Below are 288,358 nucleotides of genomic sequence, written 5' to 3'. Positions count from 1 at the left end.
GTGTCCTGAGGAGCCAGGTGTCTGGAGGAGCCAGGTGTCCGGAGAAGCCAGGTGTCCGGAGGAGCCAGGTGTCCTGAGGAGCCAGGTGTCCGGAGGAGCCAGGTGACCGGAGGAGTCAGGTGTCCGGAGGAGTCAGGTGTCCGGAGGAGCCAGGTGTCTGGAGGAGTCAGGTGTCCAGAGGAGCCAGGTGACCGGAGGAGTCAGGTGTCTGGAGGAGCCAGGTGATCCGAGGAGCCAGGTGACCAGAGGAGCCAGGTGACCCGAGGAGTCAGCTGGTGGCCCTCCGTCAAGGAGGAGGACCTTGACCGAGGGCAGCTGGTGGCCGGTGACCCTTTCTGCAGGCCACACAATGCTTTGTTGTTTTCCTCCAAAGCGGCCAGCAACAGACCCAAACCAGATGGGGATGGAGGAGGTGAGGATGGACTTAACCATTTTCTCTTCCTCAACTAGTTTATGTGCTTTATGTGCCTTGTTGGTGACCGCTGTAATGTTGCCCTCCCATAACAGAGTGTGGACGATTATGGACCCTTTGAACTTAATTTAGCCAAACTACCTGCTGCGTCCTCAAAGTGCGGGGGGGGCAACCCCGTCTAGACTGAAGTCAACCACCCCCTCCATGGTTATGTCTGTGTTAAGTTACAGGTTGTTTTGTAACTTAACACAGCCCAAGCCACCAGCAATTTGACATCTGTGTTATACTCATTATCGTCACTGATGAGACTGAACAGAGTGGCGTCATCTACACACTTGAGTAGGTTGATACAGTTGGAAGAACTGTTGTTGTTGCAGTGGAACTAGTGGTGACAGCACACACCATAGCAGTTCTCCATTGCTGAGGGGTTAAGCACCAGAAACCTGTGTACCTATGCAGTAATATCTCTCCCTGCTTGACCTTTCTCTATATACAAACCATGGCCAGGGGCAAGGTTAGAGGTCAGGACTCGGGGTAGGGTTCAGGGAGTGTTCTGAACCATGCCTCCTGGCACCAGAGCCCCGAGCAGCCTCCTGGGAGAGCTGAGATAAACCTAGTGAATGACACCACCAGCACCACCCAGCCCTGCCAGGCACTGTGTCTGTCACTGATGCAGCCCAGCAGGTTGGGAAGAAACCGGGCCAAGAATAACTCCCCGCTCCTGAATCCATGCCATGGAAAACAATAGCTGAGACCGCTGCCTTCTCAAATCCCAACAGGGTTATCGAATCTACCGTGTGCTACCACAGGGCGAAGGCTTTGCTTTTACAGGAGAGACACATCTGGCATCTTGGTTCACCCCTGGGTTGCTCCCTGCTTTTAACTGAACAACCAACCTCACATGCAAACAAACAGCCCAAACAAGGCCACACACCCAGGGTTGGAACCGGTTAAGGGAACAAAACGGAAGGCTGATAAAGAACGTTTTAACTTTTTAAACGAACAGCAACAGATATGGGAATGAGTAATCAAAACGTTCCAAGACAAAACGGTAATTTTAACGTCTTCAACTGATTAATACACTGTTAAAACAATGTGCTTTGAAGAACCAAAACCAGTTCCAACTTCCACCAAGAGATGAAACCGTAACTTTTCTGGAGTAGTCAAAGAAAACATCCTGATGTTTTGAAACATTCCATGGAATGTTGTAACACTTAATGAGGAAAAGGAAGCACCACCTGAACACGTTTAAACCCTGTGAGTGAATGACTGAATGACTTGTTAAATAGCGTAGTGCTTAGAGACGTGGACCTGCAACCAATAGGTCCTGCGTTCTGATCTTTTCACAGTCAAAGCAAATTAAGCATTAGGATTTGTTGTGACTAAAACTTTATTAGGATTTGAAAGACAAAAACTTTGATGGCTACAACCTTCAGTAGCTGCGTTATAGTAAGCCTAAAATAAAACTGTTCACACTCATCTTGTGACAATTACGTATCCATAAGTACACAAACGTGCATGCTTTTTGAGGTAATATAGGCTAGATCAAAACCCATTGGGCAGTAAAAGAGTAGGGGTTTCCATGATTCTCTCATCTTTTCACTTGACATAAAAGTCAGTTATCATCACCTATATTGATAGTTATTATACCAATGTCATCCACGAATGAAAGAAAAATGAACATTCTTGTGCCATGAAATGAAATAGCTTTGGCAGTGTAAAGTTCATATTCAGCCTCGCTAGAAATTGCTCAATTCTTATGGCTATTCCAAGTAGTTGATACTAGTAGGCCTATTACAGGCTAATAAGCTGTTAAAACGGCCAGTGGCAAAAACCATACATGTCATAGATGCTATTTGTGGTGGACGTAAACTTAATAAGAAACATTAGTCAGTTTAACACAATGCTTGATGTTGTCTAGCGAAATATTCAAACGTGGCGTGATGTTAATGCATGATGAAATGATCTGTCAAGATGGAATACAGACACAGGGCAAAGTATAGTGCTGTGGTGTAGTGGTTAAGGACACAGCAACTCATGTGGGAAACCTGGGTTTAAATCCAGTGAGGGCAACAACATTAATCACTTCTAATTCTGGGCCGGCTGAACTAGGCTTTTCTTGTTAATCCGATGACATGAATATGTTTTTCAGCCCACGTTCAGGTATGATTCCAAGCAATGGATTTTTATTTAAATGTTATCTCTCACCATTATGATTATTAACTCAAATTCTTAACCTCATCGGACATAAATGGCAGCCAAACAGATTTTCACCGTAAATATGAATTAATTGGATATTTTGTCAAATAAAGAAATAAATTGCTTTGGCCAGAAACGTTTCCAGGAAAATGTACGTGTTGCCCCGGTAGAAAGCAGAATTTCCAGTCTAAGATGAAGTTACGTGGAAAGTGGTATCATTGTGAGGCCAGGGTTTTAATCCACCATGCAGATTAGCACAGGGCTACCACGGTGGGCAGTGCAAGTGGCCTACACTGTCCGGGTTGAGGGTTAGTAGTTGAATATGTTGGACTCCAGATAATCCTTGTGGAGGATGTTAGAAGGCTGGTTGGTGCGTTCCTTCAGGCGCGTAAAGGTTTCATTGTAAAACTTGTGATAAGTACCTGAACGGCATTAGATGTGCTTCAGAAGAGATCTCAACATCAACTCCACTTGGCCACTGCTGGCAACAAGTACAGTACAACGAAATGCAGTTTGCATCTAACCAGAAGTGCACAGAAAATGTACACATGTTATGCATAGTGAGATAAATAGTTGGGGACAATTCTTAGTGGCATTCTGAATTTGCAATTGAGGCAAATTGAAGGAGTAAGGTACCATGTGCAACTGAAATGCAGGGACAGCAGCAATGAGGTTCCTGAGGTAGACGTGTATGTAACAATTGCAAGTACAGAGGCAGATTTTAATGTGCAATGTGCAGTGAGGGCAGGATTAAGTAGCACGTTTTAAATTACAAGTCGGCATGTGAAAATGAATTACAGGAATAGCAGCAATGACACATGAACTGAAAAATCTTATCAGACTTGTAAGGTAGTGACAGAGTCCAGTGGTACAAAGGGTGGGTACAGTTAGTGATGGGAAGTTACATAGTTCAGCAGGGTTACAGTAGATGGGAATAAACTGTTTCTGAGCCTGCTGGTGCAAGAATGGAGAGACCTGTACCACCTGCCTGATGGGAGGAGGGCAAGCAGTTCATGGCATTGGTGTGAATTGTCCCCGGTGATCCCGCGCGCCCTGCCAAAATCTGCAATTATATTGAATATCCATCCCCCTACCATCATGTGGCTCAAATACCCCAACAAAGACTGGATGAATAAGCTGTTATTTAACATTTTCATGAACATGAATGTTTTTTATGATTCCATTTGGCCAAGATGTTTAGCCAGAGTTCTAGAATAAATAGAGCTATGGATGTAGTCAAAGATTCTCCTTTCTGTGATTTATCATTTGCACAACAGACATATTCCATAACGTAAAAACTAGAAGACAGGAAGTAAGGCTCCAAAGCCCTGTGTTCCAGCACAAAAACTATTCAAATGATTCCAGCTGAAAGTGACAGATCTGCTTTGTAACACAAATGCATGTCCCTGTTCATCCTACATCTGCCAAGGCATCTGTTTCATAATTCTGTTTTTGTGAAGCAGTTTCCCCTCTCATATTTGTTTACCTTGTTTGGACTGTAATTTCCACTGTACTGGTTTAATGATTCTCCAGTCCACAAAGTGCGTGGTCAAGGTACAGAACTCGTGCATTTGGGGAAGCATGAAACCTAGAACAGACATGCCAAGTTAAAATTCAAACAGAACATTTTGAAGTGGCCATCCATGTCAAACTGACTGAGTTTTGTTAACTTGAACAGATGTTTTCATGTTGTACTAAACGTGAATGTCTGCATGTCTGCCATGTATCACAGAAAGCTATAAATGGATCTGTCAATGTCAGGTACAAGTGCATAGAGGAATTACTGCTGTTAACAGTCAGCGTCACTTTAAGCCTTTGTCCCAAATCTTGGTTTCCTGGTCGGGTTCTGCCAAGTTCAGTGGCCCAGAGGCCAGAGAGAAGTGACAGGTGAAGAGGTTAACAAGCAAAACCATCAAGGGTATCATGAATAGCATTGCTATGTGTATGGGTAGGCCTCTCTGATTATAATGGCCAGGCAGGTCACGAACCAGGCATATGGATGGGATATCCAACAATATGGGCTCTAATGACCACCCATGTCATTGTCGTACAAGTTCAAAAAGGTTACATGGCCTTCCAGCTAATGACCACTGTCATTAACCATAAAGATTTGAGTGGAGAGTTGACAAGGAGGATTTCGGTCATTGCCCCACAAGATTTAGTCAAAATGTTTTCAAACATTAATGAAAGCCATTTTCACATATTTTTCTGTCATACCTTCCTTTTCCACAGTAATAGTTTTTTTTTGCATCAAACCTCAACTTTTATTGACATAAGCAGCTAAAGACTAGAAGCAGAAAGCAGCTGTTTCTGACCATTATCAAAGAGAAAAAGGATATTCTCAGGCATTCTGGTTGTCCTCCTCAGGCCTTTTTACCTCTAAACATGGTGGGGATTGGAGTAATGGACCCATTGAAGTCCACAGGGTGCCTGCCAGGTTTGTGGAATAAGGAGTAGAACTCACCACATCCCATTTCACACACAGTGCACTGGGAGCAGCAGGAGAACATTAAAGGATATGTGTGTGTATATATATATATATATATATATATATATATATATATATATATATTTATATTATATACTGTATATATATTATTCTTCACAGTAGGAGGTGGCAGTTCCTAGTTCCAACCATGAAATTATGTCTATTCACTGGGTGCTCATCTTTAACGGCGGTAAAGTAATGTATTATCAGCTACCAGAAACCAACACAAAACCAGAGTATTAAAATATGAGCGGAAATGTTTGACCTTATTTTTCTAGATAAACCTGGATATAAATAGATATCCAACCATCTTTCCCTTTAAGGCAACTTTACATTAGAACAGGCAAGACAGGGCAACACTCTCTTTAATTTGGAATCATTTATTTTCTGGATGCTCTTTGCTTGATAATAGTTATTAATCCTCCTGCTGACCATTCATTCCTTTGTGTTCAGGAATCATCCATTCCCTTCACATTCCTCATTAATATGTGAGGTCCCACGGACCCATCAGGTTGTGGAGCCTTTTCAGTGACCTTCAGGGTGAGGCCCATGCTCTAGCCCTGGGTTCAGATGGGGTCGCAGACACTCATTCATTTGATTGGGGGATAGATGGGAGGGAAAGGGTTACAGCAGAGGCCTGTCCTGAATAAGGGATGGGGGATAATGACATCCTTTTAAAGCAGAGTAGAGTCAGACCTGCTATGGTGCTGACAGGAGTGACAGAGGCTCTGTCATCTAACAGCTCGATTATCACATTCTGTCTGACAATGTTCTGAAACGACTGGACAATCTGATGATGGCTCTTCAGTGTTTAAGACTGAATCCACCCAAAGGTTCCATTCATTTTCCCAGGAAGAAATGTAATTCCACATAAAGCCTCCCAGAAACACCAGTGAAAGGCATACAATTCACATGTAATTACACCTGTATACCTGGATAATAGGGGAGAAAAAAACCCTGCCTGAATGGAACATACTAGATGGCCCATTTACCGCTACCCTGACCACTGGTCTCGTCAGACTTCCAGCACCTCTCCTCTTGTCATCTTTTCAGACTGGCCTAGCTGACTCTCGGCTGAAACCCCTTAACGTGCATTCAAACGACTTGACTGCTACTTGGAGTGTGCATAATGACCTAAATTGTACCCAGTCTATCATCGCTCTGTAAAAATGCTTCCCATTAAAATCAGAGGGATTGCATGTCCATGTGTGAGTTCATTCTCTGTGTCAAACGGGGGGCAACGTTTTTGCAGAATGCAACAGAATACCTGATTAGATCTGAAAGGGGCCATGGCACCTATGGACCTGAAGTCAAACAACGTGAGCGGTCTTTAATGCTCACGCAGATGTTCCCATCCAGCTCTGCTCTGGGCTGCAATGTGAGTCGGCATTAAACAGCACTGGGGTGGTTTACCCCAGTCAGCCCAGTCAGTCCACGAGGAGAGGTCACTTCCAAACACAAAGCTGTAAACCCCATTTTATGGTGAATTTCACGAGGCCCTCGCTACTTGGCGTCACTCTATTTACTTCACGGCTTACAATCCGTGTTCCCTGAGACCCCTCTGATCCGGCGGTCGTGCATGTTCACACCCCGAATAGGAAAATATATGTCTCCACTCTGAACACTAAGGAAAGCTATAAACACTCCTGGTATTAGAGCGTCCCTATGAAAGCATTGCCTTTGAAATGTGGTGAGAGACCACATTTTCCTTTTAGTTAATCAGGCCTAAAATGGCCCTTTTGCTCAAGAAGATAAATGTTGCCATTTTATGTGGGCTTGTAATTCAGTCTCTTCACGGGGCCTGTAACTATTGTATCCTGTAATCTAAATGGTGATATTATGCTTAATAAGAAGTGAAAGCTGACAGTTAAGAGGGATTTACTTTAAGACTGAGAGAACAGGGTGGATGAGAGATTCAGTTGTTGTATGGAGTTTCCGATATACAGCCCATTGAAGAAGACAGTGTGATGATTAAAACAGCAGGAAAAGGCTTGGACATACTCTGGATAAACCTGAAACGACTCTCCACTCATTTATCCGGCACCTTGAATACTGCAGCCTGACACAGTTTGTCAGTTTGTTGGTGCCGTGGTCACTGAGGGTTCCGTACAGGTGCCCTATCTGAACATCCCAAGGGGCTCATTTCCTGAGAATGTCTTTTAAGAACTTAGGAAAGAGTGGAGAGAGGCAGAAACACAGTGGTGTAACACTCAATATCATTGGTACGCTGGCAGCCTCAGGTCAAGAAGTGATCTTTCCTTAAAGATGGGTACAATTCTATGATAAAAGTAAGCCATTCAGTTATAGTAGAGCAGTTTCTGTCTGCTTATTCTGAAAGGTAAATACAATTTTAAAGCCAATCTTGTGTTAAAGTAAGAAATAAATATTAGAACCAAATGTCTATTCCAGCTCTGTCTATGATAGATGATTCATAGAACAAGACAATTTTGTTCACTTTATAATTTGTATTTACCACAAGTTGTAATGGTTAGGCATCTGCTAAGGAAATCAGAAACACTTAAGGGGATGGTTCATCCAAATAACAAAATGGCACATCAGTATCCACACTCTATAAGAAGTCTATGGAATATGTGACAGACATTCATGCTATGGTTTAGTTTACTGGCAATATTTCCAAATACTAGCCTTTGATGCATTTGTGGCGCAACTCTAAGGCCAAAGACCAATATTAGCATTTATTTTCACATCATATCCAAATTGTACCAAAGCATCTGAAATTAATTATGAGGCTCAAAGACACAAATAGATTATCTGAACATGATGCATATTAAATTCCTTTTACTGGTACAATTACTTGAATGGAATTTGTTTTACAAATTGTTATACTGATATTGGAATTGTATGCATAGCATTAAAAATATCTCTAAGAGCCTTTATTGAGCATCATCCCTTTCAAATACATTTGGATGGTTTGGATCTGATGTGTGAAAAATGCTAACATGGGTATCTGGACTAATGGGATTATGCCAGAAATGCAAAAAGGCTAACATTAAAAAGCAATGCCAGGGAAAGTAAACCAAAGCATTTATTCCAGACATACCTTGTCCAAACACTGCTTACAGGATAAGAACCCCAATGTACCATTGGGTGATTTGGGTGAACTATCCGTTTAAATAAAGAGCTGTCAGTAAGAGTGAGGTTCTTGGGGAAAGAATATATGTCTGCTTTCAGAACAGCTAGCGCTTTCAGTAAATAGGCTGGCTAAATGGTGAGGGTTATAGTGTGCCCATGTCAAAATGACAGAATCATTATTGAGAAGAGTGGCTGTGCCATAGTATTATAGGAGATGAAAGGAGGCCAGAGAGCACACTAAACAATGATGTAACATGATGTGCATTTCATACCTCCATCTCAGAACAATAATGTGTATAACTGCTTTTATGAACATAAAAAAATAAACAACGTTTTATTCATTGCACTTTTTCACCGTCTTTCTTTTCTTCCCTAGCAGTTCCGTAAGGCTGAGTGATGCACTCTGATCCCCAGTCAGGGGTTGTGACTGGGCCATATGACCTCAGACTCCGCCTTTTCCAAAACAATGATGCTGGGTCACCTCTTCAATCCTCTGGCCAGATGGCTAGTATTCGCTGGGGTCCCCCTCATGGCCAAGGTCACCCCCGTTGTAATCCCCTCTCTCTCCTTTGTCACCCCTGCCCTCACAGTATGTGCCATCCCAGTGATGGGCCATGACACTGACCCTGTTTAACCCTCCCCCAAGCCCAGAAGGGCCCTCGGCTCAAATGGACGAGCAAAGAAAAATGAACCAGTATGATAGTGAATAAAAGAGCTTGATTCCACTAATGTACTAGACTGATGCTCTCATCTCTACTCTTGATATATATCCATCTCTCACTGCTATAAGAACAATGGGCCAACCATAGAGTAAATCACAGGGAAAGCCATAGCAGTCCAAATGTTTTGATAGATCACAAATGTTTTGCTTGCCCTACATTATCCTTAATCAATTGGCCCCTGTCACCCTAAGCAGAGCGCACCATTGAGGGGGTGGGGGTGTTGTATTGACTGAAGGCTATGATCCATGAGAGTGGGTACCTGTCAGAGAAAAAGGGATCCATCCGTTTCCCCGTCAATAGCGCGACCCATCAGATCAATGTCCAGGAGAAGAATCTTACCCCTGCAAATTATCTTTTATACAGTTTCTGAGATTTGTTTATGTATGCTGCAATTAGTGATTTAGTCAATACGAGTAGGAGGTTCAACTGACAGAGGCAAAACAGGAAGAGATCTGTGGTGGGTATGTGTCAACGTTGCCAGTGCACAGTCAATGATGGAACCCAGGGGGGAGCGAGGGACTTTAATGAGAAGAAACGTACCAGACGATTATTACAAATACAGGATTCAGGACCAAGTGATGTGTCTTACAGTTTCCCAGGTCAGTGTGCATGAAGTGCCAGTACCCTTCTCAGCCATCAAATCCCCAGGAGTGTGGTGGTGTTAGGCTGCTTTATATCAGCACTCCAGCACACACATAAAGTTGTTGTGAATATTTATGATGGGTTTAAAGACAGCCCTCCTCTGTGCCTCAGGTGTCGCAAAGCAGCCGTAATCAGAATTCAGAGAGGCCTCTCTGCTTCTTGTCAACATTCTTCCATTCTACTATGAGCTGTAAAGTCAGATGCTCTGTTTAAAGTATCTCTATGACTAGTAAACAGTGGTATTTGTAGGGCATCTGCATTGTGGGTTGCCAATGTTCATAAAAATATATAAAGAATATATTGTTTAATTTGAATGGGGAGAAAGTAAGAATACGGATTATTGTGTGGGACAATATACATTTTGTTTAAGGAAGGGCATAAAATACTTATAATATTATACTGTATCTAATCCATTGAAAATATCTGGGACATAAGGACAGATAATTCCATCAAATAAGATAAATTGGCAGGCTAGTAGATTCCAGTAGCATGGGATTATCCAGAATATACAGTTGTGCACAAAAGTTTGCATACCCTTGGAGAATTGGTAATACATGTACCATTTGTAAAGAAAACTTGAGTAAGCAGGCAAAACCCATGTCTTTTATTTCTTATGGGATTCACATTCAACTGTAGGCATAATCATAAAACAAAACATGAAAAACGTTTTTTTACTGACCCCTGTTCAGAAGTCTGCATACCCTTAGTTCTGAATACTGTGTATTTCCCCCTATAGCATCAATGATAGCCTGCAGTCTTTTGCAATAGTTTTCAATGAGGCCCCAAATTCTTGCAGGTGGTATAGCTGCCAATTTGTCTTGGCAAAATGCCTCCAGGTTAATGTAGTCGTCTCGCATGAACCGCATGTTTGAGATCTCACCAGAGTGGCTTGATGATATTAAGGTCAGGAGACTGATGGCTACTCCAGAACCTTCACCTTTTTCTGCTGTAACCACTGGAGGGTCAACTTGGCCTTGTGCTTAGGGTCATTGACGTGCTGGAAAGTCCAAGAGCGTCCCATGCTCAGCTTTCATGCAGAAGAATGCAAATTGTCTTCCAGTATTTTCTGATAAAATGCTGTATTCATCTTGCCATAAATTTTCACAATATTCCCTGTGCCTTTAGAGCTCACACACCCCCAAAACATCAGTAAGCCACCACCATGCTTCACAGCGTGAAGTATTCTGTTCACTACAGTTCCTGTTGACCCCTCTCCAAACATAGCGCTTATGGTTGTGACCATAAAGCTCTATTTTGGTCTTGTCACTCCAAATTACAGTGTGCCAGAATCTGTGAGGCGTGTCAAGGCGTTGTTGGCCGTATTGTAACCAGGCTTTTTTGTGGCATCGGTGCAGTAAAGGCTTTTTTCTGGCAACTCGACCATGCAGCAAATTTTTGTTCAAGTATCATTGTGCTCCTTGAAACAACCACACCATCTTTTCCCAGAGCAGCCTGTATTTCTCCTGAGGTTACCTCTGGGGTTCTTTTTGTATCCCGAAAAATTCTTCAGGCAGTTTTGGTTGAAATATTTATTGGTCTACAGTGGGGAGAACAAGTATTTAATACACTGCCGATTTTGCAGGTTTTCCCACTTACAAAGCATGTAGAAGTCTGTAATTTTTATCATAGGTACTCTTCAACTGTAACTGACGGAATCTAAAACAAAAATCCAGAAAATCACATTGTATGGTTTTTAAGTAATACATTTGCATTTTATTGCATGACATAATTATTTGATACATCAGAAAAGCAGAACTTAATATTTGGTATAGAAACCTTTGTTTGCAATTACAGAGATCATACGTTTTATACGTACATGGCCCCATCCATCCTCCCCTCAATAAGGTGCAGTTGTCCTGTCCCCTTTGCTGAAAAGCATCCCCAAAGAATGATGTTTCCACCTCCATGCTTCACGGTTGGGATGGTGTTCTTGGGGTTGTACTCATCCTTCTTTAACCTCCAAACACGGCGAGTGGAGTTTAGACCAAAAAGCTCTATTTTTGGCTCATCAGACCACATGACCATCTCCCATTCCTCTTCTGGATCATCCAGATGGTCATTGGCAAACTTCAGACGGGCCTGGACATGCGCTGGCTTGAGCAGGGGGACCTTGCGTGCGCTGCAGGATTTTAATACATGACGGCGTAGTGTGTTACAAATGGTTTTCTTTGAGACTGTGAACTTCTTCCATTTTCTAATAATTGCACCAACAGTTGTTGCCTTCTCACCAAGCTGCTTGTCCATTGTCCTGTAGCCCATCCAAGCCTTGTGCAGGTCTACAATTTTATCCCTGATGTCCTTACACAGCTCTCTGATCTTGGCCATTGTGGAGAGGTTGGAGTCTGTTTGATTGAGTGTGTGGACAGGTGTCTTTTATACAGGTAATGAGTTCAAACAGGTGCAGTTAATACAGGTAATGAGTGGAGAACAGGAGGGCTTCTTAAAGAAAAACTAACAGGTCTGTGAGAGCTGGAATTCTTACTGGTTGGTAGGTGATCAAATATGTATGTCATGCAATATCTTTCTGGATATCTTTGTATGTCCTTTTCCATCTTTATAAAGTTCCATCACCTTCTTACGCAGGTTTTTTGACAGTTATTTTCTATTTTCTCAGAATATAGCCTGCTCAGTGCTGAATCTAGATATGAAAAAAAAGTAGGCTACACAATTTTTGACACAATTGTGAGTAAAGGAAAAAATATGAATGGGGAGGCTCATCATCAGATAGGTAAGAATGAAAATTAAGGGAGGGGGAACCCACAGGAAGAAATGTAATAAAGACCATATAGAGAATAAACACACTCTCCAAACATACTATAACACAGAACTGCACAGAAGGTTCTGGATCTTTACCAAAAATATGGAGAAAACACAGATCAACAGCAATTGCATTAACTAATTTCAAAAGAGAAATACATTTTACTTAACAGTGTTGATCTGGAGAGCTTGAACATAATTTCTAACAATAATTATACAAATACAGTATCATACAAGCCAGTGTCTGGGTATCATTAGATGACAAATGACACCATCATTAAATCACTAAATCATATTCCAGTTCCAACCCTCTAGTGTAGGAAAGGTGGGAATTGCTTGTTAGAAATCCCAAATAAGGTGTAAATGGGGCCGGGGTGGCATTGTAGTTCTTGTAGGAGGGGGTGGATGGAAGGGAATTGCCGGGAGGAGGGAAAGAGGAATGTTGGTGGTTGTGGGTGTGTCCAGCGGCCTGGGTGGGAGTGGTCTAGCTCTATGACTTTTCTGCTTTATTCTTTCTCTCTGTGTTCACTGCTTCTTTGTAAATTCCTTATGATTTAATAGATTTTATTTCTGTGCCTCACAACAATCTGTGTACAGCCAGACATCTATGAAAAAAGGTGGAAAAAAACATGTTGTTTACAATAATGAGTACATACATTTAACAACAAAATGCATTAATTTGCTATGACAACAAAGTGCAGTTTGTTACCTTTTCATACTGCACAAACAGGAAAAAACTTTTCCTCAGGCTTTGAAAATCAATTGTGATAATATGTCGTCTCCTCTCCCAGCCAGTGGCGGTTCTAGCTTGTATGGCTCCCTGGGCAAAACCCTGTTCAGTGCCCCCCCATATAAGCATAAAAATATACACAACCCTTAAAAAGTTGGGACGCTGCGTTAAAGGGAAATTTTACAAACAGAATGCCAAGATGTGCATATCATTTAAACCCTATATTCATTAGAAAATAGAACAAACACAACATATCACATTTTTTACGTGAAAATATGTTGTCTTTGTACCATTTTCGATTAAATATAGGGATTACATTATATGCACATCATTGCATTCTGTTTTAATTAGCATTTTACGCAGAGTCACAACTTTTTTGGAAATGGGATTGTACAAAAATAAGACTCATACATATCAAAAAGAAGTAACAAAGACAAACGGGAAAAAAAATACGATATAATTTCAAATAAATAATACAATTTAACTATTACACTATTTGCGCTATTACCCTATTGCTAAAAATACACAAATAAATCTAAATTGCACAAAGCCTAGATGGCTCCTCATCCTGGCCAGTGTCAGAGGGTGTCAGAGGGTGCTCCAAAATCTTTCAGAAGTGCCCCTTGAATTTGCATTGAAATACAGAATATGTATATAAAAAAATATATATTTGGCACACTTAAATATACATGTCATTATGCACATTTCATCAATCTTCCAGAATAGGAACCAAATGAACCATACAACCTTCTTGGCTAATTCTAGGCATAAGGCTAATTCTAGGCAGTAAATCACAAAAGATACAAAATATCAGCATAATAAAGACGTATTTGAAGTTAGCCTACAGCATTGGAAATTCCCCTTACTGAGCACAGGACCTAGTCAATACAATCACAGAAAATCTTTATGATGTCACCTCAGTGAAAGTTAACCAAGTCAATAATGTGCTAGTTAGGTTCTAATTGTTTTGCTGCAGGCTACACACATAATCATGATGAAACAGTATGAAATTACATGCAATGTTATGTAAGCCAGTCGTACAGAAAACTGAATATTGTCGCCCTATGTGTAATAGCGTAGCAAGCAACAAAGGCTAACAAACAAAGGTGTTGTACTAGCCTAGTTCATTACATGCATAATATTACATTCATAAAAAGAAGACATAGCCTCATACCTTTATCTTTTGCGCATTTCTCCTCTTGCCTATTTGCCGGACTGCATAAGCAGTGCCGGCCTTGAAGAGCGAATGTCTCTTACTGAGTGATTTAGTGAGTGAGTGAATGAGCGAGTGACCATCCTTTGTTAAATAGCGTAGTGGTTAGAGACGCAGACTAAAGAAAAACCGGTCCCGTGTTCGACACCTATCACAGTTAAAACACATTATGTCTTAGGACTTGTTCAGGACAAACAAAAGGTTTGCTAGCTACAAACTTCAGTAATTATGTAAAAGGAAGCCTAAAGTAAAACTGTTCTGGTGGATATTAGGATGTGTTAAGGATAGACAAACACTTCACTTGATGAAAAAGTCTGTTATCGTCACCTATACTGATAGATACTGTATCAGTGTCATTCACAAAGGGCTAATTAGCTGTTAAAATGGCCAGTGGCAAAAGAGGATTTTGCCACTTTGGCAAAAACTTAGCTGGCTACAACCCAATAGCTATGTTACATGAAGCCTAAAATGAAGAAATGTTACTCAGTGTGTAAAGAAATATTCAAACTTGGCGTGTTGTTAATGTGACAAATTTATATAATGTCAAGAGGCTATACTGACACCTGGCAAAAGTATAGCTCTGTGGTGTAGTGGGCAACCCGGGGTTGATTCTTGGGAGGGCAATAACAATAAACACTGTTTATTGTGATCCAGCTGAACTAGGCTTGCCTGGTTTCTTGTTTTCATAAACTTGGGCACCTGATGGCTTAGACCTTTTCTTATCCATTTGTGTTGATTTGGCACACATGAGCATCAATACATTACCCATTCCCCAGCACTGTCAACCAAGAGACAAGACTATACAAATTCACCTTGATGGTGTGCAGACTAGTTTTATATTATTGTTAACGATTTCACACAAACCAGAGAAAAATGCAACAATATGTCTGTGAAACTATATATTCACAGTATTATGAGTGATTTGTGGTTAATTTGCTAGCATTTCGTAGCACGACTGATTTTGCTAATTGCATTAGTACTGTACAACGAAAGAGGTGCCCTATTTGGTAGATTTCCCAACTCCCCCTACCTCATTCTTCCCATCTCATACGTCTGAGTGGGAGACCTTCCCAGACAGCAATCTGCCTAGCTCACAAACAATAGAAAAACACAATCATGCAAACTTCACCATTCAGATATTTTCTGTGCGGGCGCCTCATGCTGCCCCCAGCAAGATGCTGCCCTGGACTGCTGCCATTGTCGTCCATACCTAAATCCGCTGCTACTCCCAACCATCAGGAAGAGACAGGTAGGTAAGGGTTATTGAATGGGAAATGGTTTCTTGCTCAATGAATATTTCTCTTAAATCTGAAATCTTACATTTCACTGCAAGAACACTTGTGGAAATTTAATAAAAACTATCTCCACAAAAAAGGTTACATCTACAAGAGAACAAAAAGTGGTTTTGTACTCCATTCTCTCTGAGACAGTCAGTCACAGTCTCAGCGTCACCATAAGTGTCCTCTCACAACGTGAGTGGTTAGCACAGGGGTAGGCACAGGGAACCAAAACATTGATTTAGATTTTACCCTACCTTCTATTTTCCACAGGGAGGTAATGATAGTTTGTGTTCGTAGCGTGTCTCAGGCCCACCATCTGTCAGGGGAACTATTCTGGGGCAGTCTAGGATGGTCCAGGTGGTAGCAGTACTGTGGGGAGGGAGAATTTCAGTGGATTAAGATGTCACATACTTTTAATAGCATGCCACACATCACGCACAGTCCTACATGTCTGAAGGATGCCCTTTTAGTTAGATCTTTTCTGGTTCATCGTTATTTGACATCTTATTGGCTCTTGATCTCTTCATTATTAGTCTTTCTATTCCTTCCAGCACCCACTTTGCTGATAGTTACTTGATTGTATAAGGTGTTGTGTGGTTATCTTAACTAACAACCTTAAGATGAATGAACTAATTGTAAGTTGGATAAAAGTGTCAGTTAAATGACTAAAATGTCAATTGTAAAGCTGGTTCTATGTTGGCTCCCAATATATTGTAGGTAGCCTTGTTAACGCTGAACAGGTCAACACTTCATCTTCCTCCAAGTGTCCACACATGGTCCTTAAGCTTGGAAAACCTTGAGAACTCCAGTTAGTAATGCTCCATAGTGCTGATTCTTATCTTTAATTAAAACCCCAATTCTCCTGTGTAGATAGCGGATTACTTCCTGGTCTAATTACTGGTGTCATTTAACTTGTGCAACAGAGTGTCGCTAGCTGCCTGGCGGATGATTCATCCTGAGAGCAGTGATCCCTGACTGGCCAAGCTCTGTACATTAATTAAGACGCTGTACATCAGAAGGCCTAAAAAGAGCAGCTTGGTACACCGCCTCAACATCTACTCCAATGATACATCTCGTCCTTTAAGTTTAATGGCAGTAAGTAAAGAAATATTTTTCCTGGTTTACCAGGCTGATAGCAACCCATTATAGAAATACTTTAAATTAATTTAAGTTCTCAATTCTAGATAGGACCCAGCAGAGTCAAGTTATTCGGTCTGCATTCACTTTATTCTACCAGTGAGGGTAAAGGACAAGATGGCTGACTGAGTAAACAGGTATGCACACCATTTACACAGTCCTCTGAGTTTGGTATAGTTCCGTCTGGGCAGTCCTACTAGTGGAGACCACCAATCAGAGGGAGCACTAGATAACTCCCAAGTGGGACTAACGGCGTTCTGGACAAACTGAAATAAAGCAGCGAAAATGGAAGAAGAAAAAAAAGTGTCCTCATGCTCGTCTTCACGTTCTCCCTCAGTCAGTCTCTCTCTGTGGCTGGGTACTCCTCTGTGGGTCTTATCTCCAGACAGCAGCCCAGGCAGAGTGAAGGGGACCCGGGCTGCCAGACACACTACACAGGATCCTGCCTCAATGTCCCAGACTCTACCTTAGATGGGAGGCTTATCACAACTCAAAGAATGGGACAGCTCGAAATGAGATAGATTTGGTAGTTATTTCTAAATGTGTATACAGTAAATCTACACAGTGAGCAGGTTGGCTCGATACTGTTCTTCTGTCACACCATATTCTCACTCTTTATCTATTTGCTTTTTCCCTTCAAAAGAAAATAGACTTTCAGATTCCATTTAAGAGATCTGTCTTGTTTTTCAAATTATAGCTCCCAAAAAGCAAATCATAATTTATTTACATTGACAATTGTTCTGGCAGTGTAACAAAGGATTTCTCAACTCAACAGTTTCCTGCCACCCCCAGTGGAACTAAGGAAAGAGTAACCCTCTCTTATCCCAGCGGAAGGCTCTCTTTGTTCTGAACACAATGGTGAACATCTTTGACAACATCAAAGAGTTTCAGTGTGTTTCTCAAACCATCTCACTAATGAGAGACGACCGTCCTGCACAAGTGTGATTACGGCAGGTTCATTAAAGGCCCAACTTATACAGGATAATAAAGTCTGCTCCGGAGATTCTGATGCCTCCACCCACTCCCTTTCTACCCACAACACCCGGCTTGAGATGAGTGACAGGAGAATAACGTACTGTTCAGGCGTTACACCTTTCATACTGAATCATTAGTCGTTTTCAAAACATAACACGCGTGGAAGGTCTAATTGGAAACCAAATTGGATCCAAACCCTCACTGACCTTCTCTTCCTCTTTATCTTTAGAAACAGCTCAGAGAGGAAGATTCACAAAGACAGAGGCTACACTTATCAGAACAGTTTCTGTTAATCATGGATGAGAACGATCCAAATCCCACCTATGGGATAACACAGCCAAAATAACTAACATGGTGAAACAACTTGAACTTACTGTACAAATTATGACACAAGCATTACATAGCATTAGAAACATGAGGCAGCTGTGCAGACGTAGACAACAGATCATAAGAACAACTTGACCCTGGATTTAATTTAGTCTGCAAGGGACAGCACACTATACGTTTATTTCCACCATTGACTTCAGCAGCCGTGAATTAGTCACAGCATCTAGCCTCTATTTACAGCCTGCTCGCCCCACACTGATATACTTATGGATTATTCTGTAAAATTTGGCTTTGTAATTTATCGTGGTTTATAGCTGAATTAATTGCTTGACCTTTTTGGCCGTGTGTGTGTGTGCGTGTGTGTGAATAGATGTGTCCACATGTGAATGTGTGTGTGTCAATATCATCTGAGAGGAGAAACACCAATCTTATGATGATATCCACCAATCTTATGACTAACCCATAAGACAGACTAAACAATCTACCCACTGAGCAAATAGGATGCCATGAAGGTTAACATAGTCATACAGGGGCACCAACAGTTACCCAATATTTCCAGTAATCATGCATCACCTGGCTTACCAGACCATGTGGCCAAAACAGAGAGGATTACTCAACAGCCATTTTCTAAACAAAATACTTCGAGATTAATAAGTGCACCCAGTAACGATCTAGCCAGGCTCAACCACCTTAAATGGGATATTAATTAGTGATCCTCCAGTGTATGTTTGCCTGGATTGGCCTGAATCCTTCCTTTCCACCTTTTATATGTAAACCCTTCTACTACTCCTCCTACTGGTTTATTTGAGGTGCATTAGGCCCTCAATTAAAATGAGCAGTGTTTTATTATAATCACTTTTGAGTAAGCCTGTTGATAATTATCTTGAATATTCAGGATCTATTATTTAGGAAGTGTGGAGCAGAACTGAGCCTCCCCTCCGCTTGGGGCCATTCTTCCTCACAAGTGGAAATAATTGTAATGTGGCAGATGTTTAATTATTGTTATTTTAAACAACAGTTCATAATGAACTGTGTATTGTCTTCACATTTCCCGCTATAATATTCATATCCTGCTTCAAGCCCCCTGTAAAGACTTCTGAGTCACTGTTTTCTACAGGCAAAAGAAATCTGAGTGAGAGAAAATGGTGGAACTGGCTTCTAACTCAGCTAGAGGGAAGCATGAAATATTCCAAAGAACAGATCACAAAGAAACTTTATTTTGGACTGACACAGATTTATCTCAAAATATAAAGTATAACATTAAATTGGACTAGCAATAAACATTATCAGAAATCTCCACTGCATCATATGACATTGCGCAACACCAAGCTGTGATCACTGCCCTCTTTTGAAAATACCTTCTAGAACCACAGCAGAGGAAGTGTGCATGTGCCAGATATGATCGGGAATTCTCTAAATAACAAGGGTAGGTTAGGCACAAGGGCACGGGTCTCAAAGGAACTCATCAATTATTCATCTAAAGAGGACATTAATTAGAAATGAGATAATCTAACCATATATGTTTTATATCAGAAACATGAAAAACAGTGTTATCGCTAATATCCCTTTTCCCGCTGTTGTATTTTAAATGCAATTAAAATTCAGAGAGATGCAATAGTTCTGATAAATGTACAACATGAATATAAGATTAGAATTTAGAGAATTATGGGCAGAAAGACAGGAGTTCAAAATATCTACATTATGATCTATCTACGTTTGATGCTTATAATTCCATGTCCGATTGTATAATGGTCTCAAGTCCAAGGTTGAAGGGAAAAAGCACTTTTGCCAAGGAGAATAAATGACATCTGGATGATTTTTTTGGACCTCAAATTCTGCTATTCTCACTAGCTTCCTTTTATTAAAATGTTTCACAGTTATTTTACCAGATATGTTGATGGAGAATACATTCTAATTTAGAACAGAGTCCACTGACTTGTGCAGGAAGAAAACGACAGATGTTTTCATCTTGTTGGCTCTGATCCAATCTAGCTCCTGTTACCTGTTAGCACAATACCAACCATCCTCACCATCAACATATTTGGACTGTCTCAAAACAGCAGCCAGTTTAATGCAATGGAATTCATTCCCACTGAGTGCTGGAAATTACATAAAATACACTGAGATTTAGATAGGATGGTATTTTTATTGCCCTCATGCTGTGGATCCTCTATCTGTACTCCCTGACCAACCATACAGCCCTAGTTGTTTTCTGATCTCTGTACTGTATGGGCTCCTTGTGAGGCCAATAATTACATCACATTGCAGAGGTCTTCCAAATTTTAGGCAAGACATTTAATACTGTTGTCCATTTCAATGTATGTAAAAATATGATCTATGACAAATAAAAAATCTTTAAAGAAATGAATTATTTACTTTGAACAGCATCTAAATTCAATTCTCAAACATGCTGACTCTTGGTTGGTGATGAATGAGACAACCCAGGAAGATAGCGTTAATGCCTCATTATTTCATATGACAGCATTTCAACGATTTTTAGATTAAGTAATAAAAAATTACGAGTGTGTGCATACAAGAGCACAACAGTTGTCTTGTTTCTCCAACATCATGCTGCAAAGTTAATACATTATTAATCACAGAACACTAGTTAATATAATCCCCTTTCATCTTCCTCTTAATTAGCAGTGAAGGACCTCACGTTGGTGTTCATCTGTCTCCCTGCTCCTGAGGGCAGATGTCCCTCACCCTACGCCCTAACACTGTCTTACTGGGGTTCCCTCCTCTGACGCAGGGCCACTTTTAATTAAAAAATGTGTCTAACCCTGAGCAGGACATGTTACAGACTGTAGGGGTCCGGCATCCTGTGAGGAACCAAGCCTCTCCCAGACCCCCCATGGTGGATATCCCAGACCTGCTGGGGCAGAGATGTGATGGGACCAGACACCTCACAACTGTTTCCTAGTAGGGTGGAAGTAAGACTGGCCTGTTGCACCTGCCCGTCTCTCACTAGCCAAGTGGCCAGCAAACCTCTCTATGACAACACAAGAGCAGGGAGTAATTCAAGAGGCTTAAACCAAATCAGTAAGTGTCACAGATGCCAACTTTGCTTGTGCAGCTATGGTAAAGAAGCTCTCTGAGATAAATCTAAATGCTCCCAAGTCAATAGATCTAATTCCGTTTGCCAGACCATTGAGTAGTTATACTGACGCAACTAGGTCCACTTGATTATATAGGCCTGTTAAAAGTTATTTAACACATAGAGGGGAGCAGCTATACGTCACTTTCCTCTCATCCGAACGACCACGAGCCCTTTTGGGGGACAGCCAGCGCTGTAAAAGTGTAGAAGGCCAACGGCGCAATATTGGAAATATTACTGGTACCATGCCTAAAAGCTGCTGCGTTATATTTTGCGCGTCAAATAAGAGAAAAACGCTTTTCTTTACTTCCCAAAAAAGCGAAGGAAAGCAAAAAAAGAGATCTGTGGCTTCAGGCCATCCACAGAGAGGGTGACAATGGTATAGGACCCGTCCAGTTTGTGTCTGTGGTAAACACAGGTTGTTAATGATGTCAACGGTTATGTTTAAAGTCAAAGAAGTGTATGTTGATTCTGCATTGAAAAGGCAGAACGTGTAATATTCTGAAAATTCACTTCCCTGAATTGATTTTATGTCATGATTATCGTCATAATAACCCCAAATCAAAGTGTGTCTAAATTTGGTGCACTGGGCTCACAAGAATTATAGTGCGATCCATCGATAATCAGTACATTCGTGCATGTGTATGTGAACTATGTGACGGGTGAGGATGGAATTATTATTGTCTACTGCGTTATAGCCTACCTTGCAGGGTGTTTGCTACCTTGCTAAACATGTTAGCGATTTAATTCGTTTACAGTCACGTTGGACAGACTACCAAAACAGCCAAATAAAGTAACATATATCATAAATACATTACCTGGAGATTCAATAAGGTAGTTCTATATTAGGATATGACACCTCCGGCCACTGGGTTGGGTCGTTCGTCCACTTTGATGGAGGCAGACTGAATGGACATTCAACCCCTATTTCTTGAGTTTTCTCTATATAACGATCAATGATCGGCAACGACATAAAATAATTATTTGCCTGACTGGCCATAGTATTTGTGCTCCTAATAGCTAAAGCAATACGGCTTTCTTTTTTTGTATGAATGAATTGGCAAAGACGTCGGATTTTGGATTCACCGCCAGTCAAATTAAATGGGCTGCTTACCCAATTAAAGGAGCATAACGCGAAGGCAAAGTATCCTGATGGGATGCTCTCATCTTTTTATTTCATATTAATATTTTATTTGTCATTCTCGAAACATATCCGTGAGGATGAATGATTTAGAACACAGTAGATGTACGCTGCTATAGTAACCTTAATAAAGTTATATTTTTCAAACTCAACATCACGTAAACAAGAAAGCGAAAATGTGTACAAATCTGGGGTCAATGGTCTCGCTCAAATCCGCGCCAGCATCTTCCCCTCCAGGTCCACGCTAGCAGCGTCAGAAATGTGTTGACATGTGTTCATGAATTGACGCTTAGGTAGTATGCATTTGGGTGCATATTGGACGCAGATCTTAAGAGATTGCGTAGGATGAATCAGATATGATAGATGACCAAATCCCTTCCAGCGAAAACAATAGCTATGAAGAGCACGTTCCATTTACATGAAGGTGTAATCCATTCCCATACAGAGCTACCAGTATCCACCAGTATCTTCAGGGGGTTAACCTGTGAGTCATCCTACAAGGCATGATGTGCAAATCATTTAAACCCTATATTCAATAAAAAATAGTACCAAGACTACATATCAACTGTTGAAACAGAAAATGTTTATTGCTTCTTGGAAAATACAGATACGTGCTCCCCTATTAATTTAACAAAAGCAACATGTTTCAAAAATGCTGGGACAGGGCAACAAAAGACTGGAAACATTGTACAATGCTAAAAACTAAACCGGGTGCAATATCACAGAACTAATTAGGTCAATTGATTAGGTCATTTGGGTTCACCACTTTGTGAGAGACTGCATGGGCAAATAGTTCCACAATTCAAGAATAACATATCACAAAGTAAAAATGCTAAGAGTTTGGGGATCTCATCATCTAGAGTACATAATATCATATAAAGATTCAGAGAATCTGGAGTAATCTCTGTAGGCAAGGGACAATGGCGAAAACCAATGTTGGATGACTGTGATTTTCGGGCCCTCAGGTGGCACTGCATTAAAATCAGACACGATTCTGTAGTGGACATCACTGTATGGGCTCAGGAACACTTCCGAAAACCATTGTCTGTGAACACAGTACATCGCTGAATCCACAAATGCAAGTTCAAACTCTACCATGCAAGGACCAAACCATACATAAACAACATCCAGAAATGCCAGCGCTTTTATAGTGCTTTGATATGTTGTTTTTGTACAATTTTCAATTAAATATAGGGACAAATAATTTGCATATAATTGCATTCTTTTTTATTTGCATTTTACGCAGTGTCCCAACTTTTTTGGAAACAGCACATTGTGCCTGATATCAGGAAAGGTTGCATTAATATCGAAAGACTTGCATATAATTAGCTGTATAGCCAACATTTAAGCATTTTTCTTAATATGATTAATCTTGCTGTGTTCATTGGCTGAATGACTGAGTTCGGGGTAAACCCCTGTGTTGTCTATATTTCCACGAACAGCCTAGACATTGCCATAAACAATGTCTGATGAATATTCAAACATCCCCTGCACTGCCAGGTAGGGGATTTCTACCAGCCATTTTAAAATTGTGCTGCAGTTAATTATATCATCCCTAAAATGGAGATCTGACACCTAGTGCTGTCTGATGCCCTCCAGCTTTTAATTAACTAAATTACAGCACACTTCTCCCCCATTGATTACTACCAGGGGATTGATTGTGATTTCACACAGCCATAAAAGTGCTCCAGGTGTGAAAACGGGTGCTAATGAGGGGAAGCTGTGTAAACTGCAGAAAAACAAAACATCTCCTAACAAAGACTTTGTTTTGACAATATTAGGACAGAATGTGGATTCTTAAAAAAAATACAATTACAATCACTTGTAAGTCAACATGAAAAACCAGAAACCAAAATACATTTAAATACAAACACTAGGTTTTGTCCAAAATAATATCTTCAAACGCAGAGGACATTTGTAGAGGACACAGTGCTGGTGGCCAATTATTGCCTTGGCTGTCAGAGGGGGAGCCATGTCAGTGACCAGCGTCATCTTCCCAGGAGCCCCAGAGCCCAGTGGGCTACATGGCCAACACACTGCTATACTTACTGCATGATTGGAACCAGTGGGGAGAAAACCCCAATTTTTGCCCACCTAAACAGCACAAATACAGCTATTTCACACAGAAGATCTTGTTCTGTTCCATCTGCAGCCTTTTACCAAGACAGACACTTTGGACAGAGTGAAATTGCTTGGTAAAAAGGTGGGGTAGAAATGGCAGTGTTTCCCCTCTGCAGGCATAGAGAGCATCGTGCTAATGCCTGATGTGATCGTCAAGTACTTCCTCTGTTTCTGAAGATTACTCGTCCTCTATCTCACCTTCAGGCTCCTTCAGAATGGAGCCAAACATTCCCGTCTTTTCACAATTAATAACCTGAATATCTTGTCAAGGCTATTTGACAAGAAACCATGATTACATCCAAACCACCCACACAGTCAATCTATTAAGGCTCATCAGCAAAGAATAAAGAGAAAGGGCATTGGTTTGGTATGAACAATGCTTTTGAGGCACGTAGCTAATTCCCTAGTTTTGCACACCTCCAATCTCGTCTGGCCTCCTAGCAGCAATCTAGGCCTAGTTTAAGAGGCTACTAGTTCCCTAAAACAAATTTTCAAGCTCACATCAGCTTACTAACTAGCTACAATGTTGTCTAAGTTCCCTAGCAAGTATCCATCCATTTTAAATGGTGAGCCAACATTTTCAGCACTTTTTCCCATGAATAATCAAAATGTAACCCTCCGCAGCAGACATGGAGAGCCGTGTGTTTGAAACATTAAATCATAATAAAATATCAATAAGAGCTTTCTCTATCAATTTGTCTCCTCTTCGGAGATGGGAAGCACAGAGCTGACAGCTAACATTGTCTTGTGACCTTGTCTTGTGTTCCTCCACCTCCTCTTTCCTTAACCAGCACTTCATTTTCCTGATGCTGTTTAGATAACAATGTATATGACTGCTAGTTTGTATTTGTAAATCATTTCTACATTTTCTATTCTGTCCATTTTGTAAATGTCTTCATGTTAATCCTTTTTTTTCAACCATTTTGCTGTCACCTACATCACATTGAAGTAAGCAATTCGATAAGACTAAGCGCTAATGTTAGCTAGTTGGTGTGACAATATTATTATCAAAGAATTCTGTCTCCAAGCAAGGAAGTGAGGGTTGGCAGCTAATGTAATTGACAATGGGTCACTAATGTTGGCAAAACTATTCATTCTGAACAATACTATCCAGAGATGTAATATCATTACTTAATGTAAAAGTAGATTTTTAATTCAATGCTACCGAAAATCTAGTTTATCGTGATCTCATCCAAAACACATAACTTTCCGGCTATGGACAGTATTGCCAGATTTCAATAACAGTATACAGCCCAATCACCCACGGACTCCAGAGAAAAAAATGCCCAAACAATTTGTTTTCTATACAACCCAATCAGTAAATCGACCCGACCAAGCCCATTTTTGCCCAAACACTGTCATTATAAACAGCCCAATTTGGCGGGACACCTACCCATCTGGCATCACCGTCTATGGACCACCTCTATTACTCAAACACAACTGGCAGCAGCTTGGTACACATTGAGATCAGAACGCTCCTGCATATCCAATAAGGAGGAGCAATGGGGATCTTGGGAGAATGTTCATCCCAGAGAAAAGTCCAGATGAAAAAGTATTTACATTAATTAATTATTACTTCAACAAATAGAGACCTGATCAAGATCAAAGCAAATTGAAAATAAAATTTGGTACACATATTCGGAAACAATAATGGAACTTCTTAATCTTCTATAATGCTACAATCAATCAATCAAATTTATTTATAAAGCCCTTTTTACAACAGCAGTTGTCACAAAGTGCTTTTACAGAAACACCCGGCCTTGAACCCCAAGGCCTGTGTCACCATTCTAATGTAGTACTATTTCTAACTCTAATAATTCAACAGTAGTGTTGAATTTCAGTAGCTGAGGTATATAGATGAGGAAGATTGATTGAGTGTAGTATTGTGTTTGATGATATTATGTACAGTCACCGGTCACTTTATTTGGTACACCTATATAGTTTTGGATAGGACCACAATTTGCCTCTATCCACTTCATGGTTCAACTCATTGTGCATCCACAGATGCCCTTCTGTACACATCTGTTGTAAAGAGTGGTTATTTGGCCTTTCTTGTTAGCTTAACAAAGTCAGTCATTCTCCTGTGACCTCTCAGTGTGTCAGAGAAGTATGTGTCCGGTTAGTGTTTACTCTATGACAGAAAAAAAATATTCTCAACCTGTTTTCTCTAGGTAATTAATGTTAGGTAGTGCATAACTGGTATACAGTGGGGAGAACAAGTATTTGATACACTGCTGATTTTGCATGTTTTCCTACTTACAAAGCATGTAGAGGTACACTTCAACTGGGAGAGACGGAATCTAAAACAAAAATCCAGAAAATCACATTGTCCATCCATCCATCCATCGTCTTCCGCTTATCCGGGGCCGGGTCGCGGGGGCAGCAGTCTAAGCAGGGATGCCCAGACTTCCCTCTCCCCAGACACTTCCTCTAGCTCTTCCGGGGGGACACCGAGGCGTTCCCAGGCCAGCCGGGAGACATAGTCCCTCCAGCGTGTCCTAGGTCTTCCCCGGGGTCTCCTCCCGGTGGGACGGGACCGGAACACCTTCCCAGGAAGGCGTTCCGGAGGCATCCGAAAAAGATGCCCAAGCCACCTCAGCTGACCCCTCTCGATGTGGAGGAGCAGTGGCTCTACTCTGAGCTCCACCCGGGTGACCGAGCTTCTCACCCTATCTCTAAGGGATCGCCCAGCCACCCTGCGGAGAAAACTCATTTCGGCCGCCTGTATCCGGGATCTTGTCCTTTCGGTCATGACCCAAAGCTCATGACCATAGGTGAGAGTAGGAACGTAGATTGACTGGTAAATCGAGAGCTTCGCCTTGCGGCTCAGCTCTTTCTTCACCACGACAGACCGATACATCGACTGCATTACTGCAGAAGCTGCACCGATCCGTCTGTCAATCTCCCGTTCCATCCTTCCCTCACTCGTGAACAAGACCCCTAGATACTTAAACTCCTCCACTTGAGGCAGGCATTCTCCACCAACCTGAAGTGGGCAAGCCACCCTTTTCCGACTGAGGACCATGGCCTCGGATTTGGAGGTACTGATTTTCATCCCCACCGCTTCACACTCGGCTGCAAACCGTCCCAGTGCATGCTGAAGGTCCTGGTTAGAAGGGGCCAACACGACAACATCATCTGCAAAGAGCAGAGACGAAATCGTGTGGTCCCCAAACCTGACACCCTCCGGCCCCTGGCTGCGCCTAGAAATTCTGTCCATAAAAATTACAAACAGAACCGGTGACAAAGGGCAGCCCTGCCGGAGTCCAACATGCACTGGGAACAAGTCTGACTTACTGCCGGCAATGCGGACCAAGCTCCTGCTTCGGTTGTATAGGGACCTGACAGCCCTTAGCAAAGGACCCAGGACCCCATATTCCCCAAGCACCCTCCACAAGATGCCGCGAGGGACACAGTCGAATGCCTTCTCCAAATCCACAAAACACATGTGGATTGGTTGGGCAAACTCCCATGAACCCTCCAACACCCCGTAGAGGGTATAGAGCTGGTCCAGTGTTCCACGGCCCGGACGAAAACCACACTTTTCCTCCTGAATCCGAGGTTCTACTATCGGCCGTATTCTCCTCTCCAGAACCCTGGCATAGACTTTCCCGGGCAGGCTGAGAAGTGTGATCCCCCTGTAGTTGGAACACACCCTCCGGTCCCCCTTCTTAAAAAGAGGGACCACCACCCCGGTCTGCCATCCCAGAGGCACTGTCCCCGACCGCCACGCGATGTTGCACAGGCGTGTCAACCAAGACAGCCCCACAACATCCAGAGACTTGAGGTACTCAGGGCGGATCTCATCCACCCCCGGTGCCTTGCCACCGAGGAGTTTCTTGACCACCTCTGTGACTTCAGCCCGGGTGATGGACGAGTTCACCTCTGAGCCCTCATCCTCTGCTTCCTCAATGGAAGACATGTCAGCGGGATTGAGGAGATCCTCGAAGTACTCCTTCCACCGCCCGACGACATCCTCAGTTGAGGTCAACAGCTGCCCACCTCTACTGTAAACAGCGTTGGTAGGGCACTGTTTCCCTCTCCTGAGGCGCCGGATGGTTTGCCAGAATCTCTTCGAGGCCAGCCGAAAGTCCTTCTCCATGGCCTCACCGAACTCCTCCCAGGCCCGAGTTTTTGCCTCCACAACCACCCGGGCTGCAGCCCGCTTGGCCTGTCGGTACCCGTCAGCTGCCTCAGGAGTCCCACAAGCCAACCAGGCCTGATAGGACTCCTTCTTCAGCTTGACGGCATCCCTTACTTCCGGTGTCCACCACCGGGTTCGGGGATTGCCGCCTCGACAGGCACCGGAGACCTTACGGCCACAGCTCCGAGCGGCCGCTTCGACAATGGCGGTGGAGAACATGGTCCACTCGGACTCAATATCTCCAACCTCCCTCGGGATCCAGTCGAAGCTCTGCCGGAGGTGGGAGTTAAAGATCTCTCTGACAGGAGACTCGGCCAGACGTTCCCAGCAGACCCTTACAGTACGCTTGGGCCTGCCGAGTCTGTCCAGCTTCCTCCCCCGCCATCGGATCCAACTCACCACCAGGTGGTGATCAGTTGACAGCTCCGCCCCTCTCTTCACCCGAGTGTCCAAGACATACGACCGCAGGTCAGATGAGACGACAACGAAGTCGATCATCGACCTGCGGCCTAGGGTGTCCTGGTGCCACGTGCACTGATGGACACCCTTATGTTTGAACATGGTGTTCGTTATGGACAAACTGTGACTAGCACAGAAGTCCAATAACTGAACACCACTCGGGTTCAGATCAGGGGGGCCGTTCCTCCCAATCACGCCCCTCCAGGTGTCACTGTCGTTGCCCACGTGGGCGTTGAAGTCCCCCAGTAGAACAATAGAGTCCCCAGTCGGAGCACTTTCCAGCACCCCTCCCAGAGACTCCAAGAAGGTCGGGTACTCTGCACTGCCGTTCGGCCCGTAGGCACAAACAACAGTGAGAGACCTATCCCCGACCCGTAGGCGCAGGGAAACGACCCTCTCGTTCACCGGGGTAAACTCCAACACATGGCGGCAGAGCTGGGGAGCTATGAGCAAACCCACACCAGCCCGCCGCCTCTCACCATGGGCAACTCCAGAGTGGTGAAGAGTCCATCCTCTCTCAAGGAGTGTGGTTCCAGAGCCCAAGCCGTGCGTAGAGGTGATCCCGACTACCTCTAATCGGAACCTCTCAACCTCACGCACTAACTCAGGCTCCTTCCCCGCCAGCGAGGTGACATTCCACGTCCCTAGAGCCAGTTTCCGTGTCCAGAGATCGGGTTGTCTAGGCCCCTGCCTTCGACTGCCACCCGATCCTCTTTGCACCGGCCCCTTATGGTCCCTCCTGTGGGTGGTGAGCCCACGGGAGGGCGGCCCCACGTCACCCGTTCGGGCTGAGCCCGGCCGGGCCCCATGGGGGAAGGCCCGGCCACCAGGCGCTCGCATTCGAGCCCCAACCCCGGGCCTGGCTCCGGGGTGGGGCCCCGGCTGCGCCATACCGGGCGACGTCACGGTACTCAAAATTGAATTCTTCATTAAGGGGTTTTGAACCGCTCTTAGTCTGACCCGTCGCCTAAGACCTGTTTGCCTTGGGAGACCCTACCAGGGGCATATAGCCCCAGACAACATAGCTCCTAGGGTCACTCGGGTACTCAAACCCCTCCACCACGTTAAGGTGGCAGTTCTTGGAGGTTCACATTGTATGATTTTTAAATAATTAATTGGCATTTTATTGCATGACATAAGTATTTGATCACCTACCAACCAGTAAGAATTCCATCTCTCGCAGGCCTGTTAGTTTTTCTTTAAGAAGCCCTCCTGTTCTCCACTCATTACCTGTATTAACTGCACCTGTTTGAACTTGTTACCTGTATAAAAGACACCTGTCCACACACTCAATCAAACAGATTCCAACCTCTCCACAATGGCCAAGACAAGAGAGCTGTGTAAGGACATCAGGGATAAAATTGTAGAACTGCACAAGGCTGGGATGGGCTACAGGACAGTAGGCAAGCAGATTAGTGAGAAGGCAACAACTATTGGCGCAATTATTAGAAAATGGAAGAAGTTCAAGATGACGGTCAATCTCCCTCGGTCTGGGGCTCCATGCAAGATCTCACCTCATGGGGCATCAATGATCATGAGGAAGGTGAGGGATCAGACCAGAACTACACGGCAGGACCTGGTCAATGACCTGAAGAGAGCTGGGACCACAGTCTCAAAGAAAACCATTAGTAACACACTATGCCGTCATGGAGCGTGCAGCGCTCCCCCTGCTCAAGCCAGTGTATGTCCAGGCCCGTCTGAAGTTTGCCAATGACCATCTGGATGATCCAGAGGAGGAATGGGAGAAGGTCATGTGGTCTGATGAGACAAAAATAGAGCTTTTTGGTCTAAACTCCACTCGCCGTGTTTGGAGGAAGAAGAAGCATGAGTACAACCCCAAGAACACCATCCCAACCGTGAAGCATGGAGGTGGAAACATCATTCTTTGGGGATGCTTTTCTGCAAAGGGGGACAAGACGACTGCACCGTATTGAGGGGAGGATGGATGTGGCCATGTATCGCGAGATCTTGGCCAACAACCTCATTCCCTCAGTAAGAGCATTGAAGATGGGTCATGGCTGGGTCTTCCAGCATAACAACGACCCGAAACACACATCCAGGGCAACTAAGGAGTGGCTCCGTAAGAAGCATCTCAAGGTCCTGGAGTGGCCTAGCCAGTCTCTAGACCTGAACAAAATAGAAAATCTTTGGAGGGAACTGAAAGTCCGTATTGCCCAGCGACAGCCCCGAAACCTGAAGGATCTGGAGAAGGTCTGTATGGAGGAGTGGGCCAAAATCCCTGCTGCAGTGTGTGCAAACCTAGTCAAGAACTACAGGAAACGTATGATCTCTGTAATTGCAAACAAAGGTTTCTATACCAAATATTAAGTTGAAGAGTACCTATGATAAAAATTATAGACTTCTACATGCTTTGTAAGTGGGAAAACCTGCAAAACATGTACCCATCCACTTTAAATGGTGAGCAAATATTTTCAGCACTTTTCCCCATTAATAATCAAAACTTGACCCTATGCAGCAGACATGGAAAGCCGTGTGTTTGAAACACTAAATCATAATAAAACATCAATAAGAGCTTTCTCTATCTATTTGTCTCCTCTTCTGAGATGGGAAGCACAGAGCTGACAGGCAAAGGTAATCATTGTCATGCCATATGAATGCTGTGGCAGTCTCTTTCCCCTCTCAAGCCCAAGGGCACAGTCTGCAACACATGATCTTGTGAGTTAGACTGTGAGCTCTCACACCAGCCAGCGCTGACATATTACAGGGCTTGTTTCAACAGATGGGCTTTTTACTGGTACCGTTTGGGGTAAAGGACCTCACTCAAGGCTACAGCAGCAGTCCCACCACAAATTGGATAGAGCCCCTACCACCATCCCCTTTGCCCATCTTCTCCCCAGTACAGAGGAGATGATCTCTGTGAATCAGGAACTTGTTTTTCTTGTCATACTATACAGTATAATTAGTCCCGGGCACATAGAATTCCAAAACATAACCCACTCAGCTGGCACAGTTTAGATGTCCTGATTGATACACTGATAAAGCTAGACGCTACATCTCCGTAGCCTCCCCCAACCACCAAATATCAATATGTAGTGCATCAACAGACACAAATCAAATCCACACAGCTTTTTCCTTCAGCTTGGCTCTGGTCCAGGGATGAAACTGTAAAATCTCATTTCCGTGGCAACTTGAGCCGCACGGACCACTCCGAGGTTCCATCGCTCACTCCGGGCCTCCATAACCTTGGACTCATATTTCTCTGACGCTGATTTAATGCCTTACAAAATTCTGTTGCGGTAGAGGGTATGTGGATGTTGATGTCTCCACTACTTTACTGTCCTGTGTCCTGTGAGTCGCTCTCCGTTATTTATCTGCCCTACTGCGATCCACGCTATGACACATGAGCACTGCCCAATCGGCCATTCATCTCCCTGTTAAATGTGTGCCAGAGATCCAGTCGGGATCAGAGGGCCGAGGTGAAGTATTCCATATGATGAAAACTCTGTCGGCTGACTTACGAGCAGCCAGAGAGTTCACGTGGAGTTCTGCTACAGAGCACACTCCTTCTCTGCATATCGAGCACTCAACCCGCACACTGAACCTATCAACAATAGCCAAAACAGAGACAAAGATCTCAAAGACTTCCACAGACATACTGAGGAAAGAGGACACCCATGATGCCACACTTGAAGAGCGGGTTAAGACTGTAAGGGAAAGGTGATCACCCTTTCCCTTCAGCAATGCCTGAAAGTCAAGGTCCTTTTCAAAAAGGAAAAATACTATTATCACAGGCATCTAAAAGAGGCAATTAAACAAGCTGGGTCCTAGAGCCTTCGTGGTGTGACTATTAAACATCTGTCTTTTGAGGGCCCCGACATGCATTACTCATCTGTATTTTCTTTTAAGATTTTGAGAAGGCAATGCAGGAATCACCCTGTCTGTGTGCACTTGTTTGTTAAGCTCTTTATGAGGCGATTATTTACAGTTTTTTGGGGGGATCACTTGAGTACTTTTGTCCAAACACAATTTACACTTTCAAAACAGTTAACATGCAGGCCAAAACTGAGACACTGTTTGCCATATTGATACATTTTACTTGCAAAATGCACAAAGACTCTCAAAACGTTAATTCCACAATTCAAAATGTATATCTCAGGAAGTTATTATAACTTATTTCAGTCAATCCGTACATAATGACCATCAATCAATATACACTTACATGCTTTACACACTTACATGCTTTACCCATTTTATATGTGTGCATTTGTTGTTACTATAATTATAATAATAATGTATCATACAAGCAAACATTATTACAGCATGAGCTATTTTCTTTTTCCCTAAAACAACTACCAAAGATGACTAATGCAGAAAGAATGTCACTAAAGCATTCATATCCAGCTTTCATTTGACCATTTTCCAAATTCAATTATGCTGTATAGATAGGGAATAAAAGTAAATTAGACCAATATAACAATACCATGCAAACAAACAAAAATATTTTTTTTTTATATTTCTGTGTACAATACAGTAGTATTGAAATAAAATGTAATATGGAATTGTAACTTATTTATTGTCCTACTTGAATATTCTTACTGCTGATGCCACAGCTGATCTACTGACACTGGGCAGGACCCACGGCACAGTCTCACTCGTGGAAATGCTATGATTGTAAACCAGTCCTTTACCCCAAATGGTAAATAATTGTGGCATGAATTTGATCCAAAACCAAAGTTCTTTGTATTCCCATCACCAGCTACTCAACCAGCATGCATCAGAACCCTCTTCTTATCCTCTTCCCATCCTCTTCATGCATACAACTTAAGGTTGTATGCATGAAAAAGGACTGATTGCTAATTAAACAATACTGCAACGAAATGTGGTATTTGTGCAGAAGAGGTTCACATTCAAGACAGTAATTCAGTGTCAGCTGGGACCAAATGTTTTAATTTAGTTGGACATGATATACTCAATTGATTTATGTCTCTTTTGGAGAGGGTTGTGTTGACTGTTAGCAATTTTTAACATTTGCGTTATAATAGGACTTGTTGACATTACGCTGCACTTTCCAAGACATATCAAAAAAGACTTGAGACGCTAGATTGTTTTGTTGTGTAAACGTGCAGATATCAACATTTCGAGACGCTCACAATCTGGCGTGGTACGTCTCCAACATGCCCGTTTATTATTTTCTCCCTCATAATGTAAACAAGCCCTTAGGCTGACCAAAACAACAGTTTTAAGAGATAAACTAATAACAGTCCAACAGATCTGCAACACTCACCAGTAGGTAGACAAAGATGTGTGAAGGACCTCCATACTCAGAGTTGCAAACTACAAGTTGCAAACTACTAGTAAGTCTCAAGGACAGACAACAGTAATCTTTTGTCATCCACTGTAATGGTCTTCCTTCGTCCACCAGGTCATTTGCCAGTGCCAAGCTTACCAGTTCTTTCTTTAATCTTCTTAACATATCAGTTGATTTAGGTGCAGCTAATATTTTGTGTATGTATCATGTTCAGGTTGATCTAAGTGGTTCTACTGATATATGAACATGCCCTCAAAATACAGTTTGCACTTAAATCAAATTTTTATAGTATTATTACATTTTCAAAGTACTAGAATACAGAGCCATAAAGCATGTCACTGTAGAAATACTTTAGTACCAGAAGATATTTGATATAATCAGTGGCTTTAATTTAAAATCATACTCAATAAGTCGGAAACACAATTGAATAGGGATCATTTAAATAACTGCTGCAGATATTAAATATACAGTATACAATTTTTGTAATGAACAACTTTCAGTAAACAACTACGGTATTCAGACCACCCATTGTTTACAAAGTGGGATAGAAATAGATTTAATTTAACCCTTTTTGATTCATCTATTCATCTATACAAAACAGTGCATAATGTCAAAGGAAATGGAAAATTTTAAAGATTTTATAACAATAATGTAGTTAGGGAAGCCTAAATTATTATGTTTGCCTTAACAAATGTACAGAACAGGATGGAAACTGCTCGGGAATGTGACCATGAGGTCATTGGTGACTTTAAACAGTACAGTTAAACAGATTTTTTACTTCATGTCCTCGTATTATCGCAACAACTCCCAGTGGTCTCAGGAAAGATGAAGATTGCGCAATGCTTTCTTTGAGAAATATCTCTCCAAATCCCGTCTGCCTTCTTATTTAGAAACATAGTGGTGGCTGCATTATCGTATTGTTATGCTCAAAATTGGCAAAGTCTAGGGAGATTTTCAAGACAAAATGAAACAGGATGGAGCTAATCACAGGCAAATCCCAGAGAAAATGCTGTATCAGTCTGCCTTACACCAGACACTGGGAGGGGAATTTAGCTTTCAGCAGGAGAATAATCAACAACACAAGATCAAAACTAAACTGGAGTTGCTTACCAAGAATAATATTAATGTTCCTGAGTTGCCAAGTTACAATTCTGACTTAAATATTGGACTCAAAACCTGGACTGAGCATAAAGAATATTAAAAAGAATAATGGGCAAATATTGCACTATTCAGGTGTGCAGAGCTTTTAGAGACTTAACTAATAAGAGTGACATATGTTATCTAAAATCTTTCTAAAATGGACTAGGTGATGACTTGAGCCAACAAGGAAATCTAATAGTATGATGACATAAAAGTTACTAAGCTATGATCTGAATATAAGTTGAGAAATTTATTAGAGTCTAAAGACATTACAGTTCAATATACATCACTTACCTGCAAGACATTTAAATTTTCTGAGTAACACTGAGGTATTACATTTGCCCTGACTCAGCCCACCACAGCATATTAGCGTAGCCAGTTCAGCCAGGAAACTCAAGTGGTAATTGTTCTGCAATGAATCAGCTGATGCTGGATCACTCCTATCACATGTCAGATTGCAACCTGTCTATATAACCATCAGGTTACTCACTGAGTCGGTTGTTAAGTTTGTACTAGCATGCAGGTGCACACTCACCCACCACCATTCACCTGTTTGATTCTGTGTTCCTTGTGGGGGGGGGGCAGTCCTGTGGGCGAAAATGCCTTGTTGATGCTAGAGGTCAGAGGAGAATGGGCCGACTGATTCAAGCTGATAGAAGAGCAACTTTGACTGAAATAACCACTCGTTACAACCGAGGTATGCAGCAAAGCATTTGTGAAGCCACAACACGCACAACCTTGAGGCGGATGGGCTACAACAGCAAAAGACCCCACCGGGTACCACTCATCTCCACTACAAATAGGAAAAAGAGGCTACAATTTGGACGAGCTCACCCAACTTGGACAGTTGAAGACTGGAAGAATGTTGCCTGGTCTGATGAGTCTCGATTTCTGTTGAGACATTCAGATGGTAGAGTCAGAATTTGGCGTAAACAGAATGAGAACATGGATCCATCATGCCTTGTTACCACTGTGCAGGCTGGTGGTGGTGGTGTAATGGTGTGGGGTTTGTTTTCTTGGCACACTTTAGGCCCCTTAGTGCCAATTGGGCATCGTTTAAATGCCACGGCCTACCTGAGCATTGTTTCTGATCATGTCCATCCCTTTATGACCACCATGTACCCATCCTCTGATGGCTACTTCCAGAAGGATAATGCACCCTGTCACAAAGCTCGAATCATTTCAAATTGGTTTCTTGAACATGACAACGTGTTCACTGTACTGAAATGGCCCCCACAGTCACCAGATCTCAACCCAATAGAGCATCTTTGGGATGTGGTGGAACGGGAGCTTCGTGCCCCTGGATGTGCATCCCACAAATCTCCATCAACTGCAAGATGCTATCCTATCAATATAGGCCAACATTTCTAAACAATGCTTTCAGCACCTTGTTGAATCAATGCCACGTAGAATTAAGGCAGTTCTGAAGGCGAAAGGGGGTCAAACACAGTATTAGTATGGTGTTCCTAATAATCCTTTAGGTGAGTGTGTAAGTCCAAGCCTGTCACTTGACAATATACCCAATATAACCAATGTATGTTTAAGACCTGTCAGCCGTTCAGATAGCATTTCTTTCCAGTTAATATCCCAAAAGACTATTTATTAATTTACTTGCACTAATCATAATTTACTACACGTCAGATCTCTCTGGTCCATAGAGGATGTTGGTCCACAACATTGCAAATACATATACACAAAAACATGCTACATAAATATGGATGTAATCATAAACATTCTATGCAACATAGAATTTGTGTGTCCTTGATTAGTGAGTCTCTGGACATGTTAGCCTTGCTACAGTAGCTGTCTACAAGTAAGAACAGAATACATTATAGCAGAAATTACTGCTTGTTATTAGCCAGATATCATTATTACCATCATGATGCCCATCCACCATAGTATTTAATCACAGCATTCAAAATGTCAGCCCAGTTGGTAATTACACTGTTCCAGTTTCTAGAACTACCCAATATCCTGGCATTACAAAGGCCAGAGATACAACTCTCTCTCTTTGTCCAATAGACAGTCAAAACCAGTTGTCAAGCTTTTGTCAAAGATTTAACTATGTATGTGCACAATGTAGAGATGATGGGTTCTAGTAAATCCATCACACTGAAATAAAGATAAAAATCGATTTCTTTGCAAAGAGGAAATGACTGAACGTAATTGTAGAGTTTCACATGAAATGTTGCTGAGCTATGTCCCTACGAAAATCATGTCAGTTAAATTCAATTTCTCAGTTGAGACGAAAATGACCACTGACAAGACTGAACAAAAGAAGACAATGTTTTAAATGGAGGGCGAGAATAGAAAGACGTTATGTGACATTAGTAGATTACTAATACATCGTGTTCCAACAGGAGAAAAACTCCTGGCATATCAACAAGACATTTTCCTATTAAATTCACCCTCTCAGATGTTATCAAGGACAAGACAAAAGTTTCTACCAGAACAAAATCATAGCACTGGTACAAGAGTGAAACAATTACAGCAGATAAATATCAAGTAATTCAATCTAGTGGGCAGGACATGTCATGTCAGGGGAGTGTATTGACTCTGACGGTCCATACCACGCTCCTATTGACTCAGGGCACACAATGTGCTGATGCATCAAACTCTATCTAAATTAGACACGACAGTCTAATTCCCAGCTATAGGCTGAGAAATGTGGGGTATACAAGACCTGGGTTACATTCAACATCAATTCTTTTGTAAGACCTACAGCAAGTCATTTCGACCATTTGTGTGGAATAGAAAATTACTTGTCTATACCCAATTTATACAACCGCACATTTTATTGTAAGCTGTTTGGATGGTGTTTCAGCTATGGAGGATGAAGAAAGTACAGGAGTCCACATGATAGCTCACTATCTATGTTCAGGGAACCCAGACGCCAACTATTAAAATAATTAACATCAGGCTGAGATTAACTTTGATTTCATTGATCTGGTCAAGCCTGATGAAGGAGTATTGATGGGCCCGGAATGTTAAAGCTCACCATCCAAACTGCGATAGTCTGAGTGGGTGGAGGATTTATTTAACACATTACAGCAGCAGAGAGCAAAAACATGTCTATCAGCAGCATGACTAATATCGTTAAGGAACAAAAACGATTGTGTTGGCGTAATTTGTGTACGGTCATGGATGTTTACAGTCACAACTAATGCCACCAATCAGACAAAAATGTACAAACCATTCAAGCAATTAAACACGCAATTATCACAGCTACAGTATGTTGATTCTTACTAATGACCGCTGGTAATGACACCATGTTCAGACTCTATATTTACTGTTTTCTCAGAAGCAGAACCAAACGAAGCAGTTCCGTAATGGATTGCCGTGCTCAATTCATCAGTGGGGAACTCAAAATCCTAGACCCTCCCCACTGCCTAAGGCCTTACAGGGAGAAGATTGACAGTATAAACAACTAGTTGGAGTAGAGTTGGGTGGATCCTCCCATCGACAGGCTGTTTTATCATCCATGAAAAGATGGTGATGTTACCTGGAAGGCTGTGTCTCTACTATGACTGGCCATCTTGACTTAGGCAGGTGCTACCAGCCCTGGGGGTTTGGGATGAACCTTGCCCTATTGTTCTCAACAGGACACCCCCTAACACAGGCCTACAGAATAGAGAAGGGCTGTGTGGGTGGAATCACCGGAATGGGGAGTGGGAAAGCATTGCACCATGCAATCAGGAAGCTGCTCCTTTTTCTGACAAAAACCTGGGCTTAGTGATGTTGGCTGCCCCCTCTGATGAACTCTACAGGGTTAAGGAAGAAAGGGAGGGGAGAGGAGAAAAGGAGAGGGCGGGGGTGTGGAGTGGTTGGGAGGCTGGGGCGAGTGCCATGATGACATCATTAAAGAGACATTCTCTTTACTTTTTTCCTCTTCATCCATGTTCTGCCTCTTCCTGTGGAGGGTGAACTCTTCATCGTCACAAGCTCTCCGGGGATGCAAATAGGGAAAGGAAGGAAAGTTAAGATGACCAGAAGACTGGAGGCTCAACCCACCAAAATATAGGCCAAAACACAGTAGGGCTACAGTGTGTTAGTGTTGGGCTATAAGGTGTCAATAGGGCTACAGTGTGTTAGTGTGGGGCTACAAGGTGTCAGTAGGGCTACAGTGTGTTAGTGTGGGGCTACAAGGTGTCAGTAGGGCTACAGTGTGTTAGTGTGGGAAATACAGGTTGTCAGTAGGGCTACAGTGTGTTAGTGTGGGGAATACAGGTTGTCAGTAGGGCTACAGTGTGTTAGTGTGGGGAATACAGGTTGTCAGTAGGGCTACAGTGTGTTAGTGTGGGGAATACAGGTTGTCAGTAGGGCTACAGTGTGTTAGTGTGGGGAATACAGGTTGTCAGTAGGACTTCAGTGTGTTAGTGTGGGAAATACAGGGTGTCAGTGGGGCTGTAGTGTGTTACAGTAGGGCTACAGTGTGGGGGTTGTGCTAACACTTTAGACATCCTAAGCACTCTCAATAACCTGGAGCGTGTAGGTCAGTCATAGTGAGAATAGCAATGAGCCATATGCACAGAGCTCCAGTCAGTCTATTATAATTCCCATCATGTCGGGTCTCTGGCTCCCAAAGCACTGGGCCTGCAATCCCATAATCTCCAGTGGCTGGCCTGAGGGCATGAGGCTGACCTTCAACCCTGGAACACACAACCGCACACTCCTCCATTGTGGTGCTGTCAGAAATCCTCTGCCCTCTTGTGTCCTCTGAGTGGGAGTAATTTCATTAGGTACTCAGACTCCGGCCTGCCTGGTTCTGGGCCTGGTCTCAATACGGCTGCACATCTTAACATGAGCTTCTCCATAATCCTGACCTTGAGCACTATTAATGACCTGGATATGTCGTCTGAGAGGCCACTCCTCTCCATCGCCTGGGTCCTTGTTAAATAATAAACGAGCTTTCAACTCCCAACTGAATGCAGCATCAACCCTCTAGTCACATGGGCTACTCTTACCTAGCGTATGTGTGGGAACAATAGCTCTTGGCAACTTTTAGAGACATTTTATTGGATAATCTATTTGGAATAATTAATTTGTCCTGACTCTCATTTCGCTCAGTTTCTAGTCTCCTCCCACTCCCACCCATTCCTTTGTCCTTTCTCAATGTACTACTAATTAATATTTTGTATCATTATTTTGACATACAGTCTAGTCTACATTGACATTTCAACATGCATTGTGTACAATAAAGCCAGCTTTATCATTTGTTGTTTATTGTATATAGTGTATAGTGTATAAGATCATTAACAAAGACTTCTCCAGCTCCTTTCTATTTGTTAGGCAAGTCATCAATCAAAGCAGGTCATTTAGAGATGACACGGACGTGGTGAGAGCGACTGGAAGAAACAGACACCCGTCCCTCTGTTTTTTAAAGATGACTGAAGGCAAAGAGAGGCGCAGCCATGTCGCTTTTTGACAAATTAGGCCAAATTCAATCCAGGAAGGGTGAAGGTCGCTATTCTAATCTGGTTAGAGAATATTCCCTCGCCTTGATAATTGCTTTAGCACTCAACCTGTAGTTGTAATTACATCACTAGGTTAATATCAGCATTGGGCTCCTGTTAATCTAATTCTGGGAAGAGTGGGAGAGCATAGCTGTTAAGTCCTGTTGATTGTGTTAGAGACTATCGTTTTCAGCTATTCGGCTACATTTCAGAGCCACTAAATGGGTGATTTAGTAGCTCACACTATCCCCAAGGAAATCAATCCCCCAGCAGACACGAAGCACAAGTGACAGACGAATTACTGATTCAAAATAAGACATTAATCATCACACTTTTACAGCCCTTGTACACAACGTAAATATGCACTCACCGGCAACCCACACACCAACTGCAGCTACTTAAAATACACAGTCTCCTACTGACTCATACATGGCCATTATCCCACCCTGGTGGCCTTGGCATCTGCCAGATTGCACGCACACATTATTTTTCTGCATTTAATTCACAACATCCCGGGAGCATCAGTTTGGACGGAGTGTTGAGGAGTCAGTTACTGTATACGGCACACTGGGACAACCTATCCTAAAGCTAACACTCAGAACCGGGCCCGCATTCCATTACTGCAGACGAACTATTCATCTGAACTGTTCCTGTCCATACATAATTGTGTACGCGCATACACAATTTGAAAATGCTGCCATCGTGAGCACATTTGAAGGTTTGTGGTTTTAAGAATTCAGTTGTTTGAGCATGTTAAGCGTCTTTCCACACCATCACGAATGATCAGCCATGAGCTCATATACACAAGAACCTATTTCCATTGAACTATTCTGAATGATGAATACACACTCGTGAAAAATACCTTAATCTCCACGTTGTCTCTTTATTTGCACACATATTCAACAGTATTGAATCATGCTCAATGAAGACTAGATTGATTAGGAGAGAGAAATCCATAGGCTGTTAGTAGGTCATCTTTCAAAGTAGAGAAATCATTACAAATGAAATCCTCTGTAAGCAAGGGGGAGACAGTGTGGAGTCCCAGCATCAGGCCAAGACAAAGAGGATGGAAGACTGCTGTGATCCTCAAAACTGCACCCTCCCTTGGTGTTTACTCCATGCCACTCCCTTTGTAGGGTGTACACGTTATGAATTTTACATGCCCTCTCTCCATACTTTGAACGACAACAACAGCCCTTTCTGGAGTGCTGGCATTGTGGCGCCTTGCAGACCTAGATCAGACCCCCTATGAGGCAGCTTGTCTGAACCGACTCAAGAGGAGAGACATACAGAGACACCATTCTGAAGCTGAACTGGGCCCTGCTCCTCCATATTCATAGGGAGCCTTTTGGCAAATCAAAATCCCTTTTATAAAACCTCTCTTATCTTGGATGTGTGTGAGGGTGTTTATTCTAATGTCAGGGCATCTGAATGCAACAAAAGCATCCTTGGCTTGGCTATCTTCCATCTGTGTGATGAAAGTCAGTGAGATTCCTGTACACTGTGACGATAGCAAGCACAGGGTCATGTTACAGTACGTGATAGATGCTTGGCGCTTCCTTTGTGTCAAGAGGAAACTGTCATCTTGTATTGTATTCAGTACAAAGAAAGACAGATGGGGTAAGAATACGTGTGTTTAAGAAGTAAACAAATTGTTGTAGCCAGTCTTCTACATACAGAAATTGTATCCATGCAGAATTTACAAGCTGATGGTACTATTTGTCTGCTCTCAACCCACTGACATCCCATTCACGGACAGAGAGTGTGACAAGGAGAAAGAGTAAGATAGAGGGAAGGATGGAGAGAGAGTTGCTTTGGAAATGTAAACAAATGTCTCCTGTGCCAATATAGCCCTTTAAATTGAGAAATGAATTGAGAGGCCGCGAGGGCGTGAGAGAAAGCTAGAGGGAGACGGCTTTGTAAGACAGCCTTTTCGTTTGAATAAGAGATTGTTATAAAGCCAAATTGGTTGGAAGAACAGTAACATATGCATGGTGAAGACAATTCTTTCACGCAATAGTTACAAGGCTAAGGTAGGTATAAAGTGGGGAATGGAGGAAAGAGCGAGTGCTGTTCAGTACTTGAACTAATTTCCCTTCTATCTGACAACATATCAGTGTCCCTTTACCACATGCAGAGAAGGGAGAACATCCTGAGGACTCAAGACACTCACAGTGTGTGTGCACTAGTTCAAGGAACACATCACACCCATAAGGGCGTGTGTTTGTGTGAGTCTGAGGGTCTGTGTCTTTGCCTCATGAGATTTGCTTTGTTTGTGATAAACCATAGCCTTGCTGCGGTAACAATATCTGTAAAAGTCCCTACTGTCTAGTCAATAATCGTCAGTGTGTGCGTCTGCTCAAGACTGTTTATGTCCTAGAGCTCCCTGGGTTGTTATCATGTAACCTTATTTATCAAAGCATTTGGAAGTTTTATGGTGATGTGATTTATATGGACGTGTGGCACGTTAATGACGCCAGCAAGCCTTGCCTTGCCTGCCATCCATATTCATGAACAACTGTGTTAGGGGAGCAGGAGGAGGGGGAGGAGAACCACTAGGCATACCAACGCCAAAACTCTCCCAGGCACAACGTCTGGAGAGCAGAGCTGCCAAAGGCAAGAGTTCACCTTCCTGTAGGCCAGGGCCCACCTGTGCTGTATGGTAGGACCATGTACACTTCCAGACAGGAGATTAATTGATGAATGGGAACAAAGGAAATACATGCTGACTTTTGATATCAGATACATTTTGAATCACATTTCTGATTCTAGCCTGGGCATTACAATTGCATGCAAATTCCAAACTCTGGTGTGTCAGTGGATGAACAAAATATGAATAGAACTTTGGATGTTTGTGTCTACTGTAACCAATCGGTGGAGGTGTGCTCAAACAAGTATTGGCAAGTTGTGCAAAAGGGATGAGGTATTGGAATGTTGGGTAAATGGGTGAAGTATTGGCAGGTTGGGTAAATGGGTGAAGTATTGCAATGTTGGGCAAATGCTTTCTCTGTTTTATTAGACTAGAAGTACTTGTCACTATAATTTTCTCTCTTGAAACAAAAGAAACAATTTGATGTTGTACTTTTTAGCAGAGAATATTTATCTGATGGATGATCATGTGATTTAAGTGAACCTTTAAACTAAATGGATTTTCACTCAAAGCGCTATGTGTGTCTCGAACCAAACACTACCCATGCTTCAAGACAGCCCATCCTTACAATGAAATAGAGTGACGCCTCTCATCAGCAGCGACTAGGCATTTCTTTCTTCAAGGAAAAATGGATGGACCATTGGCCCAGTCCAAGTCTTGATCTCACTCCCATTTTGGAAGTACTGATACAGTTAGGTCCAGAAATAATTGGACACTGACACAAGTTTTGTTATTTTGTCTGTTCACCAAAATATATTAAAATTTCCGTCAAATCTCAGGTTTAATTTGAGTGCATTCAAATCCAAATTAGAAGAAGGGTTTAGGAATTACAGCTCTTCAATACGTAGCCCCCTCTTTTCATGGGACCAAAAGTAATTGGACAGTTAATTCAAGCTGTTTCATGGAGAGGTGTGGACTATTCCTTCGTTGCTTCTTCATCAGTTAAGCAGGTAAAAGGTCTGGAGTTGATACCAGGTGTGGCATTCGCATTTGAAAGCTGTTGCTGTGAACCCACAACATGCAGTCAAAGAAGCTCTCAATGCAAGTGAAACAAACCATCTGTGGGATGCAAAAATCTAAAGAGAATCCATCAGAGAGATAGCAGGAACATTAGAAGTGGCCAAATCAACTGTTCGGTACATTCGGAGAACAAGAAACCAGGCAAGCTTAGTTCAGCCGGCCCACAATAAAGAATGTTACCCTCTCGAGATTCAAATACAGGTCACCCACATTAAAGGCTGTGTCATTTACCACCACACCACGGAGCTACATATTTGCTAGGTGTCAGTATAGCCTCTTGTCTCTATCCTGAACAAATCCTATTTTGCCACTGGTCATTTTAACAGTTATATGGCCATTCGTGAATGACTTTGATATAGTTAAACTGACTAACGTTTCTTACTAAGTTTACCTGCATCACAAATGTATGCTGATTGCCACTGGCCGTACTAACAGCATATTAACCAGTAATAAGCTTTACCAGTATCTACTAACTTACTGGAATAGTCATAAGAATTGAGCAATTGCTAGCGAGTCTGCCAAAGCTATTTCATTTCATGGCATAAGAATGTATTTTTATCTTTCATGGCGAAACAACATACTTTTGTCTTTCATTCGTGAATGATATTGATACAATAACTATCAATAAAGGTGACAATAACTAACTTTTTCTACCAGAATCTACCAGAAATAATTACTAACTGTCGTTGCTCTCAATAGATTCGAACTCAAGACTAACACATGTGAGGCACTGTCTTTAACCACTACACCACGACATTACACACTTTGGCAGTCACTAGACACCTTTGAGGATTGTGTTAAACTGACTAATGTTTCTTATTAAGTTTACCTCCACCATAGCGTCTATGAACTTTATTGCTTTTGCCACTGGCCGTCTTAACAGCTTATTAGCCAGTAATAGGCTTACTTCCTAGGAATAATCATAAGAAGATTAACTTTTCCATGCCCGAAACAGTCGCAATATAACCGTATACAGTTTTAGTTAAGGCTCACTGAAGCGTAACTACTGTAGCCTATGTTGTAGCAAGCAAATGTGTTTCTATCATGACCCAAAACACATGTACAGATGCGTACTTCGAAAATCCACCAGAAACAATCGCAATATTACCGTAATTATTTTTATTTCAGGCTTACAATAATGTAGTTACTGGAGGATTTAGCCTGCAAAGTTTTCGTCTATTCAGAATAATTCATAATGCAAACTTAGCTTCCCCTTTGAAGAGATACGAACTCGGGACCTTTAGACCTATAGGTTGCAGGTCCGCTTCTTTAACCACTACGCTATTTAACAAGGTATACTCAGTCTGTCAGTCAGAATGCACTGGTGAGCTCTGCAACTCAAAAAGGCCTGGACATCCACAGAAGACAACAGTGGTGGATGATCACAGATCAACAAAAAAAAATCTTCACAACATCCAGCCAAGTGAAGAACACTCTCCAGGTGGCAGGCATATCATTATCCAAGTCTACCATAAAGAGAAGACTTCACAAGATCAAATACAGAGGGTTCACCAGAAGGTGTAAACCATTCATAAGCCTCAAGAATAGGAAGGCCAGATTAGACTTTGCCAAAAACAATCTAAACGCCAGCCCAGTTCTGGAACAGCATTCCTTGGACAGATGAAACTAAGATCAATCTGTACCAGAATGATGGGAAGAAAAAAAGTAGGGAGAAGGCTTGGAACGGCTCATGATCCAAAGCATACCACATTATCTGTAAAACATGGTGGAGGCAGTGTGATGGCATGGACATGCATGACTTCCAATGGCACTGGGTCACTAGTGTTTACTGATGATGTGACAGAAGACAGAAGCAGCCGGATGAATTCTGAAGTGTATAGGGATATAATGTCTGCTAAGATTCAGCCAAATTCAACAAAGTTGATTCGATGGCATGTCACTTTAGAGCATGGACAATGACCCAAAACATGCAAAAGCAACCCTGGAGTTTTTTAAAGCTAAGAAGTGGAATATTTTGCAATAGCCCGAGTCAATCACCTGATCTCAACCCAATCGTGCATGCATTTCACTTGCTGATGACGAAACATAAGGCAGAAAGACCCACAAACAAACAACGATTGAAGACAGCTTCAGTAAAGGCCTGGCAAAGCATCACAAAGGAGGAAACTCAGCATTTGGTGATGTCCATGCTTTCCAGACTTCAAGCAGTCATTGCCTGCAAAGGATTCTCGAGTATTAAAAATGAAAATTTTATTTATGATTGTGTTAATTAGTCCAATTTACATTTGAGCCCCTGAAATAAGAGGACTGTGTATGAAAATGGTTCCAATTCCTAAAGGTTTGATTTTATATTTTTGTTCAACCTCTTGAATTAAAGCTGAAATTCTGCACTTCAATTGCATATCGGTTGTTTCATTTCAAATCCATTGTGGTGGCGTACAGAGACAAAATTATGAAAATGTGACATTTGTAATTCTGTAATAAGACAGCCTTTGTTTAGCGCCTGACTACTTTTGCAAAGTACTGTTAATTTCACATGGACTGCAGCAGCATGGGATAGAAACTGTCCAACTGCTATTTCCTCAAAAACTCTCTCCTCTTTATTTTTCCACTCTATCTATCCAATAGCAAAAAAGCCTAAAAATTAAATACATAAAAAATTAGGGATTTAAAAATAATGCATCCCAGATTGAACACACAAATTGTGGTGAATGCACAAGCTTCAATCTCAAGTTTTATCCATCACATCCGCTGTCCTGGAGTCAAAAGAAGTGCCTGCTCCTGTCATAAGGTACTGCTGCACACGTTTACTAAATATACGATATGAAACATTATCATCTTGCATTAGCAGCAGCCATTTATTTTAGTTAAGTTACTTACAGTTCTGGAAAAAATTAAGAGACCACTGCACCTTTTTCTTTCCTTTCCAAAAAAGTCGAAAAGGAAGGTTTTGAGTGAGGAACAGAAGGGTTAAAATTAAGACCGCAAATTGAATGCTTCATTTTTTCGGCGGCTGTATATAATAGGCTACTTAGGGAACCCCCAACACTCACAAAGATTTTGCACACTCGAAAGATTCGTACCAAACTTGGAACACATAAACACCAAAAAGGTGTTGAAAACGTATGATATTTATAAGCAAGATGTTACACCGTCCATTTTCAGTGGCTGTATTTGTATAATGTGGACCTTACCAACAATAGAATTATATGCCACCCTTGAATTTCAACTTGTCACCCTCCTGCCACCCCATATAAAATGTTCTAAAACGATCACATCTGCAGTCATCATGGGTGTTAAAGAACACTCCAAAAAAGGATGCTGACAATGACAGTAAAAAAAAACGATGATAGATCATGTGGAACCTTGATGAGAATTGGCTGAAGAGAGTATCATGATGATCCCATGTAAGGTCCATGTATGGATGTTGGTTTGCCTGGCAGGGAATATCAGTTACATATCGTCACCTTACTAAAATAATAGCCCAAGTAATTTTTTCAGTTTTTTCAGAAAACACAAAAAACAGAACCAAATTCTGACATACTCTTGACATAGGCCATTATACTAAAGGTGTAGAATCACATGACCTGTTCAACTGAGGATGTAGGCAATTTTACCAGAGGTTGCCAGCACCATGAGCAAGAAAATCATTTTTGTCAAAAAATGACTTAGGCCATTATTTTAGGAAGGTGACGATATAGCACTATTTAGCTGCAGCAGCACCACAGTTCCAGTATTTTCCCATCATACCGTTTTTTTTTTAATTAGCAGTGAATTTGTTTTCAGCCCTAAAGTTCCAGAACAGATGAAAACTAATATTCACATGGCTCTCTGTTTTCCCTCCACTGCCGATACATACACGTTGAGCACTATGTTTGGGGCTTCAAATCCCAATAAAATCCCACCATCATAATGATTTTAGAATTGCAAAACATCTTATCAGCATATAAGTACTGTGATAATACCGAGAGAAGTGAGAACGATATTGTCATATTATATTTTGGCCATATTCAGCTCCTAATTCACCTCAGTGGCCAATCTACCATATTGAAAAGTGATACTGGGTGGATATAGCAGTGAAGCTTGCCGTTAACTGAATGTAAGTAAATAAATGATGGCAACAATCCCAAAAGCTTTATGTTAGCAGATTGTAGGATGTCCCCCAACTGTGTTATTTGGCAACAAGAATTCAAAATAAGGGGATTACAATGTCCCACTTATAATCAGCATGGCAGAACAGCAGATCCTTAAAACAAAATCCTTACGACCAAAAGGTCACCCGTTAAATCCAAGGATGTTATCCGGCATACATTTACTTAAACCAGAGGGATACATTTAATAATCAGTGTATTAAAAAGAGAAGTGCTGATAGAATTTGCATTGTGCCAATTAACTGTACCATTACCGTGGCTATGTGAGCAACAGGGGGCACAGTGAAAGCACCAATCCACTTAAAGATGTGATGTTCATTTTAACCCTTCACTCTATATACCTATTTCAGTAAAGGAGCAGCAAGGTTTCACATCCTATTAGCTATTATAGCCCAATCAATGAGCTGTAGACTCAAAACAGCTGACTGCTAATTACTAGTGCAGGTCTCTGTCTGTATGGCCAGTCAGGTAAACATCTGTAATTAAAAGCAACAATAAATATCTGTAAAAGGTCCCTGCTTGTGGGTGGCGGCAGGCAGAACTACACGAATTGTACTGAGATTCCCAGGTGAGGCCCTATTTGCAGCTGAACCAATCAATAACACCATTTTGTCTGCGTTGTTAGTGAACAGCATGTATTAAATCACAATATCTATTTGGGAAGACAGGAAGTAGGAGGACTGTGGCACTGTTGTTTTTTTTGATAACGATGTTTTGCTCATTTTCTACTTTGTTTTCGAAGATGTGTAAAATAAGCCTCACATGGAGTCGTCAAGGAGATCTCTTTTGTCCTATTCCTCAGAGGAATGTCTCGGAGCCCTAACATCTGTTCATTCATTATCACAGTCACACAATGGGCTGTGGACAGTCGATTCGTACTCTACACTGAACATACATTCCTTTAATGCAATCCAGTGCAGAGAAAAGGTAGGTATTGATCAGTAGGGATGGGGGAATACCTCTTGTACACAATATTGTGATATTATTTTTCGCAGACGTATCATCATTTTGATAATATGACAATATTATTTCTAGATCAATACTCCTGTATTGTTTATTTGTTGCTTATGTTTCATGTTGTTTGTTTTCATGTTGTTGTTTTCATGACGTGGAACATCAAATCGCAATGAAATACAGAAACATGAAAAGGACCTTAGCTCAACTAGCATGTCTACTCAGAACCCAAACGGTACACTTGTTTTACTCCAATGTAAAACATACATTTTTATATCATACATTGCCCCTAATAACTATGTAAATGCATTTAAGAGTGGTTAAATTTCTTCACCCACATCCTTTGGAGTTTTTCTAATATATGTATCGTAGAGGCTTCACATTTTACCAAAACAGGGGAACATTGTTATAGCTTAAAGTGATGATTGCCCCTTTTATGCTTCTGGAATGTTTCTATATAAAACCTCCACAGCATGGGACATCAGTCAATGAAAATAATTAGCACATTGCCATTTTCAAAGCCATTAGTGTCTTTGTATATCCAAAAGTCTTTGTAGAACACACAGGTACTGAGTACATCTGAGTACCCCGAGAGGTCAGATGTAGGACTTCCCATGGGAAAATAGCTATCCAGGTCTGGGCAAACATTATTACAGCACACAGATCTGAGTTGGCTAGTGCTAGACTCTCTGAATGCCATTGGACCAGAGAGGCAAAATCATACTACAGTAGTAATATTACATGTCCATTATAAAAATAACTAATGACTTTCATTACAGGAAAATACCGTTCACAAGATTTTCCCACCCTCTTTACCGCTGTCATCCTACCCCTGCACTATTTCTCAGGTTTCCTCTCATTACCAGTGGGCTGGGAGGCCCCACAGACACCCTGAGTGTGAAAGGAGTGGATGTGTGTGTCTTAGGTCAGAAAGGCCAGCCTCTAATGAGAGCCGTGGCTGGATGAAAGAATTATACTGGGCTGGGACTGACTGGAGAGTGATGAGGCTGCTGACACCAGGCCAGGGGGCCAGAGGGCCAGGGGGCCAGAGGGCCAGGGGGTCAAGGGGAGTGCAGCACAGTTTAAGCTGCGGACAAGGAACATGGTGTTTAAGTGTCAGTACATGAGAGGGCATGTCTCTATATGGTCCAGAACTACTTCAAAGTGCTTCACAGACATTAGAATAGGTTCCTGTTGTGTAACGTCTGTTAGCACTTTGCACCATTACCTCTCCTTCTCACGGTTTGCAACTGTAAAAAGGCTGCCTGATTTCTATTAGCAGGTAATCACACTGTCAGACATTTAAAGGGAGGCTATGAATCAGTTGGAAAATGAATGTGAAGCATGTCCTTTCCAGCACAAAGCTGATGTGTGGGGTTTGATTCTTCTTCCTACTGCAAATCACTCTCCAGTAAGAGCATTATAGAAAAGCATTATCCTTTTGAGGTCATTATTGAACATATAAAACATATAAAAGTTTGAATATGTAAAAAGAATTTGATCACATGTTTAATCAAGGTAACTCTGGGTTTTTAATTGTGTGTGGCACCTCTACTAACTGTAGCACTCATAAAAAAAAATATTTTCTAACTGTAAATTCTTGGATATATCTAAAAGACATCTTACTAAGTTGTCTAACATAAAACAAAATCTATATAAAAAAAAGACAGAAATTAAATCTGCATGTTTGAATATACACACAAGACACATTATTCTAGACCAGACAAAATCTGTACTAATCATAGACCTCTGTCAATCATAGTTTTTTTTCCTAACGTGTAACACTCAAGATCACCAAATCAGCAAGTAGATAGTACAGCCATACTCGTCTAGAACACATCCACCTGTCTCTATTGTTAAGTTCACGTTTCCAAAAAAGTTCCCAGTGAAACATCAGTCTAATTTCCCTTATTCATCCAACCACAATGATACAAGGCAGCTGTCTACTCCCTTCCCACATCTCCTTGGCATTGTCATAGCAACCCATTTTACATTTCTGATAGAATAGCAATCTTAAACATGGTCCATTTTCAACTGCTAAATCGATAGTGGAGTTTCTTTACTCTATAACTACTTCACATGCTTTATAGGTACCTAGTCACTGTGGTAAACATTTACCTATCCAGCCAGTCTATAGAAAAAAAAAATATTTCTGGTAGCTGACTCAAGTTTCAAAATATATTTTCCCAACATATTTCACATGTTGCTGGCTGACAACATAATGTATATCTGTTGTCACATATTTGCATTATCTGACAATGTATGTCATAGGAATGTGTGGTTAGGTGTGGATTCACCTTTTCAGACTTAATTGTCCCAAAGAAAAGTGTACAATTTTTACAGTGGAAGTGTGACTTTGCATGAGCCAGCAGCTTCTGAAGCCAGCAACGTCAAGTGAAGCCCTTTACAGTAAACTACTTAGGAGCAGGTCAGGGCAGTACCTTGTGGTCCCACAAACCTGCCTTGTGAAGTACAAGTCACGAGGTAGACTGATCCAACTCATCACAGCATGAAAGGACGCATTGATTCTCCACCTTCTTTGGCTGTGGATGAATAGCGATGAGAAGGAGAGAGGATGGTACCGGTCTGCCAGCCAATTCGAATAGACAAACAGCAGGACGCAACGCTTCCTGCCAGACAGGCCACCATCACACAACTGTTGCCATGGTTCGGAGCTGCCAGCCTTGGTTGGATCAGAGCGGAGGCTTGGATGCTATGATGGTGGAATGAGAAGAGGGAGGGACGGACTGAGGGGAGCTTAAATGTTGCGTAATTAACCTCTTCACTTTGTCGCATTCCACTTTGGAATTCAAAATGAGTGACAGCTTCCTGTCAGCAACCTGCACCAATCAGCCCCTGATCTCCCCGACAGAGAGAGAGAACACAGAGGCAGTGCTGCGGCTGTCACCTTTGTGGGTGGGACTGACGGTCGGAGGTGACACACTGTTGGCGTATCAACGTTGCCGTTTTCAAAAGTGATTATCCTCAGTGAGCATCGTCTTCACTTTAAAAGAGACAAAAAGTAGGAGCAGCCAGTCAAAACAGTGAAAGAGATGATGGTTATAATCTAATGATTCGTTCTTTGCCAGACTGATTCAGGCAATTAATGTACTATGCACATTTATACTGCCCGTTTCCTCAGAGCTACACAGACCTGGAGGCAAGTTAATGAATCATCTCTCCTCTCCCATTCCTTCTGTGGGCTTGTCAGCAGAAATTACATTTTAATAGATGTGGGGCCAGATTGGCTTGCCTCTTTCCTTTTCTGACAAATATTCTTCCACTAGGCTCATCAAACACTTGCAAATATGAATATTATATAATCTAGATGCCAACTCTCCTCAAAGTGGGTATCTATATTCAGGGTTTTGTGAAAATGGATTATAATGCATCGACTGACAGTAATCAAAATATAATTACTGTTATAGCACTCCCACCGTTAAGGTAGAGAGGAGACCACAGAGCACAAACATTCAACGTTTTTAAAGGAGCTGAGTGAAAAACCTGTGAGTTTGACTTGTAAAGCTTATATTCGGACAAAACAGACCGTTCATCCTGGAGACAGACACACAGACGGACAACAGTGTGACCTGCCTGCATGCTGTACAAGGGCTACTGAGAAAGCAATCAAAGCCCTGTGAAATCCGACGTGTCCCTCCGGCAGAGTGCAACAATAAGTTCGTCCTGGTGAAAAGACAGAGCGTGGCCAAACACCACATTCTGCTCTGCGATGAGCAAAAACAGGAAATCCAATTCATCTTATCTGCTTCTATAATGGAGCCCTGCAAATGCATCACCCTCTGCTCTCGCTGAATTACAGCTAAAACCCAACAGTGAAGAAACGGTTTATATGGAAGCTGCAGATCTCCTTGACAATACAAAGGCACACAACACAGACGTTAGAAAGCTGTGAATTCAGTCAAATCGTTTTTTGTTATATTGTTTCTGTATTTTCAGGTTGTCAAAACATTTTTTAGAATGTGTGCCTGATTAATCATCAGCAACAAAAAAGCAGGCATATGCTTCGATTGTAAGGTACAGAAACACACTATCATTTGCATCACAAGGTTTTTCAGTTGAATTTCACTGTAAACAGTACAACAGGTTACATAGGCTCTTACTTGCATACAGCACACACACACACACACACACATCCTTGTGGGGACATATCCCCCTATTCCAAAACCTGACCCTTCAACGTTAATTTAATCATACCCTAATCGCAATTTGAACCTGAATAACCTCATCTTCACGCCTTAAAATCGCCCTAAACCAAATCCTAAACCAGAAATAGCCTTTTTCCTAGTGTGGAACCAGTCGTTGGGGCAAATTTGTCAGGTTGTACTACCTTTGTGGGGACCTGTTGTCCTCGTGTATTGTTAGATCTTAATCACACACACAGAGGCACTGTTAAAGCATCAGGCATTCTAACAGAAGTGCTCCCCCAACTTCTAATTGGAGGGTTGAATATTGTATACAATGAACAGTGAGCCTTTAAAACCTCTCCAACAATGCTGTGAAAACCCACTGTAACCATCATCTGTCCTCTTCAGATGCTACACGGATAGACCACCTACACACTTTCCTTTCTCCCACACTCTCTGTGCTTATTCTCTCACCTACACACCCTACTCTCGCATACCCAACCTTTTGAACATTATTTCGAGTAGCATTGCCTATCCCTTTCAGTTTTACTTGTCTTGTGCTATCCAAATGTGTACATAGCTTAGAGTAAGGGGTAATGTTAAGTAACTAGCTTTTTGACTTTCGTCAAAAATCATTTGTCAAAGATTGAGACTAAGGTTTTCAGTGACATGAAGATGACTAAATGTTGTTGAGTGTTAAGCTTGAAAAGGTCTTTCTGGGAATCACATGAAAAAGTATTTTTTAAGATTTTGTTTTGGTAGCAAAACATATACTGGATAGAATCATGATCAACTGTAAAGGCTGGTCATGGCCTGTGCTGTGCCGTTCCTTGCAGGTCTAAGTTTGGTGTGTTTTAGTTCTGGTTTCTTTGTTCAGTTTAGTCTTGTCAGTATAATCGCTTTCACCTGAGTCTCGTTTGACCCTTGTTATGTCCATATTTAAGTTCCTCCTGCGCTAGTGTTTCTTGTCTGTCCTTGTTTTCTGACAACCGCTGTGTTCCGTGTGACGGTGCCACTTTGAGCCTTTTGTTTTGCCAAGTCTGTTAATTAAAATACCATTTGTTCAAGCAACCTCTGCACCTGTGTCCTGCAACCTCCTCCACTCGTGACATCAACAGTGATACGCAGAGCATCATGGGCAATCATTATACATATAGAATCCAAAAACCAATAGTATCAGCACCTAAGCAAGATTATATCTTATATATTTTTATATTATAAGTGAAATCCCCTTCAATTTCCAACTCCACCTAAAAGTAACAGTCTGAGTGATTTGCTGATCAGTTCATTCCATTGCACTGCATTAGTTATATACTTTCTTCACAGATGTGTATCAGGCTTACCGGGCGCCATCCTCGTGTTTTTCTGTAGATCAGATCTGATAAGCAGTGTGGGTAATACACTGTGTATTAGTTCTATAAGATTTAACTTTCTTTCACAGCCATGCCTCCTGGCTGTTTTGGGAAAAAGTAACCCGGTTCCACAGTTGCATTCTGTTATTATTGATATAATGATATCGAGTCATTTTAACAATGAAATCATTTAGAGAAAAATGAAGGACATTACTTCCCATTTGGCTATAATCGGTTCTTTTTGTTGACCTTTGCTTTACACTCATAATCTGATGTCACTCAGAAGGTTTACATCCCCACGATGATCCCAAGCCGATTCTTTGGCCTTTTAACAACAGAGTCCCCAATAGGGAACAACAAAACAGGCACCCCTTTGAGCCAGTCACTCACTTGTGTCCTTGGGCCCCTTTCCGACTCACTGGAGTGGGAAGAACAAGGGAGCCACCCTGTAGCCCTGTTTCTGCTGTCCACCAGATGGTGGCTGCTGGGAGCCAGCAGAGGGCCAGCCTGGTGGTGGTCAATGAAACTTTATTGGGGATGGGGCTGTCTGATATAAATAAATGTCTTCAGACACACTAATTAAAAGGGTCTCTTTTCATTATTGCAGCCCATCTGTCAAGACCTGATCTGGTTACTTACCGACCAGTCAGGTCCCCAGCAAAAGGACTAATTACATTTCTTTATGGCCACTAGGTCTTCGGAGGGTCATCTAAAGATCTTTAATAGGGATGGCACAATTTACACACCAAAGCCCTGGTGGAAGGAAACAGACATTACACTCACACACACTCAGTTAGGTTTTCATTAGACTATCACATTAATAAATAGAAACACTTTATTAAGTTACACTCTGTAAAACAAATTGTGAATAACACTGGCTTTTAATCAACATTTAAATCAGCATGTCACACATTACACTTTAAACAAAAGTATCAGTATCTTGATCTCTAGATTAATCAATCTGTACCCGGGAATACAGAGACCTCTAAACAAACTGGCCACTGCAGTAGGGATAATAGTTTGCTGTAATCATCAACATTTTCATAAGGTCAAGCTTTCTTTGGTGGTCTGGTCGATATCTGACCATATACCTCCCTCCTGTAGTACAATCTCCACAAGGTCTAGTACAGGTCACTGGAAATCCATTGAACAATGATTCTGCAGCCTACTAATAGTGCCACACTCATTTCCCTTTCATATTATTTGGCAGAGGTTGTTTAACAAAAGTTACATGCGAGATTAATGAAATGCTCTTGGACTGCTTTACCGAGTGTGAACCAGCAGAAGGCCAGTCAGGGAGACAGTGCGCTGTGAACAGGAGGACCAGGCCCTGTGTTCTGCTGACTGCCAGGTCCCTGACATGTCTCATCAGGCCTGGGCTGTGTTTGTATCTCCATTACCTCAACTGTGGGCTTCTTATGGTGGACAGAAATGCCAGCTTGCCAACGCTCGCGGGTCACACCAGACTAGGCCAACTCATCCAATGACCCACATCCAGACCACCTCCCCTGCCCCATCCTTGGTCAAACACCAGCAGGTGGAAGAGGTTATTTTCATTAGGTGACAGGATGTTTCACTTTGTGGCTGGTGCCAAGATGACAACCTATCATGGCAGTCGTTTCTATATTTTTTCCCCCGCCATTTGACAGGGTCCCGGCAAGTGCCTTTACTCTCATCTTACCATGCTCTGCTTAGCAGGATTCAATAAGGTTAAGTCGTAAGTAAGTAATAAGTCCCAAGTGATAGATAGCTCCGGCTATCTCTAAAAAAGAAATTAATTCCCTTTCACATAATAAATTGGTCTGTCTTTGATTTGGTGCCCGGAGTGCGATCTGAACCCACTGCCAGACTGTTAGATGTGTATGTCTATACACCCAGAACTTAGAGCTCTTGGATGGTAAATCATATGACCGTGAGATCTTAGAGCCCTATTTAGGAGTGGAGGTGGACGCATTAATGTCCCGTTTTGGGGGGAATTCGACAATAATTACGAGCCCACTGAAGCAGGGGACAGGCAGGCATGTAAGGCTCGCGTCCCCCAAAGCCTCTGATAATCTCAACACTTCTCCCCACACCAGCTTGCCTTAATTACCGGGAATAAATGGCAGCATTTGGCTCGGTTTAACATTCTTGTCAAGGGAGCAGACCTGCGTTTAGACGGTGCAGTCTGTGAGATGGCAGTCGCAGCTGTAAATCCAGACCTGAGTTGTCACCTACAACGGCGATGCCAGGGGCAGCTCCAGCCTCCAGGTGCAACCAGCTCTGCTCAGGGACTCCTGCACTCTGAGGATTTCCATCCACAAGGACAACGGATAGGGTGAACAGGCGTCAGTGTTGGATGCTGCATCAGACTGAGCGACGGAGTTAGTCGGTGATCACACATTTGGGTATTCCCGTTCCATTTACAAAATATTTTACATTCAGTCACTCCTGGGAATGCAGGCTTTTGGCTGGGAAGGGTTCTTCTAACTAGGAAACACAGACATCACATCAGTCTGAAGCGTGATTGGTTTTGTCTGTAGCGTCAAACAGTAGCAAGATGTCCACTGAAATACAATGTGCATTCTGTACAGCATGAGAGGGAGGAGAGATTCATGTGTTACAGGCCTAAATGAAAATGATGTGAGGCCCTATTAGAATGCAACTTCGGATGACAGCATGAGATTAATTTAAACAGGTCATTGTTAGGGAAAAAGGATTCCATTTATTTTCAGATGATTGCACTTGCTAACACAGAAAAGGGAAGATCAAAACTATTACTGAACTTTTTTTTGAGGCAAGGGTTGACAGAGGAGGGGTTTTTGATGAACTAATTTTTATTTTCATAATATGTGACAATCTGCTCCAATGAGGAGATCCCTGAGGCAAACAGAGCAGAGGAAGACTGGGTCTCACATGCCAGGAGCCCATGGACTCAGCAGCCGCCAGTACTCTGCAGCAGACCTGACCAACTGTCTGCATGTGAGCAGTGGGAAACCGTCTCAACTGTCAAGGGAATGAATGACTTGTCAGAACACACTCACGGTCCGCCAATATTAGATTTGGGGGAAGAGGAAACAAATACACAGTTTTCTCCCAAAGTTTAAAAAAAAAGTGTGCTACTTAATATCCATAAAACTGTTTTAAAAAATTATAATTTAGAAGGATTCAATGCTGTATGGTTTTCATCACCAGGAATCAAACACAAGCTAATGGATCTCGATTCTACACAGCTGAGAGCCCAGAGTTGGTCCATTCATTTAGTGTCAAACAGCATCCAGAGCCAGCACAGCCAAAGGCTAAATTCACCCAGGTAATTCTCATTAACCCCTTTTAAACATGTAGAGCTAGTTTAGAACACAGATTAAGCATAGTCTTGGACAAAAAAAAACAATGTTTGTCCGCAAAACTGGCCCCTAAAAATACCTGTAGCAAAGTTATATTTTAAAGAAATGTAAAATGTTGGCAGAATCTTTTACATATTCACCCCAAATTCTCAATAACTGAAATTCATTCATTCATTCATTCATTCATCTTCTTCCGCTTCATCCGGAATAACTGAAATGTTTCTGGAATAAATTCTCAGATTACTATATACAAATGTACTTAAATGTAATAAAATAATTACATCTAAATATGTCTTGTGTAAACTTTTGGATTACAGTAAATCAATCAATGCATCCTTAATGGTATTATTATTTTATAAAGTATAGACACACACATTACACCATATATGGATTTCTACAGATCCTAGTCTTAGTGGTCCAAGATGAAATGTAATGGAAAATTACACTTGAGAATGTTTTGGGGAAATGGCAGTTTCTTGAGAATGTCAGTTTCTTGAGGATTTTATTAGGAACATGGCAGCTACTCCTGCCAGGCCCCCAAATCCACCTCATATGCTTTTAATCAAATTAAATGAACAGGGAGAAGGCAAAATGTTATCCCTCAACATGGTGGAAGCTCTACACATCCCCACTCATCTATATTACACACAGGAGACCTAGCATCAAACAGAGTAGAGAATCATAGTTGAAAGCAGCTCCATTCATCTTGCTGCAGCTTTAAAATACTGTATGAGGGTTAACATGTGTGTATCATGTAACATGACATATACTACAGAACAGTACATCTACTTTGATTGGTCAGATGTCTTGACTGTGTGCCAATGTCCGCGTCCTTCTATTCTCTCACTGTATGCATTCCATTGAACTCTTCACTGCATTTATTTGGGCCAATACTTATAATCTCAGGTGTTTGTTATGAAAGTTACCATTTCAACTAAAAACAACAGGTTATCTTACACTAATCTCCTGAGTCCTGGAACATGAGTATATCATTGCAAAATGGAAGAAAAAATGTGATTGACATACCTCTACATACCATACCATCCCATTTTCCGAAGGCACACTCACGCGCAGCATTGTGTTGTGTCCCAATCTGCATTAATATCGGTTGGGAATCATGCGTTTCCTCTAAGCCATCCTAGAGGTCCCTCTGAATCCAGACCCCTGGTTGGTGGTATTGGTCGTCTCAGTGGCTCAAGGTAGACATATGATCAGATGCAGTTCATACATTTTGTGTAAACATGCACAAGGACAACTCCTCTATTTTGGGTACCGATTCTGTATTTTTCATCTAAATGCCACGATAAAGACGTCCGAAGACTTTTATGCTGAAGAATCATTTTTGGCTAACATACCTCGTCTTTCTGAGCATTGTTGTGAAGATATCAGTGCATACGAAAAACACGAAAAAGGCTTCAACAACACCCATATACGCTACAAGCTCTCGGTATCATGATGCAAGTGTGTAGTGCATGTTGGAGTAGTGTTTCGTTGCTCAAAACTTTAATGGTGCCGGTATGCTTCATTTTGTTTACATGGTGAAATGTTTTTTAATACGTATTTACAATACAGAACCGGCACCCAAAATAGTTGTCATTTAACTCCCGGCTGAAATACCATGATTCAGATCGCAGGCGATCAACTAACGAATTGCCAGGAAGTGAGAAAACAAAGCAGTTAGGCCGATGTCCAACATCGACCCGTTTTAGCGTTTCTTTAACTTTCGATGAATTATTTTGTTGATTTTTCACTTTTATCTTTATACAATGGCTTGCAAAAGTATTCCAATTGGCACACATTTTTAAAAACGTGTTTTCGCTTTGTCGTTATGGTTTTTGTGTGTAGATTAATGGCAGTAACAATAAATTGAATCATCTTTACAAACACAACAGTGTAGAATGTGAAAGGGTCAAAGAAAAAGGAGGTAGCATGTTGCTTAAATAAGTATTCTACCCCTGTGCTATGTATCCATTGGCTCTATTGAACAAGGAAACTATATCTACCTGTCATTAGCGTGATCGAACAAGGCCCAAACATTTGCTACAAAACATGACTCTGTTGAACTTTCCTTGCGTGAAGTTTCAAAAATACTGCAGTGGAGCAAAGGTCTGAAATCCAATCACTAATTATTGTGTAAGGATACTGACACCAAAATAAATTACAAATGTTTTAAATATGCAAGCCTTATTTGATCTGACAAAAGTGTCAGGCTGCTTAGGATATTCCAAGTTTACTGGTGTATGTGATGCATGTGACATTGGTAAAATAATATATTGAAAAAAGACACACTTAACATTGGAGTTGTCCCTGTCGAAATCTGATGAGGTGTCAATGCATATTCAAAAGGCTAGTATAGCTTCTCACACGACATTTTGAATACAGGCGGTTGAAATTGACAGTCAGAAATAAGAAGAAACATTTTATTCACAGATAAAACTCAACACAAGCTGCCATATCATACATTTATACACAGGGTCAGAAAATCCTATACAAAACCAAGGACATTAGAAAATATGGGTTTGATATGAAATATGACGTTTCTTGAAAAAAAAATTGTTTGGTAATTTATATTTATTAAACTACCCCCTCCAAAGCAGAGCTGAGGATATTATTATAAAAATCAAAATGGTAAAAATGGAATAAACATTATTCTTAAAAATAATTAAAATCTCATGCAGCATCTTCAGAAAGGGCCTGAGAGTACAAGAAGAAAGAAAACAAATGAATATTTTAATTATATAAATCAAACACATCAAAACATAAGCCAGTTGTCTCTTACTACAGATAACCAAAACCAGTTACCGTAATTATCTGTCCTCACCATTGTCAGAATGATTCAAACACAAACTGTTTGGCAGCTACATACAGTTGATTGATTTTATTTGCCAAACAACATCAAAATCTGAAGGCTGCAATTGTTCCACGGCATGTATCCAGAGGAAACTGTGTTTCTCAAGGCCTTTAGTTATGACACCGCCCTTTTAGAACCTATTCTATTCTTTGATTGAGATATCGGTTTAGTAAAGTGAAAGGTTAGGGAGAGATTTTGTATATAGTATGTGTATCATGGTAGCAGAACTCTCACACTGTCTGTGCTGTTGATCTTAGTGCTTTATTGAGGTTCATCTTGTAGTGGGAGTGAGAATGCTGGAATGCATAGAACCAAAGCATAGCACCACTTAAAAGAGTACATTAAAAAGAGCTATAGAATTACCCTTGCATCTCGCATCTCATTTATGCCCTTTTGTTTGTCAGTAGAACCCAGTCAAGGCCCATCTAGGGATGAAATGGCCACTCTCAGTATTCACGCTCATAGGGGCACAGAGGGTGAGGTAGGTCTGTCAGGGTGACTCTGGAAACCCCTAGAACAAAACACAGAGGAGGGCTAACTATCACAGCCATGAATCATGGTGTACACAGACTGTTGGGGGCAGGCCCTGTACTGTGGCCCCTCTGACTGATGTGTTCTGCCGTAAACACAGCTTGGCCCCAGATACCACATACCTCCCTCTCCCTGCACACCTCCAACCATCGATGTAGCCCTACTAGAGCCCCTTGTGATCAAGGCAACTGTAAGGAAAAAAAACATTTACTGAACCCTGCTGGCTTTCACAGACCACTGTCAGTGGCTGATTGATAACATCAGCAACCAACCGAGTGCTTGACAAGCTAACACAGACCTGTTTTAAAAGGTAGAAAAAGTATGGAACTAAAAATATAAGGCGCAAGAGGCTGGATGAAGATGGGAAAATGCTGAGGTTGGTTTGAATCATGAGAAAAGGCAAAGTTTGGAAACGCAATAACATTAGCTTATTGCTCTTTTTGAATTTTTTTATACCTACAAATGATAATTTCACACACAGCATAATCATATAAATACACTATACAATGCAATATAAAATAATTATTTATTAAAAGGAATATGTTCAGGGCTGCTCATGTATGCTGGATATGATACTAGCACCATACAAAAAAATTATGACTCAAAATTAGTCAGGTGGAAAAGGCACTTCTGGGTGTCGTTTGAATGACTCTTGGGTAAATCATGGCTGCTCTCTCATCATGCTGGAACTCAAAAAACACATAAGTTCTTCTCCCAGAATGACGAGGCACTGCAGATAAGTTTGTTCAGATCTCCTATGTCTCCATGCAAAGACCCCAGTCTTGTTAGTTTCATCTTTTGTCTTTTAAGATTTTCTTGTCACTTCATTCCAGCAATAACTGCAAACTGGTTCCAACATTACATCATCCTTCCTTTCGCCCTTCCTGCATCCTCCTTCTCAGACTTCCACTTCTCGCAGTCCCTCTTGAGGGTCATGTGGTGACGTCACACTGATGTCAAAACAGGTCACCATCATGACACGTAACTTGCATAGGTTGACACAGAACTCCAGCTCCTCTGTAACCCGACTCAGGGCCTGCAGGTACTCCTGGGACTCCTTGTCCAAATCCTGGTCCACCTCAACTAAAGGAAAAGAGACAGTAAAGCAGAGGATTTAAGTTGATGTCCCCCAAAATCAATCAAAACCTGTAAGACTATTCACAAAATCAGGTACATTTTTAATAGAAAGTTTAGAAACAGTACATTTTTCCTAGAGAATATGAAGAATGCAAAGTAGTGAATCTTATATGGTTCTATACAGCAAGAATAATGTAGTAGACACCCACACTCTCCTATCCACTTGCAAGGATCCATCATCAGCCGGGTCTTGGTGTCCTCCAGCTCCTCCTTCAGCGCCTCATGTTTGTCCTTCAACTCTCTGATCTGCTGCTGCCTCCGCTCCAGAACCTTAAGCTTACTGTTGAAGTATAGCAGGCCCTGAAAAGTCGAGAGGTGTGGGGTGGTTTAGCTTTTTTCATGGCTGTCAAGGACTAGCATTTTGTTGTTGACAAAGTAATGTGTGATATACAGATACAGTCATGAATATTAACATCTCTGGCCATTTTCCAGGTATTGTAATAAAATAATACTTGTTTCCTGTCACAATGGGGAGAACCCTGACTTTAGATAATGTTCATGCAACTAGAACAATGCAATTGATTCCTGTTTTAAGCCTCTCTTCCCTCACTCTAAACTATTCCCCAACTCCCATTGCAGCATAATTAAGCCTCAGTGATCCAGCAAAATCAACATACCTTCTCAACATCCTGGAATGGCTGCTAGAGAATAGAAAATGGAAAAACAGAAAATACATCAAGTAAAAAAACACGATCTTACCGTAGGTAAGGATGTGACAGTAACTCAAACAGACATAAGAATACAAGTACTGAACCCTGCATATTGTTATAGTTTACATTACTAGAGAGAGAGAAAAACGCTAGATAGACTTGTCTTAGTTTGCATAATCATTTCCATAGCGTTTGAATTCACCGGCACGTTCGAGACATACCACGCAGGACTGAGGGCGTCAATTGCAGGAAAATTCAGCAATATGCGTGTGCACTGCACAGAAACCTGACACAGTTCCGACGCAATTGTCTTCACACCTGAAAAACTCTGGGGGTTTGTTCGAAAATGTGGGGCACAGTAGCTCGGAAGGTGGCTTCTCAAGTTATCCGTATCTGTATGTTTGCACAGCAAAATAATCTAACGTCTTGAGTCTTGGATACCTCTTGGAAAGTGTAGTGTAATGTAAACAAGCCCAAATATTCACAAAAAAGCCATGAACACACACAACAAATAACGTGTGAATATGGAAACATGAAAACAAGCCTTCATTTGCCCATTACATTGTATTCCAAAACAAGTGGGGGACGTGTAAAACAAAGCACTTCATTACTAGCTGTTCACCCAGTGGTGGCTGGAAAAGACAAACTGAGCATCATCTTTTCCTAATTGAAACTAAATCAAACCACCATCCAGTTGATTTAATATCTTCTGTTAACAAATCCGTGTCTGGCTGTCTCTAACTTGTGGGAGTAGTTAATGACCCATGGCAAGTGCAGCCAGCCCATAAAGAACCATCAGGCAGCAAGGGATGGGCTATGGAGTGTGGGACAGACACACACAGACACACACACACAGACACACACACACACACACACATTCCTGGACTGTTCTTCCTACCACCATCGTCCATTCCCCCTTTGTCAACTGGCACCAGCACGGAGACCCAGTGATCAGTCATATCTAAACCAATTAACCCCAGACAGTAATTGCCTCCTGATCTCTTTAAGATCCTGCACAAGCCCGGCACACAGACACTTACAGATGCCGAGATTTGCTATTGGGCAGACTGAAGGTCAAACGTCTCAGACAGACATTTTCATCTTGTTCTTAAATAAGAAACTGTGAAGGGGTGAGCTAAGACCTTCCCACGATGTCAAGTCTGGCTTCAGTGTGACACATTCCGACTGTTGCAGAGATCAGAGTGGTACTTGCAGACTATTACTAAGCCTGACGTTGCTAACCGGCTTGTATGTAGTGATGGACATGAACCTAATGTCCATCTACAATGTAGGGAGTTTGTGTAACAGAAGGTGCCTGGTTGCTCACCTCGGCTGAGTCCTCCTGTCGGCGCCTCTGGAGCCGTTCCACATCGTCGATCTCGTACACCTTGATCTCAAAGGGTTCCTTCAGGGGTCCTGACATGGGAGGCAGGTCCACCCACTGGCCAGCTGTGCCAGCTTTCTTCCCCAGGGACGAGGTGTCGGGCAGGGGGGCCGGTATGAGCCGGCGCCGCTGGAGCCCTGACAAGACACAGACAGACAGGCACCACAATTACCGTTAGAAATATACAACGGTAATATCAGCCAGGGCCGGGCTGTACAGCTCTACCGTATCTGTCGGTAAATATGTATGAGGCTGAGACAGAGATGTAAAGTGATAGCAGGCTTTACATAGACCTCCTGAGTGTGCGGTTGATTGCATATGTATTAAGATTTCACCACTGTCTATATCATTTCAGAAAAGGACAAAACCAATAAATGATCAGAATCTGATTTTAAAAAGTTAGAGCCTCCATCTGTACAATGTGGCCTGGGGGAGTTTGAAAAACCGACAGGTTGTCCTTGATCTTGTTCAGTGATCCTGCACTATAATTCTCTGGTATGCTGCTTCAGTCTGGAGATCGGGAGAACTGTGGTACTCCTTTCAGACAGGAACACCACTTAGTCTGCTGCATTTTCAGCATGACACATCTAGTTAAAGTCAACAGCAGTAAACCTTCACCCATAACAAACCATAACAAGGGACTTTTTTAATGCTTCCTTGTGCAGGCAAACTACTTTTACAGAGCAATTAATGGGTATTTATAGATATGCTGTGTGACTTTTAGACAAGAGACTAATTTAGGGGAGTAGAGACAGGTCTTATAGTCCCCATTAATGACCTTCTCTATTATTTAACATGTGACATCACACAGTGGCTTGTAAAAAAAAAAAAAAGACTGGACCTAAACAACAAAGCTTATAAAAGGATCCCATTTTTGAATGCCTCTATTGACTCTCTGGCAAAACCTACAGTAGGCTGTGGTTCAAGATATTATCAGAAAGACAGTGCGTAACGCCACACACAGACAGAATGGTCTTACCATTGCGTTTCTTGGGGGATTTGGAGGTCCTTGGGCGCCCTGAGGACGACATCCCGCTCTCGCTCATGGAGTCGTGGGCAGAGGAGGCGCTGCCTGTGGCCTCGCTGTCCCGGATCATGCTCTCGTAGCCACTGCTGCCCCCGCTGTGGTAGAACAGGGCTGTGCGGCCCATGGCTGGGGGAAGCTCTCCGCTCAGCACACTGCTGTTGTCGCTGCCGTGTCCACTGCTGTAGCGCTGCGGCCTCCTGGGCGCTGTGATCTTACTGTAGGGGGAGGGCAGCATGGCAACCGATGACTTGTCGTCGCTCAAGTTCACCCCGCTGTCGTTACCACTGTCAGAGTCCCCCGAGCCTCTCGGGTGCTTGCTTGCTGTGCTGCCTGACGCCAGCTCACTGACCCGGCTATTGGCTGCCCGCATGGCCTGCTTGGTCCCCATGATGGTGCCCCGGCCGGGCTTGCTATTGGTGGTTGCCGCGACCCGCGTTGTGGAGGCCTTGCCAGTTGGGGGGAGATTGGCGTTGGGGTTCCTGGTGGCTGGAGCCGCGAGGGACTTTGTGGAGGAGCTCAGGCCCTTAGAGTTACTGGCTGACAATGAACGAGCCTTACTACCATTGACCGTTCCTACCGCTCTTGAGTTGACGCTACCTTTGACCTGCCCAGGTTTACCTAGATTCCCTAGGGCACCACAGGCAGTGGGTGGAGAGGTAGCAATGGGGGAGCTTGTTGAGTTTGGTAGCCCGAATCTGGGAATGGACCTGCTAGACTTGCTGCTGCCAAGGCTGGCTCCACTGTTCTCTCGACTCAGAGTGGGCTTGGAGCCAACCATGGACATGCTGTCACACTTTTCTAGAGACATCTGGCTGCTATAATGTTGCTGTCCGGTATCCCCTCTGGCTCTGGTCTTCAAACTGGACGTGGCTTTGGCCGAGATGTAGTCACCCCTGAGGCTGGATATTTTGAGGCTGTTGGAGTCTCCTCTACAGCGGACCTCTAACTCATCCTCTGACACAGCACCCCTGGTGAGTAAAGGCCTCCCTGCATCCCCATACTTTAAGGCACTTTGGGGCAGCTGGATCTTGTTCTTCTGATCCAGACTGGACTTGCGCACTGGAGGGGGAGGAGGAGAGGTACCACCGGGTTTGGGGAGCATACTGGCTTTCTGCCCGTTGGCTTTGCCATTCTTCCCCAGAGAGGAGAACTTGAGACTACTGGGTGTGGCGGTAATGTCCTGGGTTGTGACCTTGGCCTCCGGAAATCCGTGGATGACAGGCACCGTGCCCAAGGTGGTGGCCCCTCGTCTAAGCTGAGGCATCTTGCTCAGGGGCTCCGCTTTCTTACTGGTGGCCTTCTCACAGCCATCCACCACCCTCTGGGCTGAGGTAGAGCCCTGCACGTTGGGTGTGCGAGGTACACTGTTGCTGTTCACAACACCAGCTTTGCGGCAGGGAATGCCACTCACTGGGGTTCTGGGAAACTTACTGACTGAGCCGGGGTCTGGGAGTTGAGGTTCAGAGTTGTTGTTTATACGCTGCCAGGGGTCCTCCTGCTCGACTTCGTGTCTGGGTGATTCACGACTGCCGCTGCTACTGTAGGCCATGGATGAGGTAGGTTTCATTTTTCTGGGAAGACTGGAGTGAACTAAGTTAGGGCCCTGTGAGAGATGGGATGACGAGCTGACTGAGTTCACTTTAGCTGTTTTGGATTGGAATCTGAGGGGTCCTTTGGTCGACTCGGGAGATGGAGGGCACTTTGTCAGGGACAGTTTGCTAGACGCTGCGCTATCACTGTCCATTTCAGAGAAGCTAAATCCACTGTCATTGAGAGAGTTCTTGGCATCCCTTGGGGATGATTCACAGTGGAACATACCAAAAGAATCATGGTAAAATGTACCTTCTGGGCCGATGTGCTTAGTCTGTGGGAGGAATACATCTGCAGAGTGTGCCCCTTCACTCTCCAGAGTACAGACGCTGACCTCACTGAGCCAGGAACTGATAGACGAGCCCCTGCTGCCCACACAGACAAACGTGTCGTCCTGTAAGGGGGAAACCACGTCGGTGTTGACCTCTGCACCCCCTACCGTAGATGTGTAGGCGTCAAACTCATCATTGATGCTGCTGATGATGCTGACTGGTCGAGAGCCGGAGGCCAGGGCCTGGAGGGAGCAGTCGCTGTTGAAGCTGATGATGCTGGAGGGCCGGCCATTGTCCATGATATTGCCAATGGACAGCTCCTCCACCATGGTGAACACCAGCTCATCCTCTCCATTCAGCTCCACGGGCTGCTGCAGGGTCACCGTGGCACGCAGGATGTCCCTGTCCAGGCACCTCTCCCTTAGCGTGGAGCGCAGCTGGCACACCTCCACCAGTCCCCTGGTCTGGGGCCTACCAAGGACCGGGGAGCCCCCAGCCTCCCCCTGTTTCCCAGCTTGATGGCTCATTCCGACGGGGGGCATTCTGGTGTTTGACCTCTCCTCAGAGTCTCCGTTGCCCCTGCGTGAGTCTCTATGCTGCGGAGGAGGGGGAGCAGGCTTGGGTAAAAGCATCTTGTTAAAGTAGACCTTCTCCCGTACTACAGGCTCAGATGATGCTGGCACTGTGACCCCAGCCTGTTTGACTGGGCTAGCTCTGTTCTCTGACATTAACACCTTTTCACCATCAGCGCTAGTTCTACACACCCCTCTGGAATGTTCCAGGTTAGCCTTAGAGGGGCTGACATGTGGGCTGCAGGATGGTGGATTGGCTAAAGGTTTAGGAACTTGTTTGGGCGAGGTACTCCCATGAGAAGAGGAGGCTTTAAGGACAGTCTTTGGGGAAACAGACCCAGGGCCTTCTTTTGCTGTGCTGTCCATCTTGGCGCTAGCTTGACTTCCCCTGGTTTCTCCAACAAATGCCGTAGGCTCCTCACTGCCGTCAATGCACTCAAGGCGCTCCTGCAGCTCAGCAAACGTGTTGCACTTGAAGAAGTGGTCTCGGTCTAGGGGGCCCTCTTTCCCGGTCCGCTTCCTGTTCAGAGAGGGGATTATGGGAACGAAGGCCGGGGGGCCCTCGTTGTCGCTCAGCTCCCTGTCAGAGATGGCGGCACCCCCCGGCCCCACGTAGATGACGGTGTCGCAGGACTGCTCACTGCTGGAGGAGTAATCTGTGTCACTGAGCAGGCAGGGCAGGTCGGGGTCCAAGGCCACCGTCCGGGGGTGGAAGGGTCTCAAATGGGGTGGCCGGCGGATCCTCCCTTCCTCACAGGAGCTCTCCCCTCCAGAGGAACTGGATGCATACTGTAACCCAGAGACATACAGAGACTTACAAAACAGTGGACAGTATGTAGGAAATGTGCTTGGCACAAGAATGAGTCACAGAATAACTGCATTATTTATGTTCAAGATTAATGTTCAAGAGTCTAGTTATACTACTAGTTTTTACGCTTCTTGAAAATGTATTTATATGATGGTATCAACTATTTGCAGCTGTAGGTTTACAGTTCTTGAAATTGCATAATAAATTCATAGTGGAATCAATCATTAGGCAAATATAAATTGCCAGTCAATACATTCAAAGGTTAAAAGTGCACACCAACAGACCCACTGAAATTAATGTCAATAATATAAATCGTTATGCCTGAAATTAATTCAAATTATACCCAAGACCTATGCTAAATAAATACATGCCGTCATTCCACCTAATTATCTGGAGCATACTGTATTTCCCTAATCTGAGTGCATGAATTACACACATGCTTAGGCAGCCATATTGATTACATGCTGATGTTTTGAGCAGCGAATAAAAACTAGCTCTGAATTATTGCACTAATAACCGAACATTAACAGAAGCCCAATTCACGACATAGCACGGCCTCTAACCTAATCAAGATCCCGCTTACTAAAAGGCTACTATGCTTAATGTTGAACAGTAACACTTCTGCTAATAAAGGCCCTTTAATAAATCCTTGAGCTCATTAAATACATATTATAACTGTGAGAATCTACGGCTTTCCCTCATCAAAACAGTTATGCTTTGTTCCTTGATGTATGGTGCTGTCTGAGTAGAGAACACCCATGCGGCTCCGCCAGTGTCTATTGTATCATAGCGAAAACTCTTCAAGTCCAGACACAGACCTTGGATTTCTTCTTCCTCATGCGGTGGATGCGTGAGGCCAGCTGGATGGTGCTGAGGGAGTCGGCGTAGTTGGCAGGGGAGTCGGAGATGTGGGCAATCATGGTGGTTCTGCAGTTAATGTTCCCAAGCGATTCTCTCAGCAGCATTGTCAGTTTGCTGTCCCTGGAAATGATTTTTTTACACACACCATCCTTATAATTACTGATCGGGAAAATGCAGGATGTTTCAGAGCCCCATATCCCTGGCTTTGCCAATGAGTAGCAAACAATCATTACAGTGTTGGTTCTCATTCAACGACGGTTATTCACAACTTACACTGGCCTGAGCTGCAAGACACTTCTGAACACTCTTACAATATATATATACTTTCCAGCCGATTGGATGGCTGAGAGTGAGCCAGACATATCTACAAGTCATTAGCAGCATCGATAGTCAAGTTATTTGTACACATGTAGACTTGTCGACTTCCCTGCATTACATACTGTACAGATAGGCATAGACACATTCCCTACCTGTACGGCACGTGCTTGGCTCCGTTGGCTAAAGCCATGATGACGTTGCCCAGCGCCGTAAGGGACAGACACAGGCCGCCGCCCACGTCCCGACTCTTACTGAGGACCTTCTCACAGCTCCCCAGGTCTATGAGGTGCAGCCTGCTCCGTCCGCCTGACACTGTAGTGACACGGGGGGAAAGTCAGGTGAGGTCGTCTCTCAGCACAGACACATTAAGACACTCCCTCTGGAGGAGGACAGGGATCCCAGGGGCTGCGCCACACAAGCAGGAGTGGCACCGAACAGACCAGACACGGCGGCCTGATTTATTCATGAGGAAGCGTTTTAGGCTGAAGTGATTCAGATCTAGGCTTCTATTTATTTAACCAGCAGGTAATGACATTCCAGACACATAAAAGTATCTTATTGTCAGATCCCACTTTTACATAACACACACAGAACTAAGGAAACCGTAACTGAATTTGATGAGGTAACGGGACATGATGACCATAGGGACTGTATTCTGAATGGAAAGATTACAGGGAGCTGAATTCCCCTGTATCTTATTTAGCAGCGGGAAACACATTGGTAGGTAGGCCACTGATATGTTATTTCACATGATTGTGGAAGAAAATTACAGTTCTAGGGGAGGCAGAAGCATCAAACTGTTAAACACGTCAGCAAGATTTGGAAATTGAGTTTTTCAAATCCATGATTTCTTTCTGCTAACACATGAATGCAAATGTAAAAAGTTTCTTTTTACAAAGGGTAGTGTGAAACCATCCATAAACATTCCAAATGAGAGCTGGAGGCTTTTTATCTATTCAGATTTATTCTGGTTTTATCCACCATGTAACCCAAAGTGGTACAGTCTCCTATGCTGAGGTGGTCACCGCTGACAGCACAGATACTTGTAAAAATGACTATAATCGGCACCAGAACTAACTGCATATGCTAAGTAACACAACCATTATGGCATTATAAAGTAATTGTCATTAAACTACTGTAGGTAATTTATTTTACTCGATTAAGTATGTAATCAGCCAGTTAATAATGCAGAAATTTGATTCAGTGCATTCAACTCGTAACAGCAGAATGACAGACTCTTGTCTTAGTAATAGTAGTAATAGTGGTAGTGTAGAAGTAGTATTAGAAGTCATAGTAGTAGTGGTAGTAGTAGCAGTAGTAGTTGTAGTGGTTATACTAATAGTAGTTGTAGTTGTAGTAGTGGTAGTAGTAGTGGTAGTAGTAGCAGTAGTATTTGTCATAGTAGTAGTGGTTGTAAAAGCAGTAGTCATAGTAGTAGTGGTAGTAGTATTCATAGTAGTAGTAGTGGTGGTAATGGTAATAGTAGTAGTAGTGGTTATAGTAATAGTAGTAGTTGTTGTAGTAGTGGTAGTAGTAATAGTAGCAGTAGCCATAGTTGTAGTGGTAGTAGTACTAGTAATAGTAGTCATAGTAGTAGTGGTAGTAGTAGTAGTAAAAGTACTCACTTCCTCCCTTGCCTGTCTTCTCCATACGGTACTGGTAGATGTGCAGTGTGAACAGCATGTGAGAGTTGCGTCTCTCTTCCTCATCTGCATCGGGCCTGCTGGTGCTCCGTGCTGCGATGGCCGCATCCAAGAAGAAGGCTGCCTTCTGGGCCGTAGGGGCGCGCAGCTCACTCTGGTTCTGGAGCTGAAAGAAGAGCGGGAGAGAGAAGGGTTACAGAAAAGGGCAGAACATAGGGTTAGCGATAGGAAGAGGAAGGAGAGAGAAAAGGAGAGAGGGGAGACAGTTAATTGGACCCAGGCACACATTTCTTCCCCATTAGATTGGGTCTCAGGGGCAATTAGAGAACTAGATATGCACACAGAGGGAGGGGGATTAGGGGAGGTAATGGAGGGGGCTCTTCCCTCCACACGGATGTGGTGGGGGGGTATGGAAAAAGGGGAGAAAGGGGGGGCATCTAGTAGTGGGCCCACACCACATGGTTGCGAAAAACAGGAGGAGTTGTGAGGAGCTTCACAGGACTCCAGGCAGCCTTTGAAGTCACGGTCCACACATAACCCAAAAAAAACAACATCTGACGGCAACACCTGTCAGTCCTTTTAAACCCCATCCCCCAACTTGCCCATTGTGCTGCAGAGGGCCAGAGCTAATGCGGGGTAATAGATGCTGATCGATGCCGACGGGGGAGTCAATAAAAACGTATGGAGAAAGACGTCGATATTGTGGACGGATGAAAACAGAGAGCAGGGCTTATTGAAATAGGTAACGCGGCAATACGGGCTCAGAGGACACAGAAAAAACCTGGCAGATGAAAGAAAAGACGATACAAAGGCACAACAAATGTTTGGAGTAGACGGAGGTAGATCGTAGTACGAAAAAGATCAATATTAATAACAAAAAAATACCAGACAGAGGGAGAGAAATAGGGAGAGAGAGAAATAGCGGGAGAACAATGAATGAGAGGAAAAGCGACACCCATCTGGCTGCTTTCTTTTCTGACCTGCGTGCCACAAATGGGGTCCTCTCGCAGGTAGACTCCAGGGGACTGTCCGTCCTGCAGGCTTCCAGTGGACACCTCAGACAGGAGGTCCTTCAGCGCCTCGTCCTTTCCACAGATCTCCACAGCAGACACACGGACTGAGAAGCGCGTGCCCGTCTTCTCCTTGCGTTCGTTGATGAGCTTGAAGAGCCAGGAGATGGCGCAGGGCACAATGCCCAGGTTCTGGGTGGAGCCGTCTTTGCCAATCATGGTGAAGGTCTTGCCTGGGGGACGGGGTGAAAATGGTGAAGAATGGGGGATGGAGACATTAATATGTGCATTGCTTTTGGCAACAGAACGCTGCTCGTTTCTCCACTGAAACTAGTAATACGCTGTTCTGGATGGGGTAGAGTCGAGGTCAAAATGCTTTACAACTGTTGATTAGGGAGGCACTGTTATCTCTAGGAACTTATGGAAGGGATAACTCAGGGAGCATTCGCTGGAGGATGAGCACAGTGGAGCAGACAGGGTGAAAGATGGCCTGTTTTGAGACATGAAAGCCCTCCAGACTAGATAAAAAGTGTGGGCCATTTACAGTGGTTTTAACAGTTGTCTCTATACAGAATCCCCCCCCCCAACCCGCTCCAACCCAACATCTTCTCTCTCTAGACCCTGCTCCTCCCCACTGTCTTCTCTTTACTTCAGCTCACACAGTGGACCACTAATCCATTTGTGAATGTGGACATCAAACCGGGCTGATAAAGGGAGAGTTTTCTTTGTCTAACAAAGGCGTTTGCCAGATATCGGGGGAGAAGAGGGGCTTACTTACCCAGCTTGACATGGCCGAAGCAGAAGATGCAGCCATCCGCACCATTCACCACGGACTGGATGACCTCAGCAACTGTCCCTGAGCAAACCTCTGCCTGGAAAGGAGACAGAGACCAAGAGAAAGAGGGAAGAAGGGAAGCATGTTTAGAGAGCTTACTCTTCTTTTCAAACAGAACCGGAACATTAACAATGGGTTGCCAACAATGCGTATTCATACAACAACTCTACTGTCGAAACTCCAATGACTTCAAATACCTGTATATTATTGGATTATTGGATCAAAAATGGGCAGAACGCCATTAAGACCTGATCACATATTGAGAAGGCACCGTCAGTGGGTTCATGGCTCATCTTTACAATCGGCTTCACCACAGCGGCTCCACCGGGGAAAGGCTTCTGCTGCAGACAGATATCTCCTCCCATATATCACACAGCAAACAGGCCTCTTACTGTGGAACAGCTTGCTGTTACTGTTAGCCACAAACAGTGCAGTCCCAGCGGCACAATCTAGCAAGCCTCACTTAAGCTTTGCCTTCGCCGGCTCTACTGGAACAGGAGCAACGGCCGTTGGTCCGCAAGTAGCTTGGTCCGCTTTCCCTTTTTTGTAGGCACTTAACAGCTTGGTGCTGTCAGACCCCTTCATCTGATCTTTAATCATCTCAGATTGTAACGAACAATCAATTGCCTTTTAATGGTTTTGGTGAGAGATTTTTCTAAACAGACCTCTATGAAACATTGTTGTCTGGCTGTTAGCTAATCACAGTCGGGTAAACACGTCCTCAGTCCTTTTCCTTTCATCTTAACTTGGGCATGGCTTAACTAGACTGTTAGGTCTGGACCGGGAGACGAGAGGTTAGATATAACTGGACTTAGAGGTTAGACACAAGAGAACTGAATTCAATTCATTCCTCAGACTTAAAAGGGCCAGCTGTTGAGGCCCATACTGGGAAGAATGTCCCCGACCCAAGACAGGCATTTTTGCTACTAAGCCCCTGGACAGCACCAAGCCAGCATAAAGAGGTCCTAGTGCCCTTGAAAGAGTCTCCCCCACCCACAGACACGCACACACAGCTCATAGACATTTAACGTTTGGTCCTTACTTGAGAGGCATCCTGGGTAAACACTGCGTCGAAGGCAAAGATCTTTGGGACGGCCACGGTGGCTCTTCTGTGCCCTGAGTTGGCGCGTTCATTGACTGAGGGGTCGTATAGGGTCAGCTGCTTCTTCCTGGGGTCTACCTTCAGGAAGGACATGGACTCTGACGAATCAGGAGCCTCCAAGGAAGGGCATATACGCATCATCACTTTCACCTACAAAACAGGGAAAGAAAATAAAAGAACATGCATGTAAGATAACATAGACATTGCTACTGGGGGCATAGGAGGACAGTGCAATGTAAAAAAAAACAGACATATTGAAATCACACTGCAAGGCTGTACCTGGTTAAATAGAATGTCCAACAATTTAACAAAGGTAGCCATTAGAGTGTCAGTTACCATGGAGATATGGGTTACACCTGACAAATGAGACACCATTGCATGCAAAGACATCCCTCATGGGTCAACACGAAGCTTTATGGCATCAGTGTGTGGCTGATATTCTAAATCATACATGGAATGTAATGAGCCGCCCACTACGCTGAGAGATTATCTAACCAGCAGGCTACTCTCTGGACCAAAAGCAACTCGGCCACTCAGCAGAATGGGAACATATGGACCCTCTCTTGGTCCACCTCCTTGCTCTCTCTCTTTCTTTCCCTCGCCTTAGTCATGCTCGCTCTCTCCCTCATCCGGACAGAATCAGTGTGATTTGTATTAAGTCTTAACATAAGCGTTTTCCTACACTATTGACAGGCACAGTAATGTACAAGCCTGATGTGTTTTGATGCTATGCATCTTACTGTTGTACATTTCATCTGTCTCTGGTGACTGTGAATGGCCAAAAGCATGTGGAACCGCCTTCAAATGAACGGTTTTGGCTACTTGGCTATTTGAGCCAAACCCATTCCTGATAGTTGAATAAAATCGAGCACACAGCCATGCAACCACCATAGTTAAAAATTGGCAATAGAATGAGCGGTACTGAACAGCTCAGTGACTGTCAACCGTCATAGAACGCCACCATTCCAACAAGTCAGCTTGTTGAATTTCTGCCCGGCTAGAGCTGCCTGTCAACTGGAAGTGCTGTTATTGTGAGGAGGAAATGTCTAGGAGCTACAACAGCTCAGTCTCGAAGTGATGGCCACACAAGGCCACACCATCTCACAGAACGGGCCTGCAAACTGCTGAACTGCGTAAAACCCGCCTGTCCTCAGTTGCAACACTCCCTGTTGAGTTAACTTCCTCTAGAACCAACATCCGCACAAGAACTGTAAGTTGGGATGGATTTCCAGGGCTGGGCAGCCATACACAAGCCTTACATCACCATTCATAATACCAACCACTGGCTGAGCCCCATTGTACACTGGAATAGTGCAAACACATTCTCTGTAATGATGAATCACACTTCACCATCTGGCAGTCTAATGGACAAATCTGGATTTGGTGGATGCCAGGAATATGCTACCTGCCTGAATGTTGAGTGTCAACTGTAAAGATTAGTGGAGGAGGAATAATGGTCACGAGCTGGTATTCATGGCTCAGGCTAGGGCCTTTAGTTCCATTGAAGGGAAATATATATAAATAATTCCTCAGAGAATTACTATTTAAATGGCCCTTTTGCTATCAATATTCAGATGAATTCATTGATAAAAATGTGTCTGCATGCAGTTTTTAAGTATGTAGCAACCACATATGCAACCACTTCTGAGAGAAATCCTGGGGTAAACACAGTATGGTATTAACCTCACAATACATGACTGGAAATAGCATGTTAGTGCACTCTGAATGTACTCTGAATATATTTCAAATATGTAATTATAGTATTCCTATTACTATTTAAATAGTACATATATACAACTTTAATCCTCTTTAGTATATTTAAGTACAGCAAACGTGGTTCCAAAATAATACACTTTTGGTGTACTTTTTTTGCTTGTGTATGTTTGTTGTCAGTAAGAGGAACAGTCTGAGAAATGCTTGACAGCTCAGTGTGTTGAGAGTTTAGCCTAGTGCTAGTCAATCCACTGAACCAGAGCATCAGCATGCTTGGCCTGCTGGTTCCAAACAGCTTGAGTTTTAACAACAACCCTTTGACATCTAATTTACTCTGGAACAATACAAATCATAAAAAAAAAGACCATGTTGCTTTTTAGAACCTGTGTAGTAAGGAACAACTGCTCCTTTACATCCTGTTTTTGCAAAGGGAGCTGAACTGAAACAGTGCTGTTCTATTCATGCTCAGTATGTGTGTCGTGTACCCATCACACCCACTCTAAAAGCCCATTCTTATTCTGGCTTGTTTATGAATATTACCACAGATTAAGGCTCCAGTAATAAGGAACAATGCGTGAAGGTGATCCCATTCCACCACAGAGGGAATCCCTCTTTGGCATTTCAGGAGCCGAGCGCAAACTGTCTTTGTGCTCCATGGGGGGCTGTTATTTTGACTGACATGTACACATGTTGAGCACATTATATTTGCTATGACATTTAAACTGGGCTTCCATATAAGACTGCTTAGGCTGGCTGGCCAGCAAACCCGGGTCGAGGGAGTAATAACTAATGTCTCAAGCTGCTATATTTACATTGGCAGAGATGTGATACCAGGGGCCAGTTAGGATCGTCTGGAGCCTCTGCTGCATTTTAACACCTCGGGCCTCTCGGCTAATGGCCCTGCTCTCCTATCTCTTGATCCTAGCAAGAAATCCATTAGCTGGGATGTTCCCCAGCAAAACCTCCACACGACGAATCACATGGCAGATGTCTGGTTTAGCACTCACATCAACTATACATGGATGGAAATGTGTGTCTAGAACATATCCAAACATCACAACACCCATAGCACTCAGTGTTAAATATACGTCTCTTCTTGACCACAGCAGACTATTGAAATAGGGGAGAAAAAAGCATGGACCGATTGTCTACTGTGGACAAAAGAATGTTGGCAACTGAAATCATGTTGGCTGCAGTTTCTCAAACATGCATTGTTTCGCAGAAGTGAACTCTTGGTTGTCTGAACGAAACTGCAGCACTGTCTGAAGCACAATGCGAGAGGTTCAGTTTCCCATAACAGTGTGCTAATGAAAGGGAAACCTGGGGTTACAGACTCAGAATTAAGAAGTAAACAAGTTGATTTAACTTCTAAACCACCCTGTCTTGATTTCACTTCTAAACCACACCTGAGTAAGTTAGACACAGATGTCTAACTTACTCAGGTGTAAGGAGAGGAAGCTTGTTAATAATGTTGCTGTTTTATGAAGTGAGATTCCCAAGATGGGACAAAATCTCAATGGAAATTTGGCAGAGTAACCAACAACGTCCCAACCAGGTGCAATCTAATCTTGTTTGGGAAGTTCTTCTGCTCTATAAATACAGGATCTCAGGCCTGCAAACAATACCCAATAAACCCTAGAGGAAGGGTGTGTTTACACGGCGCTAATGCTAATGACAGACCACCAACCATCACCATCCTGCTCCATTTCATCATCAGCTTTATTAGAATGCAGCTAGCAGAAATCCGTTGCAGTAGTGTTTGCATTACTTTTCACCTTAAAAGTGAACTGGATTGCAGGTTTGTGTTTTCTTTCCCTTACAAACTGCAGTCCATTCAGAGGCAGGAATGCAGCCATTACAAACTGAGTGAATTCATGACATTCCAGCAGGCTTATCTGCCTTCATCTGTACTGGACCAGACCACTGGTTTTACATGGTTAGTACCCTTCCTGAAGCATTTCCCACAAGTAGGATTGGCTTGATGGGCACCTCTTACGTACCAATAGGGTTGAGATCTGGTGACTGTGCTGGCCACTCCATTATAGACAGAATACCAGCTGACTGATCCTTCCCTAAATAGTTATTGTATAGTTTGAGTTATTGTCCTGTTGTTGTATGAAATACGCTCCAATCAGGCGTCATCCACAGGGTATGACATGGTGGTGCAAAATGGAATGATAGCCTTCCTTCTTCAAGATCCCTTTTACCATGTAAAAATCTCCCACTTTACCACTGCCAAAGCACCCCCAGACCATCACATTGCCTCCACCACGCTTGACGGATGGCGTCAAGCACTCCTCCAGCATCTTGTCATTTGGACTGTGTCTCACAAATTTTCTTTGTGATTCGAACACCTAAAACTAAGATTCATCTGTCCGTAACACTTGCCCATCATTTGCCCATCTTAATCTTTTCTTTTTATTGGTCAGTCTGAGAAATTGCTTTTTCTTAGCAACTCTGCCTAGAAAGTCAACATTCCGGAGTTGACTCTTCATGTTCACGTTGAGACTGTTCATGTTGAGACTGATGTTTTGCGGGTACTATTTAATGAAGCTGCCAGTTGAGGGCCTGTGAGGAGTCTGTTTCTCAAACTAGACATTCTGAAGTATTTGTCTTCTTGCTCAGTTGTGCACCTGGGCCTCCCATTCCTCTTTTGATTCCTTTAGAGACAGTTTGCACTGCTCAGTGAAGGTAGTAGTACAAAGGGTTGTACGAGATCTTCAGTTTCTCTGCAATTTCTCGCATGGAATGGCCTTAATTTCTCAGAACAATAATAAACTGACAAGTTTCAGAGGAAAGTTCTTTGTTTCTGGCCATTTTGAGCCTGTAATCGAACCCGCAATTGTGGATGCTCTAGATACTCAACTGGTCTAAAGTTTTATTTCTTCTTTAATCAGCACAACAGTTTTAATTTGTGCTAACATAATTGCAAAACGGTTTTCTGATGGTTTTCTGATCCTTTTGACTTTTAGCAAACACAACATGCCATGAACACAGGACTGATATTTGCTGATAATGGGCCTCTGTGTGCCATTAAAAATCAGCTTTTTCCAACTACCATAGTCATTTACAGCAATTACAATGTCTACACTGTATTTCTGATTAATCTGATGTTATTTTAATGAAGAAAAAAATGCTTTTCTTTCAAAAAAAGGGACATTTCTAAGTGACTCCAAACTTTTGAACAGTAGTGTATGTATGCGTGTGTGTGTCTGTGTGTGTGTGTGTGTGTGTGTGCACATACTGTATGCCTGTTTGCATACATAAATAATTCCTGTCTTACCTTTCCCATCCCTGGGTTCTCCTTGACCTTTGACACGGCACGGAGAAGGCATGGTGGGGCGGGGGGTGGCAAGAGCTGCAGGATGCCGCTGAAGTTGGTGGGGTAGATGGAGGTCTCTGGGGCTCCAGGGTGAAGCAGGGAGGGGGGCTGGTGTTTCTTCCGCTTGGAAGACAGGTTCAGTTTCTGCGCAGCCCTGGGAGAAGACACAAGAAGTCTAACTTCAATAATAAACCATTTACCCAGCGATCTGTACCCAGGGGGGAAAAAAAGAGAAAACTGGAGTGCAATGACAGCCACCAGGTGTTACTTTCTTTCATAGTGAGGTATCCAACAGAGAGAGCTGCATAGTCCTTCAGTTGATTGATTTACCGGTTGGGGTTGACATTTGTGAAGGTGTGCAGAGCCTTTAGAAGCCACACTCTGAAACTAGAACGAAAAGGTCAACAAGCTCCTTTTCTCTCTTTGCCAAAGTAAACAAAGTCGACAGGAGAAGGGCGCTGTGCCACTCCCGACCCTCCGCCTTCACACCCTTTCAAATCCCCACTCCCTGCCTTTGGCCCAGGCTTGGTAAAGTGCTTCAGTTGATCCACTTCAAAACAGTACCACCATAGAATTCCCAAACACATTCATTTCAGCACTCCAATTGCTCACGCAGGTAGACAAAATAAAGCCCAATCTTGAAGCAGGCCCTTAGAGGTGTCTGCATTAGACAAGCTGCCATGACACCTGTGTTGTCGTTGAGCCAGATGGTGGTTGTCATGGTGCTAATGTACACTAAATAGATCCATTTATTGTTGTCAAACACAACACACCTGTCAGAACATTAGATGTAAGGATGGCTTGTACTTTGGGAAAGGATTGTAGTCATCATAAATTTTTTGTGATTTGGACCAGAAATGTTCTGCAGCTTTGTACAATACTCAGGTATATAGGTGACACTTGTTAGAGGTCCTGATCATATCCCATGAAAGCAATGACTAATCCTTGTGTCTCATTTACTGAGTCCCATGACATACAGACATGGTGAGGATAGTAAGTAAGAGTTCAGATGGGCAGAAAGACATACAGACTGGGTAGATAGATCTCTCCTGGCATTGTTGGCTAGTTAAACCGTGTCTCATTAAGTTTATAAAAGCAGTTCTGCTATACCGGAATTCGTGGCTCTGTGAGCCTGCATTCTCTTTCTCTACCTCGAATCACAGTTAGCGCTGGATAGGCAAAAATGAGTCACAGGTCAGACTAAGCAAGACCCATGCATTCCTTTTAGTCTAACTCCTGTCTCAAGACTGCCCTCTGAGTCTGGCTGCAGCTCTACCGGCTTTACTGTAGTCTGAAGCAGTCAGCAACACTTAGAACAGACAGCAATATGGCACCACTATGGCTCATTGACCACCACACTTCAACTCAAGTCAAGGTCAAAGTAAAGAAATACCCACAGGAAATTAAAACGCCATGAACGCTATTCAGCTAGAATTCGAAAGACAAAAACACTGGTTGTCATTAGGAGGGAGAAATAAATTATATCATGAGAGTTACAAAGAGGAGAAATGTGGAGAGCTACAGCAAGAGAAAGATATGCAGAGAAAGAAAGATTAAGAGAGGAGGTGTGTGACAAAGAAGAGAGGACTGAAAGGGAAGAGGAGAGAGTGAGAGAGACAGCGTGTTTGTCCATGTGTGTTTGTCTCAGTGAGAAGCAGTTTCCTTCGAGCCCAGCAGCCTGAGCTCATTAGTCCTGTTCTGGGCTCCTCCGGACAGAGTGGGCGGCTGCCAAAATACACCCCCCCTTTACTGTTCCTTTACCCCCCTGGAGTGACAGCCGCAAACCGCCCCACCCCACCCCCTTCCCTCCCCAGTACAGCACATCACGCCCCCTGCAGCGACAGCCCAAGAGCACAATCAGGTAACACAACGCTGGCTGATGGAATAATTATTGCATCCAAGAGGGCTACGAGAGGAGGCTCTCCCCCTGGGACCAGCCTGTGTGTGATACCATGTGAGAGGGCAGGAGCGTGAGGCAGTAAACGAGATGGAATAGATGAATTCAAGATGGAGAAAAAGAAAGAGAAACTCAGCAATGCTCTCTGTGTGTTTGTGTGTGTGTGTATGCATGTCTGTACGTTTCAGTCAGCACATGTATGGGAGTCTGCATTACACATTCATGGATCAAGACAAAGGCTCTCTCTCTGTCTCTCTGATTCGTCACATTCAGACAGGCTACTGTAGAGTGCAAGGAATCTGCCAGTCTGGCAAATATACACCAACAAACAGTGAACTACAATGAACATTTGGATAGCATTCACATATTTCATTCCTGCTTTCTCCCGTGTCCCTCTGGGAGCCCTCACAGCAGTGCAGGGTATGGTGTGCCTGTAACCTTGAGGGTTTAAGCCAGTCACACAATGAGAAGAAAATTATTGACAGGAGGAAGAGAGAAATGAGAGAGGGAGTCAGGGTTGTGCGTAATGCTGTCATTCCGTCAGCCACTTGATGTGCGGAGAGCAATAACAGCAAGCGCTCCCTGAAACAGCACACACACACACACACACACACACACACACACACACACACACACACACACACACCCTAATGGAAAAATTAATTGCCCCATGGCTTTCTGCTTCTTCGTGTCTTACTATGAGGTTGTGATCAAGCAATGGAAAACGTGAAGGGAGGAGAGGCTCAGATTCCCTCAGCCACTACAGATTGCCCACCTGTTCAACACACATCTCTCTGCTAATGAACCAATTTCAGTACACACACCTAGGGTCTGAATGCATGCTTAAATACACTCAACAAATGTGCCACACTGAGGCAGAATTCAACAGTGAGTTTAGCTAATTATTAGGTAATACAGCACTGCAGGTCACCAGTAAACAACCCTATGAAATATTTTCTACAACATAAACAGCTAATGATGACAGGGGTCACAATAAATTGCCCAATAGTGCCTAAATACAATCTAATAAAATATCAGGCCAATGAAAGAGACAAAATGAAAGAGAGTACTTACAGCTCTTTCCAATCCATTATCTAGTCAGTGGTCATAGTCAAAAAGCTCAACTTTAGAGTCCATTTCTCTGTTTCCCAGGGTCTCCATTACTTTAGCTTTAGAGACGCAGGCGGAGGTAGAGAGAAGGAGGAGGCAGGCCGATCACGGCCGGGGGCAAGGGGGGTCGTTTTCACTCCGATCACAATCATCAAGGGTTCCACTTGATTTCACAGCGGTTTGTAAGAAGCAAGCGGGACAGAGGGAGGGGGCATAGACGTCATCCTCGCTGACTGGGCCAAATCCAAGAAGGGTTGACAGGAGGGGGTGGCTAGCAAAGAGATCCCAGAGAGTAGGTCCAAAGGATCCAGCCAGGTTGCCCAGGATGGAAGTAGAGGAGAAACAATAAAAGAGGAGGTCAAAGTTGAGAAAAGCACCTCCCTCCTCTGCACATATTCCGTTTGTTCTGTTCTGTGTTCTGTCCACACCTGTCAACAAACAAAAGTTCAGCCTCAGTTCAGAGATATACACCTCCAAAAGAAACCATCTCTCTCCAATCTGGCAAGACTGCTACACATATCTCTTTTCCTCTCCTTCTGTCCTTTTCTCTTTCAATCTCTCCTTTTCTTTCACTCTCTTCATCCAGTCTGCATTGGTTTGTGCTTTTTCCTCCTAATTAATACATCTCTTCCGTTTGACTGAAGCAGGGATTCCTGATAACTGTGCAGCAGGCAGCGGTCAGAGGCAGTCAGGAGCGAGAGAGAGACCCAGTGCGGAGTCTGGGCTGCGGGGCTTCAGCAGAATTGGGTACGGGGAGAATTCCTGCTCCCGTTCCGGCTCTCAATCGTGCTTCTGCTGCCGGAGAAATGCTGGCAGCTGTCCTGCCGTGTCTTTCCCTTTTTGCTCTCTCTTTCTCTCTCCTGCTCCCTCTCTCTCTGTCTTTTCAGCCCAGCCCCCTTTCCCTCCGACAGCTAGACGGGGTGTTAGCGCTCTACTGCTGGCTGCTCTCAGCGTGATCGCCAGTTGCTCTCACTCTCTCTCTGTCTCCACACACAGACACACACACACATGCATCCTGCCACACGTCGCATGAATACTTCATGCATAAGGAACCCTCTCTTCTTTTTGCCTGTATCAGACTTCAAACAGATTTGTTTAGTATGCCTACAGCACGTGTGTGTTTGTGTATGTGTGTGTGCACATTTTTCTTTCTTTGTCTTTAGCTAAGGATGTAATTAGTTAAAGGAATAAGATAATATAATTCATTAAGGAGTGACACATACTAGCTAAGCAGCCAGATACCTCAATGTATGAAGATAGATAGACCAGTGAATCACTTGCAGGTTGAACAATGCTTTGACTCCATGAAATGAGGAGGACAGACAATGACCAGACGAAAGGCAGAGGCAGTTTGATGCAGGCCAGATAGATAAGAGTACGGTCAAGGTGAGAAAGAGTATGTCTGTATTGGTGAGAGGGAGAACCCTATAGCCTGTATTCCCACAACTACCAATTTAGCAGCAAGTGTTTTAGCTCCTCTCCAGCCCTGTTTAAAAACCAGTCTGTTTCTACTCCATTAGGGTGAGCAGAGTGGCTCTGCAATCCGGACAATGCAATCACAGCAGAGCTTTTCCTTTGACAAATCTTTCCCTAGCAGACACACATCTGGGTCTGATAGATGCACCAACAACTATATTACATTCATGCATAGATCTAAACCGACATAACATCCATTCAAAGATCTACCCCAATATCACATCCATTCACAGATCTACCCCCATATTACATCCATTAACAGAGCTACCATCCTATCACATCCATACATACAGTAGAGCTACCACCATATCACACCCGTATGTACATACAGAAGAGCTATCACCATATCACATACATACAGTGGATATAAAAAGTCTACACACCCCTTAGTTGAAGCTCCTTTTGATTTTATTACAGCACTCAGTCTTTTTGGGTAGGAGTCTATTAGCATGGCACATCTTGACGTGGCAATATTTGCCCACTCTTCTTTGCAAAAGCACTCCAAATCTATCAGATTGTGAGGACATCTCCTGTGCACAGCCCTCTTCAGATCACCCCACAGATTGGATTCAGGTCTGTGCTCTGGCTGGGCCATTCCAAAATGTTAATCTTCTTCTGGTGAAGCCATGCTTTTGTGGATTTGGATGTGTGCTTTGGGTCGTTGCTGTGCTGAAAGGTGAACTTCCTCTTCATCTTCAGCTTTCTAACGGACGCCTGAAGGTTCTGTGCCAAAATTGCCTGGTATTTGGAACTGTTCATAATTCCCTCCATCCTGACTAAGGCCCCGATTCCAGCTGAAGAAAAACAGCCCCAAAGCATGATACTGACACCACCATGCTTCACTGTGGGTATGGTGTTCTTTGGGTAATGTGCAGTGTTGTTTTTGCGCCAAACATACCTTTTGGAAGTATGGCCAAAAAGTTCAACCTTGGTTTCATCAAGTCATAACACATTTTCCCACAAAGTTTTTGCAAACTTCAGCCGGGCTTGGATGTTTTTCTTTGTAAGAAAAGGCTTCCGTCTTGCCACCCTACCCCATAGCCCATTCATATGAAGAATACAGGAGATTGTTGTCACATGTAGCACACAGCCAGTACTTCCTGCATTTCCTTTAATGTTGCTGTTGGCCTCTTGGAAGCCTCCCTGACCAGTTTTCTTCTCATCTTTTCATCAATTTTGGAGGGATGTCCAGTTCTTGGTAATGTCTCTGTTGTGCCATATTTTCTCCACTTGATGATAACTTTCTTCACTGTGTTACATGACATATCTAATGCTTTGGAAATTACTTTGTACCCTTCTCCTGACTGATACCTTTCAACAATGAGATGTACATACGCATATATATAGTAGAGCTACTACCATATCGCATACATACATGCATATAGTAGAGCTACCACCATATCACATACATACATATATACATACATACATATACATATATATATATATATATATATATATATATATGTATATGTATGTATGTATATATGTATGTATGTGATATGGTGGTAGCTCTGCTGTATATATATATATATATATATATATATATATATATATATATATATATATATATATATATATATATATATATATATATATATATATATACATACATATACATATACATATACACACATACATATATATATATATACATACATATATATATATATATACAGCAGAGCTACTACCATATCACAAGCATACATACACAGATCTACCTGCTGACATATAAAACCTTTATGCATTTGTACTGTGCTTGTAATTGTTCAGTGACAAATTTAAATCTAATCATATGTGAAGGACAGTGGTAGGGCCAACCCCACACACCTTTGACCACCAGCGTCTTACAAATGAACAAGCTAATGTCTGCACTGATCACCATGACAGTGTTTCAACAATCATTGTAGATTCAAGACCACATCAAAATGGGTTAAGAACAAGGTTGGGGAAACTATTGGGCAAACTGTCCATACAACCTCTGAACTCTATCATGTCTCCCTCTGTACAGAGCCTAAGGACAGACAATGATTGTGTTTTTCATAAATGTGCCAAGGTACGATTAATGCAAAAGCAGCATTGGCAGCAGAAATAAAGGCATTTGTTAATGACAGAGGGGAAATCTACATTTGAGTCTGGCCGGAGAGTTGGGGGGGAGTGCCTATCTCCTGCTTTTAAAGATTCACAGTTTGGCCTGTTGTCAATAGTACGTTCAGCCCCCTTTTCAGGCTTTGTCAAATTAGCAAGAGGAATTCCTCTGGCCTGCAGAGTCATTAGCCGGCGCACCCATTACTGTGTTTGTGCAAATTTGTCTCTGTTCCTTAGCCGGGTTCCTCAGCTCTTTAGGTAGCAGGACCTTTTCCAGCCTAATTACCATGTTGGCCCCATTTACCATCCTTGACATATTCTTTCTCTGGTTCCCCCTCTTTCTCCCCAGACAAGATAACGATGCTCTGGCAATTCATGCAGGGATCAGATCACTGGGTCTGATATCAGTCCCCCTGAGCGTGGGTCTGCCTTCTTCTCTGGTGATTAGCAGTAGCCAAGCTCCTGTCTGTGTGAATAGAGATGGGAGCTCTGGGCTTTAGCCAGACAGTATATGTACAAAACACTGATAACAAGCAAATCACAATGAACCCAGCTCTGTTAAAGCGCTAGACCTGCTGGAGTCACTGTCTGATTATCTCAACAGGTGAGCCTGGAGCTGTGTGACTACATGTACATAATGTATTAAAGGAATGGCTACAAACACGGGCTTAAGGGGAACAGAGAAGTGCCGCGTGAGCATGTGTTCAAGATATGAATTTGTCAATCAGGAAAGGTGTGTTTCTGATTAAAGAAACAATCAATAGGACGTGGAGTTGTGTACATCGATGGGCTGATCTCAAAATGTTCATCCCCCTGGGCACCATCAGTTTCAGAGATACTTTGCATGCTGTCTTATACACTGCTGAGCCGGTGGCTCTTCTGAGCTGTAGCAACCCTCTCCAAAACCAGGCGCTGACAACGGCGATGACAACAACGCCTTGCCAGTTATTCAGCTGTACACAAACTCAACATCTCAGTGGTGACCTGGATGACCACGGACACAGCCCGAGTCAAGACTGACGACAACGGAGCGGGCCAGGGGGGACTGGACACTGAGATGATGTCATGGTGTGTCCCGGGCCTTGCAGCAGACAGGCCACATCACTATGCCATGATGCCATTTATTATCAGGGTTACGGGGGTTGATCATTAACACTGACATACATTAAAAAGCGCTTCACCAAAGGGAGTAAAGACAGTGAGTTCTCTTTGAGGACCGGCGGTCCCGTCTCATTTAACATGAATCTTTGGTCCCACTGAGTAACAGTTTCTCTCTATTTATGTTGGGTGATTTATAAATATACACTGACTACATGTGATGTATCGATGGCAGGGGTAAAGCCGTGTGGGGTGGACACGGCTGCTGGCAGCCTCCATGGAGTTGGGGGTGGGGGGGTGGTGGTGGGGGGCTGGAGGCTCTCCGTATCCACTTCTAACACCGGAGATGGGGAGAGACGAGGCTGACGTAACATCATCAGTGTGTCTCTATGGTTTAGTCTGGCCAGAGCTCTGTCTTCTGTTTGGCTGGGGTGTGAAGCTCAGCAAAATCACAGCACCACGAGGAATAAACATTCCTCTGGTGTCTCAACTGGTCTTCTATCTACTTGATTCATTCAAATCTTGCCTAAAACAGCAACTCGTCACAGAAAAGTAATAGCATTTGTTCAAAGTTATTTGAGGTCGCAAAATAAATGTGCATTTGAAGGTACTGGCACGTTTTTAGAAATGACAATTACGTGCATTGATGGATCTAAAGATAATTACTATTGTGGCATAAACATGGTCAAATTGCACTGACATTAACATTTATTCTTTCATATCTCTGTTGCACATTTTAAACAACAACAATGCATTATCATTAGCTGTTCCTGCCATGTATCCAAATGCAGGTTCCCTTCAACAAACTAAGTCAAAGCAAAGGCACAACTCTTGTTAATTATGTTCTTGGGCATTAGAAAACACTGTGTCTCTATAGTCATAATTTTGCATTAACATGGACCAGAGAACTAACAGGCTTAACTCGCTGTCTATCAAATTTTATCAGTCCTGAGCTTTGACTAACTGGCTTCTGTCCTTGTTAATGGTGGTCCTAAAGGATGAGCATTCTCTCCTAGGCTGTGCTCTATATAACATCCAGAAGGAAGTGGATAAATACCTCCGGGCTAGGGTTTATTGAGTTACTACAAAGCCTAACCAGAAACAGATAGATGAATCACAGACAGGCCAACCAGACAGTTAAGAATGTGATGTCCTGTTACCTGACCAAAAACCTGCTTACCTCGTCACAAAGGCACTGGAGCAAATCCTTGGATAAAAGCCCTTTGTTCCAACAGGGTGTCTCTGTGTCAAGACGTTGGCTGGCCTTGGACACAATACCAAATTGGGCATAATTTGTGTGCTGACTGACCAAAGCTGAATATATCTATTCTGCCCTGATCCCTGGCCAATTAACTGAAGTAGAACATGCACATACAAAGATGTATAGTGCATATTGTGCATGGTATATTATAGACAATATATACTGTCTATTCACATTTTATTTCTTGGGCATTCTCTGAACAAGCAAAATGCAAAGCATGGAAAATGTAAAAATTGTACACTATTGATCCATATGACTATAATATATATCATATTTTTGCTCTTCTCTTTGGGTTGAGATTAGCACAGATTGTATCCACAGACTGCACCATTCCATGTTAAACCACACAATTTGTAGTGATTTCTTGGTTGATGACAAAATTGCATTATATGGTGTGAGGTTGGTGAGGAGAAATGAATATGGCAACCTTGAAAAGGAGAGAAAGTGAAAGACAGAGAGAGGAGAGAAAATGAGATAAAGAGGGAGTGAGGGAAAGAGAAAGAGTCTGAGAGAAAGCGAGAGAGATAGCGAGAGAGAGAAAAGAGGCCTGGCATATGGAGAATGAGCACAGAAAACAAGCAGAAAGTAATGTTCTGAATGTAAATATGTGAAGCAGAGGAAAGTAAATGGAGAGACATGGAATTGGTGTGAATGATATAGAGTAGAAAACAGACAGGGACCTTCAAGGATAGAATGATATAGAACATAGAAAACAGACAGGGCCACTAGGGAGAGAATGATATAGAATGTAGAAAACAGACAGGCACCACAGGAGAGATAGAGCATGAATGAAAGAAAGAGGGAGAGAGACAAGTAAGCATCTCGAAGAAAGGGAAGGAGTGTGAGTGCGTGTGTGTGTGTGTGTGTGTGTGTGTGTCGGTCTGTACAGCCTGGTCCTCTCCTGGATCACTGAGTTGGCCCAGTGCCAGTAAGGAGCTGTTTGAGAGGAGGTAAATCATTTTCTGCCTGAGAAAGAAACACAGAAAAATGATAACCGGGACTCCGCCACAGTCAGATTGGAATTGCTTTATTCCCAAAGTGCACCATAAAAGGAATCCCCTGTTGACCTAAAACAAATGTGACAGTTGGAGTCTAAATGGAAAACATTCTAATTAAAATAGCAAAACGTCTGGTTCTGTATTGTTGTGGTTGGAGGTTGACAGTTGGACCCACTTGGCGGAATTTGGTTCATTTTCAATTGTTTGAATTTATTATACATTAGAAGCTACATTATTTAAAATGGTTCAACAAAGTCCTGTTGTCTAGCTCAGTAGCTCTCCAGTGCTCCAGTACCCCAAAAAGTACAGATGTGTATTATAACCTAATCACACCAGTTTAAATTCAATGAAACATCAAGCCATATGTGAGGTTAAAGAGGGCTGTTTGTCTGGCTCTGTATAGTAGGGACACTCAAGAACAGGAGTCGCAAATGGAACGATGACAATGGAGTCAATCCCAATGAATGCGGCATGAAACAGACTCTACAATGCCAGGTTGTGAAGGGAGGGAGGGTCATTGGGGCGGTAGCCAGAATCCCAAACTTTTCCAGTTACTGTACCAACGGCTGAACTTTGCTCTGCGTGGAAAACCCCTACAGTTCCTCATGAGCATTTTGCCAGTAAGTCTATAGTCGTGCGGGTCCTCTCAAGTACCACCTGTGGGTAGACCAAGTACCTCTAACAGTCCTGTTACCCCTGGTTGGGAAGCACAGATCTTTGGGAAGTGTCAGCTGAAACTCCTCCCTGCTACAGCTTCCTGTTCCTTTGTGTTTCCTCCAGAAGTCAAACCCAGGCTCTTATTCCAGCTTCCCTCCCACTCAACCCCCATTCAACTGAGAGGCTAAGAACCCCTCCAAACAAGTCATGGGCTTAAGGAGGGCTTAGGGGCACCCACAGGAGGGACTGGAGAGGGGTAAAAGTTATAGGCAACAATTCCCTTGCAGTTAATTTTATTGTTTCCTAAATTGCCCACTGAATGGCCTCCACAAACACGTTGTGCTAATGTGGACAATGAGCATCTGCTAAAGCCCTGGTGAGTCAGTCCAAGCAGAGGGCTTTAGCTCGGCACGCTTAATTTGTCATTCAGTGATATAGTAACTAGATTAGGACCCCTGGAAGGACAGAGCTGCATCTTTACAATGAAGTAAAATTGTCTTCCTATAGTAGAAAAATCTCTCCTATACAGATTGACAACAACTTTTCCTTTTCAAACAATAATTTACTAAATTTATAACAGAAGAGTATAGAAGTGTTGGAGGACGTGAGAATGAGACAGTCCCCAAGCAGATGTGGTTGAGGCTGCTGAACTATTTGGAGGAGATGCTATTTTTCCAACGATTTGACGGAGTATGTGTAGGACATGAAGGTGTTTTCTTCTCTGTAGGCTGTAGCTTCCAAACCCCCGGTACTGCTGACATAGATTAAAAGCTACTTTCACCCCCCGCTGAATATTTTTCCATTACACCACCAACACTGGTCGGCGGTAACACAATGATGCGTTGAGTTCATAGGTCGCAAAGCAGTGGAATAAAATCACACTCCTATCACGTGATGAGCTGAAACTCATTCACCCAACTCCTCAAGGGCACCTTTCTGCTCAGAGGAACACCTCTACAGTAAAGCAGAACTGTCTGTATTCACTACTCACATACTAGATAATGTGGAGCAATTATTCAATATAAACAAGACCGAAACGTCAAACCATCACTGGCTGATTGACATTTCACTATCCCTCCAATAATCAATTTATTTGACCAGTGGACATGGAATTTCTGATGAGGTCATGAGAATGCACATCACGAGAGGGCAGAACGGGTCATCCAACATTGAAGCCAATTAAAGACACTTGTTCCTTTACTTGTTAATCAACGTATCAGACAGAGAAAGCATTCTCCGGCGTCCCTCCTCTCCATCATTAATGGCTGGGTAAGACATTATGTATTTGCTCTCCTCCACACCAAGGGTAGCACAACAACCTGGCCGAGCCCCGGGGCTGCTGGGAACATTTGGGATTGATTAATCAGCCAATGGAGGAGGGTGAGGGGATTCAAACATGCGTGTACCTTAATCCATCATCCACACCATATGCCAGTCAATATGTAACCCAGGGAGATCATGGCAGTCACATCCGGTGGAATGTGCGTGAGGAGTAAGGAGCGTATCAGCAGTGTTAGGGAATCCAAAAAGAGGGTGGGATTTTGAGGTCCGGAACTAAGACTGGGGTAGCGTACCTATAGAGTGGTACCACAACAACATTGACCAGAGAGATTAAGATATCCTGACGCAAGACTGTGAATAGCAAATAAAGCATTTAGAAACAAAGCCAGGGATCAGCGACCAACTATTATTCAGGTTAATAACAGGCTTACATTATCACCCAGACACACTGTAGGTTGTACTATCCTGTGGGGATTCCCCCCAAAAAAATCCTATTCACAATCCTATTTTCCCATGAACTCATTTACCCTCAATGTAACCCAGCAAACTGTGGAAAAGAAGGTGGAATTGCCTTAATGTTTTTTTGTATTGTATTGTAAAACTTGGACACACCTTATTCCTCTCACAGTGTCACCTGCCTACACACACATTGCTACATCCACACATAACACCCGCTGGAGTTACATCGTTCAGCCGGGGATAACATGATTTTTAGCACTCTGTGGCGGGCTCTCATATGCAGGGTCATGAACTGATTACCAGCTTTAATCCACTCTACACCAGACAGTCCCCACAGAGACAGTGACAGCAGCCTGCAGACACTACAGAAAGCCTTTTCGCACACGAGTGTGTCCATTGTCACGCTGCCTGCTAGCCGAGAATAAGAGTTAGTGTCCCATTTGAATCGAAACTAACCACGCGACGGTCAATGTAACTCAGGCCGATGGGGGATCTGGACGATATTTGGGCGTTTCCACGGGCGGAGTAGACCACCAACTCAGTCCACCTTGGGTTTGTACATTTCCCGCTCTGCAGAGACCCAAGCCAGGCCAGAGGAGCGGCGTGACAGGACCGGGGTGTTGGAAGGGGAGAGACTCACTATGTTAGTGATGATGAGGTGAATGCTTTACTGCCCAGCAGGACAATGGCCCTTTATCCTCTGTGGTAATGTGAGTCCATCTGTAAAACCAGGATCATCCGTACTGACAAACAGAGGGCGGAGCATGCATTCATCAGCAACACAGACCCAGGGAGTCCAGGGGCTCCGTGGTCTCATATATTGTTATCTAGGGGACTACCGGTTGGGAAATCAACTGAAAATGAAAAGGCCTAAGCAGCTATTACTTATTCATATGTCGTGTGTGTCCAGGGCCTAAGAGCAGAAGAGCTGGAGGACACAGAAACACAGGGGCCCAGCGTGAACCAATGGGTTTCTGTAGCTCCAGGAAATGAAGCCAGGGTGAGCTCATGGGAGCAGAGACCACAGGCTCTGTTGTGGTTCAGGGAGACAATAGGTCAGAACATTCCTCAATGCATATTCCACGCAAGCAGTGAGTGGGCAATTAACTTGTGTTCTTATTCCAGTCTCTCTCCAGCACAATGCGGAGGCCTTTAGTTGATAATGGACCCCATTTGCATGACACCTCTCACAGGGAGACTCTATAGAGATTTACAACGTGGCTTGGGGTAGGGGGTAGCTGGCCTCCGCCCCCACTACTGTACTAGATGGGAACTAGCTGGGCGGGAGGATATCAGCTCCTATCTCTGGACACTTGCACCCCGGTCGCTGCAGCCTCGCAGCGTTCTCATAGCCCTTCGTTAGGCGGCTCGTCATCTGGGTGGATGAATAGGAGGTCCTAGCTGACCGTGGGCAGAGGAAAAGCCTTCCAGGCCTGGTTACACACAGCCTAAATGAGACCACGGGCTCCTGCCCACACGTCACAAACAACCAGGCCTTTTTTCTCAGCACACAAAGAGACAAAGGCACTCTTATGTCAAGTGACAGGCCCACGGGACGTGCCGAGGAGTGGGTCTCCCCCTGACGTCCCCTCATTTCCCCCTGTGTGAAAGGGACCTGTCACAGCATGTCCGCTGCTTCCCCTGTCCTACAGGGCGGACTCCGTGGACGGTTTTAGACTTGAGTCAGCGTATTCGCCCTTTGTGTGCCTACGTGAGTGGGTCGGCCAGCCAGACTCCTGACTCAGGGGTTTAGAGGGAATGGACACGGCCTCTCCTAAGGGGGTCTCTCTCCCTTCAAACAGTCACAGCTCACCAAGAGCACAACTAGGGGCTACTGGCAGGGGGCTGAGGGTGGAAGGTGTGATTCTGGGGAGAAGGGATGTGGGGGTGATTCATCTCGGCGACACTAGGCCGGGGTGGTGTTGGCAGTAGGCATCCACGGAGAGGAAGGTGCCTGGCTGGCGGCCTGAGGTGGTCTCAGTTGGTTCTCCATCAACACCTCTCCACTGATGAGGCGAGACATGTCCCCTTCTCAAACCTGGCCTTATCAGCAGTCCACTGCCAGACATCAGCCCCAGCAGGCGGATTTTGACAGGAAAATACCAGCTGTTGTTTTATCCCACACTAAACAAACAGGCCAGTACTGTTGCACAGCCTAAGCACCACCCACACACCAGCACTTCTGTTGGGCCATTCCACCCTAAAGGCATGTGTTCCACAGCTCAACAAATCCATTTTTTTTCCAAAACAACCATATCCACTACAGTTACGGATGAATATATTCCCGCCAGTCAAGTTGGACACACAAGTTACTATTGCCTACGCCGAGCCACGAAGCTGAGGCTTAACTTCGATTTCAACTGCATTTCACGGACACGTCTATACATTCTGTACACGTCTATACATTCTGGACACGTCTATACATTCTGTGCACGTCTATACATTCTGGACACGTCTATACATTCTATACCTGTCTATACATTCTGTGCACGTCTATACATTCTGGACACGTCTATACATTCTGGACACGTCTATACATTCTGTACACGTCTATACATTCTGTACACGTCTATACATTCTGTACACGTCTATACATTCTGGACACGTCTATACATTCTGGACACGTCAACAGAACCGACCACCTTTGTGAAGCTCAACAACAAAACCATTATCCGTTACCTTCCAGGGGTCACATTGACCTGACCGCAGCACAAACACCCTCCAGACACTGCAGCTGGGTGGTTCATCTAAACCATTGCGTCCCCTCCAGCCCCAGGCTTTGTGGAACTTACATCAGTCCCATGGCGTTCCCCTCCACGAGTCCGGATCTCCTCCTCTTGAAGCTGGCGGTCTGGCGAATCACCCCAAGCATGTTGGCTGTGCGTGTTTGCGTGCGCGAGGCTATCAGCAGCGCTCCGCTCCCCCGGCCAGGGTCCACAGTGTGGTCATCCTCTGGCCAGCAGGCCCAGCCCAGAGTAGAGCCGCTCTCCCTCCGCTCAGCATTAATCTGTGTGCCAGCTCATCCCTGACACCACGTAGCGTTTCCTTCTCGGTATCTCCCTCTCTACGCAGTCGTCTGTGTGGTCTACTGGAGTGTGTGAGTGAGGCCCACGGTACATTTCACCTCCACATCCCTGCCCCCAACACTTACTCCCACCCCCAACCCTAGAGCCACCCCACCCCCGTCCAACAATCTCACACAGGAAGAACACAAGGCAATTAGTGCTTGGAGCACAAACATACACACACACACACACACACACACAGACACCCACAGTCACACACAAACACAGAGTCTGCCACCACTGAGAGAAGCGCAGAGCATAAGAACAGAAGGGTTGCCCTGCTGTTTACAACTTAAAAACATCTCTGCAGCTAAAATCAAGTGACGACAATTGTGGCCACTCATTACAGCCAACTTTAATTAAGATACTGTATGGAGATCTGCTATATTCAGGATTATAGCCTACATTAACCTTTGGAAAGTCAACCAAGGTATATGCCTTTAGCAGTGATTACAGCAATCATGTGTTTGGAGTTCAGTTTTCCTGTAGTCATGAAAAGTTGTTTCTATGGTTACAGTCTAAGTGACAAAGCAGCACGCTATTAGTCTAGCTAGCACCAGTCTGGAGGGCTTCCTGAAAGGCTGTGATGTAGGCACAAAGTGTCCACAATGAAGAGGGCAGTGTTTTTACCTCAGATTGGTTCTTCTCTGTCTTACACAACCACCCACGAGGACAATAACTGACAACAACCCTGATCCAATGCAGTGGGATTCAACCCCAAAGAGGAAATTAAAAATTTTACATTTTAGAGCACCAATCAAAGGTCAGCCAATTTCTGAAAGTAATGCATTCACATCAGACTCGATGGTGATGGAGCAACCAGAGTGGCAACAGCCAAGGCAAGCACTTTATATTCCTGACGGAGACCAGGCAGGAGAGACTGGATTGTTCTACTGCAATTACAGGAGAAGGCTTTCTCAACCCACAACCACAATGATTACTGCAGTACACACACACATTCTCTCTCTCTCTCACACACACACACACACACACACACACACACACACACACACACACACACACACACACTTACCTGGGCAGCAGCAGCTGCAGAGCAATACAGGGCAGTAAAGACACTGTGTTGACACTCCTCAAGGGCCACATTCCCACAAACAGCTGTTATTCCTGACACTACCTCTGGCCTCCCCATACCATGCCTCTACCTCTGGCCTCCCCACACCCTGCCTCTACCTCTGGCCTCCCCACACCCTGACTCTACCTCTGGCCTTCCCATACCCTAACTCTACCTCTGGCCTCCCCATACCCTGCCTCTACCTCTGGCCCCCCCACACCCTGCCTCCACTTCTGGCCTCCTCCCACCTTGCCTCTACCTCTGGCCTCCCCACCCCCTGCCTCTACCACAGGCCTCCCCACACCCTACCTCAACACACCCTGCCTCTACCCCTGACCTCCCCAATACTCTGCCTCTGCACTTAAGACTTTCTCCTTTCGGTAACTCAACAACAGATGTCAGACATTGTGCAGTGTTTAGTTTCCAGCACCTGCCCCGTCCCTCTGCCTGTCCCCCATAAGTCCTGAGGAGAGACACACCTGGTTCCCAATCAGCAGGTGTTAATGGAGGAGGTAGGACTGGAGCGGACAGTGTGGTGGCAGTGAAGACACGTCATCTAGCCATGCAGCCAGGGCCCCTGCTGTGAGTGCTGCCTGCTCTCATTACTGAACGCCGTGTCAACACACTAATCATATGCTCCGTCACAAAGCAATCAGTGTTCAGCACGCCGCTGAGCTGAATGAGCACTCCCAGCCCCCTTCTACCCCCCCACCCCCCCCCCTCCATCCATCCATCTTCTCTCTATATACTGACACACACACACACAGGAACGTTAGCACACATGCATACATGCGGGAGCTTACACACGCACATACACACACATACACACACATACACACACACATTGTCTGTCTGCTAGGGCAAACCCTGACCTTTAACCCTTCCTGTCTGCAGGCTATTTTATGGTCCATCTAATAGCCAATTGCTCATTATTGACCTGGAGCAATCTTTGTTTCAGCCCAATCTGGTTGATAGGGTAAGAAGAAGAGGTGACAGCAGGAGTTGTACGAGGGTTGGTAAAATGTCAATACTAAACTATGTGATATTTGTTTTGACAAAGTGTTTCATTTAAATTGACATAAACTCTATGGTGTTCTGGAAAAAAAACATATTTATTGATGCTGTAAGACCCAAACCTAATGTACTGCATCTGTAACATTTGAAAAGTGATTGTATTTATTAATGAAAAAAGTGATGCAAAATTGCATCCATAGGAAGAGGATTGAAGAGTAATCAGAAAACAACCATTACAGTGACGTAAAACTATAGTAATAGACCTACTTCCTGTCTATATAAGAAATTCATAACACCCACTTCCTGTGTACATAATGAATTCATACCAAGGGCTACTTGCTGTCTACATAATAAATTCATACTGAGGCCCACTTCCAGGCAACATAAATTATTAGTTAGGTTCACCAGATACAATATACTTTGAACATCATTCAACTGACACCTTATGGAAGTTCCTGGACTGATCTCACAGGCATCCAAGCCACCACAAGGAGTCAATAGAGCACAACAAGACCACGCAACTAAATTAAAAAACTAAGCCCCCAAATCCTGACTATGCTGGCCAATTGCACCACCCTGGTTTCGCAATGATGTAGCAAAATGCAGGGGATATGCCATTCAGTGACCCCAACTCAATGAGATTTCCATTTTTAATTGCTTGGTTAAGCATAGCAGTACCATCTTCACTTGTCATCCATGAGAATCTGAAATTCTAATTTGCAAAAGGGGGAAAAAAAGGGTGCCTCATAAAGGATTTTTAGGGATACCTGTTAGCAAGTGAAGTTCACTTCTTGTGTTCATCTTGAATTTATTTCAATTCTGTCTGTGTAATGAATTCATGCTGATGTCTACTTCCTGTTTCCATAAATCGCAGTCATGAAGTGAGGACCAACCTAAAGCATTTTGTGTGGGTGGGAAGTAGGTTTTATGAAAACATTGTCTTATGAAATAATGTTCAGATTAACAGTCTGTGAGAGGATTCTCACAGCAGTAGAAAACACTGATAGTAATAGTATTTGGAGTTTCTGGGTTCAAATTAACATTTCTAATCACCTTTTAAATGAAACAGACAAATTATTTTTTTAAATGTGGGTGTTATTCTTTCCCTTTTTTACATGCACCAGAGGCAATCACTGAAAGGAACTATATTTTCCCTTTCTTTTCTTCACACTCGTTCTACCCTTTCCCCTCAGCAACTGCCTAATTGCATTCTAATACAGCATTAATTGTGAGTAGAACAGATTTCCTGAATGTCAGACAAGTGTCTGCGGAGCACGCATAACTCCACAGGGGAGCAGCCACTGTTTGGTTATTCTGCTAAAATATCCCAAGCTCTTTCACACAAATTCCACTAATTGTATCTTTAGAGGATGAAAAGGAATATTCATGACAAATGAGTTTTCAATCAGCCCCAAAACGAAAAGGGCTAATTAGATCTACAGATTTTACATAGTTAATTCAAATGTCAGTGGCAGAGAGTGAGAAGAAGGATCTTTGGTAATCACAGTTGGCGTGCTGTGAGAAATAAAAAAGTTACTGCAATCAGCTGTGCCAGAACGAGACACTTGCCTGCACTCTGACCCTGGTGCTAGTGTAAAGACGACAAAGACAATGAATGATAATGCTGATTACATTCCCGTGATTGAAGCGGTAGAGGTGCTTGTGGAGGCAACAGCTGCATTAGCTGAGGAAGTGGGTGTACTTCCAGTCTGGCCCAGTGCATGTCCTCTGTCCACCGCCCTCCTTGTCCTCTATCTGGATCTGTGGAATGTGATGCTGTTTAAATCTGTCCAGGCCCCGTCAACACCATACTTCCCCTGGCCAAGCCAAACAACACACATTCCTGGCAGGAAAGTATCTCTGGGATGAAATAAAAGGTGGAACACTTCACCGCTTCCACCACCTTCCCTCCTGTCCCGACTCGGACACAAATTAGGGAGAAAACAACTCTATTTCTCCCTCGCAGAGAAACACGCACAGCATGGCCATTTTTTGAGCCCTTGTCCAAAGAAAACAGTAGAAATAATAAATCAGCCATTGAAATTAACCCTGTCCATGTCTAGGTCACAGCTTGCCGTTGTTTATGCTCGAACCAGCCCGGCCACCTCTCTCAGAGGAAGTGACATGTGCAGGAAGTGACACGTTTAGAAGAGCGCTTGGAATGTCCTCTTGCCAAGTAAGAGGCCCAATGGTCCCCACTGCTCTGCTCTGACCTGCTACAGTTGGCATCGGAAGATCATTTAGAGTGTTTGAAGAAGGCTGAGCTCCTTTCCTGTCCCCTCTGGACCTTCCTGTCACACTTCACAACATCCCCCTGGCTGTCTCCTCTGCCTCCCAGGGTGAGATGCTCTAACAGCCCTATGCATCATCCTCACCCAGATCCCCTCAGGCTAACATTCATTATGGCACACAGATCCTGGGAGACTAGAAGCTGTACAGGGACAGGTAATATACACAATGACCAACCTGGTTGGCAATCTATCAATGACATCCTACCAGGGATGTTACAAAATGAAATATTTATTTTATGGTTAAGCACTATTCTTTTTTTTGTGGTTTTCCAGTCAAAGCGATATGAAACAAAATCTTAAAAATCATAAAACTGTGAACTGGCATTGGGTGACAACATCAAACTGGCACTGGATTCATGCTAGGGCCTCAGTCTGGCAGGTTATAAGGAGATACCTGGCTAAAAAAAACTAAAACTAGAAGTGAAAATGAGAAGGACACATCACAGAGCCAAACAGAGTACCGAACAATCTTGCTATTTACTTAACAGCTTGAAAGGAGTTGGAAACATAGAAAAGCACAATTAGAGTTTCAATTTTCAATAAACGTAGCTAGTTAGCTAGCTTAATTACTTTATCTTGGTTTGATGAAGTCAAGACAGCTACTACGTAATCAGAAGAGAGTATAAATAACAAGCAATAATTTAATTTACCAGGAAAGCTTGAGTGGACTTGATTGCTATCTCTCTCCTGTTTACCTCAGATACCATCAAATACCCCCCTTCTTCTTGGCTTGCTGCTGCTATGCTTCCACACTGCAGCTCCAACAGATAAAGTACTTTTTCTCTTGCTAACGTAAGAGCACTGCTGTAGGTATTCCTTTTTTTATGATGTTCGGGTCCTTTTTGTGAATCTTTTCCAATAACTGTTTTTACAGTATTAGTTTTGTGATTTTTTTTTTGTTGTTGTTTAGAGATTTTTCTTAAAAATCTCACTGTCTTTTAAATGTATAAGTAATTTCCAAGGAACAGCATTCTATACTCATTTTAGAATACACACAAATTCTCCAGAGTATTAGTGTTCCCATGGAGTCACTACAGTGGCAAATCTGATTAGCATTCCTGATATATTTTTAGGGCTAAATTCAATTTCATCTATAAGACATTTTGCTAATTTTCAGCAGTCAAATCAGCGATTTCAATATTGGATTCATATAATATTCAATAATTATGGTACCCGATGTAGAGTTTTGACCTTCATTTGTTTTAATGAGGAATCTAAATAAATGAAAAGGTACCAATGGACTACAATGCTTTTAAAAAAAATACCTGCAACATGTAAGTATGGGCTGATTAATAAGGAGACAGGGCATTATTGTGATATCGTTCTGTCATTCTTGAGAAATCAAACAAGCTTCAATATATTCTCAACAATTGAGACTAGTGGCTAATATAATTTGTGTTGCAGTGAAATCAGTTATATAGAAGATACACAGAAGAAAGAAAATGAAAAATCAGAAAAATCAGACAATCAACACATTTTGTGAGAGTACATTACATGGGTTGAATAAACTATTCTCCAAGCAGTGGGTTGCTTTTTGTTGTATTTTATTAGATTCCTACTGTCTTAGCTAATGGTAGAATCTTTGGTCACAAAACAATATTTTGGTCACACCGGATGTTTGGTGCTATATCAATTTAATATTATATGAATGAGACAGATTACAATAGCCAATATGGGTGTAACCAATTCGTTTAATTTTATCTAATATCAAAAATAATTATTAAAAAAATATATTATTTCTGTTTCAAAGAGAACAATCAGAGACGATAGGGTTCATGGCTTGTTGAAATGAAATGGAATGACCCCAAAGCCAAATGGAGCACTGAGTGTCTGCTGAGAAAGACCGCATACAGAGAGCTGAAGATTACTACTTGGGAATATAGACAATAACTAGATTGAATACCCACTAAAATAATGTATTACTAAGAAACTGTACTAGAGGCAAAAGTGACTGACTGACTTATAATTTCCCAAGATAAAAAGAAAGACAGTGGTAAAATGTGCAAGAACCTAAGCCCATTCGTAACAGACCCTTCACATTATGTAAGACCATTATTACTCATTCATGGGAACTGGTGCCTAACTTTAGGTGAGATATCTTCCTTTTCTCAAAACAGTGTTCCGGCACAGCCTAATACATGCCATAATTCATCCACGACAAGGACAATATCATCCAGGAAGAGGTTCACGTCACGCAACACTCATGTACGCCAACATTACTTCATTGTCTGAAGGCAGGCCTCTACACAGATCCCACAGCAACATGCCATGCAGAGGCAGCCAACCACATACAGCGCACACTAAGCCTAGCATCAAACAGCAGAGAAAGCCCTAATCATCGCCAGCCAGGCCTTAGACTCTCTCTTCAGGTGGGATCTGACTAAAGGGTGGGTATATGTGTACTGTGGTGTTCTTACCGGATGAAGAATGAGGCAGCGGCTGAGGCGCTCTGTGTGGATGTGGAGGTGGGGCCCGGGGCTGGGGGGGTGATGGTACACTGTCCCAGCGGGACAGGGATCCTCTGGCGTTTTGGTGTCAGTGTGCAGCCGGAGCTCGGGACATGAGCCTCCGTAGTAGGGTCAGGGACCTCCTTCTCTGCCTCCCCCACGGGACCCTGTACCTGAAGAGACAAAGACCGATAAAGACAGACAGACAGACAGACAGAAAGAGACAGAGAGAGACAGAGAGAGGAGGAAACAGAAACACAGAGCATTAGCAATGAGTGGGCCTCAAGAGTTAATGACCATGTTGTGAACCTCACACCTCTTCCAGTCCATTAACTTCTAGTCTCCTTTCCTCTGACACAGAAGGGCAGGCAGCTGCTCTGGACATCCGAGTAAACGAGCATCAGCACTATTCACCTTAGTACCAACTAACAACCACAGGATGGCAAGTGCACTGTACTATAGTGGACTGATTCAAGGGTACTGTACCATAGTGGATTGATTCAAGGTTACTGTACTGTAGTGGACTGATTCAAGAGCACTGTACTGTAGTGGATTGATTCATGTACACTGTACTGTAGTGGATTGATTCAAGGGTACTGTACTGTAATGGATTGATTCATGTACACTGTACTGTAGTGGATTGATTCAAGGGTACTGTACTGTAGTGGATTGATTCAACGGTACTGCACTGTAGTCAACTGATTCAAAGGTACTGTACTGTAGTGGACTGATTCAAGTGCACTCTACAGTAGTGGATTGAATCAAGTACACTCTAATGCAGTGGACTGATTCAAGTACACTGTACTGTAGTGGACTGATTCAAGTACACTGTACTGTAGTGGACTGATTCAAGTGCACTGTACTGTAGTATATTGCTAATTGATTATGGCAACACTCAGGACACTGCATGATGGGAATGTTAATTAAGTGATGGCCAACGTCTAATTACAGTTTAACTGTTAAATCATTGACCATATTCACATTATATATCAGCAGCTAACTTGGCATGTGTGAACGACTTTGTAACACACAGCTTAACTGGAAAAACAATATTTTACCCCCAACCACATAAATCAACATACAGTACATCTACACACAAACCAAAAGCAGTGGAATACTATAGCAGACAGAGCCATTTTCACAGATACAAGCGTGACTCAGGTTGTGTAAGGATATGTTTCAGGCTCAGATGGACCGTGACTCTGGTTGTGTGAAGGTATGTTTCAGGTTCAGATGGACCGTGACTCTGGTTGTGTAAAGGTATGTTTCAGGTTCAGATGGACTGTGACTCAGGTTGTGTAAGGATATGTTTCAGGCTCAGATGGACTGTGACTCTGGTTGTGTAAGAGTATGTTTCTAGTTCAGATGGACTGTGACTCTTGTTGTGTAAGAGTATGTTTCAAGTTCAGATGGACTGTGACTCTTGTTGTGTAAGAGTATGTTTCAAGTTCAGATGGACTGTGACTCTTGTTGTGTAAGAGTATGTTTCAAGTTCAGATGGACTGTGACTCTTGTTGTGTAAGGGTATGTTTCAGGTTCTGATGGACCGTGACTCCAAGCCCAGAGGAGGTAATGACTATGGGTGATTGGGCAGGTGCCAGCCAGCTCTCCGACTGCTAGTCTGGGGAAAGGAGAAAAGGGAAGGGGGGTAATGGGGTTTGGCTGTAACAGTGATACCTCTCTCCATGGTCCAGCACTGGGAGCGCAGACCAAGTCCGGCCAGAAGCGTATAATTAAACACCATGGTTAATACTGATCACCATGACAACACAGGGCTAATACCCATCCCAATCACCATTATATTAAACTGTACACTGATCAATGAAACCTGACAAGAACCAATTGTGTGGGTCAGCCTAGAACAAACAGTAGAATGAACGCTATTGCATTCCTTCACATTTATCCTGGTGACACCTCCTCAGCGGGAAACCAGCAACCTGGAGTCAAACATGGCATGCTGATGTCAACACTATCCAATCCCTCTGCATATTTACTTGCTCAACATTTGCCCTAGATTCATGTTTGGTAACAAAAATAACATAATTTACAATATTTTATAAAGTCTGGGCCCTCTGTGCCATAGCTGAGATGTGAGTGCAACACATCAAGATGTAGAAGCATTCATTCGTACACATGAACACAGGCAACTACAGAAGTACAGCACACCAATAATAATAATATCAAACTATTTTTGAAGAAGTTATGTTGTTCATGATATCCATGGCTCCCCCATTACTGCTTTCTCTGTCCATTTCTGTGGGCCTACCACATTAGTGGTTTCTCTAACCATCTCTGCGGGCCTACCCCAGTAGAGGTTTTTCTATCCATCTCTACGGGCATACTCCATTAGGGGTTTTTCTATCCCATCTCTGTGGGCCTACCCTTTTAGAGGTTTCTCTATGCATCTCTGTGGGCCTACCATATTAGGGGTTTCTCCACCCATCTCTGTGGGCCTACCTTATTAGGGGTTTCTCCACCCATCTCTGTGGGCTTACCCCATTAGGCATTTAACCCATCTACTTTACAATCCACTAGAAATGTATTGTATCTTTATCATCAAATCATTAAGTTAAACTGACACAGTATCTACTGGACAAGCAATTATACTGTTAACAATTATACTGTGTGGCAACCTTTTTAACTATTATTTTATACAAGGTAAGTATGATAATAACTAATTCATATTTACAGTAGGAAGGCACCAATACAAAATATGATCTGACCTGTAAATCCACAATGTGCAACTAGTGTACTTTGACCCCAAACTGCTTGCACGCTATGCAAAGAAGAAGTCCATCATGGTGGTTGGTGGGTTGTGAGACAGCAAGGGCCTCATGCACTGTCAGGATTCTGATTTGTGAAGTGCGTGATGGAGAGACGGGACGCAAACTGAAATGAGCCGAGCGCAGATTCTTCTCACGCACCCGATGGAGCGGAAAGACTAAGGACGGCATATGGGTCTCCGTGACAGGACAGGAACTGAACACATACCAGAGAGGTGTACTGGTCTCACATCATCCAGAAAGACAAAACGACTTCACACTCTCAGGCAGGAAGCCTATCTGGGCAGCTCATCCACAACCCTGTCATAGAATATGCCAAAGGTAGTGTCAGGTTATAAAATCAAGTGGCAGCAGGTCTGAGGAGCCCGTTGTGGGTCTTGGGTGGGGTGGGGGTCAGGGAAGTGCTCGTTGGGCGTGTGGCTGAAATATATATCTCACCCTAACACACATTAACACTAATATGATTTTGAACACGTCGTAACGCCTGTCAGAGGGCATTCCCAGAGGAGACAGGCTCAGGACTTAAGCTCTTCAGGCAACCTGTTCTCCTGCAGGACAGTATGGCCACAGTATGGCCCTTGGAGAGGCCCTGGTTAACAGCTAAACATGCTTCCATGTCCCCTGGTCAGGTAATTAGGCACTGGCGCATGTGTCCATGTCCAGTCTCACAGAGTGTCAGTAATGAGAGGACCTTCCACCCTTCAACCCCAAGCCCTCTGGCCCCCTCCCCAGCCGCTGAGCCCCTGTTTCCCGCTGAGACAAGGGGGTGACGTGAAGGAGACAAAGCATGCATCAAGTCACAGGCAAACTGGACTCAGTGATTCCCTCTCCATCAGCAGTCTAAAGAGCCTCCTCTTCTGAGAGCCAAAGCCTAGCAGGGATCCCCAGTGACATCTGATCCCACAGTGCGACAGGCCATTATGTCTGAGGTGAAAAAGACCCAGCTAATCTGGGTCTGTCCTGCTCCAGTGGTTTCAGCAACCAATATGAATTGCGGAGGAGGGGTATATAGACCGATCACCAGGAAAGAAAATAAATCCATGACCTTATAGAATTTCATAAAACGTTGCCCTAGATTAAAATGTTTGACTAAACCAAAGAGCTGGGCAATACACAAAGTCAGAATTACGAAAGAAACTTGAGCACACCTTAACACAATAAAAGTCAAATGATGGTGAGGTCTGTAAATAATGGTAATTTTGTTTAAAATGCAGTGGTGTTTTCTTTCACAGTGGTATTTTACAGTGGTATTTACAGTGGTATTTGTTTTTACAGTGGTAAGTGTATAAAAATATTTCAAAAAAATAAAAGCTTTCAACATTACTGAAGCTTTTAAACCATTTATTTCTATGTGTCAGGCTGCACTTGTCAACTGCTTGACTGTTGCCAGATGAGAGTCATTAGCACAAAACGATTCTCAGACTGCAGCAGCAGCCCCAAACAATTTGTTCCCAAGTTCGAGTGTTGAGCAGAGACTGGTTGTGTTGTGTTTAAGTTCAATAAATCCTGTGTGCATTGATAACATTTAATAACCAAAATCAACTAATAAGATTCATTTTTGCAGCATACGATCAATTACCAGTCCTAATGTCTTTTTCTTCACTATCTTCATAAACAAAGCAGCCAGAAAAGCACATGATAATTGTGCTGTAGAATTATTTGTGCCCAGGAGGTCAAAGACACAGCTAAAATACAGGAGTGACTCTGGAAAAAACAAATCATGACAAAAATGTATTCATGAAGTATGATGCATTCACAGACAGCATCAGCTCGTGTCTAGGAACAAGTGTTTTGTGTTCTCTGTCCACATGGTGCCAAGTTCAGATTAACTGGGGAGCGCACATGCATACATTGTTGAAGTGATTTCTCTATACATTATTTATCTTAATGAACGAAATGAGCAAAATGGCCACAATAAGTCTGCACCTGCGTGCAATTCAGGTGTTTCATGTTTTCAGATGAAATACACCTGTTTCCGAGAGGTCCCACAGTAGGTTAGTACAATTCCAAACAAATTCCCATCAAAATGGGGCCATACAAAGCAAATCCTTAATATGGTTCTTCAAATACACCAATCAGAGGTAGGATATTTCCAAGGCATTGAATATCCCCCATAAAGTCCATTATGAAGAAATGGAGAGAACATGGTGTGACAGTAAACATGTCTACAACAGGCCACCCTCAAAATCTGAGCATATGGATGAGAAGGGCACTTGTTAAGAAGGCCAACAATGGCATTGCAGGGCATTCTGCAACAACCTCCTGGCAGGGTGGCAAAAAGAGAAAAACTCTGAACAAATACAGTTTGCCAGAAGGAATATGAGTCTATGAGACCAAGAAGATGATTTTATGGTCTGATAAGACAAAACAGAGCTTTATTAAAGAGCTATGTTCGGCGCAAGCCTAATACCGCACAACATCCTGAAAACACGTTGCTCACAGTCAAGCATGGCGGTGGCAGAAACAAATGTTGGAGGACACTTCGCAGCAACAGCCTGGGAGACTGGTCAAGATGGAAGAATGAACAGAGCAGAAAACAGGAGGTCCTTGAAAATAACCTGATCCAGACAGCACTAGACTGGGGTACAGACTAAGCTTTCAGCATGAACACGACCCAAAGCACACAGCCAAGGCAACACTGGATTGGCTTTGGGACAGGCCCGTGAGGTCCTTGAATGGCCCAGTCAATGCCTGGACCTTAGTCCAATAAAGTTAAAAACGGGTTCACCATTCAACATAATGGTGCTGGAGCAATTTTGCAAAGAAGAATGGGCAAACATTGCTGTGTCTAATGTCTGCAACTGCGGCCAAAGTAAACGGGATGAATACCTGTGCAATCAATTGTTTCCTTTTGTATTTGTAATTTCTTTTAGAACAATTTTATTTTTCACTTTGACATTATGGACTTTTTTGTACCTATTAGTGGCAAGACCTCCTAATGAAATTGATTTTAAATGCATGTCGCCACACAATCAAATGTAGAAAAATTCCAAAGAAGGTGAATACTTTTAAGAGGCACTGTAGAGCTCATCAGAAAACCTCTTCCCTCTCACTCTCCTTTTCTCCATCTTTTCCTCTCTCCCCCTTTCCCTCTGTTCATCTCTCCTTCTTTCTTTCTCTCCCTCTATCCTTCCATCACTCCTACTCTCCATTGCTCATTTCATCTCTCTCCCGATGTGGCAAAGCGCCAAGCAGGCCCAGCTGCACCGTGGCAGGCAGAAGCCCAGATGGTCCACTGGGTTTTCAGTAGGTGGCAGACGAGAGGTCACACTGGGCGTCCCGTGGGCAGACACTAAACCCCCCGGGTCAAGAGCACTCAGTTTCAGCAGATTAGCACTCGTGGTCGTGGATTTTGTGAAGCAGAGTGCAAATCACAGATTTTGATCAATCAATTAGTGATTGTGAATTGCTTGAGTATTCACTAATCACACTACTGGTGTCTGCAGTCATATCAACACATTGCTCATATCAGGTGCTCAAAGTTGGACGTTAATGAACAAGGAAGGGTGGACTTCTACAACAGATGCCATGATTTTGCTTGGAGGAGTGGAGGTCTCTAGCTATCCGACCAAAGGAGGGATGTCTGTGTTCTCCATTTAACACAAATATAATGAGCCAGTGTCTCAGAGAGTTTGTTGTACCAGCTGTTATCTGTCAAAGGTTGTGTCTGTTCCAATGTATTGTAAAGGACCAACACTGTAATTCCAAGCCAAATACTTTTCCCCATATGAAAGTTTCAAGGTGCCCTATAATAGATTGTGTGCTTGTGTCCTGAGGGTCCTGGAATAAAACACTATGTAGGATTGTCTAGAAGGCCCATTTCCCTTCCTTTGTCCTGCCCACGATATATGCCGCTCTACACAAGTCCCCCAAAGAAATCAAGTGGGCAATTGTCAATTAAATCATGTTCCTTTTTCTCACAGCAAAGCTCCAAATCCTCCATGACCTGCGTGGTTTTCCTCCATTCTGGGGGATTTTCTTTTAATCAAAGAAAAAGGCTTTGGAAAATAACACCATGCACAGTTCTGCAGAGCTTGTTTCAGTGTCAGAGTGCCTCAGAGGAGGCTGAGGTTCAGCCATGTGGCCATGTGCAAGGCTTCATTCTGATTCCCATCATCTCTAATTGATTTTAGACACAGGAGAGCACAAGTCAGTCACTCACCCTTTATGCAAGGCCTTTTGATTTGTCCTAGATTGCATACATGCAGTTAAAAGCTTCTGCCGGTCTCACATAAACTGGCACTAAAGGCTCTTGTTGACAGTTAGAGGAGAGAAATCTGCTCTGAATCTTCAACAAGGAATAACCCCAGCGGACGCTGTAATTGAGTGCAATTTTCAGTGCATTATTAGGTGGAGGAAGGAAAAACTGAGAGTCAGGGGCTGTAAACAGGGTCTGATTGAGAACATTCAGTAAAAGGGACAGAAATAGAAAAGTTTTGCTATAAATTATGGTTGAGTTTGTTCAGTGCAAACAGCTCCTAGTGGAGAATGTCACAGTAGAGTGTAAGAGAGAGGTTGTAGGCTGGACCAGATGTCCCGCTTTCGCACTCCAGGGAGAATAATTGCCAATTCAAGAGGGGGGAAAATTGCTTAATGATAAGCCTGTAAAATTAATGAAGTTAATAGCAAGATGTGTGGACTAGGTCTCCATGGAGCCATTTACTATGACTGTGATTAGAGGTAGATGGATATTGTAAGGTGGACATTTTGTCTGACCCTAACCCTTGAGGAGGAGGTCACTTTCTTATTCCTGGTCACCCCAGGTAACCAGAACCACCCAGGAGCCATGACTCCTTAGGAATGACAGGTCACCTCTCCTGCAGAGTTCTGAAGCTCAGGGTCAGTCTGTGAAAGTTATTAACATTTCTCTAAAGGTCTGAGGTGTTGGATGTACCCAACTAATCTTCACCCAGCACAGTAGAGGACTAGTCACCCCTCAGAGTCCAGCCCCTCTCTAAGTTTCTTCCAAGGTTGTAATCCAACTAGAGAGTTTATCGCAGCCACTCAGCTACTGTGCATACATTTCTTGTTGTTGGTTGCTTTTGGGGATTATAGGTTGGGTACCTGTATAAGCACTTTGTGAAAATTGCTAATGCATTTATAAAATTGTCCACCGCCAAAGGTTCTCAGGCTAAGACTAAAGAAGAACTTGGAAAAGAACATTGATGAGAGTAACAATACAACACTGACGATAGTAACAGGCTGTCTATATACAACACAGCTTTGATGAAGGCTACCTTTGGGCAGGCAGTGCAAAAGTGGGTATCAATAGCAAAACAAATGAGCATTGAAGAGCAGAGAACCTACCGGGCTGGGTTGGGGGAGGAAGTTGTTGACCTTGGAGATGCTCCACATGCCCTCCAGGTACTGCTGGGCCTGGATGGTGACCAATCCCAGGGTCCCAGTCGGCTGCCCCCCACCCACAGTCATCTGGACACTAGTCTTAGGCCCAGCAGAGATGGAGGAGCCCTGTGGCCAACCAAGCCCCCTGCGCCCCCTCTCCCCAAGGGGCAGGACGGTGTGGGCATGGGATTGGGCGTGGGCTTTGGAGGGCGGCCTCACATTGGTGCCGGAGGAAGAGAGTGTCAGTCTATGGGGCTGCCCAGAGAGGGTGGCGGAGGGCAGAGTGGGCATGTGGTGCCTCAGGGTCAGGGCAGAGGCCGGGCTTCCTACTGTCTGCAGGGCTTCCTGCCTGAGCTGGTGGAGGGGCGTCGAACACACCTGGCAGCAGCCCTCATGGCTCCCAGGCACTTGGAGCTGTTCAAAGAGGAATGCGGCGTAGCCTGGATCCTGCAGAGGAAACCGAGAGAGATGGAGAGAAGGGCTTATTAACGCGGTCCCATGCAGAAGGACACCATAGGAGACTGTGTGTGATCGAAGGCTCTGGGATACTGACAATCCCAGAGACTCTACCTCCCCCCTGCTTGCCCTAACCACAGCCACACCAACCCCCGAAGAACTCTGTTTGTTCAGACTACTCTGCTCCACCTGCAACCAGAGAAAGCAGATCATGTTGCCAGTGGATGAGCTCATAGCAAACTTGTCTGAGCCTTGGACCCCCTTTTTAACAACACAGGCAAATGAGATAAGGAAAAGGGGTTTGGGGGATAAGTGGACAACTCAAACAAATCAAGTTGAGCATTCCTCTGGAACACCAACTGCCAATCAGATCCTTCCCCAACCTTCTGCAAGGCTGTTACTGGCCCCAGAACCTGTAGGTTTTTGCATGGCGTCAAATTACACAAGTAGACCAGTGGAGGTTTTTACTTTCCCTCTGTCTGTTTATGACTCTCTGAGGTGTCCTCTCAGCTGGGGCGGAAGGGAGTTGGGGGTACTAGAGAGGGATCCCCAAAAGAAAATAACAGCTGATCCGATCCAAGGAGCTCAGAGCAAGCTATTTACATATGATAAAAGTCCCAGTGTGAGAATATTCATTACTCTCTGACAGCTAGAGGCTTGTATGGAGCATCAGTCTCTACACCCGACCTTTCACTTCTAGCTGTTCTAATTGTCTCTGCTCTCCTCATCCTGTAAGTGAGGTTGTATGATAATTTCACGCTCCCTCATACTCTCTATCACAAACACACACATATAAATAGACACACGCGCAGTCCCAGTCTCTGAAGGGGCATAAAGAGCCAGTAACCTCCTGCCCACTGGAGCAGAGCTCTAAGACAGGAGCCCACAGATACATAAATGTTTATGAGGCCTCTGTTCCACTGAGCCTCTGTGGTGATCAGGACGAGTGAGACGGCCCTGCCAAACAACAATCCACTTCCTTAATGCAGTATCACTTAATACAGCAGGGGCCAGTGAAGCAGTCTCCGTAGAGACACCACCCAGGGACTTAAATCTCCTCCCTCTGAAGGCAGCTCAATACAGACATTTAGGTGACCTCCATCTTAGAGACCCTCTGATTGTACCCACAGGGTGAATGGGCATTATTATACATAATGAGTACGCTCTCTTTACTGTTCCTTTAAACCTTGACCTAACTAAAGTCATTGGTCAGGTTGCCATTTAAGGTCCAGATTCATATATGTGTAAGTGTAACGAAGACCTCCACCCTTTGAGAATTACTAGCAAATCTGCAGGCCAAGTCACTAACCTGAGAATTAGAGATTCTTCCAAAACACCGGAGTTAATGTGTCTTATCTAACGCAAACCGTTGTGCCCTGACAGATGTACAGAATCATTTATGTTTACGTAGTGTGTCCACAAGAGATTACTTTTAACTAAGAGCCAGGACAGAAGAGAGTCAATCATCATCTTTATGTGATCCCTGAGTCCAAGCAGTGTGAGCAGTCACGTTATCACTGGTCTTTCAGCAGAACTAATCCAGTCCTCATGATGATGGAGTTCACAAGGCACAAGATCCAATAAGGGAACCACAGAACACAACACCCAAGGCAATGACAGGCTGATACTCAACATGGGCAAGACTGGCTCTTTTCAAAAGCGGATTTTCATTGACAAAGCCTGAGATGAAGCTCGAATAATGTCACTCCTAACATGTATTGTAGATAATTCCTTAGTTCTTATCGTAGCGTTAGGTGGGGTTGTTTTGGTTAATGGAGGATATGTTAGCCACAATTATCTTCTTAGGAGGATCTAGATGGGAATTCCCACAAACTGACATTCATGTAAAGAGGCTTAAAATCAAAATGTCATTGAGCGATGAAGAACGCTCTGATGTTACAAGACACTGACACGTGAGGGATCTGATGTAAAGGCATTCTATTTCAAACCGCTTAACAGAGGGCAGCGCATTCTGCATTCACCAAGTCTGTGACGAATCAGGAGAGCAAATGAAGAGAGGGGATAACATATCACCATGGATACGCTTCAGTCTAGAAAACATATTTGGTTGAAAGAGGGGACGTGGAGGCGGCCATAATCAGGAAAGCACACCTTGGCCTGCTGGGCTCCCCGGCAGACATTTCTCACCCCTCCACCTAAGCCCTCCCACCAAGCCGACCCTGCCCCACCTCAGGGCATGGCTATCTGGAAAAAATCAATTCCTCTTTCACTCTGTCTATCCTATATATCCTATACCTTCATCTTGCATTGTTAGGTGTTGATTTAGGAGAGACAATAAAAAGTCACAAAGCTCAAGCCCAGCTGCTATTCTGGAGGTTCTGGAGGCTAGAGAGCGGGCTGTCTAGTTAAGCTGTCTAGCTCTGAGCTTTATGCTCTATGGAGGAATGAGCCCAGGGTCAGGGTAGGATGTGGACCCAGGTGATAATCTTCACCCGGCACAGCCAGAGGAAGACTGGCCAGCCCTCAGAGTCCAACTCCACTCTAGGTGTATTGCTAGGTTCTGACCCTACTGGGGAGTTTATACCAGCCACTGGACACCATGTCTTCTTGTTTCTTTCATTTTGGGGTTTCTAGGATGGCTGTCTGTAGAATCACTTTGTAATACTGCTGATGTAAAAGGTTTACTTGATAAAATAAAATATTATAAAATACATTTGATTGACTGAGGATGACAACAATTATGATAGGAGATCTAGCCAGACCATTTTTGAGGTGGAGAGTCTGAAGCGGAGACAAAATGAGACTGTCTCCACATCCAGTATGAGGAGAGCAAGCCATGAATACAAAGTTAACTGACAGGACTCTCTGTCTGACAAGTACTTCTCAGAGGATTTCCACCTGGACTACTGCATGTCAGCAATTACACATGTCAAAAATACACCATCTCAATATACCAACATACCAGTATCTGTTTCCTAGATGATAACTGTTTCCAAAGCACAGAGAACACATTCTGATTTTACAGGCAAATGTAAAGGTATTTTGAATACAAACCAATGGCTTGATAAAGTTGTGTAATGTCTAATGTGGTTAGACTCGAGAAGCTATGCATACGCTCAGGCTTGACGCCATATTGTTTCATTCACTACCCATGTGATCTATTGCTGACAGGTGTAAGTGGGTGTTAAAAAAACAGCCCAGTACGAGAGACACTTGTGCTGCATCAACACAATATGTGTTCCAAGCATGGCATGTCATTGAGAAAGACAAGAAGGTCTGAGATTCTTCAGTGCAAACTCCTGAAAGAGAGGGAGTGTGAGTTAGGGACACAGAGAGAGAGAATAAGAGGTGGAGGCAACTTGAGGTTGTGCCCTGCCTGGGGGGCTTCTGGGTCGTTGTGTTGGTTTACTGCCTGTCAACGGGGAACTTTATTAAACTCCAGGGACTAAGAAAGTCCGATGGCGTGGCCTTATTATGGAAAGGAGGCCGGCATGCAATGAAATAGAAGTGCATGTGGAATGAACTGTACGTCTACAAGTTTGCCTCCATGTCAGCTGTTCCCACTGAGGATGAGCAGAAACATCAGAGAGCGAGCAGGAGAGATAGGAGACAGGCTGTCTTGGTGGTGAGTGTCATCTGAAAACCACTGCCAAGGGGCTTATGGAAACAAGCTCAGCTTTTACTACTTCCACAGAGACAGAGTAAAACATTTCCAGGATTTCTCAATGCACTCTGCCTGGGGCCTCTTGTTTCCTGAATGCAAGACAGTTACAGATGTAGACAAAGTCACAGGGAGATGATTTTCCAAATCATTACCGTCAGATATGGATTATCCGACCGGATACAGAAAGCTGACCCGTGAATTACTTATATCAGAAGGTCATAGCAATTTCAAATACACGAGGTCCCTTGCCAGACTAAAGAATTTCAGGCACGCTCCATTAAAAGTAAAACACCCTGGGAAAGTGTATTTTCTATTCCACAGTGTTGCAGAGAGCCTGTCAGATGAGGAGGAATGACCTTCAACACAGAGCAGCTCTCCATGTTGGCACTAAAGCTGTAGCACACCCAGTAGTTGACTTTATAAGATTAAATTGAACAGTCTCCCATTCATTCTTTCCTTCCTTCTTTCAATTCTCTTTTGCACTAAACGTTCCAGCCCTTGAGTGAAGCAGGTCAACATTGTGCTGTGCCTCTCACTAGAGGTAATTTCTAAATTTGTGTTAATACAATACAATATCAGAGTTGTTCATACTTCCCACAACAGCATATACAAGCAACAGGCCCACACCCAACAACATTGCTGCTCCATCAGCCTTAGTTTAAAAACTACCTTCTTGTTTTATATTACCTTTAACGAGGCAAATCAAGTAGGTACAAATGATTATTCACAATGACGGCCTGGAAAGCGGCAAAGGACTCCTTTGGGTAAAGGGTCTGGGAGATTCTGATATTTCTCCATTAGGTCTGAGCTGTCTCTGTTTACTTGGCCTCGGGCACCTTTGGTCCTGTCAGTAGTACTGTCCCAGGGTGATCCGATGGGAATGGGCCCCAATAAGCCACAGGAGCCAGCGGGCAAATCCCACGGTGAGGACGAGAGCCATCAACAGGCCTACTTTCCCACAGGTAGTCTGGGACAGAGAAAAATGAGCACAGCTGCATGCTGGTGACCACAGGCCATTAAAACAGACTACATTCCCAGGACAGAAGAACCACATCTAGTGGCAATCCCCCCCCAACTCACTTATTCACACCCATATCCTCAACACGCTCACCCCTCATCCTTCACCCCTCATCCATCCCCTAGAGCAGCACCGTGCCGGTCAGCAGACCCACAGATCTAATTTGACTTCAGGAACAGTTAATGCTGAACCACCAGTAGTAGCTGTGGGCCACAGATCATTAAGTTTAACCACTCCTGCCCTGTCCTGTGTGGCTGGAAATGACAATGAGTCAGGATCTCACACTAACGTTCTGTTTAGCCCTTTGGAAATGTCTCCTGTGTCACACAAATTGGGGAGGGTCATCAAACCACGGTTATTGCAGCCCGCCTTCCTCCTTGTCTGTCCTGCCAGTAGCACACAGGATAAAGGGGATGTAGCATACTTCTGCAAGCAGAAACACTCTATAAACCAAAACACCTGGGCATCATTATCTGTCTGCATAATAAATAATAACAAAGTCTAAGAGAAACTACTACATCCACCACTCAGATAATACGCTGTCTGACAAAATAAGTTCTCAGTTGGAGTGATGTAACAATATTGGTCCTGTAACTCTGTTTTTAGCCTGATTTATGATGCTATGTCTAGACCCTGTTAATTAATAGAAAAGGGGGGGGGACATGGTATACTCCCCTAGTCCATCAACAAATGCTCTCTTATAGTAGTAGCCTACTGCTTATGCCCCAAGTGAAAATGTATTGATTAGATAGGCTCCCTAAACTAAATGCTTTCATGTTCTCAAGGAAAAAAGGTTTTCCTGCTGTTTCTTGATAATCTTTTCATTGCAAATAAAAGTATTTGAAGTCACATTCAAACAAAAAACAAACAGCCTATTGCAGGTTTATTTGAGCTGCATTATGAGACAAAATAATGTGATCGCAGCCCTTGGACTCCTTAATTCCTTTAGAATCTTGATTTATCCCATATCCGCTTTGATGTTGTTAGGAGCAAGAGAGGGCTGTGCTCACGTTAGCTGGTGTGGAACTTTCTGAGCGTGCTTCTGAATAAAATAAGGCTAGACTAGCCTAGGACTGTTAGCATGCAGCCGGATTGACTACCGTTTGGGAACAACATAGGCGCGCGACCCAGAACCGTCCCAACTGATTCGATTCCAGCCGACTTGTCGAACCGTTTCTCCGACAGAAACCTACTGTTTGAACAGGTCGGGCCTACATCAAGAATGGGTGTCTAATTTCAAACACTTCATTCTAGTAGCCTAAACAGTGAGGCAATTTGAAGCACTAGGGATGAGTGACAGTTCACGAAAAAAGACAAATGTGCTTTTTTCTGTATTCTGTGAGGTGGATGTACGTGTGCAGTATTTTAATAATTGAGATGTACAGTTTTAGTTGCACATACACATATTACACACATATTGTATACACAGTTCCACTGTAATGTGTGTGTAATTTGCTTTGTATCATTTTACATCTGATAGCAGGAGCCTATTACAGCAGCCACTCCTTTTCTATTATTTATACAGCCAGATGCCACTGTCTATCAATCAGCCATAGATAGACACTATGGGTCAAGAAGAATGCATAGATTAATGGACCCATGTCACGCCAGCATCCTGCAATCAAATGACCTCACACAATGGTATGTAATTTGTCCTTGTCACTCACCAAAGTAAACCCAATAGGGTTATAGCTACCTTTCATGATAACTGTGACATGTCAGTGATTACAAGAACACACCGTGCCTCATATTAACCACTGCACAGCTATCAAGGTGGAAGGAATGATGTGTGTGTGCCCCTTGTGTGTCCATATGTCTGTTTACCCCACACCCATCCATCACTCCAACCTTTCACCACTTGGCCAGTTAATTACCTTTTCCTGTTCACTCATGCACACAAAGAAAACAAGCTCCTTTCAGACTGTTTGGACAGACTTCATCCCTCCCTCGCCCCTTTTCAATGTCTTTTTTCCCACATGGACCCAAGGCAGCCGTCAGCACACTGTTTTCACTCCAGATCCGTCAAGCTGTCATCAGCTGGACTAGGCCACAGGCTGAGGAGCAGTGGGTCCAGGCGAGACCCCTGTGAGAGAGTGAATGAAGTCACCAACTGACATCTTCATCAATGACATCTTGGCAGTGGACAAAACCGTAATTACTACTATCATTCAACACAGACCTGAATAGGATCTATTGTATTCAGTTTAATATTGTGAGAACCGAGTTAGGAAGAATTACTCAGGTTTTTAATAGGTCGGTACTCTATCCATCAACTTTCCGTTTTTCCTGACCAGCAGTAGCTTAGCTGAAGTGCTCTTATTGCTGACAATGGAACACTGGAGAGCAGGGAGACAGACGTGGTTTCATTCTGCAGGTATGGAGGGGGGAACGGTAGCGTGGAGGAGGAAGAGGAGGAAGAGGAGGCTAGAGCCGTCTTGCGGATAACATTAAAGGAAACTTTTTCAAGTAAACCTCTTGAAAGTGTCAAAAAGGAATACAAAGAACACCTCTCATCTGTCTGTCTCCTTGTGTTCTGTTTTGCGTCTCTCAGAATTCTGCTGGTCTGCCTCAGGGAGTAGAAGGTTAGAGGGAAAAGAAATGTTTGCAGAGGATAACGTCTGCTACCAGAATAAAAGGCCCGTCAGGTAGGTATGATAGCTTTTAAGGCTAGACTCAACTGAACTTGAATTTAAAGGTTTGGTTTGAATAGTTACAGCTGGATAATGGTAGGCCTTGTTCCCTGTTGTATGGGCAAGCCATATGGAGTAAAGTTATTAGACAAAGATGATTTAAACTTCAGTAATAGGGATCTCATAGCTTTGCCTTAACTTTATGTATTGGTGTTCGAAGCGATTCACTGGTAGTTTGGCTGACATCAGGCTAACACATTAGAGCGAGTCGCTCCAGCATAATGATTCATTCTCTACCCAATCTTTACAGAGTAATAACAGCCAGCTCTCCTCGGGGTAAATTGTCCTAGCCTGCAAGTTCCATTCAATTACAGCCACTAAAGAGTTTAGTTGTTTGTTGAATTTGTTAATAGTTCATATACTGTAGGTGGCTGTACATTCTCTCCAGGAAAGATTCTGCCAGACAAACTGATTTAGCAGACTAGATTATGAGTAAATCTGCAATCATAAAACACAATGGTAACAGCTGAAGCAGCAGGCCAGGTCCTTACGGCTGGTAATCCACCTGAGATGGCAAACTACAGCTGCAGCCAGGAGGAGACTGCCTCTGTGAGGAGAAAGTTAATTATTGAATTAAAATGCAAACACCAAGAAAGGAAAATATTCAAACAGAGGTAATTGCATGTGATTTCTCCATAGCATTTTGGGGAACTCTGACTGAACTTAATCTACTCATCAGCATGATCAGAATGCATAATTTCCTACTGACTTTTGTATATGAGCTTATAAAAACAGTTTAGCCTCTTTTGGTAACAATTTATATTAAAGATGCATTTTGGGATCTTTATATAACCAAATTCTTATTATATCTAGAAGTCTTGTTATATGTTAAGACCTGCAAAATAGATTTTTAAATGGATGAGGTAGTACACAACTGGATGACAGTACACAGCAACCAGAACAGTTTGGCTTACAGACAATACTTTCACAACTACGAGAAAATATTATACAAACACTGTGGAAATCATCTCTGTCCCATAAACAATGTATTTTATGTAAAGGGTTTATTTCCCATTCATTCATCATTGTTCCTACATGTGTAAATGTCAAAATAAAATCTTGAATTAGCCATTTTTTATTCATACTTAAATTGCTTTAATATTAATTATTACACATAGGCATTGACATTTACTACAATTGTCTGAATAATAATTTAATAATTTGTAAGTAAACTCACCAAAAACAGTTTATAAATGGTTTATTAAGGGATGTAAATAATAAAGTGCAACAAATAACAATAATTATTAAAATCTATGCCACAAAAAAGTCCCAAACAATTGTATAATGTTTATGCATAATGTTGAGTACATTCCCACATTAATTCCCAGTGGAATGGACAGTACACGCTAGGCTAATCATTGTGCTGGCAAACTGCCAGTATCTCTTATTTATGATACATTAGGCCCTGTACTGTACTCTGCTCTACTTTTCTGCTCTACTACTCCAGCTCTCCAACAAAATACAGCACTGCGCTGTGCCTGAGCTCAGGTGTGCCATGCATTGTCTCCTGGCTGTACCCCCTGCCGCTGTCGTCTGTGTGACTGGCGTCGTTTGTATCCACAGAGCTGCAGCGTGTCAACACAACAAAAGAACAGTGGCAGCAAGGTGACACGGTTACTACGGCAGCACAGGTTATCACGCAGGAACACTGAGGAGGGGAACAATACAATAGCCTTCTATTACCATGCTAATAACGCTCTCTAAAACGATGCAATCATCCCTACTAGTTTTAGCATTTAGCATCGATTTAGACTTGTCAGTCAGGAAATGACATATATTAATTTAACACTGAAGTCAATTTGGCTATCAGGACTTGACTTTAATTGGAGGCATGTCGACAGTGTTAGAGTATTAATAGAAAACCATCTCCAGACAAAATGTTCTGTGGCTTACCAGGACTCATTGTTTTCTCCTGTCTAATTGAGATGTCTAGACATTTACAATTGAATCTCTGTAAGATAAGGGGATATGGGGAATGGCAGAACCCTCTCTATCTGGTGAGGAAAATGGGACAACTAATCCACCTAATGATTGTAAAGACTTTTTTTCTTTTACCCAGTGAGTCCTACGCTTATCAAGACTGGTTAGAAAGGCCATTTCACCACTTTGTCTGCTAGGAACAATGGTATATTGCAAGTGGCTGTGCATCCCACAATAAAAGCCTGGGAGCTACTTCCACCATTTCATTTTGTATTCAAATGAGTGTGGGGTGGCCTGGCAGTTTGACAGAAAACCACACTGTTATGAGTGTGAGAAAGTTATGAGGATTTTTCTTTGAGCCATTTTCAGTGAAAGACTATGTAAATAATGTATATATACTAGGGGTGAAACGGTACGTGTATTGGTATTGAACCGTTTGGTTGAGGGTCCACGGTTCGGTACGCACTCCAAACCGAACGATACATCGATCATATATTATAGCTAGGAAATATATATATTTCATTGTAAAAAAAGATGATTGCATAAACAAATGGTGTATAAATTACACTGGGAAAAATATCCACATAGCAATAAAGTTGTCTGTAAAAAAAAAAAAGAAAGTTGTTTCGCTCATTAGTTAATCCACTCCAGCGATAACAGAGCTTAGACCATCATAGCAGCTATGAAGAAATTAGCAGTTAGCCAACATGGCAAGCATTGGTGAGCCAAAACTAGAAGACGCCCCAGTATCATTCAGGTCTGCCGTCTGGGAACATTTCGGTTTCCCAGTTAACAATAACAGGGATTGCCAACGAGTGGTGGATAAAACCTCCACAACAAGTAGGCTCAGTTCCTTGACGCTAGCATATTCGAGTGGCAATCCAAGTAACATGACTACTCATTTATTGTTATACATGGAAAATAAAAAGTAGCCTAGATTTTCTCAGATATGCCCACAAATTATATTCTTTCTTCTTTGGAATTCATTTGGAATTCATTTCTATATTTCTTTGGTTGGTTTAGCTCAATTGCCATTATATGGCACAGAAAGTCCTAACTGACACAAGCCCTTTGTCTATGTCTGTAAGTATGGGTGTTGTACACTTTGAATGAAAAGACCTGACCGACCGTCTCAGAGGATTGAAACTCTGCCTGCATATTTTTAATAAAGATACTTTGATGGAGCATATGAGCATGTAAGCTCTATTTCTTCTTTATATAAAACTTGGATCGGCCCTGCACCTCCAGAAGGATGTGTGTTTGACTTTATTTTGTCCATTATCAATAGTACATTGTATTTTATTAGAACCTTTGCCTTTTATCCAAAATCTCTTGAGAATCACAATATATTTGAGTTGACCACAATTTCCTCCAGAACAGTACAGCGTTCCACAGTATAGTAAGTACAATAATATGTATAGAAAACTGTAGTGTTTTTGTATGGGGTGACTCTTCATTCAGATGATTGAACATCATTCTTCTCTCCACTGAGGATTTCTACCTGACTGACTGTCCAGTCTCAGATATACTGTTGATACCATACAGCAACACTGTATCCCCACGCTAACACACTTGAATGCACATTCATACACACCCAAGCAAACACACAAACCCAATAGTAAGAAAAGGCAGGTCAGTTTGCTAAGGCTTTTTAGAGAGTATCCACCTCTGTGAGCGAGCCGGTACATGTGCAGAGAGGCTGTGAAAAATCACTGGCAGAGTAGAGCCACAAAAACCAACTGCACTAGGCACGCCTTTTGTCTGCACAACCAATTACACAACAAAAAAGCTACAATCTAACCACTATTGTCATGGCACATAGGCAAATATTAGCAGTTATTTCGTATCTGCATACGAACGGATAGGGTTGGGGGAGTGTATTGTTATCTTCAAGAAAACTATACACCATAAACTATACATTTATGCTGGTCACAAATATCCCAGTCTGACCTTAGAATCACATATATGTAAAATAAATGTGACATATTTTTGTTTAAATATTAATTCAGGTTGGTAAAGCTAATGGTGAATGTTTGGGATAGAGTTAGAATAGAAAAAACGAAACACTTACTTTTAGGCTTTCCTTCTGAATGCTTAATGTAAGGGCCAGTGTCTGGGATACAGTTTAAAAAAGTGCCTGGCATTGTGACTGAACTGAGGTCCTTTGAGCCAGAGCAAGAACTGAGGTCCTTATTCACCATCTCTGTCCACAACCGCTGCAATCTGTACAGTGTCTCTCAAAAGTATTCACACGGCTTGGACCTTTACACTCATATCGGCTTTTTACTATGACTTTAACAGAGCTTGACTGAACAAACCATTTTTTATATGCCCACCTCCTGGAACCAGAGGGAAAATGTTGCCATTTTGAAGCTAATATTCTGTAATTCTACACATATTGCCATGAGGTTGAGAAATAAGAGTTACCAGTCACGGTATGATGATTAAATTACAATTCTCCGAAGTATCACATTGAAAAGTACTGTTAATACCAATATTTAAAATTGTATTGTATTACAAACTCTAAATGTATTACACAAATCCTGTGGCAAATATCAGTTTAATCTGTTGCCGTTGTTGTTGCTGTTGCAGTAGATACAATTCCCTTCAGGTCCAGGCAGTGAAGGCTAGGCTGGCACTGACACAAAGAAATCTATGAAGAACACTGGTTACGTTCTGCTCAGGCCCGCAGGTGCACAGCTGCTTTGTGTGTGCGTACCCATTCTTACACAGTAGGAAAGCGCTTTTGTACATTTTTGTATGCCTGCTCAGACTACATACAAGTGGAATGCCAGAGGTGAAACGCTTTCCAGCAACACGATTCATATTTTTTGCCCAAGGATACCGTGGCATTTGACTGAGCCTCTGTCTGCACAACACAGAGTCACAACACTGATGAAAAGCACTTACTCCAGTTAGGCGCTTGAGTAACAAAGCAGGGAAATAACTTGAAGGACAGCATCCCTGTCTACTGCAGCCCCTGCTGCTTAAAACACTGCAGCGCAATATATCTATTGTATATTTATGACACCAGGAATGTAGAGAACAGCTGAACTTTGCATACGTAATGTCAGGAGTGCATGGGCTTATGCATTTCAAAGCAGCCCCATTTTGTTGTGCAAATTTTATGCATTTTGTTCAAGTGTGAAATGTGAGTTCAGTGCTATTACATTATGTCATGCCGAATCATGTAACACATCAGCGTGTCTTGCTCTGTGAACATTACAATTGGTCAGAAAACTCAATAAGACATTTACAGAAGTTAATTTGATGTGCTTGCCAGCTTTTTTACATAAAAAAAAGTTTAAGACTTTGAAGTTGGGATAGCCGAAACATGTTGGTTTGGTCTCTGAACAGCTCAGACATTACTGCTATAGGGTAAATGTATGCTAAATATGCAAATTGCTTTAATACAAATTAGTCATTGGGCTTGTTTACATTATACTGCATTTCCCGAGATATATAGAACAAGACTAGAGACACTAGATCATTTTGTTATGAACATTTGCAGATATCAATAGCTCAAGACCCCACCTTCCGAGGTAGCGTTCACCACATTTTCGATAGAGCCCCCCAGAGTTGAAGTGTGGAGACCGTTCAGTCAAAACCGAGTCACGTGTCTGTGCAGTGCATACGCATACTGCGCTATTTTCCTGCGATTGAAGGCCAGAGTCCTGCGTGGTATGTCTCGAACGAGCCGGTGTAAATTCAAAAGATTTTACAAACTAAAAGAACTCTAGCATTTTATTTGTTCACTTGTAATGTAAAGAAGCCCATAGACTTTACACTTTAGAGTTATAAATTGTGATTGCCTAAACGTGTGAAACAAGGTTTGTCTCGTGTCAGTTGCACGAACAGTGCAAGACATATTGGTAGTAAGTAATAAGTATGCAACTTAACTTAAATAATAAACTCTTAGTTGATAAATGTTTACACATTTTAAGTTCAGATAGCCTAAACATGTGAAAAAAGTTGGTGTGCTCTCTCTAGCTTGAACAGTTCCAGAGATACTGTTTTAGGATCAATTCATGCTAACTATGGAACTTACTCTAAAATAAAATGTGGTGTGGTATGTAGTTTATAAACATTGAATACCCTTAAACTTTTAATGTTGCTATTATACCAAAATTGTCAAGATTCATTTTAAAGCTGAGGTTTGGCTAGTCTGAACATATCAGAATTGGTTTGGGATAGATCGCTTGAACTATGAAGCAGGAAACACATCACAAATGCACCCATTGAAGCCTACGGTAACTTTTTTCCCAGTGAAATGCACATTGGGCTCATTTAAATATTGTCATAACAAAAATAATTGATATCAAATCCATCTTCTCAAGCTGCCTGAGTTCCAGCAGTGTGGATGTTTGAAAGCTGGTTTCATGTTTATAGCTTTTATCGATACGCTGTAGAGAAGGCCAAAGATATTGGAATAAGACTATGAGAGAAATCTTGAGTTGTGCTTTGTTTCTGGCACGCACACCTAAACATTTTGCTACATAGGCACACACACCTCATCCTATCACATGTAAATGTGGTTCAGAGATGCAGAAGCATGCTCTGTCCATGCTCTGGTAAGATTGTGGGGCTGTGAGGTCAAAGGGCACTCAATTGTGCGACTCGTGGAGGTCAGTGTCACTGTGGCCTTCTGCCAGAGTTGTGGAACACCACCTGATGGTCTGTCAGGAAGATAAATGAACTACGACCTCTCTGCTGATGACATCGACCTCAGTCGGCAAACAAGGGTCCATTTCTTATTTTGGGTCGCAGAGTAAAAAGCAGATCGCTGCTACCTGCTTGTTTACACAGGGCCCATGGTGTTCTCTGAAAGGAATACTTTACTTGTGGTGTGTTCAGTTAATTATCAAATATTAAGGCTGAAACACTGACCTCCATCATCACTCAGGCAATTCTCGTTCATGACTACCCCATGGTCAGTAACTCCTTCCAACACTCAGGGCAACAGGACAGAGACAGTCATCTGTCTCTGAAAAGTAAATCTCTGAAATTGCTCCCGTATGTCTCATTGTAACAGTCACGCATATGGGTCAACCTGCCATCTAGGTGAACAGGTACAAAGGCTGTGGAGAGGATGAAGGATAGGAATAAAGGGGCCCTGGGTGCAATCTGTTCAATCTAACAATGACATTCTTGAGTAAGCAGCCTTTAAAGGCCCATAAACAACTGAAGCTGGCCCCTTACTCCTGGCCAGCCATGGGAATATCTTTCAGCTACTCTGTCTGGTCTCTGAAACCTAAACTGGAGAGGAGGCAGAACAGAGGATGGTTGTCATTTTTTGACCAGTCAATAATTAGCCAGCACTCCCTAATCAGCTGCTAGTGGAGCATACCTGCATACTTTCTCACTGAGCCGACAGCATGTCAGTCCCTGGTCAGACCCCTCCACAGCCTCCACCACCCTGGTCAGTCCCCCCCACAGCCTCCACCACCCTGGTCAGTCCCCCCCACAGCCTCCACCACCCTGGTCAGTCCCCCCCACAGCCTCCACCACCCTGGTCAGTCCCCCCCACAGCCTCCACCACCCTGGTCAGTCCCCCCCACAGCCTCCACCACCCTGGTCATATAGCTCATGTCTGAATGCCTAATCTGTCCTTTGTTTGATGGTGTCATAAAAAACTCCCAAAGGACTATAGGTGTGAGCAGAGGAGTTGTCTTCCTGTTCAAACTATTAACAAATAGGTGTGATGGATGGACTACAATAAAATAACAAGTCTCTTCCCTACAGTGTGGAAAAGGTATTGTGTTTAGAGGTCCGGGGGGTCACCCAGAGAAGGAGGGTCCCGTTACAAAAACAATTAACGAAAAGCTGATAGTGACTTCCTTTCCTAAACATAGATTGAAATCATGAGGCTGGTCTGGCTCTCTCCTCTGGCCATATCTACTTCTCTGAAGGGACAAATCATTCAAGACGGTCAACATCCAGGTTAAGGATTCCTCACTGCCTGTACTGTGTGAAAGTGATGAATACAAGGCTTTGGGGGTGTCCCACTGTGGACCATGCCCAGTCCACTAGTACACATCAAGGCAGCACTTTCCTATCCTCTGTTTCGCTGCTATTCTTTCCTGTTCTGACAGGAAGCAGGGGATGATGGCACATCGACACATACAGGCAGAGACAACCTTTGAACCCATGGCAGCAGCACTGGCAGTGTGTGTCACGCACTAACACACACTTAAAAGTTACACGGAAACATTCACACAGGAACACACACACAAACATGCAGTATTTAACCTCTAAATACACACCTTCCATCTGTTTTCAGACGTCAAACTGGATGACCAGTCTAGCTTCCCGGTTTCTTGAGCGTAACACAGATGCAATTGTGTGCATGCAAACCACATCCTTCCAGCCTCTGATCGGTGTACGAGAACCAGCCAGAGATAGCAGGGAAATGTCAGACCTACGAAAGTTATGGAAGCAACCGAAGGGGGTATAGATGAAAGCAACGGTGGTCTGCCACTAGGGGGTCATCGACAGACCAATGTCAATATCTGGCTGTGGCTGAGAAGAGTCCTTTGAAGGCCTTAGGGAGGTGTGGACGGGCTTCCGTCTCTTGTCCGACTCCGGGCCCCTTTTTGGAATGTGTTCCTTTTATGTCCTCAGGAAACCCCTCGCCGTGAGACAAAACAATGAGAGTGACGGGGGTGTTGGGGGGGGTGGTCTTTGTTGACGGTGTGAGAGCCTCAAAGGAGCAGGACACTTGACAGCCCTCTCTCATCACTCCCTCCTCTTGTTTATGAGCTAATTAAGCATTGTTAAGCTCTATTTCCCCCAACACCCCTGTCCCTCTCTACTCATGCAGCACCACCATAACTGTGACTTTCAATGGGCTCAGTCATTCCATTACAGCACCCTGTATACCATAACACCCCTAAAGAGCCCTAAAGCGCTTTACACTTTATATCTCTGACAACCATTTACTGCTAAGATGACAGCAGATTTATCTCATATAATGTAGCATACCCTGCAAACAGCACATTGTATTGTGTATGTATCAAGATAATGTAGCCTCCATGTAGATAGTTTTAGAGAGAACTCATGGCAAGTATAGAAAAACAAACAGACAGATGCCTATCTGTTATATATTTGTCATGGCTTCACTCTAACAGGATTCATAACCACACATGATCAGTTAAAAAATGTTTCAAATGCGCCCTCAAATTCTAAGTGACCTGCAGACTTAATATCTGGAGTTCAAGTTTGCCACTGTCTGACCCCACCATAGGACACTGGGGCCCCCACAAGCCTGGCGAGAACAAAGACAAAGGCATGACAGCCCAGACACGAGGTCACTGGCTGATCAGTGAAGAGGACAACATCTCAGCCACCCCACTTGCTGACATATAGTGTAGTGTCTGCAACCGGTGAGGACCGAACAGGCCTGAAACAGAAGAACACTGAATGAAGGAAATGGTTAACTGTTCAAAATGAAGTCCAGAAGACAAATCAGATCCAGCAAAATGGAAATGAAAAGGAAAGATAAACTTAAGGAACTCATCATAATGTCATAACAAATACAGAATAAATCAAATTAAACAGAAGTTAAATTTACAATGATCATTTACAGTGCAAGTATTTGATCAGGGATACACGTTTTGTTGTTTTGGCTCTGTACTACAGCACATCGTATTTGAAATAAAACAATAATGAAGACCAAGTGTTAAAGTGCAGACTGTCAGCTTTAATTTCATGATATTTACATCCCTAAACCATGAAGATGACTAGAAAAGTCCACATTTTAGTCCTGAAAAACTTTGGGGTCATTGTTCTGTTGAAAGGTGACGTTTCATCTAATGACCTCAGAGGCTTTTGGTCGTACCTGAGCAGACAAGATGTTTCTGTACATAGAATTCTACTGCAACTACAGTTACATCCATAAAAACAAGTCTGCCAGTTCCAGGTGCAGCCAAACATCCCCAAAACATAACACCCCAGCCATCTTATTTCACAGATAATTAGTTAAAACCTTAAAATGCTTTTTGGTATTGTTCTGTCAGACCATTCTTGGTTGTTTCTTTCCTTCATTATGGTGAGCATTCTTTGGTCATCTAGTATAGAAGACTTTTGCCAAATATTGCTGAGTAAATTTTCTTAATAATATACCATTTACACCAAATGTTTAGCTATGTCTTTGACAGATTTTGTCTGATATATCTAAATGGCAACAAGCATTGAATTTCCTTTGGTCCTCCTGCTGTAATATACCAGCAATCAACTCAAAATGCAAAAGCTAAACCAGTAATAAAGACTAGGAATTGACAGCTCTCATGCATATACTAATGATGCAAACAAACACACCTGCCTAATGGTACAGCTGTGAAGTAAATTCTTCAAATACCTTTTGTGTCCATAAACATTGGGACAAAGTGTAAAAAACATACTTTTATTTCCACACACTTCATCCAAAATTGATGGAAATACCCTTACACTAAAGCTGACAGTCCATAATATGTACCATTTTAAATCCAAAGTGCTGTAGAAAATAGACAAAACAACAAATATTTTGTCACTATCCAGATACACAATAATGCGCATTGAAAGGCTCCTGAGGTCCCATAAAAAACAGCATCGCTAAGGACTAAATCCTCCCTCGGAAAGGAGGCCAAACTGACACTGATGCAAAATTAAAACACGGTATCAAGAAATCCATGCAGTCCAGCTTGACCACATCATTCTTCTATGACACATTGGTGGTCTGGACTTACAAGATGATCCTGTTTTTTATTCATAAATTCAACTGGAGCTGTTTCCCACCATTTGCTCCACAGGTCTTGTCATGCCAAATCCTATCCCAATGCCAAAAACGTCCCCCTTTCCCTCTTGCGTTTGTTGTTAAGGCCGTTGCTATAACTTGCCAAATTCTGACCCGAACACTGCATCCATTACGCTGTTTGACTGGTTCTATTTCCCCTAGTAGAGAACAATTCTAGATAGATTTCACCTTATAAGCGTGCACTCCCTTTGCGCAAGTTAATCACTCTCAAAGAATAGTGTTATTTACGGTTGCTATCTAAACAAAAAAAATCAAATCAAAATCACTTTTACAGCATCATTGTGAGAAAAATTTTGGTTTTTTTGCATAGCGCGTGACTACAATGTCATATATTCTCTCAAATTCAACACATTAGGTCTTGGTACCGTTGCTATATCAACGGACTCTAGAAGTAATTGAATCCCACTGTGACCCATGGAGGGGCTGCGTTTTATGCCAGGGGGACACTATTTGGCATGTCAGGCTCCAGACTCCGTGGACTCAGAGAGGGGAGGTGGGCGGAAGGTTGCCCAGGGTCAGGGTCTACGGCCAGGCCGGACACAAGCTATTTCAGTTCATCATCCACCACCTCCACACCAACCTCTAAATGGCTTATTCCCCTTCCCAGCAATACATCGTGCAGGAATCCATCAAGGCCACAGGCACAGGTGTGCTCCCCAGGAGCTTCCCTCCCTCTCAATGGGCATCTCAGAGGGGAAGGATTTCCGTGTTGCACAGACATGTTCAAAGGCATTCCAGCTATGTTTGGCTGAATGCATAAATTTAGAGTTGTAAAAAAGGAGTCCAAACAAATTCTCTGCAGTACACAAAACACTTTGGCATGGGAAGCTCCATAAAAAGTATTCACCAAGAGATCACAAGACAGCAATACTACAGTAGCTTAGATTTCAGCTGGCCTTGCCAGGCAGCTAGGGCCTATAGCATTGTCATCAGAAAGAATGTACCCACTACCTAATTGCCTGATGTAAAAGAACCTCAGAGGTTATCCCGCTATGAAGACCAATAAATGACTAATAGAGGCCTACACCAGTAAAACAAACTGGAAAGAGGGACATGATGCAGACACCAGGGAGTCAGGCACTCATACAGAGAGCCTCTCATAGCCACTTTGAAAAGTTAGAAAACTTAGAAACCTGTCTGTTATAGAGGGCTAAAAATAAAGCCATGAACACGCACACAAACCCAGCGTGAAAGTTGGGCGTGGGACGGAACTTGGCTGGAGGCCTGGATGGTGTGCCCTGAGTGTGAGTTCCCAGGCCACAGGGAGAGGGTAATGAGGAGTAACTGGCTGGCTTTTATTGTTTCCAGTGAATTGATAGTAAACGTTGAGGAGGGGAGCAGATCGGGACTCATAAAGAGAGAGGTGAAGTTAAGTATCCAGAGAGCGGATAAAACAGGACTGTTCAGGACAGTGACATCATAAACCGGCGCCACGGTAACAAGGTTATGAATGAGGGATTCTCTACATTGTCCCACATGATAAAATCAGAGAGGACAGTAAATACATTACATGCAATACTGTTACACCTAAAGTCATGACATTCGGTAAATAGGCCCCGCATCCTATGAGGAACCAGTCTGGTTTTAAATGCGACTCCCGTGGGGCCGCATGATTGATCTGCAAGAAACACGATATGCGGAATCTACAGTTAGGTCCGGAAATAACTGGACACTGACACAAGTTTTGTTATTTTGGTAAACAATTTGAGGGTATTCACATCCAAATAGGAGGACATTTGGGAATTAGGAATCACAGCTCTTTATGCAGCCCCCTCTTTTTCAAGGGACCAAAAGTAATTGGACAATTGACTCAAAAGCTGTTTCATGTAAAGGTCTGGGGTATTCCTTCCTTATTTCTTCATCAATTAAGCAGGTCAAAGGTCTGGAGTTTATTCCAGGTGTGGCATTCACATTTGGAAGCTGTCACTGTGAACCCACAACATGCGGTCAAAGGGAACACAAAGAAAAATCCATCAGATTGATAGCAGGAACATTAGGAGTGGCCAAATCAACAGTTTGGTACATTCTGAGAAGAAAAAAAGCACTGGGGAGCTCTGCAACACAAAAAGGCCTGGACGTCCGTGGAAACAACAGTGGTGGATGATCGTAGGATCCTTTCCATGGTAAAGAAAAACCCCTTCACAACATCCAGCCAAGAAAGAACACTTGTCTGTAATCTAAGAACACATGAAGAACACTCTCCAGGTGGTAGGCACATCATTATCCAAGTCAACCATGAACAGAAGACTTCACAAAAGCAAATACTGAGGCTTTACCACAAGGTGGATCATAAGCCTCAAGAATAGAAAGGCCAGATGAGACTTTGCCAAAAAATATCTAAAAAAGCCAACCAAGTTCTGGAACAGCATTCCTTGGACAGATGAAACTAAGATCAACCTATACCGGAATGAAAAAAGTATGGAGAAGGCTCGGAACGGCTCATGATCCAAAGCATACCATATCATCTGTAAAATACGGTGGAGGCAGTGTGATGGCATGGCCAGGGATATATTTTTTGCTCAGATTCAGCAAAATTCATTGATGTTTATTGGATGGCGCTTCACTTTAGAGCATGGACAATGACCCAAAACATTTTGCGAAAGCAACCCAGGAGTTTTTTTAAGGCAAAGAAGTGGAATATTCTGCAATGGCTGAGTGAATGATCTGATCTCAATCCAATCGAGCATGCATTTCACTTGCTGAAGACAAAACTTAAAGCAGAAAGACCCACAAACAAACAACAACTGAAGACAGCTGCAGTAAAGGCCTGGCAAAACATCACAAAGTAGGAAACCCAGTGTTTGGTGATGTCCATGCATTCCAGACTTCGAGCAGTCATTGCCTGCAAAGGATTCTCGAGTATTAAAAATGAACATTTTATTCATGATTGTGTTAATTTGTCCAATTACATTTGAGCCCCGGAAATAAGGGGACTGTGTATGAAAATGGTTGCAATTCCTAAACGTTTCATATGATATTTTTGTTCAACCTCTTGAATTAATGCTGAGAGTCTGCACTTCAATTGTATCTCGGGTGTTTCATTTCATATTCATTTTGGTGGCGTAAAGAGGCAAAATTATGAAAATTGTGTCAGTGTCCAAATATTTCCGGACCTAACTGTATGAACATGAAAAACTATGTTATCCAAAACTCTGTATAAAGAGATAATTCATAAGGTGTAATGCATTATTAGCACATCTTTCAAACACTTTATTGTTATAAGTTATTGTTCAGCACAAAGCGTCACAGAGAAGCAATTGTAATGTCAAGCTATCCATTGTCTTTGTTTGTAATATAAAGAGATATGGTGATACAGCACGGTTGTCAAAAAGAGAGACTTTTTCATAACAACAATGTCACTAAGGAAGGAGACATATGAGCTCTTCATGACATAGTTTATCTACTGTTTATGTAAGCAAAGCAACACTCACTTTCCTCTGAATACCCAGGTCGGGGTACAACAATGAGAAGCATTCTGGGCAACAATGATCCACAGACTCCAGACAGTCCATAACTACTGTAGTCAGGCCTGACACCTAGGAAACTAGATTCATATTAAACTGAGCAGATAATATCTGATGAATATCAATGTAAAGGGGAAGTTCACCCATTTCTGAATGTGGCCTTATATTCGCTCCTTTGCGCTTGTAATATTATCGGTTTGAGGTGTATTGAAATGTTTGTATAACATGCTTAGATACGTTCATGATGCATTGTTGACAATGACAAGGCATAACTTGTGACAACCAATTGTCTATGCAAAGAAACAAAATATTATAAAATGGTTTGGGATATCGCCTACATGCACAAATATAAGGAAAATAAGACCACCTTCAAAAATGGGTGAACTTCCCCTTTAACTGTGCAGTCGCTAGAGTGTCCTCACAGTTCTCCCTTCAGTTTCTGTTTCTCAGTGCAATTGTGACCTTACTGTAATTTGTGAAGAATGCAATGTCATTGTCTTCAATGAAGGCTTTCCACTGGCATATTGAAACAATTCCAGAATTACTGACATTACATTGACTTGCTAAATCTTTAATCTCACAGAATGGGCAAACTAAATATAAATTCAACTTTTGATTTGTGTGCATAGTACCCGTTGTGGGGTGTATATACCCCCAAAATGTGGACTTCAGAATATGATCCGCATGGTAAGCCAAACTAATAAGAATCGGACTGAACATAAAACAGCTTAAGTCTTAGGCTGAAACGTGGATTGCCATTCTGAAGAAACTCACAAACATTTTCGCTTATCACACAATGGATGTTACATTTCTTTTTAAAGGTCAATACTTAATGGTAGCTTCAGGCACCACACCCTAACATGGTATTTCGTTTCACATGTAATAGAACAACATTGCTCCTACTGTTAGTGAAGCACAGGGACCGGCTCCTGAGACTAGAGAGGCATTGTTGGGTTTCCAACCAAGACCCCTCCTAAGACGTGTGGCGCGTGAGTCATGGACAGTTCCCCAGCAGCAGAGTGTTCGTCACTTGTCTTTCACAGACAGTCGGTCTGCAGTCAGTGTGAGTGTTGCCAGGCCCTGTGCCGAGTCGCAAGCCCAGTGACAGCCTTCACCCTACACAGAGTCCTTGTCACACTGCAAGGGCAAAGCGCTGCTTCTCCAGGTCTGCCCTGCTAGCTCCAATGAAGGACATTGGTAAATGTGTAAAGTCACGCGTGTCGTCTATCCTGATGCGACAACATCGTAGCTGCCAGTGGCAGGATAGACGCATAGACTGATAGCAATTGGTTTTCTGAATTTTAACAGTCAAATACCTTATACCTACTGTATTTCACACAGAGTACTAATGATTGAGACAAACAGAGGTTTGAAACATCCCATTGTCTGTGTTAAGAACTTAAACAATTGAGAGTGTCCGTCACACTTATGAAAGCTTGTTGCTCTTGTCGTGAAACCAAATACATACTATTCCCCAACTTATATCTCAATCACTCTCTATTCACGTCTGGTTCACAGACACACATACACACACAGTAAAAAGACATTATTCAAATCTACAAATCACATTACAGTCCAAAGGACTCAAACAGTTAAAGGTAACAGTTATATAGATATGTATGGGGACAGGGAACACATCCGTCTCCATAATACCAAGCTTCGCCTGACAGCTGACAAAAAGCAGTTACACATTACTTTGTCTTGGTTTTAAAAAGGCCTGAATTCTGGAGGCTACGCAATGTCATCCTGTGAACACAGCAGAGATACCCTGATAACAGAACTACAAGTCTGTCGTATACCCCAGGCTGATCAGGCCTTCTCATTATTTTTATGGGTACCAAAGTACTAAACGCACCCACAAATACACACATCCTCACTGCTCAAGGAGTAGGACACTCAAACATTAATGAGAAGCAGTGTGAACTTTAACTGGTGTACAGTAAATATTTATGATGCACCATGTATTAAGGGGGAGCACCCAACATTCTATAGCAACAAGGAATTATGAGACTAACACTGCCCTGTTCAAACACCAAACACACATAAACATACACACACACACACACACATTTACAACAGGTAAGCCGTGGCCAATCCAAACTGTCAGAATTGGCGGGGAGCCAGTGAGATTTCGCAGCGCTCCATAAACATATGTCCAGTTGAAACTGAGGGGAGAAAACAAACACCAGTGTCAAGTCCAGATTACCCACGATGCCCAGTGATCCTGTGTGTTTGTTCTGAGGAGGGGAGCTGTGGCTGCCACACCCAGAGATGCTGGACTTGGAGATTGCTGAATACAGATCCATCTTGGCAAGGATAAACAGCACTGGCGTTCTCTTTCAGCACATCGCAATAGGTCTGGTGATTTGTCTGCAGCCACAAGGCCTGCTGTCATCTTTCCGCGCTTAATGGAGCCAGGGAATGATTAACTCAAACTCAGCCCTCTTGTCTGAGAAACAAACTGGAAATATATCTCAACAATTGTTTTCTCCAATACTCCGAATCAGTTCCAGATATATTAATCTGATAGCCAGGCTGTTGTGCCTCAGTTCATGTCATATGGAACCCAGTAGAAACACAGTCAGACAGCACACAACAACCTTTCACACACACACCAGCTCTTTCCTTGTCAGGTGGTCATGCTAATGCATCCCATCTGTGTGAGTGGTTTCCATGACCTGGGACGCCAATCAACCCACGCCCTGGACCATGGGTCCTACTATAGCTGGACAATTGCACACTGTTTCACTTTGGGTCCTGTGCATTTGATTACATACTCTACCCAACAGAAGCCATCTCTTTGAATGACATTCAGGGAAGTCCTATTGTGTGTGATGTTGACCATTCAAACTAACCGACATGGAGCTAGACAAAAGCCAGACGCTTCTGTCAATACTGATCCTTCCTTTTATTAGAAGATGCCACTCTGCAATGGATCCTGTCAAAGCACCTCTCAAACCTCAAAGTGATTTATGTACAAGTAACGGGAACTTTATATACTGAACATTTCCTCTTCTCAAAGAGGCAACAACATGGTGAATTGTTTTTAGTTGTCTTCATGTTATTTCAAAGGCATCCTGTAAAATATGTGAGAGCACAGATGGAGATCGCTTCTCTCATTAGGTATGACAAAATCTATAAACTTACAGTACATTAAAGACTATATCTTTGTGGCAAAACCCCCATCGCTAAGGTCCACTCCCCTTCACCAGGTAAACAGGAGAACATCTGGATGTCTCTTCACCCAGTCGTAAGGCAGAAGCAGCAGATCCCACCAGACGGTCTGACGGCTGCATTTGTGGCCAGCGTACGCGTTTGGAGTTAGTTGCAGTCAGGAGGGATCCTGTCTAATCTTGCCCAGTGTCCGACTGGTATAAACCACCTCAGCACAGCAGAGGGACAGCAGCTCTTCCAGGTGGTGAATTCCAAACATGTCTCTAAACAGATTCTCCCACTTGGCCCTGATGATGACTGATGAGCGTCAGCTCATGCTTTATGTATGTAGGCCACGCAGGCCAACCAACCAAAGTCTCTCTGGAAGGTGCTTTCCTGCGGCCCCACCCCAAAGCTGACGGCTCTTTCCTCTTGTTGTTGCCAGACTGGTTTAGAATCCACAGGGGAGAGGGAGGTCAACACATTACTGCACTCTGTCAGCCACACGCAGTCCTCTTTACAAATACAACCACCGTCTCTCAGACACCGCTAATGTGGTCATATGTGTGCTGCAAAATAATCAATCAAAAAGCACTGAAAAGCAATCAGACCCGGCTAAAGAAATAGCTAAGCAAAGGAAGAACAAGGGATTGCCTGAGTGTAGCATGATAACACGGACAGAGTGGGTGAGACGCAGTCTGAATGTGCCACACAGATACAGCAGGGCTTGGTTGTGATTGATGCCGGTGTTGTCGTCGCTGGTTGACATCAGATTATTGCTCTGCAGTTTAATACTGCACACATGCCATAAAGCACAGCCCAGGCTAGCCCGTCTCAACACGGAGGACATCGAGGAGGCGGCAGCACAGCCCACGCTCCTTTCCAGTCTGGCCTCTGTGGGGTGGAACTCAACCAAGCAGATACGACCAAAATAGAAAACAGAATCATGGTTACACCAGTGACCGTATCCCCCATGCATTCTGTAACGGCAAAAATGGCGCAAACATTTACGACAATCAAACAAATGACTTGGTTGCAGTCATGAAATCTATGCAGTATACTCACTTTTTAAAGTTACTTCCTCAATGAATTCCCAGAGTTCTGATCCGACCTACAAGTCATGATGGATATTATTCACATTTTTGCCGAATAATATTCAGTGGAGAAGTCCTATGACCAGAAAAGTGTAAAATGTACAAAGTAAAAGTACTCAACTGGGTTCAGCTGTGTTCACCATGTTAGGGAAGAATCTAATTAAGATTTAAATAACCAAGTAAAGGGAGTTCAAAACTAACCAGTGATCAATTCAATAAAAAGGAAGAGTGTAAATTATAAATAAAGGTCACTGGTTAGTTATGAACTCGGTTTGCCTGGTCATTTAGCTCTGCCTTAGGAACTTCCCAAAACTGGCGAACACAGCCGAGCACTTTTACTTTGTACTTTTTACACCTCTGCCTATGACACTCTTCAAAAGGTTTGTGGAACCGTAATTGACCAATCGCTAGAACCGAAATATAACAAGAAAGGACCTTAACAGTTTTTAAGGTTTACTGTAATTACCCATACGAGTCCATCATCATGTGGGAGTGATGTAATTTCGTCATGTCGGTTTCCAGCTATACATAATGTCCAAGACGCACCATATTTATTTCACTGTGCTCATCAGAATGCTGCAAACCCGCCAATATAAGCCATTACGGTAAATGCATTACCAGAATGCTTCATTTTCTGTCGTTCTGTGGAGGTGTGGTGCCTTACCGAGACGCCAATGAGACGTCTGTACATATCGAACCGTTTGTGACACAAATCATTTTCCGCTCAGACACACAGAAGATTAGATGTAGCCGAGTCCATGGAAAAGCAGGTGCACTTACAAATAAATTCCTTAAAAATGACCAGCTGGAGCTCAAGAATAATAAAATAAGATCAATATTCAGTAAAGTCTCTGGAACAAGGAGATGCTCCAGGAAACCCACAGGCAGATCTACAGTGTTGAGGTTAAGCACCGTACACTTTGGGAAATTGGACAATTTATTTTTCCCCCAAACAACAAAATAAAAAACTTTTTCTATATGTTCTATGGATATCTTAATAAATGTTGTATAATCTGCTTTTATGCACAATAACATTAAAGGCACTTTCATTGTTAAATCAAATAATTTTCCATTATGTTTTAGGAAAGCTACATAATTCCTAAGTCTATATTAAAATATATGTACATTGCTCTTTGGTGTTTATGGCTGGGTATCTGTACAAGCACTTTCTGCTCATGTAAAAAGGGCTTTATAAATACATTTGATCCATTGACTGATTGATAATCACGTTTGATCCTTTTTTTTTAAGAACATATACCCCAAGCTTAAATATTATGACATCCCACAACCCCTTTCCCTGTCCTTCTGTCTGTTTCTCCTTCACTCAGAACTTGTCCATCCTGTCCCCAGCCCCTTGTTCGAAACCTGGCAGCGTACACCTGTTCCAAGCCAGGCAGGCTCCCTGAAACCCTATCCCACAGTAGAGGCTGGGAGAGTTGATAGACAGGTCAGAGGGCAATCAACAAAGGTAGATGTAAGCCCCCAGGCAAGCCTGAGAAACAGCAGCCAGCCAGGTAGACAGGCAGGCTCAAACAGCCTGACCTATCTCAGGCTCACACAGTCGGAACTCTGTCTCTCTCACTCTTGTTCTCTCTCTCTTTCTCTCAAAGGTTTAACCCTAATACCTTCAATCTCTTCAAATACATCCCTCTCCCAGTTTGAATGCATGGCAAGGCTCGACACTGGCACAGCCAAATCAACACTGAATAGGCAGTTGTGAGGGAATGAAAGTTCGGTGTGCTCTAAAACATCTCCAAGGGCTACAAAGGTGGTCATACCTCCACATTGAAAAGGTCCATAGGGATGCTTTGCAATGACATCCAATAACTTCACCGAAATCACCTCTGCAGAACATATGTACAAAACCAGAGACACAGAGATCCAAACATTTACATCTCAAGAAGGGTTCAAACAGCACATAGGTATGGCCACAGACAGAACCTCGAAACACCTAGGCCGCTAACCAAAGGGTAGTATTTAGCCAATTCCTCGCCCTAGTCTTGGTTAGGCCCAAGTATTTGTAGTACCAGCATGGACCTATTTCCAAAGCTGTCCAATCTTGCTATGAGGGTTTGATATTTAGGAGCTGGTCACCAAAAAGCCTGTACACAAACCAACAAGAATACAAACAAGTAAACCAACAAGCATACAAACTCATACAACAGCACACACTGTAAAGGAAGGAAGCGGCTGTTGAAACTAAACATAGGCAAAAAATTATAATAATGTTACACCTTCAGGAACTACTCTTTTCTTTGTCAGGAATCAACGTACCCGTTCAACCATTTAAACATGAAATACACATTCCCGAGTCAACAAACTGACCCAGCGAACTCAAAACCTGACCAGCCTACAGGTTGCTAGTGCAAGAGATCATCAGTGCAGAATGTTCCTCACGGGTGCCACTAGATTAGAGGGTCTGCATCTAAGTATACACTGTCCACACACTAGGCCCACCTGGTTATCACCGTTATTCACAGCTGGTGAAAAAAAGAAGGCATGTTCAGTCACTGCCTGCAAACACCAATAAAACACTTCATTCAGTAGTCCTCTATTCTTTCCCTAGCTGCGCAGACTGCCACACTGCCCAGGGCCACTAAACCTGGTTTGGATGTGGCCAGAGGGCATAGGTCAAATGTAAAGAGAGAGGTGAGTTGTGCCTGTCACTGACCTCTGCCTCTAACTGCTCAGATTGATCCAGGTCTGGACACAAACCCCTGAAAGGCTGTTAATCATTCAAGTCCAGTCTGTATACTATTAATAGGTTTTTATTTAAATATCTGTGTGATGATGCAGGTTATGGTGCGTGTTTGATTGATCTGTAACCATTGTTGCGCCCATAACACAATATCTACCTACTGTAGTATCTTCTCGAGTCACAAGGACAACCCTGCATAAACTCCCCTCGGCCCTGGCTGTAAAAACAAAAACACACACATACACACTTCCCTGCACATACACGATGGGACTGACTGGAATGTAAAATGTGTTAGCCAATGAATATACGGTATTGGTTAACTTACATTGAATGCAGTGAGGCTCACAAACAATAAAATACTGAAAAAAAGATTTAAAGTTTCCATAGGACCTATTTTCTTATGGTGTGTTTCATTGTCTATAAATATTGCTTTACAAGGAGCTTCAAGGATTGGGTGATAGTTTTAGATGGGGAGAGAGAATATTCCTTTCAACCGCCGTATCAAGTAACTGTCAGTCTGTCTAAAAGAGGACTAGGGGCTTCAGAGGCTGCTGCCTGGCCATGACTGAGGAATTAAAGCCCATGTGTGCCACAATACCTCCAGGCTTTAGGGCCTATAGAATCCCAACGTCCCATTGTTGCCACTGACAGCTCCTTAACTTTTCATGAGATGACTGACAGTGGGGACAAAAAAAACCTTTGACCTCCCAATCCATCACACAACACGGACAAAATACTGAGTAACCCTTTCAGGGCCAAAACCACGTGAAGGGGTGGGGGTGGGGGGGGGGGGTAACGTTCATTAAACACAGGTGGATCTAAGCCAGGTGTACTGGTATGGTCTTTCTATAGGCACGCTGAATGTTGACAGATTCTCTGATTACGGGAGAAGGGTAATTGGTGCTTTGAACAGGACGTTGGTGTTTAAGTGATCATCTTTCCCCTATTATACCTCACCTTGCCTTCATATCCAGCCACATGAAAAACAGTGTGTAATTTATGCTTCAGCCATCCAGACTGTCTGCCATTTACTATTGAAGTTGTGTTCGTTTTTAATTATATGAATGAAATACTGTACATTAATCAGGTGAATGCCTTTGATTGGGGCTGAGAATCAAGTCTGTAGAACCTCTGTGTCTCCACTTCGGCGGCCTCTGTTGCATCAGTCCTATAAGGCCGTTATCCCAGGGTATCTCCTGAGGGCCCCTTTCTAAGAGTGTCTGGGTAATGTATGTCCACGAAAATGTATCTCACTTCAGAGCAGGATCTTATCTCAAGGACAAAAACCTCATTGTGACAGAGTTAAGCTTTAGAATTACATTGAGATTTGATATTGTATTATTAAGATCACTAGGCCTTATGGGCCCGGCAGCGTTAAGCAAGGGGAAGCAGTACAGTGTGTATGGGTGTGGTCCGACCAAGCACAAGTCAGCTATAAATATTAAAACTAAACACATGGGGGGAATGAGACAGGCACTTAAAAGCAGCGAGCGTGAAAAAATACTAATTGCTGCCAGTGGATGTGCAGGCCGCAGCAGACCATAAAGAAATCACCTGTCAACCTTCATTGTTCCAATGCTGACCCTTCGTTTCCCTCGGCAACAGCTAGCAGCACTGCAGCAGCCGTGTCCCTCCAGGTCCAGCTGTACGGCACTCCTGCCCGCTGCCATCCTGAGCTCCGTCAGGTTGACACTGAGACCGGAAGACACTACGGAGAACACCAGCACTCTAGGTTCCCCTCTGTGAGTCAGATACTACAGAGAACACCAGCACTCTAGGTTCCCCCTGGTGAGTCAGATACTACAGAGAACACCAGCACTCTAGGTTCCCCCTGGTGAGTCAGATACTACAGAGAACACCAGCACTCTAGGTTCCCCCGGTGAGTCAGATACTACGGAGAACATCAGCACTCTAGGTTCCCCCAGTGAGTCAGACACTACGGAGAACACCAGCACTCTAGGTTCCCCCTGGTGAGTCAGATACTACAGAGAACACCAGCACTCTAGGTTCCCCCCAGTGAGTCAGATACTGAGAACACGAGCACTCTAGGTTCCCCCCTGAGTCAGAACAACATTAGACCGGCCTGAGAGGGTTCTTCGACAGACCATCAGGATGACGTGAAAGCTACCTCTCAGGTATTTCTCTGGGAACTGTCCCAAGCCGGTCCCTGCAGAAGGCGTCACCACTGTAAACTCATTCAACCCAAACGCTCTTCCTTGAATTCATCTGCTGGCTGCTACTGTAATCAACACTTAAGGATGGTGGAAGTGGAGGGGGGGTTAGGCAGAGTATAGGGGGGCAGGCTCACTTCTACCCATCACAGAAATGGAACGGCGGGGATCAAATAAACAGACTGCGCCCTCACTTCTCCAACTCAACTGGCACCCATCCACCAGCCCAGGTACCAAAGAGCACCGACATCTCTCCGCAGCCATATTTCCACCACAGACCACCTGGCGCTCCTCCACCAAAGGACATTTGTGAAAGCCATCAATCCGCAGCCACATCCAGCCAGACCCTCCAGGTGGGCACTACGGGCCCAACCGAACAATGGGGCCCTTTCTCCTGCAGCTGGAGAAATCCATACCATGAAGCGAGCACAGCCAGAGCAACATGCCCTGGCTGTTTACCACCTCAGAATTAGGGCCCAATTTAGCCATCAACATGTGCATAATGGGAGAAGGAAGGAGCAGCCCTCATCCTACCCTCCAACCCCTCCACACCTGGAGAGGACCACACAGGTGACAGAGAGGGAGGGTTCCTTTCCCATGGAGAAGAACTGGCAGATGGTACCTGTATGTCTGTTTGGGGGGAGGGGATTTAGAACAAGGGGAAGATCTTAACAGCATACCGCCTCATGTCCTCTCTCCTCGTCTCCTTCCCAAAGTCCCTCTGGCATTCTCTTCCAATGGAGTTTAAGAACACAAGGTGAATGCGAATTGAGAACCTGGTCCAATCACACAGACACCCCAGAGACAAAACCCCACACGGTGACAGACTCGAGTGATGAAGTTCAACAAGCCTCATCCCCTCTCCCTGTTCCTGTCAGAAACGCAGAGCTGAACAGTTTCAGAGGAGGCTGGAGGGATTGGAATCGGAGTCTAGAAGGAGACCCTCCCTCCAAATTAACAACAAAAGAGAACAAACCCTGAGGCAAACTCAAGGCAGAATCCACAACACAACATTGGAGGGCCTATATTTAACAGCGGTGGGAATTGCAGGGCAAGCCATACAGGAACACTCTCAATGCATGGCGAAGGTCAACTGGGACTTAACTTCCTCCTCAGACTCCACCACGAGTGGCTCGCTTATTTTCTCGCCTCCTCACCCCACCCCAACCCTGACAACTAAATAAAGAGACTGAAGCATTGTGTAGCAAAACAATGGGCCACTTCCAAAGACCTTTCAGTCTCAGATGCCGAGTTTTCACATCCATAAACAGCATGTGGCATTGAGCAGACAAATAAAAGACTTCACAGGAAGACTGTGACATTATAATCAGAGTAATTACCCCACAGGTTCTCATGACTCTAGAGCCCACAGAGGATAAGGACATTTTATGTTTTACTTCTACACCCAGTCAACCAGTGCTGTATTATAAGGTATGTTGGAATGGGGAGATACTGACACAGCTACTGCATGTTGGGAATACAGCCCTAAAGCCTGCCTCACCTGGTCTCGAGGCACATAGGCAGTGGGTACAAACCTCATACCATCAATGAGGTGCCCATTTGTGATAAGGACCGCAAGACAAGACTTTGGCACCGGTCATGACTCTGACATTATTCTTAGCATGCCATCTGTGTGCCCCAATATCACCTGCTGTACATGAGTGGAAACAAGGCAGCCTGATCCCGTTAAGCCAAGAGCACATGAGGTCAACTAATAAATACACTCATCTACCATCACCAACTGACTCGTAATAAACATAAGACCAGTGGATGATTCTAGTAGGAGTTCATTGGAGCTAAGTTCCTGTTCTTATAGAATATTAACTAAAATATACTGAGGATTTGGTTTGGGCCGTGCAATCGTATTTCCCATCGATCTTGTCGAATAGACGGGGCCCTGGAGGTCGGGCCTGGGGCACGTGCCGTGCATGCCCGTCGATATTCCTGCCCTGGATCTCCTGTCTCTAAATATAAACATAGTCTAACTGCATGGCACCCAACATTTTTTGTTGCGTTTATTTCAGTCGAACTGCGTAAGACCCATTTCATTGGTCAACAAAGTGGAGGAGTCAGTCAATTCAGTTTGATCAACTAGCCTTGATCTAGAGTTAATGGAAATTATTATTGTTAGAGCGACAGTTGAAGACCAACAGTACTATAGTAAATACTTAAATTAAAGTTATTAAATGCTTCACAAACCTTTAAGGAACTTGGGTCTGCCAATGCCAGCACTTGCCTCTTCAGCTCCGTAACTTTAATTTCACAATGTTGACAAAAGCTTCCTTTCCCGTCTCTCCTCTCCGATTCCGAGACCGTCACCGACCCTGCGCCCTCAGGGGGTAGCCGGCTGCTAAACCGCGGGTCCTCCGCGGAGTTAAGCATTTTCCTGGTATTCAGATGAACAGGGAACGGTGACTCTCCGCTGGGACAACCCTCCACCTTCGCCAAGAGATAAAGGTAACTCGGTTAAAACACAATATTTTTTTTCATGAAGGAAAATACACGGGTCATTATTGCGGTAAATATAGCCTCTTTTCAAACGTGTAGGCACAAGCGCAGGTGTTAAAGCCTACTTCTATGAATTTGTTCGTTAACTACTTTGACAACCTACATGAATGTCAATATGAATAGGTAGACTCGACCATTAGGCTACTATTCTGCAGAAGTAGGCTAAATGCGTTCGAAAAAACGCGAGCAGCGACATATGTAAGCCATTTGAATTAACTGTTTGTTTTATGCGTAAAACACTTACAGTAAATCGGCGGTTGTCTAGGTCACTTCCATGAGTTTCATTTCCCATAATTGACTTCATTTTCCCGGGTATGGGTATCCCTCCTTAGACGTAGTTTTCACATATAATCAATTATAAAAAGTCTGCGTACTTGCAAAAAGCGTCAAGCCATTCGCACTTGTTACCTCAGCTGATAGCACTTGCAAATCTGTCAGAGTAGGCTAAACATTGTTGTGTCCTGCATCAGTCCCATGACGGTATAATCTCAGAGAATTTTGGTAGGCTGAGTGTGCACATAGGGATGTGCGTGTGTACGACGTGTGTGTGTTGGGGGCTGGTTCAGGAATCAACTTTCTTAAATGAGTAGGGTTCCCAATTTTTGTTACTTTTTTTGTCATGACTGGACTGCATCAGCCTATAGACTCCATTCAACATTTGATACATTAATTAGTTTTACAGATTGTTGGGCTGATATATCTGAAATTTCTCATTGTAAACTATTCTTTTCAGATTTTATCAATCCTATACAGTTTATACATATTACTCACTGCAAAAGCCTTTATGTCGATATTATTTAAATATTGCTAGAGAGTTTGACGTTTTCAGTAATTAAAGGATAGTCAGTGGACGAAACATGTTCTTCTTGGGACCAGACCATTCACAGCCATCGCCTTCCACGCAATCCTAGTAATTTCAAGGCTGTAGCCTATAGGACTATATGCATATATGCGTCCGGTTCTTGCTACTTTGGCGCCATCTGCTGGTAAACACACAGATTGCTGGATGAATGTCCCAAAATATAGGGGTCAGGTTAAATATTTAATTGATAAACTTTAAATATTTGATGTTGATGATGTAAGCAACGGCAGCCTCTTGCTTCGTTTTGAGGATTTCTTCTACCCTCGCATGACCCAGTTGAAGTCTTTGTCTGTCTGTCAGTCCGTCTGTCCATCTATATGTGTTGGTGTGGTCGACTGAGTTGGTCCACGCTTGACTACGCAAATGGTAGCAAATACGTTTAATTATGATTGCACATAAGCAATACTCTACGAAAATAAACTACAAAATTGACAAAAAAAAACACTTCATTATAAATAACAAAACGCTGTTTTCATCTGAAACTATAACCATGTTTATCAGACCACAGACACAATAATGACAATAGTAGTCAACATATATCCTGTTAATAAAACAGCATTGTTCTAATATCCCATTTAAAGTAGGCCAGTAGATCGCATGGTTGTCGGTATTGTTTGGTCCATTTCCTTCATACTTTTTCTGAATCATTTCGTGGAGTTATTGCATCACTCTGTCATATCACTATATGCATTGTTTGACAGTGAGAAAGAAATCAAGCTTGTCATTATGACCTTTGCGTGTGCTTATCGGGATTTCGCATCTTAATGTTTGAAAGTGCTCTGTTTCCACTGAGAGCGCACACAGAATGAGCGCACCGATTACAGCCAAATTGCTTATTAGAGCAATAGGTGTTTGGGACCACAAAGCACTACTATTCTCTTCTGTTTGTTGAAATTATTAAGAAGATAAATCAAATTCAGTGAGGCGGTTATGAAGTTGACAATGTTGGTAAGATAACAGCGGACAAGGGGAGCTGTTCATGGTCCTGAAATAACGGACGTCATGTTAAGATGGACAAAGTCCGAGAAAATAGTAATTGTAGCTTGGGATACTTGTAAATTCATCTCTGTTGCTTTGCTGATCACATCACTTCGTCTATCAGCTTTATTTTTATTACTTTGTCTAGGTAGTACGGTGTGGATTATGCTATATTAATTTGTTTGTGTTCTAGCGATTCTAGAGTGCACTCACCTTTGTTTTTCTCCTTAGAAGATGACTCGTAAATCCAAAAATGATATCTGAGTCCACGAAGAACGTACCCAGATCTATGAGACTGGGGTTTGAGTTGTCAGCTGTAGAGCCGGAGGAGTTTGGTAAAGCCATGAGGGAAACGTGCGTAAAATTCCACGCCCTGGGTTACCGAATAGACATCTAAATTTGTTTATTTATTTCCATTTCAGGAAATGTTTATAAATATCAGGAGACATTTATATAAGCGGGAACATCGCATGGTTTCAATCCAAAAGGTATTCCGGACATCCAACAATGACTCACAGAGAGCTTACAATCTCTCCAAGACCACTCCACTCAATGCCCAACAATTGCCGCGTGTGCGCAAAAAGATTTCTCTTGTGCATGGCCAACCGTCCAGGAAGAAAATAAACCAATAAGACCCATCCGTAATCCAACTATTAATTCCACATGTATGGTACTTTTTTCTCCATCCTTGGACTCCTCACTCGTGGTCTTCTACCTCGCAGGTCTTGTAACAAAATTACAGTCGCTAAAGAGGACAACCTTTTGCAGTACCCCTCTCCTCCCTCTCTCCTGTCGCTCACTCATTCGCACAATCGCGCTATTCCCGTCAGCCAGTGGTTTGCTTCGCTTACTGCCGGCTACTTCAACACATTTTTATCAACGCAAACTCGCAAAAGAAGGCTACGGATTCCAACTGTTTCTTAATGTACCTGTTTGAAATGATTGTTGTAACTTGTGAATTTACCCATTTCACTTATTGTATCGTCTCCATCAAATTCTGAATGCAACTATGTTGTTAGAGAAAACCTTAAATTTACTGCACCAAAGATGTCCGAGCACTGCACGCAGTAGTCTTTTATTACGTTCATGTCTGTGTGGCTTGGGGCATTTCATTACGAGGCTAAGATGTATTGGCTTCACAAAGCTGCCTCCCAGTTCCGTATCGAGATTGGAATATGTAAGCATTTTAAAGACATAAATTATATTTAAAATATATATATGTTTGAACAACAACTGTAATAAAGTAGAGAAAGTATATTATGTGGTGTGGTATGAAAGCTGAAAACAGCACATTAGGGCGATTCTCATAATAAAAATCTTATCTTCTGTACACAGAAGACCTCGATTTAGATAAGCAGCCCTTCATACCGCCATAACAAAATCGTTGGTAGCTGGTGCTCTTTGAAGATGTGGTCTCTGTAAAGCATTTATATGGTTTGGTGGTTGAAAATGTTTTCACGTGTGATTTTAGATCGAATTTCATTTAATTATGAGCCTATGCCAAAGCAATATGCATAATTTTATGCACAATGCTCTGTGCTTATAGTTAGGTTAATTCAAATTTAAGATTTGTTTAGGCTATATAGGATTTAAAAACTTTGTTCAGGTGTTTCATTGTGATAAATACTGCTTTAGGGGTACGATTAATCTTTGGTATGTTACGGTGGCTTAAAACCGTCTTCTAAAGGCCATTTCTTTTTTATATGTTTATTGAAATTATGCAGTTGGCTTATACTGAGGTGTGGATGTTCATAAAAAAAACTTTAGCTACTGTAAGTGTATGCTTTATAAAGCCCATGTCCCCTGCCCACCCCACAACAGCATAAACGCTCACCCAAACGCACATATCAACACATAGCTTAATACAGGCCTGCTCAATGCCAAACCACATTTAGAGGGATTTTTAAGGATTCAGTGGAGCTTCAGAACAATAACTCTGAGTAGTAAATATGATTTACTATTTCCGACCGCTTTCCATCCCCACTGGAGGAGGTTTCGGTCACCCCCTACCGCTGATGAAATTCCAAGGACCGCGACCCTTGGGACTCCCCTACATCTGCTGCCCTTGCGAATTTGGGGTAATGGCTCTGGGCATCTCATTAATACTGCTCAATACCCTTACCCTTACCCAACTTGCTAACCTCCGCAGTGCACAGGGATTCATGAGAACCGCTTAGTAAATATTGGTCGTGTTGGCAGACTGCTGAGATCAAAGAAAAGAAAACGGCGTCGTGGATGGAGAGAATAATATGTGTATGGAACTTTAATAAATGATTCATACATCAGTACATCAATACAACAAAGCAAATTATATTTATTTAGAAACATTGATATCATTACTCTTAGCGGCTGTAAGATTATTTCGAGGCTGATATATATTATCAATAGCCTATTCATTTTATCTTCCGTCTAAAACAATAACAAATAAGAATTATATTTTTTCTAAATGTCTGGAATGTAATTTGCCATTTGCTTCAGCACCTCAGACAGCGACTAACCCGACCCTGCCTAAGGTTGTTCTGGACTTGTGTCGGACATAATGAGCCTATAATAACACAAGGGGGCACAAAAGAGACCGCGATGCTCTGACAAATCCAAGACCGTAACTTTACAGACGAGCATTGGGCTAAAAATGAAGGCAATCATTTGTAAAGAATAAAACAAGTTAAGCGTCTACAGATTTCTCGAAACTTCTGTCATCTTTGATTAGGCTGTCCTAAAGACATTGCGTGAAATCAGCGTAATCCGGTCTTCTAAATTAATTATCCCATCATTATATTAAAGCAGAATAATATATGCCCAGGCCTCTAAATAATTAATGATCCTCAGAATGTAGACTATTTCATTTATTACACTGGAAGTATTTGTCCGCCTGATCAAGTGGTCCTAAACATTTCACAATTTTGGCAAAGAACTGTTGAACTGTTAAGAACCACTCCACCAGAAAGACCAAAATCGAGGCTTCACGTCTTCAGGCGTAGTCCAAAACTGGAATAAAGACCACTGTCTGCAACAGACAAAAAACATTCTACAGCCAACGCTGTAGGGCTATATTATGACAGCAGTACTTCGTATTTCACAGCAGAGAACCATTCAATATACTTTTCATATAAATTAAACTGACTTAATTAGGAAGCCCGTAGCACGGCCGAAGATACATAGGCATATTTTGTAATAGTTTTACCGTGAGAGAAGGTTTCGTCTGAATTGTCCATGATGCTGTGCCTCTGTGACTGCAGTGAAAAGCAGCTCTTTATATAGGGTTTTGGGAGTAGGTTCATACAAGCCTTTCATTCAGCGAGGAATGAAGGCCATGCTGGTCCGACCGGCTGAGCTGGGTTCCACCGGCAAACTACTGTCCAACATACAGGCACCTTAATGACGAGTGCAGTCATTCATGGACTTCTCATTTGTGTTTTATCTGAAGTATCGAAACTGTACCAAACAATCAATGATAGTTCATGCTGTTATAATGAATGTGCATGGAGGCCATTTACCAATCTATGTTATACACAGTCTAACTAGGTAGCACTTCTGGGTGTTCTAGGTTGCTTGACTTTCTTAGGCGCAGATATTATCATTATTTATATTCACAGATGAAACAAAAATATCTAATTATTCTAACAAAAATACAGTTATCCCATACTGTTCCGCCAGGGGAAATAGTATTCTCACCAATGTAATTGGCTGGTTATGGTTCTTAATGAAGTTTACATAAGAAATTTGTAGCTTCAATCCTGATGTTTTCACACTGATTTCTTGAGAATGCAAGGAGGCATTTCAGATAGCTAAGGACCTCCAAGAACTCAACTTGATATGGAAATCATCATCAAAGGCAAATCAGCTCAAGAAAACAATCCTTGGTTACACTGTATTTGAGTAGTCAAAATTACCATCTGTGGATGCGCTACAGATATTCATACTACATACAAACAATGAAAAAAGTAAATTCCTGCTTTGGTTAAGATCAGGTTTAGGTTAAGAATACATTGTAGTGTAAGGGTTAGGGAAACAGTTAGGGTGAAAGATAGGATGAGCGTTAAAGTTAGCGTTAGTAAATAGTTAATTGAGAGGTTATTGCTAGTGTGTAGATAATCTGTAAAGCATCTAAAGCTCGACTATCCAAATCAAGTGTTACCCAATCCTTTAATATAACTTTATATGACACATTTGTGACTTTGTTTTTAGATATGAATGCTTTTTGGAAGAGATTTTGATGAAGGTAAGTTGTAATATAATATTTAGATAAAAGGTACTGGTCAGCAAACATTCCATAGAATTATAAAAATACCTCTGGCCACTGAAATGGCTGTAACTTGTTAACAGTAACAGGTATTTCTATTCTGGTTTCAGATGTTCAAACATTACAAAACAAGGAAGATTCGATATATTCTAAGTTTGTATCTATCTTCATTAGAAAGTTGTGTAAATGGCAGTTTGGCAGAAAAATAATACATTTTGACTGAAATATATATCTCACAGGTATTACTTCTTAACTGATCACCAGTTCATTGACTGGGTTCCTAGTGTTTCATTTTATTTGAAAGGGCTGTTTCTTTTTTTCTTTTTTTTTTTTGATGTATCATGTTTTCTTAAAGGGTGTCCCCACACCAAATTATACTAATTAATACAACAGCAGCTCTTGATCAATAAAGACATGGAACATTCCGCTCAGGCTGGCAAGGGTTAAAATGTCTTCTTTCAATACTGCCTTAATTTCAGCATGCATTGTGTGAGCCAAAAAGTCCCTACGATTCCAGAAACACACATCAAAACCATACTTCAATGCTTGCAAGAATAGTATTTTATTGCATACTGGACCACAGACAAATAAGTCAATTTCTTTATGTAATTATTTCAAAAACAAACATAGTTGAATATATTGGATCGATGCATTTCATTAAACCCAACAGCATGCAAGATTTTCTGTGATTCTTTCGAAGGATGCAATCTTCCATCCTGAGCTTGTAAATGAGAGCGAGAACAACCAGTAACAACATCCGAATGTCCAAAAAAAGTTGTGCTTCAGATAGATCCTACATGTACACAATTACAGAAGATTCTTTCATAACACGACTTGTTACACAATTCAAATAAGCACAACTAAAACTACGACCTAGACTGACATTTATTAAGTAAAACAGTTAATTCACCATGACCACAGGGAATTGAGCAGAGTAACATGAGTAATAATACTGGGTAATAATACTTAGGCTGTATTGATGTCCACCTACAGTTGTGCTCATAAGTTTGCATACCCTGGCAGAAATTGTGAAATTTTGGCATTGATTTAGAAAATATGACTGATTATGTAATTTTTATAAGTGATTAGTGATTATATGAAGCCATTTATCACATAGTTGTTTGGCACTTTTTAAATCATAATGATAACAGAAATCACCCAAATGGCCCTGATCAAAAGTTTACATACACTTGAATGTTTGGCTTTGATACAGACACACAAGGGCAACACACACAGGTCAAAATGGTGATTAAAAGTTAACTTCAAACACCTGCGGCTTTTTAAATTACAATTACTCTTTGTGTAGAAAGTCAATGAGTTTGTTAGCTCTCACGTGGACACACTGATCAGGCTAGATACTGAGCCATGGTGACCAGAAAAGAACTGTCAAAAGACCTTAACAAGGTAATGGAACTTTATAAAGATGGAAAAATATATCCAAAGCCTTATAAATGCCAGTCAAATTGCCTGCTCAATCACGGTGTCTTTAATAATGGTACATATATAACCAAGTCTCCAAAGGTATGCAAACGTTTGATCACAACTGTATATGACAGCAGACTCTCAGCCTGGGTAGTGCAAAACCCCAGCTGCGGAAGACCCTGTGTTTGGACTTTGACTTCACAGTCAATGTTGCTCAACAATGGAATTTACAGCTACGGTTCTCCAACTGAACCTGGGACGGACAAAAATACATAAGTTGTAATGGTCGGACAGATCTCTAACATAAAATCTGTTTATCTGTAAGCTTGTGCAAAAATGTCCATTGTAAGGACTTCAACTGGGAAGGGAAGGAAAGCGGGATAGAGTCAGAGGAAAAATAGAAGGCTAAACTCGATAAAGGATCTTCATCTTCCAGATGCTTTTGGACAAGCTGTGAAGTCGACGTACTCTCAATCCTGGAACACAAGGGCGCACAGTTAACAGCGCAATGTCAAGCAGCGCAGATCAGTACAGAAGTGCTGTGAGTGTAATCACTGCCATTACTCCTCATTGTGCACCTCAGAGGAGACTTCTGCAGACACCATGGATACCTAGGCCCAGCATTTTAAGTTATCTATTTAATCAATTTAAAGAAACTGCATCCTGTTCTCAAGCAAAAATGGTTTTACTAGAAATCTAGACTATATGTCCAGTCTAACATAAAGGCTACTTTTTAGAAAATGTATGCCATTAGACCATTAATTCACAAGCTTATACTGTAGCAATTGTTTTGTTATATACAATTTGGTCAGATAGGTTAGAGGAAATGAAAATTCACTCACTCATTTTGAAAAGTAAAAATGACCAAAGTTTAGTTACCTCATTACTTTCATCTGACTGATGTGGGGGAAAAGCACAAGGCATAAGTAGTGACTAGAAGGTTTTTAAACAGATGTGAAATTATTACAAGTTAAAGAAAGGGAAAAAGGTGGACCATCCTGTGTGTTGAACTAGTTTAGGACTGGAAGACAGATCAACAGATAAAGACAGGTACAGAGAAATATTATTCAATCCGTTTGATTTCACTGAGCCAAGGTAGCATGCTTCAAGTTGGAAACAGATGTCCACTGAATTGAAAGCTGAGCTGGTCGGCGGAGCATCAAGGAGACTCTTGACCTAGGGTGATCCAGTGGTCAAAGCCTCTGCCTTCAATGCACATGCACTCCTGCAGCATGGGTTTGAATATGGCCCGCCAATATTTCAGTAAAAACACTTTGTTTTCAGCCATTTCACTGCTTTTTTAGACAGCATACACATTAGACCAGGGGTTCTCAACTCCAAGCCTGGGGACCCAGACAACTGCTGGTTTTCTATTCTGCCTGATGGATCACCAGGTGAATGCAATGAACAAAGTCTAAATTAGTCAATATTTAGAGGGCTAGAATGAAAACCAGCAGTACTTGGGGATGAGAACCACTGCATTAACGATAACGTTTGATGCTTACCTGAGTCCGGCTCTTGCTGACCTTGTCTAAGAACTCCATCACATTTTTATTCCCCGCCGCCTCAGCCTAAAAGAGAGAGGAAAAGGATCAGTCTTACACCGCTAGTCGGACTTACATTCACCATAAATGTCCTCTACTCTCCAGGTTTGTTTGAGTGACAGAAGTTCCTGGTCCCAAACACTCACCACTTTCACTGGCATCTGCCCGTCATAGCCTGGCATGTGCAGGTCTCCCCCAGCCAGGTGCCACATTTCTAGGCCCTCAATGTCAGCGCTGGCAGCCAGGCTAGAACACATCAAATGCCACCAGAGACTTTATTGGAATGATTACTACTCAAGGGGTTTCATGGTGAGGGACAAAACAAGCTGATATCGATATCAAGTTTTATTGGACCAGTCCCACACACAACTCGATTAGAAATAGGGCCATTCTCGTTTCCTTTTGAGGACAAAGGCCTTGCTTCCAGAAACAGAGAACATCGTTCTTTTCTAAAACTGCAGATATCAGACAGATCAGTTCATGGTGCGGTGGTGGAAATGTTTGAATATTGTAGAGGTCCAAAGCTATGCTGTCTGGGAGCATTCCAAATGTTCACCCGAGACAACAGGGACAACTGGTCATACCTGCACAAACTATGTAGGATGGGTCTTTGGACAAGGCCTGTGAGAGAATGCTGTGCGTCTCACCTGCACAAATTTGAGCCCGCATTTTCCAACTCTTCTCTGGAGAAATGGGCTCCAGTCTTTCTCAGCAGCTTCACCACCTCCTTGTGTCTGAATTGGCAGACAGACATAAGACAATTTTCTTATAAAGTTGGTATATACAGTATAACAGTCCTAGAAAAGATGACTCACACAAAAAGCAAAATTATTACAAAGGATGACTCAACGGTCAGTTGAACTGTTTAAATCATAAGGTGAAACACTCCTGACCTGTCACGGTTTGAAATGTGCTCCATAATAACCGCCATGACCTGTCATTTCTAGAAAGTTTTCAGTGTTTGTTTGTGGCAGGTTGCTGCACTGTAACTGGCTGCTAAACAAGTAGGGACAAGTTCCACGCACCCACACAGTTACACACTCAAGCATGAAATCTGAGCATAAAGCCTCCGCAGCCATGAGGATACCCTGTACTAGAGCTGGAGCAAAAGGCACAGATCCATGATGATTCACTTACCTCATACGAGTACATAACATTGTATTGTTATTTATACATTTTCATTATTTGACAGAGGTTGTGGAGAAGAAAACTGAGGTTACATATTGTAGGGCTTAAAAAGCACTGGGGTGCATTCAAACCCACTGGGGTGCATTCAAACCCACTGGGGTGCATTCAAACCCACGCCGCAGCAGTACATTGAAAAAGATAGCGGCCAAGACCACCGGACCAACCGAAGACACAATAGAAAACACCTTCAAAGCCAATCCCCACATCTTGGGACTTTCAAAGGATTTAAAAGTAATTTTTAAGAGGTTAAAGTCACACCGAATTTTGGGATTTGGTCGTCAAGTCAAATTTCTAGATACGTTGTGGCCATAGAAACCACGGCAACCCAAGTCTAATGTATTTCCAGTTCTTTTGTTAGAGACAAAAGTTTCTGTCATCGATGAAACTGAGGATAGGCAGGTAAGACGGGTTCAAGACAACCCTCTTAATTGTATTCAGTTTCACGCCTTACAAGGTCATCAAGAACAATAAGAGCAAAATGGGATAATAAAACCTTATAAAGAGAAATCATTTGTTCAAAGAATCTTTTTCAAGTATTTCATAAAAAATGAAATACATTGCATCATCACCAAGACAAGTGATTGGGACAGTGTTTCAGATAGAACGGACATGCCATTTAGAGGTTAATTAACTGCCAAAATGAGAATCCCACTTTGCCCTTCAGTCCTCAGACATCACGAGCAAGTCTGTGCCTGCCCTGCCAACAGCTTTAAAGCCACCTCTCAGTGCTCACGCATGCACGCTTTTCTCCTTGAGGCACCCACAGCATGATACTAAAGACTGCAGCCTTGAACATCTCCCCTCCCCCCAGCTACACTCTGAGCACTGAGCTAAGTCAAAGAAGCATTAAAAAAACATGACTTCAAAAAAATTAAGTCTAACATTTTTTTTTTACTTCCACTATTGTTGCCAGATAACAATTAACCCAATTAGCAGCTAATTATTGTGATGGCCTATAAACTCCTTCACAACTTTAGTTTCAAACCCCATCTGAGAGCCCCGGTAGCACTCTTTCCCTCCTGGACATGAGTCATTTAGCAGGCCTAGACTTCCTGTCTCAGTCAATGTAATGAGCTGTGGTCTCTTATGTCTGCTGTTTGTATACCATTTCTTAAAGACAGCGATGGAAATGAAAGCCAACTGTTAATAGCCAACGGGGGATTTCAAATGCCCCACTTAATTCATTACTTTGTCATGCACACCCCTGTCCCTGGGCTAGTCGAGGATGTCAGTTAAAATGGGCTACTGGAGTCTGGAGAGAAAAGGGATGGGGGGGGGGGATATCTGCTGCAGAGGCAATGCTGTTAAAGACCTGCCACACTTTATACCTGTCACCTAAAACTCCTGTCTCGGCCGCCGTGTTCAGTCAATCCTACCTGTACTGCACAGCGTTGCAGAGGGGCGTGTTCCCATAGCGATCTTTGGCGTAGACGGTTGCGCCCTGTCCCAGTAGATACTGGACCACTTTGAGGTTGCCCTCACATGCGGCAATATGAAGAGGGGTGCGTCCATCATAGTCCCCCAGGCTGAGGTTACTGCCCTGAGGAGAACAGAGTAACACCACAGACTGTGTATAACAACATATTGTACAGGCATCTCAAACACACAGACGTAGCCTAACCTTTCTAAACAAACACTGTCCATGCCAACAGATCGTTTTATTTAAAGAGCAGCCAAACCATTCCTCTGTTCATACTGAAATAAAAAACCCTATAAAGTGTTTTCACAGGAAGTGCCAGGCAATCACCTCTTGCCAAAGTTTGGTGAAATGGAGGCCAAATCCAAACCAGTCCAAGTCATCTACCACAGGTAGACTGGAGTTTCCAGTCAGCTATCTGATTAACCTCTGCAGGTATCCTTGGTATTCACTGCACTGACAGGTTCAGCCAACTGTACGGAGTGACTGAGGGAGTTCAGTCTGATTTAAACCTTACATGGAACCATGAAATAGAGTTCCAGCAACCCCAGAACTAAATCCTAGTAAAATCCATGGCCCATCTAGCCATTTATATCAGTCAGACATTGGGCCTGGTGGTTCTTGAAAAATAAGGGGCAAGGTGGGCACAGCATTAGAAACTCGACTCAGCAGACATGGGCTATGCTTTGTGCGAACCGAATAGTGTGCAACACATACTGTAACGAACTGTTTAAAATCAACGTTCGTTTATTCAATCTACATTTTTTACAATACTTATTTTCATCTGTCATTTCAAACCTTTGGGAAGTGTGGTGCACATTAGAATTGTTTTATCCAGCTACTTCAGGGAGTTAGGGAAAAACATCCAATGCTGGAAAAACAATAACCATTGGAAACACATCACTGCTTAGCACATCATTTGCTTGGGTCATAAAACGTTGATCCAACTGGAACAGATGAGACTCAGTTTCTCTGAGAAATGTTCAACTAATGCACTCTAGACATGCTTCTGAAATGCTCCCCAACATACTCCGACCTTAACTTACATAAAAGCAAATGTATTTAACTCAGACCACAATCTAACACATTTGATTGTTTAAAAGGTCTGTCGGAGGGGTCAGATAAGAGCACCAGAATTACTTCCTTCTCACTAACAAGCTAGGCCAACAGAATTTAAAGGGACAGAAAAAGGCTGAACTGGCATTTAACACTCTCTTAAAAGTGAGGTCAGTAATTATTGTTAGTAACAGACATGGTTGAATCCTGTCAATGTTCCTCACCATCTCCTTTATGGCATCCAAGGCCTCCACATCTCCAGTCTTAGCAGCAGCACAAGCTAAGGTGGGGGTCAGAGCATCCCTGATGGCTTTAAGTTCCTGGAAACATCAGGGAAATATCAGGGGTCTCTCATTTATTACACTGCTTCAAAGGAATGGGTAGGGAGGGTCATATATAGAATCAGCAAAAATGTAATGAAGGGTATTTCTTTAGGGTCACTAATTTCCATATTGCTAAATAATACCGTAGACACCAGACCTATTAAATATCACATATAGAATCATGTAGCAACCAAATAAAGTGTACAACAGATCAGAATTTATTTCATATTGTGGATTCTTCGAAGAAGCCACACTTTGCCTTGATGACAGTTTTGCACACTTTATATTCTCTCAACCAGCTTCATGAGGTAGTCACCTGGAATGCATTTCAATTAACAGGTGTGCGTTGTTAAACATTTGTGAAATGTATTTCTAAATAAGTTTGAGCCAATCAATTGAGTTGAGACAAGGTATGGTTGGTATAAAGAAGACCATCATTATGTTTGTACTGTAGTAGTCCATATTATGGCAAGAACAGCTCCAATAAGCTAACAGAAAGTACAGTCAATCATTACTTTAAGTCAGAAAGGTCAGTAAATCCTGAAAGTGCTATGATGAAACTGTCACTCAAGAGGATCGCCACAGAAAGGACCATCTCTGCTGCAGAGGATAACTTTATTAGTTACCAGCCTCAGAAATAGGCAATTAACTGCACCTCAGATTGCAGACCAATTCAATGCTTCACAGATTTCAAGAAACTGATATCTCAACATTCACAGTTCAGAATATTGAATTTCATTACAGCAACTCATAACGTGACTCAGTTGGGTGTATGGGCATGCTCCTGATGAGACAGTGGATGGTGTCCTGGTGGCTCTCTCAGACCTGTGTCAGGGCATCAGTGAGCGCCTGGACAGTCTGTGGCGCTACTTGGCGGCATCAGAGGCACCGATACATAATGCCCCAGAGGTCCACAATTGGATTCAGGTCTGGGGAACTTGAGGGCCAGTCAATGGCATCAATGCCTTCATCATCCAGGAACTACCTATAAACAAGGCCGGGCATTGTCCTGCACCAGGAGGAACACAGTTTCGCAGATATCAGTCCTGCTGCTGGGTTGATGCCTTTCTACTGTCCAGTCCGGCTCTCCTTGTGTAACGACCCATCTCCTGGTATACCCTCTCTGCTCTTGAGACTGTACTGGCAGACAGGTAACCTTCGTGCGACGGCACATGTGGATGTGCCATCCTGAAGGAGCTGGACTACCTGTGCAACCTGAATGGGCTGCAGGTACTGCCTCATGCTACCAGTAGTAACAAGGACACAAAACTAGAGAAGAATCATTCAGGAAGGATAAGAAAACAATTGTCTTTGGCCACCACCTGCAAAACCATGTCCTTTTTGGGGGTTGTCTTGCTGTTGCCACTTTCAAAAACAGTTTCCCTTTCAAAACACTGATTCACAACCGCTAATGCTTCCTCACTGGACAGATTGATATCCCTAAAGTTGAACTGACTTGGTGTTATACTGTGACGATTACACCTGCCCTTAATTGTTTTGAGCAGTGTACATACAAAGCATATAAAAAACTACTTTGGGTGAGAGATGAGTCAATTCATTTGATGGCATATTCCATTTCTCCAGACCACTGGGACTTGAGAACATATTTAGTTTCAATGGGAACTCAGTCCTGTCAGTTAAGCCAGAGACTAATGAAAAAAATCCCAGCAGTCAGTCTGTGCGCGCGCGCATTAGCATGCAAGGTCTCACCTCCTTGCCGCTGATGTTCAGGGACTTGGCGATGGCCTGGATGAATCGACTGTCGCTCAGAGTGTGCTTGGCCCCCTGTAGGTTAGCAATCATCTCCCCCCGCAGGTTCTGACTCAGCATCTAGACAGGTAAAACAAAAATAATCCACAGGACAAATATACACACAGTCAACACACAGGCCAATACTGTCCACATACAGGGTCAACTTAGACACAGGTGAACATGGCGTGTGACTATGTTATCTTTTTATCAGCACTTTAATAAACTATTTCTTGTTTGCTATGTATGCCAGCCATTTGGATTCAAAATGATATGATGGCAATGAGGTGGAAGTGCAGATACATACAGCTTTAAGAGTATTTTCATCCTTATTTGATGAACCATTTATTCCTTTTCATCTTATCCGTCTGTAAGTCTACAGGCTCGTTTAAGTAGTTTCTAATAGTTTCTTCTCTTGATCGTCTTTCATATCTGTGCCTACATCCTGGAGTGTTCCTGATCGGTCTGACAGTTTAAAATTGCAAGCATTCTTTGGTTATCTGGAACAGTGGTCTTCCATGATGGTCTTTATTGCTGAGCTAACCAATGCGTTTTTCTTTACAAATTTACCAATCAGTTAATTTTGGCAGTACAAATGTTTTGCCAATGTCTCTGATTAAATTATTCAAAATGTATCTGCTTTATGATAGCCAGCTAAATTTGCATTTGATGGGTCCACATCTTCAGATACCAGAAGACTCAAATGCAGAGTGCAGAATCAATACTCGACATTGACAAAAACGTGCTGTCATTTCTAAATGACTCAACAGATATTAATAAAATACAAGCTGACAGTCCCCACTTCAACCCAATACTCAGTGTATCATTTCAAATCCAATGCACTTGAACACAGTGTCAAGATAGTGACACAGTCCAAATAGCTTTGGAGCTCACTATTAAAGTCTAACATCACTATAAGCCTAACACCAATGTAACTTAGGATTGCACTTGCTCTAAATAACTGTGTAGTGAGTGTCTCCTACCTTCCTTTTGGCCTCTACGCTGAGCTCCTTCATGGCCAGCACATAGGACAGCTTACACAGGGCAGCCTCAGGGGTCATGTCAAAGCCTGCAACCAGCCCTGCTTCGCTCAGGACCTAAGGGGACGAGGACGACGCGTTACCGTTGACCACCGCTTAATCCTTCCCCTGTCCTACTGCCACTGAACAAACGGATCGTGTTGTGGATCTACCTTTCCAGTGGCATATAACATAGTGACAGTGCCCCTGAGACACTGGGTGCAGTTGACCATGATCACCCCCCTTTCTGTGGCCTTCCGCAACTCATTCAGCAGGTCAGTCCGGTTGTCAGGTGCATTACCACTACCGTATGTCTCCAGAACGATGCCTTCCATGGGCGGCTGCAGAAAGGACTTCACCTGCACACGTACACACAAACATCGTGGGTGAGAGACCATTTCAATCCACCCCCCCACCCGCCTGGTCCCCATTCCGTCCAGCCTGACTCTCAATCTCAGGTCTTTACCACACCAGCCCTGGCATCTGGAGGGGGGACGGCTTAAACGGCCAGGGGGGAACCATTAACTTCAAGGTGTTCAAAACCCAGGCCTTGGATGAAAGTTACGGCCGGGGGAAATTATAGCAAGAGCTTTCATTTTTCAAATCCAGCTGCTAGCTGGCCAAAAATGTGTGTGATACAGATTCCTAAATAGCCTGCATGATGGCAGACACCTTAAAAAGCAGGGGACAGACTGACGCATAATCAAAGAAGCAGGTGATAAAAACAGATAGTATCACAGGCGATAAAAACAAAGCATCATGGCCAGCATCGGCAGTGGGTCCAGACTGACACAGTAAAGCCCTCCTCCCTTCAGCCTGTAACCAGGGGAGGCGTGTCTAAGTCTTAAAGGGTCTGTGCCAAGGCCCTTGTCTTTAGTGGGTAATTGGACATGCTCCATAACCCTGTCTCATTTTTTACTAGGCTAAGCGCTGCTAGGAACCCCAGAGCACCTCCGGCTGTCTGCAGACCCCTTGGAACGCCCCACCATGTCGGCTCATCAGAAAACACAGTTGGGCCTCAAATGCATGAGAGGATTCCCCACAACAGAGCTATAATGAAGGTGTTCACATTAACAATGGCTAGGTGCTGAAGAGGTATTTCTACAAGTATTTCCTCCTCTTTTGTACTATATTACACAAGAGGTATGAGGACAGTGATTTCATGTTGTGGTTGAATAGGCAGACCATTATCGGTCTCCTTACCCATCCTGACCCCTGGAAGACTTACCGTCTCTACAGTTATGCCTGGGAAGAGCCGCAGCAGACCCACGTTACGGTTGATCTGAGTGCTCACTCTGAACCGCGCGGTTGTGTTTGCTCTCCACACCATGTCCCAGTTAACTGCAGGAGAAAGCATGAGAGTTCAGTGAAAACAGCCATCCATCCATTTTCAGGTTAAAAGATGACATAGTGTATATATGAGCATTTAACAGGACAGGCCGAGTATTACAGCCCTTGATTACTTTTAATATCCACTTCAGCATTAGCAAGAGGAGCCAGGTTAGGAGAGTCGAAGGCGTTGAAACTATCAGCATCCACCTTGGTCACACGATTTCCCCGGTACAGCTTGTGATGGAAATACAGACACACCTACAGACACAGAAAATTACTGACTCCTAACACATACTTGAATGTTTTCAATGTTCACTTCAAAAGCCCTGATAACAACATGATAATCAGATGGGCCAGCGTTTCCATTGATTTAAACAGTGTGGAAAAAGGTACTTTTCTAATATATATTTACTTCAGCAATTTCATAAGTCCTTCAGAGTTCCACGATATTCGGTCAAGCTAACACACAATGACTGAAAACAGCTAACTGTGTTCCTACATTTTTTTTACAGGACTGAGGAGATTGGAGCTTTACATTTAATCTCTAAATTTCTATAATTGATATAATTTCACACGGACATAATGGGTTGTTCTGCAGTACATTGTGCTAACCGATCTGGCATTTCCAATCGATCTTTGAATTTTTTTCCGGTAAGTTAAATTTATAAGCTATTTAATTAGTAAATAAATGTAATGGGCTAGCTAACGTTAGCTAAAAGACAACAAGCCTCGTTAATAGCCATGTCAATAGCTAGCAGGGGATTGTTAGCTAGAAGTTACCAATTCTTTTTGTATTAGGCCTATTCTAAATTAAGGTTAAACATGATGTAAGTTAGGCTATAACATATCGTCTAGGTTTAACAAGCAAAGGTTGTACTGTACTTGGACTTGCGATTGATTACGGTATGCGCATTCTGCGAGGGAGAGTGAGGGCGGGGCACAGGGGAGGGGCCGTTGATTTCGCGGCTTTACGGCTTTACTTCCTGCTCGCTACTGCGCATAACTACTGCGAAGAACTGGTCCCAAGATCGCTATCTGCGCAGACGCAAGTCCAAGATGTCCGCGCCGTATCGGGACACTGGTGGCTTCATTTTTCACCAATGGAAAAGAGCGAAAGGGCGTCGTCCATTTTATATACAGTCTATGATCCAGGCACATAAATAATTGGAATGTTGGCAGAACAAGGCTCCTAGTCCCCATGTGTGTGTGAAGACTAGGCCTGGGGCCCGGCAGAAACCACTAGAAGAAGTCTCCCTTTTGGGGGAATGTCTTTATAGCTGCAGGAGGCTCCTGTTCCTTGTATTGTACAGGTAAGCATTCCTTATTGGGAGAGCGGAGATAGCAAGCCCACCTATAGTAACATGCCCCAGCTGTCGTGTGTGAGCGTTCAACAAGTTGTCTGGGCAACCGACATTCTATGATCACCTAGGTTGTCTGGGCAACCGACATTCTATGATAACCTAGGTCTCCTGAATCTATGTCTGCTTGCATTTCTTAGGTTGCATCATGGTGGCAACTATTCCTTGCATGCGCATTCAGGGACTGCTGGCGTCATCTGTACAGTTGGCAAGGAATAGAAGTTTGAACCTGGGCAATGTAAAGCAGAACAACTCTCATGACATTTACTCTGTAGCAGCCTCTGTACTTTTCCTCTGTGTCTGTCATGACACGTGTACCAGTACATACGATTAAAACGTGACATAATGAACTGTTATGCTAATGACTCAAGAGTTTTTACTTGATAAATTGTGAACATTTATCCATCTTCGGCCATTTGTCACAACAGGTGCGACTTCAATATCTCCATGGCAACAGTGTCTGCTTTTGGTCTCTCTCCGGCAGACTGAACTACATTCTCCAAAGAGGTAAGAGAAGCCTTTTGAAATTTCGCAATAGTCCATATCAATCTGTTTGGAGAGTTGGATTGTTTGCACCAGAGTTTGGAGTGACGAAGAGCAATTAAATTATGAAATAGCCATTGATAAAAAAATAAACTCTTGCAAACCAATAACCACCACATTTGTCTCACATTTATATCTACAATTAATCATTATTTCCATCAATTTTGATTGCAGCGCATTGTGTAGAAATAAAATCAGAAAGGCCCCAATGTGTTATGTGACTGAAAGAAAAAATAATGCCCTCAACAAACTCTGAAGTTAAATCTGTCAGTTTCATGTCATTGCTGTTAAGTGCATGTATTGCAACACTCATGCTTTACTGATCATTCTCGTTAGACAAGTGGTTTAAAGAGGGCTTTTGTTTGCCAACTTTCCTCTCCACATCATTCAGGTAGAACATACTCTACTAGCACAGTGGATATTAATCATGTTGAAAATTACATGAAGTTATATTGTAGAGCCACAACATGGCTAAAAAGCTAGACACACTTAAAGGATATGTAAAATAGTACAAAACACTACAAAACACAGAATTCCCCAGTGTATCCATTGGCGTTATGTTGACTGTCAGTATTGTGAACATTTTGTAGAGTTGGCAAAAGGTATTCAATTCAAGTTGTAGATATATGTGCACACAAAGTTGGAATTAAAGTGGTTTGGATTTGTCCCATACAAAACAAAAAATCTGGGAATAATGGAATTCACTGAATCAGCACTTTCTGGTTCAACATAAATGCACATTCTAAAACACGTACAGGTGATCGCAGGCAAATGTGAGCGCTCAACCATTTGTGAACCAACTCCCTCCCCTATTCACCTCAGGAATAACAAACTGGCCTGCGATCAGCAGCGCCCCCAACAGGTTGTCTCTCCCATCGTTCCTCATCTCATAGATCGGCACCTGCAAAGAGACCAACACATTAGTCTGCTGTGACCTCCTCTTCATGAAGCAGTTCAGGGTGGCAGATGTACCTGAGAGCCGGTGAGTATGATTGGCTTGCCCAGGTGCTCACACATGAAGGACAGAGCAGACGCTGTGTAGGCCATGGTGTCTGTGCCGTGGAGGATGACAAAACCATCATACTTCTCGTAATATTTCTGGAACAACCAAAACAGAAAGAGAACAGGATCACACTTGAATCCCTTGGTTGTGTCACTTAAACCCTTTTGTTTAAGAGTCAAAATGCATAGGCTACAAATGGCAAAAACTTTGTTTATTACACAGCACCACACATAGTAAATCTAGGTAAAGCTTTTTCTTCAGTAAATGATTTGAGGTTGTCGTGATATGGCATGTGATTATCTACACAGTCCAAGTCAGGGTTATGGTTCATGTAAAACAAGTACCTCAATATCTTTGCCAATTGAAGCCCAGTCATCTGTGGTCATATTGCTGGAGTCCAGCAACGGGGAATATTCTAAAATGGTGTACACAATCCTCTTATTCTGCTTAGACAGCCTGGAAAAAGACAAGTTCACCATGAGACACAATCATCCAATAATAAATCTACAGAAAACACACACAGACAAAAATCAGTGCATCAAATACAGGCCAGGCTGTTTACATAGACTGATAAACAGCCAAGGTTAAGCAAACAAAGTGAGTGCATAAAAAATTAAAAATAAATAAAAAAGGAAATTACTTTAGGGGTGTAGAGAGGCGCCTTTGTTTTCTTTTTTTGTTGTTTACTTTAAGACTTTAAGACTCCATTTACATGAGGGAGTAAAAGGCTGGGGATGAAGAAAGGAAACGCTAAACAAACCTAGCCTACTTTATGAAGCAAAACAAATTCGGTCAGGCCTTCTGTTTCAGCAGCAGGGTGCCCAAACCAGTTCCAAGCACAGGGGGAGAGTTATTATGCACATATGATGAGGGAGGGGGCATGGATTACCTCATTTTAGAGGGGAAGGAGGAGACGTCCGGGCAATGAATAACAGTTTCTTCTGTATGGAGTTAGTAGTCTGATGGGTGGTTGACTATCTAGATCTCCATGTAACTATAAAACAGGGGGTGGGTTTCTGTCTTAGCGGGACCCCGTGTTCTAATTAGACAGGGGCAGCTCCTCTTGGCCTCCATGAATATTAATATGCCCTCTACACAGAGTTAGTGTTGTCATCATGTGTTCCCCTGCTAACAACAGTTTGCCACTGCTAAGCAGCTGTGAGATGATTTCCCCGTAAATCTCCCTTTTTAAGGCACGGGACAAGACTGCGGGGGGCGGGGTTGGAGGCTGAATAGAACAGCAGGGGGAATAGCATGCACACCCCGAAGCCTGAACCACCCTAATTAGCAATCTTAAACATATGTTTTTAAAATCTTAAAGTGACAGTGCCACTGGAAACAATATTCAAATGACCAATATTTTTATCTCCCAGTATAGCCATCAGTGTGGCCAGGACAGGGGTGTCTACATGCCCAAAGCAGGACACTGCCCCATGGCCCAGACTGCTGAAGAGGAGGAACGCACCGGTGAAAGGAGACTACTGCTTTTCACTCGCAAGTCTTACCAAATCAATAAACCAACATAGTAATCCACACAAGCAGTGTTAGTCCACGCCACATACGCACTGTGTAACCAAAACCATTCAGGCATTAGTGATATTTATTAGCAATGTTTGAATACAGCTAGATGGTCATAACACCGACTGGGACATAATGAGGGTATAAATTAAAAGGATCCTTACATAAGCAAGGAGAAAAGAGGAGGATGGAATAAACTAATGAATTAACATGAGTCTGGTAACGTGGACGGTGACGGCAAGGTGATGTTTTCTAAAACCCCTGGGAGACTGTTGGAGCGATGAGAGCGTGGAGGGCAGGAGAGAGACGACATATGGCAGTCCTCAAATCAAATGCTACCTTAAACCCACCTCCGGTTACACAGACGGCTTTGAAAGTAGGCTTGTGATCTGTCCCCCTGTAACACAGCTCCAACCTACCACTCCAGTCTCTCTCTCTCCAGCAGTGGCCCAGAGCCGCTCTGAGGTGGAGGGGCTGAGCCCTGCCGGTGTGTCTGTATGGAGATTAGCATGCATGCAGGGGCGCCCTCACGGCCCCGACACCGCATGGAGAGGCCCCCGGGGCACCTTGGCCGGAGCTTAGGCCCCATCTGGAGGGGCGATAACAGGACCCGACCTACTAGGACCACATTCAGGCCGCTCCTGTACACGTGCACACAGAGAACCAGACTACAGGCATCAAACATGCCACACATAGATTTGGCGTCGCTCTCTGCTAGCATGACACCAGCAACCCCACCGAGGTCTATGGTCTCCCTGATCGCAGCAATAGCCCTGAGGTTGCTGCCGTGACATTACAAGAACGTGATGGTGCTCTCAAGCAAAAGCTGAGCAAGATATCTGACAAGAAGGAATAAGGGCAGAATGTCAGGCACAACAGAGACGCTGCCGCACGACTCCCTGACAGATCCAGAGACACACGAGGGAAACAAACGGTTCCTGCCAGGCATGTTTTGACAGCAGGCGGGACAGAGCGGAATCAAAACGCAGGCACAAGAATGCTACCAGTACTACAGGACCCTTTTGACAGTTCATCAGCGTGGTGTGTCGGCATCCTGCCAAAACAACACAGACAGTGTTAGAGTGACATGTTCCCAGCAGGTTTGGGAGAGATGAAGATCAAGCACTTTCCTGTTACAAGAAAATTTCACGGGAAGCTAACATTCTCCAGCCAACAGCGTAAATTCAGCTGCTATCTTAGTCTAACTGAGGCGCAATTATCACCAGCCTACCAGAACACTTAGGACAACTGTGTTTGGACAAGACTACAAACATGTGCATCCGAGTAATGTATTAAATAATTCAGTTATTACATATATTTATATTAAATTGTTATAATTTAGGCTACTTCAAGTGGTCCATCGCGTGCACATTCAAATAGCCATGACCATTGGTCAGTTGTCCAGAGTTGAATTACACTCACAACAAAAAAAGCTGCCAAAATGACCACTGCAGGCTATTTACCATGACTGACTTGCAGTTGCTTGACCTGCTCCAAGGAGTTGCTAGACTTAAGAGGCAAAGCAGCCCTGTCCCACATCCACCCCACCAACTCTAGGCAGTGCTGTGCCAATTTGCACTGTCCTCTGATAGACCCCCAGGGTATGGCGCAGCTACACAACAAGGCCGTGACAAATAGGAGTCTTAAAGGAGTCTCATGGAGAATACAGGAGAGAAACACGGTCAACGTAGCACACCAGGATGTGAAACTTCAAGTAGCGTCACAGTCCACAGATGGAGCCACATGTTAGCAGTTTAAAACCTCACTAGAAAACAGGAAGAGGATTTAACAGTGTAGAGGCACCTCATTAGAAACAGGAAGAGGACCGAGCAGTGTATAGTTAGAGGTCAAATAGCAGTCTTCGTCGTGGTAATGACTGTACATTGTATGATGATTTTACAGGAACTTAAATTGTCAACATGTAGCTCACCCATTTACTAATAACAGAATAGAAAATAAAAAGGATAAACAGAAATAAAAGGCTCCAGAAGAGTGGTGGAATAGTTGGGGGAGGAGGAAAGAGGTGAAGTATATGCGGCAACTCACGGCAGGACCAAGGTGTTCTCCGGCGGACCGCTCTCGCTGTAGTAGTCGTACATACAGGTCTGCTGAGCATACTGCTCATCATGGAGGGTGGGGAGCTTTCGCAGGGTCTTCACAAACGCATTGGCCTCTGGAGACAGCACTGTGACACAGACAGAGACACAGATGGGTACACTGCACTTGCATTAGAATATGGAGTAAGAGAACTAATCACTCAGGGCCATCTCATATGACAGAGTGGCGTTATCTCGAGAAGCAAGCCAGCTTGGCCGTAACAAGCAAACCTTATGTCCCTGTATTCACACCTTACCAAAACACCTGTTAACCGTTAACATTCCAATGATTGCCTAATATGCAAATAAACATAGAATTGACATTTTTCGATCCTTCAGTGTAAGCTCAACCACAGCATAAACTGACCCGAATTCGGTTTATTTTCAAGTGGGAAATGTGTGAGTTCCGCCCTCTAGCATCTAGAAGGGGAATAGCTCAAACAGCATATTTACAACAGTGCAGTCCCTATATTTGGACAGTGACACAATGTTTGTTGTTTTTTTACTCTGTACACTACTATATTGCTGAATTATGAACAGCATATTGACCAGTGGGTTGTTTTTTTGCTTTTTAACACTCAAAATCAAACCAATGTCATCTTACAATAATTGATTTTGAGTTTTGTAAGTATTTGTAAATATTTAAACAATGCTCCCGGGGGCTACGGAATATTTGTGTAACCATTTATAACCTTTGATCAAATCAGAGAAAGATGGGCATCAAGAGAACAAAACCCTGGATTTGGATAGATGATAAAATAATAAAAAGATAAGTTTCAATGCTGTATCACAGCAGCAAAAGACCTGTATAATTTGTGGTGTTGTTTAAACAACCTTTATTAGGGCTTGTGGATGAAAGCTTTTGACTCAGATGCTTTTCACCTCTGGAATTAATGTGAGTAACAGTTGGGGTGAACAGTGCATTGTCATTTGATCAAATGTGGCTGAATTTGAATGATTATAATACCCGTACAAAAGCATTCAAGACCTTTGGTTGTTTTGTAACCTCAGTAAATATTGTGTTATGAAGTTGAGTCCCGCCAGCCCCGTTAGTTACTCATTAGTTCAATGTAAGGGCAGTAGAGTCCTGTGTGTGTGTGTGTGTGTGTGTGTGTGTGTGTGTGTCTTGCATGTCTAAGGGTACATGGTCCGCACATTTTGATGAAAATTTCTACTGAGGTGAAATGCTCCTGGTACTTTTTCCACTGAGAATATTTCATCACTCTAACTTGTTTCTAAATGGAGACATTTAGTGTATTACAGCTGCCCAGTGTTACAATTGCCTCCAATCTGCCCTATATATGACCAGTTAATATCAGTAAATATTCAGTAGGAAAGCAAATTAATCTATTTTACCATGCGCATAAACAGAACCGTGCTTCATAAATTTTGGAGGGACAATCCAGTTCTTGGTAATGTCTCTGTCGTGCCATATTTTCTCCACTTGATGATGACGGTCTTCACTCTGTTCCATGATATATCTAATGCTTTGGAAATTCTTTGGTACCCTTCTCCTGACTGATAACTTTCAACAATGAGATTCCGCTGATGCTTTGGAAGCTCTCTGCAGACCATGGCTTTTTTTTCAGGTGCAACTAAGAAAATGTCAGGAAAATCCTACAAGAACAGCTGAAATTTATTTTTGATTAATCAGAGTCACTTTAAAGGATGGCAGGTGTACTGACTTCTATTTAACATGAGTTTCAATGTGATTGGTTCATTCTGAACACAGCCACATCCCCAGTTATAAGAGGGTGTGAACACTTATGCAACCAGGTTATTGTAAGGTTTTAATTTTTCACATTGAATTGTTCACATTATAGGTCACATTAAAAGTGGAACATGTTCTGACATGATTTCCCTTTGTCTCATTCTTTTACATCACAAAAACCTAGCATTTTCACAGGGGTGTGTAGACCTTTATATCCACTGTAGGTTGTTCAGTGTGATAAAAAATGTTTTATGGCAACTGCGCCAAATTCACGTAAAAACAAACAGGCCTAACTAAGTTACATTTACGTTATTAGACAACAACCAAAACAGCGTTAGAGTCAGTGAAAAAACGATTTACCGTTATCATGGTACGTCATCCCGATAGTTCCGCCGGTGTTAATTACAAAGACCCGCACTTCTTGAATCTCAACATTCTTGCTGCTCAACAACCTCCTTCGGCGGCCCGGCTGGCCCACACTGATCCGATGAAAAGAAGTCTCGGGCAGATCAGGTTGGCTTAACTTTGAATGGGACAAAGCTCTAGCGAGGGAGGTCATATCTGAAATTGTAGAAGAACCCAAGGTAGGTATGGACCTTTCAGATTCCGCACTAACCCTAGTCATGTGTGTGTGTTCCATGTCTAAGTTTACTTGGTACACATAAAAATAGTCAAACCTATGGGATAAACGAATAGTGGAGTAATGCAGAGCCACTTCCAAGTCTTGTTAGGTTTTATAAGTTACCAATTTACATAATGGGGAGGACTTAAGTGAGTTGCAACATTAATGCGAAAGTAACATGACCATGATTTCCGGCCGTGATCTCTCACTTCCAATGTACATGTCACATGGAGCGCCACCAAAGGTCTATTTATCAAGCTGATATGAAGCTTCCATATATATATATAACCAGTTAATATCTGTAAATATTCAGTAGGAAAGCAAATTAAGCCTTGAATAAAATAATCTATTTTACCATGCGCATAAATAGAACCGTGCTTTTAACTCCACGTGCTGATTACATTTCTGTTTCGAGCCTATATTCGATATTCGACATTCGATCAGAATGAGGCAGTCCGGTTGTAAAACTAATGTAATCACTTAAACAGGGGCAGAACACTTATAAACGAGCAACCGAGACATAAGAACTCCCTGAGGTGAAATGCTCCTGGTACTTTTCCACGGGCAGAGAGAGAATCCTACTGAGCATATGCAGAGCATATTTCATCACTCATATTTCATATTTACAGATATTAACTGGTTATATATATCTATGGAAGCTTCATATCAACTTGATTAATAGAACTTCGGTGGCGCTCCATGTGACTTGTACATTGGGAGTGAGAGATCACGGCCGCAAAGGCGTGACCTTGTTAATTCCACATTAATGTTGCAACTCACTTAGTCTCCCCATTACAAGAAATAGTGAGACATAATCCCTATGAAACCAACAACCAAATTTGAAAGCGACTCTGTGTTTCTCCAACATTTATCCCATAACAGTAAATCTTTTTTTCAGACTTTAACGCTTTTTAGATTTTACAATACTTTCAATGGAGGGATATTACGCGGATAAGGCTAAGGGACCGTCTTAAAAGGGCATTCGGCAGATATTGTTTAACAGTTTCTTTCTTGTGCCTACTTTCATTTTCTTCTACACATTTCTTACTAAAAAGGTGTTAAAATATATTTATAAAAAAAAAATAAAACACACTAAATAATTATACAGTTTAGGATACTATCCAAGAAACATATGAACTCTAAATCAATTTATGTTTAGGTCACTGACCTTCCTTATTGACGTCCCAATTCCCCCCTCATAATAGCGGTTTTTCCTTCTACTTTAATTTCTCTTCTAAACTGCATTTTTCTAATAGCTCAAAGCACACATCAGCTAGAGATGTATAGAAAGGTTTGTTATGGTCCTTTGCCTGTCCTTACCAAGGTACACCTCTCAATATCCCCATTATTTGTCTTAATTTTTGTAAAACATTTTTTACATTATTACAACGCTAACATATAGATGTGTTTTACAAAAAGTTCCTATCCAGGTGACATGTGCCTCTAAAAACAATTGTAGATCCATCTATGCAATACCTTTTTAATAGGTCATTATCCATATGAGATGGAGATCTACAAATAAGTGTGGTGTGTTCATGTACCCATCGTCTCAAAGGTACACCAATATTTGACAAGTCAATTGTCTGTATTCTATAGTAAAATGTATGTATCAATACAACTCAATTACCAAATAAAGACACCTTTTCATATAACCTTTTTAATAAATTTCCTATCAAGAAGACTTGTACCTCTGAAATCACATTAATTCCCAAGAGTACAGTCGGTGGATTTGCTATTTTCAATTTAGTTAATTTTAGTAGCTTTTGTCGTTCTCTACCGCTATTTCTAATAGCTCACTATCCATACTCACATACTCACTAGCCATAAAATTACATGCAAATGTTATTGGATCTGTAACTCATATGGATAGTGAGCTATTAAAAAAATCGAAAATTGCAAATCTAAGGGGCGTACTCTTGACAAGGAGGTTCAGTGAACAAAATGCTAATGGGTTTAGAGGTCCATTTCATTGGGATTTGAAGCTATTAAAAATTGTTAAAGTGAATTAGGTAATATAGTTGTAATAATGAATGTAATTGTCAAATGAAATACAGGTAAGGAAATTGGAAAAAATAAGAGATGTACCTTTCATAATAGGGGTATAGGAACAGACCACACTTGTTTCCAGGTCCCTAGCTCATATGGATATTGAGCTATTAAAAATGTATTGTACAGAAGAATCAACTCTTGCAAGTACTGTCTGTTTGCTACATGTGACAACAATCTCCCGTATTCTTCATATGAATGGGCTATGGGGTAGGGTGGCAAGACAGAAGCCTTTTCTTACAAGAAAAAACATCCAAGCCTGGCTGAAGTTTGCAAAAACAAAAATAAAGTCCTCCAAAAGCACGTGAGAAAATGTGTTATGGTCTGATAAAACCAAGGTTGAACTTTTTGGCCGTAATTCCAAAAGGTATGTTTGGTGCAAAAACAACACTGCACCCAAAGAACACCATGCCCACAGTTAAGCATGGTGGGGGCAACATCATGCTTTGGGGCTGTTTTTCTTCAGCTGGAACTGGGGCCTTTGTCAGGGTGGAGAGAATTATGAACAGTTCCAAATACCAGGCAATTTTGGCACAAAACCTTCAGGTGTCTGTTAGAAAGCTGAAGAAATGAAATTTTTCACATTATAGGTCACATTAATAGTGGATTGTCAAGCAAACGCCAAGGGTGTGATGTTCTTTCTGTGTAAACCCTCGTGAGTGTGAAAACAGCTGTGCCTGAAATACACAAAAGGGAAACAAGACTGCAGCTGCAGGACAGAGGGATGCGAGGACAGAAGCGCCTGACTGATGGAGTGCGCCTAGAGGCTGGGACCGGGCTCTTTACTGGACTCCCGAAAAATACTGTAAAACAACTGCAGCTCATTCAGAATGCTGCTGCTAGAATGTTGACCAGGACCAAGAGAACAGAACACACCACTCTGGTTCCTAAATCTTTGCACTGGCTTCCAGTCAGTTACAGAATAGATTTCAAAGTGGTGCTTTTAGTATATAAATCTCTGAATGGTTTAGGACCCGATTACATTTCTGATATGTTTGCAGAATTTAACCCGAGCAGGGCTCTAAGATCCATGAACACAGATCAGCTAGTAGAGCCCAGAGTCCAAACAAAACATGGAGAAGTTGCGTTTAGTACTTATGCTGTAGAAAACTGGAATAAACTACCAGCAGATCTTAGACGTGCCCCAAACATATACATTTTTAAATCCAGGTTAAAAACACTTACCCTCCCACGTGTCTATGACTGAGCACTTACACTTAACCACACTGTTTAGCCTTATAGCTTCCTATGTTTTTATCACATTTTTAATCCTTAAATGTTTTCTAATAGTATTTCTTTCTTATTGTGATGTATTCATTTGCTTTGATGTTTTAATTTGAGTATTTGTTTTTATGTTGTTGTACTTTCACATATCTTTCTTTGTAAATCAAATTAAATTGCTTGGATAGATGAATTGTGCTATATAAATAATAAATGGTGAAGGCAAGGTGAAGGCAATCAACCAGTAGGTAGAGTCAAAAACCAGAAGTGTTTCGGCCCTCCAGGACCGGATTTGAATAACGCTGACCTATGGGATAAACGGTGGAGCAACACAGAGCCGCTTTCAAATTTTGTTGTTGGTTTATTATTTCATGTAATGGGGAAGATTTAAGTGAGTTGCAACATTAATGTGGAAGTAACAAGGTCATGACTTTGCGGCCGTGATCTCGCACTCCTAATGTAAATGTCACATGGAGCGCCACCAAAGTTCTTTTAATCAAGTTGATAGGAAGTAGCTTCCATAGATATATATTACCACTTAATATCTGTAAATATTCAGTAAAAAAGCAAATTAAGCCTTGAATAAAATAAAAATCTATTTTACCATAGAGGTTTGATTTCAAATGTGAGGGGGATAAACACTGGCGTGAGCATGTTGACGCCGGGCCGGGGTGCAAACTGTCCTTACACTGACCATCTCCCATGAAAAATTGCGAAGGGGTATATATGCATGGAAAGCAGATCCTGAGGTCTGACTGTGAAACACACAATTGTGTATCTAACCACATGGAAATACAAAGAAAAAAAAAAAAAATGATACAGGTCAAGTACAGGCCTCCCACCCACTGGGGTCCCTGGTGTAGCCGCACCCACGATAGGTACGGCAGTGAGGACAGATGTTTTTGCAAATGCCCATGGTTTTAGAATGGGATGGCCAACAAGCTCATATAGTTGTGATGGTTGGGTGCCCACATACCTTTGGCCATATGATGTATGTGCACTGGTGAACACAACATATCATTGATTCTGCTATAATAACCGGAAAAATACAGGCTTCAGCCATTTAATTTAATATTACTTAGTTAACATACAGCTAAGGAAAGAATTAAGAGACTACTGCACCTTTTTCTTTCCTTTCCAAAAAAGTTTTGATTGAGGAACAGAGACGTTCAATTTGCAGTGGTGCCTTGATTTTAACCCTTCTGTTCCTCACTCAAAACCTTCCTTTGCAGCTTTTTTTTTTTAATTAATTTGTTCCAGAGCTGTATTGTCTATGATGTGTGCTCTTAGTGAAGACCTACTACAGACCTCTGTATTTGAATGTGTGTGGCTGATATGTTATCTACATTTACAGTAGCTACTTACTTGAATTTCACAATATCACCTCAACCACTCTCTTCCATGACTACACTGGTCGACTCGACATCCTTCAGGTTCTGCTAATAAATATGAACATTCAAGATATGGCCTACACATTATTACATAAAGATGTGTTTAAGTTATTCACCTTTAAAGACAACATTTCACCTCAGCTCCACGCCTGACTTTTTCTCCCTTGCTGTCTGATCCTGCTGTGACAAGGACCTTGTCACGGTCACCGTCTGATCCTGCTAAAATGCAGTACAGAATGACATGAACAGCTTGATCTACATTGACGCCTGCAGAACCTGATGGCAATGTTTGATCTATAAGACCCACATTAGGTTGAAATGTCAAATACAGCTACCTACAGTGGGGAGAACAAGTATTTGATACACAGCCGATTTTGCTCGTTTTCCTACTTACAAAGCATGTAGAAGTCTGTAATTTTTATCATAGGTACTCTTCAACTGTGAGAGACAGAATCTAAAACAGAAATCCAGAAAATCACATTGCATGATTTCTTAATAATTAATGTGCATTTTATTGCATGACATAAGTATTTGATCACCTGTAAGAATTCCAGCTCTCTCAGACCTGTTAGTTTTTCTTTAAGAAGCCCTCCTGATCTCCACTCATTAACTGTATTAACTGCACCTGTTTGAACTCGTTACCTGTATAAAAGACACCTGTCCACACACTCAATCAAACAGATGCCAACCTCTCCACAGTGGCCAAGACAAGAGAGCTGTGTAAGGACATCAGGGATAAAATTGTAGACCTGCACAAGGCTGGGATGGGCTACAGGACAATAGGCAAGCAGCTTGGTGAGAAGGCCACAACAGTTGGCGCACTTATTAGAAAATTTTAGAAGTTCAAGATGACGGTCAATCTCCCTCGGTCTGGGGCTCCATGCAAGATCTCACCTCGTGTAGCATCAATGATCATGAGGAAGGTGAGGGATCAGCCCAGAATTACAAGGCAGGAACTGGTTAATGACCTGAAGAGAGCTGGGACCACAGTCCCACACTACGCCATAATGGATTAAAATCCTGCAGCGCACGCAAGGTCCCCCTGCTCAAGCCAGTGCATGTCCAGGCCTGTCTGAAGTTTGCCAATGACCATCTGGATGATCCAGAGAAGGAATGGGAGAAGGTTATGTGGTCTGATGAGACAAAAATAGAGCTTTTTGGTCTAAACTCCACTCGCCGTGTTTGGAGGAAGGAGGAGGATGAGTACAACCCCAAGAACACCATCCCAACCATGAACCATGGAGGTGGAAACGTCATTCATTTGGGGATGCTTTTCTGCAAAGGGGACAGGACGACTACACCGTATTGAGGGGAGGATGGATGGGGCCATGTATCGCGAGATCTTGGCCAACAACCTCCTTCCCTCAGTAAGAGCATTGAAGATGGGTCGTGGCTGGGTCTTCCAGCATGACAACAACCCGAAACACACAGCCAGGGCAACTAAGGAGTGGCTCCGTAAGAAGCATCTCAAGGTCCTGGAGTGGCCTAGCCAGTCTTCAGACCTGAACCCAATAGAAAATCTTTGGAGGGAGCTGAAAGTCCGTATTGCCCAGCGACAGCCCCGAAACCTGAAGGATCTGGAGAAGGTCTGTATGGAGGAGTGGGCCAAAATCCCTGCTGCAGTGTGTGCAAACCTGGTCAAGAACTACAGGAAACGTATGATCTCTGTAATTGCAAACAAAGGTTTCTGTACCAAATATTAAGTTCTGTTTTTCTGATGTATCAAATACTTATGTCATGCAATAAAATGCTAATTCATTACTTAAAAATTAAACAATGTGATTTTCTGTATTTTTCTTTTAGATTCCATCACTCACAGTTGAAGAGTACCTATGATAAAAAAGACAGACTTCTACATGCTTTGTAAGTGGGAAAACCTGCAAAATCGGCAGTGTATCAAATACTTGTGCTTCCCACTGTATGTAGGGTACTATGTGTATTGATTATATCTTTTCATGTGACACCACTGAAGAAATGACACTTTGCTACAATGTAAAGTAGTGAGTGTACAGTTATACAAGTATACATTTGCTGTCCCCTCAAAATAACACAACATATAGAAATGTATGTCTAAACCGCTGGCAAAAAAAAAAGTGAGTACACCCCTAAGTGAAAATGTCCAAATTGGGCCCAAATTGGGCTGCCAGTGGCAAAAGCCATACAGTTCATAGAAGCTATTTGTGGTGGAGGTAAACTTAATAAGAAACGTTAGTCAGTTTAACACAATGCTCAATGGTGTCTAGTAACTGATAAAACGTGTAGTGCCAGGGAGTAGTGGTTAAAGACAGTGTCTCTCACATGGAAGACCTACTTTAGAATCTATTGAGATCAACAACATTCAATTTATTTGTGGGGCACAATAAAACTGTTTACGGTTATACAGTATTGCGACTATTTTGGGTAGATTCCACGATTCTCTCGTATTTTCACTTGATGAACAAGTTAGTTATCATCTCCGTTATTGAGTTATTGTGTCAATGTCATATTCCCGAATGAAAGAAAAAAGTATGTTGTTGTGCAATGAAATGAAATAGCTTTGGCAGTGTAAAATTCAGACTGGCTAGCAATTGTTCAATGTTTATGACTATTCCAGTAAGTTAGTAGATACTGGTAAAGCCTATTACTGGCTAATACAGTGTTAAAATGGCCAGTGGGTATGTGCCATTCAGATCATAGACGCTATTTGTGGTGGAGGTAAACTTAGTAAGAAACAGTAACTGTATCAATGTTATTCATGAATGGCCAATTAGCTATTAAAACAGCCAGTTGCACAAGAGGATTTGTTCAGGATAGAGACAAGGCAAATGTACAGTTCTGTGGTGTAACGGTTAACGACACAGCCTTTCATGTGGGCAACACTTTTATTAATATTTAGTCCACATAGTATGGGGGTGTTCTTGAGTTTTTGGGAAGAAGTTGGTAATTTTTCTGAGTTTATAAAATATATAAGTCCAAACGTAACTAGCGATCTAGTGATTGTGTCGTTTTGCGTCATTACACCCAAAAAAAGTTAGATAGGGTTATTATCTTTCATTTTATAGTGTTCTATTTCTAGGTAGAAGAACCACATTTTTTGGGGGTGCCTATATTTTTTACCTTCTATTATTTTATTATTTCATTATTTTCAACCCAATTACAGTGTGATTCGATAGTAAAGGCATGAAAGTATGAGGAAATACCATTGACACAAAACCTCAATGCTTTCAAAAAATTGTTTTGCCTTTCAAACAGATGAGTTTTATAAATAGTGACCCAGAAGTCTGTTTTTATGTGTTTTTATTGTAGCCAGAGGGGTTGTTATTACCATGATACATCATAATAGGTTGTATCTGTTACAGAAATGAATCTAGGACTCAAAATGTCCAAGTAGTGAAATCCGGCCGATATCCCCTTAGGCTACCAATATATAACGTTAGCCTAACTACACTGTAAATGGTTGCCGAAAACTGTCAGATAAGCTAAATATTTACCTGATTCAGACGTTAAGGTAATTAACCAGAGGTAATGTCGGCTAGGTTACCAAACTTCCATGAGCCAGAGGTCGCAGTTGCTAGTAGCAATGGTAGCCTCTATATTACGATAACCAGACCAGCAACTACCTCAAAGCGAAGTGCCTGCGTGTGACCCTAAAGCCAGTCTGATTCAAAAAAACACTTACCGTAGGGCCACTGCACCGTTCTAAAGAGTTTGAGCTTTTTTTTTTTATAGATGAAAGCAGCTATAAGTCACTTTCCTCTCGTTCGAAGTACCATGCCCCCACAGATAGCGCGGTAAAAGTATAGAAAACAACTGTGCAAAATTGGAAATATTACTGATACAATGCCTAGAAGCTGCTGCGTTATGTTTTGCGCGTCAAAGGGGAAAAAAATCCTAGTTTACGCTTTCTTTACTTCCCAAAAAAGAGATATGTGGCTTCAGGCCATCCCCAGAGAGGGTGAGGGGGGGGGGGGGGTCATTTTCAAAAAGGGGGGGGCATGTCCCACTCACGTTTAATGAAACCTACTGCCCCTGTTTTAACTCCACGTGCTGATTACATTTGTTTTGAGGCTACATCGCCATTCGGTCAGAATGAGGCAGCCGGGTTGTAAAACGAATGTAATCACTTCAACAGGTGTAGGACAATTCTAAACGAGCAACCGAGACATAAGAACCCCCTGTAAAACAGCATCACTAAAGGAGTTATATTAACCTAGTTCGTTGAGTTTGATAAAAAAAAATAGTATGCCAACTCCGCCCGATTCACGCAAAACCAACTGTCCTTACTGTCTAAGTTAAATTTACGTTTTTAGACAACAACTTAAACAAGGTTAAAGTCCGTGAAAAAACTATTTACCGTTATTATGGTACATCATCCCAATAGTTCCTCCGGTGTTAATTACCAAGACCCGCGCTTCTAGAGCCTCAACACTGTTGCTCGACAACCTCCTTCGTCCGCCCGGCTGGGCCATATTGCTCCGATGAACAGAGGTCTGCGATTGGAACACATCAGGCTGATCAAGTTGGCTTAACTTTGAATGGGACAAAGCTCTAGCGAGAGAGGTCATTTCTGAAACTGGAAAGGGACCCGAGGTAGGTTTGGACCTTTTAGATTCCGCCATGACTGCTAGACAGCTTGCGGCGAGTGTGCATCATTAAAACCAGGGATTTTCTTAAATATGGGGCGCCGTTTGTAAAATGTTGCACGTTCTGTAATCCTGCTCAGTTTTTGCACATTTAGTATTGCCAAATGATTAAAAAATTAATTCCAACCTCTAGAGAGCAATACATGCAATAACTTTCCAAATCAGCGTCTTGTGTGAGCATCTGCGTCTTGTGAGCAACATTAAAGAAACACTTCCGGGTCACGAAAATCTGGAATTTTTCAAAATAAAAGAGACCAACGAATTACTTAAAAACGGAGATAAATTGAGTTTATTAATTGTTTGAGAACATGTACCTCTCAAAACATTGACAACAATTCAAATATGATCATATTTAAGAGTAATTTCGATAAAAAGTGGGTGTTAGTGGGTGTTAAAACACGTTCCAAGGGTAAAATTCAGACAATGCCAATGACAGAATATGGAATACATATTGCCTCATAACTAATAAACTATTGAATATTCCACAGAGAAAGCAGTGTAGGAAATGTCCAGGAGAATGTGTAGAGTAAGACAAACCTGTCTAATCATGGGGAACAGTGTGCTACATCTAGCAACACAATATTTCCACACCCTCTTTTTCCACAATGCAACTCAATGGATATGAAATACATATTGGCCTATAAAAAAAAAACTATTCTACACGCCGCGGTGAATGTATTGTAGGAAATGTTCAGGAGACTCTATAGAATGATTATATGCAAAGAAATCAAGGGGCACTCTGTATTTGCAATTGTTGCTGGTGTTTTACTCCACCCATTCCATTGGCCACAATGCAACTCAATGGATATGAAATATATATTGGCCTATAAAAAAAAAACTATTCTACACGCCGCGGTGAATGTATTGTAGGAAATGTCAAGGAAGGTGGATAGAGTAATTATATGCAAAGAAATCAAGGGGCACTCTGTATTTGCAATTGTTGCTGGTGTTTTACTCCACCCATTCCATTGGCCACAATGCAACTCAATGGATATGAAATACATATTGGCCTATAAAAAAAAAACTATTCTACACGCCGCGGTGAATGTATTGTAGGAAATGTTCAGGAGACTCTATAGAATGATTATCTGCAAAGAAATCAAGGCACTCTGTAGGGCACTCTGTATTTGCAATTGTTGCTGGTGTTTTACTCCACCCATTCCATTGGCAAGTACTTAAGATCGTTGGCTGAATTGTTAAGTAATCACCAAGTACAGTAGTGATTATCACCACCATTAACACAAGGGATAATGGATATTAATTGAAGGCTAATCAGTCATTTGCATTTATTGGATTAGCCTCACGTTAGCTACGTGCATTGAGTGCCTTTCAGACGGTAGACACGAACACAGTCACCTTGCCAGCTAAGGTACATACAGTGCACTGCAAGCTTTTCTCATTGACTCGAATTCAAACAGCTGCAAAAGCTGGTTGATGTTACTGTAGATTGCTAGCAAACATAAGCTAACGGATACCTAAGCTGCCCCCTACGGGATTTCCGCCTATGCTGCAAACCCCACTCCTGTGTCCAGCAAGGAGCGTTGTACCTGTTTAAAGTACAAGCCGTCACCGAGGTAAAATCTGTTTTATATTCGAGATTCAACAGACATTCACATTCGTTCCTACGTTCAGGCTCCCTTCCACATTTAGGGACCAAGGTAAAAGAGTAAACAAGGTAATTGCCGAGAGTCCGTAATGATATAGTATCATTACAGACTCTCATCAACATCAATCCATATGCTAAATACTATCCCACATTTCATATTGTCAAAAATATTTTTATTTATTTATCACTAATCAATAAATCAATTGAAGCATGTTTAATTCACTATTTTCAATATATTTTTCAATGATTGTCAAAGGAACTGAAAACCTAATGCATATTATTCAAAAAATAGCTGGCTTCCTTGTTCAAGCTTTGTTTTGGTGAGCAATTAGGGATTTATTAATAATCAATAAATCAATGGAAACTCCTCTAATTCACTATTTTCAATATATTTTTCAATGATTGTCATAGGAACTGAAAACCTAATGTATATTATTCAAAAAATAGCTGGCTTACTTGTTCAAGCTTTGTTTTGGTGAGCAATTAAGGATTTATTAATAATCAATAAATCAATGGAAACTCCTCTAATTCACTATTTCTTCAATATCTTTTTCAATTATTGTCAAAGAAACGTCTAACCTGGTGTATATTATTCTAAAAATAGCTGGCCCACTTGTTCAAGCTTTGGTGACAAAGTCATTATGGATTTATTAATAATCAATAGAAACACCTTTAATTCTGTATTTATTCAATATGTTTCTCATTGATTGTCAATGGAACTTCAAACTAGGTGTATATTATTAATGAAATAGCTGGATTACTTGTTCAAGCTTTGCTTTGGTGAAAAAGTAATTATGGATTTATTAATAATCAATAAATCAATAGAAACATGTTTATCAGTATTTCTTCAAAATCTTTATCATTGATTCCTATAGGAACTTCAAACCTGGTGTATATTAAGTTACAAATAGCTGGCCTACTTGTTCAAGCTTTGTTTTGCTGAAAAAACTCTTTATTGATTTATTAATAATCAATAAATCAATGGAAACACCTATAATTCGGTATTTCTTCAATATCTTTTTCAATGATTGTCATATGAACTTCAAACCTGGTGTATATTATTAATGAAATAGCTGGCCTACTTGTTCAAGCTTTGCTTTTGTGAAAATGCTATTATGGATTTATTAATAAATAAATAATCGCCGGTGCGAAGAGGATCGGGTGGCAGTCGAAGGCAGGGGCCTAGACAACCCGATCTCTGGACACGGAAACTGGCTCTAGGGACCTGGAATGTCACCTCGCTGGCGGGGAAGGAGCCTGAGTTAGTGCGTGAGGTTGAGAGGTTCCGATTAGAGGTAGTCGGGATCACCTCTACGCACGGCTTGGGCTCTGGAACCACACTCCTTGAGAGAGGATGGACTCTTCACCACTCTGGAGTTGTCCATGGTGAGAGGCGGCGGGCTGGTGTGGGTTTGCTTATAGCTCCCCAGCTCTGCCGCCATGTGTTGGAGTTTACCCCGGTGAACGAGAGGGTCGTTTCCCTGCGCCTACGGGTCGGGGATAGGTCTCTCACTGTTGTTTGTACCTACGGGCCGAACGGCAGTGCAGAGTACCCGACCTTCTTGGAGTCTCTGGGAGGGGTGCTGGAAAGTGCTCCGACTGGGGACTCTATTGTTCTACTGGGGGACTTCAACGCCCACGTGGGCAACGACAGTGACACCTGGAGGGGCGTGATTGGGAGGAACGGCCCCCCTGATCTGAACCCGAGTGGTGTTCAGTTATTGGACTTCTGTGCTAGTCACAGTTTGTCCATAATGAACACCATGTTCAAGCATAAGGGTGTCCATCAGTGCACGTGGCACCAGGACACCCTAGGCCGCTGGTCGATGATCGACTTTGTTGTCGTCTCATCTGACCTGCGGCCGTATGTCTTGGACACTCGGGTGAAGAGAGGGGCGGAGCTGTCAACTGATCACCACCTGGTGGTGAGTTGGATCCGATGGCGGGGGAGGAAGCTGGACAGTCTCCTGTCAGAGAGATCTTTAACTTCCACCTCCGGCAGAGCTTCGACTGGATCCCAAGGGAGGTTGGAGATATTGAGTCCGAGTGGACCATGTTCTCCACCGCCATTGTCGAAGCGGCCGCTCAGAGCTGTGGCCATAAGGTCTCCGGTGCCTGTCGAGGCGGCAATCCCCGAACCCGGTGGTGGACACCGGAAGTAAGGGATGCCGTCAAGCTGAAGAAGGAGTCCTATCAGGCCTGGTTGGCTTGTGGGACTCCTGAGGCAGCTGACGGGTACCGACAGGCCAAGCGGGCTGCAGCCTCAGGAGAGGGAAACAGTGCCCTACCAACGCTGTTTACAGTAGAGGTGGGCAGCTGTTGACCTCAACTGAGGATGTCGTCGGGCCGTGGAAGGAGTACTTCGAGGATCTCCTCAATCCCGCTGACACGTCTTCCATTGAGGAAGCAGAGGATGAGGGCTCAGAGGTGGACTCGTCCATCACCCGGGCTGAAGTCACAGAGGTGGTCAAGAAACTCCTCGGTGGCAAGTCACCGGGGGTGAATGAGATCCGCCCTGAGTACCTCAAGTCTCTGGATGTTGTGGGGCTGTCTTGGTTGACACGCCTGTGCAACATCGCTTGGCGGTCGGGGACAGTGCCTCTGGGATGGCAGACCGGGGTGGTGGTCCCTCTTTTTAAGAAGGGGGACCGGAGGGTGTGTTCCAACTATAGGGGGATCACACTTCTCAGCCTCCCCGGGAAAGTCTATGCCAGGATTCTGGAGAGGAGAATACGGCCAATAGTCGAACCTCGGATTCAGGAGGAACAGTGTGGTTTTCGTCCGGGCCGTGGAACACTGGACCAGCTCTATACCCTCTACAGGGTGTTGGAGGGTTCATGGGAGTTTGCCCAACCAATCCACATGTGTTTTGTGGATTTGGAGAAGGCATTCGACTGTGTCCCTCGCGGCATCTTGTGGAGGGTGCTTGGGGAATATGGGGTCCTGGGTCCTTTGCTAAGGGCTGTCAGGTCCCTGTACAACCGAAGCAGGAGCTTGGTCCGCATTGCCGGCAGTAAGTCAGACTTGTTCCCAGTGCATGTTGGACTCCGGCAGGGCTGCCCTTTGTCACCGGTTCTGTTTGTAATTTTTATGGACAGAATTTCTAGGCGCAGCCAGGGGCCGGAGGGTGTCAGGTTTGGGGACCACACGATTTCGTCTCTGCTGTTTGCAGAAGATGTTGTCATGTTGGCCCCTTCTAACCAGGACCTTCAGCATGCACTGGGACGGTTTGCAGCCGAGTGTGAAGCGGTGGGGATGAAAATCAGTACCTCCAAATCCGAGGCCATGGTCCTCAGTCGGAAAAGGGTGGCTTGCCCACTTCAGGTTGGTGGAGAGTGCCTGCCTCAAGTGTTCACGAGTGAGGGAAGGATGGAACGGGAGATTGACAGACGGATCGGTGCAGCTTCTGCAGTAATGCAGTCGATGTATCGGTCTGTCGTGGTGAAGAAAGAGCTGAGCCGCAAGGCGAAGCTCTCGATTTACCAGTCAATCTACGTTCCTACTCTCACCTATGGTCATGAGCTTTGGGTCATGACCGAAAGGACAAGATCCCGGATACAGGCGGCCGAAATGAGCTTTCTCCGCAGGGTGGCTGGGCGATCCCTTAGAGATAGGGTGAGAAGCTCGGTCACCCGGGAGGAGCTCAGAGTAGAGCCGCTGCTCCTCCACATCGAGAGGGGTCAGCTGAGGTGGCTTGGGCATCTTTTTCGGATGCCTCCGGAACGCCTTCCTGGGAAGGTGTTCCGGTCCCGTCCCACCGGGAGAAGACCCCGGGGAAGACCTAGGACACGCTGGAGGGACTATGTCTCCCGGCTGGCCTGGGAACGCCTCGGTGTCCCCCCGGAAGAGCTAGAGGATGTGTCTGGGGAGAGGGAAGTCTGGGCATCCCTGCTTAGACTGCTGCCCCCGCAACCCGGCCCCGGATAAGCGGAAGAAGATGGATGGATGGATGGATAAATTGAAACACCTCTTATTCAGCATTTCTTCAATATATTTTTGAATGATTGTCATAGAAACTTAATTTCTTGTGTATAGTATTCTAAAAATAGCTGGCCTACTTCAATAGAAACATGTTTATTTCTGTATTTCTTCAATATATTTGTCATTGATTGAAATAGGAACATTAAACCTGGGGTATATCATTTATATTGAAGAAAAACTGAATTAAACATGACAATTTGAAATGTGATTTAGTATTTAGCATGTGGATTGATGTTGATGAGAGTCCACAATTATACTACACTCACCTAAAGGATTATTAGGAACACCATACTAATACTGTGTTTGACCCCCTTTCGCCTTCAGAACTGCCTTAATTCTACGTGGCATTGATTCAACAAGGTGCTGAAAGCATTGTTTAGAAATGTTGGCCCATATTGATAGGATAGCATCTTGCAGTTGATGGAGATTTGTGGGATGCACATCCAGGGCACGAAGCTCCCATTCCACCACATCCCAAAGATGCTCTATTGGGTTGAGATCTGGTGACTGTGAGGGCCATTTCAGTACAGTGAACTCGTTTTCATGTTCAAGAAACCAATTTGAAATGATTCGAGCTTTGTGACATGGTGCATTATCCTGGTGGAAGTAGCCATCAGAGGATGGGTACATGGTGGTCATAAAGGGATGGACATGGTCAGAAACAATGCTCAGGTAGGCCGTGGCATTTAAACGATGCCCAATTGGCACTAAGGGGCCTAAAGTGTGCCAAGAAAACATCCCCCACACCATTACACCACCACCACCAGCCTGCACAGTGGTAACAAGGCATGATGGAACCATGTTCTCATTCTGTTTACGGCAAATTCTGACTACCATCTGAATGTCTCAACAGAAATCGAGACTCATCAGACCAGGCAACATTCTTCCAGTCTTCAACTGTCCAATTTTGGTGACATTCTGTTTGGAGTTCAGGAGATTGTCTTGACCAGGACCACACCCCTAAATGCATTGAAGCAACTGCCATGTGATTGGTTGATTAGATAATTGCATTAATGAGAAATTGAACAGGTGTTCCTAATAATCCTTTAGGTGAGTGTAAAATTAGTCTATAGACATTTCGTCAATTACCTGGTTTACCTTTTTACCTCGATCCCTAAAGACGGAAGGGAGCCTGAACGGAGGAACGAATGTGAATGTCTATTGAATATCGAATATAAAACTGATTTCACCTCCGTTAAGCAGTCGCGTTTATCTCTAAACTGTTTATGCACCTGATCATCCTTTATCACCCACTCGGTTTTAAACCTTCGATCCAAGCAGCGAGGCCGACAGGAACTGAATTTAAAGTTTATGACACAAACTACGGCCCAATTTTTTTCAAATTATAATTATATTACTGTCCAAAAAATAGGTCATAAACGATTTATTGTTTAATGTTTTATTTAATAACTAGGCCACATTCAAATACATTTGTTTTCAAAACAGGTAATTAATTGTCACACATTTTCAATTCATAACCTATTAACTCCCAATCAGCCTTTACTTAACCGCTACACATTTTGACGATCTCTTTTAGTTTTGGTTGCATGGTGGCAATGTTTTAGTCAGATAGCTGGTACTGTATTAAGACAAATGTATTGGTTACATTTGGAGGGGAAATTAAGCTGCACTATGTAGGATTTTTTTCAGTACAAAAAACCATTACAGCATTTTGCAATTACTTACCTGTCAGACAGCGGTTCCGCACCAATGCCCGATGGATAATCACGTTCGGAATAAAAATATGAAAAACGGAATTACCTGTACCAAAAAAGCGCCAATTTAGAGTTCAGCGACGTTTTTCATGGCATTGCTTACGTTTAGGGTTCCTGGTAGCTAGCTAGAGAGAGTTGGTCTGTCTTTTATTTATTTTTTGCCGTTTTCATAGTGTGCTGTAGTTTTTTTGCCCGACCGCGCAAGCAGAGCAAAAAATAGGTCCGGAGTTCGTTGCAGGAGAATCGAAGGACGCATTATGAATTATTCCTTATAGAATAAAACTTCGCTGGCTAAAACGACCAGTGATTATATAATAGTATGCCTGAAATAAAACAGTTTGCAGTTATAGTGCAACTGTTTCAGGTGGATTTTCGAAGTACGCATCTGTGCATGCGTTTTGGGTCAGGATAGACAAACACATTTGCTGGCTACAACATAAGCTACAGTAGTTACGTTTCTGTCATGTAAAAGTTAATCTTCATTCTGGCTAGCAATTGCTCAATTCCTATGACTATTCCAGTAAGTTAGTAGATACTGGTGAAGCCTATTACTGGCTCATAAGCTGTTCAAACGGCCAGTGGCAAAAGCTAACAGTTCATAGACGCTATTTGTGGTGGAGGTAAACTTAGTAAGAAACATTAGTAAGTTTAACTTTACCAATATCATTCACAAATGGCCAATTAGCTGTTAAAACGGCCAGTGGCAAAATAAGATTTGTTCATAGACACAAGAGGCTATACTAACACCTGTCAATCATATAGCTCTGTGGTGTAGTGGTTAGCAACACAGCATTTCACGGGGTGAAGCGGGTTCGAATCTCAAGAGGACAGTACTTTCTAAAGCGGGTTTGAATCTCAAGAGGACAGTACTTAATAGTGCAGTCCGGCTGAACTATGCTTGCCTGGTTTTTCTTGTTACTGAATACATTTTATGTAGTGCAGTTTAAACAAAGTTGTGTTGGCGCTGGTGTTTAGGGTATCACCCTGATTGGCTGTAGGTGTTAGTGTATCATTGATTGGCTGTTGGTAGTACAATCAGTTTTTACAGAAAATGTTTAATCATAATGCTGTATAAACAAGAAACCAGGCAAGCCTAGTTCAGCCGGCCTGCAATAGAAAGAGTTGCCATCTCGAAACTCACCCAAGTGAAGAGTTGGTCGTTAACCACTACAACCTGGAGCTGTATTTATGCTGGGTGTCAGTATAGCCTCGTCTCTATCCTGAACAAATCCTCTTTCGCAACTGGCCGTTTTAATAGTTAATTGGCCAGTCGTGAATGACATTGATACAGTTAAATTGACTAATGTTTCTTACTAAGTTTACCTCCACCATAAATAGTGTCTATATATACCGGTTGCCACTGGCTGTTTTAACAGCGTATTAGCCAGTAATGTGCTTTTTCTGGTATCTACTAACTTATTGGAATAGTCATAAGAATTGAGCAATTGCTAGCAAAACTGAAGATTAACTTATCCATGCCAGAAAAAGTCGCAATATAACCGTATACAGTTTTAGTTAAGGCTTACTATAACCTAAATAATATATGTTGTAGCCAGCAAATCCTGACCCAAAACCCATGCACGGATGCGTACTTCGGAAATCTACCAGAAACAGTCGCAATATAACCATAAACGTTTATTTCAGGCTTACGATAATGTAGATACTGAAGGCTTTAGCCAGCAAAGTTTTCATCTATATGGAATAATTCATAGTGGGTACTTTGCTTCGGCTGCGAGGAATTCGGGACCTACAGTTTACAGGGCCGCTTCTCTAACCACTACGCTATGTAACAAGAGTCACTCAGGCTCCGCTTACACGGTCCGGCAAAAAACAGTAAAGAGTAAAAAACATGAATGCCTTCATCAGTACAATCATACTGTTTAAGTATTGTTAACCTTCTCGATAGTACTGACTACTGACATTGACTGACAAATTAATAATAATATTTAAGCCAACCAATTGGGTCCCCCCAGGCTTGGGCCCGGGAAAACATTCACGGCTGTAGGCGTCACTGATCCAAGACAGAAGCTGGGACAAGATGCTTATCTTAAAATTACCACGTAAACATTGTCTAATGGTGTAGTTTTTCAATAATATTACAGCTAAAAAATAAAATTATAGCTAATATATAAAGTGGATATAAAAAGTCTACACACCCCTTTGTGAGTTTTTTGTGATGTAAAAGAATGAGACAAAGATAAATCATGTCAGAACTTTTTTCACTGTTAATGTGACCTATAATGTGAACAATTCAATTGAAAAACCAACTGAAATCTTCTAGGGGGAAAAATGAAAAATAAAAACCTTACAATAACCTGGTTGCATAAGTGTGCACACCCTCTTATAACTGAGGATGTGGCTGTGTTCAGAATTAACCAATCACATTCAAACTCATGTTAAATAGAAGTTATTACATACCTGCCATCATTTAAAGTGACTATGATTATTCACAAATAAAGTTCAGCTGTTATTGTAGGATTTTCCTGACATTTTCTTAGTTGCATCTCAGAGCAAAAGCCATGGTCCGCAAAGAGGGATCTCGTTGAAAGATATCAGTCAGGAAAAGGGTACAAAAGAATTAGATATACCATGGAACACAGTGAAGACAGTCATCATCAAGTGGAGAAAATATGACCCAACAGAGACATTACTAAGAACTGGACGTCCCTCCAAAATTGATGAAAAGACGAGAAGAAAACTGGTCAGGGAGGCTTCCAAGAGGCCTACAGCAATATGCAGGAACTGCAGGAATCTCTGGCAAGTACTGGCTGTATGCTACATGTGACAACAATCTCCCGTATTCTTCATATGAACGGGCTATTGGGTAGGGAGGCAAGATGTAAGCCTTTTCTTTACTTCATCCAAGTCTGGCTGAAGTAAGCAAAAACAAACATCAAGTCTCGTGGGAAAATGTGTTATGGTCTGATGAAATCAAGGTTGAACATTTTGGCCATAATTCCAAAAGGTATGTTTGGTGCAAAAAACAACACTGCACATCACCCAAAGAACACCATACCCACAGAGAAGCATTGTGGTGGCAGCATCATGCTTTGGGGCTGTTTTTTTCAGCTGGAACCGGGGCATTAGTCAGGGTGGAGGGAATTTTGAACAGTTCCAAATACCAGGCAATTTTGGCACAAAACCTTCAGACGTCCGTTGAAGATGAAGTTCACCTTTCAGCACGAGAATGACCCAAAGCACACATCCATATCCACAAAAGCATTTATCTTTGTCTCGTTTGTTTACATCGCAATAATCTGGCATTTTAACAGGGGTGTGTAGACTTTTTATATCCACTGTATGTATGTGTAGGAAAGGTTCAATTAAGATTCGCTTTCGTTGACGTTGATACCTTCGTGAACCTCTGCTTGAGTGACCTTGAAGGAGACAGGAAGGGGTTGGGTTTAATGCGTTTGACCCCACCCACATTGAGCCCGGCCCCGAACTGCACACTGCAGTCAGGGGTTTCTCGAGCCAACCACATTTATTAGCACAATGCAGAGTAACAGGCGTTAATATCTGTTAATATACATCAAAACTGTAACGATAATACATTGGCAGCTTCAACCAAGCGTCAATGAAAAAAATGCTATGCCTACAATTGTTTTAAAACATTTGTCGGTAGTTTTATACATTGTACATTAACACAAGATAGCCAGTTCCAGTGGCAACCATACAGTACATCCCCCAAACATAACACCTCTACCTTTTTCACTGATAATTTATATTTTCTCCACGCTTTCCACTTGCCATCACTCTGGTACATGTTCATCTTTGTCTTATCTGTCCATAATTATTTTCCCCAGAACTTTGTAGGAGCTTTTAGGCACTCTCCATTTCCTGGAGATGGTTACTGATCTGTGGGACAGTCTTCTTTATTTTGTTTAACAGTCTTTGGTCACCCATAGTTATGGTCTTCCTTGGTACCGTTTGTTTGCCATTGCTGATCTCTCCAGTGCTGGTTTATCTTAATTTGCCATACACTTAAATTTGGCCCTTTATTGTTTTCTTTGATTTATTATGATTTACCACCTCATGTTGGGCAGCTGGATTTGCATTGACACTTCTTTGGTGCTAATGTTGTCATACACAGTCCGCAACAGACTCCAAATACAAACCCTGGAATCCATGTACAAAGCTCTCTTGTCTTTTCTAAATGGTTCAACAAATATAAAAATATGCTCATTTTATTAAAGTTTAAGTTAAACCTATTTTCCTTGTATTATTCCAAATACTAATGCTAGAATATGATGTAAAAATAATAAAAAAATGTATCACTTACCAAATTTTTTTGATTTCATGATATGTACAGTGCTTTTGGATTGAAGAAGCAATAAAACTGGCCTACTTTAGACAATTTAAGTATCTTCAGCATTAGCGTTTGTGGGTTTGATTACAGGATCTTACAAAATAGAAAGAGGAGTGGGAGGTACCAGTGCACAACTGAGGAATACATTAGTGTATAGTTTGAGAAACAGACGCCTCTCAGATCCTGAACTGGTAACTCAATTAAATAGTACCTGCAAAACACCAGTCTCAACATCAACAGTAAAGAGGTGACTCTGGGATGCTGGCCATCTAGGCAGAGTTGAAAATAAAAAGCCAGATCTCAAATGAACACAGACACTGGACAGAAGAAGAATACTGCCAAGAAGGCCAGCATCCCGGAGTCATCTCTTTACTGTTGACTAAGTTGATTGGACATGATTTAGAATCCAAAATGGGTTAAATTCAGTTAAGTCTATTATAAAACAAGACAATTTTTCTGCCTCTTTTTATTATTACACTTTTTATTTATTTTCCATTCTGTTCCATCCACTATTGCTGTCACTATGTCCTTGAATGAATGAGTTAAGGCACAGGTGTCAAACCGGTTCCACAAAGGGCCGAGTGTCTGCAGGTTTTTGGTTTTTCCTATAAATTGGTTCCTAGTTCATACCTACACAACCAGGTGAGGGTAGAAACTAACCAATCAGTGACCTAATTAACCAATCAAGTACAAGGAGAGAGCAAAAACCTGCAGACACTCGGCCCTCCGTGGAACCGGTTTGACACCTCTGAGTTAAGGTCTGAGATTACTCAATGACAGAGAGAATTAATAACATATTCATGGGCCAGATTATAAGATTACACTATGAAAAATGACAGTCTTCCTACAAATTATTGAAGACACAACTACTTTTCCACACTATGTAATTTCTGGGGATATTACACAAAAGCAGAGGTGTTACTCATCAAATGAATCTCAGTGATGCTGCATTACTCCGCAGTGAGTGCCATGTATAAAACATTTTCAAATATCAGTTTACTTTGAGTACATTGTTTCATGTTTTTTCCTTTTCTTTCTATTTAGTTTTTTCTATGAATTGTGTTTGTTCATTGTTTTTATGTATGTTAGAAAGCCACTATCTCTGTACTTGATTGTATGCTTGAAAGTATTGCTTCTCAATAAAACAAATTTGAAACAGAAATTTACAAGCTGTCTATCCAGAATATTTTTTTATGTTTTAACAGGAAAGGTGAAAACCTTTCATTGATGAAAGCCTTTGTTATTACACCAGTCTAAGGGCTATTTCTTTCCAGTGTGTGTAATAATATAAAAATAATATGCTCAACTCCATTACCATGCAATTACAAAACAATTATCATCTGTTGGCACAATGGTGCTACCACAGGAAATACATACTCTGGCCCCCAAAACTATTCACTCCCTTGGACATTTTTATTTTGTTACAACCTGAAATCGTAACTGATTTATTGAGGTGTTTTTGCTGCTAATTAGCAAGTGAAAAATAATATGTACACATTTTTGTAAACAAAAAAATAATGATTGCATATATACTGCCCCCGTTAGTCATTATTGGGTAGAGGCACCTATTGACCTGTTTGTTTTTAGGCTACTGCAGTGTGGCTGTGGTTATATGTTTGGGGTCATTGTCCTGCTGGAAAATGAATCTTCTCTGAAGTACCAGGTCACTTATAGACTTCAGCAGATTTTTTACTGGATTTCACTGTTCCTTGCTGCATTCATTTTGTCCTCTCTTCACAACCTCTCAAGGCCCCGACACATCATAGCTTGATGCTGACTGCCACCTCTATGCTTCACAGTAGGGATGGTGTTCTCATGATTATGTCCATTGTAAGACTTGAGCAAAACATAGCTCTTTGCATTGAGGATAAGTTAAATGTATTTTGGTCTCATCAGACCACAGAATTCTCTTCCACTTGGTCTCAGTCTCCCACATGCCTTCTGGCAAACTTTTGCCAAGATTTGACTTGCTTTGTTTTTTGCTATTCTCCCAAAAAGGTGACTTTTACAATGCACCAAGGTTATTGTTGCATTATGCACAGTGTCTCCCAGCTCTGCCATGGAGGACTGTAACTCCATTAGAGTTGTCTTAGGCCTCTTGGTGGCAAGTGCCCTTTTCACTCTGATTTTTTTAGGTCAGTCTGTTCTAGACTGATTCACAATTGTGCCAAGTCCTACCAATGTAATTGTTAGACATTTTTAGAAATTGTTACAAAGGATACTAAACAACTGGGGCACCTCCAATAGAATGTTTAACCTGAAATCATCTGAAAGAATGAAATATTGATTCCACTCAAACAATTACGTCACATAAAGACAGTTGCTTGAAGCTCATTCAGGTTTGTCATTGCACAGGCACTGAGTAAGTATGCAATTTATTATTTTCTGTTTTATATTTGTGATTAATTTAGGACAACACAATAATATTTTGTAACACCGGTGCATTTGAAAAAGTCAAAGGATGTGAATACTTTTGAGAGTTACTGTATGCAGTTGACATATGTAGGATACTAACATCAACTCGTTTTTAAATCCTTCCGCCACAAGGTGATACTGCTTAAGCTGTGGACAGCCATGAGCCAAGGTCTACAGAGGTACGAAGTCCAGCAGCATGAGTCCCTCCCATCGTAGCTTGCAGTGGGATCAAATGCAGATACTGTACGAGTGGCTTCCAGTTGCAGCAGCCTCCCTGCAGCTTCCCTCTTCTTGCCCTCCATGATGTACAGATAGGGAGCAAAAGAATGGGAAGCACCAGGACCCAGATATGGACTCATACTGACCCAAGATTGGCCTTGGACCATTATGCCATGTCTCTATGTCATATGATTTGAGCATTGTTGTTGCTCCAACAGCTAGACTTATGAAGGACTTTAAAAACTGTTGGAGGACTATAAACTTAGACCTCTGGATTACAACAGGTTTTACAAGTTGAGTGAGAAAGCCACTTTGCTGTGATCCTACTTTCAGTAACATTAGAAGCACTGCCAAGCTCTGCCACATGGTGGTGATAATACACTCAGTGAGTGTCTCAGTAAGCTCAAAAAATGTTCTGCTATTTATCCTTTATACAGCAGCCCTGCCTGACATGTTTTCTTAAAATTAGGTCTGGAAATAAGTAGCCTATTTATTTATATGTTTGTTAAGCATGCTTATTAATACTGTTACAATTATGTTGTTTTATATGTATAATTTATACATTCTATCCCTATCTCTGTAATTGTAATTAATCAAATTTATATTAGATGTACATATATTTATATAGAGATATGTATTATAAAATCAATAGCTAGTAATAGAAAATAAATCGCTATTAATATGTTAGATATTATTTGGGCAATGTATGTGAGGTTAGAGCAATGTGTAAGAGGCCCAATACCAAATGGACTCCCCGACCCTCTACCCAATGCAATCAGGGCGATCTGATATATATTGAGAAATAAATGGCAAGCAATAAAGTGAAACATATACAATATATCAGAGGACAAGTTGAGACTATATGCTCAATTGTTTTGAAATTTAAAGTCGTCTTAAATCTCCATAAGTGCATAGGGCGAAGGGTGTAGGTGTATATTTGGGATTAGGACAGTCTAATCCACTGAGCCGAAATGGCGTCTTCTTATCACAGTTTACGCTGTGAAAGCTCGTGCGCAAGCCAACTGACTACTGAATGATCCAGAGGAAGTGGCGGGTGATGTAGTCCACACCTTTCCGGTAGATCAGAGTACCACTGCTACTAGGCTGAAAGGGAGAGACGAAAGCGGTTTGAAAATTATTGAGAGAGGAAGGGGGAACAGAAGGTAATACATGTTTTTTATTTAGAGATTTGTGTAAAGATTATACACTGTATTTTTCATTTTCGTTTAAATATCCACAATGCAGCATGAAGAAGCTAGCTAGTTGTAGTAGCCAGATAGTGTTGGCTCACGTTAGCTAACTCGCTAACGTTAGCAGTTAGCTTGCTAAGTTGAGTTTTCTGACACTCCTCCCAAATATCTTCTGTTTCAGAGGGACGGGAATTGTTTTTTTTTATTTAATCAATGACCTTAGTCATCTGGACTTTAGAACAGGCTCCTACGAATGAGTGGGTAGCCCAGCGCAACGTTTGATGGAATAGCTGCAGAAAATTGCCTTTCTCCTCCGGTGTGGTACTGATCGGAACAAGGGCGAGGAGGGGACCTCGAGTCGAGACACACCAAGAGGAAGTCAGAAGTACCGCAGGCTTTTTGATGGGCCTATTCAATTTCCTTACTCTGTCAAAAGACCCACTGGCTACTCCCCTGTGATTATGATTATAGCACAAATAGTACGCACATTTTGTTACCGTTAAGTTCAGTAAACGTGTGACAAGTAGAATCGACTTCTCCTACCATTGTCATACACCTTGGTACACATTTAAACTCCAGTAAGTAACCCAAGTTAATTATTTACCACTGGGAGTGTTATACATTGTGAAGCATTGAATTAACCGGATGGATCAGTATGGCCATGCCAATTGATTATTAGTTGGGGAGTTACACCAGGTTTGTAGCAAATAAACCAAGTTAAAACCTGCAAGATTTGGACATTACGGAAGTCATAAGGGAAATATTAAAACATCCGAAGCATTTTTTTTCATTTGGAACGGACTATTTATGCACTATTTACAAGATGGGGAAAATGCTATCGAAAATCTTTGGCAACAAGGAAATGAGAATATTGATGCTTGGACTTGATGCTGCTGGAAAGACCACCATCCTTTACAAACTGAAACTTGGACAGTCAGTCACCACAATTCCCACTGTTGGTTTCAACGTAGAGACTGTCACATACAAAAACGTAAAATTCAATGTGTGGGACGTTGGAGGCCAAGATAAGATTCGTCCACTGTGGCGACACTACTACACGGGCACTCAAGGGTTAATCTTCGTTGTGGATTGCGCGGACAGGGATCGGATCGACGAGGCCAGACAGGAACTCCATCGCATCATAAATGACCGGGAGATGAGAGATGCCATCATCTTGATTTTTGCCAATAAGCAAGACCTACCTGATGCAATGAAGCCGCACGAAATCCAAGAGAAACTAGGTTTGACCCGCATCAGAGATAGGAATTGGTATGTTCAGCCCTCCTGCGCAACCACGGGAGACGGACTATATGAGGGGTTGACATGGCTAACTTCAAATTACAAATCTTAATGATTGAATGGTGACTGTTTTAGATCAAAAACTACAAAAAGTCAAATTGAGGCAAGTAACAAATAACTTTACTTCTTAAATGAATATAATAAAGAAACGTTTGATTATCTCAATTTATTTTGATTTCTATGATGACCCTATAGCCTAACTAATTTATCTTTATAAACTGGGTTTTCGGGCTTATAGTTTTATTGTACACTGTAGCTATACAGTCATTATGGTGTGGCTTGATGAATATCAATTAAATGGGTTCGTAATTCAAAGCTACCGAGATTAACGCCTTTGCCTATTCTTTATCCCATTTTACATAATTTCTAATAGAGCTGGATTTCATCTTTTAATTTGGGCTAAGGACTGGTTGGTTTATGCTTCTAAGATACTGTTGGATTGTGATTGAGGAACATAAGGGTCTGTTTCATAGTTTTTAATTTCAGAACTGAAGTCTGGTATTTAGTCTAGCTTGTTTGGGATAACTACCACACCTTATATGAAACATTTTTAATACAGAACAAGTAGCAAATTGAAGTATTTGTTTTAGATTGTATTGATGACTACACTGCAAGATGTTATTAAACATTCACCATTGCATACATTTCATTGTCAACATTCTGAATCTGGACATTTTTGTGTCAAAACTTTCTGAAAAGACATTGTGTAGTGCTTAGACTCACCATCTGGAACCCATTTGCACAAGTGATTCACTATAGACTATTGTGAATTCATTGGCCTTTTTTGTGTACTCGTGGTTTGAACCCAAATTTTGCTCAAGCATAAAGTTTTATGGGATTCTGGTACCTCAAACATGCTTTTCAAAATGCAGCATTTGTTTACGGGGTGACATTGCCTATGAATATAGCCTATGGATGCAATATTTCCTAAGCAATGTCTCTCAGCTCTGAGCTCTCAACCTACAACTATTCATGTCTCAGGATGTGAGACCTTTTACTAGTATAGATATGCAGCATGAGTACAGAAGTACAGTAACCCTACAGCAGAGTTGACCTGTCAGGCAATGGGAGGGAGCATCTCTCTGGTGAAATAAGTCATCTTCTGGTTCAAGCTCTCTTACTCCTATGTTGACTTGGAGAACCATGTACAGAACAATGTCATTGTAATGTCTGATTAAAAAAGTCATTTTAACTGTCTCATTTTCTTGTTTTGATCATAACATGACCCAAAAGTGTTTGAAGGATCACTCACCTAATACACTTTTTAAGAGACAAAATCCATTATGAAATATATTAAGAATGCTAATGATTGGATTGTGGTTGCCCTTGTTAATACCGATAGTTGACCTCCCTGGCAATGCAAACTCCTGATCTTCTTGACGTGTCCCAGTTAAATGATTTGCTGGGACACATCACTTTTGATTTGATGCAGGGGTTAAATATCCAACAAAAAAATGCAGGGCTCAAATGCTATATTAAAAAGTGTTGTATTTAATGTAATTGCCAATATGTTTCAGATATATATCAAATGTGTAACTACCTACAAATAATGCAGTTTTTCTTCCAGTGTATGCAATGCTCTCTGATGTCAATTGCTCATGAAGACACTGACAAAATGTTAAAAGTAATAACCTTAGTGTTTTGTTTTAGCATTTTATTGATATCGGTTAATTACTCATTGTTCTACTATGTTAAGAACAATGTTTTATTGGTGCCTTGAAGTGTTGCTTTGAGTCTTTTCAGGCAGTTTATTTAGCTGTCCAGCCTCGAGAAAGCCATTATTGTCTGTTTGCCACCACTGAATTTGAAAATAGTTGTTTTTCCCCCCTTAACCCCATGCACAAAACAGGAAGTTCAACTGGTCTCAGTGGAATAACTACTGAGCCACATGACTTGCTGGCATTGGGGGTTGGGTGACTGACTGGTTGCACAAATGTTGGAGCAGTACAGCTGTTTCAGAATTCTGTGCTCACTTGTTTCAAACTGAAGCTGGACTGTCAGCTGTCATGCCTGATTGTTTTTAAAAACCTCCTTGTTTTTGACCGACTTCAATTGATTAATGTCCAGTACAACACACACACACACACACAAAACATTTGCCAATGTAAAATCTAGTTAATTGGGATAATCTATAATTTTTTTAAATTAAGTTATTGGAAGTAAGAATCATTAAGCAATTCAGCCATATGCTGTTTTGTATCTAGTCCGTCCTGTGAATATTGAACTGTCCACCAGATTAGTTAAACAAACAAAAAAACTAGTTTGATTGTAGAAATTGAGCAGCTAAAGATATTTGAATTAGTTGTTTAGTCTTTGAAAAATTAAACGTCATAATGGAACATGGGCTGTATTTGCTAATTTATCTCCATATTATCTTACACCTGGCAGATACACAGGGACTTTGTCTAGTGAAGACATTAAATACATCACCTTTAGGTGTTTTTCATTGGCTTAATGAGTTTTATTTAGTAGTCGTCATTACATGAGTCCAAAGAATAGTGCAAGAGACCTCAAGCCTTTATGCTCAGACACACTGAGACTCTGCTTTTTAATAATTAGCATGAGCTTATCTGTTAGGCAAATACGGAACAGGGGCACCAAGGCCATCGTGTGTAACCTTTCGGTTCTGATGGAAGTTCATTGAGTTTGACGTTAAAAGCGCAGAGATATGGGATTGACTTTTTAACCTAAAAGGGAATAGATCAGATCGAAATGAGTGTCTTATTATGCACCTCACAGCTGATTTAGTGAATTAACATGTCTGCTGTTACAAGTCAAAAGAATATGGTGTACCGTGAACTTTCTTACTGAAGAGATGGAAAAGGATGTTTCGGCTGTGCTGCCAACCCTCTGTCAACTCACCAGTTGGTTCTTCTATTCCGAATTTGATTCTTTTTAGCTTGCTAGTTGCTACTGGTCAGGGATGGGTTGTTGCAGGTTTTCAGGCAGTGGGTGGCTGCTCAGAGGATGTGGTTATTGTGGTTGAAGGCGCTACAGGCGGAGTGGAGTGTGGGAGTGGACTGATGTCCAAAGATGATGGAGGTTAATGAGTGGTATCTTGTTTAAAAATAGCACTTTCCACCACTGTAATTATCAAGACGCAAGGGGTACTTGACCCTAAGCGGTAATGGAGAAAGGGTCTTATTTGGTGTCCAAAAGTAAAGCTAGCTAGTCCCAAATTATTAGGCAGGGGACATGTCTAATCTATCTAGACAGAGTATGGTCAGGCTGAGGTATAAGACATTAATCCCTCAAAAGTGGGAAGAACATCTGATCCTCCCTGATCAGTGCTGAAGGACAGGATTCCCAGCGCCCTGTGAGTCAATACCTGGCCGCAAAAAAAGACAATGCTGGGGTTTGTATTGATCCTGCAGTGGAGAGGCTAGGTGTGAGAAATACAACTAATAGAATTGTCCGCCAATACATGTCATAGGAAACAACGCCAAGCCCCTCTGACGCTTACTTTTCCATGGTCTAATTTTAACGTTATCCATTACTTATACGTTATTAATTGCTAATTATATGACTTATTCATTTTTTTTTTCATGTAGATAAAACTGCTATGTGAATGATTGTCTGAAATAGCAATGTGAATGTAACCGTAACTGTGTGCGCAGATTTGACTTTTTGGGGTGGCGCTTCATTGTGTGAGTTCCCCTCATTAGTCCTGTGTGCCCCTGTTTTAATTTAAAAAAAATGACTTCGCTGCAATTCACCACTAATATAGAATTTTATTAGAGAAAGAGACTGATGCAGAAGGCTCAATGGAAGGAATGCTTTATTAAGGACAAATAATGGAGTGTTTACAGTCCGGACAAAGACAGGATTCATGGTCTTAGATGAGGGTTAGGTCCTGGTGTTTGGACAACAGAAGATTAGTTTGTTTTTTTCAAAAACTGCAACGGTTATTCCCTTTCTGTGCTGTGACCTTCAAGTTTGATACCCTTGATGTGACTCTACAATATGAATTGTATTTATTAGTGTATATTCGATACAACACCATACGTGGCACGCTGTTATTCTATGCATATAGGGAACTGCCGGGGTGTTAAAACCGTTGTATACACCTTCTAAGTCAAAGGGACAAGTGGGGACACGCGGGCAACTGAGCCAAGGACAAACTGAGGTAATGATCTATGTTGTGTCCACATCCACTCACAGTCTGTTGGCAACGGACTGATCTGGGCTCATTCAGAATGTGTAGAAAAGCTGTTGCAGACAGCCTATTGCAGAGGCCCCAGCCAGGATGTTTGTTTTAGCGCTGCAAAGGTTTCCGTCAGACAGGTCAGGTGACATCGACCTACATATGACGCTGGCACTGGAAAGATGTAACACTCAAAACCGCACGCAACAATAAGTTAACAGTACAAACACAGCAACACTTGAAACATGCTGATCTGGTCATAAAATTAGAATATCATATCATCAAAAAGTTGATTTATTTCAGTAATTCCATTCAAAAAGTGAAACTTGTATAATGTATGCATTCATTCCACACAGACTGATATATTTCAAGTGTTTTTTTCTCTTAATTTTGATGGTTATAACTGACAACTAATGAAAACCCCAAATTCAGTATCTCAGAAAATTTGAATATTGTGAAAAGGTGCAATATTGAAGACACCTGGTGCCACACTCTAATCAGCTAATTAACTCAAAACACCTGCAGAGGCCTTTAAATGGTCTCTCAGTCTAGTTCTGTAGGCAACACAATCATGGGGAAGAATGCTGACTTGACAGCTGTCCAAAAGACGACCATTGACACCTTGCACAAGGAGGGCAAGACACAAAAGGTCATTGCTGAAGAGGCTGGCTGTTCACAGAGCTCTGTGTCCAAGCACATTAATAGAGAGGCGAAAGGGAAGGAAAAGATGTGGTAGAAAAAAGTGTACAAGCAATAGGGATAACCGCACCCTGGAGAGGATTGTGAAACAAAACCCATTAAAAAATGTGGGGGAGATTCACAAAGAGTGGACTGCAGCTGGAGTCACTGCTTCAAGAACCACCACGCACAGATGTATGCAAGACATGGGTTTCAGGTGTTGGATTCCTTCTGTCAAGCCACTCTTGAACAAGACACAGTGTCAGAAGCGTCTCGCCTGGGCTAAAGACAAAAAGGACTGGACTGCTGCTGAGTTATGTTCTCTGATGAAAGTACATTTTGCATTTCCTTTGGAAATCAAGGACCCAGAGTCTGGAGGAAGATAGGAGAGGCACAGAATCCACGTTGCTTGAAGTCCAGTGTAAAGTTTCCACAGTCAGTGATGGTTTGGGGTGCCATGTCATCTGCTGGTGTTGGTCCACTGTGTTTTCTGAGGTCCAAGGTCAACACAGCCGTCTACCAGGACGTTTTAGAGTACTTCATGCTTCCTGCTGCTGACCAACTTTATGGAGATGCAGATTTCATTTTCCAACAGGACTTGGCACCTGCACACAGTGCCAAAGCAACCAGTACCTGGTTTAAGGACCATGGTATCCCTGTTCTTAATTGGCCAGCAAACTTGCCTGACCTTAACCCTATAGAAAATCTATGGGGTATTGTGAAGAGGAAGATGCGATACGCTAGACCCAACAATGCAGAAGAGCTGAAGGCCACTATCAGAGCAACCTGGGCCCTCATAACACCTGAGCAGTGCCACAGACTCCATGTCACCCCGCATTGCGGCAAAAGGAGCCCCAACTAAGTATTGAGTGCTGTACATGCTCATACTTTTTCATGTTCAAACTTTTCAGTAGGCCAACATTTCAAAAAATATTTTTTTTTATTGGTCTTAAGTAATATTCGAATTTTCTGAGATACTGAATTTGGGGTTTTCATTTGTTGTCAGTTTATAATCATCAAAATTCAAAGAAAAACACACTTGAAATATATCAGTCTGTGTGGAATGAATGTATACATTATACAAGTTTTACTACTTTTATTACTGAAATAAATAAACTTTTTGATCATATTAAAATTTTATGACCAGCACCGGTATGCTTGTTGCATTTCTTGAGATGTAGACATGAGTGAGCGTGTGTGTATTGGTGTCACAACGGCCCTCTCCACCCAGTAGGACAGCAGTCAAAAGGGCCACTGATTGGAGTTTAATTGGGCTGTATTGGCTGTTATGCTTCTCCCTGTTTCATTACTACCAGATGATCTCCACAATCTTTATGACAGCCTTACATCCTGAAGTGGGACAGAGACAGTCGACCAGGTTTAACAACCATTCCTCGGTGAAGATGAGAGCCCTTGCCTCCCCCCGTCTCTAGTCCCGCTGGGGTTGGCTGGAATTCCAGAGACTTCCTGAGAGGAAGCGATGGCTAGGAATGGGTTTTCATGCTTTTGTGCAAGGAAGGAACACGTGCAGTGTATTTATTTGGCAGATGTTACACTGTCAGCTAGAGGTCCCCACAGTTGGCTTTAGAAGCGCTGCCAATATACTTTTATTAGCTGTATGGTGTATTTGGTGGAGCATGTATAGTGCCAGTGTTCCAGGAGAAATAATTTTTTTTCGGGATTATGGAAAATGATCAGAAACCACGTGTTAACCTAATTCAATGACACTGTTGGAGTTCAGTCTTGTGCTCTTGGAACCTTGTCAATGCAGGCTCAACTTTAAGTATCGCCAACTTAAAATTGTTAGTGTTTAGTACTTCACTTGAGCATGGTAAACTCACACAGTACGAGGGCGAAGGTGTAACCGTATTCAGGCACAGATCAGCGTGCACACCCTTTCACTGGTCTCTAAGTTTCTGCCAGTCAGATTCATCACAAGGCCCTGTTTGTTGGGCGGGTGGTTATGGTAACGAGTCAAAGAGGCCATGGGAGTGGTTTTGGTATCACTGAGGTAACTTGGTTTGAACTGTTCCTTTTAGCAAAGTTCCTCTGTTGCATAGAAAGGGGAAGAAGGCAGAAAAAAGTGACCACGCCAAAAACTTATGAGCAATTTTGCATTGCACACTTAGCCAGGTTGAGATCTTAGCCCTCTAGACAATATTTATCAAAAGTATTTAAAGTACAATGTGTGTGGTGGTAGACATAGTCCTGCCCTCAGGTCTGACTGGTGATTTTAGAATTACTAGTGTCAGGGCCTGTGTAGCTCACCTCTGGCACGCTCTGCTCTTTGGGCTGTGAGTGTAGTCAACTGATGGCTCAACGATGGAGCTTACGTTCAGCCACCACACCCAGGGGGATAAGCAGTGTGTGCTTTGTGAGTCACGCACGTTTGCGCACACACACTGTGATTAAGGCAAATTATTTTTTATTTTATCTGCCAAGTGGTAGAGGGAGCCCTACTCAAAACTACATTCCACAAAGCTATGTTGGGTTACTGCTTATCCTCAAGGACAGTAAAACAACAGTGGGGAACCTCTCGTCTGCTAATCCTAACCCACAGCAAGTTAGCTATTTCTTCTGGTACACTCTCAGTAATGTACACACACACACATACACACTTAGAGGTGCTTCCTTCAAAGCTTGGGCAGGAAGTGGTTTATAGTTAGCTTTGGGTTTCCTGCTGGGTCTCAAGCTTGAATGAAGTCAGACGTGCAGCTCTCAGGAGAAGAGCGAAGAAAATACAGCTGCTGTGAGCAAAATAATGACCTGAGGTTCAAAACTGGTTAATAGTGCTTAATGTATTTCGGTTTGAATACATAGTAAATATTGATAAGCTGTTGACCAGCTCAGTGTAAATTAGTGCCTTAAAGTACAAATTTGCCCGCATTTCTGGCATTACTCCAGACAACATTCCAATCATATCTTAGGCACAAGGTTACATCATAAGAGAGGGAGGAAGAGAGACAGATAAAAAGCTAATGGTAACGAGGCACAAGGTGTATAAAATCCAGTTATGAATGATTAGCAACTGCTGGTCATTGCTCTTTGGTGTACTGATGCATTGACATGAGCCTGCTAACCTCTTCTGCAAATCAGACCATTAAAGAGAAGAGGCCAGAGTATTTGGCACCGGCAGCTTGTCCAGTGACCCATGATCACGATGGTTCGTTTCTAACAGCCATCCATTATGACTCACATAACACGCCTTTGTGAGGAACGCAGTTGGGGGCTTCTATTAATATCCTATTATGTCAAAGCCTGAAGTTTGCTTATAGGCCCTCTTGGGCATTGCAATGTAGCTGTCACAGCTCTGTGGCGGCTTGTGAACACAGAAAAGCTGCACACACAGAAAGTGTTTGCCCAACTGGACAGGACAAGGTCTAAAGATACGATAAGTGCTGGATTTACAGTCTCAGACCTTGGGATGTGTCCTACATTAGGAAATGAAGCACTCCAGAGTACATTTGTGGTGTAGAAGAATTGAACTTGTGTGTAAATCTTGTTGTGTGGGTATAGGTGCTTATGTGTGTGTCTTTGTATCAGATGTTCTGAGGCATTGTGCACCTTTCTCCAGGGCTTAAGAGTACAGAGGTGCAGCCCTGCCCTGACAGGCTCGGTGCTATCAGTCCACCCCACGGGGCGGCTTACAACTGCGTAGTAAACACAGACACAGCTCATACTAACTTGAAGTCAATTGACCGATATCGAGACTCACATGTGGTTTGAGTACGCGCCTCTCTCATTATCTACGTTGATTCTGTCACATTAATATAAGCTGTGCCACTCAGCCACTGGAGCTTGTTGCCGATATTCACTGCGTAGGACTGGCGGCCATGTTCAATAAATAACCCGCTCCATCAGTGACAGGGTGATGTATTTATACCACACACAGCAGAGAGGGCTCTCATTAGGCTCCATCAATAGAGGAGCTCACCACACTGTAACAGTCAGCGGCTGACTTCACCTGTGTCTGACGAGACTCCGTTTAACGGCAGCGGTGTCAGGCTTCGGCGTGACACCGTCACACCACAGCCTCTGGCCGTCTGAAGGAACCTCCGAGGGCCACAGCCGCCCCAAAAGCCGGCCTTCGGATGGTTGTTCTGGCAGCGTCACACGGCTGAGACTCGGACCTGGCTGGGGGGTGATGAACACCAGCGCTGCACAGGCAGACCTCTGCGGCGGCCTCATCCCTAGTGGTGAGGTCATCGTATCCTAATGATGACAAATACACAGTCGCTTCACTGGAGCGCAACAGGGAGACCGCAGTCACACTCTGTCCTCACTCTGTCCACGCGATGCAATAATCAACATCATCCTCGTGTGGCAATTGCCATTTCTATAGAACCGATATGGTGCATGCTTGATACGTCTTTGTAAAATCAATTTTACTGCATGCTGTACTCTTCTAGCTTTGCATGTCTGCCGGCACTGGGCACAGACAGGGTCCGAAGCACCAAGGCACTGTTAGCAGGGTATAGTGGCGTTGGATTGGGGAGAGCCTATAGTGCTCACAACATTCTCAGAGTGTTGGGTAAATGAATGTCCCTCTCAGCTGCAGAAAAGCTGTCTTAACACCCCCTCAGTTTGCCTGGATGGAGTCAGCACTGTGGCTCCATCAGCTAGTTTTACTGTCATGGCTCCACCAATTCTTTATTCAAAAAAAAAAGAAGTTTGGATTTGCTCTACTCTCAACCTTATGGAGCTTTGAAAGTAATACCCCATATGTGTCTTCTGGTGCCAGACAGGGATATTGCTGAACCAAATGCAAATGATCACAACAGGTCGTTCTCTGTTTAGTGTTTTCAGATACAGTACCTTAGGACTGTCACACTCCTATACAGGCCTGCCACTCTGAAATTAGATAACTTAGTCTGTAAACGTAGTGGGAGGGCTTTAAGGAGGGTTATTTTCATATCAGAGAAGTCCCCTTTTTTGCACTCCTAGTCTATTTTTAATCTTCTCAGACTAATTTCAACTCTTGAACGTTATTCTAAACTAGGCAAGAGAATGTGTGTTGATTAGTCGAGCAGTGACAGCTCTAGCGGCTGGCCTGATCAGGAGTGGCAATGGTGTAATGGCACAAAGACTCCTCTGTTTCCCTGGGCTGTACTGCAGCAGGGCTGCTCTCTCCCCATCTCTATCTCTCTCTGTTTTGCTCACACACCATCATTGTGGTTAGGGTGAGGCTGCTTCCTTGTATTTTGATTGAGTCCCAATTTACAGGAATTTATAAGATGAATGTATGCTGAGTTTTGGGACATGTGGTCCAAACATTTCTAACCCACAGTGGTGTGTGAGACTTGAAAATGTATCTTTGTGAAGCCATACAGGGCACTTCTAAAGCAGACGATGTAGACTGGCATGCAACACCGGGAAGAGCAGCCCCATCACGAGAATGAGGAAGAATGTCATCCTGTATTCATGGTTTTGCTTTTTACAAAACTGGAACACAGAGGAAGTGGTGTTTCAAAGTTAACAGAAATACAGCATGCTTCACGTTGAGGCTTTCTAGTTACAGTGCCACCTGTTGGTAGAACTGCCACAGTCTCTTAAAACAGGGTTTCTTAACACCATCAATTAATATTTCTGGCTGTGAAAAAAAAAAAAAAGTCAACTATTCACACGTAGTCTACTGTGACTATAACATCAAACGGGTGCAAAAGGCAATTGCATAATGCAGCAATATCAGAGTTTTTGTTACCTTTGCTGTACATTTCAGTTAAAAACCTTTGTACGGTTCTCCCCTGTTGTGCTAACAGCCTAATTAACTGACTATAAAAGCTGCACAACAACACCGCTCCACACTCCCAGTGTTTTTAATAGCTGAAAGAACATATGAGAGAAAGTGCTTTAACTTTTTTTTTGCAACAGGAGAAGCTGTAAGAGAGAGAATCTGAAAGGCTGCTTCATTATAGCATGTCATGGCCTACCCCCCTGTTGCTCCGCCATGTCATCACCACTCAGCTGAGGGGAGGAGAGGAACACTCAATACCAGATTGGTGTCAAAGTTACTAGGCTTAACAAAGCCAGATCAAAGAGAAGAGGTGACTGAATGGGAGAGCCTACCACAGTCCATGCTAAGAAAGCAAGCAGAGGGAAAGGAGAGAGCAACTGGGAGTAATTACGTCCAATTATCTGTTGTGGCTATTTATAGCAAAGGCAACACATAGCAACACATCCCTCCTGTTGTGAGGACTTACGCCACATTTCAATTAAGACCAACCTCAACACCAGTGTGCCCCCAGTGCTTCATATTAGTGTCAACGTGTTTCCGCTAGCAGAGGCTATGTACCGCCAAGAGGACCAGTAGGGGTGTGGCCTGTTTTTCATTCAAACTCTTTGATCTGTCTCTTGGGTGTGTTGACCAAGTCATTTAATAATGCCTCAGCCATGTACCCGTTTATTTACCCTCAAGTGGTTCTATAAGTGGAGAGGGAGGCTTGTGCATTCGGGAGATGAGCGCATTCGTGTGTGTGACAGAGTGTGTGGGAGAATGACACCAAAAGCTGTTTTTTTTTTTTTGTCTTGCATAAGCAAATAGGGTTTTCATCTTGACTCAGGACTCAAGCCAGCAACCTTTTGGTCACTGGCTCTGCACTTTTACCACTAGGCCATCTGCTGTATAATGAAGGACAAATGAATCAAAACAACTTTGGATAATGTAGCAGTATCTGGTAAGTGGGAGTAACCTCTCTGCACCATTGAAGATCCTCTAAAGGCACGTCCGTGGTCTGCTGCAGAGTCTTATTATGCCTCCAATGCCCTCGACATACTGTAGATGGAAGGCATTGGAGCCATAACACTAGGGCTGTCACAATATCAGATTTTCACTACACGATTATCGTGAACAAAATAATTCACGGTAATGATATTATTGCGGTACCTGTAGAAAGTTTGAAGGGGAATAAAATGCTATCAGTCAAATTTATCTTCAACTTTGTTTGTGTTTTTTTTTTACATTTTTGGCAAATGAATGACACTCCAAATACGAGTGTGTGGAGGTGGAGAGTCTGTAACCAAAATGTAAGAGTACAAAAAGAACAATTACACTTAATGGACAGTGAAAAGGCAACCAGATGAACTGAAAAACAAAAGATCCACAAGGCCTAACACCAAGATTCGTTTTGGAACGTTTTTTAGGCTATGAAAAGGCGTTAATTCAAACGCTAGTGTATATGTCCAGACTCGTAGTTTAAGCACATGCATTGTTTGTCCATGAATAAGCTATGGAAAAACCAAGAGGTGTTTTTGGGAAAAACACAACGTCCTTTTTTCCACGTGAATAGGCTACAAAAACGGTTTGCGTCTTTGCGGATCTCTCCCGGCGGTTCTAGTGGCGCTAACGGGCTGATTTCAATGCCAGGGCATAGGTCCAGTCTCCTTGTTTAAGCACATCGTTAGTCTATAAGTGAAATGAATAAGGTATCGAAAAACCGAGGGGTTTATGGAAAACCTCAGTCTATTATTAACATGATATCAACATTAAATATCACGGTTATCGTCAATACCGGTATATCGGGACACCCCCGGTAACACTACAACCCTACAATGTAAACCGAGATCAGCATGAAAGGCTGCGAGGGGACCCATGCATGCCTGGGGGATTATGGGCCGTGCTCTGTGGTTTGAATCCCTAATCAGCCCCTAACCCATACCACTCCATGTGCATGCACACACACCTCTGGCATTAGCAGAGGTGTGTCCCCTAAAGCGGAGGGTGGATATTACTGAAAGTGGCTATGGCGTGATTAGACCCTCTGGTCGGCACTTGGATGGAGCTCAAATGGATGCAGGTGCTAGTCTGACAAGCGTTTGGAGTTATCTGACATGACTTACAAATGAATGGAGAGGCTCTTGTAATTATATGACATGCTTTTGATTGTGTGTTTCAAAAGGTCTCTGGCTGCGTTTATACGGGCAGCACAATTCTATGAAAAACAAATGTGGGAAAAAATGAAAGTTCAGTATTGGACAGCATGTGGGAAAGGAGCCCCTGGATGTCAACTTCTGAGTTTTGTTACACGCATGGAAATGGAGGGTAATGCAAGTAAATTCAACTAGCTCACCATTTCCCACTCTTAGCAACTACTGCCCCCTAGTGTTTGGAAATGGGACTGACGTGGAAGAACGTGACTTTTGTCCCATGTATCATCTGAGTGTCATGTGTTAGTTTAGAGGACCCATCTGTTTGTGACATACGACGGGCAGTCGCTGCTAATCATAGAAGCAGGTCACAGGAGAGGACATGGCTACAACCATTCCTATCTACCAGGAGATCCCTAGGTAGCAGTTTGCATGGAGTCTAGTAATCCATGACTAATCATGCACAACAGAACAGACCGGGTGGTGTGCAGAGGCACGGAGGCAAATAATTTCATGTTCATAGTTTCAAGCTGTGTACCAAATGAACTAGGATGAGAGCCCAAAACACTGAAAAACTGTGTGCATTGCAGAGAATATTAATTGTGTGGCTTCTACATTAGTGAATCATATTTACAGAGCCTTCGGGAAATTAATCAACCTCTTCACTTCTCCACTTTTTCTTGTGTTACATTGTATTTACTTTTAATCTTTTACACAAAACACCATAACGGCCCAGTGAAAACACAATGGGATGTGGTTAAAAATAAACAGAAATATCATGAATTAAAGTATTCAGACCCTTTGCTGTGTCACTTCAAATTGAGTGGACCTGTTGAATTCAGTTAATCACACTTGATGTAGAAAATGCACACCAATGTGTAAAGGCCAAGGGGTCTGAATACTTTCGGTATAAGGCCCTCTTGCTATCCAGATAACCACCCTAAAAACCTCAATTGCAAGCAATGCAGATTTTAAAGCATATTGGCTAGGGAAAAAAAATATATATATACGATAGAAAAGGAATATAAACTGATTTCCAAAGCTTCTATTAAGAAGCAGTTAATCATCCCACAAGGCGTTTTCCAACAGTTAAATGATATAATAAGAAAGTAAAGTTCTGAATAAGATTCAGATCTTCTGTTTATTATAGTGCATTTCGTTTTTTTTCTGAGACTCAAAGTCTCTGAAGCATTTTCAGAAGTCTTTTTTTAATTACTGCTAGGTTGGAGTGAATGTCAGGTCAGCATTTATGACATTTCTCCATCTATACAAATTACTTTTATACCACAACCCTTACAGAGCACACACAGACACTCATCCCCTCAGACAGCTTTGCGAATGTGAAGGATTCGGATGTCAGGACTGTTATACTCTGGGTCCTGCTTGTCCAAAGGGATCTCTTCAGCCTGGAAACCTTGTAGTAACAACTGAGAGGAAAACAGCCCAAAGGAACACATCAAGTCAATGAAGACAAAGACAATTCTAAAGATCTCCACACGAGACAATTGCATGTACCGTGATACAGCAGACAAGATCTCACCTCAAAAAATTGTTTCTCCACTTTGGGGTTGAGGCCCTCAGTACGTTGCTCATAACAGCATATGATGCAGGTCTCCGGTCCAACCAAGCGTTTCAGGGTTTCCACCAGTGGCTTCACAGACTGAGTACAACAGACAGTCAACAGTTAAACAACTGTCTGTTTGCACACAATTTAACTGAAGGTAAGCATGCACTCCTACTTTTGAAAGGTTCTCAAGAACATACCCACTCGAAACACTGTAAACAGAATTGTCATTATTGTGACGTGGAGGATAAGGGAATTATATTGTTTAGCTGTTACCTATCTGTATATTATACAATGCCATAAAAATTACACTTTTCCCCCCCCATATTGTTTTTTACACTTAATGTTCTCAGATCTTTAAAAACCCATTACTAGATAAAAGGAAACTAAAGTGAACATACACAATGTTGATCCTTATGTAATTTAATTTGTTTTGCAACACCCAATGCTCTTACGTGAAAAAGTAATTGTCCCCTTGGACTCAAACTAGTAACCCCTAGTAAGCAGCAATGTCTGCAACCAAAACGCTGCCTGTAGTTACTGATCAGTCTGTCACAGGGCTGGGAAGCAATTTAGGCCCTACTCTTCCAAGCGGAACTAATTTAACTCGGTGACATTTGTGGGTTTTTGAGCATGATTGGCTTTACATTTCCTGTTCTTCAACCCTTCTGACAGATTTGCTAGTGTGTTTCAGATCATTGTGTTGCTGTATGACACAGCTGTACTTCAGCTTCAGCACACAGACAAATGGCCTGGCAGTCTCCTATAGAATTCTCTAATACAAAACCGAATTAATGTTAACTTTAATGATAGCTATGTCCAAGTCCTGATGCAGAAAAGCATCCCCACACCATGACACCAGGTTTTTTTTTGCAAAAGAGTTCCACTTTTGACTCACTTGAACATAGAACATTGTTCCTGAATTCTTGAGGATCATCCAGGTGGATTTTGGCAAACCCAAGCATACATTTTCTGTACTGCTTCCAATCCAATTAAATACTTTTTCATGGCACTGTAATATTGTCATAACGCTATCTTCATATTTTTAAGAGAGCAGTATACATTAATCATTGATATGCAAGCATTCCTTGGTTGCGAAGCGTGATCTTAGTTAACTCACAGGCGTTAAAGGGAATTGAATACCCATCTCCCATTTCCATAAACGTTTAAACATTCTGTTGTATTACAAAGTCTGATTAAGCTGTATTTAACTGTGACCATTTGTAACAAATATCCAGTAATTATTTTGTAATGTCAAGGTAGAAGAGATATCCAATGTAACAAATAAAACACTAATATACTTTTATTAAATATGAATTTTCCCCTGAGACTTTTGGCATTGACACCTTTGGCACTAATATAAGCCCAGCTGATTGTCTGTCAGAATTTGGAAAATGTATTTCATTTTTTATATGCAAACTGAACTCCCCTCGTAGTAGGCAACCACAAATGAATGTTGCACACAGTGCAGCCAAGACTATTAGATTTCAATTAAATCAATTTTGAACCACACTTTGGAACACAAACACTGCAATATGGGTGAATACTTATGCAATAGACACCACTGAAGTTGTGTTGGAAGCTGCTTACAGAACGTGTACAAACTTACAAAAACCATTTACTGTCTGCACATGCTTGTAAATTGTTGCATTAGACAAACCTTAAACAAATCATTAACAAATATTATGTTACTTAATTTGAGCTGTAGAGCCAAAAATTAAGGACAATGTGAATTAAGACATTTTGTTAATTGTGATGTAATTTAAAATGTTTATCCCAAATCCTGATACTTCCTAAAAAGCTCCTAACTGTTCCCATTATCAATTGTCCTTTCACTACATAGGTTGGGCAATATTACAGGTCTTGAATCAATAATAAGCAAGTCCCACAATAAAATATTAAATCTAGTAGCTAATAATACCCCCAAATATTCAAATTGCAGAATTAAATTGGTAGAACAACAGAAAATTAAAAAGTACATCACCTGTTCATAATAAATGCAGTCCGCCATCAGGATAAAATGTGGATATGGTAGAAACTTAGAAAGATTTTCTCCCCTTTAAAGATTTTGAACAGGTTAGATCACACCCCAACAACAGAAAATACATGATTTGCTTACAAAATGCATAGCCTACTTTACTGTGGTGACCATGGTCATATCATGGCTATTCTCTGTATTAACTAACAAGTACTGGAATAAGTACAGACCATTTCAGTACCTTGGCTGTTATAGAGCCACTGCTGATAAGTGCCCGGTTGTCTTCAATATTGACTTCGAGTAGAGTTTGAAGGTCCTCCAAGTCTGTCACTGTAACCTGAGCTCTGCAAGACATAAAATAGTGAGAACTTCTGTTAAAATTTGTCAGTCTAAGAACATTCTGTATGCAGTGAATTCAAACCTATTTTAACACAAGCTGATAATTTAAATAATTAATTACTGGCTAAGTATCATTAGAATCCCATTCTTTCGCACATGTTACTCAGAGAGTATGTGATGCAATGGTGTTACTATATTGGTAAACAAGATATACATACAGCATAGACTAAATCACACATACAAAGTTTACACAATTATACAAAGGGTGGTGAGCATATGATAATGGATAAGGCGGACTTGGTGACTCAAATCACAGACTTGACTTAAATCGCACTTATGTCACGAATAAATTGACTTGTCACTTGACTTGCGATCTGTTCAATTGACTCGAGAGTTGACTTGGACTTGTAGTAATTGTATTCATGCCTTGGAAGGTAAATATAAAATAGCAAGAACTAAGGAAAAAACCTGCCTTCCTGCATTGTTCTGGTCTGGTAGCTCAACATATTAAAGTTGAAAGTTACCTAGGTAACGTTAGCGACAGTGCATCTGTTCCATTCGTAAAAGCATTTGGCTACAAAGATTTTTTACATTAAATGAGAGGCCTAATGTTAGCTCGCTGTCAAGAATTGGGCCTGTTTCTAATCTTTTCCAGCTAGTTAACTACAGTAGCTAATAACTATCTAACACATAATCATACAGAACACAAAGAGCTCATGGTTAACCTATGTAAAATAGTGAGACAATTTGGTTAATAAAATAGTAGATAGAATAGGCCTGCCCCAGCCTCAACATGATCATACTCAATTAAACATACAATGCATGTTTGCTATAATAAATTAAATGTTGCAATTCAGTATTAGTGTACTAGATTACCACATGTCGATTTAAATTGCCCATAAAATAAGTAATCCCCAAAAAGTGCACTTTAAATTGAAAGGACTTGCTTTGGATTAATAGACTATAACCATAGCCTATAGTGCCTAAAAAACTTGAGACTTGACTTGGACTTGAATGCAGTGATTTGAGACTTGACTTGGACTTGTATGAAGGAACTTAAAGACATGTCTGGGATTAGGCATTTTCTGTACATACTCATATATTAATAGTTTCAGTAAAAGCATCAATCTAAACTAATTGAGTTGAGTATTGTACAGTTATTTAGTTAAAGGATTGGAGGACTCCTGAAGTGGTAAAATCTTAGTCCCTGTGGCACAGATTACTGGTTACTTGGGGGAAATCAGCACCAGGACAGAAACGTATCAGGTGGCAGCATTTCTTTGGTTCATAAATGACCATAGTGCTTGTCTGCCCTTTACTGGAACTGGTGGTCATCATAATGTGTCTAGAAGATGCTACTCACCCCAAACATGCTGCCATGAGCCCCACTACTCCTGTCCCTGCTCCTAACTCCAGAACGTTTCTGTTAGCCCACATGTTCACACCCGAGCCAGGGTCAACAAATGTTTTCGTTTCTAAATATTTTGAAAGCACAATGGCCGCATCCCACACCACACAACCCACGTCTCCCTTATAGCACTGCTTTATTTTCAAGATAGATCCGTCATTTCTCTCAACGTTCCTTACGAAATATTCTTGCTCCGCCATCTTATCCTCCGAAGTAATGATGGATCTCCAGGGTTATTCTTCTTCTTCTTTTTCTTCGTTAAGTTTATTGGCTGAAAAGTGGATACACCGCCACCTACTGTACCGGAGTGTGAGGCCGGTTAAGGCCTCCGCACTCAATAAATCCGTGCACCCAACCCGTATCCTTAATAAATTGTAACACCGCCCTCGACACTATCCCGACACCACTCCTACCCCCCAATACCCCACCCATGCCCCATTGCCTCCCTTCCTGTCTTACCTGTTCATACAATCTTTCACTGTCCTCATCACCTCTGGCAACAGCTCAACTAACAAATCTCCTCCATCCGATCTACCTGTCTTTATAATGCTCAGCAATGCAACTGAATCACTACACAGTACAACCCTGAATGGCCTCACCTCCTCCACCCAACTCAACTCCAAAATCAATGCCACCATCTCAGCCGTATACACTGACGTGATCAGTCTCCCTTTGACCCACCCTCACACCAAACTCTGGGACACAAACGCCTGCTCCCACCATACATTCTCACAAAGTTACAATACCCCTCACTTACAAACCTCTCCACACAACCACTCACATCTCCCACTTTTACTCGTCTCCCACTGTTTCTTACTCTCCGTCATCCTCAGGTCAACATTAGTCATAGGGAACAGCCAAGGGCGATATACACCCTAACACGACCACTGGGCCGACATCCTTCCCCTTCCATCCATATTCCTCCGCCTTCTTCTCTATCATCCACCCATGTGCTCTCATCTTTCCACCCTCCCTCCATCAACATTTTCCTACCACCTCACCAGGTGGATGTCCTATCGTGCTCCCCTTCAGTCTCACCCAATTTGCCAAAGCCAGCTTATCTCTCCTCAATCCCAGCTTATCTCTCCTCAATGCCATCTCATCTCTCCTCAAAGCCAGCTTATCTCTCCTCAAAGCCAGTTTATCTCTCCTCAAAGCCAGCTTATCTCTCCTCAAAGCCAGTTTATCTCTCCTCAAAGCCAGCTTATCTCCCTTCAAAGCCATCTTATCTCTCCTCAAAGCCAGCTTATCTCTCCTCAAAGACAGCGTATCTCTCCTCAAAGACAGCTTATCTCTCCTCAAAGACAGCGTATCTCTCCTCAAAGACAGCGTATCTCTCCTCAAAGACAGCGTATCTCTCCTCAATGCCAGCTTATTTCTCCTCAATGACAACGGCATCTCACCTGTCTCCATCAGCACCGCTGCTGTTGATGTCGTCCTACATGCACTTATGCACAACCTCAACATACGGGCCTGAATCCCATCCAAACACTGTAACACCGTCTTGGCTGCCGACCCATATACAAAGCACCCATAATCCACAACCGACCTGATCAGTGCCTGATACACACCCAGCAAAGCTTGCCTGTCAGCCCCGCAATCATATCCTACCACTGCCCTCATAAGATTTAACGACCTTCTACACTTCACATCCACTGGCAACACATGCTTCCTCCAGGTGTAACCTCTCATGAAACCACATACCCAAGTATTTAAAGGCCGTCACCCTGCCTAGATTCTGTCCATACATCTGTAACCTCACATCCTCAACTTTCCAATTAGAATACACCATGAAGCACGATTTAGTGACTGACATCCAAAAATCCCATTTCATTGACCGATCTTCCACGGCGGTCTCCGCACTCTGCATCTTCTTCATATTTCACATTTCTCCTTCTTTTCCAAATTGCCCCATCATCTGCATACAATGCTACCCCATTCCCCACCCCCCACATCTCTAAATACATCATCAATCATTATGGTAAACAAAAACGAACTTACCACACAGCCCTGTGGAGTCCCATTCTCCACCTCAAACTCCCTTGACACGTCTGGTCTCACCCGCAGACTGACCAAATGTTCTTTTTGATATACAACCCTTTCTGTAAACTGTCCCGCCCCAAGCCCATTTTTGTACGCACACTGTAATAAAAAATAGGCCAATTGTGCAGGAAACTATCCCATCTGGCAACAATGCCGGTCTCCCAGAAAACACAGCATAGACGAGAGCAGCCCATCCGGGTACTTAGCCTTCGCATCATGCTCCCGCCCCTTTTGGGGGTAAGCAGACCATTTAATTTGACTGGCGGTGAATACAAAATCCGTCGTCTTTGCACATTCATTCATACAAAATAAGAAAACCATAGTGCTTTTTAGCTATTACGAGCACAAACACTATGGCCAGTCAGGCAAACAATTATTTTATGTCGTTGCCGATAATTGAGGCAACGTTATGTAGAGAGAACTCAAAAAATAGGGGTTGAGTGTCCATTCAGTCTGGCTCCACCAAAGTGGACGAACGACCCAGTGGCTGGAGGTGTCATATCCTGATAGGCTTTATACAACTAACTTATTGAATCTCATATGTGACCCTGGATTTTGCTCTCGATTCCTTTTTTTGCGTCACGGTGGGCGGGTTTAAGAGAGGAAATGCATCTCCATTGGTCAACCAGACTGTGCAACATCAACAGCTCCAGTTCGTTTACACTGTAGGCTTGTTACTTTAATAGACCTGCTATTGTATATTGAACTTAATTTGGGTTTCTGCGAGTAACAAATATGCACTCAATCGTGCTTTCTGATACAAATTGCTAGTCGTTTATTTGTTACTCTATGCATACTATGAAGTTGCTTTATCAAATGTATAAGACGTGTCGATTATATTCACTGAAAAATCATCTCGTGCACCGTTAGATATTTAACAGGCTAAGATGAAGCTGTCTAGAAAGCTGATACATACAAATGACAGCGTTTTATAATTTAGCTTGTTAACCGTGGAGCAGAACTAACCCAAAATCATAATGTAAACATAGCTATGCAGTATGGCCAGTATGCGTTAATTTAAATTATACCAATTTAAGAGACACAGCAGACAACATTAGCCAAGTAAATCTGTGGTAAAACAGCTTACAAAACATGGGCATATATTGAGTCTTGAAATAAGTGCTTTATTAGTTGATTGATTTGACATGTCATGGAAACCAATCTTTAAAGGTTTCACTAAAACTCATTATTATTGTTACATTCACACAAGGTTATTCCTACAGTATACCTGGAGATCTATGATTGAGACTTTCCTACAGGTAACAAACACAGTTCTTGTGTTCAAGGAAAAGGCTACAAAGTGTTCAAATAGGCTTCCTCAATAATAGTTTCCAACACTTATGTATTTAACCAGGAAAGGCTATTTGAGAAGAACCTTAAGAGCAGAAGAAATCTGTAAAGTATATTTGCAGCAAACCTTATTGAACGTGTTACTAGGGGATTGTAACAAAAGGGACTGTCCATTCGACAGTTCAGTGATAATAGATCATTCTGCCCACCCCTTCCTCATCAATACAGTTAGAAATATATTATCCATAATTTTGGAAACAAAGTTCCTCCTGCTGCTGAGTTTTTCCACAGCCATGTGATGAAAATAACAAATTATTTTAAAAGGGTACAATGGAAGTGGAAACCTAAAACAGCGGGTCAATGTAAAAATAATACAGTTTCACTGTTCAAATGAACAGTATATAGCACAATTAGTCATTTTGAGTAGTTGAATGACTTAACACAGGAACAGATGTCCATTTGCTGTCCATCAAAACTAGTTCACACTTTGACAGGGTGATGAATCAGGAAACAACTCAATCCTAAACCAAAGTATGCATTCATACAATCCCTCTCTGAAGGTAGTAATTTGAAAAAGGGGTCTCAGGGAAAACATTTATTTTCGCCATTTTGTTGCAAATCTAGTCCTCGCTTCTTCACATACCAGCGCATCTTCACCTGGCTGATGGAGGGCAGCTTGTCCAGCAGCATCTCAAATACAGGAAGGCAACTGATTGAGAATACAGTGGGGAGAACAAGTATTTGATAACCTGCAAAATTGGCAGTGTTTCCCACTTACAAAGCATGTAGAAGTAATTTTTATCATAGGTACTCTTCAATTGTGAATGACAGAATAAAATAAAATCCAGAAAAATCACATTGTATTATTTAAGTCAGAGGTGTCAAACCGGTTCCACGGAGGGCAGAGTGTCTGCAGGTTTTTGCTCTCTCCTTGTACTTGATTGGTTAATTAGGTCACTGATTGGTTAGTTTCTACCCTCACCTGGTTGTGTAGGTATGAACTAAGAACCAATTTATAGGAAAAAAAAACCTGCAGACACTCTGCCCTTTGTGGAACCGGTTCGACACCTGTGATTTAAGTAATTAATTTGCATTGTATTGCATGAAATAAGTATTTGATACATCAGAAAAGCAGAACTTGATATTTGGTACAGAAACCTTTGTTTGCCATTACAGAGATCATACGTTTCCTGTAGTTCTTGACCAGGTTTGCACACATTGCAGCTGGGATTGTTACTAATGGTTTTCTTTGAGACTGTGGTCCCAGCTCTCTTCAGGTCATTGACCAGGTACTGCTGTGTAGTTCTGGGCTGATCCCTCACCTTCCTCATGATCAATGATACCCCACGAGGTGAGATCTTGAATGGAGCCCCAGACCGAGGGAGATTGACCGTCATCTTGAACTTCTTCCATTTTCTAATAATTGCGCCAACAGTTGTTGCCTTCTCACCAAGCTGCTTGCCTATTGTCCTGTAGCCCATCCCAGCCTTGTGCAGGTCTACAATTGTATCCCTGATGTCCTTACACGGCTCTCTGGTCTTGGCCATTGTGGAGAGGTTGGCATCTGTTTGATTGAGTGTGTGGACAGGTGTCTTTTATACAGGTAACGACTTCAAGCAGGTGCAGTTAATACAGGTAATGAGTGGAGAACAGGCGGGCTTCTTAAAGAAAAAAATAACAGGTCTGTGAGAGCCGGAATTCTTATTGGTTGGTAGGACTTATGTAATGCAATAAAATGCAAATTAATTATTTAAAAATCATACAATGTGATTTTCAGATTTCTGTTTTAGATTCTGTCTCTCGCAGTTGAAGTGTACCTATGATTAAAATTACAGACATCTACATGCTTTGCAAGTAGGAAAACCTGCAAAATCGGCAGTGTATCAAATACTTGTTCTCCCCACTGTATGCTGGGTTTGCCTGTAAATAGCAATGGCATTATTTAGCTGTCCCACTCACGTCTAATAGTTTTCTGAGAGTTTGAATACAAAACAGATGCACAATGTCTGGTATGGAGCAAATAATAAAATAAAGAAGTGGTGTTTTTCCCCTCCCAAAATAATTTATTTCAGGCCATGCTATAGATCACCAACACCCTTAAAGAAACTTGTCATTGGGGATGTATATGAATAAATATAAATGTAATAGATGTTAACTCAACCATGCTGCTTGTATATCACTTTTGACTTTAACTACTGGGCTAGACATAGAGGTGGTTGAGAGAGCACATCCAACTTGTATCATCTGTTATTGATAAACTCAGTGAGGATGAGATACATGTGGTATGTGAAAATTACTTCCACTGCTGTCTGTCACCACTCTCCTCCACTCCAGCCACCCGTTTAGGTCACCTGGACCTCCTAAACAGACAGACAATATAACTAGTTATTTAACTGTTACAAGGCACAAAACAATTTACCATAGCCTTTTCCTGGTGTCCTCCTTGCTATAAAGGTAGCTAGCTCAGCTACACAGTGCCATTGGGCTGGTTAACCAATTGGCTAGCTACTAACTTTCTTATCCGAAATGAAAAGGTGCTCACATATAAACAATTATTAGGCAAATATATCCAGGCTAGGTTGTTGAGTCAACATACTGTTGGGGCTTATTTCACGTGCGTCCACTCAAACGTAGGTCCATGCACGATAGCCTGTCTACCTATGTAGCAAGCCTACAACGTTAAGGGACTGGAGCTGTTGATGTTGCCCAGAGGAGGAACAAGTCGTTTCATTGTTTAAAAAATATATTTTTGAAGTTAGAGGCAGGAGTCACTGCATTAAACAATGGTATTTTGTGGCTAATTTGAACGGATGTTCAATTTCGGGGTAAATCGCATAATTGCATATTATATAGTATGCCAGAGTAGTATAAAAGATCAGCATGTCCCAAACCATTGTACCCTGAAAATAGCACGCCATAAGTTCCGCCGAAGTTTTTTTTTGAGAATCTGACAGTCTGTCGTTGGTGGTTGACTTTCAGTAAGTAGTTCAAACAAAGGATATGTTAGACATTTATTTACTTCTAGCTCTAAATACAATAAAAACATTTCTAACCGTCACCAGCCTTCATTTTCTCTGCATTGAATGACAGGTCACTCGTTATGTTAGCTAGCAGTTAGCTGATGTTTGCTAGCCAGCTACAGTAACATCAATCAGCTTTTGCAGCTTTTTGAATTCGAGTCAATGAGAAGCTTGCAGTGCAGTGTGTGTAGTTTACCTTCTGAAAGGCACTCAATGCGCGTAGCTAACATGGGGTTAAATTCAGTCAATTTGTTTTATGTTGGTAGGGTTCACACACAGTAGCTGAATTTGCAGAGCTACAGTAGCAAAAAAACTAAAACATTATTACAGCACTACTTTTGGTGTTCCCCTCAAAAATATGCTCTTGAGGAATTTTTATGTAATTGTCCCCTTCTAACTTGCTATCAGATTTGCGCCCCTGGTGGATATGTCATAACGTTTTAAGCAAATAATCGCAAAGAAATGTAGAGACAAATGCATGGCTCGTTTCACTTCGCTCCCAACTTTCACCAAAAATATATTTTCAGCCAAAACATTTTTTTTTTTAACGTGGTGGTAGATTTAGCAGCATACCGCCGCTCCAGTGTATCGGAGTAGGAAACACTGGTATCTCGTAATGGCCGGCTCTGCTAGATAGCAGATCTACTAAGACTCGCGCACACTTACTGTTCTAGATGTGGCGGGAAATATATAAATAATGGTTGAGGTAGATGCGAACTGAAGTCTAAACCTACTTTCTTCACGACTGTAACTAAATGTCATTATAATTTATGAACATGTGTGTGCCGAATCACCATCAAAATTCTGAAATGCTTCGAAGTAGCACAGAGGAAGTCACACCTGACGACAACTCCAATTCTGGAAGAAGCTCGGTGCTGTCACCTTTGGATTATGGAGGCAAACAAAGAAGTCCTGGATTAACATCTTCCCTGCCGTCCCCAGGGTCGGATAATGCTAACACAAGCTCAAATCATTTTTTTCCTGCAAGTACGGATCGTTTTGCAGGCCTTCTTAGAAGAGGTAAAACCCAATCTTGCTTCTACTAGCAAACGTTAGAGAAAACTAGCTGGTTAAATTACATTAACCGTTCTTATAATGGACATTGTTGGACAAGGTAAATTCTGTATTGGCCTTAACTCGAAATTAACTAAGGTGAACACCTTTTCTCATATAGTCAGGATTATTTAGATTGAGATCTAGTTTACAAATTGATGTACTTGACCCATTCTTTGACTCAGGTCAAGTAAATCACAGCATTAGAGGGGGCAGGACAAGTTCATCTATACCACCCTCCAGTGCTTCCTCATTTGGTGGGACACCCAGATTCAGGAGGACCCCAGGCTCATTTGGTGCTGCAGCCAAACACCCTTCCCGGACACCACTTATAGAACACTCTGGTAAAGCCTTAGGCCAAACACAGCTGAGTGGTTTTCCATAGTTCAATAGTTTCATAGTTCTGGTTCTCCCTCCCTGCAGTGGCCACTGGTAGCTCCTCTGTGACCACAGCCACTGCTGCTTCTGTGATTGTAGCAGTGGTAGAAGGGCGTGGTTTGGCCAGGGGAGAGATTGGCATGGCCAGTATCAACCTGAAGTGCCCAGAAATGGTCCTGTCTCAATTTGCAGACACTGGGACCTATGCCAAGGTATAACATGAAAACAGGCTGACATTTCTTTTCTTTTAGTATTTCAGAACAATATATTAGCAAACCACCTCCATGCAGCCAACATGAAAGGGTCTCAGTCTGTACTAAAAGTACTGCAAAGCTTTTTTTGATAACATACTTTCAGGTTATCACTAAGCTTCACATCTTGGTGCCACTGGAGATACTTATGCCTGACACTGCCAGTGAGAAAGGCAAAGGGACTAAGCTCTACAGCCTCATCACAGAAAACTTTCAGGTGTGAACTCAAGGTGGCCTGCCTTTATTCTGTGAAACTTAGACTGTTATGTTTGTAATGCCTTAATATGTGCTATTTGTTGCATTACCGTCGCCATTTTTCAGTCAGTTGGTTTCACTGCAATCCAGAGGAAATACTTCAATGAGAGGAAAGGACTGGAGTACATCCAGCAGCTGTGTGCACCAGAGTACAGCACTGTTATCATGGAGGTGCAAGTTAAGTATGTGACTGGGCTTGGAGAGTGTAACAATGATAGTATTTCACTTCATATGATTACCACACGGGCAGAACAACCTTTCCGATAAACTGCAGTGTTCACCCTTAGATACTATTGCCTGGCAGCGGCGGCAGCTTTGCTGAAATACATTGAGTTCATTCAGAACTCCGTCTATGCACCCAAGTCACTGAAAGTGATCTTCAGAGGGAGCGAGCAGACTGCCATGATTGACTCAGCGTCTGCTACTAACCTGGAGCTGGTTGTCAACAACAGGGACCACAGGTGGGAGGGACTGGCAGAAGTAGGACAGACAGTCTCATTTATCAATATTTGAACTGTTGACACTACATCAGATGGTATGCAATGTCATGTGAGTGTATATGTGTGTCCACAGGAGTGAACATACTCTGCTAGGGGTGCTGAACTACACCAAAACCCCTGGTGGAGAAAGGAGGCTGCGCTCGAATATTCTAGAGCCCCTGTTGGATTTTGATACAATAAACATGCGTCTGGACACCATTCAAGAGCTGTTACAGGACGAGGAGCTCTTCTTTGGCTTAAAGAATGGTTAGAAAGATACTAACTCTTATTTTCACTGTTGATTGACTTTTCTTTACAGATTAGTGAGTTTGTACTGTATATTTCTTTTTTTACTGTGTTCACAGCCATTGGACATTTTCTGGACATAGACCAACTACTCTCTGTTCTTGTTCAGATTCCCAAGCAGGAAACGGTAATTATTTTATAATGTTTTTGATTTGTATGCTCTATATAAGTTACTTTGTTGCTCACTTAAATTGTATGGTTTTCTTCCTGTAAGTAAGAGTTGTCAGAGCCAAAATTATGGGAAAGCAGTGTAATTACAAGGCTTAGGGGCCATGCATTTGGCTGTGATAATTGACTCCGCACCATCCTGGTTTGGTGGGCTTGATGTTGGACCAGGGTTGCTCCAGTGACTTCTTATAGTAGGTGGGGTGCCTGCAAGCTCAATTGCGGTGATTGGCCAGTGAATTAGTTTTCTTCCAAGTGCGTAAGTGCTGGTGATTACTTGCTGAATGAGCAAGCATTGTGATAAGAACCAGAACAGCTTAGTGAGATGTGCTTCGGAGGACACCTGTGCCAGTCTTTGACTCTCCCGAGTCTGCCTGGAGTGGCTGCAATAAGGCAAGGCCAGAAGTGCAAATTGGACAAAATTGTTTGGGGGAAACGGTGATTGAATTCCTTTTCAATCTAGGTTCAAGTTGCAGAGTCAAAGATTACACATGTAATTCAGCTAAAGCATACGTTGGAGTTGATACCACCGCTCAGGGTAAGTGCTCGATGTTCTTCCATTATACACAGCTCAAACAAATTAAGGGAACTCGTAAATCACACATCGGGTCTCGATGAACGAAATATATTAAAGATCAAAGTCTTTACTGTACATTGTGTAATTCGTTGAGAACAAAATTACATAACAGTCAATGGAAACCAAAATCACCAACCGATTGAGGGCTGGATTCAAATCAGAGTAAACACTTGAAATCACAGGCAGTTCCAACTTGCGTGAATTTCATCAAGGCAACTCGTAATGTTGCATAATGTAGTGTGTATGGCCCCCACATGCCTGTTAACACCCTGACAACATCTGGGCATGCTCCTGATGAGACGGCGGATGATGTCCTGGGGGATCTCCTCCCAGACCTGGATCAGGGTATCCGTGAGCTCCTGGACAGTCTGTGATGCTACTTGGCAGCGTCGGATGCACTGATACATCACTTCCCAGAGTTTCTCATTTGGATTCAGGTCTGGGGAACGTGAGGGCCAGTCAATGGCATTAATGCCTTGGTCATCCAGGAACTGCCTACAAACTCTGGCCACATGAGGCCGGCATTGTCCTGCACCAGGAGGAACCCAGGGCCCACTGCACCAGCGTAAGGTCTGACGATGAGTCAGAAGATTTCATCCCGGTACCTAACAGCAGTGAGGGTACTGTTGGCTGGAACATGGAGGTCTGTGCAACCATCACTGACCCACCACTAAACCAGTCATGCTGGATGATGTTGAAGGCAGCGTAACGTTCACCACAGCGTCTCCAGACTCTTTCATGTGTGTCGTGCTCAGTGTGAACCTGCTCTCATCTGTGAAGAGAACGGGGCGCCAATGGCGGACCTACCAATTCTGGTGTTCTCTGGTCAATGCCAGTCGAGCTATACAGTGTTTGGCTGTGAGCACAGGTCCCACTAGAGGACGTCGGGCCCTCATGCCACCCTCATGGAGTCTCCGTTTCTGACAGTTTGGTCAGAAACATGCACACCATTAGCCGCTGGAGGCTCTGGCAGTGCTCCTCCTGTTCCTCCTCTCACAAAGGAGCAGATACCGGTCCTGCTGCTGGGTTGATGCCCTTCTACCGTCCTGTCCAGCACTCCTTGTGTAACAGCCCGTCTCCTGGTATCTCCTCCATGCTCTTGAGACTGTGAACAGGTGACATTGATTCACAATCACTTATGTTTCTTAACTGTACAGATTGATATCCCTGAAGTTTAATTTACTGTGTTATACTGTGATTATTCTGTTCCCTTAATTTTTTTGAGCAGCGTATTTGCATTAATTACTTTGGTTTTTCCATGGACCATTTTATAACTAGTACTGTGTAAACAGATGGTGCTGAAGAACTGTTGCACTGCCCTTCTGAAGGCTTACAGCAGCTCCCTGGAAGACAACAGGTAGGACTTGATGTTCTGAGCATTATATTTCTGCTTAATGTGTTGGTTTTCAATCATTATGTAGAACATTGCATGGATGATGTTGGTTTCTCCTCAGGTTTGACAAGATTCTAAAGCAGATCAAAACAGTAATTAATGATGACACAAATTACTTGAAGGGGAGCCTTAACATGCGCACACAGAAATGCTACGCGGTGCGCCCCAACATCAACGAGTTCCTGGACATTTCCCGGCGAGCCTACACTGAGATTGTGGATGACATTGCCGGTGCTCGCTGAATGTTGAATGTTTCCAAATATCACATGACTATTCATCGCATCTGATGCATCCTTTAACAAAAAATATAATGTAGGAATCCTCAATTTGAAAATCCACGACAAAGGAACCTTGCTGTTGTACAGGGCTGGTTGACCAGATGGGGGAGAAGTATGCCTTGCCTTTGCGCACCAGCTTTAGCACCGCTCGAGGTTTCTTCATCCAGATGAAACTGGAGGGTGTGGCTTTACCCGATGGGAAGCTCCCAGCTGACTTCATCAAGGTAATAGATTACCTCTATTAGTAACTCCTTGACCTTTCAGAATTGCGTTAGGTTCTGCCTTACAATTGTCAGAATTATTTTGTTTTCAGGTTGGCTTTTCTAATGACTCTCTTCACAGGTGACGAAGCAAAAGAACAACTACAGCTTCACCACAGCAGACCTGATGAAGATGAATGATCGCTGTGATGAGGCCCTCAGAGAAATATTCCACATGTCCTACGTGTGAGGAGGAGCACACAAAGAGCCTCATGATCAGGCTACATTTTCAGTTAATAATACGTCTAGGAAAATCTGATTGGCAGACCTACCCTTTATATCTGTAATTATCATGTGCCATACAATAAACCTGGGGGATTACTGTTTACCCAGTAGATGGGGCTATTTGGTTTGTTGTGAAGGTGTAAATCATGTCCTGTGGCCACCTGTCTTCCAGGGTTGTGTGTCAGCTGCTAAGTACAGTTCATGAGCATATTCACTGCCTTTACAAGCTGTCTGACGCTGTGTCCATGCTTGACATGCTGCTGTCACTAGCCAATGCATGCACCCTCTCAGACTATGGTAAGTCAATAAGGACAATGAAGAAAGGGAATGAATTATTCAGTTTTCACCAGTCATTTCTGTTGCAGATCTCACATTTGTAGACATGCTAGCCATATAATTCAGGCAGGATTAAACTATCCCTGGAATGGTTTGACATCTCTCTGGGTCTTTCCAGTATCTGAAGAAACTTCCACCCACTTATGCTTTTTAAATAGCAGCTTGTCATAGCAGCATGATTGAATACAATGTGTCCACAGCAGCAGATGCCTCTCTGAATGACATAAAGGCTGCTGTGCCCCTTTGTCTAACGTTGGCTTCCATGCTAGCTTCAGTTGTCTGGGCAGTAGCCCAGGCCCCCAGCTGTCTGAAAGGATCTCTGGAGGTGCACGTGCTGTTTGCCGTTTCAGTCTCAGTTCAGTCATCGCTCACTCTGATTGCCCTGGTTATGTAACTGTTACTGTATTTCACCAGACCAGTCTCTGAAATACCAAGTAATATTGTGTTTAGAATTCTCTCGTCAAGTGTTTTATATAATAACAAACTGACAAAATGTTATAATTTCATCCACAGCAATTCGATCCAAATGAAAAATTTGAATTATATTATAAAATAATGATTATGTAATTACACATTTCTAAAGTATTAGTTTCCATGCTTTGTGCTTGCAGTGCGTCCTGAGTTCACAGATACCCTGGCCATCAAGCAGGGCCGTCATCCCATACTGGAGCGCATCGCTGGCCAGCAGCCTGTGTCCAACAACTGCTACATCTCTGAAGGCAGCAACTTTGTTATCATCACTGGGCCCAACATGAGTGGCAAATCTACTTACCTCAAACAGGTGGCACTGTGCCAGATAATGGCTCAGATAGGTGGGTGGAGAAATCAGAAACCTTAAAGTGTGGTTATATAATCTGAAATAAAGTAATTTTCAATGTGTCAGTGTTGTTACTGTTCTACACAAGCTATTAATGTGTAATTCATATGAGTCTCCTTTCCTAGGCTCCTTTGTGCCTGCTGAGTATGCCTCCTTCCGCATCGCTGACCAGATTTTCACCCGAATCGGTGTGGATGACGATTTTGAAACGAACTCCTCAACCTTCATGTTGGAAATGAAGGAGGTACATTTATTTTAAATACATTCTGGCAGCTCTGCAGTTCTAAGATGTGGATTTTTAAAATCTCAAATCTAATTATTGTATGTCTGTCTGTAGGTCTCATACATAACTCATAATGTGAGTGAGCGGTCTCTCATCATCATAGATGAGCTTGGGCGTGGCACCAGTGCTGAGGAGGGCGTTGGCATCTGCCATTCTGTCTGTGAATTCCTCCTTAGCCTCAGGGTAAGCAGTGTGTCCAATCAGAACAGTGCCACTCTCCTGTCAGAAGCAATAGATTAATTTAATTGTTGTGTATGAATCATGGAGGCTTTTCATTGTGTGCTCACATCACAAGCAGTTGTAAGATAAAATGTTTGCTCAGCTCTTTGTTCCTGCTGGTCCCAGGCATTCACTTTGTTTGCAACACACTTTCTGGAGCTCTGTGAACTGGAGACATTGTACCCCAATGTGGAAAACCAACACATGGAGGTTCAGCACACCCGCTCCAGTGACACAGGTACAGAGTGTGTTGTCTACACCTTCCTGCTAAGCCGTGGAAGCTCTGAGGAAAGAAACTATGGTAAGGGAATACAATTGTGCACTCTTAACATTGTCCAATTTAAATAATTCACCTAAATAATACAGCATTAACTGTAATGTTCAATTTACAGGTCTGAGGGCGGCAGAGATGACTGCACTACCACTCACCATAATCCAAGAAGCAAAGGCTATTGCTTTCAAAGTCAGCCAACAGCACTTGGTATGCTTTCCCAGTGTTTCCCTATGTTTGATTATTATTTGGATCTCATTTACATTCAATCTTTTTCTATGGTCCCTGCTGGTCTGTCAACCTGTTGTCTTCCTCCGTCCTGGCCGTATCAGGCAAGCAACCACAGCGATCCGGAAACACAGCGTCAGAAAGCAGTGTACCACCTGGCCACACGTCTCCTGCAGACAGCCAGGAACTCCAGACTGGACCCTGACAGTCTGCGCATCTATCTGAAGAGTCTGAAAACACAATATGAAGCAGAGCTGCAGGTCGCAGGAGAGCCTGTGTCCATAGAGACAGAGAAAGAATGATTCCTACAAGAGGATGTCAAAGGGGTTGAATTGGCTTATTATGAGAGGGGAGGCGTTTTGAGGACTTAAGTGATGGTGTTTGGTTTTTAAATAATTATAAATTGTATGTTCAATGGATTAGAGGTTTATTTCAATGTTTATTTTTTAGTAACACAAATATGAATGTTTTATTTGACAAAATTGTCGCGTTTATTAACTTCATTTGGAGTTGGAAAAGGAACAAGGACCCAAATGTAAACACCCATGTAGATTCAAAACCCCTATCAGAGCAAGAGGCCCTGCCTTCTACAGTCCCCTCCCTTTGAATTGTACGCTGTGTGTGGAAACCAGCTGAGACAGACCGACCCGCCCCCGCGAAACCGAAACACAAGACAGACCGCCAGCGTTGGAGGCTTGGGTTGGAGCTGCTCCGGGGAATTCGCCGTTACATTTCAGCATTTCAGGAACTGCAGCATTAAAACACTTCAGGTATGTACGCCGCGTTTGGCATACATCAGTCGTTCTTTACTTTTGTCAAGGTATTGCGTAGCTGAGACCGTTATCTAGGCCTGGCACTTGCCGGCCCAAGGCACTGCCGGAAAATCAGGACGCAAGAGTGGGTCAGAGATTTCAGAAGAGAAGGGGGGCTGGGTCAGTTAAAAGGCGAGGAGGCCTTTTGTCGAGATTAGTCTCAGGTGCTATAAAGAAGATTGATTTTTATAACGAAGCCAACGTTAGCGGTTTTTGGACGTTTTTTTTATACGAAATAAACCCTGATTTACTTTGTTTCAAATGTTTAAAAATAACATGTAATGTGTATCTGGAGATGTATATAGTAGAGTGAGTGTCAAGCCTTCTCACAAATGTCAATTCGCAGTACACTTACACAGATGGGGAGTAAATTGAAAGCTACCTGGATAACCTTATCACCTAATTTATTGTAAACTAGCTACAGAATCACGCTAACTTTACGTTGACAGCAACCTAACTACCTAAACGCTTAGCCAAAAAGATGGCCTACTCCGTTTGAGTGAGGCAGGCGTCATCGTAAAAGCCGGAATTGTTGGCTAGCTAACATGCTACTCGCTAGACACCGCTAACATGTGCGCTCCTAGTCGAAGAATGACATTAGCACCAAAGATTTTACAAGGAGGAGCTAGATGGCCCACCGGATGTATAAATCTGAAGCATCCGTCCGACACCCCCCACCACCACCACGATGAGAGGGCTCGGTCGTGTAGTGCAAAATGCAACTGGGCCGGTGTTCGCTCGACTTCATAGGTGCAATCTCTATAACAGTTCCCCAAAGTACATTACGACTAATATAATTGAATGAGTGTAGTATTATCCTGGAATGCCAAAGTAAATTTGAATGTGCGTTGTTCAGGAGTACAGAGCAAATTCAGTTATTGTGCTGCACAGGCATGTTAATAAATGCTAGAACTCGCTAATGATATATGGCTAGGTCGTGCTTGGCTTTGCCCATCTCAAAGGTTCCGCCTATTCGGCTTCACTAGCAAGCCACTGGAAACAACAGCTGGGGGTCTACCTTGGGTTAGTTATAAAACGTATTTGTTAGCACGGTTTCTGTTTCTAGCCGGTTCGTACTCATAGCAGAATAACAATGTTGTTTCAATCCATTAGGTTGTACGTTGTTAGTCAAGCGTACTTTAGCTAGCTAGATAATACAGTCGCATTATAGTTATTAGGATAATATCGGAACAATGGCTAGTTAGCTGACTTATGTGCAAGGCCACATGAGTCATGTTGGAACGCTCGAGGCTAGTGTTGATTAGTCTATATGTACCATAGTATCGCCTCGGAATGAAACTGATTAACTTTGGGCTAGGTTATACAATAGTTGTTTCCTTTGAACAGACTAGCCTGTTCTTGAGAAAGGTACATATCCGTCTTCGTACACCATTTTAGGTGTAAGGAAATAACTAGCAAGTTCATCTGAGTTTAATTAGCTAACCTGCTGATAATTGTACGCCATTACACACTATGTAGCATTAGACTTCCATTCGGAGGGGACGGTTTTCAAATGAACCAGTCAGATTTAGCTAAAGTCATTTCGATTTATTTGATTATATCGAAGGGTCTCCACTGCGATTTAGGTTACTGTGCCTTTTCCAACCAAAGCCTCTTGCTGTTGAAAAGAATTAGTGATCCTGAGGTTTCAATTTAACCACACAAGTGTACTGAACATGTTTACCGCTTATCATCTATAACCTTTTAACTGTGTAAAGTCCCTCTAGTGCTCTGTTGTTTATTACTTGAATGATTTGTTAACAGGGGACATTTACGAAATGTATCGCATGACGCAGGAAAATGTTCTCCATATGTTGGAGCTGTATGAGTATTTTTGTAGTAGCTTAGGCAATATACTTTTATTACACCAGTCTTTCCTACTCTATTGATCAAGATGCTGTTTGTGTTACACTCATGTATTAACCAAATTGTCACCACGCTTTTCACGGTTTAGGGTTTTGAGGCTTGAGTTTTGAGACTCTTTAACATGTCCAGAGGATGTAGGAAATCAGGAGATGCCCCAAATTCTCCGCTCCCGCACCCTCAGTAAAGGACACCATTTATAGATTTACATAAGCAGACACCTGGAATATTTATTTGTACATGTACATAGTATATTAACATCCATAGTGATTAATAGCATTTGAAAATGTACCAATGAAATGCATTAAAATAAAAAAACACCTGTACCACCCATAGAGGCCTCTGAAGAATGCTATGTTTGAAATTGAGTATAAGACATTAGAGGTTATCTTTCTGATTGATAACTAATTTGTTTTGAAGTGTGTGTGCGCGCGCTGTCACTGCGATGGTAAAACAAGGGAAAATCATGCGAAGTGAGGACAGTTTGTTGGTCTTCACTTTAACAAGAAGCTTTATCTGACTTGGGTTTAAGTTTAGGGTGAGGGATATAATTAAGTTTAGGTTAGGCATAAAGGTTAGGTAAAATATTTAGTTGTAAAGGTTAAAAACTCCCTGTCCTCAACTTGATTGTTGTGTGTTTAAATGGAAGCCTTCTGTTGTAAGTCTTATTCCAGTTATGCCTTGAGGGGCGGATCTATTTATGTGGACCTAAGGGGCTGGCTGCTTAGATACCTTATCAACCTCTGGCTCCTGAGAGGAGCATTATGGGATACTGAACACACCCACGCTGATCTAAACCTTATGGCTTAACCTGGATACTGAGGGATGTGATGGATAGTTGTTTTCAGGTGGCCCTATTAAAGATGCAGTCTGGGACTTTTGCGTTAACAAAATAATTGTTTAAACTCCCTTCTCGGGGTGAACATGATATTTTGTTTATATGTGCAGAAGCTGTAACTAGAATCACTATCATACCTTGTTTAGCAATGACATACCTTTTTTTGAACGCAAGTTGTTTTGGGTCAAATCTACCCAGAGTGGCTTCAGAAAGTCAAGGGGTCGGAATACTTTCTCCACATTTTGTTATAGACTGAATATGTAAATTATATTATTATAAAATAAATACAATCTTTTGGGCATACATTTTCAGACCCTTTATTCAGAACTTTATAGAAGTGCCTTTGGCAGTGACCACATCCTTTCACATCTGGACTTGGCAGTTTCTCCCTTTTCTGTAGACCTTCAAGCTGTGTCAGAGTAGATGGAAAATATCAGTGAACTGTGATCTTCAAATATCCCCACAGATTTAAGTGAGGTTCCAGTCCGGCTTTGGCTGGGGCACTCAAAGACAGTCTTGGATTTCTCTCAAATCCTCTCCTCTGTTGTCTTGGCTCTGTGATTTGGATAGTTGTTGTGCTGAAAGATGAATCTTCACCCCGGTCTAGATCATGTTTTCTTCAAAGACCTCTGTATTTTTGGTCTGTTCATCCTTCTCTTAATCCTGATTAGTCTCCCAGTCCCTATTGCTGAGAAGCATACCCATAGCATGATGCTCCCACCACCATGCTTCACTGAAGGGATGGTATTAGCCAGGGGATGAATGTTACCTTGTGTTCATGGTTGGGTAGGTTACTTTTTAAATGTAATCTGTTACAAGTTACCTGTCCACATTTGTAATCAGTAATGTAACTTTTTGATTACTCAAACTCATCAACGTAATCTGATTACTTTGATTACTTTCATATTAAGAGGCATTGGAAAACAAATAGGAATAGCCTATAACCAACGGAACACCTTTTGCGGGAGCAGTCAATTTTAGACTTTACATAGCTGGCTACAAACGGAATTTGCATTTTACCTTATGGGTTGTGTAGGCTACAGTGCCTTTGGAAATGGGTTTCTAAACCATTTCTTTTTACTTCAATATGATTGGGCTTTTTATCTGAACATAACCCAAAATCTAATAATGCTTAAGCCTGTTCTGTTATTTGTTTTATTCGTGTTTTTAATTGCTTCAAAACATTGTGGAAAAATAAATGGCAATTACTCAAAGGGTATTGACATTGTTGTAAATAAAAATTAAGATATCCGTAGCTTTTCACGCATAAACTAAATCTGCAGTAGTCTGATTTATTCCACAACCATCATTGTCAAAATGTTGCAGAAACCCCCTGGCACGTGAATGTACATTTGCAATCGTGAACACCCGCATAGAAATAAGATTTACCCGCGGGAACATAACCTGTGATATTATGACCACCAGTGGTGGATTTTCAAAAAGCAAATGAAAGAAATAAACTGTGATTTATAAACCTGCAAATGACGTGAGCAGCTGTCATTTATAAACCTGTAAATGATTTCAGCAGCCAATGATAACTAATGAACACAATTTTCAGTGATGCAAAGCATTTTGTACTAGCTGGAGCTTATTCAGGGTTTTTTGATCTACCCCCCAAGTACAAGGAATTACATTAATCCAGCCGAGATGTAATAAATGCATGGATAACTATCTCAAAATCCCTCTGAGAAAGCTAGACCTTAACTTTGCCAAAAGTCTTAGCTGAAAGAAGCTAGATTTCACTACTAGACTAATTTGCTTATTGAACTTGAAGGCGCTGTCAAAGATAACACAGAGATTCTTAACAAACAGTCTACTATAAGAGGCTAGAAGGCCTAGGGGTACCGAGAGGATCACCCAGCAATTTACCTAGTCCACACACAAGAATCGTAAGAAAGTTTAGCGCCAACATCTGTACATCATCGGCAAAGCAATGAAAGGAGATATTGTGTTTGTTAAAAATTTACTCCAAGGGCAACATATATAATGATTGGGCCTAAAACGGAGCTTTGGGGACCCCACAAGTGAGAGGTGCCGTAGTCGATGAAAGTTCAGCTAGGTGGACTAAAAAAACTCTTATCTGTCAGGTATGACTCGAACCATTTCAGGACAGTTCATTTGATGCCAATGGACTGTTCAAGGCATTTCAAGAGAATTCTATAAACGCAGCAGATAGATCCAGAAGCACCAGAATAGCAGGGCTCCCTGAGTCAACAGTTTCAAGAAGATCATTAACTCTTAGGAGTGCTGTTTCAGTACTATGATGTAGTTTGAAGTCAGACTGAAACTTTTTCTGGATATCAAGGTTTCATTAAAACATTAAATTGGTTAAGAACTACTCTTTTTAGTACTTTAGCAAGAAAAGGTAGCTTAGAGATGGGCCTACAATTTGAAAGAACATTAGGATCCAGGTTTTTTTTATTTTTATAAGAGGCTGTACTACAGCATGTTTAAAAGAGGCTGGAACACACCCAGAAATAAGGCAAGTATTAATCAGAATAAGAATACTGGGCCCAACTGTATCAAAAACATATTTTAAGAGACGAGAGGGAATGGAATCCAGGGGACAATTTGTGGGGCGCATGCTACGAACTACCTTTGTTAATAATGAAAGTGATACAGACTCAAACTGATCGAAGACAGCTGAGAAAGGGTCTAGGGCTGAGGCAGTCTGCATTTTTTTTTTTTTTTTTAGAGCAGCAATCTAAAAAATGCCAGTGTAACACTTGGGATTCAAGCCTAATAGTTAGATTTGCATTTGCCCTTCTAAATCATGTCCAACCTATTGAATTTTCCACAGATGGACTCTGATGAAAACATCTCAATGATGATCAAAGAAAGCAGGATGCATATTAGCTCAATTTGTAGGATCATGGCAAATATTGAATCGATTTTGAATGTAGTCCATTACACAACAAAATGTGGAGGAAGTGAAGGGGTCTGAATATTTCCAAAAGCCACTGTAAAAGTACACAATTTTTGGAGACTTCCGATGTGTTTAGAACATAGGCCCTTCATAGTACCGACTAAAATGTCATACTGAAACTAGCTGAGGTACATCGAAACAAGTATGGTGTTAACAAATAACATGTGTAGTGTTTCACGAAAGACTGGTTGTATTGCCTCTCAATCTTGGTTGATTCAGTTATTTAGGGGTTCCTGATGCGAGGCTGTGAGTGCGTTCCCTGCCAAAGCAGGAGGTCCAGATAGCCAAGTGGCTGGATTCCGGGGAGCTAATGGCCCGAGAGGGCTTTGTCGTCCGGACTAATTTCCATGCTGGGACATGGCTCCTGCTGCAGTGAGAAACTTTTGCACCTTCCAGTCTTTGGCATAGTCTGGGCTGAAAGCAAGAAGGCATGATATGACTCACCCCACCCCTTCCCTTCCTGTCCACACTGCTTAGTGTTTAGTTCTGCTTATGAGACCATACCAGAAATATCACAACCATTTGCAGGATGGTGAAGTCATTTTGAGTGGCTGCTGTTGTTTCGTGCTGAAAGGGTTAGTGTTCCAGCCCAATCTGAGTTTGCTTTTGCCCCAATCTATGTCATGTTTTCTTTTTCCTGACTGTGTGACCTTGCATTCACAACAAGAATTGTCCTATTGAGTACATTGTCCTACATGACACCCTGCTGTTATTTAGCCACACTGGTGCATTTTGTTCTTTTTCCTGAAACGCATCTAGCTGCTTTTACTACCATTAGGTTTTATGCTGCTATGGAAGAAAGACTTTCAAATTGTGTGATAACAAAGCTCACTTCCCAATAAACAAATCTTACTCAACAAAGATACCTGGCCAAAACACTGAGCCGTTATTTTATTTTTGCAGAAATAGGAGTGTAGACTTAGACTCTGTCTGCATTATCTTAGCCATTATGAGGTTATAATTTCCCCACATGGTAGTACAATGGTTGTCTCTGTCTTGGCGAGTATTACGTGACATCTCTATACTGCCTACTATAGAAAGGTGGCTTAGAAGTTGTATTAATCATATGTGCTGTGAATTGAGCATTGACCCTGGTTATATACAGTCCATAGGATGAACTCAAATAATATGTATTTTATTCTTGAGGTGTTGTCTTTGAAAAAGTGTGTGTGTGTGTGTGTGTGTGTGTGTGTGTGTGTGTGTGTGTGTGTGTGTGTGTGTGTTAGGTCTTACTAAACTCATGGGGACCAAATGTCCCCATGAGTATAGTAAAACCAGAAGAAATGTGACTCATTGGGACCCTTTCTATTTTCTGGTCCACATGAGGGTAGCTGTACAAACCTGTGTGTGTGTTAAGATGAGAAATTATGGGGGAGGTTTCAAAGGCCTAGATTAAACCAGCCCTGGTACTTCAGGCCCTGAGAAGCGCTGCAGTGGAAAGTTATTCTTAATGTATTATCATGGGTAATCTGCTTACTCCAAATTAAGGCCTACCTAAGAGGTCCAGCATAAATCTGATGGTGCTAGACACAGCTGAATCCTGTACTATTGCTGACACGAATATAAACACTGAGTGGGAGGGCATTGACAGGTTTGCTTACCAGTTCCCCTCACAAGCACTGCTTCCTCAGCCAAGCATTATTTTCCCTCAGACATTTTGCACAATCACACAAGCAATGGCAGGACTACACGACATACAACCAAAGTTCTCAGAACCAAACTATTAAATTACACAGAAAACCATTGTAGCGTGTATGCCCAATCCTTTCTATACTGTTGGTGCTCAGTCACAAGTTCCAGTCCTACTAAACTACAAGTCAATGTAGCCATACAAATTTTGTTCAAGTATGCTTTACAAGTGTTATTTATTTAAATCAGAAGTCCACTTACTGAATGCACTCGGAAGCTGTTCTCAGTCGTACGTGTTAAGACTGTGATCTGGACAACAATTTTGTGGTTGAAAATGTCTGGAAGCTTTATTGAATTCTCCCAATTCCAATAGCGATGGCAATAGAAGGAACAACTTCTTTGGATACAGTGAATAAAGACTTTTGAACCTGTCCAAGAATCTTATAAAATGAGTGTAGCTAGCTTTTACTCTGTTAAGTTTTCTCAATTACTCTCTCTTACATACAGTATCTCACAAAAGTCAGTACACCTTTCACATTTTTGTAAATATTTGAGTATCTTTTCATGTGACAACACTGAGTTTACACTTTGCTACAATGTAAAGTAGTGTGTGTACAGCTTGTATAACAGTGTAAATTTGCTGTCCCCTCAAAATAACACAACACACAGCCATTAATGTGTCTACACCACTGGGAACAAAAGTGAGTACACCCTTAATTGAAAATTTCCAAAATCGTGTTGAGTTGAGCCGGTACCATGCAGTGGAAAAGCGCCAGAGGTGGAACTTCCCGCCAGTTAGTGTAAACAAGTGTCACGTGTTTGGCACCTAAGTGGTGACGTTGGTGGTCAAAGGATGTATTTTAATCAAATGCGGATTAGGAAATGCCTGTATGAACCTATTGTCACATTTTTAACTGCAGTGGCTTTGTTAACATGCTACACTCTATGACAGTCTTTGAAAATTCAGTCGATTGGACTAGCTGTGGGTCAACGTTTAATTTGGTTGCTAGTCTTAACTCTTCCTTTGGAAATTATGCAGACCCCATCGCTTTCTACATTGATGTGGTATAATCTTAATTTATACATGATTGTTTCTTTTCCTATCAATCTACACACTTTACCCCATTCCATGACTAACCGAAAACATATTTTACAATAATAGGAAATGCAATAGAATTTGTTTTACATTTAATAGAAAATGGAAAAATATTAGAAGGACAAAAACTCTGCCGCATTCCATCAATCAGGCCTTCATGGTGGACTGTTAGATGGAACCCACTATGGAGTTAATGGAATATGACATGCTGCCTGAAACACTCTGACCTTGAGGAAAAATATTAGTTGGTCTGAGACCAAATTCGACATTTCGGGCCTGAATGCCAATGGCTACGTCTAGCGAAAACAAAGTACTGCTCATCGGCTGGCTAACACCATCCCTGTGGTGAACGTTGTTGGTGGGCTCGTCATGCTCTGGGGATGCTTTTCAGTGACAGACTGGGAACTGGTCCGTATAGATGAATAATGAACAAAATACAGAGGTCCTTGAAGAAAATCCTGTTTTAGAGCGCACATAGGAATTTAGACATGGGCAAAGTAATCTTTCCGAATAACGACCCATTGTGGAGAAAGTGTAGGGCTTTGAATACTTTTCAAAGGCACTGTATAACCCTACTTGACACGATTATGGAATGTTGTGGGCCATTGCAGATGAGAGCGTGCGTTAGCGTTTGCTCCCACCTGCAAACAATGAAAGTGCTGTCATTTTCAAATATTCTTACAATATTTGTGTCCATATAACTATAGTTACTTGTTCTATTGAGATCAACAGCAGTTCATGACAATAAGTAATTATTTAACAAACTAAACTAGCAAACCTGCCTACTATCTAGCCCTGAAGAAACTGTCAGAATAGATACTTAGACTACCTTATCATAGGCTTGGTTATCTTCGCTTGATTATCAAGGTAGTCACACTCCTCCCCATAAACCTATGCTCCCTCAGTGGAAGTCATACATTTCTGGTTGCTGATATGTGTCTCTATGCAGATTGGTGCAATCTTTGTGCAAGTGGAGTTTTTGCCTGAAGGATAAAAAGTGGTGTAACCTTATAATTTGTTGTTTGTGAGAAATGTGCTAATATATTCTTTCTCAAACTCACCCAAATTTAGGCCCGTTGCACAATTGAAGAAGATTTAATAAATTTGGCGAATATAACTAAGGTATTTACTGCGGTCCTATTAGAAAAGTCAAACATCAGTGTCCCCGCTGAGGTGCTGCAATGATTCATGGTCATTTAACATTGTAGCTGAGATTGGGTGTGATGTGTTTTCCTAACGTAGTCTTGCCTTATCAGACTGTTGTGATCGCTGCCCACTAAGAGACTCAGAAATTAGCCCACAGGCAATAAGCAACAGCACACCAACACCCACTGCTTTGGGAACCTATGCCCCTTCCCTGTGAGCCAATTGATTGTTATGGCCCCACAATAAAGGCCTGCCCAAAATATGTTGGGTTGGTTCCACATTGCATGGCTTTTTTTTACTGCTCTGTGTCTCGAATCCTAGACACTCGAATCCTAGTCTTAAGTCACTTGAGTGAAATGTTGTGACTAGCTTTTGAGTCTAAACATACACCAAGCTTGTATCCTGCATCTGTTTTATATTTACAGATTAACTGCCACAAAGGTGTTGTACATGTAGGCTGTGGCAGATGGGGAATTGGCCATTAAACTTGTTTCCCTGCCAGTCACTCACAGGGCTTTGCCCTGCACGTCTCCAGTGGAGTGACTCATTTTCAAATAATAAAATAGTTGTTTTGACTTTGTAATACTGTCCCCCATGGCGATTACTGTCAATTATCAAAAGTCAGTGACACCCTTAACATCTGCCAACAATACTGCGCTAAGGGACACTCACAGACTCTGTAGTTGTTTAGTGCTAACATTGCTCTTCCTTGGGTCAGCCAGGTGAAAATAATCCTTTTACCCTTTCACCTCTAAACAGGCTGGTGCAGACTTGCAACTACAGCACTGGGGGTGATCGTTACACACGTGTGTGTATTTTTGCCCCTTGCAAAGCCCTCTTGAATTAAGTTTGGAGTGTCATGTTCCCTTTTTTTTATTTTTATAAATATATCTATCAGATGGTTTCTCGCCTTGGTAGTAATCTTATGGGTCAAGACAACTGTTCTGGGTGTGTGAGCATTCTTCAACCAAAATATAGAATTTATTTCAGGGCATTTTTTTCCTACTTTTATTTTTGTTAACATGCTTATGCTAACTGATTACTTCTATTGGCTTTAAACTTGTTGTGGCAGTTTGTAATGACAGTTTAAAGAAAACTGAAAAACGGATTACATTTCTTCTCCCATAGACTGTCGAGGTGAGGAACCATCTAACATCAAGAAAGAAAAAAAAAAGGATGTCACTAAGGTGAATTCTTTTTGTTAGTATATTATATAGATATTGGTCCATCCTGTGTGTATGAAGAAGGTATTAGCCTCTGGTCTAGGAAAGTGATTGGCCTTGTTCAATCGCTAGATGCTAATTGCGACCTCCTGAGCCACTCCGAGGGAGTAGACAACGCTAGGAAAAGTCAACAAGGGAGTCTGCTTTGGTAAAGCGTCGTTTCTACATAGCATTTTCTGCTGGGAACGGCAAGTGCGAATGCCACGATCGCTAGTCAGGACTCGTCTGAGGTGCTAATTTCTCAACCAAGTGTCTGCATGTGCAGAACCCTTAAGACCATATCACAGAGATGATGACAAAAGTTCAAGGAATACAGTCATCCTCCGTACGTACATGTTAATCCCACCTCACTCCTTACTCTGCATACTCCTGTCTCCCTCTGTCTCTAGGAGAGAAATGTACTGATGTCATATTCGTTAAATTAATTGAATGTGTGCCATGTGGAAAACGCATGAGCATTTTTGCTGTAGTATATCAAACCCATAAAAGATTTTGGATGTGTCAGCTGCAGCGCCAGCAGCCTCCAATCAAAGAGCCACAGAGTGTCGGGTGGAATGTGTTCTGGTACCGCAGGTATTCATATCAGGCCGGACTGGGCTGGCAGTAACCGCCTGGAGCTGTTAATCTTGGGTGTCGGATTTCTCCGCTTCCCTTTGCCTGGATGGGTCTGTGCCACTATCTGGCTAACCTGGATGTTTAAAACTGGTCTCTGTGAGGGGAATCCTATTTAATGTCACATTTGTGCATGATTGTCCTGAATCATTGTTACTCTCTCTTCAGAATGGCGCTGGACATCTATGACTCTCAGTACCTGGTCATCCTGGCCCCCTCCCTGGTCATCGCTCTCATGTTCCTCTTCTTCTGGCTCTTCATGAAAGAGACCTCCTACGATGAGGTGCTGGCCAGGCAGAAACGGGACCTCAAGCTGCCCCCGTCCAAACCGGACACCCGCAAGAAGAATGAGAAGAAGAAGGGCAAGAAGAAGGAGAGCAGTAGGGATGGTGGGGGAGGAGGTGGGGAGTCTGAAGAAGACCTGCGGGAATTTGACATGGCCGACGGTGTTAGCAGCCCCACTGCCGAGGAGGAGGAGCCTGTCCCTGTGGCCCCTCCCACCCCTGTTCTCGCCCCGGTGGGAGTTCTAGCCGAGGCCCCTGTGGGAGTGAGGGAGAGGAAGAAGAAGGAGAAGAAAGCCGCCAAGGCAGCTGCCGCTGCAATGGCTCCCCCTGTCGACGAACCTGAAATGAATGGCTCCAAGCCGGCTGGCCACAAAGCAGAGCCCCCTGCCCCAGTGGCCAAACCAAGTCCACCCTCACCCAAGCCTGACCCACAGCCTCAGCCCCTTGCCCAGACCCCGCCCCAGCCCTCTGGCAAGAAGAAGAAGGAGAAGAAGCAGAAGATGGAGGCCGGTGAGTAGAAAGGCCGGTGGCGTCAGTGGGAGGAGGATGTGTGGGGCGTGGTGTGTTACCCTGCATGTTTGAGAAAGAAAACGGGGCTAGTGCCTTCCCGGAGGCTAGTCATTAGTGTCATGTGTGCACATCTATCCTTCCCAATCAGATCAGATGATTTACAAGGCGGTATGAGGAGGGGTGAGGGAGAAATGTGCCTTTTCTCAAAATACCATCCACACAAATGTATCACAAGGCCTTCATAGCGCACAAAATATGTCGAATCCATTATCTCAGAAACCTAATTATCTTTTTGTTGTGTTCTTGGGTAGCGGAGGAAGAGATTAAGTTGGAGAAGGCTCCGGCTGCTGTCAGAAAGGAGCCTCCGGCGCCAGCTGAAACTAAGGCTCAGGATGGCGCGGCGCCCCCAGTCACCACCACTGGCAAGAAGAAAAACTCTGCCAAGAAGCAGAAGACTGAGCATGGTAAGGATGACGTGGACGTACTAAAAAGAAATCAGTGTAATCATTGGGCTCTCTGTGTTCTTTATTTTGCAACTGTCTCCTCCAGCCCCTGTGGATGATGCCTTGGCTGAGTCTCTGGCTCCTGTAAACCACAGTGATGACGCACTCTCCAAGGGGAGTAAGAAACAGAAGAACGAGACCGACAAAGGTGAGAGGGCGACACTTCGACATCCAGCATGGCTGCTACTTTGTGATTGAACCTGATGGTTGGTTAATCCAGTCCACACTCGGCCACCACACGACACTTCCGTCATCATTTGCCTGGATGGGTGCGTTTTCGCAGAGAACTCTGAGGTGAAGCTGAAGGAGCTGCTGGCGGGCCTGGGAAGCCTGGTCCTGTCTGAGGCAGAGGCGCTCAGTGTGGTCACCGCGCTGAAAGAGAAGAACGCCTCTGCCCTGGATGCCTGGCAGAGGTCCGCTGCTAAGGCTGACCCCACGTCGCAGGAGAGAGAGAGGCTCCTCAAGACTCTACAGGAGGAGGCCTCCATTGCCAAGGACAAGGTCCAGCAGCTAAGCAAGGTACGGCTGCGCTCACGCCTAAGATGTCACCTTCCCCCCTGAGTCATCCGCTGGTACAACAATGCGTGTCCTTTGACTATGTCACTGGTTGTTTGCAACGATGTCACTGACGTTTCATGCCAACCCTGTTCTGCTGCTGTTTTGCCCCTGTTCTTTGTTAGGAGCTGCAGCAGAAGACGATGAGAGCAGAGGCTGTTCTGAGGGAGCAGCGTGCGGCAATGGAGAAGGAACTGAACGTCATGCAGGCCAAAGCCCAGGCTGAGCTCCAGGGCATGCAGATGAAGGTGACCACCCAACCGCTCACGCAACGAACCACGAGTTAAACAGCCGTCACTGTCGTGCTTTCGACGACGACGTCGGTGCTGAAGCACTCATCCACCTCCAGTTTTAAAAACCAGGCACACAACCGTGTATTGTCGTGGCCATTCCAAGCATTCTTGGGGGAAGTTAAATATTGCAACATGCGTCCTCTGAGGCGCAAGCCATTCTGCTGTTTTCCCTCACTACTTGTCCAAACAAGAAGTTAGCCGGGTCAGTGCTTATAAGGTCAAGCTCACTCGGCTAACGACAAACACCCCCAACCAGTGCTACAGGTTCTTACCATGTAGTTGTCGGGTGCCATGTCACAAGAATTTCATTGTGCATGACAACGCTGCGTTATTCACTGCATTGAATAATTAAGCTTTGATACTTTAGTTAAGGCGCAAAACTAGACTGTGATGGATAACTTTCCTTGCACCACTGCAATACCTGGGAGGACCTTTCTCAATCTAAAGACAGAGTCAAGGCTGTGCCTTAAGTAGCTGAAACTGTCATTACTACAACCTTTTGACGTAAAACACTGACCTGCTTTGTACCAAGAGACTGTGATCTGATGACGTGTAGATTAACTAGCTACTGTAGCTGTGACGTCGCCCAATCACTTGAATGGGGATTTTGATCGGAGAAGCATGTTCCTTTTCTATACAATGTGTGGCTGTATGGTGGCTAAGTTTTGACTCCCAGGCCTGTGCACTGTGCAGTTCCAGAAGCTGAGGGAACAGCTGGAGGGTCAGATCGCCAGGCTTCAGCAGGAGAATGGCATCCTGAGAGACGCGGTCAGCACAGCCACCAACCAGATGGAGAGCAAGTGAGTGGCACCGCCCCGGTATCTGTTTCCTGGTTGTTTCGTGTGTGTTGCCGTCTTCAGTGTTGTGTCGAAGTAGCCAATACCAGTCTCCATGGAGACGTGTGGGTTGTGATGGTTGTTGGGGTATGCGTGGCAGGCAGTCGTCGGAGCTCAACCAGCTGCGCTCAGAGTACTCTGGTCTCATGAAGGAGCTGACGGAGAACAACAACAAGCTACAGCAGGAGGAGCACCAGAGGAAGTCGCTGGAGGTCAACTACAAGCAGAACGTGTCTCAGCTGGAGGTATGCAGTCGGGGGGGGGGGGGTTAGGTTAGGTATTTATTCAGCCTTTAGTTGACTGGGCTGCCCCACGAACATGAAACACAAAGGCACCTTCTTCTCGGTGAGACCTGGACTGTCCAGGGTTTCTCACTGTATAAACGGGAGGGTCTGTGTCCGTCTTTTCTAAGGAGGGCTGGGTGGGTTAATATAACAGGGAAGTGGAGAATTGTGTTGGCGAAGGAAGTGGGATTGTTTGAAGCTTTGTGCTCCGTGTAAACACTGGTTCCCTGCAACCGACAGTCAGATGAGCCTTTCCTGTGCTTCTCATGTCTGTAACTGCACTGCAGTGTTAAAGGGCTCAATGTTGCCGGCTTATTGTCACCAGGCTCAACTGCAGGACGCCAAGCGCCGCTGGGACGAGGTCCAGAACTACCTCCACAATGTCAACGCGGAGAGGGAGAAACTTCATGCTGCTAAAGAAGGTGATCCCCGAGAATATATAACGGTCCTCTCCAAAAACTTAAGCTAACTCATCTCACGTTGCTAATTAGTAAAAATCCCAGTTGCGAGTTTGCTGGGGCCCATTCAGCCCCACGGGGGTCACTGGTTATTGGACATTATTGGATGGTCTCGTGTGCCTGTCCTCCCTCAGACCTGCAGAGCCAGCTGCTGGTGGTGGAGACCGAGATGAACAACAAGAACAAAGAGATCCAGACGCTGCACAGCAGCCTGACCGACACCATTGTTTCCAAAGAGCAGGTGGAGCAGAAGGTGATGCAGCTCCTGGAGGTGTCCCAGCACAGTCTGACTGATGACTCTGGGCAGGTCCAGGTAGGGGCTCAGCCTTCAAGTTTACGACCACCAGTGTGTAGAACTGAAACCCTTCTCTGGGGTCAGTACGCTCGCTGATCAGCTACAGCTGCAGTTCTTGTGCCAGGTGGGGATTCTTTTTAAACATGCCAAGTATTTCTGCTGTCCACGGAAAAAAATAACACCCTTTGCTCCGGACAGGATCTTCTGAGTGAAAACGAGAACTTTAAAGCCCAGATCGAGAGTCTGCAAGCCCAGTTGAGCTCCCAGGTGTGTTGAGTCCTTCAGTTCATCAGCAGGACTTGATGTAGGTTGTTTGTGTGTGTGTGTGTATTGTGACCACTGTCTTCCCTCTGTCAGGTGACTACGGTCTCACACTTCGAGGAGCTGCAGAAGTTGTAAGTGTTTACATGTTTAAAAAAGCCCCACCACACACATTCAGCCACCCCCAATGTTTGTAGCCTGATGGTTGAATGTCACAATTCCATAAACCGTCCTCCGTGACTGTTGTCCTAATCACATGGTCGTGTGGCTGATTGCCGTCGTGTCTGCAGGCTGGCTGAGAAGGAGCAGCAGAGGAAGAGTCTGGAGGACTCCCTGAATGCTGAGAGGAGCAGTGGTGCGGCCAGGGAAACCAACATGCAGGTACCCACACTAACTCCCTGTAAAAGGGTCTGGACCTCCAGAAGTCTAATAACTGACTGGTGTTGCTCTGTGGCAGTGCTGCACACAGACACTGGTTGTTAATACTGCTACACATTTGGTTTGTTAAATTTTTCTTAGAAATGTTTTGGCAACACAAAACCACTGTCAACTTAAGTCCTATTGGAACAACACAGTACAGTCTTGCTTACAGACAGACACTGGTAGACCAGTTCTCCTTTGTGCAATTCAACTGCCTAAAAAACAAAGCCAACTCTACAATGTAGATGCTTACCAAGACTTTCCTGAATGTCCCTTAGTGACCTAATCATTTAATTTGGCTTGTTTGACAATCTTTGGATATCAGTGATCAACTTGACCGAGCTAAATAAAATAAAAAACGATGGACAAATATTGTGCAATCCAGGTGTGCGAATTTCTTAGATTTGGCCAAAGATTAACAGATATAATCGCGGCCTAAGCTGTTTCAAACATGTTTTGACTCGGGTGTTGGATACTTGTTATCAAGGTATTAGTGTTCCATGAAAAAATAAATATCAAATGTCTTTCATTTCTCTTTCACTTGGAACCTTCTGTAGATCATCACCAGAAAATGGCAAGTCCGTTGTAATGCCATTTTGTAAAGCAGTATTGTGGAAAAGGTTAAGGGGGTTGAATACGAATGCAATGTACATAGTGTCCAACGGCAAACTCCTTGGTATCACAGATGTTATTGACTTTGGGACTCCACCTCACCGCTTCTCTCCTCCACAGGCCATGCACAAAGACAACATGTCACTGAAGGCAGAGCTCCAGAATCTGCAGGCTCAGATTTCTGAACAGGTCAGAAGTGAACCACGCCTGTTTACTTAGTCTGCACTCGTGCTGTGATGGACCAGTCCTTCAGTATGCCCTCCCTCTGACACACCCTTTCTCCCTCCGTCTTCCCCTAATCTAGGCTGCCACTCGGCTTGCCTTGGACCAGTTCCAGAAGAGGTGCGTGCGTGCGTGTGTGTGTGCGTGCGTGCGCGTTTCAAAGCAACGTAGATACTGACAGGGATTTTAGGATTCTGCTGCTACAATTTCTTTTGTTTTTGTTGGAAATATTTACATGAAATGTGCTCCAATGCTATCTTTTACAGTTTGTTTTAATATTATCCAACACAATGCTATACTTGTTCAAGTTGACTCTCCCTCTGTCTCTCGCTCTCTCCCTCTGTCTCTCGCTCTCTCCCTCTCTCTCTCGCTCTCTCCCTCTGTCTCTCGCTCTCTCCCTCTGTCTCTCGCTCTCTCCCTCTGTCTCTCGTGCCCTGCACAGTGTTCAAGAGAGGGAAGAGAACATCAAGACTGTGGAGGACTTGCTGAAAGCAGGGCTGATTGAGGTGGCCAATAAAGAGGAGTTGTTAATGGTGAGGATCGGGGGAATAAACTAAAATAGGTCACCATCGTGACCCTCAGTTTTCTTTGTGTAGCCAAAAAGGAGGTTCAAGTGTATTCAATTGAATTGCTTTTGCTGTCACAGACTGTAAGACAAGAGAATGAGGCTCTGAAACAAGAGATTGAGGCTTTAAAGCTTCAGACTACTGAGCAGGTAAATGGACCCACGTCACTGAACCTTACTGATCTCATCTTTATTTTGACAGTCTCAACACTGTTCCCTCAATTGTCTTTTTTTTTCTTCATTCCTTAGGCGTCATCCAATTCAATAGTCGAAGAACTACAGAGCAAGTAAGGAAATGAAAATGATACTTTTCCATGTCAAAAGCTATGAAACATTCGTTCAGACCCGTTCATGGACAGTTGGTTTTGTGTTTACTAAATTGTCAATGTGTGTTTTAAGAATCAAAGAGAAAGATGACCAGATGAAGTTATTGGAGGAGAGCCTAGAAGCAGCACGTGCCAGGTGCTCCAGCGAAGTGATCACTGCTGAGGTGTGTTCATAATTGTGCTGAAAACTATTAGTTTTTATCGTAGTTAAAATTAAATATTTGTTTCAGGCTTTTTTCTGTTTTATTAGATAGGGGAGATATAATGACAACCTTCGGGTCAGATTTAAACCCATCCTGGACCACACTAGACCACCAAATGAAAAGATTTCAATCAAGTGGTGTGTTTTCAGCCAGTGTTCCTCCTGTGGCTGTGGTTTGCACTGTGTCTCACTGCTGGGTGTCGTTGTGACCTTGTTGTCCTCGCAGGCTCTGAGACAGCAGGTGGCATCGCTACAGGCTGACGTGGACCAGCTGAGACAGAAGGGGGCGGAGGACACCACCCGCTCCAGTGCCCAGCTCCTAGAACTACACGCACAGTGAGTCTCCCCCTCTGCTCCTCAGTCTGACTCCTTTTAGACCGCTGACAGTTTGACTAAAACGCCCCTGTTGCAGGCTGGCTGCGAAGGACCAGGAGATCCAGACACTACAGAGTGAGTTGGCAGTAAGGGCTAAGGAGCTGAGCAACAAGGTTCTGGAGTTGCAGCAGCAACAGGTGAAAGTCAATGTTAAAGGCAGTTCATTGGTCACTTTTATTGGCTGAATGGGAGAGGGGGAGAGAGAGTTACGTAATGACCAGGCTTTTCTGTTTCCCAGCAGACCCACATAGAGGCTCCAAGCCCGGAACTGCTGGCAGCGTGAGTAGCGTGTTCCTTTCAGTGAAAAGCCCTGTTCTCACACAAACCTGTACTATAGAACGCTGCAGTTATTTATACAGAAACTCTATTCAAGCCTGGAGGTTTGAAGAACGTTAAAATAATATACTTATCCATCCTGATCTGTGTGCAGACATTATATTGACTAATCTGATAGAAAATCCATCACCTGTAGCACTTAATCTTAAGCGTCAGTTTGTTCCCTTGTTGTTTATGAAACTGCAGTACCTCTTTACACTAAGATCTCCAGTTGCCACTGGATGGCACTGCAGGGACGTCACTGCCTCCAGTGGCAACTGGAGGGATGTCCCAGTTAGCCGTGTCTTTGTGAGGCTAGGGGTTGGTAACCAAATATGGCTGCCTTGCCTTGTGATCTAACATCCTTGTTGGGCCTTGGTTGACTTTGGGTTCAATCAGGGTAGAAAGCCAGAGAGTATGTTCCTTCCGGTAGTGGTTCTGGTATAGACTTTATGGTTCACATCAGAAATTGTGACAGTAAAGAAAAAACATCCTTCCAAAACCTGCATTCTATATGCAACAACGCATTCATATAATACTGCAAACATTTTAATACTTTTTGTTTATGGCAAATCCAAACCAACCCACTTGAATAACTCCTCTTCATTATCAAGCATGGTGTTGGCTGCATCATAGTGGATTTTCTTGAGTTCTGCAGACTGCTGTTTTTCTAATGAAAAGAATTGGAATGCAGATTTATGGGTGTAAGGGTGGCCTAGTGGTCAAGAGCATTGGGCCGGGAAATGAAAAGTCACAGTTTCTGGTCAATAAAAGACTGATGTTCTGTCCCTGGGCGAGACCGTGAACCCTTGTTGCTTTAAGAATCCGTTTCTTGCCATACAAGCTGGTGAAATAACTGAAAAAATTTAAGCACAGGCATTATTGTAGAGCAAAACTGTCTTGCCATGATCCCTAACAACTTGACAGAGCCTGAATCATTTAGGAAAAAATATTTCACAGTTCAGCTGAGAACACTCAGATGCAATTTCTGCTGAAGTGTTTTATTTAATTAAAAAAATATATTTAACAAGCCTGGGTCGATTTCAAAAGGAAACAAAATATATTAGTGATCTGAACAAAAAGTCTTAAGCGTCTAAGGAGTTACTGGGAGTATGCTGAAGTTGATTCCCAACACGTAAAACATACTGCTATGGCAGATTTCTATCGGAGCTGTGTGGTTTGGTCAATGTTACTCCACCCCCCTGGTAAAATGAATTCTGTCCCAAATGGGGCGTAGGTGTCCGTTGGAACAGCGCTACACCGGTAGTGCTGTGCTAAGTTGGAATGGTGCTAATGTATGTTTGGTGTTCTCCCATCCCAGGTTGGGAGAGAGAGAGAAACAGGTGTGTGATCTTCAGGGAGAGCTGTCCAACCTGCGGGATTCCCTGGACCTTCACCGGAACAAAAACAATGTAGGTGTGCCGTCGTGCCCCTAGAGCCGCTGCTTCAGCCCACACTGCCAGCCACCCTGTACCTATCAGTCCAGCCCTGAGAAACAGCTGCAGACCTCGTCCTTGACCAGCTCTCCTAAACCACACCCACCGCCCCAGTGATGTCACAGTGCCCATGCATCCAGTGTCTCCGCTTCATCTAGTAAACTGCCTAAGTGGTTAGGTTGCATGTTGATGCAGGCAAAACAACTGTAACTTCAAAACGACTCAAATATTTCAGCGGGAGACAAACGTGACGTTTTTATTTTAGAGCTTTTAGCCTGACCTATCTGGCTAAGGCTTCCCACGATGAAACCGGGCCGTTGGTTTGCTCTGGTCTGTCCTCGGCAAGTACTTCAGGACGTAGGAACAGTTTTGCCGAGACCAAGCGATACCTTGTTAACTAGCTCTATGTCATGTGATGTGCTTCTCCCCATCTTGTTAGTGTGTTCTACTGGTCAGCGCACTACAGCTCTCAGTAACACTTTGGAGGCCTTAGACGATGTGGGAGGACGATCAGATATTTCAGATTGTTTTGGGGGGGGGGAACCATCTAGTAGGCAACTCTTAATGAGGTTTGCAGCGAAAATGTAATGAGGGTTTTATTTTGTAACCCTAGACTCAAACACCATAGGACAGAACTGCCCTACAGAAAGTTAGATTTGGGCGTTGTAGCTAATGATTCTCTGTTCATCCCTGTATAAATGGTGTTTTTGGGTCACTGCACACTTTTCACTGAGGCTGAACTGAAAGTGGTATCTCTCTGAAACTGACCAGGAGCTTCGGGAGAAAAACTGGAGTGCAATGGAGGCTCTGTCAGCCACCGAGTCCATGCTTCAGGGGAAGCTCAGCAAGGCCCTCAAGGTTCGGACTCCACTTCCAGTCTGCTTCACTCTAGATTTGAAATCCTGATGCATCCCCAAACAGCTGTGGCTGTGATGGACCAGTGAGAGAGTACCCCGTCATTCCTACAGATGCTGCTGCATACTCATTTCCCCTTTGACCCTGCACTTTGACCCCAAATAATTGGCAGTCCATCTCTATTATGCTGTCCCCTCAGGGGTTCCAGAAAACTCCTAGATTTTAACATGCCTCTCCTTGAGCTCTGCTTGGTATTCTTTGGTATGATTCGTTGACCCTCTTAAAGGACACAATCTGCTTTGCTTATAAAGTGCGCCTACGTACATTTCAAAACAAAGTAAAGGAAATTCTGTTGATAATGAGTGTGCAGTGACTGACTCTAGATGTCATGTTGGTCATAATACATTAAAGACCCATGGTCATCATGATCCTCCTATTCTTCCTGACACAAGATTCCCTCATTTCCAATCCTGCATGTTCCATTCTGCTGTGTGTGTGTTTGTGTCTACTCTCATCAACACTGATATCCGCTTCAAATCACAGTTTATTCCAAGATTTTCCAAAGAGAGAGAATCCTGCAATTATGACCTTTTGAAAAAGTTTCCAGAATATGTGCAATCAGTCAACATTGTGTAAAATTATTGCAAGCAAAGCGTACTGCATATCAATTATACGCTGATCCTGTCCCGTGTGGACATTTTCATTGCATCATCTAACCATTAGATATCAGATGGTAATATAAACTCTGTCTCTGCAGCTTTAACTGCTTTTTATATCCACCCAGTTGATATTTTTTGGTTTTACCTGTTCATCAGCAATAATCTGATTTTAGCTGTAGGGGTTTATCTGGAGACCACTAGTAAAACCGTAGACTTCCAGGTTGCTCTCCTACTGTAGACTGTTAAGGGGTTTGGTTTATTTTTGCCTGAGCTCAAACCCCCAGTGCCCCCTCTCCTCTCTGTGTTCAGGCAGCAAACAGGGTACGTGGTGTACTGGTTTTCCTAGCAGCTGCTCTGTCATCTTGGTAGAGTGAAAAGGGCCTTCTTAAAGCTGTGTGCAGGAGATCCTAGACCGTGTCTTATATGGCCAGGAAGGTGCCATTGTCTGAAAGTTGTAGTGTTTCGCCTGTTCCCCTTCCCACATTAAGTGTTATTGATAGTAGAGGTGAATAGGCCAGCTGTCTGTTATAGGACTCAATCCATCTGATGGTAGGCAACAGAACATTGGTCCATTCCTGATAGTTTGGAGCCATGTGGATATCCATTGAGCATCTTGTGCCTGGACTACATTACTGTAATTTGTTTTCCTGTTAGAGAGAGGTTATATTGAATTGGTGAACATGCTTGATGAACTTATTTCATGGTTGTGGGGAGGCTGTTGAACAGTGTTTGCTGTGACCCTGGAATGCGTTAACAAGGGAGTTGAGTTTGTCGGAGCCAGGCTGCTATATGCACCATGAGATGGTAGGAGTTAATCCAAGCAAGCAGTAAGGTATTGAATGTCGACCTGCAGAGCTCTTCTGCCAATTACTGTACAGGTTCCCTGAAGTGTGAGAGCCCTGGGTGCAGTCAATGTTGAATGTCCTCTCCTCCACCTCTTCAGGAGAACCAGACGGCGCTGGAGAAGGCCCAGGCAGAGTGTCGAGATGTTCTGCACCGACTGCTACCCAACGTGCCTCAGCCCACTGAACAGGTAAATGCTCACATAGTTGGAGAAGACGTGTTCTGTTGACTTGTTATACTGTTTCTATTATTAAAACAAGGGGGTGGGGGTTGCCAATGGCCTATATACCATGGCCAAAAGCTGTTGATCACCACGATGCATCACAAACACCTGACGTGCCTTATCGCTGTAATAAAAAATAAAAAAAACATGTTGTCACAACCCTGTAACATAGTTTTGCTTGTGTCGTCTTGTCTCCCAGAACCACCAGAAGTGGCTGCAGAGGTTTGAGACTGCAGTGAGAGAGACCCAGGCAGCAGAGTCCATTCCTGTTTGTGAACCAGCTGCAGCTCCTGAGGACACCAAGGTGACAGTCTGTCGTGTTTCCTAAACAATGACAAGTTTTGAAATGGATGGGGCGAAAAGGAAAATGGTGCTCGAGGTGAAAAACAAAGTTATGTAGTACGGGTGTATGTTTTTGTACTGGCCAACTCTGAGGAATGGACCCAGACACCTGGCGTGGTAAGCACCATACTTTGCCAACTCATCTGCTTGAGATCACTAGGTTCATTCCACCACCTCCATCCCAAATGCCTATTTCAAAGGGTTGCCCGAAAAAGCCTCTTGAGAGCAACCAACCAGTGTGAGCAACTGGAGTTGAGTAAATGACATTGGGTAGTGGATTGGAACCACATGCAGTGGTCTGGTTAAATTAAAATGGATTTCTGTGGCAGCATACACCAGCAGTCAGTTAGCTATTAAAACAAGGTTATGTATGAAGAAAATAAGAAACTTGAACCTGCTGTCATATGCTGGAAGATCTTTGCTGTTATGTGCCTGTTAGTTGGCACTGGTCATGGAGTACTTGTTAGGGTCAATAGCATCGTAAACGCTACCAAGTACCTGGACATTTTGCCAAAAAAGCTGATTGTCTCTGCCAGAAGGCTGAAACTGGACCTCAAGTGGATCTTCTAGCAAGACGATGAACCCAGGGCATTGATGCAACACAATGTGTCAAACTTCTGAATTATACCTAAACAAAGTCTGAGAAGTGTAGGTTGGGGTTCAATGAGTTTTGACCTCTTTCCCTATATAAACTTTACCTCATGCATTTCCATTGCCTTGGTTGAGGTCCATAAACCCATTCGCTGCGTCTATGTCCGAGAACTCTGATGGAAGCATAACTAGGGCTTTTACATCCACCAGGTATTAGCCGAGAAGCTGAAGGAGTCCGAAGAGGCCCAGAAGGTCCTACAGAAAGATTGTGAGACGTACAAGAAGGTGTTGGCTGAGACGGTGAGGAGAGGCTCTCTATCAGAGCCCTGTAGATAATATTACAAATGTGTCGAGAGGAAGCAATGGAAGTAACCTGTAATACCCTGTACGGTCCACAGGAGGGCATCCTGCAGAGACTTCAGAGCAGTGTAGAACAGGAGGAGTCTCGCTGGAAGGTGAAGCTGGATCTGTCTCAGAAAGAGCTGAATGAGGTGAGCCCCGTGAAGACCCATCATTTTGTCCAAGTCAAGTTGTCATGTCATTGCCCTGTCAGAGTTGTCGTTGGTATATGTAGAGCCTGTGGTGACCCTGCTGCGCTCTGTCCTAGATGAGTGTGAAGGTCATGGCCCTGGAGCAGGAGGTGGACAGACTGAGCAACAGCGGGGAGCTGGTCAGCGTCAGTCCTCCACTTACACGCCAAACACATTTCTCAGCTGTTGTGTTAATACTTGAAATCCGTAGTCCCCTTAAATCTGTGGTTTCCGTACTCGCGTGTCAATACCCCGTTTTGCTCTTTCACAGTTGAGGAGAGAGAAGCAGCACCTGGAGTCTGAGCTGGAGAGAGCCGAGCGTGAGAGCGCCACCTATGTGTCTGAGGTCAGAGAGGTAAGCTAGCACGACTTCCTGTCCTCGAGCATACTCCCGTCCTGTCACAGTAGTCATGTGTCTGTGAATTCACGGAGGGAGCCGTTCACCTCTACCCTGTGGGGGGGGGGGGGCTGTGTGCAGTGATGGTCCGCGTGTCCATAGTGTGTTTGTACATGCATCAGTCGGCCATTACATTCCTAGTTGACTGACCACACATTCCATTCCTGTTAAGTTCTGTTCTAGAGGGTTTAAACACGGTGAGTAACAGCACAAAAGTATTTCTATGGCTGCACAATTCCCATTCCTCCAGTGATTTGAGAGTGGATTTCACAAAGACGCTGTGGAACCAAACAGCTTCTGATGTACGGTTGAACTCTCCCTCCCTAGTGTCCGATTGACCACCTCGTTGTGTACTGTTGTCTCCCCGGGTCCCACAGCTGCCCGTTTAAAAAAAAAAAACATCTCGCACTTCATTTCAGCTCAAAGATCTGTTGACTGAACTGCAGAGCAAACTCGATGGCTCTTATACAGAAGCAGTCAGGCAGAATGAGGAGCTGAACTTGGTAAGCCCCGCTCATCCCCATAGGGAGGGCTGCAATAACCTGTCCTCCGCTGTCCCGCCTCGTCACCTGACCATGTCAATACGGGCTTCCACCTGTCCTCTGGGTGTCGGTCCATCCATCTACAACCTCTGGAAACCGTAGCAGTGCAAGATCAAATCCAACGTAGGCCAAACCGTTTCTATATGCTCCACGCTTGGGGAAGGCGGTCTGCTGGCTTAGCTTGTCAGGAGACCGATATGTTCTTAGTGTAATGATGTTCTGCAGTATGCGTCGTAGGTTCTAGATGATGGACCACACTTTGTACTCTGCACACTATCCACTGTCCCATCACTACTACAGGCTTATGGTGGCTTTCTGCTATTCAGGGGCAGACTAATCTTCTTGCTGTTTAGCCATCTTTGTCGATACATTCTATCCCCTCAGCTGCAAACATGAATCTGACGCCACACGGTTGACCTATTCCATGTCTGTGTTGTCCTGCCGCCCTCTGTCTGTCAATGCTACAAGGCTAACTGAACCTCCCTTGGTTTTTACTTGACAATGTGACATTTTAAATATATTTTAAGTCAGTCATAATGAGACATGGTCAATGAAAATGTATGTTATGAATTCCTTTTTATATCAGCGGTCATCGCAAAATGCTTACACAGATACCCAGCCCAAACCCCAATGAGCAAACAGCAGCAATATATTGGTGTGCAGTGGCTAGGAGAGGCGTCCTAGTGGGGTCAGAACCTAGGTGAAGATTATAAGACTGCATTACCTTTGCGGGCCACCTCGATATGTTTGCATGTAATAACTGTAACAATAGTAACCGACCTCAGATGTGGACGTGTATATCTACCTATGATATTAGCCACTTTAAAAGCCAAGTAAAACCAATGTCGGGATATGCAAAGCAGATTCTCATTTGTCTAGGTGAAAATATTTGAATGCCACCTCAAATGTTTATGCAAATGTCTCCAGGCGATGGATTTTGATACCACGTTAAATGTCTAATCTACTTTGGGGTTTGGTCGTAGCTGAAGATCCAGCTGACTGAGACTCTGTCCAAACTGGAGGCCGAAGAGAGTGAGAGGCATCAGGTGGCCGGGGATCTCTATAAGGTGAACACAGACCCTCGTTCTTCAAGATGCCTTCAGTTGGTGCACGTTGTTGTTCGAAAACTCATTTGTTACCAGTCTAGAGTTGAGTATTGTCTCTTTTGTCATTTCCCCAACTCAGGCCCAACAGTCTCTGGACCTGATTCAGGAGGAACTGTTCAAAGGGGCTGGCCAGGCAGATCTGATAGAAAACAGCAACCTTTCATCACACGTAAGACTTACTGGAAGGACGGGGGACGGGGACGGGGGACGGACGACGACGACCCACTGCACAAATTATATATATCGGGGGTTCCTAGGAACCGTGACTACTGCTGCTTTTCTTGTCTACCTGGTGGTTTGTTGCGTTCACCTGGTCTCGGGTCTGAATCAGCCCCTGGTTTAGCAGGCACACATCCAGAGGGGGGATATTCATGGTAAACACCAAGGGTAGCAGTTAGTGGTTGACAAAGTTGATAGTGTAGTTCTGTTGAGAGGGACCAGAGGGTGGTAACTAACCCGTCACTGTGTCCTTCAGGAGGAGATTGACAGGAAGGAGAAGATGACTGCAGGACTGAACCAGACTGTGAGGGAGCTGCAGCAGCTGCTACAGGCAGTCAACCGGCAACTCACCAAGGGACAGGATGCGGTAGGACATCATACGGCTTGAAAATGTAGAAGACTGGAGAAAACCTTTGGGTGCCTGCTAGTCTTTCGTAGTTGTGAAATAGTGGTGGTGACGGCAGTAGTGATGTAGGTTATCTCGGTCTCCGTGAAGTCTGATTGTAATGACAGTTATGTCGTTACTTTTGTGCCAAGGAAGAATGCAAAGTTGTTCCCACCAGAAGGGAGCTCTGTCGCTTTCACCTTAGTTTATCATGGGCAAATGGCTCAGATGTATGTTCTTACTTTTTTAATAATCAGTGAAAACACGTTCTGGAAGTGTGGTTGCAGTGGTTTAAGTTTCCACACTGGAAATGACCTGTACTACAACACCTTTTCTTGTTTATGATCGTAGCAGAAGGCTGTATGGACACCGTTCAGTCAGTACATCTAAATGTTGGTTTGGTGTTAGTACCTTTTCACCAGTTGAAGGATTGTGAAGAATCCAAATACTTCCATTTCAGGCCTGGCTTTTATTAATATTTCAAATGGTTATAGATCAGAAAGTATAAATGGGCCACAACCACCAGGAAGGTATGATCCACATGGGTTTCTTGATATCCTGGAGAAAAGCAGAATGTGTGGGTGTTCATGAAAGCTTGCTGCCATCTATAACTCTCCCAAATTGATTGGGAGCTGTGATGAATTGAGGAAGGAAGAAAATGTGTGAGAGGGTAAAAATAGTCAAGGCTCTTGAAGAGAACTGTTGTTATGGTGCAGTATTCTACCCTACAAGTCTGTGCCCATTGAAGTGAATTGGATGCAAATAGGTTAGTGTTAAGCAATATCGTAATATGTTTGTTATTTTCAAGAAACAGTACCTGTGCCAGTTAAGGCGTTGGTAATATGTTGTTCGGCATTACAGGTTCCAGCAGAAAGAAAATATGTATGAACGGTTTCTAGAGTCGTGCTTTTCATCAAGCATGTCTAATACATTTGGGGTATGACTGGAGGTGAGTGCTCCACGTAACACTAACGAGATTGACTTTGTTTCTTGCAGGAATCGGACAAAGACTCGCCTGAAGTATAGGGAGGAACAACATTCCCAATCTCACTACAAAGACCACCCCCGCCCTCTCCATTACCTCCAACACTTCTATCATGCCACACTCCTCTTTTCTCCTCCTGTACTGTAGGCAGACTCCTCCTGACTCTCTATCCCTGCCTGGCACTGACCTCTAACCTCTGACCTCCACCTGCTTCTGTTCAGCAAAGTCAGAGAGAGTCCAGTCCTGGCCGAAGCAGAGAGGGGCTCCCTCAAACTATAAACACTCCAGACTCCATACCAGACGTTATTCCTGCAAAGTCCCGCCACATTCCGTATGATCCCTACAGTAGCACACCCAGATCGAAAGGCAACATACATATTTCAGACTGTGTGGCATCTCCTCTTTAGTGCTCCTATTTTCACTGGAAATCTTTGAAGACATGTCGTTTGTCTCTGTTAGTTTTTCTTTGTCCAGAGGGTGATTAAGTGGATTCCTACTTCTCTAAATAAACGTTTGGTTCTGTCCTTTTTTTTTTAAGCCTAAAAGGAACACTTTTTAAAATGAAACTCTTAGGGCCTGCTGACTACAATTGTTGAGCTCTTAGACTCGTGTCCTGACCACTCATCACGTACTGTACATGTGCATTGGTTCAGAAGTACAGTGTGAAGGCCCGTTACAGTAGCTACTGTACATTCATACTTTGGCTGAGTATTGGGGAGGGGTTGCGGACGAGGGAGGGTCCAAGCATGGCAGGCGGGTTGCTACGTAACTCTGGACATCGGAGATACATGGGAGAAGTCTGTGAGCAAAGAGCCAGTAGGAGTGAGGCTATGGCCAGGCTTCACTGTGGCAGCAGGACAGACCTCCAGGGTACAGGTTTTAGGCCTACTGTAACTACTTTAGGAAGGGGTGTCCCATATCATCTGTAATCAACACTCGCTATATTGTTGCTAATTTCATTAACACTGAATATTTTGGGGTTTTTTTGTAACAGGTGACCGTAAATAAAAGGGATGCTTGATAAATCTGCTCCGTGTCCTGTGTTTGTTCTGCTCTTTGTTACTGCACTGTTTCTGTCATACCACTGGGAGGCACCAATATCCCAGAACTGAACCCTCTGCTTTTAAGGTTGGCGATTGTTGGGTTACCAACATTTTGAGCAAAGCGTAAAATTGCTTCTGATATTTTCAAAATGTATTAAGAGCTCTCAGGAAGAATAGAAGGTTGATCTTTTTTATTTATTTCTGTGGGTCTTGTATCTTTGCAACTAGCCATTTCTGTTGATTAGACCCTGACCTATGATAAAGGGAAGGCCTTTCATTTTCCGATCTTGTGTCCGGACAGTGATGTTACAGCCTTCAGGGTGTAGGTAGGGTATCAGGGTTGTGACAGCGTGCTCTATGAAGCTGTAGTTATGGAACAGAGGTTCTTTCCGCACTCTTGCGAAACATTGTGCAACACATCAATTCATCATGCTTTAGTGCAAGGAAGGACTCACCAATGAGGGGGAACTTCCTCATGCTGTCATAATGGAAACTGGAAATTCATTTAGGTTTTTATAGTGGCTGCTGTACAAGCTGTCGTTCAGGGAATGACATGTCCCGGTTTTATCTTTTACTTCCAGTTGTCAGATGTAATGCAGAGCTGAACGCTCCGTAAAAATGTAGTGTGCACTTCGGACCACACATCTCTGGGTGTGTGAATATTACATTTTGTGCCTTTCAACCAGTTCTTGGGTTACAGGCCCAACTCTCCAACCACTGGCCTGTTCCATCATGACACTACCATTATTTACATGTAAAACTGTTTGTTGTTTGTCTTCAACTTTTTAACATTAACTTAATTTAATAAGTATTTAGAACTCCAGTGCAGATTGGGCCTTGTTATTGTGTGGCTGAAAGGGGAATTCTCCCATTGGCTGGTGACTTTTTGTCCTTTGGAGTTGCATTGTGTCTACTGGGTTTGGGCACATGAAGATGTCCACCTTCAGATGCGTAAGATCAGAGTGAACTTGACCCTGCTTTACCAAGTAAATTGAGCCTTTTTGCCTTTTTTTTTTCTTAAATAGCTGGGTAATAATTATACTCTCAGGTACAGTACCCATTGAAAGCAAAAAACATGGTATGATTTAATTTATCTTGACATTTTGTAAATTGTGGATAAAGAAATACGATTAAGTGTTAAAACTTTAACCGACCAAACCAACACAATGACTATGTGCAATGAAAGGGTTAAAAAAGGCTGAGACGGAGAGGAACTTCATTAAACCAATCTTTAAGTGTTATCAGCCATTCCCAAAAAAAACCCGCTGGAACAATGAAAAATATTCTCCATTTTGTCAAGTGCCATGTCAAACACACCGATACATCAGTCATCCAGTGCTGTAAGGTTGTCATTGTAGGCCATGTGGTCCTGTTCCTGATAGGTGTTGCAGGTGCGACTCCAAGAGTGTCGCCAGAAGGGCAATCAGCTGTCACATGACCACCATAGAAGCCCTTAATTACTCTATGGCCAGGAAAGTGTGCTAACCAGATCATTGCTGACCCCACCCACTGCCATCACCCAGCAGGCAGGGGGCAGGTGGACAGTACCAGTCAGTAGAACCAAGAGAAATCCTGCCACCTGAACAGTTTCTTTCCTCATGCAGTTGCTGTCAGTAACAGGCCTTCTGCCCCATTAAGACTAACAGGATACTACTTTCTCTGCGTAAAGAAAACCTGATTACAAATAATTTATGTGGCTGCTACAGTTTGCAAACAATCATTCACCTCAAAGCAGTCAAGCAAATGCAGTACAGCTGCCAACTAGACCTAACTAAACCTTTGAAATGTATCAAGAAACTATTAATTTGTTTGCCTGGCAGTCACAAATATACTTTAAAACCACACTTTTTAAGTCTCAGTTACAAATTACAGCAGTAAGCCCCCTATGTTAAACAAGATGTGAACAAGGACCCTATCAGAACTATTACATTTTCTCTTTATCACTTGCCTGTGGTCACTTGAATGGGTGTGTCCAAACTTATGACTGGTAATGTACCTGGCAACAAAACACAACACACATAAACCTCAACATACTCCTCTACCCATATATGGCTAACCTTTCTATGGTACATGTGAAGCATGTCTCACTCTGTTTAAAATGTGACTCATGCATATTCTTCAAAGTCTCATGTCCATATGAGACAAGTCTAAATCAGGAGCATGTGAGGTTATGAACTGTAGCTGAAAAAATGATCTACAACCACATTCCTGGAACTTCCTCTCACAGACTTCCAGGGAAGTGGACCTCTTCTGATGTAGGAAGACGTAAGGAGAGGGAAGGGAGCGACTAGGTAGTAAATAGGAGCTTTGTCAATATTGCGCAATTCCTTGCAATTGCCTATTACCAAGAAAGATCTGACATTGTACGCGCACACACACTCAAGACAGACCAACCTCAACAGTGCAGCTTTCTTTCCTTTCTGCATCTGCTCCTCATCAGTGTGGTATGAGCGAGAGAGTCTTAGATCCTCCTGCTCCGAGTATTTGTGTTTGGTATGAGGGGGGATGGTTCGGGGGTGTAAGAAAAAGTAGAAAGAAATGTTACGGTGCTCATTTAAACAGAACATAACAACTCTATGAAATGGGGTGGGGGTGGTGCGGGGTGGGGTTGGGGTTGGGGGGGGGGGGGCATAGAGACAGTCTCAGACAAAGAAGCAGTAAATAGTCATTAGAGCCCAGGTTGTTAAGACTAGCCTGGGGCAGTTGGTGTTCATAGCACAATTAGCTTTTAGCAGACCAACATAGAGGTTTATCCATGGAAACAGTACTATTCACGGACAGATATGTAGAGCCATGGATGTAACCAACAAATGGCATGGTTTAAACTGGGTTGCTGTATTACTTACAAATGGATAGACAGACAGAATTAGTGCATCAAAAATAACATCAAAGTTCTCCCACTTAGGCCTCAAAGTTGTCAGATCTTGTTTTGGTAATGCATTGCACATGGAGTAACACTCCATAGACAGCCATAGATTCCCCCCACTGTCAAGTATACAACCTGAACTATATGAGTCTTATTGGACTTGGAAACTAAACACCACTTCAAACAGGTTGTATAAGCACATTGGAGCACACCACTTAGGGGTGACTCCATTTGCTATTGACAATGGAAAGTTGAGGAATGGGGGCACTTAACCCAGCAGACCTTTGTGAAAACAGGACAGAGGCTGACAAGGCCTGATGAGGGAGGTAGACAGAAGTGTACAAGTGGCACATTCATCAGAAAGGTGTGACAACAACTGGACCTGTGGGGTAGGGGGACTGGAGGCCTGTGGGGTTGGGGGACTGGAGGCCTGTGGGGTTGGGGGACTGGAGGCCTGTGGGGTTGGGGGACTGGAGGCTTGTGGGGTAGTGGGACTGGAGGCCTGTGGGGTTGGGGGACTGGAGGCCTGTGGGGTTGGGGGACTGGAGGCCTGTGGGGTTGGGGGACTGGAGGCTTGTGGGGTAGTGGGACTGGAGGCCTGTGGGGTTGGGGGACTGGAGGCCTGTGGGGTTGGGGGACTGGAGGCCTGTGGGGTAGTGGGACTGGAGGCCTGTGGGGTTGGGGGACTGGAGGCCTGTGGGGTTGGGGGACTGGAGGCCTGTGGGGTATGGGGACTGGAGGCCTGTGGGGTTGAGGAACTGGAGGCCTGTGTGATAGTGGGACTGGAGGCCTGTGGGGTAGTGGGACTGGAGGCCTGTGGGGTTGGGGGACTGGAGGCCTGTGGGGTTGGGGAACTGGAGGCCTGTGGGGTAGTGGGACTGGAGGCCTGTGGGGTAGTGGGACTGGAGGCCTGTGGGGTTGGGGGACTGGAGGCTTGTGGGGTTGGGGGACTGGAGGCCTGTGGGGTTGGGGGACTGGAGGCCTGTGGGGTAGTGGGACTGGAGGCCTGTGGGGTTGGGGGACTGGAGGCCTGTGGGGTATGGGGACTGGAGGCCTGTGGGGTTGAGGAACTGGAGGCCTGTGTGATAGTGGGACTGGAGGCCTGTGGGGTAGTGGGACTGGAGGCCTGTGGGGTTGGGGGACTGGAGGCCTGTGGGGTTGGGGAACTGGAGGCCTGTGGGGTAGTGGGACTGGAGGCCTGTGGGGTAGTGGGACTGGAGGCCTGTGGGGTTGGGGAACTGGAGGCCTGTGGGGTAGTGGGACTGGAGGCCTGTGGGGTTGGGGAACTGGAGGCCTGTGGGGTAGTGGGACTGGAGGCCTGTGGGGTAGTGGGACTGGAGGCCTGTGTGATAGTGGGACTGGAGGCCTGTGGGTTTTAAGTTTTTAAAATGACAAATTCATTTAACATTGGTTTGGTTTCTGCCAGTGTTACCTTTCTAAGAATATGTAATTTGTTAGCGATTGGCACTTTTGCTCAACATGATCAATTACCTATCTGACAGGTTAGGATGAATCCCAGGCTTTGCTGTGGATGTTATTGCAGGAGGCAGCAGGGTGTGCCATAAGAGGGGCAGTCCTGAAGACGAAGTTGGGTTTGGGTTGGAGGTAGAAAGGCTAACTTGTAGAATGGAGGAATGTGTAATATTCATGCCTTGTGCAGATAAGTATTACAAGCCAATGAAAGGAAAGCAGCACACAGTAATTTGATGAGTGCTCTGCACTTCAACACAGGATTACAGCTAATCACATTGAAGTGAGGCCATTAGCTTACTGGAAGGCGTAGGTCAGAGATATTCACTCTTGGAGCTAACTACTGTAGCAAGGGAACTTTGCCCCAGCTGCTCCCATTATAAATAGACACTCAATTGCAGGATTGGCCTGGGTGTCTAATGTATTTGTTTTGCGAGCATGCAGTTGCTGTGTTGCAGCAGAACTGCTGACATTGTTTTTGACCAGAGGGAGAATAGTCTGATTCGGCACCCGTCAGCACTGTGGCCCCTCATTCTAGACAGCAGCTCACAGTATTTATATTTGCATCACTCCCTCACTGTAGGAAAGCAGCATATATTTGTGACTTTGTCGGTTCAGGTTTAACCTGCAATGTAATAATCAGGTGTGTAATGTATACCAGTACTTCTACCAATACTGAACCACAAAGCCCTGCATAAATTCAGGTGTTTCTGAAATATCTTATCGACACATCCAGGCACCACCTGTCAGATAATAAGAATGATACTGCTCTCACCACACCAACTATATTAACACTGAAATGCACCTGGACTTCCTGCCTATAATTGGACAAGTATAATCATCATATACGTGCACCAACAGCCCAACAAATGTGTGACTTTCAAACATTCTGTGCTTTCAGAATGTTGTCAACATTCCAATCGGAAAGTGAATGAGCTATGATTTAAAAATGTACAGATTGTACTCTTTGTTTACATAATAGAACGTACCTCCTCATTTCTAGCTATGCCCATGTGAGCAATCGAACAAGGGAAGTCGGTTAATATTTTTCACATTTCTTTGGTAAATGGAATGATAGAAATAAAATGATGAAATAGAAATCACCTTTAAAAATGTGCGTGCATTGATAACGGGTTTGGTAAATTATTCTGTTATTAAAACGGTATAAGTAAAATGAGTCCCAAGTACCTCACCCCCTTTGCAAAGTAAAGAAAAACTGAATGGTACGGTCCACCTCTCTGTTCCTGGCTGTTTTTGTATCTGCTTTAGATCAGCTTGAACTGCGAAGTTGCGTTGATAAATCGTCGCTGGTGTCAAGTCTTATAAAATAAAGTTCTTATTGCATTCATTTTAGAAGACAGCTGACTCTTAATTGTTAAAAAACGTATGTGACGGGATATAGCGTGAAATGGCAATTGCTTGCAAACTTTGAAGGGAATTCCTTGTGATCTTTTCCCCCTGAATTTGGGCGAGTGCAATAAGATCAAGGCGCCTGTCGTCATTGAAGCAAGAGAAAGCCTCATGTTTTCGCCAAGCCAGGAGGAGCACTGTGCCCCAACTAAAGACCCAATAAAATACGGGGAGCTGGTGGTATTAGGGTAAGTTCAAGAAATATCCAGTAAACTAACAAATGTATAAAAAAAAAATTAACATGGGCGCTAGCTAATAGTTATTAAGCAAGTTGGTATAAGGTCGAGGCAATGTTTGTGACACCCAGAACCTTTACATCGATCTAGGTAGCGGTCCATGGCACTGGAAAAGTTTGTTTACATAGGTACAAAGAGGCCCCAGATTACTTCACGCACTCACGTTACTCAACAAAGCGGACACGTGCCCAGATCAGATGTGAAAGTATCAATTTCCCTATTTTGAAACAGTAGCATTATGTGGGTTGGGGTGAGCGAGGGAATTTTTACATGAGCAGATCAAGTCTGACTACTTAACCTTGGAAGGAACGGTGCCCTTTTAGGACCGGTACTGTATCTTTTCGGTGAAGTTGCTCACAAGTACTGATGACTGGTTTCAGGGCGGTTGAGGAATTCGGAAGTGGCTATTGCCCCATCCCCCAATCCTCACTTTTGTACGGTGTTGTATGCTTCTGTAAAATAAATCCCTCGGTTTTCGCATCAAAGTTTACGAAAGTGTTTCCACCCAATTTGTAACTAATTTGTCTAACGTTGCTTTTCTGTAGAACTGATTCAGCAAAACTGTTGTGGATAATAGCGTCTGCTAGCCAAAATGATGTGTGTCATGTTTTATTACTCAACATTTTCTGTGAACTGACACGATGACCCACGAAAATTATAGCATATTCAATACATTTAGATGCAAATTACTCTAAAAACTAAAAAGGGATATTTTTTGTTACAAAGTAGTCTTACACCATACAGCTTTTGTTCTCACTTAGTTAACTTAACTAGGTGTCAGATTATGTGTGTATATTAGATTTTAGTAATTCCTTTCCATAACTTTTTGCGTGTGACATTATTTCATCCTGTAGTGAAGGGGAAAATACCAATATTTAATCCCACCCTTTTTTTTTTTTTAACAATATTTATGTTTTTGTAGATGTCACTGTCATACAGTAATGTTGAGTGACAATCCTCCCTGGGCAACATTTAATTGTACTTTAAGCACACAACTACCTTCATTTTTTTTCTCCAGAAAAACGTGCCCTTGTAAAGCTTTCATTGTACGGAGTCATTAAAAATTAATGTTGAAAGTATGAAATAATGCATCAGTCCTTTCTTGTGTTTTGTGCTTTGTATGTATAAAAGCATTTTGGATTAGGTGCATTTCAGACATGTCGGGCCTGGAGAAATGGGTGTTTGTGCCTCGTCTCCCTTACCTAGGACATGTTGATGGTTTCAGTATTGCGATTTGAACTAGTGACAATTTAATGTAATTAATTTATAGTCTTATTGACATCTGTAATGTTTTCTTTCTCTCCCAGGGGACACATGTTTAACTTAATGACTGGAAGATTCTGACATCGATCTGAATATTTTTACAGATATTAAAACCTTTAAATACATTTATGCTTGGAATGCATATTTTGTGCGATGTGAAACAATACTGTGGATATCTTGTCTTCTTTAAACAAGTTGTCATTGTAAATGAGATTTGGTTCTTAGTTAGCTTAATGTTGCATTCTCTCAACATGCTGTAAGCAAAAAAATCATATTTCTCTGTGCCTCAAATTATAGTTAGCCACATCCAAATGTACATTTGGTATTTGATTTTCTCCAGGAAGTGTTTATTGTGCTGGATTTAACACTGTATTGGGCTGTGGGATATGATATATGCAGACCTATTCAGTGTTTAGATTTAAGTTACTTTAATCCATTTGAACTTCTAAGTGCACAGAGAGCAGTTACTGAGGAAGTGAACGGCTCACTGCAAAGCAGATATTTCAATACATTGTTGTTTGTAAACACCATTGTCATACTCCCCAAGTGCATCACCCTGAGAACCATGTTGATCCACTGTACGCAATCCATTGCGTTTTCACAACTGGTCTACCCTTCTGCTACTGTCATTGTTTTGGACAGAAGTGACATTTAACTAGACTATTCTTTTTTTTTAATTACATTTTTTAAAGCAATTCTTGCTCAGCTTTGTCTTAACCCAGTGGTGGTGTTTGTGCTTGCACGGCGACCTCCCTGGCTTTGCCTGGCAGCAATGGCACTGGGCAGTGGAAAGGCTGGGTAAGTGGGTTGTAGGGAATGAAAGGAGGGATTGATCAGGATACAGCCTCTACGTCTCCCCAGTTCTCTCTGTCCATTCATTGTGCCTGTAGGACTGAACCTATTGATTGTGCATTGTGCATGTCTCCTCTTAGAACGACTCTGTGAGGAAAGCTTTTATTCGACAGGGACTTCTCGGGTAGGTGGGGCATAGGCCTCCAGTCCCCATCAAGGGGGGGGATTGATATTGGCATGTTTTTATTTACACCTAATTCCTGTTGAAATAACCTTTAAATACATAGAAGACAGGGAATGCCTAGATGGGACAATAGCATCGTACTTTGTAGTTAGAAGGTGCTTCATGGTAATGGGGCTAAGAACAGCAGTTAGTATACACAATGTAGCTTTTGTTTGTCAGAACAGCAGAAGCTAACTGCTGGCTAGAGAAAAAGGTCCAATCCTTACCACTATGTTCAACTAACTACAGTGTTTCTAGCCACTACCAAGGTTAGCTTACAAGGTAAACATGATCAACAAACATCAAAAGGGCACACATGTCCTTCTGCTTATTGACAGACAAGCCTACAGGATATAGGATGTTAACCTAGAGACTTGATGTTTGTGAAATGTGTGCTTCTGACAATACTCTTCAACGAGGAATTTTATTATCTCTTCATTATCAGTGGTTTAAGAGGAGCTGAAGGTTCCTTGCCCCCAGCTGGCAAATTGCATGTTCTGCAATGCATCATGATGTTTTATTGATGATGACCTGTAGAGAACAAAAGAGGAACCTCCCACACTTTTGTCATGTCTGACCTCGACTGCCTATTGAGATGTGCCTTTTGTTATGTAAATCAGGTATTAGATGAGATGAGAAGGAGACTGGAGGATGACCTTTAGCTGCTTTGACCCCTAATACCCCTGTGCCCTCACCCCAACCCTAGAGCCAGTCATGGGCTTGATAGCTGTAGTGTTGTCCCAACCAGGACTAACTCTTTAATTTCTCCCACTGTGGTACTGCTGTCCTGTCATTAAGTCAGTGTCCAGGATGCTGCTGGTGGCTCTTTCTTGGCAGGGCTGGAGGACAGGTGACGCTCACAGCCTCCATTCTAATCCCTATTAAGTATCAAGAGGCTACCTCCGCTCTCCGTCTGGCCCGGGTCAAAAGGGAAAGGGATTACAATTAGCTGGAGTACACATTTCAGGCTGTCCCAGCTAATGCAATGACCAAGGTGGCGTTGCACACTTAACTTCCTGTCCTTAGTGATGGATAATGGACAGGCGTTTTAGTAGTCTTCTATTCTGGCCCGGTTCAGCTGTTCTGGCGTGAGAGGGGAATGTTATGGCCCAGTATCAATAAGCTAGAGAGAGCTGACAATACCATTGACTGTTACTAAGGACAATAACAGCTTTGGAGACTGAGACCCGGGGTGGGGGGGTGGGGGGGGGGGGCTGGTGAAAGCTAACAAAAGAGTGGAATTGATCCTGCCTGATTGTGTGTGGAATTCCCTGGTCATGACTTGTTTTATATCATATCGATCATGTGTGTGCAGCCGGTTACCGATAGTTCTAGTTTCCCTTTGTGTTCGGGTTGCATCCAACCACCAGACCAACTCTCTGCCCTGTCGGGACTGAGACCGTGTGTTTCCCTGGCTGTGGCGGGACAGGTGGCACGGACAGGCTGGCAGGGGGAGGGGAGGTGTGGGTCAGAGAGGTTGTGCTTGTCCCTGCTGTTGCGTCAGTGTTGCTGTAACGGGGGCTTTGGGGATTACAGTGTTGTGGTTGGTTCTTCAGCCTAATCACTTATACCAGAGAACCAGGTCGGTGGATTTACTCAATATAATTGAATCTGAAACTGTGATTGTAAATGTGTCAACCTGAACTGTGTGTGTGTGTGTGTGTGTGTGTGTGTGTGACAGAAGGTCTGTATGTTGGCTGGGAGGAGGGCATGGGGTTTCCCAGCTGTATGGCCAGCTGGTGGATGTAGGTTATGGGTCGGTTCTGGAAAGGGCATCTCCATTCACCGGGCAGACTCTGCCCGTAGTAACAGCAGACCAGAGAGACTGGACAACACCAGGATGTGCCAAGATGGATGTGAACCACGCACTAAATTCAGATGTTATGAGGCCATGTTTCTGTACTGTGTATTTTTAATCAGGTCACCCAGTCCATGTTCCAAGTTAGTGCGACTAATACGGTAGGGCTTGTATAATGTTGAACCATCATATTAGTCAGAGAGCCTCCCCCAGTCTAGTCTGCTCTGTATAGTCTTATAATAAAGCCCTGTGTATACCTAGCACATTGGGTTCCAACACCCCCAGAACGTAGTCAGGGTAAAGGCCCTAGCCCAATTACTCATTTATAGTCTGTCAGATGTGGTCTTAATAGCATATGAAACGTAAGCGACAGGGCTGAGGGCTGGATTTGTGCTTTAATCGGTCTTACTACTTATACTACCTATTTAGATTTTGTAGACATACTACAAGGTCAGATAGTACGGTCGAAAGAGCAGAGAGAAATGTTGAGGAGTGTATGTTGGGTGCCACATTATTTACAAAGTAGCCTTGCCAAACATCTAAACGCTTATTTTTTAAGCATTTCCTAATTCTTTCTATTGGTTTTGAAAGAAATCTACTTTCAGCCGCCTAAATTACTTTGCATTTTGATTGTCTAAATTCCAGAACAGTGTCTATGCTAGGGAGGATGAAGAAGGCCGAAAATGTATAGTACTAAAAATGAAGGTGATAAATGTAGTGGACTAGGTTTACTTTACTTTATTTTAATTTTTTTAACTGGGAAAACAGACTGAGACCTGGATCTCTTTTTCGGCTGTGCCCTGTGTAAACATGTTGACAAGAACAGTTTTAGGCACACAAGCAAAACGTTGAGAAAGAAAATTTCAAAACATACAAAACAAAGACATACAATTCAACAGAAACAATCACAGACAACATCATATACATCCTCCATTACAGTTTTAAAATGGGCAAGGGACACCAGAGTGTTTAACTTAAGTTTTATCTGCATTTTTGGGTAGGAACTGAAAGCAGTCCTACCCAACTCTGTGGAGACCGCTGGAGTCTCTAATGTAATCCATGTCTGTGATCTGGTTTTGAAATTTGTTAGTCTAGTAGAAATTTAAGGTGATCTATATGGAGGTAACTTTAAAAGTGCTTTATAAATAAACAAGAGAGCATGTTGCTCTCGCTTCACAGATAGAGGCCCAACCCACATGTTGATATAGAATACAGTGATAAACCTGAGTGCAAAATGATAAATAGCATCCAGTGGTTTTAATGTGTTTGCCGAAGCATGCATGTAGATAAAATTACCATTATCTAAAACGGACATAAAAGTATCCTGAACAATTTTCTATTACAGAGGACAGACAAGCCCTGTTTCTGTAAAGGAACCCTATCTTGAATTTTAACTTTTTCCCCAATTCAGCAACGTGTTTTTTAAAAGAAAGGGGTATGGTTAGATGACAGGCTAAGTATTTATATACAGGGACCTGTTTGATTTGAGTACCATCCAAGCAAGTAATTACAGAGGTGTTTCTAACTAAGAGTTTAGACCTAGAAAAAACATGACATTTGTTTTCTTAGCGTTTAAAACAAGTTTAAGCTGTGAAAGTGACCTCTGTAGTATCTTAAAATCAGACTCCAACTGCATTAATGCTTGGTCCGCTGTTTTAGCAATAGAGAACATCACTGTGTCATCTGCATATAAATGGAGATTACAATATCTGACATCATCACCAATGTTGTTTATATAAAGTGAGAACAATAGTGGACCCGTTATTGAACCCTGAGGGACCCCTTTAAGTTAAGGGCTCAGACTCGACCCGTCGACCGTGACCGCCTGAGTCCCATCGTTAACATAGTTATTAACCCATTGGCAGGCATCAGTGCCCAGTCCTGTAGATGACAGCTGACTCAGAACGATAACATGGTCTACAAGTCAAGAAACAATGCAGCATAGTGCTTTCTATCATCTAAGGCATTTGCAATATAATTTACAACATTTTGCCTCCCATTTAAAGAGAGGAAATTCAAAACTGGCACAAGTCGTCCTCTCTCACATGCTGATCATTGTTTGCTGCTTAGAGTTTTCAGTCTGATTTAGAGATTCAGTTCAGACAGTTTAGGCCTATCTTAGGAAACTTTGTGAATATACATAAAGTAGATCATTCTCACTCACCCACCAGTCAAAGCCATCTGCATTTCAATCAAATTCTCTACTTTTCCAAAATGCTTTAGTATCCTATCCTTTGCTTTCAGTACTTACTGTAATAGCATTTTAAAAACATGGTTGACAAAGGTTACATTTAAAATTATCTTATGATAGATATTGAACAGTTATAATTGATGCCTGGTGAGGGTAGAAATGGACTTAGTATTCAATTGTAATGGCAAACTGCTTTAAAATATAGAAACAATGTATTTCAGTTTATTTTATTCACAATGCTTTGCCGATGGATGTATATTTGGTGTGTCATTATAGATGTAACATTCAATAACATTTCAGCGGCTGTACTTATCTGTACTTATGATATAGCCTCCAATGCTGATAAGTAATCTCCCTGCTCTGAGGATACTGGGGCAAAGTTGGTTTTCAGTTACAACTCTGCTCAGTCTTGAGTTATTTTAATTGTGTGTATTATATTAAAAATTAATAAATACAAACGACCATTGAAATGCTTGTTGTAATTGTTTTGGCTGTGTAATAAAAATGCTTATATAGCATATATATAGGGAAAATTCTATTGCGAAAATGTAAAATACATTATTGGGTTGAGTGAAACCAACTAGAAAAGATGAAGATGGATAAGACTCAGGGGATCAAGGGATTCTCAGAAATGTTAACCAACACACTCCTGACATGCTTCAAACATGCTCTCTACATACTCCGACTTCAATTCCCATAGTAGTGATGGCACTTAACTCAGCAGACACAGATGGGTATACATCAGTTTTGGGAGACCTTACATACAAAAACCAGGGACATTCATATTTTTAGCCACTTGTCCTTCAGACTAGTGTCCTGCTGGGTCAAGTGTGAAACCACACCGCACCGAGACCAATTTGACATCAAATCAGATTTTTCTCTGTGACTGTTCCAAGACTTATAGAATTGTTCCAAGAGCTGATCCGTTACCAGCCAACAACATTTACATATTTTAATACCCTATATAATGGGCTATTCCCCTTTCCTGCATGCAGTTAATTTGCCTGCGTGTCAGCTTTCTTTCCAGGTAGTAGATACTATTTGGTTAAGAGTGAGTTGAGTGAATGATTGTGAACAATTGTTCATTGTCTTGTTATGAACAAAAATACTCTTCCCACAGTGCGTGTAACCCAGTCAGTGTTGTGCAGATGTAGGCTTAAAAACAGAGCTACCATTCTGCTGAAATTAGCTACCAAAAGCATTGGGGTGTAGTGATATTTATAAGTATCTCTATACTCCAATGTGCAAGTGAGTCACATGAAATTCTACTAAGCTAGCAGACCTAAGTCAGTGCCCATGTGTGTCCGCTCTGGACATGAAATGCACCCATGTTCAGCAGTCCTCTGTTCTGTGTTGCTAGGCATCCCAGTGCCTCCTGGTAGTTACACACCACTGCAGCATGGAGAGGTGGTAGAACGAAGTGTGCAGTTTTGCCATTTGTTAGCCTGATTTGTAATGCCAGAACTTTTGTTCAAGTTGCCTAATACCGAAACATCGTTTTTTTTTCTACTTTTCTCCGCTTTGCCTTCGGTTTTGCAGAACTACCATAAGTAGTCGCTAGAGCGGGGTGAGACGTGGTAGCCCTGTCTGAAGGCCACCAGTCACCTCCAGGTCGAGCTGAATCATTTTGTACTGCCCCCAATGAACCCCTGGGCGCAGTTGGTATGCTTCTTCCAGGATCTGGACACCTGGCTGCAGTGTCTCAGTCGGTTTTGCTACTCGACCCCATTGCATTAATCTTAAAATGACTAAATGAGGTAATGTTTTGAGATACTCTTTAAAAAGGTAGGGTTTCAGAAGTTTTTGGAAAATTGGTTGGGACTTAGCTGTCTTCAAGAGGAAGCTGGTTCTTCCATTTGGGTGTCAGGACAGGAAAAAGCTTTGACTGGGTCGAGCGTAAACCTATGGTGGCAGAGGTGGCAGAACTGAGTGAGGCATGGCATGAGAAGTGCCTGGATTAATTCCTGCGTCTTGGAATGGACAGACTTTCCCCAGAGAGAAGGCCAGCTCCCTCTTGTCAAGGTTGAGCTTGATGTGGTGGGTCGACATTCAAGAAGACATGAATGCCAGGAATGCAGGAATGTACTCCAAGAGTGTGCAGAGCCTTATATACCCATCCCTGAGAGGTGGAGTGGAGGATCTGATGGTTCACACCAGTCAAGGCATTGAAAAGATCTAGAAGGATGACAACACAGACAAAGGCAGTCTGGGCCGTGTAAACAGTCTCTGGGCAGCGGAGAGTGGTCTCAGTTGTGTTTCATCTTGAAGCCTGACTTGTTAGGTTTGAGGAAATCGTTCTAAAAGAGAACCTGACCCCTGCCCTTCTTTTGCGCTCCTTCTCACTGCTTGCCATCCATTGTAAATGAATCAGGTGTTATTTCTCTGTGCTGGGCCACTTTCTAGTCTGTCTTGGGCATGAGCACCTAAAACAAGAGGAAGTGAGAGCAGGTGGTGTGGAACAGGTAGTGGGCAGATACATGACATTGATATTACTGTGTGTGGATATTTCTTCCCCTATTCCCATTTCACAACGTCCAATTTGCAATCACCGTGACCCTCAGCGGGTTTGGAAGAGTTGAAGATTAAGTCGTGTCCTCTCACTCTTCCTGCTCAACTAGGAACTTGGCTTTTGCAGGTAGCTTAATCGGCCACAAACTACGATTGTGCTCACCAGTGTCTGATGCACCACAGTTTACTAGCCTTGTATCTTTTAATGTATTGGATGTTTTGAATGTATTGTATAGACCAGCCTATGTGCTGCTGCTGTTTCTCCTCGACTCTTCAGCTCTGTACAAACCAGGGATGCCCTTACAAGAAATGTCTTGGTTGATACCGATAGCCCAAATTAATCTAATGCAATTGGCCGATATTGATGTTTTGTCACTTCTGTACCAGTATACCCTGGCATTAATTAAATATAAATGTTGCTTCTAATTTCAATTGATTCTAAATTCAATCATACAAATGATCTTTCTATATATTGCAGTAACAAAATACTCTTTTTAAAGTAATCTGATACTGATTTCTGGCCGAACAATACATCTGTATTATCGTTTTTTTGTATGATTGTTTTTAATTGTCCATTCGTGCCGCTTAAATTTATAGTTGGCTTTTTCCAGATAAATAAGTAATGTCAAGCCCTGTTATACCAAGTCAAGATGTGACTAACGCAGATCAAAAAGAGCTACAGTGCTGCTAGCTGTCTAGCTAAAATACTTAATATGTGGAATGACGCATCTTGATCATTTAGCAGTGTTTTGGTTACTGTTCAGTTGCTCTAACCACTAGGCTGCTGTGCTGTCCTCGTGATATTTATGAGGAACCAAGGATGCCTGCAGTTGGCAATGAGCACTGCCCTCCCAAGTGACACACAACTCTCCATCTGACCCAAAAAGATCCTCTGTAAACAGGTATTCCGCTAGTTTTGGACTCTAGAGTAGTGATGCGATATCCCTAGATGATATGCAGCGTAATGTGATTGACTTTAGGAAAGAAATGCAAATCCTGCGCCATCAGAATTAGAAAGCGTTTTACAACAAACAAGGAATTTGTACTGGCTGTTGGTTCAACAATCAATACAATACAAAAGGAATAAGGGAAGTAAAAACAAATAAGAACAATGGAGTGAGCATAAAATAGTAGACTGTGTATTAATAAATAACATAAAAGTAAATGTAATGTGCGGTAATAGGGGTAGTAGATGTGTCTGTTGAGGGTTGTGTGTGTATGTTGGGCGCGGGCTGTAGTAAATTTGTTTCCTACTGCTGAAAGAAATAAAAACAAATTTGTGGCGGGAGGTTTTGGTCCTGATAGACCTCAGCCTTCTGCCAGACAGGAGAGCACTGAATAGTCCATTTCCAGGGGTGGGATCAGCCTCAAACTTTGCCGCTTGCCTCAGCGTCCTGGAGGTGTGTAGGTTGTGTAGAGGCGGCAGATTGCAGCCAATCACCCTCTCTGCAGAGTGGATGATGCGTTGCAGGCTGCCCTTGTCTTTGGCACTGGCTGCAGCTTACCAGACTGTGATGGAGGTCAGGATGGACTCTATGATGGCAGTGTAGAAATGCACCATCATAGTAGTTGGCAGGTTGAACTTATTCAGCTGTCGCTGGAGGTACAACCTCTGCTATGCTTTCTTTGTAAGAGAGGTGATGTTCAGCTCCCACTTGAGGTCCTGGGCGAAAGGCGGTGCCCAGAAAGCGAAAAGACTCCACAGAGTTTGAATTGAATCATCGTTTAAGGCAGTCTGATCACAGGCTCGACCACCATGGGCAGTGCAGTTGGCTTGCACCTTCTGGGTTTAGGGAGTTAGTAATCTAGTATTGGTTGCCTTGCCTTCTCATGTCATGCCTCACTCCTTGTGGAGGCTTGGGCGCCTGTGTTCCCCATTGTAGTAGGAAGCCAGAGAGTGTGTTCCTTGTTGTGGTGCATAAACATTAGTGTATAAACATTCTGGTTGAGCAAGCAGCACGATAAGCACCAGGACGGCATCAGATGTCTTTAGGAGGACTTCTATCTCAGCTTGGACTGTCCTGGGTCAGCTGGGAGTCAAGTGGGGGGAGAAACAAAAAAACAAATGTCAAATATTGATCCTTTTTAGTTTGCAAGGTGGGACTTGTTTTGCTGACAATAGATTTCCAAGATGGAACCCTGTTATGCCTCACATTCAACACTTATTTTAAAGTGAGCTGTACCGCAGTATCTGCTCTGTGATAATCTGTGATGGTTCAACAGTATAGAGAAGACAGGGAAAACATGTTAGGCCCCATATGACTCTTGGTGCTGTATGCTTTAGTGATCAAAGGGAATATGACATTTGGCATGTTGCATATCTAGTTGCTCCATGTGCTGCAGGTTTGGGTGCTCCCTGACAACCCCCCAACCCTATTGGGGTATGCGAACCACATCAACTTTATGCATTGTTAGCTCCTCAGCTCCTTAGTCATTCATATCCAAAATGAACTTTGTCTGAATAGTTGGAAACGTATCTTTTTCCTCCTTTCTATGATAGGTACAATGGCTCCCTTCCAAACGGAGACCGGGGCAGAAGGAAAAGCCGGTTCGCCCTGTACAAGAGAACCAAAGCCAACGGTGTTAAACCCAGCACTGTGCATATTCTCAACACACCACAGGCCAGCAAGGTAAACCCAGAACTTAGCCGACCCAAATACTCATGAATGAAGGTCCGTAGTGGATGAATATTTGATGAGTTAAGTTTTATTACTTCTGTCAGCAATTTCTTAAAAATATAGAATGACCAATAATGGACACAACAGGTAGCACCCGTACAAAATGTAGTTTTATTTTATTCACACTATTTTTTTTTTAATGCATTTAACTTGAAATTCCAGCCTTTCACATCAGTGCCTTTCACTACATAAAAGCTACAGGCTGTAGTCTGACCTCCTACCTTTGCTGTGTGCAGTGTCTACCAGGAGAACAGCCCAGGCCAGAACAACATGTCTGTCCTCTTGCATTCCTACATTGGGTATCCTAGCAAAATCAGCTAAACAAGCCAGGAGGCATGCTGCTGACGTCTGCGATTTTTCAAAGCACTTTTTGTAGTTTGTGCATTTTGGCTTTAGGGGATAGTTCAGGATTTCAGGAACTTGTTGAAACCACTTGGATGAACCTGTGACCGGTATGAAACAATGTTTCTTAGGGAAGAAGATAAAGGACTTCTATCCCTTTAAGGACCTTTATTCTGGGTTATTTTGCCATGCTGTAGCTGGATTAAAGTTTGGCTAGCTGGTTTACTGGATTAAAGTTTGGTTTAGCTGGTATAGGTTGTGGCGGCGTCTTTGACTCCCTGTTTTAGTGTACTCTGCCATTTTATGACTCCACAACAGATCCAGTTAGGTTTTTGTAAAAACTTATGTACTGTCTCTTATATAATGATGGAGTTTTAGTAACCCCTTACGCTTTCTTTTCCCTCTTCCGCCCAGCAGCCTGTCTTGTCCCTGGTATCCCGGCCTGAATTAAGCTTGCTTTAGTGGGGTGAAGTGAAGGGGAAGTTGATGCCGTCGGTTGACCTTTCGCTTACAGCTATACCCAGAGTTGTTGTTCCTATTGAGGCAGACGAGAAGGAACCACTTTTTATTTTATTTTGTCTTGTGGCCATTAGTTGCTTACCACAGGTTTCAATGAATTAATGTAAAACACCCATCATTCTTGAATCAGAAATAAGAGTTCTGTTTGAAAGCCGATTTGAGACATTCATTCAGAGGGCAAATGATACATTGATAACCATGTGTTTACCCCTGATGCCTTCATGCTCAGTAGGTATATGTTCTCACCCCAGGGCTGTGATGGTGATGGAATTGTAGATGACTGTTATTGGTCAGCCAAAGGACTTCGGTCATCGCAATATCCATTCTAATCCCTAACTGGTCATTTGATCTGACCCTGTTTAATCTAAGGAATCAGAAGAAAAGCCTATTTTTAAGCTACTTTATAACCTGGAGCTGTCCAATGGAGGGAGGGAGGGAGCATGCTTTGAATAATATTGACTGATAGACGTAGGGTGTGGAGACTCAAGCTGAGGTATAGAAGGAAAGCAGTAACAGGTCTGACTTGTGCTAGTTAGACAAATATTCAGTTCCCATATGTTATTTATTCCACCTGATTATTATAGATAATATCTTTCTTGTCTGCATCAAAGGTAGCTAGCTGCTTTACCCAGCGTGGCTTACTGAACTTCTGTAGTTGCCTTAAGTAGAATAGTTTATAATCTTACTTTCTTGACTGCACGGGTGCCATTGATGGTCAATCACAGGTCTTTGGCTATTTGAATGCAGAGGAACTTAGGTGGTAATAGAAGGACTCCATGCACTCAAAATCATTGCAGTTTTCAGTTTATATGAGCTTTTAATCAACCTACCTAGATCAAAACATGCTCCTCCTGTTACCACATTAGCTTCTGACTCCTGCACCTCAGCAACAAACCGGTATGTGACAACCCTTACTGGATTATATGCAGAGGAACTTAAATTGCTGACAATTATCTCCTTTGTTTTGCTGATGTTGATGGAGAGGTTCTCCTGGTAGCATAATGCTTGTTTGCTTACCTCCTTCCTGTAGACTGACTCATTCATATTGGTTACCAGGCCTACAACCAAAGTGTTGTCTAAAACTTGATGTTGTCGTGAAGAGCCACTATCCAATTATACAGCATGGTTTTCAGTGAGCTTGGTAATGGAATTAAAGGTAAACATAGTTTTGAAATGAGGTCACTGGACAACATTCTCAAAGATATTTGTGGTTATGTGAATAGTTTTATAAATGGCGTCTGTTTATCTCGTGGCAGTAGCTATAGGTCCAATAGTAGGTCCAGTGATCCTGGCAATCTGACTTTGATGTGGGCAATGACCAGCATGTGGAAGGACTTGATGACGGGTGGGTGTGATGGAGTGGTAGTCTTTGGGAGATGTTGCCTTGGGTTTTCCTGTTTCTGGGACTGTGGAGGTCTCTTGAAGCAATTGGACACTACAGACTGGGAGAGAGACCGGTTGAAGATGTCTGACATTTTGGAGACAACCAGAGAGACCATATGGGTTGGCAGCTTTGTGTGTGTTTGTTCTATTGAAGTGTCCCTCACAGCACCTGATCGTCTGGAGCAGTGAGACCCTCCTGGTTGGCTCATTATTGTCCATCTCAACGCGAGCATAGGATGTACTGATTATACTGTAGCATTCAGTTCAAGCAGATTTTGCCCCATCGACTCGCTTAGCCAGCAGGTATGAGCTCTGAATACATCAGGGATCCAAAAAAGGAAACAAATGCTCAAACTGGAATCACTGTTTGACAAATCAGACTAAAGGGTGTCAGGTGAACACAGAGTTACTGCCTCTGGCAGGCCTGCATCAGGACATACACAGCCTCTATGACTGTAGTACCACTGATGTCTTTTGATTGGGTGAATGAAAATAAGTTACCAGCAGATTTTGTACATTTGATATAATTTCCTTTCTCTTTTCCGGCAGTTGGTTTGCAAAAAAGTTTAGAATAGTTATTTTATTTGCATGACTTAATCCATAACTGTTGGTTATAAAGTAATTACATGAGCACTTAATTCCTCACTCTGTAGTAGTCCCATGTGTTAGCATTTAGAATGCGAACTAGTTGACAGTCACACAGTCACGCAAATGTGCATGCTCTGGTGATCATAGCATATAAGGTGGAGCTTCCATGAGATCTTCTGGACTGTTATTGAAATCCTGCTTATGCTCTATATATAAAATTATAAAGCGGTGTTTTTATGAACCCCTTTGACCCAGCCCTTTATTTAGAGTGTACGTGTGTGCATGAACCATTGCATCCATACAGTAGGCTATATTAACACTGGTGGGATCGGTGGTGGTGTTGTTAAACCATGGGTGCTGTTTAAATCATGTCTACCATTCACATAGACACAATACCTGTATTTTGGTCTCAGGGTCTTTTTTAATCCTAGAATAGTTACTAGGTCATTAAAGGTGGGTATTATTTACATGTTTTCTACCCAGTGCCCTTGTCAGGAACATGGCTGACAGGCTGGAATAAAAATGTAGTGGTCCAGCGTTCTGACTTGCTGTTTCTGAGGCACACGTACTGTTGTGGTTTGAATCTGACCCACTGCTCTTTCAGCTAAACTCTCTAATCTTTCACCACTGTCTCTCTCAAATAAAACATACAAATGCCCAAAAAATATAAATCTTCAAATTATGTGTGTATGAAAGCAAGATTGGTTGTGGTTTTAGAAGGACTGCAGTACTGGATATGTAGATTTCTGAAAGGAGAATCAAAAGTGTTGACTCCACCCCTGACAACGTTCCTTGTATGTGATTGAGTTTGAACTGTATCTATACCAAGGTGAATGGGTTTTAGCAGCTTGGTCTGTGTTATCAACAATTCTCTGTCTCTCTGTCTGTCTCTCTGTCTGTCTCTCTGTCTGTCTCTCTGTCTGTCTCTCTGTCTGTCTCTCTGTCTGTCTCTCTGTCTGTCTCTCTGTCTCTCTTTTTTTCTCTGTGTTTCTGTCTCTGTGTGTGTGTTGCAGAACCACAATACTGCAGGTGTGGGTGACCCACTTTTCCTTCTCCCTTTTCCCCAGCTCACGTGATGAGGATGTTAAGGGAAATGGAATTCAGCTCTAGATTAGAGTGGGTGGGGCGGGTGCTGACGTCATGCTAAAGTGGCTGGGCTGTTTGTGAGAGGCTAGAAGAGACCCCGCCCCCTTGGCTCAGCTGATCCACTGGCCTGTGCTGCCTGAGCCTAGAGGCCCGCTTTACGACCTGTGTCATGGACATGTTACTTCACAGGAACACTGATCTATACCGTCCTGTGGGAAGAGTGTCCTGACTGTTTTGGTGTGATGATCTAATGAAGGTTCGTTGGAACGGACTGATTTCCCCGTCTACAGTTGAGCGGGCGGTTGTGGAGTTCCCATCATGACTCACTGGCAGACGTCTGCTCTGCTAATCAGTACCAGTATTCTCACCCACCTACTTGTACTCCATCTGTGTTATGTGTCAAATAGACTGGTTGTTCTACAATCACATTGTTTAATATGAAGCTGGATTCACAGAGCAGCTTCTGATTGGTGGCTGGAAATATTCATATTTTTCATGACAGCATTTTTTAACCTCAAATAGAACTAGAATTCCATTTTTAAATGAACAAGTTGCTGCAAGCTAGTTGTTTCCTTTGAGGTCTAAATTCAAAGCTAAGAATGTTTGTGCTTCTATCTAGAGTAGGTTTTTAGTTTAATAATTTGGACATGAGCAAGTAACTTCTGATGGACTGTTTCATCTGGTTTATTGGTCAAAATTCAACTTCTGTCTATTCCTCTACTTTTTGACCACGAGTCAAATTGGATTTTGAAAATCATTGAAATCGTTTTTAATGCATTTTGCCTAGCAGCTACACTAATGTGTGGCAGAGAGTCCAGTGATTAGTGTGTTGGGACAATAACTGAAAGGTCACTGGTTAGAGTTGACAAGCTGATAAAACGATTTTGTTTTTGAGTCACTTAACTCTACAGTAAAAGCTCCTGTACTTAACTTTGGATAAGAGTATCTGCTAAGGGGTTAACATGTAAATTATTGCAAGTCATATTTACCCCCTTCTGTTACAGGCGGTGAACTGCAAAGGGCAGCACAGTATTTCCTACACACTGTCCAGGAACCAGACAGTAGTGGTAGAATACTGCCATGACAAAGACACCGACATGTTTCAGGTAAGTCCGTCTGTTTTGACATCCCAGTTGCTCTGTTGGTCAAAGCATAGCAGATGACCATACTATTCAGTCAATCCAAGAAAATCAGCATTTTCTTTAACACAAAAAAATCTGTTTATGAAGCCAACTGTTTCAGATGGAGGCTGGGGATCATCAGGTGACAACAGAAATGAATAGCGCTACTCTTACCATTGCACTTTTGGTTCCTTTAGTGACGATAAAGTCAGGACGCTTGTTTGACATTGCACCTGATGGATGGCACCCTACACAGGGAAGAGTCTCGTTCACTGCCTGAACTGGTCAGACGACCATTCAGTAAATACATTTTTTGACTTTCTGTGTAAACATCCTCGAATGCCAGTCTGTCCCTGTCTTTTCCCTGGCCCAACTCCTGACTTCAGGCGATCTGTTCTGTACACTGTTATCCCCGTTAGCATTCATCTAAATCTACTGCACCAGAGAGCTCCAGTCCCACCATAGGAAAAGAGCGGTCTGCTGCTCCGGACATGTGCTTCCCAGCACTTTAATGTGTTCCTGTCTCTGCAAACTGCATTAAATGCAAAGCCCAACCCAGCAGAGCGATAATAAAACCAACTGGAGCACAAACGTTGAAAAAAAAAAAAAAGGAGTTGAGAAAATAAGAGGGGGAAAGCGTGGCCTTTCCTCTGTGCTGCTGACATTTATATTGTATTGGTTTGTGACCTTTTATAAAACAATTAGTTTTACAATTGAATGTTCAGACTGGAGTGGTGCACATGTATGTACTAACATCGCTGACTCTGTTGTCCTGTAGATTGGCCGCTCCACAGAGAGCCCTATAGACTTTGTGGTGACGGACACAGTGTCTGGGGGTCAGGAAGGAGAGGAGACGCCCATCACTCAGAGCACAATCTCTCGCTTTGCTTGCCGTGTTGTCTGTGAACGAGTACCGCCTTACACCGCTCGCATCTACGCCGCCGGCTTTGACTCCTCCAAGAACATCTTCCTGGGGGTATGGCTGGGCTCACAGGGACTCTCCCAGGGCTAGAAATCGAATGGTTTGACTGTAATTAATGAACACGTTTATTATCCGTAAAAAAAGAACACTTCCTTGTTTTCACATTCTAAGCCTGATTCATAACAACAGTTTCTGTGGAGTACTTCCTGGTTGAGTGAGCGGTATGATAAGAAAGAAAACAGCTTGGCGGGAAATACGATGAGTCAAGGCCTTTAGGGCAAATTGGACTTCAGGAAATTGGTGGGGGTAAAATTAAGCGGTAATTTATTTCTTGACACCCCCCCCCCCCCCCCCAGGAGAAAGCAGCCAAGTGGAAGAACCCAGATGGTCACATGGATGGGCTGACGACCAATGGCGTGCTGGTGATGCACCCCAGAGGGGGCTTTACGGAGGAGTCCAAGCCAGGTGTATGGAGGGAGATCTCTGTGTGTGGGGATGTTTACACCTTGAGAGAGACCCGCTCTGCTCAGACCCGTGGCAAACTGGTCAGTAGCACTTTGAAATGACTAGACAAATTAGGGTCATTCTGTCACATAAAGAACCATGAACAAACATCACACCATTCAGATTTATTTTTATTTTTTCTAACAGAGTAGATCCGCCAAAAGCGAGTAGACATTATCTATCTGTTAACCATCTACAGCCCCGGACCCCTGCACCTTTTTCTTTCCTTTCCAAAAAAGTTGAAAAGGAAAGTTTTGAGTGAGGAACAGAAGTGTTCAATTTGCAGTGATCTCTTAATTTTAGCCCTTCTGTTCCTCACTCAAAACCTTCCTTTTCAACTTTTTTGGAAAGGAAAGCTGTATATTAGCACACATTATCAATCTGTAAACCATCTATACTAGCACACATTATCTATCTGTAAACCATCTATACTAGCACACATTATCTATCTGTAAACCATCTATATTAGCACACATTATCTATCTGTAAACCATCTATACTAGCACACATTATCTATCTGTATACCATCTATCCTCCCAATCAGTGATCCTCCTCATTAATATATTTAATTTGATTGTCTTCTTTATCCATAATCTTCTTTATTGATCACACAGTACGTGTGCGCGCGTACCTAGATGTGTTTATATGATGTTACCAGATGCATGGCTGGGCCTGTCTTAGGTTGTCCCGGTTTTAAAGGTGGGATCTTATCTGTATTTTAAGCCCCGACTGTATTGTGGTCCTAGCAACGACTCTGACACAACCACCACAATATTGTGCCATTTGATTCAAGTTCCTCCAATGCTAGGCCTCCTGTTACCACCACAGACCACAACGCTCTGGCCAGCACCATCTATATATGTATACAGTATATATTTACATACACATACATAAGCCCAAATGACATACACACAAATAACTCACCTATAACTGACCTATTGTTTTTAACCTGCAGTACATTATTCTTTTGAATGTTGCCTCGGAGGCGTATGTACGTATGTACGTATCTTTACTCTGAGGATAAATCCACTGATTCGGGAGGAAACCAGGTTTAAAGACTCTTGTGCGTTGGAATGTTTGTGAACCAGGGAGTTAGGGAGTGGTGGTTCCTGAAGTATGTGAAGCCTCTTAAATAGAACAAAGTTGCGCAAGCAGTTTGGATTAAATTATGGAACAACATGTGTGTAATTTTCCTTTTTGCGACATGCTGGCATTGTCTGGTCTGGTCAGGGTTTCAGAGAGCAGTCATTTGTCTTAGTGATGTAATCTGATTGGCGGTAGAGCTCGTGCTTCCTCTCAGAAGTTATTTAACATACTAAGATGATGATAACAATGCTTTCCATTAAAGCTTTGTGGATGCTTTAATCATGAATCATCACAATCTGGAAACATAGGGAACCTTTTAAAGCCTTAAGGGACAAGGCTATCCAATTATCAAAGCAAGCCACACAACTGTCACAAAACTAGCTAGCTGTTCTGTACACATTTGTTTGTAAATTGGTTTGTATTACCAAGCTTGTTAGCTACTACTACTTCTTGTCAAATTGTCAGCAGAGTAGGCAGCAGGTAACAATATAGTAATGAACTTAAACATAAGTTGCATGGCCAAAAATGTAATTTGTATTTGATTTCATGCTATCAGATGAGAGGGAAAAATGTTAGTACCTTTATAGTGCCAGTGTAAACCACCCACGGTTGTGACGTGCTGAGCCCGTTCTTGGCCAGAGTAACTGAAACCTCTGCGTGTCTGCGTTGTGCCTCTCCTGCAGGTGGAGTGTGAGAGCAATGTGCTGCAGGACGGCTCCCTGGTAGACTTATGCGGAGCCACCCTGCTATGGCGCACGGCTGATGGCCTCTTCCACACGCCCACACAGAAGCACCTGGAGGCCCTGCGGCAGGAGATTAACGCGGCGCGTCCCCAGTGTCCGGTGGGCCTCAACACCCTGGCCTTCCCCAGCATGCAGCGCAGCCGCGCCGTCTCCTCCCTGGAGGACAAACAACCCTGGGTCTACTTGGCCTGTGGCCACGTGCATGGCTACCACAACTGGGGCCACCGTTCTGAGCAGGAGCCAAACGCCCAGCGGGAGTGCCCCATGTGCCGAACCGTGGGCCCCTACGTGCCCCTGTGGCTGGGCTGTGAGCCGGCCTTCTACGTGGACGTGGGCGCGCCGACACACGCCTTCGTGCCCTGCGGACACGTGTGCTCTGAGAAGTCGGCAAAGTACTGGGCGGAGATCCCTCTGCCCCATGGCACCCATGCCTTCCACGCCGCATGCCCATTCTGTGCCACCCAGCTCAGTCTCACTCAGGGCTGTGCCAAGCTTATTTTCCAGGGCCCCATCGACTGAGCTGGGGGGCCTTGGGGGCTGTGGAACGGGCTGAAGGAGGTGGGCCAACATGCTGTGAAACTGGTTGGACTATTTAGTGCTTTCTGTTCGTTTTTATCACCAGACTGTGAAGAGGAGAAACTCATCACAAGGCTGATGGTGTACTTCAACTATGCTCCAGGTTTCAGTGTAAATGAGTGTCAAGGCCGTGGTCCCGCTGCACAGTGTTTGGTTTGGGCTTCTGGTCATCTGGATAGCTGCGTGGCGTTGAGTCCGTGGAGACCCAGAGCACAGCAGGTCTGACCGCAGAAACCCAACCTACTGTTTATCTCCCACCCACCAGCTTTTAAACTCTAGACTCTTCAACCTAAAATGGCTGGTCATTTCAAATGGAAGGGCTACAATACGGGTCATGTTGTTTTGTCCCCATGTTATTGACCATTGACTCCAAACAGATCTGTTGCGGATGGTTTGGTCTGGGGGAGGGGGGGTGGGGGGGGTGGGGGGTTGGGTGGTTCTGCGGGGGAGGTTGGGTGGGATGAATGTGTCTGAGGTGCATTATTTTCACAGAGCCAGACAGCGGGCCTGCTGGCTAGGAGGAGGACCGAGCAATCCAGCTGGGTTCATGGGGAACTATTGACTGCTTGGTCTTCCCCATTAGCTCCTCAACCCTGATCTGATCTGTAATGGCAGTCAGAACATTTAGCCTTTCCAGACAACTGAATGCTTTTTGTTTGTTTTTTTCTTATCTGTTTTTGTTCCTCTTGTACAGAAATGTATTCCAGTTCCTGGGTGGCTTCCAGTAAAAACCTGGGGATATTTTTACTAGATGGGGAAAAAAAGCTATTTTGTTTAGGGTTAAGGGATAGGGAGAGTTTTACATACATGAAAATATAAATAAATTTAACCCACATGGATTATTTTCCACCTTATTTTACTACACTGAGGCCCATGTACAGTTTCCTAATGAAAATGTTAATATATTTTTCTCATGTCTTACTATGACGTGGATGTGGGGTACGCTTGAATGTCAACTCGTACTGAGACAATAGCCCCTTTTTATGACGTCTCCACCAAAAGGCAACAACAGGCCACCAGCAGAAACCTTGTGGGTCATGACAATGAATGTATTCAGATGCATACTCTCTTCACCATTGGTGCTTTAGCCTAAAAGGATGCCGGTGCTTCACTGAATGGCTGGATCTGTTCCTTTTAAATGTACTGTATAACTCTGGTATCTCATATCAGTAATGCCTTTGTCGTCTCCAGTGAAAGAGATTAGCTTTTTCAAGTATAACTCATTCAGTCACACATCCACCCACACCTGCGAGCTAGCCGTCTATGGTCTTGTCCCACATTCACAGAGACTGTGTTCAATGTGCACTGTTGAAGTCTTAGCTTTATCTCCTGCTGGGTTTTATCCCATGATTTGTACGCTCCCAAACCTGGGGAGTCACTGCAGCATTTAAGGATTATACCAAACATAAAATGGTTTCCCTGCAATGCAACAAGTGCTTCCTGCATTCCAGTGTGTTACTGTTAATTAACCTGAAACCAAATGGCTGTTGTACAATAAAAACAAATCTAGTTCTGGATAACAGTCAATGAAATCTACTCATTCTCACATTATGACAAAGAGACAAAGTGCAATGCCAAGTCAAGTTGTCGAAATGGATTGAATAGGCCAAATATGTATGTGTAGAATTGGAAAACGCAGTGAAACCAATGAGTACACTCTTGGATGCTGATTAGTTTTACGGTGTCTGGAGTATAGCGGAACACTATATATGCATCTCAACGCTATGTACACACCACCTCTGTTTCTCCATAGGTTGGACAGAGCATTGTGACACTGATATTTTGTTAGCCGTGTTCTTACAGCAGTTACGTGCAAGCTGCATGACCAGCAACACTGAGAAACCAAATATTATCATGAATGTTTGTCTGCTATGCACACAGGCTCATAATAAGTATTCTGTTGTCGGTGGACTGCAGAGGTTCCCTCTCCAGATATGAGGTCTGCTCTCTGGAGGGGAACGGAAAAATGACCGCAGTCGTATGAAGCCAACCACAGCAGGACAGATGTGGTGACGTCATAACAGGTGGCCATTCGGTGGCTTTGTTTTGTTCACTTCCAGCGAGTGATGAGTAGCATGGTTAGGGAGGGTGTCTTACAGTAGCGGTCCTCTCAGTGCTGACCATAGGAGGATGGACACTGCTCTGGAACAGCTGTCATGGTGACACAGTCCTCTTTGAACACTTTGGAGGGTTGCTGTTTTTCAGTCCGGGGACTGTTCATTGTGTTTTGTTTCCTAACTCTCTGCACATGTCATAGCTTGCACTGATGCTCGCAATGCCTACTTACAAAAATAAACTGTTTAAACATGGTTTCTGTTTGGTTCTTTATTTCTGTGTAGGAACATGTTAAATATTACCCCCCCCCCCCCGTTCCTCAGTAAAACAAATAAGATAGTTGAGATTCCCACATTTGGTTCAAGCCACACACTGGCTATACTTTGTCATTACATCATTAGAATTCTAATAAAATGCTAAACATGTTTTCTGTAGAGGTATGGTTCACATTTAGGGTCCTAAACCATTTGGAAGATTTACTCAGGAACACATGTAAGTGTGGACAAGCTTTGCAAAGGTGAGCAGGTGTATTGTTTCAGAATTGTGACAGCAATGGAAATGCTGAGGAAAATTTGTGAGTGACAGCAGATGGGGTTATTGGTAATGTGATTAGCCTTGGGTCTCTGGCTCCCCCACAGGATAACAGACATAATTGCATCTCACTGAGGCTTTTATCACAGTTGCTGACATGTTGCATCATTCCTCATTACAAATATTCCCAAACTTTATTTCACCAGATGTTGATAAAGTTGACTCTATCAAAGAGAATAATTTAGGAATTTGAGATAAGAAGATTAATATTGTTTTAATCTGGAAACTTTCTTTTGACATGTCCTATCTCATCTGCTTTTCAGTTTACCATACAGAAAGGCACATCAGCATTTCCTGAAGCTATTTTTGTTGGTGCACTACATAATGGGAAAAATGTATTTGCAGACCTTTTCTCTTGGTTTTCTTTGTTTGTGTAGGTCACTGTACTAACCACTAGAGGACACTAGTCCCTCAATTATGGACACACCCCTAACCAGTGTCCTGTGAGGTGCAAATAAGGCCCAGAGAAACTGTGTCCCGGACCCAGCCTGCACCTCATGGCAGCAACGGGAAACACAGATAAAAGAGAAGGAATCAAGCCAACCATTTATTACCTAGCAAGTTATTACATTACAAAGATAGCACATTGAGGTCTATATCATTTCCATGCTTTTTGACTGAAGTACGGGGTCACATAGGTCTGTTGAGAAAAGTTATGTATATTATCCTTGTCATTCTTCATGTGGAAGTTATTTGAAGAAGCTAGCCATACCAGTGAAAATGAAGGTCAGGTCATTCAGTTGTCTTGATTTTTTAGAATAATTCTTTTCATGTAGAAATGTTACCCAATGACAGTGATTTTTTTCCACCATACCCATAGAACTCTCTCCCCTCTAAACTAAGGACATTTGAAAGGATTTAAATACATAACATGTCGTTTAGTCAGTTTGAGGAGGAGCATGGAGCAGTGGGATGCCATGCTTCCTAATTAACATTACTCCCGTCCATGTGAGGGGGTTCATGTCTCTGTATCTCTCGCCTGTTTTTCTGAATGACAGAGGAGACACTGAAGGTGACAGAATGCTAATTTGGAGATCACTGGTTGGTTTCCCAGCTTTAAGCGGGCAGGGTTATGCAAATAAATGAGAGTGACACAGTGACAGTTTCTAAATGTGAATATGATTTGATTTTTGCCCGCTTGAAATATAGTTTTCTATTAAAATGCTTTAAAGTGCTTCAAAGTGACTTTATTTACGCTTTATTACACATCTACAGTACCATTGGTAATAGAATGATATTAACAGTTGTTCCTTGTTTCGGACCTTGACAGGGGGAAGGAAATATGTTGATAATTCGAAGAGCAGCAATCCAAGCTCTCCTTATTTTTATGAAAACTTTCCCAATCAAGTGTCTAATGCCACAATGCTGAAGTAGCACATAAAGTAACCAGCATATAACATTTACTAAGAAAGTATGTTTTTGGTGTGTACGCTAAACCAAATTGCCATGGAATAGTCTTCACCTAGTAATACAGCAGAATTCTCTGTGGGAGGGTTGATACAATGCTGAAGCATTTTCCATCAAGATGAACATAACCCATTAGTAGACTGACAGCCGCTTTGCTCTCTGGAAGTGTGGAGCTTAGTGCCACTGTGCTGTGGAGATTTCCCAGTCTCTTGAGTGGTCCATCATAAGTGCACCACAAACTAGACAGACAGGAACAAAGACATAGAGAGGCAGGATACGTCCCATCCTAAATCAGCCAGAGATAAATTGACCCAAGGAAAGAGAAATGCTAGTACCCAATGAAGAGGAGATACATGAACCAAAAAAGAGAGT

At 42.9% G+C, this 288,358-nt stretch overlaps 7 protein-coding genes and 1 long non-coding RNA gene across 28 annotated transcripts; 4 read left to right on the top strand and 4 right to left on the bottom strand.

The window, feature by feature from the left end:
- Window positions 1-57,920: 57,920 nt before the first annotated feature.
- LOC109616676 lies at window positions 57,921-60,484 on the bottom strand. Its single transcript, XR_002197913.2, has 3 exons — window positions 60,362-60,484; window positions 59,385-59,551; window positions 57,921-58,017 (listed from the first exon to the last, which is right to left on the bottom strand). It is a non-coding gene; the product is annotated as an uncharacterized LOC109616676 (long non-coding RNA).
- A 305-nt stretch (window positions 60,485-60,789) lies between these two features.
- kif26ab (kinesin family member 26Ab) lies at window positions 60,790-146,481 on the bottom strand. Of its 5 annotated transcripts, none has more exons than XM_020054186.2 (16): window positions 145,966-146,481; window positions 143,604-143,843; window positions 110,289-110,771; window positions 102,169-102,371; window positions 79,946-80,138; window positions 74,890-75,099; window positions 73,791-73,884; window positions 72,983-73,245; window positions 71,985-72,168; window positions 70,512-70,671; window positions 69,999-70,161; window positions 65,891-69,161; window positions 64,855-65,048; window positions 63,495-63,518; window positions 63,027-63,177; window positions 60,790-62,823 (listed from the first exon to the last, which is right to left on the bottom strand). In XM_020054186.2, exons 1-16 carry the CDS (start codon window positions 146,095-146,097, stop codon window positions 62,639-62,641), a joined length of 6,150 nt encoding a protein of 2,049 aa, XP_019909745.2. In that variant the 5' UTR covers window positions 146,098-146,481; the 3' UTR covers window positions 60,790-62,638. The 5 variants fall into 5 exon arrangements, with proteins under 5 accessions (XP_019909745.2, XP_019909746.2, XP_010877183.2 ...); XM_020054187.2 differs by having other exon boundaries at window positions 63,495-63,515; XM_010878881.3 differs by lacking the exon at window positions 145,966-146,481 and adding an exon at window positions 144,157-144,468.
- Window positions 146,482-151,124: 4,643 nt separating this feature from the next.
- Window positions 151,125-179,376, bottom strand: aspg (asparaginase homolog (S. cerevisiae)). 10 transcript variants are annotated; one of them, XM_034297316.1, is made up of 20 exons: window positions 178,888-178,976; window positions 174,671-174,773; window positions 174,529-174,599; window positions 169,635-169,835; window positions 167,514-167,652; window positions 164,294-164,405; window positions 163,919-164,044; window positions 163,764-163,847; window positions 161,177-161,303; window positions 160,942-161,054; window positions 159,887-160,072; window positions 159,678-159,791; window positions 158,656-158,775; window positions 156,847-156,942; window positions 155,526-155,689; window positions 153,609-153,695; window positions 153,108-153,207; window positions 152,923-152,988; window positions 152,297-152,314; window positions 151,125-151,893 (listed from the first exon to the last, which is right to left on the bottom strand). In XM_034297316.1, exons 4-20 carry the CDS (start codon window positions 169,831-169,833, stop codon window positions 151,888-151,890), a joined length of 1,857 nt encoding a protein of 618 aa, XP_034153207.1. In that variant the 5' UTR covers window positions 169,834-169,835; window positions 174,529-174,599; window positions 174,671-174,773; window positions 178,888-178,976; the 3' UTR covers window positions 151,125-151,887. The 10 variants fall into 10 exon arrangements, with proteins under 10 accessions (XP_034153207.1, XP_034153209.1, XP_034153210.1 ...); XM_034297318.1 differs by lacking the exon at window positions 178,888-178,976 and adding an exon at window positions 178,213-178,426; XM_034297319.1 differs by lacking the exon at window positions 178,888-178,976 and adding an exon at window positions 178,213-178,426 and having other exon boundaries at window positions 174,671-174,770.
- Window positions 179,377-194,464: 15,088 nt separating this feature from the next.
- Window positions 194,465-197,102, top strand: arf6b (ADP-ribosylation factor 6b). Its single transcript, XM_010897929.5, has 2 exons — window positions 194,465-194,584; window positions 194,793-197,102. Exon 2 carries the CDS (start codon window positions 195,435-195,437, stop codon window positions 195,960-195,962), a length of 528 nt encoding a protein of 175 aa, XP_010896231.1. The 5' UTR covers window positions 194,465-194,584; window positions 194,793-195,434; the 3' UTR covers window positions 195,963-197,102.
- A 10,598-nt stretch (window positions 197,103-207,700) lies between these two features.
- Window positions 207,701-214,118, bottom strand: vcpkmt (valosin containing protein lysine (K) methyltransferase). The gene is made up of 5 exons (XM_010897928.5): window positions 213,840-214,118; window positions 212,368-212,481; window positions 212,144-212,216; window positions 210,136-210,255; window positions 207,701-210,022 (listed from the first exon to the last, which is right to left on the bottom strand). The coding sequence occupies exons 1-5, from the start codon at window positions 214,082-214,084 to the stop codon at window positions 209,918-209,920; spliced, it is 657 nt and encodes a 218-aa protein (XP_010896230.1). The 5' UTR covers window positions 214,085-214,118; the 3' UTR covers window positions 207,701-209,917.
- A 6,780-nt stretch (window positions 214,119-220,898) lies between these two features.
- On the top strand, window positions 220,899-239,485 carry msh4 (mutS homolog 4). Of its 2 annotated transcripts, XM_034297296.1 has the most exons (21): window positions 220,899-221,257; window positions 221,476-221,634; window positions 221,714-221,880; window positions 222,026-222,136; window positions 222,241-222,356; window positions 222,462-222,635; window positions 222,748-222,920; window positions 223,019-223,086; window positions 223,588-223,662; window positions 224,994-225,058; window positions 225,156-225,325; window positions 225,460-225,596; window positions 225,715-225,818; window positions 226,030-226,154; window positions 226,805-227,005; window positions 227,136-227,254; window positions 227,348-227,476; window positions 227,639-227,813; window positions 227,905-227,993; window positions 228,116-228,781; window positions 239,450-239,485. In XM_034297296.1, exons 1-20 carry the CDS (start codon window positions 221,008-221,010, stop codon window positions 228,311-228,313), a joined length of 2,805 nt encoding a protein of 934 aa, XP_034153187.1. In that variant the 5' UTR covers window positions 220,899-221,007; the 3' UTR covers window positions 228,314-228,781; window positions 239,450-239,485. The 2 variants fall into 2 exon arrangements, with proteins under 2 accessions (XP_034153187.1, XP_034153188.1); XM_034297297.1 differs by lacking the exon at window positions 220,899-221,257 and having other exon boundaries at window positions 221,452-221,634.
- ktn1 (kinectin 1) lies at window positions 239,464-257,614 on the top strand. Of its 6 annotated transcripts, none has more exons than XM_034297290.1 (35): window positions 239,465-239,508; window positions 240,325-240,950; window positions 241,262-241,414; window positions 241,500-241,601; window positions 241,737-241,972; window positions 242,134-242,256; window positions 242,995-243,101; window positions 243,238-243,382; window positions 243,747-243,843; window positions 244,014-244,192; window positions 244,373-244,441; window positions 244,532-244,569; window positions 244,726-244,816; window positions 245,588-245,656; window positions 245,772-245,809; window positions 246,132-246,222; window positions 246,336-246,404; window positions 246,504-246,541; window positions 246,654-246,744; window positions 247,009-247,118; window positions 247,195-247,294; window positions 247,399-247,436; window positions 248,794-248,884; window positions 249,680-249,766; window positions 251,366-251,455; window positions 251,688-251,792; window positions 252,632-252,721; window positions 252,820-252,912; window positions 253,029-253,097; window positions 253,223-253,306; window positions 253,768-253,851; window positions 254,874-254,957; window positions 255,076-255,165; window positions 255,472-255,582; window positions 256,597-257,614. In XM_034297290.1, exons 1-35 carry the CDS (start codon window positions 239,498-239,500, stop codon window positions 256,624-256,626), a joined length of 3,729 nt encoding a protein of 1,242 aa, XP_034153181.1. In that variant the 5' UTR covers window positions 239,465-239,497; the 3' UTR covers window positions 256,627-257,614. The 6 variants fall into 6 exon arrangements, with proteins under 6 accessions (XP_034153186.1, XP_034153181.1, XP_034153182.1 ...); XM_034297291.1 differs by having other exon boundaries at window positions 247,396-247,436; window positions 253,029-253,091; XM_034297295.1 differs by lacking the exon at window positions 255,472-255,582 and having other exon boundaries at window positions 239,464-239,508; window positions 247,396-247,436.
- Window positions 257,615-263,213: 5,599 nt separating this feature from the next.
- On the top strand, window positions 263,214-284,339 carry peli2 (pellino E3 ubiquitin protein ligase family member 2). Of its 2 annotated transcripts, XM_013137440.4 has the most exons (6): window positions 263,214-263,562; window positions 274,886-275,015; window positions 279,986-280,087; window positions 280,881-281,078; window positions 281,381-281,569; window positions 283,298-284,339. In XM_013137440.4, the coding sequence occupies exons 1-6, from the start codon at window positions 263,486-263,488 to the stop codon at window positions 283,874-283,876; spliced, it is 1,275 nt and encodes a 424-aa protein (XP_012992894.2). In that variant the 5' UTR covers window positions 263,214-263,485; the 3' UTR covers window positions 283,877-284,339. The 2 variants fall into 2 exon arrangements, with proteins under 2 accessions (XP_012992894.2, XP_019909866.2); XM_020054307.3 differs by lacking the exon at window positions 274,886-275,015 and having other exon boundaries at window positions 263,475-263,562.
- Window positions 284,340-288,358: the final 4,019 nt, after the last annotated feature.

Source organism: Esox lucius, chromosome 15, assembly GCF_011004845.1.
Source record: "Esox lucius isolate fEsoLuc1 chromosome 15, fEsoLuc1.pri, whole genome shotgun sequence".
NCBI classification, from domain to species: domain Eukaryota; kingdom Metazoa; phylum Chordata; class Actinopteri; order Esociformes; family Esocidae; genus Esox; species Esox lucius.
Note: the sequence above shows the minus strand (reverse complement) of the source record. Positions and strands in the feature narration are given on the sequence as shown.

Coding starts and splice junctions, on each gene's coding strand:
- msh4 (XM_034297296.1), top strand. CDS start 221,008: ATGAACATGTGTGTGCCGAATCACCATCAAAATTCTGAAATGCTTCGA. Junction 221,881..222,025: donor ACACTGGGACCTATGCCAAG/GTATAACATGAA, acceptor ACATACTTTCAG/GTTATCACTAAGCTTCACAT. Junction 222,636..222,747: donor GTCAACAACAGGGACCACAG/GTGGGAGGGACT, acceptor GTGTGTCCACAG/GAGTGAACATACTCTGCTAG.
- kif26ab (XM_020054186.2), bottom strand. CDS start 146,097: ATGGCTTTACCAAACTCCTCCGGCTCTACAGCTGACAACTCAAACCCC. Junction 102,372..110,288: donor TCCTCCCCCAACCCAGCCCG/GTAGGTTCTCTG, acceptor TTGTCTCTTCAG/GTACAGGGTCCCGTGGGGGA. Junction 62,824..63,026: donor TTGCAAGTGGATAGGAGAGT/GTGGGTGTCTAC, acceptor CTTTTCCTTTAG/TTGAGGTGGACCAGGATTTG.
- arf6b (XM_010897929.5), top strand. CDS start 195,435: ATGGGGAAAATGCTATCGAAAATCTTTGGCAACAAGGAAATGAGAATA.
- peli2 (XM_013137440.4), top strand. CDS start 263,486: ATGTTTTCGCCAAGCCAGGAGGAGCACTGTGCCCCAACTAAAGACCCA. Junction 263,563..274,885: donor GGGGAGCTGGTGGTATTAGG/GTAAGTTCAAGA, acceptor TTTCTATGATAG/GTACAATGGCTCCCTTCCAA. Junction 275,016..279,985: donor ACACACCACAGGCCAGCAAG/GTAAACCCAGAA, acceptor CTTCTGTTACAG/GCGGTGAACTGCAAAGGGCA.
- vcpkmt (XM_010897928.5), bottom strand. CDS start 214,084: ATGGCGGAGCAAGAATATTTCGTAAGGAACGTTGAGAGAAATGACGGA. Junction 212,217..212,367: donor ACAGCCAAGGTACTGAAATG/GTCTGTACTTAT, acceptor AAATCTTTAAAG/GGGAGAAAATCTTTCTAAGT. Junction 210,023..210,135: donor TGGAGAAACAATTTTTTGAG/GTGAGATCTTGT, acceptor TTTTCCTCTCAG/TTGTTACTACAAGGTTTCCA.
- aspg (XM_034297314.1), bottom strand. CDS start 179,152: ATGGCGGAATCTAAAAGGTCCAAACCTACCTCGGGTCCCTTTCCAGTT. Junction 164,406..167,513: donor GAGAACACCTTGGTCCTGCC/GTGAGTTGCCGC, acceptor GTCTTTTTCCAG/GCTGTCTAAGCAGAATAAGA. Junction 153,208..153,608: donor GCGGGCTCAAATTTGTGCAG/GTGAGACGCACA, acceptor GATGTGTTCTAG/CCTGGCTGCCAGCGCTGACA.
- ktn1 (XM_034297290.1), top strand. Junction 243,102..243,237: donor ACCAACCAGATGGAGAGCAA/GTGAGTGGCACC, acceptor TATGCGTGGCAG/GCAGTCGTCGGAGCTCAACC. Junction 244,193..244,372: donor ATGACTCTGGGCAGGTCCAG/GTAGGGGCTCAG, acceptor TGCTCCGGACAG/GATCTTCTGAGTGAAAACGA.